This window comes from Chlorocebus sabaeus, chromosome 24, assembly GCF_047675955.1.
Source record: "Chlorocebus sabaeus isolate Y175 chromosome 24, mChlSab1.0.hap1, whole genome shotgun sequence".
NCBI classification, from domain to species: Eukaryota; Metazoa; Chordata; class Mammalia; order Primates; family Cercopithecidae; genus Chlorocebus; species Chlorocebus sabaeus.
The window spans coordinates 82818223-83106580 of NC_132927.1; the positions used below are offsets into that span (position 1 = coordinate 82818223).

General features: G+C 41.1%; 2 protein-coding genes, 1 pseudogene and 16 gene segments (V, D, J or C); all 19 read right to left on the reverse strand.

Moving 5' to 3' along the window:
• Positions 1 to 12341: 12341 nt before the first annotated feature.
• On the reverse strand, positions 12342 to 13063 carry LOC119619398 (immunoglobulin heavy variable 2-70D-like). The segment is given in 2 exon segments: positions 12342 to 12906; positions 12993 to 13063. Coding segments are annotated over 2 exon segments (456 nt in total).
• A 7520-nt stretch (positions 13064 to 20583) lies between these two features.
• Positions 20584 to 32619, reverse strand: LOC103229850 (immunoglobulin heavy variable 4-38-2-like). The segment is given in 3 exon segments: positions 20584 to 21104; positions 32099 to 32422; positions 32506 to 32619. Coding segments are annotated over 3 exon segments (495 nt in total).
• A 15327-nt stretch (positions 32620 to 47946) lies between these two features.
• Positions 47947 to 48588, reverse strand: LOC103229847 (immunoglobulin heavy variable 3-23-like). The segment is given in 2 exon segments: positions 47947 to 48347; positions 48451 to 48588. Coding segments are annotated over 2 exon segments (447 nt in total).
• A 6487-nt stretch (positions 48589 to 55075) lies between these two features.
• Positions 55076 to 61625, reverse strand: LOC103229845 (immunoglobulin heavy variable 4-38-2-like). The segment is given in 3 exon segments: positions 55076 to 55203; positions 61137 to 61460; positions 61544 to 61625. Coding segments are annotated over 3 exon segments (498 nt in total).
• A 3138-nt stretch (positions 61626 to 64763) lies between these two features.
• On the reverse strand, positions 64764 to 214864 carry LOC103229827 (homer protein homolog 2-like; annotated as a pseudogene).
• LOC119618194 (uncharacterized) lies at positions 86419 to 92759 on the reverse strand. The gene is made up of 3 exons (XM_073011230.1): positions 92652 to 92759; positions 92139 to 92548; positions 86419 to 86697 (listed from the first exon to the last, which is right to left on the reverse strand). Exons 1-3 carry the CDS (start codon positions 92695 to 92697, stop codon positions 86419 to 86421), a joined length of 735 nt encoding a protein of 244 aa, XP_072867331.1. The 5' UTR covers positions 92698 to 92759.
• Positions 100207 to 101550, reverse strand: LOC103229843 (immunoglobulin heavy variable 1-69-2-like). The segment is given in 2 exon segments: positions 100207 to 100671; positions 100757 to 101550. Coding segments are annotated over 2 exon segments (495 nt in total).
• LOC103229841 (immunoglobulin heavy variable 3-48-like) lies at positions 108736 to 109588 on the reverse strand. The segment is given in 2 exon segments: positions 108736 to 109381; positions 109485 to 109588. Coding segments are annotated over 2 exon segments (462 nt in total).
• LOC119618114 (immunoglobulin heavy variable 3-49-like) lies at positions 125234 to 125883 on the reverse strand. The segment is given in 2 exon segments: positions 125234 to 125634; positions 125749 to 125883. Coding segments are annotated over 2 exon segments (450 nt in total).
• LOC103229840 (immunoglobulin heavy variable 3-73-like) lies at positions 155769 to 156381 on the reverse strand. The segment is given in 2 exon segments: positions 155769 to 156169; positions 156273 to 156381. Coding segments are annotated over 2 exon segments (447 nt in total).
• LOC103229839 (uncharacterized) lies at positions 163176 to 164116 on the reverse strand. Its single transcript, XM_007988073.3, has 2 exons — positions 164010 to 164116; positions 163176 to 163906 (listed from the first exon to the last, which is right to left on the reverse strand). Exons 1-2 carry the CDS (start codon positions 164053 to 164055, stop codon positions 163176 to 163178), a joined length of 777 nt encoding a protein of 258 aa, XP_007986264.3. The 5' UTR covers positions 164056 to 164116.
• On the reverse strand, positions 171592 to 173999 carry LOC103229849 (immunoglobulin heavy variable 4-38-2-like). The segment is given in 3 exon segments: positions 171592 to 171635; positions 173481 to 173804; positions 173888 to 173999. Coding segments are annotated over 3 exon segments (414 nt in total).
• LOC119619394 (immunoglobulin heavy variable 3-23-like) lies at positions 187058 to 187897 on the reverse strand. The segment is given in 2 exon segments: positions 187058 to 187458; positions 187562 to 187897. Coding segments are annotated over 2 exon segments (447 nt in total).
• On the reverse strand, positions 197933 to 198767 carry LOC119619252 (immunoglobulin heavy variable 4-59-like). The segment is given in 2 exon segments: positions 197933 to 198574; positions 198658 to 198767. Coding segments are annotated over 2 exon segments (576 nt in total).
• LOC103229828 (immunoglobulin heavy variable 4-59-like) lies at positions 212339 to 213301 on the reverse strand. The segment is given in 2 exon segments: positions 212339 to 212918; positions 213002 to 213301. Coding segments are annotated over 2 exon segments (600 nt in total).
• Positions 214865 to 229808: 14944 nt separating the features above from the next.
• Positions 229809 to 230620, reverse strand: LOC103229852 (immunoglobulin heavy variable 1-69D-like). The segment is given in 2 exon segments: positions 229809 to 230167; positions 230254 to 230620. Coding segments are annotated over 2 exon segments (363 nt in total).
• Positions 230621 to 239033: 8413 nt separating this feature from the next.
• Positions 239034 to 239811, reverse strand: LOC119619393 (immunoglobulin heavy variable 2-70D-like). The segment is given in 2 exon segments: positions 239034 to 239458; positions 239545 to 239811. Coding segments are annotated over 2 exon segments (456 nt in total).
• A 15471-nt stretch (positions 239812 to 255282) lies between these two features.
• On the reverse strand, positions 255283 to 255923 carry LOC119619392 (immunoglobulin heavy variable 3-23-like). The segment is given in 2 exon segments: positions 255283 to 255713; positions 255817 to 255923. Coding segments are annotated over 2 exon segments (390 nt in total).
• A 5875-nt stretch (positions 255924 to 261798) lies between these two features.
• On the reverse strand, positions 261799 to 262698 carry LOC103229817 (immunoglobulin heavy variable 1-18-like). The segment is given in 2 exon segments: positions 261799 to 262366; positions 262455 to 262698. Coding segments are annotated over 2 exon segments (465 nt in total).
• Positions 262699 to 288358: the final 25660 nt, after the last annotated feature.

The following is a 288358-nucleotide window of genomic DNA, read 5'->3' on the forward strand; positions in this document are numbered from 1 at the left end:
CACTGCTTTCCACAATGGTTGAACTAATTTATATTCCCACCAAATGTGTATAAATGTTCCCTTTTTCTTGCAACCTTAGCAGCATCTGTTATTACATTTTTTAAGATTAGCTATTCTGACTGATGTGAGATGGTACCTCACTGTAGTTTTAATATGTATTTCTCCAATGACAGTGATATTCAGTGTGTTTTCCTATGCTATTTGGCCACATGTAGGTCTTTTTGTAAGTGTCTTTCCATGTCCTTTGACCACTTTTTCTTTCTTGTATGTTTCTTTAATTCCATGTATATTATACATGTTAGATCTTTGTCAGATGTATAGGTGGCAAATACTTTACTTCCCATTCTAGAGGTTGCTGTTTACTCTGTTGATAGTATATCTTGCTATGCAGAAGCTCTTTAGTTTACTTGGTCCCATTTGTCAATTGTTGATTTTGTTAAAATTGCTTCTATCATTTTCAGAATAAAGTCTTGGCCAGTTCTTAAGTACTAAATTGTATTGCCTAGGGTATTATCCAGAGTTTCTATAGTCTTAGGTTTTACATTTAGATCTTTAATTCACATATTGTTATTTTTTCAATTGATGCTGAAAAAGCATTTATGAAACTCAACATCCTCTCAGGAAAAAATAAATAAAAAATGGGTATAGAAAGAACACATCTCGACATAATAAAAAGTTGTGTTCCAGAGACTTTCAGGTAGTATTATAATGAACGAGAAATAACTAAAAGTCTTTTCTCTAAGATCTGGAACGTGACAATTTTCCCACTTTAAAGCCTAAACCCTTCTGCTGCCCCCATAGCCGGCTCTTACCTGCACGTGCCACCTACTGGCCTGGTGTTCAAACTGCATGACCTGATACAAAGCCGCTACCACCAGTGTACAGCAGGTGAAAATGAGATGAGCTTCTCAATACTTCTGTGATTCCAGCTCCGCAAAAGACCACGGGTCTGCTCACATGCTCAGTATGTTACTACTAAAGCTGGAATTTGGAAAAGGCACAACACTAAAACTATTAATAACAAGATAAATCACTCTGAGTAGATGCCCCTCTCCTGGCCATTTCCATCCCGGCTGGTGCTTTTGCTTGCCAGGCTAAGTGGCTCATGTTTGTCCCCCTCTCAGGAGCTCAGCAGAGAACTCAGGTCACTGCGCATTTCGTAGACCAACCCATTGCCTGAGGCAACGGAGAGCTTCTCCCTGTGCACAGATATCAAGCATGTACTCATCTGCTTCTGCCACAGCCAGCTCAAACCTGTAAGGCCACCTACTAACGTGAAGGGTAAACTTAACAACCCAATATAAAATCTGCTGAAACAAATGCATCCCAAATGAGAAACAGTTCCTGAGGCCTCCACTATCTAGGACCTGCAGGAGGCAGTGAGCCTGCTCACAGGCCCAGTACATTGTTTTACAACCATCATTTCAGAAAGCCACTAAATAATGACCATCTATAGACAAGAAACAATTACAGAGTCTTTGCCACTGAGTAAACCAAGAACCAAATAAAAAGACCCATCCAATATGCATGATATTCACATTCTAAAGGGAATGAAATTTTCATTAAAATCAAAATAAGTTCAAAAATACTAAGAGATAGTTTAGCCAATGGAAAGCAAGCAGATAAGCAATTCTGGAAGTATGAAAAAGCAGAATTATAAGACCCCAGATATCACCTTAGCTCTCTAGCAATAGAATCTAAACAACATGATATATTTGAAATCTCAGATAAGTAATTCAAAATGTTTATTTTAAAGAAGCTCAATTAAATCCAAAAGAGATTTGAGAACCAATACAAATAAATCAGAACCACTCAGGCCAGGCATTGTGGCTCATGCCTATAATCCTAGCACTTTGGGAGGCCGAGGAGGGGGGATCATGAGGTCAGAAGTTCTAGACCAGTCTGGCCGACATAGTGAAAAGCCATTTCTACTAAAAATACAAACCATTGACTTGGTGTGGTGGTGTTTGCCTGTAATCCCTGCTACTCAGGAGGCTGAGGCAGAATTGCATGAAGCCAGGAGGCAGAGGTTGCAGTGAGCCAAGATCACACCATTGCACTCCTGTCCAGGCAACATTGCAAGACTCTGTGTCGAAAAACAACAACAACAAAAAAAGCCAAAATCAGAACAATTCAAGATTTACTTAAGACTTTGATTTTAAAAAAATAATCTTCAGGGAATAAAAACTTCATTGAATTATAATTAGAAAATACAGTTTAAAACTTGAACAAAGGACTACACTAAACTGAAGAAAGAACATCAAACCTAACAGACAGATATTTCAAATTAACCCAGTCAGATAAAAGTGAACAAAATGATTAGGAAGTATAGGATTATGTAAAACAATTGAAACAGTGGATCGTGGATATTCCTGAGGGAGAAAATTAGTAAAAATTTTTAGAAGACCAAATTGATGAAATAATTGAGGAAAATATCCCTAGTCTTGCTAGAGATTTTCACATGCAGATAAAAGAAGTTCAGAAAACTCCATGACGACACTAGAAAACAGACATAACCAAGATCTACAGTCCTCAGACTATCTAAAGGAAATAGGAAGAAAAACATTCTAAAATTCACAAAAAAGTGTCCAATAATTTATCTGAAATTCTATTAAACTAACAATGTACTTCTCAATATAAACTTATAAGATAGAAAAGATTGAACTCTCAGTTTCAGACTACTTAAAGAAAAAATAAAGGAAAATAATTATATGTCAATAATTCATTTTGTATCCTGCTAAACTAAGTTTCATAAATGAAGGAGAAATAAAGTATATCTAAGGTAAGAAAATGCTAAGGATATTTATTTACTCTAGACCAGAACTACAAGAAATGCTCAAGGGAGTCCTAAATATGGAAGCCATAGGTCAATACTCACCATCATAAACAAAATTATAAAATTCACTCATAAAACTATTACACAATTAAGACTACAAAGCCACTAGTTAATAATTAACATGACAACAGGATCCAAACCACACATATCACTATTAAGTTTGGATATAAATAAGTTAAATTCTTCACCTAGAATATATACATTGGTAGAAAGAATAAAAAAGAGTTTTGAAATTTATGCTGCTGACATGAAACTCCCTTAATTGGTATAAACACATACATTCCAGATCAAGAGGGTGAAAAAAGATATTTCATGCAAATGGAAACCAAAAAGCAAGCAAGAGTAGCTATGCTTATATCATATAAAACAAACTTTCCGTAAACACCAGTAATTAAAGACAAAGAAAGTCATTACATAATTATAAAATGATTGATTAAAAATACCAATTCTAAATATATATGTGCTCTACACCAGAAAACCCATGTTCATGAAACAAATACTATTAGACCTAAGGAAGAACATAGATAACAATACAATTGTGATGGACTTCAATATCCATCTGACAATTCTAGACAAATCATTGAGAAAGAAAATCAACAAGGAAACACTAGGCTTAAATTGGACTCTAGACCAAATAAACCCAAAATATATTAACAGAACATTCAATTCTGATGACTGCAGAATATACATTATTCCCATTAGCAAGGAATATTTTCTAATATGGATTATATACTATGCCAGAAATAAGTCTCAACTTTTTAAAAACTGAATTATCTTGTCAGACCACAGTAATATAAAGCTGGAAATCAAACCCTAGAAGAATACTCAAAACTACACACACACACACATGAAAATTAAACATCCTGCTACTGAATGAAATTTGGGTCAACTATAAAATTAAAAAGGATATTGTAACATGCTTTGAAATGTATAAAAATAGAGACGCAGCATACCAAAACCTTTGCAGCAAAAACCTGTGCTAAGGGGGAAGATTATAGTGTTAAATGACCTCATCAAAAAGATCCAAAGATTACAAATTAACAACCTAACATTACATATCAAAGAATTAGAAAAACCACAATAAACTAAACACACAGTAGAAGAAAACAAATAACAAAGACCAGAGCAGAACTAAAGTTAAGAACCAAGAAATACAAAGAATCAACAAAATAAAACATTGGGTTTTTGAGATGATAAACAAAACTTCCAGACCACTAACTAGATTAGGCAAGTAAAGTAGACAGACAATTTAAATAAGCAGAATGAGAAACAAAAAAGAAAAGATTACAACTGATGCCATAGAAATATAAATGATCAACACAGACTACTATGAACATCTCCAGGCTAACAAACTAGAAAATTTAAGGTGAACAGATAAATGTCTGAAAACATGCAATCTCCCAAGATTGAAACAGGAAGAAATAAAAATCCTGAAAAGACCAGCAAAAATTAGTGACATTCAAGCAGTAATTTTAAGAAGTCTCAACAAAGAGGCCCTAAAACAGATGATTTTAAACGGTGAATTCTGCCTAATATACTAAAAGATCTGCTAGCAATTCTACAGAAACTTTTTCAAAAAATTGAGTAGAGGGTGTTTCTCGCTAATTCATTCCACAAAGCCACTAACAGCCTGATACCACATCCATGCCAGGACCCAAAAAGGAATATTACAGATCAATATCACTGATGACTATAGATGTAGAAATCCTCAACAAGACACAAGAAAATTGAATCCAATCACATATCAAAAAGATAAAATGCCACAATCTACTAAGTTTTGTTTCAGGGAAGCAAGGATGGCTCAACATTCATGTATCAATAACTGTGATCCACCACATAAACAAAATTCAAAACAGCATCTTCATCCCTGTGGGTTAGAGACACACAGACACACCACAGCGTCTTCATCCCTGTGGCAGTCGATGGGCACTTGAGCTGTATTCTCCATTTGACTACTGTGAGTGGTGACACCAGGTACATTTTTGTATAAGGTTTTCCGTGAAGACCATTTTCCAAAGTTGCTGTCCCATTTCAATACCAACCGGCAACCCATGTCCATTCCAAATTGAGTATGTCTTTGCCTACAAGTGATTATGTCTGTGTCTTCATTTTTGAATACTGGTTATCTTAGTGTGTGTAACATGGTAATCTGTAGGGAACTTAAATCATCAGTATAAACTAGATAACCCTATTAAAAATGGGGAAAGGACATGCACAGAAGCTTCTCAAACACCGACATACAAGTGAATAAGTAACATATAAAAATGCACGGCATCATCAATCGTCAGATAGGTGCAAATCAAAACCAAAGGAGATACTATCTGACACCTGTCAGAATTACTATCACTAAAAGATCAGAAATTAACAGACGCAGGCAAAGCTATAGAGAAAAGGGAACACTTACATACTTTTGGTGAAAATGTAACTTGCTCCAAGCACTGTGGCAATCAGACTGGAGATTTCATGAATAAATTAAAGCAGAGCTACCATTCCCCTCAGCAATCTCATTACTGGGTATATGCCCAAGAAAAACAAATTATTATAACAAAAGACACATCCACTCATGTGTGTCTCACTGCACAGTTCACAGTACCACAGACATGGGATCAACCTACATGCCCATCGGTTATAGACTGGATAAAAACATGGTACTTATACCCAGTGCAATACTATGCAGCTGTAAAAAAGAATGAAATCCTGTTTTTGCAGCAAATTGGGTTGAGCTGGAGACCAAAAGTCTAAGCAAACTGACATAGCAACAGATGATAAGAGTCAATGGGAGGGGAAATGGACATTTTGAGTGTTGCTCTGTGTAAAATTGAGAAAAGAAATCCCCTGGGTACATGAACTCTTGAAATAGACAAGCCTGAAGACACTCATGTCCTGACTTTCATATCATTAGGTTGTGCTTTTTCTCATTTATAGTCAGTTATCATTGCTTTCCTTCACTCTTGTCTAAAATAGTCACACATTATAATCTAGAGACATTAAAATAAAAATAACATATTTGAACATTAGAACAAGTGGTAACTTTTAGGTCAAAGTTAGCCTGGATTCAGTGTGATAGCCAGGAGACATGGCTGAATACTAGCAGCGTGCTCACAGGAATTCTATGTAAATTCAGAAAACATGTTTACATCTTTTAGATCAGATTCCCATTGAAATCCTTGATCTAATATCATCTCTGATGAATCATACGTCAGTAAAGAAACTGGAGGTTATGCACTCAATTGAGTAGTACAAACTTTCATTCAGAATTTGTTCCTCTATGTGATATAAAGTCGGCATGGATGGTGGAAGTTACTGCAGTCAACAGAGCTTGTCAATAAACCAAACACAAGGATTAAATTCAAGTTCTAGAGGAGTGCCTGTCTTCAGGATGCTCTTGACACAAAGAAATTTCTCACATCTTCTGGAACATGTAAAAATGCACAACAAAATAACAAATTTTAGATGCACTCCTACATTTTAGAGACCTGACTAATATAACTTAGAAAGCAAAACCTAAAGCAAAATGAAATGGCCTAATAACTAAAAGTAAACATATTATAGTGGATCATGACCCCAAACAGTCTCATACTTGTTTAATGTTATCTGAACATGGAAGGCTTTGGCATTACTCATAGAACACAGTATCTGTCCCATCCACAACCTTCTGAAAATGTGGAAGAAAATTGTCACCCTTAAACTAAAACTGTCACAACCTTAAGAAAATCTTGAATTTCACTGGCCAAAGTTTCTCTCCCTAGCAGTAAAGCATTATAGTCAGCTCCCTCAGGGAGACATCAGTTATTAGCCTACAATTTGACATCAGTTAGTCGCGTATGGTTTGGTAGCTAGAAGGCCCATACATTTAGAGATTTACCTCCAGTGCTCACCTCTGTCCTACTTCACGCATGTCTGACAAAGTATTGAAAGTGATGACTGTATTTTACCCACTCAATTCATCAGTAGATTAAAACTACCAATTTTCTGCATCTTTTCAAAAGCCCCCAATGACATTAAACCAGGAAATTGTACCTACTGAAAGAAACATCCAGGTAGAATATTGCTCTTGATCCACTTTGGAAGGAGTCTTACCGGGTACTTTTAACCACAACACAGCAGTGAAATAGAAGAATGTCAATACTTGAGTTCATATTTATAAACTTTAAACTAAAAATAAAACCGTAAGCCCTGCAACTGACTAAATGTTCCATCTGCTGGCCTAGGGGACCACTCAAAAAATCTAAAAACTGAGTTCCCAGCCACGACAAAACAAGAGATCAGATACCCCTCTTATTCTCACTCCCCTTTGTGGTTTAGACACAACAATGACTAACACTAATGTAAAAATGTAGGTCATACGACTGACAGACCAGACTTTCTGTGGCAATAAGATGTCAAATTATAAACAAGACCTAAGGCCTTGCCAGGCAAGGGTTTTGCCACTCACTCGTACACTTAAAAGGTAAACTATGTTCTAACTGCCAATAGGTGATTCTTTTTCTCTAGTGGCTCAGTAGGCACGGGCACTGACACAAGCACTGTGAGGACAATTGCAGCCCATCCCCTGATGAACTGACCCCTGTTCCACAAGCCGTAACCCCAGCTTTGCTTGAACACTTGACTCATATCAGGACCTTTCTCCTGATCAGAGACCACTGACCATGGCCTGGCTCTGGCCGTTTACAGAGGCTGCACACTGAGTACCTTTGTGTCTCTGCTTCTGCTTTTGGCACATAGGGCCTGACTGTAATGAATTTAAACACTAAGTCTTCACTAGTAAGTAAATAGGGGTCGTAAGTTACATGCATGTGTCCACTATACATATGTCAGGACCACCTCCATGAACATCCATAGCCCCTCCTGTAACCTGTCGATTGTGTCTGTTTAACCAAACCCTTCACAGCATAAAACTTCTGCCCAACCCCTTCTTCGTGGGAGTGCCTTTCTCTCACCTTTACCAAAAGCTATGCTTTCCAGCATACGGGACGGCTGTAACCCTTGATAAAAAATAAACTCTCACTTTCCTAAATTGTAGATTGTGTTTTGTTTTGTATTTAACATAACTGGAGATGAAATTCAGAAGTTCATCTAATTATCAGGCTACTTTAGTGAAGAACGACAAACCGAGCGTTTTCACACGTACTGTAAGGGCCTGTGATATTTTGAAGCAGGAAGCTGACCTGAGACCTTCAGAATAAACTGATGACTGTGGATAATGAAAAGGCCCCACACAGGGCATTGATACAGCACCTCTGTGGGTCTCATTCCTTCTTCTCTTTCTTTTTATTATGTCCTCACAGTAATAAAAAATCTTTTTTTTAGACCTGTTTGCTTTTCACACATAGTGGACGCTTATCTCTCTTTTTAACTCATTTTCTAAAGCTGCTGGAGAGAACAAAGTGTCAGGTCTTAGTTTTGGTGCCAGGTTGCTGATGAGTTAAGGTTTATCTTCTTCCTCCTTATCCCCTGCATGTGGTAAATCTAGTAAGAAATCACGGAAGCCCCTCATCTGATGTCAGTGTGAGGTTTAAGTCACACAAGCTCCCTCTCATGAGTAGAAACCCCCGCCCCGACCCCAGCACCAAATCGTTGTGAAGCCCTGAGCCAGCCTCCTTTCCTGCTCTACCGAGGAAATTCCAGTTTGTAGTTTCTTCAGAGACCTGTGCTGCTCTCATCAGCCACCTCAAAAATAGAGTTAATAAATATTTTCATAATCACCTGGGGTGTGAGTGTGGAAGCATCAGACTCGACATCCACACTAAACATTGGTGGGGTCTCTCTTCCTTTGTCCAGGGTCACCTACAATTGGAACTGTGGGCTTGGAGTCCTGACAGTGACCACACGGGGCCTTTCTTCTCTTGCACTGGATGCGAACTCCCTCTGCCCCAGTGCCCAGCGTGCACATTATCCAGCCTGCTGCTCGCTGGCCCTGTGAGTTCTGTTGAGCTGGGCTGCATTGCTGAGTTAAACACAGCATGTTTTACAGATTTAACTGATTAACTTCAGAAGCATTGAAAGGTTAGTGAGGTTGAGAAACACGCGTCACTGACTGTAGGTGACTCTGTCTTTGGTGCACATGAGAAAGTTGTTCTCTTGTTACCACAAATGTTTCTTCTTCAGAGACTTCACAGGAAGAACAGGATGAGGAATCCAGAGAAGTGCCCCAGAGGAAACTGTTTTATGGAGAGGAAGCCACAGTGCTGACAGGAAACCAGACCTTAACCCCCCTCTGCACCTGCCCTGAGGCTGGCCCTTGTGCTCAGTGGGTCCTGAGCGCCCCCAGGTGGTCATGTTTCCCCTTCAGGGAGGCTTGTTTCTGGGCACACACAGACTTTTCTTCTAACTGTTTTCACAAAAATGGAGACAGTGTAAACCGTGAATCCGTACATCTCAGAGAACACAGAACAGCAGGAGAAGACCCCCTTCATCCCAACACACACATTTAGGTAAATCTTATTAAAACTGCTGAAAACCAAACGGAAATAGAAATACACGCAAGTGGAGGTGAGTAGAGGGGTGATTCCTTCCAAAAGAACAGAAAAGATGATGACAGCGTTCTTCTGGTTCAAACCTTACAAGCAAGAGGAAAAGTGATGGTATCTGTAAAGTGTTGGAAGAAAAGCCAACCCATTATTTTATAACCCATGGGTGTTCTCTAAAAAGTGAAAAAATCAAGTTCTATTTCTTATTGACAGCATGAAAGGCTCAATGAATCCATGCCCTCAGGAGACCAGTGAAAATTATTTTGAAAAATCACAGGGTTTGGAAAGGCTCTGACAGCATACAGCAAGTGAAGAAACATTTATTCAGGAAAACCTAGAAAACTCAGTAAGTCTGGTCATCATATTTGATCTAAGATGCTCCTCCTCCCACATCCCAGCTCAGCATGATGGAAACTCCACTGCAGAAGATGCAGCCAAGAAGACAGGACACCTTCTACCAGCTCCCACCAGAGGAAACTCTTCCCCAGTGGCCAGGACATTGGCCCTCTGATCCTGCCCACAGCACATGATGCTGAGACTTATTGCTGGACAAGAGCTACTGAGAGCCGGAGACTCACTTCTTCCATGGAGCCCCATTCAAGGATGAAGGCTCTGCCGTGGGTCCAGTGCCACTGGGAACATTGGGTCCCTGGTTTCTAGCTCTGTGCTACAGCAGAGGTTCCATCCCACAAGAACCAAAGTACTGGGAACATGGGAAGCTTCTGCCCAACCCTCCACTTAGCGCTCATCTCCTACGCTGAGGAAGAAAAAAGCTCAACTTGGTCTCCACCTGCAGAAACTTGGTTATGCGCTCTGTCCCAGAAGAGAGGGAGTGCTGGAATTCAGTCATAACATATGATCCTTAATTTGGTCCCAAACGTCCTAACTTCAGTAACAACAGAATGTGGAAAAGTTCAAAGCCTGCCAGTGCTCTCAAAAACAGTGGAGGGTGTAGTGGAAGGCCCTTGGAACAAGATGGGTGGATGTATGGGAGATGCAGGCTAAACTGCAGGGCTGCTGGCTTGCAGGAGAGAACCGAGGAGGGGGAGAGCTGGAGGACATTCTCTTGTGGTTGGAACAAATGCTGGACACTGTTCCAAGGAGCCTGTGTTTGTTTGCTTCAGTCTGTGAAGCAATTCAAACCTCAGTGCATGGTTGAAAATAGATTTTTCCATCTGCAAGTGGCGGAGCTCAACATCTGGACCTGGTCAGGAAAGAGGCAGAGAAAGCCCAGCCCAAACCACTGACACCTGAGGATGACCGTGGTGCTGACAGCTGTGTCCGTTTGATCTTTGCGACTGGCTTCTCTCACTCAGCATCATGTCTGGAGTTCACCAGTAATGGTTTATGTTTCAGTCACTTGTTATTTTTTTATTGCTGATGGTGTTCAATTGATAGATGCTTCCGAGTTACTTCACCTATTCAAATTTTGAGACATTTATGTTATTTTTAGTTTCTGATACACACACCCACACGCAATATCATGAATATTTGAATAGAAGTTATGTGTGAATGTAAGATTGTGTTTCTCTAAAGCAAATATTCAGGAGTGGGATCTTAGGGTCAGGTGTTAAGGGCATATTTGATTTTGGAGAAAACTAAAACTTATTTTCCTGAGCATCTGTTTCATTTTGCATTCCTGTTAGCAATGATTTAGACTCTAGCAACCTGGCATGCTCACCGGCATTGGTGTTATCTGTATTTCTTCTTAATTTCAGTCATTTTAAAAAGTGAAGTGTGTACTGGTGGCTCATTGTGGACTTGATTTCAATTTCTCTAATGGGAAATCCTGTTGAGAGCCTGGTTATATGCTTCTGTGTCATCTGCACATCGTCTTTGATGAAATGACTGTACAAACCCTTGTCTAATTTATCCATCGGTTGTTTCCTTTTTATTCACAGTTGAGTTCTGAGGGTTCTTATTATAATTACATTGGTGGTTATATGACTGGCAAACAGTTTCTCATCTGTAACCTGGCATTCATTTTCTTATAGTCACTTCAGTAGAAAAAGTTTTTAAATGTAATGAGGTCAACTAATATCAATTTCATTTATTGATCACATTTTACATTTCAATTTTAAGATCATTGGTCAACTCTTAATTATTGTATATTGTGCCCATTATGTCATGTCTTATCATGCTCCCACCTTCTACGCTCCCATCGTTCTAAGTCTCCAATGTCTATAATTTCTCTCTACATGTCCTTGTGCACACACTGTTTACCTTGCACTTGTAAGTAATAACCTGTGACACATGACATTCTGTTTGTGAGGTAATTCACTAATTACATTGTACCTCAATTCTATGCATCTTGCTGCAAAACACACAGTTTCATTCCTTATTGTGGCTGGCTAGTATTGAATTGTGCATACATGCTATATTCTTTTATAAAATCATCTGTTGGTGGACACTCTGTTTGACACATATGCTATTGAGAATAGTTTTATGATAAGCATAGAAGTGTGGGTATCTTTTTGAATTAATGGTTTATTTTCCTTTGGGTAGTTACCCAGTAGTGGGATTGCTGGACCAAATGGCAGGTCTATTTCTAGTTTTCTGGGAAATCTCCATACCGTTCTCCATAGAGGTAGTACTCGTCCACACCCTCATCAACAGTGTCTGAGAGTTGCCTTCATTTCCCATCCTCACCAACATCTGATATTTTTGAGTTTTTAATAATAGTCGTTGCAACTGGTGGAAGATGATATCTTATTGTGGTTTTAATTTGCATTTCCCTGATGGTCAGTGATGTTGAGTATTCTTTATATATTTATTATCCATTTCTATGTGTTCTTTTGAAAACGTCTACTCATGTCCTTTGCTCATTTTAGTGGGGTTATTTGGTTCTTGTTGCTGTTGTTGTTGTAGAGTTGTTTGAGTTCCTTGCAAATTCTTCATATTTGTTCCCTGTCACAGGCAAAGTGTACAAAAGTTTTCTGCCATTCTGCAAACTGACTATTCACTCTGTTGTTTTGAAAAAGAATTCTTTATGTTAATTAAGTCTCATCTGTCTATATTTTTTTAGGTAACAGGAACTTTTCGTGCTGAATCTTTGCCAAACAGGAAACAGCTTCTGCTTGCATGAACCACTAACAGGGGACATGCCATTCATTAGTAAAGAAGAGGGAGGAAGACAAGGGTCTGAGTCAGGTGGGGATAAGAAGCCCAGACCCTGGCAGGAAATGGCATCTCAGCCACTCTTTCCTGTTCTGTAGAGGTGGGAAGGGAGCATCACTGAGAAGCAGCCTGGGTTCTTGTACAGGAGGCACCCTGGGCTGCATCTTTGTGGTCTCCGTGCACAGTAATATGTGGCTGTGTCCACAGGGTCCATGTTGGTCATTGTTAGAACCACCTGGTTCTTGGAGGTGTCCTTGGAGATGGTGAGCCTGCTCTTCAGAGATGGGCTGTAGTATTTATCATCATTCCAATCAATGTGTGCAAGCCACTCCAGGGCCTTCCCTGGGGGCTGACGGGTCCAGCTCACACCCACACCACTAGTGCTAAGTGAGAACCCAGAGAAGGTGCAGGTCAGCGTGAGGGTCTGTGTGGGTTTCACCAGCGTAGGACCAGACTCCTTCAAGGTGACCTGGGACAAGACCCCTGTGGGGAAAGCATAAAAAGATGAAACCCATAAAGGAAAGGACAGATGTTTCACCCCTGAAGTCGTCCCTGACCACAGCACTCACAGGACGGGACGGTCAGCAGCAGGAGCGTGGAGCAAAGCGTGTCCATGGTGGGGCACAGGATTCACTGAGCTGGGCCCTGTGCTCTGGTTTTCAACCCACAGGAGGGTGGAGCTGGTGGAGATTTGCATCCCTCATCTGAGCCCTACTCTATGGGGTGCACTCAGGTCTCAGAACTCAGTAGGGGAGTGCATCTGTGGTGAGGAGTAGTGAGGAGCAGTGAGCCCTCTGGTGTGGGCGTCCGCATGTGCTCTCCATGGGGGACACTGTCTCATTTCAGGACCATAGCTCTCAGTCAAGGCTGTGACACTCCTGCTTCTACAGACAGGATCTTCTTGGATGTTCATGCAGGAGACATGCCACCTTCTGGTTTCAGTCCTAGAGGATTAGAGTAGAAATCAAGAGAGCTGCCGTTCTTCCTCCCTTCAAGAGAAATGACGGTGGGCATCCGGGAGAGCAGGGGGCTCCCCACAAGCATTCTGATCAAAATCCTCTTTGATTAGGGGGAAGTGATGATTTTTTTAAAAAAAAAAAAGCTGAAGAGAATAAATAATAAACATTTGTAAAAATTATGTAAAGATGTGAGTGTGCAGCTGTCAATCATCATTCATGATCACCACTGAAGAGAAAGTGTTAAAGTGAGAAGAAAGAGACGGAATCCCTGTGACAACATTTGTGAATCCCTAGATCCAGGCCACTAGAGACAGGGGATGAGCTGCTCCTCATGAGCGTGGGAATGACCACATTTCCGTGTCTCCTCCCTGTGGACATAAGTTTGTTACTCAACAGTTGTCATCCCCCCTCCGCCTGTGGATTTCAGGGAGGGCAGGTCAAGGGATTCCTGGGACTAGATGCTCAGAGTTAATCTGCAAACTACACTTTCTTGTTCCCTGATGAGGGCCCTTTTCAGGTGTCTTCATATAATGAATGTTTGTTAACAAAATAACCCAGTAAATACATGAAAACAAACTTTTCCAGAGGAGTCATATATCTGCCTGTAGTCTCTGCATGTAGAACTATAAACCACTGCTCTTAATAAGAAGGCAAAGGCTTCAGTTAGAATTAAAAATAAAATGCAGACCTACACGTTGTTAGGGCTGGAGTCCATACTGCTTGTCTTCTGAGCTAATTTTGCCACACAGCAGTTCAGCATCAGACAGGCATGCTTATGTGAAGGAGTCATTGTGGGGACATTTGTGGTTTTCTGAGGGAAGAGTCCACAAAGCAATGCGTGTGCTTGTCTGAGGGAGGAGTACACACAGGGACAGATGTGGGCACATATCTAAAAGTAATTGCCCATTTAGGGACAGTGTGAGCTAGTCTGAACTGGAGTTTGGGGAAACTTTTCTCAGTTAAGGGAAGATGAGAAACCTCTGGGTGACCTGCTTGTCAGGAAGGAAACTGACTCACATGGGAGCCTGCTGAAAGAAAGTTATCTCGTGAAGGGAAACAACTTATATGCAAATGGGGAAAGTTACCTTATTGTTTATTGCCTGCATGTCATGCCATCGCTGCCCACACTGAGTAAAGTTGCCAGAGACTTCTATACAGTCTGCATTTCATTTTGGAGTTCATGACAAGCTACGTACTTTTTTAAGTTGTATATATTTAGGTTCACACTTGGTGTCATTAAATTCTAAGTGTTGACAAATTAATTGTGTCATGTGTCCAACATTGCATATGATTTAAAATAAGTATCACCACCCTTAATCGGTGCTCAATTCACTTACATGATACCCTCTTTCCAAATTCCTGGAAAATCTTCATATGCTTACTTTATCTATAAGTTGGTTTTATGAAATTTTAAATAAAATTATATAATGTATTTGAAATAACTACACTTTGAAAGGTGACACACACAATCTCTCACCTAAATAACGTTGGCAATTAGGGGATTCTGTAAGTCTAAACTGTAATGAAACTGCGTAGAAGCACCGTGCTTTAGTAGATAAATATGCTTCCAAACAAGTACAGCTTAAATCTGATACTGCAGTGCATGTGACCTGAAATTGTGCAACTAAATAACTCAATGACATGTGATGGAGTGGAATTCATCATATTGAGTGGATGGTTATGAGCAGGCAAGGAAGAAAAGTTAAAAGTCTATATGTGGTATGACAGTAAGGTAAGTATATTAGTGTGTTCTCATGTTTAATGCAATATAGGTACAGAAGATTAGATATATAAATAGTTTCCATGTGCCCGTAAATGTGGGTTAATATTCAAATGCTACTGTTAGCTTAGAGTCCCTAGAATCCCCGACACCACATTAACAGTACACACACCCAACATCATAATGTTGTACTTTAATACAATTCTCCAAACCAGAGGCCAGAAATCCTTGGAGAAATGGCTGATTCTATGTATGGAAAATATAATACAGGAAAATGAACTTAGAATTTCTTGTAATACTAGGAAACAGGGAAGTGTTAAGAAACAAACGGATGGTTTGTATCATAAAGATACAGAGTGCAAAGAAAATGAGCTCACATCCTCTAAATTAAAGTCTGGTTATTTTAGCAATAAAATGAATAATGTAGCATGGATCTACACCAGAGTATGAAGTAAACACCCCTGAACCATTTCTGAAATTAATAGATAATTAAATCAAGGAAAAATGGAAAGAAGGACATATCTCCCTCATAGAATAATCCAAATGACTTAAGTTGGTAGTCCTCTTATCAAGTGAGTGAAGTTTAAATACTCATTAGTTAATTGTGGCATGAGATTAGAGACATGGAAAATATTTTCAGTGTTAGTGGATTTTATTCTGAGTTTTTGGACATAATGCAAAAACATGAATCAAGAAATAATAAAACTTTACATGTTACTTTATCCAAATTTACACACACATGCACACACGCAGACACAGAGGTAAATATAAATGTTTCTGCAGTACATACTGATGAGGGAGTGAAAAGACAACCACAGACTTGGAGAACACACTTGTAAATCACGTATTTGCTAAATGGCATTTTTTAAACTTGATAAATAATTTTTATCTGCAATTTTGAATTTTAGATGCAAAGGAGGCCACAGACCTGAAGAAAAGCAATCCTTGACCACTATCTGCACCTGTCCCGGGGCTGCCCCTGTCTTATGTGGGTGCTGAGTGTCCCCTTCAGCCCAGCCTCCTCACGTATCTGCAGGAAATTTTGTGTCTTGTCTCACACTGACTTCCCGTCACTTGGTTTCTTATTATAGTGATACATGGCCATTTACTCTCATAGCAAGTTCTCAAAATTGTATCTGGATACAGTGAATCTACCCTTCAGAAAGTGTGCATAGTCTATCTGATTTCCATTATACTTAATATCTACTACTCAGTTAAGCCCCTTTCCTGGAACCTGGTGTATTCACCTCATTCAGTAGCTACTGAAGGTGAATCCAGAGGCTGAATAGGAGTCGCAAGAACTTCCCAGGCTATGACAGGTGGGACACATACACCATGAACTACTAAGTAGCCATAAACAGGAATGAGATCATGTCCTTTGCGACATAGATGGAGCTGGAGGCCATTATTCTCAGCAAACTAACACAGGAACAGAAAACCAAATACTACATGTTCTCACTTTTAAGTGGGAGCTAAATGATGAGAACACATGGACACAGAGGGAAACAACACACACTGGGGCCTCTTGGAGGCTGGAGGGTGGGAGGAGAAAGAGAATGAGGAAAAATAACTAAAAATTACTACTAAGCACTAGTATTAATACTGGGTGTATTAGTTTGTATTCACACAGCTCATAAAGACATACCTGAGACTGAGAAATTTATACAGAATAAAAGGTTTAATAAAATCACAGTTCCCCATGGCTGGGGAGGCCTCACAATCATGGCAGAGGTCTAGGATGAGCAAGTCACTTTTTCAAGGATGGCAACAGGCAAAGAGAGAGCATGTGATAGGAAATGTCCCCTTATAAGATCATCAGATTTCGTGAGATTTATTTACCATGATGAGCACAGTAAGGGAAAGACCTGCCCCCATGGTTAAATTACCTCCCACTGGGTCCCTCCCACAATGTGTGAGAATTCAAGATGAGATTTCGGTGGGGACACAGCTAAACCATATCATTATGTCCCTGGCCCCTCCAAAATCTCAAGTCCTCATATTTCAGAACCAATCATGCCTTCCCAACAGTTCCCCGAAAGTTTTAACTCATCTCAGTGTTAACTCAAAAGTCCACAGTCCAAAGTCTCATCTGAAACATGACAAGTCTCTTCCTCCTATGAGCCTGTAAAATTAAAAGCAAGTTAGTTACTTCCTAGATACTATGGGGCTATAGGTATTGGGTAAATACAGCCATTCCACATGGGAGAAATTGGCCAAAACAAATGAACTATAGACCCCATGCAAGTCCAAAATCCAGCAGGGCAGTCAAATCTTAAAGCTTCAAAATGATCCCTTTTGATTTCATGTCCCAAATTCAGCTCATGCTGATGCTGAAAGGTGGGTTCCCATGGTCTTGAACAGCTCTGGCTCTGTGGCTTTGCAGGGTACAGCCTGCCTCACAATTGCTTTTATAGGCTAGTGATGAGTATCTGCAGGTTTTCCAGGCACAGAATGCAAGCTGTTGATGGATATATCATTCTGGGGTCTGTAAGACGGTGGCACTCTTCTCACAGCTTGACTAGGTGGTTCCCTAGTAGGGACTCTGTGGCAGGGTTCAAATCCCACATTTCCCTTCCACACTACCCTAGCAGAGGTTCTCCCTGAGGGCCCCACCCATGCAGCAAACTTCTGCTTGGGCATCCAGGCATTTCCATACATCCTCTGAAATCTAAGTGGAGGTTCCCAAACTGCAATCCCTGAATTCCATGCACCCACAGGCTGAACACCATCTGGAAGCCGCCAATGCTTGGGGTTTGCACTCTCTGAAAAAACAGCTCAAGCTGTACCTTGGCTCCATTTAGCCATTGCTGGAGTTGCTGGGATGCAGGGCTTCAAGTCCCAGGGCTGCTAAGGCTGGGGTTGCCCTTGGCTTGGTTCCCATAACAATTTTTTCTGCTAGGCCTTTAGGACTCTAATGGGATGGGCTGCTGTGAAGACCTCTGACATGCTCTGGAGACATTTTCCCCACTGTCTCGAAGATTAACATTTGTTTCCTGGTAACTCATGCAAATTTATGCAGTCAGCTTGAATTTCTCCACAGAAAACAGGATTTTCTTTTTTATCTCATTGTCAGGTTGTAAATTTTTCAAGTTTTTATGGTCTGCTTTCCTTATAAAACCGAATGCCTTTAACAGCACCCAAGTCACCTCAGGAATGCTTTGCTGCTTAGAAATTTCTTCCACCAGATACCCTAAATCATCTCTTTCAAGTTTAAATTTCCACAAATCTCTAGGGCAGCAGCAAAATGCTGCCAGTCTTTTTGATAATACATAAGAAGGGTCATCTTTCCTCCAGTTCCCAGTAAGTTCCTCATCCCCAACAGAGACCACCCCAGCCTGGACTTAATTGTTCATATCCCTATCAGCATTTTGGGCAAAGTCATTCACCAAGTCTTTCCAAACTTTACCACATTATTCTGTCTTCTTCTGAGCGCTACAAACTATTTCAACCCCTGTCTGTGACCCAGTCTCCAAGCTGCTTCCACATTTTCAGGTATCTACAGCAGTGAGCCATCTACTGGTACCAATTACTGTATTAGTCTTTTCTCACTTTGCTAATGAAGACCTATCTGAGACAGGGTAATTTATACAGTCGAAAGGTTTATTGGACTCACAGTTCCACATGGCTACGGAGGCCTTACATTCATGGCATAAGGGAAGTAGGACCAAGTCACATCTTTTACGGATAGCAGCAGGCAAAGAGAGAGCTTGTGCAGAGAAACTCCTTGTTACAAAACCAGCACATCTCATGAGACTTATTAACTATCATGAGAACAGCATGGGAAAGGACTGCCCCCTTGATTCAATTACCTCCATCAGGTTCCTCCCACTACATGTGGGAATTCAAGATGAGATTTGGGTGGAGACACAACCAAACCATTTCACTGGGTGATGAAATAATCGGTACAACAAACCTCAATGACACAATTTATCTATGTAACAAACCTGTACATCCGACACATATACCCCTGAACTTAAAAGAAAAGATAATTAATAAATAAATAATATGTTTGTATATGCATATATATTATATACTTATATATATATTTATATATTATGTACATGAGTTGTTGAGGACGTGTGTGCTAATGGTGTGAGAATGTGAAACTCTGGGCACTTCAAGGCTTTTCCTACAGAATTGAGGAAATCCCCAGACAACTCACCCACCTGCTGTCCTGTGGTGTGGACTGGGGAGGAAGAAGAGCAGCTCTGTTCAATGCTGAATCCCCCTTCACTATATGTAGGAGACATTTATTAAATCTTGTGTCCTTCAGGCACTGGTAGAATCAACTAGAACACAAGGAAACAGAGGACACCAAGGAAACTCTAACCAAAAACACCTCCCATCTCTTTCCTGCAGAATGAAATCCTGAATCTGTGGGGTAAGGACAGTGGGTCAGAAGCTGAGGACACTGACGGAAAACCACTGTGACTGGGAAGAGACACTCTGACACTTGGCGAAGGGAAGGAACAGAAACACTTGGAAGGCCATGCTTCAGAGCCAGTCTCACCACCCATAGCTAAGAAGGAGACTAGGTCACAAGGTTGGAGAATGTGCCCCTGTGTCCAAGCCCCTTCACCACACAAACAATCACCAAGTAAATGTGTCAGCAGGATGCATCTGCCACAACTAAAAGAGACAGACTCTCTCTGGGAAGAATGACATGTGAAAACCCAAAGCAAAACAGGGAAACAAAAGCATGTATTGCCAGAGGAATCTGAAGTTTTTGTGAACAGTAGAAGCTGACTTCAACTCCAATAGCTGGGGCAACCATACACTTGAAACCCAACCCTGACTAGATTCGCAGAAACGTGGTTAATGAAGGCCCCACAGAATGTAATATGTGATTGTCTCCAGGAAGAAAATAAATACAAGAAAATGAGTAACAAGGGAAATGCAAACTGGAATTATACATGCATTACAACTTCATTAAAAGTGAAAGGCAGGTAAAATTATGTCATTAAAAAAAGATCTTGAGACAACTTGTCAGCACATTCAAGTTTCAGGGCACATTTTACAAAGTTTCTCTGGTAGTAGCCATGTGATATGCACTAAAAACATAGATCTATACAAAGAAATTAAGATAGTAAAAAAAATGGAACATCAAGATGAATTGTAGCTGTAATCTTTGTAATTGTTTTAACGTACGTGTATAAAGTGATGCGAAATTATGTATTATATTTTATAGCATATATAAGTGCAAACTGACAATAAAAAAGACTGGTGAGAAGGAGGAATTCAAAGTACACAGTTATACTATCTCTGAACTTCATATCAAGGTCATCACAGTATTTGCATTAGAATCTAATTTATACAATTCTTATTGTAAACTTTATGGTGATCAATACCATATTTATAAGAAGTGAATTATATAATCTGCTAATAGAGAAATAAACATCATTATAAAATGCTAATTTAAACAAAAAATAACAGAAAAAATAATATTAGTTTAAAAATAGAATTTATTATAGTTGCTTTAAATAAAACAAGACCCAACTGTGAGCTTTGTACAAGAAAGTTATTCTACATATTCACAAATAGAAAAGATAAAGATGGGAAAACACGGATTATGAAAATATGAACCAAAAGAAAGCTATAGTAGCTATGTAAATTTCAGAAAATGTGGATATCAAAAAACACTTTTAGGACTTAACAGGTATTACATAGGATAAAGTTACCAGTTTTTTAAAAGACACCAAAAAAGACTTAACAAACACATAATAGATGAAGAATGCACCACTCGTTGTGATTTACAGAACAAACGTGATAAAAGAGGCAAAGATGTCAGTCAGACCATGCACCTAAGAGTGCATGTAAGAACTTCCTCTTGAATTTCTGCCTGTTGCCACCCACACCAGCCCTGGTCCTGGAGCCTGCTGGACCAAGCTGATGCTGCCGTCAGTGAAGGTGAATCCAGAGGCTGTGCAGGAGAGACTCAGAGAACTGCTGGGCTGTACAATTTTTCCACCTCAGTCTCCACCAGGGAACTTCACACAGGCCTTCTGCAAACAGAGAGAACAGACTGAGAACAGCTGCATGTGGAGGAGCCACAGCTGGACCTGATTAACAAGGGGCCCTGATACTGAGGGTGATGAGGAGGGAAGCCCAGATCAGTGCAGACCCCATGGTGAGGACACTGAGGACGGGCACAGACATGGGGTGGCTCCTCACCACGGCCTGAAGGAACAGGGGATGAGCTGCCTTTCACAAGGAGGGGAGGGGACACATTTCCATGTCTTTCTTTTTGTGGTCATGGGTGCACTGCTCATCTTTGCTCATCCATCCTCTGTGTCTCCATTTCAGAGAGGGCAGGGTCAAAGGATTCCTAGGTCTGGATGCACAGGGTTAATCTGCCCATCACTCTTTGTCAGTCTCTAATGTGGACAGTGTCCAGGTATCTCCGTTGCAGCAAACGTTATCAACAAATAAGACCAGTAAGAACATAAGAAATACATTTCCAGAGAAAACAGGCATCTGTCTGTAATCAGTACATTTAGAGCTGCCAACCACTGTTCCTGACAATCAGGCAAAGCAAAGTTAAAATGAAAAAAAAAAAAAAAATGCATATCTCCACCTTGTCAGGAAGGAGTTTTATAATTATCACTATCTTGAGATCATTTTGCCACAAAATTATTCAAGATTTAATATACGTGCTTGTGTCAGGAAACAGTCGATGTGGAAATGTGTGTACTTATCTGACTGAAGAGTTCACATGGAGACATGTTTGTTTGTCTGAGACAAGAGTCCACATGAGGAAATGTCTGTTTCCTGAGGAAAGAGTAAATGTAAGGACATATGTGGTGGTCTGAGGAAAGAGTCCATGTGGGGACATGTGTGTTCGTCTGAGGGAAGAATCCACATGAGGAAAGGTGTGTTTGTCTGACAGAAGAGCCCACATGTTGACAGGTGTGTGGACCCATCTGAGGGTAAATGCCCATTCAGGGACAGTGCATGCCTGAACTGAGCTGAACTTTGGGGAAAACTTTTCTCAACCAAGGAAAGAAAAGAATGTTCTGGGTTGTTTGCTTGTCAGGAAGGAAAAACCTGGGTTATTTGCTTGTTAGAAAGAAAAAGCCTGGGTCACGTAGAAAATTGATTTTGTCTTATTTAAAGGTCTTCATTGAATGGAAACATCATATATGCAAGTCAGGAAAATTACTTCATTCTTTGCTGCATGTATCTCATAACATTCCCACAGTCCCACATACATTATTAGATAATTTTATAGAGTATGCACTTAATCCAGGGGTTAATGAACTGCTAAATATATTTTAATTGTATATATTTAGGTTTATATTTTCCATCACAAAATTACGAGCTTAGACAAATTAATTTTGTCATGTCTCAACCATTGCATATCACTAGAATATTCTTACTCTTCTTAAACAGAGCCTGTTTTACTTATTTTACACCCACCCTCTAAATTCCTGGAATATCCTGTTTACTCGACTCTAGTTTTGGCTTTTACAGAATTTCAAACAAATGAAACGGTATTGTGTAATTGAAATGACTTCACAGAAGGAAGTGGAAAATGAAGTTGCTGACATAAGTAACTTTGAAAATGAGGAGATTCTGTAAGTTTTAGGTGTAAACAAACCACACATAAGCACTCTATTCTAGTAGATAAACATGTTTCCTACAATGGTACAACATTAAATTTCTGATGCTGCTCTGCATGTGTCCTGAAATTGTGCAGCTAAGTAATAAAATGGCATATGGTGGGATGGGGTTCCTCACTTTGCAGTGGGTGGTTATGGACAGTCAAGGAAGGAAGACTAGAAAGGTCCATGTGGTAGCATAGGTGGTTGGAGAGTCCAGTGTCTTCTCATTTTTAATGTAATCACGTTACAGAAGATTAGATACATAAACAGTTTTGACGTGTCCACAAACATCATTCATATAAACATGCACATTTACTAGGGCAATTGGGTGAGAGGTCCTAGAAGTACTTACACCACATTAAAAAACAGAAATACCCAGTATCACAATATTTTATTTTAATATTATTATTTAAAATCAGAAACAAGTACTCTTTATAACAATGGCTAATTCTATGTATGAAAAAGGTAATATGGAAAATGAACTTAGAATTTATTATAATATCTAGGAAACAGGGAAGTGTTCAAAAACAAAAGGATGAACTGTGCTGTAAAGATGCAGGATGCAAACTAAATCAGTGCCCAGCACCTAATAAAGCTGTGGCAATTTGAACAATAAAATGAATAATGTAGCGTGGATCTTTTTCAGAGTATGAAATAGACATCCATAAACCAATACGGATATTAATAGATGATTCAATAAACAAACAATGGGAAGAAGAACACATCTCCTTACAGAAGTGTTCCAAATATCTCAGGAGGATAGTCCTCCAATCAATAGGTGACGGTTAAACACTCATGGGTTGATTGTGGCCTGAGATTAGAGACATGGAAAAAAAAATCACTAATAGTGCGTTTTATAGTGAAATTCACATATAATGCCAAATACGTGATCTATGAATGAAATTTTTTTATTTTTTTGGTCTAAATTTGTGCAAACACACACACACACAATTTTTTTACAATGCCCACCGATAAGGGCGAAAAAGGCAACCACAGACTGGGAGAAAATATTTCCAAGTCACATACTTGTTAAATCAATTCTTTTCATTTATTGTGTTTGTTTTTGTTTTTTGTTTGTTTGTTGGGAGACAGAGTCTCGCTCAGTCGCGCAGGCTGGAGTGAGTGGCGCGATCTTGGTTCACTGCAAGCTCCGTCTCGCGGGTTCACGAGATTCACCTGCCTCAGCCTCCGGAGTAGCTGGGATTACAGGCGCCCGCCTCTACACCTGGCTAATTTTTTATTTTATTTTATTTTATTTTATTTTATTTTATTTTTTTGTATTTTTAGTAGAGATGGGGTTTCACGGTGTTAGCCAGGATGGTTTCCATCTTCCAACCTCGTGATCCTCCCGTCTCGGCCTCCCAAAGTGCTGGGACTACAGCTGTGAACCACCGACCCCGGCCAATTATTTCAATTTGTTAAATGACTTTTATACTCAATATGCAAGAAAACTTACAACTAATCAAAAGAAAACAATGCAGTTAAAAATGAACCAAATATCAGGAGAGGCATCTCATCAAAAATTATATAAAAATTATTAAATATGAATTTTTTATTAAGAACATACACATTTAAATACGAATTAGATACCATTACTCGCCTATTAGCATGGTTAAAACTCTCAATTCTCATGATGAAAAATGGCAATATGAATGTGGAAAAACAAGAAATATCATGCATTGATGGTAGGAATTCAAATTGCCGCGTGCACAAAATGAGATTTTTTTGGTATTTTTAAAATAGAGGTAAAAATAGAGTTAAAATGTGAACTTATGTTTGTGTTCCAAAATATTTACAACACTGATTCAGAAATTGATGTTTACAAAGATCGATTCAGAGGAAGTTCTGTATCAGATTTCTTAATTTGATTCATTCTACAATCCCTGAAATTTGCTTACAGAATAAATGTTACATGAAAAATCTCTCAAATTACTAAAATCCCCTCCACTCAAGCCCTTGTCCAAGGTTCTGCCTCACTCAGCGCATAGCATAGCTGGTAAAGGTGTATCTGGAAGCCTTCCAGGAGACCTTCACTGAGGACCCAGGCTTCTCCACCTCAGCCCCAGACTGCACCAGCTGCACCTGGGAGTGGGCACCTGTGGGGAGGACACAGGAATGGATGAAAGCCCACTTGACTGAACCCAATCCCCTTCTCATCACTGGGACTTGGGAACCCCTTACCTGTAGCTGCAGCCACCAAGAAGAGGATCCTCCAGGTCCGGTCCATAATGAGGAGCTGTGCTCTCAGGGGCTTCTCTGGGACAGGGATGTGGTTTCTGGGTGATGCTCTCAGGGCCCAGACATGTCCATATTTACCTCCGTGGATCTCAGGTTATTTGTATATTCAGGAGGCAGAGCATTTCATAGCTCAAGACCCTGATTCAGGATAAGAAACAGTAGATGAATGACACATCAGCCTTACACGAGTGGGATGCTGATGGTCCAAGCCCTAATCCTGCTTGAAGAAATGGATGCCCTACTCCATTTACAAACTTTTTGTCGCCAGACACCCTTTCACTGAAAAGCAAGCACCCAGAGGACATGCTCCTCACTGTGAACCCACATTTGATTAGCATGGAGACCACATGGATGATTTCTGGAACCATCACCCTTCATGACACTGACCAGGTGCTGTGACCCCATCTTGGTCCCGTCAGGCACCAGGCACAACACATTGGTGACTCTGAGAAAGTGAGTGCTCATGTCCCACGTGAGTATCCAGCAGGTCCTTCTGAGATCTGCTGGGTGCTCCTGAGACAGTGTCTCCAGCACCTGCCTGGCATGTTGATCCACCAGGATTTTCACTAGAACCACCCTTGGTTTACAGATTTGCCCTGTGATTCATAATTAGAGTTGATTTTCTCATCTCACAGACAATAGGAATCAAAAGATGGAAGAGAACTTTGGAGTTCTTTGTGAATTCACTACTCCAAAAATAATTGACAAGGAATTTGTGTTTTGAATAAGTCTGGGTTTTATTTCCTACCCCATTTAATAGAATTTCATGAAGTTTTTATGTACTTTCAGTTCATATCCATAGATCCTCATCTTTACATATTGGTTTCTGACTCACTGGGTCTGTGCACCTGCCACACTCTCAGATCCATCATTGCTCTGTCAAATGCACAATGTGGGCAACATTACCTAACACTGAAATCTGACTTTTTTATTCATAGGAATACAGTGGCTCCCACAATTCTGTATCCATTCAATTAGTAAAACTATTCCTATCCTTTATATCATCACTATTAAGATATTTGTAGTCCTGGAAACCCACTTTAAAAAATAGTTTTCGTTGCCTTAAATTATATGAGTGGTTCTGATGTAACAGGATATTTAGAGGCACATCAGCAACTTGCTGAACACATAGTTTTTGTTGTTGTTGACAAAGGAAGATACCTGAGAGGAAACTTCCTCCCCATCCTTCTGTACACCTGCTCTGGGGTTGGAACCTGTGCTTGGTGGCTCCTGAGTGCCCCCTCAGCCCAGCCTTGCCTTGCAGTGAAGTTTCTGCAGTGGCTGTGACCTTGACCAGGCTTCTCCAGGGGAAAAGCTCAACTTTCATCTTTACTGCCTTTTGTGGTTTCAGTGTCCCTGGACTATTTTCTTACATCTTACCTGGATTATCTTACATCTCACCTGGACTATTTACCTGGATTTGCTTACATCTTACCTGGACTATTTGTTTACATCTTACCTAGGCTATTTGCTTACATCTTACCTGGATTATTTGCTTACATCTTACCTGGACTATTTGCTTACATCTTACTTGGACTATTTGCTTACATCTTACCTGTCTATGCACTATTTACTTACATCTTCATATAATCATGGAAGAATGGGGGAGGGATCTGGAATGGCAGATTTGTCTTTCTTCACATAGGACAAGGTGCTGGAAAAGTTGTTCCCTGTAGGATCTTTTGGAGAAGGCTCTTGGTACAGTTTTCAGTAATTATAACTTCCCCACTTCTGACCCATAGGAAACATATTTGGATTTTTTTTTTCTAATCTGGAGGTTTCTGGAGGGAAAGTCCAGAAGACTGAGGAGTGTTCGGCCCTCTGGAACTGTCACTTCACCGTAGTCCACATCTGTCTTTCAGACGTCTATAGTGCTTACCATGTAAGTGCCCTCAACAGCTTTTTTTAATATATATATATATGTATATGTATGTATGTATGTGTATGTATATATATGTATTTATGTACATATATATGTATGCATGTATATATGTATGTATATATGTACACATTTGTGTGTGTTTGTGTGTGTGTGTGTATGTGTGTGCATTCTTCTGCAGCTTCTGTTCCAGTAAAGCAAGTGTCAACTGCCATTCTGGACATACCTGTCTCTCCCGTTTTGGGAGTGGGCAATTTTTGATTGGAATTTCATTCCTTTGATGAATTCCCAAAGGTACCGAAGACCAGATTGTGCAGACGCCTCTTGACGTAAGAATGAGGTGATGACTTTTGTAATCTTTACATTTTGGAGCAAAGACCAAAAGTACAACCAAAGGTCCTCTTCATGTGTTAACTGGAGGCAGGATTCTAATCTGATTACATAGATGTGGCACCTGGTCTGACATAAATGAACAGGCAAGGAAACAGAAAAAGGACAAGGCACAACGCTTATGAAAAAGTCTCGGCAATTTTAATTTGCTTCTGAGGAAGCTGAAATTGTGAAACTAAAACAGTGTGACTGGACATGTCTCAGGTGATGTTGTGTTCTGGAAAGTATCTCCAGTCCTGGGCTGGATCCAGTAGGTGCACTCAGACCCCAAATCCTAAAGCAGGGACTTTTATTCCTTAAACAGATGATATTCCAATGAGAAAGCTGTTCTCAGGTGAGCTGCAGAGCAGGGAGGAGGAGATGAAGAGTCCTTGGCTTCCCAGAAATTGATGAAACTTGAAGACCAAGGCCACCTCCTTGGATCAGAGATCTACCTATAAGTACATCATATCAGCTCTGATTTCAGGAATCTTTGGCTGTGTGGGAGGTTAAGGAATGTAATTTATTCCTTTCTGCTAACGCAGTGTGCTTCAGAGAAAATGAACTGAAAATTTAATAAATATACTTTTTGCCATAGTAAGGGAGAGAATATAAATAATTCATGGCAATGCAAGTGGTCACTTCAGAGCTGGCAGAAGGAGCAAGTGCACAACTGAGAGAAGGAAGCGCCCTGCCCCAGGAAGCAGGTGCGCTAAGACCATCCTCTGAGAACTGCCCTCCGGATGCCACATGTCAGTGGAACCTGGGCTCGTGCCTGGGATCTTCTGCGTAGTGTGGAGAGCAGAGCACAGCTCCATTCCTCCTCACTGTGTGACCTAGGATGTGACCTCTCCCTCTGAGCTTCATTCTAACTAGGTGTTAAAATCAAATAACAGCAGTAACTTTACTTGTAAACTTTCCGGTAAGAGCCAGTGATGAGCAGAATTGTTATCACTGTTGTTGCCCAAACCCTTAAATATCATAAAAATACCTGTGTGACCCCTCGCCTCAGACCTCAGATGACCACCTCGCAGAGAGCACACCTGCTTTGTTTCTGTCACAAACGTGGTATTAGAACTGGAAACTATGTGTACCTTGTTATAGAATTTATATCTTAGTTATGCTACATTGGATGAAGTTAGAATTAGTAAGTGGCAGTTAGAATTTCAGGTGGTGGGATGTCTAAGCAAACTGTCGATGGTGTGTCTTCATTTCTCCTTGCTTATTATAGATAATGTGAGAGGAGAGAGAAAAATTAAAGAGAAAAGTATTGACCAATAGTCAGGTGTTTGATAAACAAAGGAGATTTTCACATCTTCTGGAAACCCCATTAAATTAAATAAATTGAGGAACTTTAAGACATTTTTCCACATTCTGGATTCATGTCTAAAACAGACTTAGATTTAAATGCAAAAAGAGAGAACACAGAAAATGGAAATTCAGCAGCAGATCATTTTGCCAAATAGGCAGATTTAAATTAGTTTGTGATTTTAGCTAAATATCCCAGTAATAAACCCCAGATCCAAATAAGAAGTGATAAAATTTCAATGTTTAATGACTGGTTGAGGGAAGCTTGAACTAACATTGTTTTGATGAATCATACATCAATAATAAAACTTTGTCCAGGGGCCCAACTTTTCCACGGGCTGCCTGAGTAAATAGTTTCTACTTCCCCTACCTGGCAGAATCAGTCATCCTCTAAATCCTGGGAGTCACTAAGAACAGACAGAGGTTTGAATACTTTGAAAGTTTGAGTGACCCAAAAGTACTCTCTGGGCTGACTGGTGAGGGTGATCTCTATGAGCCTTGTCTTGGAAGAGTGTATGATGGCTTTTGTTATAATGAACAGATAGCAACAAAGACAGTCAAGGAAAATGAAGAAGCAGGGGAACATAGTCCAAACAGAAGAACAACATAAAGGTCCAGAAACCAACGTCAATGAAAAGGAAGCATATGGTTTACCTGGCAGAAAACTTTAAGTAAATGTTAGAAACATGTTCGATGAGCTAGTGGCATCACGCAAGAACAATGCAAGAATTTTAATAGAGATAAAACATTTAGAAGATGTCTAAACAAAACTATTGATGCTGAAGAATACAATAAGTCAGCCAAAAATTTTAATAGAAGATTTTAGACCAGACTAGATCAAGTAATAGAAGAAACAGTAAACTCAAAGAAAGATCATTTGAAATAGTAGAGACAGAGAAGAAAAATTTCAATGAAAAAAATAAAATAGCGTTAAAGACTTATGAGTCAGGAAGCAGATTGAAAACTAAATTATGCGTTGAGGAGTTACGCAAAAATAGTCTTATTTTTGCATACAAAAGGGGTAGTGAAGGAAGAGGGTGTGTGTGTGTGTGTTTGTTGGGGGTGGGGGAGAGAGAGAGAGAGAGAGAGATGTGTGAAAAGATTTTTCAAAGAAGTAATAGCATAGAAACTTTCTAAATCTGGAAAAGCAAATATTCATCCACATCCAAGAAGCTCTATAAATTTTAAGTAAGGTAAACAAAATGAGAAAGATCTGAGATAGTTTGAAACCACATTGTTAAAAGAAAAAGTTTTTGAAAACAGAAAGAAAAAGAGCAGATTTAGCAGATTTCTCAGCATAAGGTTTTCAGTCCAGAATGGAGAGGAATTATATTCAATAATGTATGGTTCAGTGATAGAGATTATTTCTGGGAAACATGTTTCTAGTCAGTGTCATCATTGTGTAAGCATCATAGGGAGAACTTACACAAACCTACAGGGAATGTGCAACTACACACAGGCTATGTGGAATAGCACAGTGTTCCCAGACAACTAACGTGTACAGGGTGTTACTGCACCGAACACTGCAGGGAACTGAGACACCGTGGTAAGTATCTCTCTATCTAAACACATCTAAATATAGAACATCATTAGTGAGAATATGGTATTACAAAGTTATGTGGCCACAAACATATATGTGGTCTATTGTTGACTGAAACATTGTTAGGTGGCCCATGACTGTATTCAAATTGCTGGGGGAAAAAGACTGAAAAACAAAAAAAACTCTGCCAACCAAGAAACTTTACCATGTAATTCTTTTTGTAAAACAAAGGATAGGTAAGACCTTTCCCAGAGAAGCAAAAACTAAAGGAGTTCTTCGCAGTTGGGCCTGCCTTAAATACCAAAGAGTCTCAACTAGGTCTGCAGAATAATGACATAGCTGCATCAGCTCCATTCTGGCCTCTGCCATGTGACAGTTTTGTGTGAATTTTCTTTCTGCTCTCTCAGGACTTTTCCACTCAACTTCTAACTCCTTTCTCCTTTTAATTCTCAGTTCATTGAAAAGATTCATATTTAGCTAAGAACATTAAAAACTTTGGAAAAAAATTTCATCTTAAGCCCAACAAATTTAATTAACGGTCTTCATGGATGCCCATCTGTTTTTTTCTTGTTTTGTTTTCCTGTGGGATATGGCTCTTGTTTCTACCTCAGTCCAGTCCTTAATTCCATATGCATGAGGCATCCAACCATCACACATCCAGGAACATCTTGGAGGAAGGGACCTTACCATCTACCTCATCAGCCTTCAGGTGCACAGTGGCCATTCCTTCAGTTGTTGTATGTGCTTTAGGGCTTTTCATTTAAAAGTGTGTTTCACCATCCCCCAAATAAAGTTCCTGGACCTTAAAAAGTGATGCGGTGTTGGGGGCATTGACAGCCAAATTTCATTGAAAGTCTCTTCTGCCCTTGGTAATTGAGGAAGACTGGGAAGAAGGGAACAAAAACTCAGACCTCATGTAGCTCTTCATTTAGCAATAGATTCAGTGCAAATTTAGAAAGTTATAGACATAGAGTAATGTTGATGTGGTTTTCTGTGGCATACTAAGGAGACAGCAGAAGATAGTCAGTGGTCAGTCTCCATCCAGCTGGTACCCATTGTCCATTAGTTAGGTCGTAATAAAAGATAAAAGACAACTTTTGTGACAAAGCCCTAAGGGCTTCTTTAAAACACTTTGCCCAGAAACTGGCCAACAGGGACATGACAAGTTTTTATATCACAGCTACTATTTTTTGCCTACTTTATGTAGAAATCTGAGAGATGTGCCCAGTCTCAAGGGGCTGATTCTCCATCCAGGGGACAGCGCTAACAGTGTTATGTGGTATTAGTCTGTCAGGGTCTTCATAAGAAGACAACACAGAGTGGGTGGCTTAAACAACAAATATTGATTTGCTTAAAATTTTGAAGTCTGAATGTTGAAGATCAAGGTGCTGGCAGGTTTGGTTCTTGGTGCGGCTTCTTCCTGGCTTGCAGTTGGCCACCTTCTAATACACTACGTCTCCACATGGCCTCTTCTCTGCGTGCACGTGAAAAGTGAGAGGTCTCTGGTGTGCCTTCCTCTTCTTATAAATACAACACGTCTGTTGCGTTAGGGTCTTACACTTATGACCACATTTAACCTTAATTGTATCATTAAAATTCCAATAGAGATCCATTGAATTTAAGGCTTCAGCATATGAGTTTCAAAGAGGGAATAATTCAATTGATGACACAAATCAATATATGGTGAGAACCATTAGAATATATATATATTTTAAACAATAAGTTATAATGGACCATGCAGGAACTTGCTGGTAAGTTCCTAGTAACTGGTGAAACTTCAACTATAAGAGGAAAATTTGTCTTCCTCGTTTCTTTCCTGGCAGAAGAATGTGAGGAAGCAGAACCACAGATATCAAAGAAAGAGGAGCCCTGGGGACAGCCGAGGTGCTGGTGAGGAGGGAGAGCACTCAGCAGATGAGGAAGCCCCGCCCTCCCTGCACCTGCTCCTGACCCGGCCTCCTGCTCTGTGGGCCCCGCGCGCCCCCTGCTGGTCCTGAGCGGCACCTGCGCCCGCCCCCTCCGCCTCCCTGCAGGGAGGTTTGTGTCTGGGCTCACACTCACCTCCCCTCACTGTGTCTCTCGCACAGTAATACACAGCCGTGTCCGCGGCGGTCACAGAGCTCAGCTTCAGGGAGAACTGGTTCTTGGACGTGTCTTTTGAAATGGTGACTCGACTCTTGAGGGAGGGGTTGTAGTAGGTGCTCCCACTACTACCATGGATATACCCAATCCACTCCAGCCCCTTCCCTGGGGGCTGGCGGATCCAGCCCCAGTAGTAACCACTGCTGATGGAGTAACCAGAGACAGCGCAGGTGAGGGACAGGGTCTCCGAAGGCTTCAGCAGTCCTGGGCCCGACTCCTGCAGCTGCACCTGGGACAGGACACCTGTGAACAGAGAGACCCACAGTGAGCCCTGGGATCAGAGGCAGTCTCCCATATCGTCATGTCTGCATCCCCGAGACACTCACATCTGGGAGCTGCCACCAGGAGGAGGAAGAACCACAGGTGCTTCATGTTCTTGCACAGGAGGTCCATGACTCTCAGAGAGCATTTCCCATGTGAGCTGGACCCTGAATTTAAGAAGAAGTGTGGTGGTTTCCTGTGCGTGCTTAAGTGAGGATTTGCATGTGGGTGGTGCCTTTGTATGGAGAGGTGTAAAAAGAGGATGGAGGACCCTGTCTTTTGGGCTCACCCTGGGAGTAGGATGCTGACTTTGCCCTCTGAGAACTCATGTCTCTTCCTGGGGCTTCCCCTCTCCAAGCCCAGAGTCCTCTTCTTCCAGGTAGGAAAAGTGCTGAAGGAGCCGATCTGGGAGATGAATGTGATCATGGATCAGGGACAGATTTTGGAATAGGGTCAACTGTTCTACCCTTAAATATTTATATAAAACCAACCACACTTCCAGGTCATTTAAATGGTCATTTACTACTTCAGACACATTGAAACAACTGCTGAATGTAATAATGACAGTGACTTCAAAGAATCCTGGATCCATCCAATGTTTACTGTAGTTCAGAACATCCATTATGATTAGAGGGAAGCTCACTGTCCCTGGAAGTGGGTCATTTATAAAAGCACCTGAGAGCTGTCCTTCTGTGACCTTTTGGTATTTGGGATTCTGTCTGAGATCTTAGGAGAAGGTAGTGGGTCATGTGTCCATTCTTCTAAGTGTGTGACCTTGAAGATGTGGCCTGGTCTCTAAACAATTCTGATTAAAAATATATAGATTCTGGATTGCAGTGATAACTTCAGACAAAAACTCTATAACAGGTCAGCACTGGAGGACAGTCTCATGAAGATCATGAAGATTAGTGCGATTCCCTTTCCTGGAAACCAGAGAGGAACTCTGTGACCCCTCTCCTCTAGAGCACAAGAAACTCTGGTCCTTCCCTGACAGGTCACACTTGTGAAACAGCCACATATTTATCAAGCCCAGAGTCCTTACCCACATATTTATCATTTCAGGTCCATCTGTCTCTGAAAGACTTTATCCTCCATTGATTTGCATGAACACACTCTAGGATGTGCTGTATTGCAACTTCTGCATTTGACATTAGTTTGGTGAATTATGTAATAAACAATCTATCTCCTTGGATGTGGATAACAGGAGAGTCTTCAGAAGTTTGATGTGTTTTGAAATCAGGACAAACCTGGGCTGTCTTATTAGAACCTGAACAACTGGGCTTACCGATGGGACAACAGAGGGAAAGAGACAGACCCCACACCAGAGCCAGGTGAGCTCCTGACCTACCAGATGGTCCCTGGGCATTTAGTTTGAACAGGTCGAGAAGGACCTTCCTCACCCTCAGGAGAATTATGAACATTGAGGGAAATTGAGATAAGTTTTTATTTACAGAGAATAATTCATAAGCTTGTAGACCTCTATGTGGGTGTGTACAGGGTTGCTAGGATATGCTCATACACAGAACAGAAAGAATTATAATTCGCGGAAAGAAAAACAAAGAGCTTCTGAATTTGTAGATATTGTTTGCCACAAATGGGTCAGGTCACTAGATCATCTTATGTTGCTGGAGGTAAAACTTCTCAACATTGTCATGGAGACAAAAAGCAAAAGAGGAAAGATTCAAGTGAGATTCCTGTGAAAAATACCAGTAATGAACAGGCCAAAAGAAGTGAACCCTTATGGAAAGAGTGTTAAGAATTGGGGTTTGAGAACCTCTGCCTAGATTTCAGAAGACGCATGAAAACACCTGGATGTCCAGTCATAAGTTTGCTGCAGCGGTGGAGCACTCACGGAGAACCTCTGCTAGGGCAGTGAGGAAGGGAAATATAGGGCCAGAGCTCCCATACAGAGTCTCTACTGGGGCACTGTCTAGTGGAGCTGTGAGAAAAGGGCTGCCATCCTCCAGATCCCAGAATGGTAGATCCACTGACAGCTTGCACTATGTGCCTGGAAAAGCCACAGACACTCAACACCAGCCTGTGAAAGCAGCCAGGAGGGATGCCATACCCTGTAAATCCACAGGGGTGGAGCTGCCCAAGACCATCGGGACCCATCTGTTGAATCAACATGTCCCGGATGTGAGAAGTGGAGTTGTAGGTGATCATTGCGGAGCTTTATGATTTGACTGTCCTGCTGGATTTTGGACTTGCGTGGGGCCTCTTTGTTATGGCCAATGTCTGTCACTTGGAATGGGTATGTTCACCCAATGCCTGTAACTTGCTTTTGAATTTACAGGCTCATAAGTGGAAGGGACTTGCCTTGTCTCAGATGAAAGGTTGTACTGTGGACTTCTGAGTTAATGACGAAATGAGTTTGGACTTTGGGGAGCTGCTGGGAAGGCATGATTGGTTTCGAAATGTGAGGACATGAGGTTTGGGAGGGGACATGGGGTGGAACGATATGGTTTGGTTGTGTCCCCATTCAAGTCTCATATGGAAGTGAAACTCCCATGATTCCCAGTGTTGTGGGAGGGGCCCAGTGGGATGTGACTGAATTATCGGGGTGGGTCTCTCTTGCACTGTTCTCATAATAGTGAATGAGTCTCATGAGATCTGATAGTTTTAAAAAGGGGAGACCCCAGCACAAGCTCTCTTCTCTCGTCTGCTGCCATGTCAGATGTGCCTTTCACCTTTCACTGTGATTGTGAGGCCTTTCCAGCCACGTGAAACTGTAAGTCCAAAACAACTCTTTCTGTTGTAAATTGCCCATTCTCTGGTAAGTCTTTATCAGCAGTGTGAAAACAGACAAATGCAGTCAGACATGCTCTACTCAAGGTCTCTGCACATGGAGAAAAACCAGTGAAAGTGGAAAAGGCATTTTCTTGGTTTGTTGAAAAATACCTATAGAAAACACAATCCTGTAGCAGGACATCACGCAGAACTAAGAAATAATGGAACTGGAATAAACGTGAAAATTGCAATCATTTGCAGATGCACATTTGTTCATTTATCTTCAAATGAAATAAAATAAAAGCAGGTGTTCTGTTTCAAAATCCACAAAGAGTGTGTTGACCTTGAGAACACACCCCTCTCCCAGTCTCTAAAGGCAGGAACATCACACGGGTCAGGTGTCAAGCTGCTGCTTTGTGACATCTATGGGACGGCTTGTGCTGAAGCCCAGGCGCTGTGGTCTACTCTAATGAAAGGAAGGACTCTTCAGTGGTTTTGAGGCAGAGCCATTACTGGAGTCATCGGGGTCCCCTGTGGGGTGTGCTCCTCAGGACACTGACCAGTGTGATCAAGGCAGGGTCATCTCTGCCCCCAAAGTGACGCTCAGGCTTCTGCAGGGTGTGGATGTGTCCTCCTGTTACAAAAAGAAAAAAAAATGATACAAGGTTGGGGGGACGTTTCCCAGTCAGAGACAACACCAAATGTTAGTACAGAATTGTAAATCTAGAGAAATTCCCTGGGGTAACTTGGTAGCAAAGCAGCTCCAGACCGTGACGGGAAACCAGCCCTTGCACCACCTGCACTTGCCCCTGGAGACAGCCCCGTGCAGAGTGTCCCAGGCGTTCCCTGGTTGTCCCAGGTACCCTGCAGGGAGGTTTGTGTCTGGGCTCACACTGACTTCTCCTCACTGTGTCTCTTGTACAGTAATACACAGCCGTGTCCTCGGCTCTCAGGCTGTTCATTTGCAGAAACAGTGAGCTCTTGGCGTTGTCTCTGGAGATGGTGAATCGGCCCTTCACAGAGTCTGCGTAGTATGTGGTACCACCACTTGTACTAATAACTGAGACCCACTCCAGACCCTTTCCTGGAGCCTGGCGGACCCAGTGCATAGCATAGCTACTGAAGGTGAATCCAGAGGCTACACAAGAGAGTCTCAGAGACCCCCCAGGCTTTACCAAGCCTCCCCCAGACTCTACCAGCTGTACTTCACACTGGACACCTGCAAAAACAGAGACATCCTGGTCAGAAACTACCACACATAGCCCCTGTTTCTCTCACTTATGTCCAATCACACTCAATATCTCTCATTCTCCATAAATCACCTTTTAAAATAGCAACAAGGAAAACCAAAGTCAGCACAAACTCCATGGTGCGTCTTCCGTGTTCAGTGTTCATGACCAAGTGGAGACAGCTGGGAATCCCGGGGCTGTGGCTCCTCTCCCAGAGCTGCAGGGTCAGGATTTGACTGGTTTTCAACAGCAGAGGGAAGGCCCTATTTGCATATCTCCTACTACATAGAGAGCTCTGGGGTGGGAGCCCTGAGGAGACGGCAGACCCCAGATAAAATGACAGGCCCCTCAGGAGTTGGGTGACAATGATGGTATTTGGAAAGCACGCTGTCTTATTAGGAAATTTTGTTGTGATCAATATTTTGCACTATTTTATTTTTTATATATTTGTGTAAATCGTGTTCTGTAGGAGTCAATGGTTTCTCCATTTACATACGTGGAAGTAAACCCACACATGGAGGAGGGGCTAAGTGTGTGTCTAGGAGCCCATGTCTGGGATGACTGAGCCCCGGTATCTGAGCCCGTTATTCCTCGTCACTGTTACTCCCTGAACCAAATCTTGGTAAGAATTGGACATACCTCGCATGCTTTGTGGAATCCATTTCCTGTACTGAGAATACGTGTGATTTTGTTGCACTCTACCATTCACCTAAAAATAAAGAGGGAACTAGGATTCAGGAGTTAAATTCTCAGACATTTCTGACATTTAATATATATTTTCTGTCTTTATACCACCCTATCTTTGTCTAATTTTTCATTTTTCTGTTTACAATAAATTTTGTGAGTGTTACTTGGCAGATAATAGCTTCACATATTTAAAGTGTGCAATTGATAAACATGATGTGTCATCATTACCAAAGTGGACAAGTGAGTTTCCCTCAACATTTTCTCTTGTTCTTCTGTATGTCTCCTCCTTTCCCCTTCCTTTCGTCTACCCTTTTCCCAGGTAACTACTGATCTTCTGGATATTACCTTAGATTCTTTTTCATTTAAAAGAAATTACATAAATGGAGTAACATGGTGTCTATTCTTATTTGTCTGGCTTATTTTGCTCATCATAAACATTTAGATATTTTTCTTTGTTGTTCTGTGTGCCAGAAATATATTTATTGTAAGTGTTGAGTAGTATTCCAGTGAACACATTTACCATAATTTGTTTTTTTGGGGGGGCAGTTGAAAAATGTTTGGATTCTTTTATTATTCTAGGTTTTACTTAAAAAGTATGCTCCTCAGCTTAAAAATGTACATAAATAAAAAAATATATATGTATTTATTTTTGAAACAATAACATCAGCAGTAACAGATAAATAGAAAATATGGAAGTTTGCAAGGTTTTTTAATGCTTCAGATAATTGAAGGTTTAAAACAAAAGAAAAATGAAATCTAGGGAGAGGCAAGTTCTTGTGTAGAGTAATAAAGCCAAGATATGAAATTCCCTGAGGCAGAGTCTGTCTTATTCAACGTAGGCCATTACAAGATGGAGCACAAATATACACTGGATTGCTTGAAGTCGAGTATGTGAAGCGTGTTGTAGTGAGAAATTCTAAGGGACAACATACTGAGGAGTTGTCTGATTCCCTTAAATCCTTTACAGTCACAAAAATCTGTCTTTCCCAAAGTGACTGTCTGGGAGAGAATGAGAGCCCACACTTCTGAAACGCATCCAGACCCAGCTCTCTGATTCCCACTACAAAACTAAGGTATTACCCTGCAGGAGCAGGCCATGAAAATCAGTGTCCTAGGGCACTGAAGCAACCCCTCACAAGTTGATATGGGAACAGAGGTCCCCATCAAAGATCTACTGAGAAGCAGCTCCCTCACTTTCTTATGGAATCAGAGCCTTAATCTGCAGGTCATGGCAGCAGATCGGGAAGATGGAGACACCAACAGGGAGGATTAGAGCAGTGGGAGGGAACAACCGGGGAAAACAGGAGAACTCTACCCCAGGGGAAGAGGCAAGAACACACAGACCAGCACCCCATTTGGAGGAGGGTCGGGAAAACTCGGAAGGTCACACTCAGACTCAGGATCACAATGATTTTCTAGAAATATGGCCCCAAGAGAGGTCAGAGACTCTTCCTTTAGTCTAATGCCTTCCACTAATTTCACAATTGGCAGTTAAATATAACACTTTAATTCACCCTAGGAACGTGAAAGAGATTCTTTGTAAAATGGAATGAGGTGAATATTCAAAGCCAAGCAGGCATGAAAAACAAGGTCTCACTAGAGGATATGAAGTCTCTGGTGGACATAGAAGAACACACTTCAACTGCTACAGCCATTGCAAAAGGAAATGTCAAATATAGCTCTGAAGAGATGCACAGACATCTTCACAACCAAGGCCCAGCAAAGATAGGGTGTGGTAAAATACAGGCAGAAATGCACAAAATAAAATAATAAGTCAATATCAAGGGTCCAAATATGGCTGGCTATCAACAAAAATATTAACATACATCAATGAAAAACACCAAAGTCATAATGGAAAAATCATCAGAATTGATATTTGTAAATGACACAATACTAGAACTATCTTATTAAGTAGGATATTTAAAGTAATTAAATTTAATTTGTTAAAAGTTTCTGAAAGAAAATGTGGACACAATGCAAGATTAGATAGGTAACTGACAGACAGAAATACTAAGAAAGAATCAAACGGAAATTCATAAAATTATCAAAAGTGATTCAGTATAAAACTGAATATACCTTGGGTATGCTCAGCTTAGAATTTGCTCAGCTTATAAATGAAATCAGGAATTTAAACTCCATTACTGGAAATTACACAAAATGAATTTCAAAGGGAAAATGAGTGAAGAAATATAAGAACTAATATCAAAAAGTATAGTGTAGATATATTTCAAATTTCAGAAATAGAAGTTAGAAACACAGAGAAAAATATCTTAAGAAATAATGATACCTTAAGATATACTTATATCTTAAGATACATTTTTAAGAAAAATATCTTAAGAATGTGAAACACCTAACCACAGACCCAAAAATCAGAGAACCCCATGCCGGGTAAGCACACACAGACACACACCTGCACCATACATACGAACATACTCTGTGAGCCAAGATTTCACGACTATAGTGAGCTGTTATCACACAACTGCACTTCAAACGTGCAATAGAGAGAGACTCCGTCTCTAAAAACAAAAAAGAATCAATAATATTTTTGGCCTGGCGCAGTGGCTCACACCTGTAATCCCAGCACTTTAGGAGGCCAAGGCAGGGGGGGCACCTGAGGTCCAGAGTCTGAGACCAGCCTGACCAACTGTGAGAAACCCTGTCTCTACTGAAAATACAAAATTAGCTGGGTGTGGTTGTGCATGCCTGTAATATCAGCTATTGGGAGGCTGAGGCAGGAGTATCACTTGAACCCGGGAGTTGGAAGTTGCGGTGAGCCAAGATAGTGCCATTTCACTCCAGCCTAGGCAACAAGAGCGAAAGTCCATCTCAAAAAAAAAAAAAAATTTTTTTTCACAGGATTGCAAGGCTAATAAAATAGGAGACGTTAAACTGAGCATCCTCAAAGATCCTCTGGTGTTTCTGATGTTTTAAAACAGATAGCTGACCTAAGACCTACAGACTAAACTGATAACCCTTAATAGTAAAACGTTTCCACCCAAGTCATTGGACCGGGACCCCTGTCTAATTCCCCACACCTTCCTCCTGCTTCTCATTACTATTTGCTTTGACTTATAAACACTCATCTCATTTTCTGTAGACCTTGGTATTGTCCATCATATTGAGCCCTTATCTCTTTTCTTATTCGTTATTTTTATAGTTGCTACATAGAATAACTTGTCACACTGCATATCGGTGTGTGACTGCTAATAGCTTAAGGCTCATTCCTCCATTACCTCCTTTTTTACACACAAGGTGAATATCAGTCAGAATCACAGGAGCTGCCTTATTTGATGTGAGTGGGAGTTTCCTACTCTACCAACCCCTTTCTGTGAGTGGAAACACTCCGTCTCCCCGCACCGCCAAACCATGGTAAAAACCCTGAGCCCGTCTCCTTCCCTGCTCTATCAAGCCATTGTGGACTTTCCTGAGAGAACTGCCTGCTCTCAGCAGACACCTCTAGTGTGGAGATAATTGTCCCTTCCATATCCACTTGGTCTGAGGGTGTGTCACCATCAGGTATCACATCCACACTAAATCTCAGTTGACATATCTTGGCCTTTGCATGACGTCAGCTACAACTGGGGCTGGGAGCTTGGTGTCCCAGCTCCTATTAACAGGACACACCTGATCCCTGAGCCAACTCCGGGATGAGCTGGACATGAGATATGGTTTGGCTCTGTGTTCCCACCCAAATCTGATCTTGAATTGGAATCTCCACAAGTCCAGGGAGGGACCTGGTGAGAGGTGACTGGATCATGGGGTGGCTCCTCCATGCTGTTTTCATGGTAGCGATTGAGGTCTCAGGAGATCTGAAAATGTAAAGTGTGCGGTAGCTCTCCCCACTTCTCCTGCTGCCATGTGAGCCGTCTCTGTTTCCCCTTCACAGTCTGCCTCGATTGCAAGCTTCCTGAGGCCTCTCCAGCCATGCAGAACTATGAGTCAATAACCTATTTTCTTTATAAATTACCCAAATTCAGGTAGTTCTTTGTAGCAGTGGGAAAACAAACTAATATAACATGCCTGGAGTGGTTTAATAAACCCCCTTCACTTCATAAAATGATGTCATTATTTTGCTGTATTGTAGTGTTTCCATAAAAATGTAGAGAAGTGCAGGCTCATTCCTACGAATATTCAAGAGTCTCTGACGTTTTATGTATTTTATCTCTGTCTGACTCCGTTTCTACCAAATTACACAAGTTACAGTTAGTACTATCTTTAATGACGTTAAGCTAAAAAAAAAAATCTTCACATGAAGTGATCAATTGTACAAATATTGTCACAGACATCATTATTATTAGCATAGATAACTAGTCAATTATGCTCAAAATTTTCTCTTGTTCTGTAATTCCTCCTGTCTAGACTTTCCCTTCTTCTACAATATTCACAGTGAACTACTGATTCTTTATGTAACTTTAGTTTTTATTCTATAGAATTGATAAAAGTGTATCATATGTATGTACTTTTATTTGTTTGGCTCATTTTACTTACCATATGTGAATTTAACCATGCTGTTGAGCATATCCAACATTAGTATATTATCGTCACAGTCGGTAGTCTGCCGATGAATGACTTTTCCACAATTTGTTTACTAGTTAAGCTGATGATTGACATTTGGATTGTTGGCCCTCTCAGTATTATCACAAAGCTGCTACTCAGCTTGGAGAAGTACACAGCTGAGAAACCCATGGTTCTTATACTTACAACAGCATGAACAACAACAAAGCTGGGAAAGCTGTACATTAATCAATTTTATTCAACACATCAGGTAATGAAAGTCATAGATTTCTTTGTGTGTGGAGTGGGGGGTATGTCCATTTGTGTGAGAGAGAACAAGGGAGAAAGGGAGACAGAGAAAGGGAGGAAACCTACAAAACTGACCACAATTTATGAGGTCCTCAAGTAATTACGGGGAGTTAGTCCTTACGGACAAGGCTGATATAAGTTGAAGAGGAAAACTTGACATACCCACATATGGTTATATATTTATAAAAATATGATTTTTTAATCGTACAAACACTCACATGCATTAGAACAGATGTAGTGGAGGGTGTGTCTAGTGGGGAAATATGATGGTGACACAAAACCCCTCATCCAGCCCCTTTTCATCCCAGCTGCACCTGCCCTGAGGCTGAGCCTAGAACCTGCTCTTTCTGAGTTCCCACAATAGTCCTGTGCCGCCTGCTGTACCCAGTCCCCTCTGGTGTCCTGATTTTCCTCATGGTTCCTGAGAGCCCCCAGCTGACCCGAGTGCCTCTACAATGGTCTTGCATTTGCCCTGGAATCCAGAGCAACTCCTTCCATCACCAGCACCCCCTGCTGTCCTGTGCACCCTTACAGGAAGGTTTGGCTGTGAGCTCACACTGTGGTCCCCTCCCTCTGTCTTTTCTTTAAAAATACGTGGTTGTGTGCTTGTTGCTCACATAGCTCAGCTGTAAAAACAAGCACTTTTTGGACCCAAATTTGGAGATGGTGACTGGATTCATAAGGAGTGGGTGGGAATTTTTTCTCCCTTCATGATGTGTGCACCTGATTCACTCCAGTCCCTCCCATGTGGACTCATGGATGCAGCTCCAGCAGGACGCACTGGTTATGATGGAAAATCTAGAGACAGCACAGGTGAGGGAGAGGGTCTGCCAGGCCTCCACCAGGCCAACAGTGCACTAAGAAACGTCGTTGCTTGTGAGCACAGAATCTGGACAAAATGTTAACATTTCCAAAGACACATTTTAATGAGAATAAAGAGCTCACTGGCGTTCAATTTTTGATTCTGCTAGAGCAGTGCAGTAGATTCTGAGGTTAGATTCCCACAAATATATAGTCACCTTTTCCCCGAAATCTTGCAACCAAGTAAAAGAGAGAAACTTATGTTAGGAGAATGGGTATTGAAATATCTCTGTCTATGATAAGGATAATTTTCTGAATAGGATTGGGATGTGATCACCTAAAGGGTGTCCTAATTCTGAACCCACAATTATACCTGAGCAGCAGTCACTGGCAGTGGGGGTTGCCCACATGGAGAAATAGCTGACTCAGGGAAGCTGCACCTGGGGTCTCTGCAGTCCCTAAGTTGTACAGGAACAGCTCCTTTCTCAGGCTAAGAGGGAGGACAAACTGCCCTTTCTCTGGGGGACGGCGGGTTAGCATGTGGAAAGAACTAAAATAAACCGCAAGGTAGGAAAAAAGGTAGTTTCAGTTTTAATTGAACAATTTCTCATTAGAAAGGCAATAATATGTTGGAATCTGGCACAAAATTAAGAAACAATGAATTTAGGGTAGTGTTGAATATTACAATTTTTGCACACTATGTTCTTAATTTACTATGTTATCTGAGAAAAAGAAGTAAAATCACAGGGTTTTTTTTTTTGTTTTTTTTTTTTTTTGAGAGGGAGTCTCGCTCTGTGGCCCAGGCTGGAGTGAGTGGCGCAATCTCGGCTCACTGCAAGCTCTGCCTCCCGGGTTCACCCCGTTCTCCTGCCTCAGCCTCCCAAGTAGCTGGGACTACAGGCGCCGCCACCTCGCCTGGCTAATTTTTTGTATTTTTTAGTAGAGACGAGGTTTCACTGTGTTAGCCAGGATGGTCTCGATCTCCTGACCTCGTGATCCGCCCGCCTCAGCCTCCTAAATTGCTGGGATTACAGGCGTGAGCCACCGCACCCAGTCAAAATCACAGTTTTTATATACAAATCCATAAACAGTGTACTGGCCCTGAGAATGCACCTTTTATCCGTCCAGCATCAGGGAGACCAATAGACCAGGCCGCCAGCTGCTGCCCTGCACTCTGACACCCGTCACCTGGTGGGTGCCAAAGACACCCATGCAGGGAGCCCCTCCCGGACAGCATGGCTGCTGCTGGGACACCTGAGAGATCCCTGATGGACACCTGTGCTCAGGGAGGCACTAAGGGTCTTGCTGGACTTAGCTTGCAGTACAGGGTGGTTAGGGAAGCTCCATCAAATTCCCAGTCTTCTCCAGCCCTAGTTGTGAGACTGGCATTGTGGGGTGGCAGTGTCTACAGCTTCACCCCGCTCCTGCACATTCTTAGGCCTCCAATACTTACATCTGTTCTGGGCATATATGAGCATGTTTCCTCTTTCTAATTAAAGTTTTCTAATCCAGGGCCCTTATGGTGGGCCCAAAACATAAATGTACAGAGGCTCCGAAGGGAACTGTTAGATGCAGAGGAAGCCACAGACCCTGAAGGAAAGCAGCCCTTGACCTCCATGTGCACCTGCCCCGGGGCTGCACCTGTTTTGTGAGTACTGAGTGGCCCCTTCAGCCCAGACTCCTTTCTTCTTTCTGCAGGGAATTTTGTGTCTGAACTCACACTGATGTTCCCTCACTTCAGACCTTATGTACAGCCATACATGGCCATGTCCTCAGCTATCTGACTGTTCATTTGCAGATACAGCGAGTTCTTAGCGTTGTCTTTGGAGATGGTGAATCTGCCCTTCAGAGAGTCTGCATGGTGTATCTGAATTCCAACACATTTTATACTTATTACTTACTCCAGCACCTTCCCTGGAGACTGGTGAACTCAGCTAATTCAGAAGCTACTGCAGGCGAATCTGGAGGCTACACAGGAGAGTCTCAGGAACTTCCCAGGTTGTCTCAGGTCCTCTGTGGACTCAATCAGCTGCACCTCACACTGAACACCTGAAAATACATACACATCCTGGTCAGAAACTGCCAAACATATCCACTGTTTCTCTCACTCATATCCACTCACTCTCACTCACTCTACTTCTCTATGAGTCACCTTTTAAAACAGCAACAAGAAAAAAATCAGCTTAGCTCAAACCCCATAGTAAGTCCTCTGTGTTCAGTCCTGATTACCAAATGGAAACCCCTGGGAATCCCAGGGCTGTGGCTCTTCTCCCAGAGCTGCAGGTTCAGGTCTGGGCTTGTTCTCACCAGAAGAGGGTTGGCCCTGTTTTCATGCCTTCTCCTCCATAGCAAGCTCTCCTGTGGGATGACTGAAGAGAAGGCAGTGCCCAGATCAGACGTGAGACTCCTGGAGGAGTCTGGTGGCAATGGCAGCATTTGGGAAAATATGATGACTCATAATGTGACTGTGCCAAGAAACTCACTTAGCAATCATTATTTTATTTTATATTTTTACGCATGTGTATGAATACACATATAGCTGCATTAAGCAAACTTTAAGAGATATAAAAAGAGAAATAGAAAACAATATAAAAGTAAGAGAAGACCTTAATACCTCACTTACAATAACATATAGCAAATTCAGAAAGAAAAATTTTAATGAGCCTCTGAACTTGGACAACACCATTGAGCAAATTTACCTAAAAGACATTGACAGAAATTTCCAACCAAGGCCCATGTAATACACATTCTTCTCAAGTACACATTGAACGTTTTCCATGATAGGTTATATGTTACATAATAAATTGAGTCTTAACATTTAAAGAGTCCGAGGAGGGTAGATCACGAGATCAGGAGGTCCAGACCAGCCTCCAGCCTGGCCAATATGGTAAAACCCCGTCTGTACTAAAAAAAATACAAAAATTAGCTGGGCATGGTGGCACACACGTGTGTTCCCAGCTGCTTGGGAGACTGAGGCAGGAGGATCGCTTGAAGCTCAGAGGCAGAGGTATCAGTGAGCCGAGATTGTGCCACTGCACTTCAGCCTGGGCAACGGAGCGAGACTCCCTCTCTAAATAAATAAATACATAAATAGATACTAAATAAATGAAAAGTAATGCCAATGCTTCCCTAACTCTTTCAAAAATTGGTGAGGAGTCTACCTTCCAAACTTTTTCTCTGAGGCTACCATTGTAGCATTACCAGTAATAAACAAAGGCACCACAATAAAAGAAAAATACAGACTAATATCAATAGTAGACATATATTAACCCCCCAATGATAGTAAAATAAATTCTAAAGTTTTTTTAGAAGACCATACACCATGATCAACTGAAATTTATTCCTGAGACACACAGATGATTCAACATCCTCAAATGAATCAATTTGACACACCACATTAAAAAACTAGAGAAAATATCTCAGTAACATTTCATCAAAGAAGAAAACATTTGAAAAAATTCAGGGTTTCATGATAAAAACTCTGAACAAAATACAAAAACAAGAAAAAAAAACTTGTACATGTTAAAGCAACTTCTACAACTCAATAGCAAAAACAAAAATAGCCTAATGAGTAAATAATCAGTTTTACACCTTTAACAGTATCAGACACTAGAACTCATGTTAAATGTTTTTCTCCATGAATAACGGTCTATCTTGTGGTGTACTTGGCTGGACAATACTTTGTAGTTATTTGATCAAACACTAATCCAGGTGGGGGTGTGAATTTTTAATAGACATTATTGAAAGTGTAATAAGCTGACCCTATGTTAGGTAGATTATCATCGATAACCAACGTGGCCCTGATTCCATCAGAGCAGAGCTGGAGAAGGTAAAACTGCATGGTGATTAAGCAGCTTCAGCTCTTTCTGAGACTTCCAGCCTGCACTTACTGATGGCCGGCCCTGAGGATATTGGATGTTTCCAGTCATCTCCCAAAATCGTCATCCCCTACATCTCACCGGAAAGTGGTGTGTCCATCTGCAGCTTGTCAAACCTAAATTTCAGACAGAAAGAGACTCTCTAAAATCAAATCAAATTTAAATGAAAATGAGCATCGCAAGGGGATCATCCATGGGCATATTTAAGTTGGTAAAAGAAGACACGTGTCTTAAAAGATAACTGAGGAGGCTTACCTGAGCTGTTTTCAGACAATTGTTGTGGGATAGAATAATCAATTACAAGGGTGGAATCAGTTTAAGTTTGGACAGGGAGTTGCAGGGCAGATATCCTCACAATATTAATTCTCTTATTGTGGTGGTAGCCTTTGTTCAAGGTTGTGGCTGTGCAGAGTATTTTTACGATATTTCTTGTTATCAGGGATGTGCGCATGAGAACCCTCTATTCATGACGTTCTCCAGCTTCACCTGTAAAGATTATAACACGAGTATCTCCATTTTGATTCTGACAACTTTCATATCCTCTTCCTCACACCACTAGTGAAGAAAGTACTGTGTGAAGATTTTTCAGAACAGGATTAGAAACACATCCACATCCCACGTTAACCAAACAAGCTTGTCCCCTTCAGTCCCCACTGGCAACCTGTATTTACAGATGAGTCTCCTTGCAACACAGTGGAGGGTCCTGAGTGACAAGGAGTGAAGAAAGTCCCACCAGCCTCTCCCGCGTGACTGCGGCAACCACAGCCTGAGACCCACCTAAGCGCCAGGAAAGGGCTTGAGGCCTGGAATTCTGACCACAGGGTAAACATCTTCCTTTTCCAGAAAGCAGGAAAAGCAAATGGAAAACTGAGAATAACAACTAAAAAGAAAATAATTGAATTAGGAACAAAAGAAGCGCCAGATCAGTGCAGATGCTGATTTGCACACTTCAGTGTCAGGAGAAAGGTCAGACGTGAAACCTGTGAGGTTCTACATGACACTGACCCTGCCCAAGCCTCTCTATTGTCTGTGACCAGGATCCGTAAAGACTGTTCTAGTCAGGGAACCTCACTGAGGTCCCTGTCCTGGGTCTGATTGGAGAAGACTCACCAGGGAGCCCTGAACTTACTCAGGATTCTGATCCTGGTGACCATGGTTGAGGACTTTTCATCCCTGTAAGCATCAACCCACATGTGTGCCGGTGAGAATAGCTCCTCATATTAAACTAATCTCTCTCAAATACTTAGAGAAGACATTGTTAGGCACAGAATTCTAAACTTAGAGAGGTTCCCTGGGGAAACTGTAAGAAGTAGAGGAAGTCCCACATCCTGACAGGAAATCAGCCTCCCTGTGCACCTGCCTCTGGGGTTGACTCTGATCAGTGGGTCCTGAGCGCCCCCTGCCGCTGATTTCCCCCCGCGTCCCTGCAGGGAGGTTTGTGTCTGGGCTCACACTGACTTCCCCTCACTGTGTCTTTCGCACAGTAATACACGGCCGTGTCCTCAGCTCTCAGGCTGTCCATTTGCAGGGAGAGCGTGTTCTTTGAGTTGTCTCTGGAGATGGTGAATCGGCCCTTCACGGAGTCTGCGTAGTATGTGCTACCACCACCACTACTAATAGCTGAGACCCACTCCAGCCCCTTCCCTGGAGCCTGGCGGACCCAGCTCATGCCATAGCTACTGAAGGTGAATCCAGAGGCTGCACAGGAGAGTCTCAGGGACCCCCCAGGCTTTGCCAAGCCTCCTCCAGACTCCACCAGCTGCACCTCACACTGGACACCTGCAAACAGAGAGACACCCTGGTCAGAAACTGCCACACATATCCACTGTTTCTCTCACTCATATCCACTCACACTCAATCTCTCTATTTCTCCATGAATCACCTCTTAAAATAGCAACAAGGAAAACCCAGCTCAGCCCAAACTCCATGGTGAGTCGTCTGTGTTCAGTGCTGATCACCGAATGGAACACTGTGGACTTCCAGGGCTGGGCTCCTCTCCCAGAGCTGCAGGGTCAGGGCTGGGCTGGTTTTCATCAGCAGAGGGAGGGCCCTATTTGCATGTCCCCCACTATATAGCAAGCTCTGGGGTGCGACATCTGAGGAGAGGCCGGGCTCACTGCAGATGAAGTGACCTGGGGGAGATTGCTAGTAATTCCATCATTCAGGAAAATATAATTTTATATTACGTGATTGTGCCTTAACTAACATTTAGCTCTCACAGTCTGATTTTATTTTTACATATTTACACTATATATTTAATGCAGGTTTTAATGTTATATTTTACAGAAGATAATTTACATAGAGAACACAGCAGTTGTGCGGTGTGTCTAAGATTACACAACTAAAAATATTTAGTCCTATTTTCTGGGCCTGTGCTCTATTCACCAGAGGAGGCGGCTCCCCTAAGACAACTACCGGACAGCGTGGACCATGCCTGGTGAAATCTGCAGGATTCTCCATCTGTTACGACAACTTTCTGTAATTTACCTAAATATTTAGAGAGAACCATCGTTCGTGTGTGTATTTTCCAAAGTCAGTCATGTTCTTGTGTCAATATCAATCTGTTTATGGCTCCATTTCAGCAAAATGTTCATTTATTTATTTGTTATTGCTTTATTCAAGTGTAAGAAATAAATAATTAATTCAAATTTATAGTGAATTATTTGAAAAATGTAGACCTATGTTTGCAACCATTCAATCAGCACTTCAATCAAGTTTTGAATAATTGAATTAATCCCTAAATCTTCTCTTATTCCTCTGAAATTTAACTCACATCCCCATTACTCCCAGCACCATGTTTTCAGAAAAATTTAAATCTTCTCCATGTTAATTTATAATAGTGGCACCTTCTAAAATTTCTACAAATGTATCATATAAAATTTACTCTTAATTCCTTAGTGTTTTTTACCTAGCACAATTCTTTGATAATTTAGCTGTGGTTTTATATGAGTGAGGCATGACTTGATTTCACACTGCATCATATTCCAGTACCTAAATATATGTCAAACTATTTTATTGTTCACCAGTGACAAAATGTGATTTGTTCTCTCAGTTGATGGATTTTATAGAGAAAAGCAGCTACTCAGCATGGCATGATCTTATTCCTACCTCTTTAACAACCGAGCTGAACAACTACAAATAAAGAAAAAGCGTCCAACATATCTGAGTTGATATCAAAGAGAAAAACAAACAAACCAACCTGAAATCTGAGGAGACAAGAGCCTGGAGAGAGAACCAGGACGCATATATTAGTGTTCCTAGGGCAGTAACCACGGGGTGGTATTTAAGATAGGAACAGGCTGACTTGAAAATATTCAGAGAGTTGTTGAGGATGCATGTGCTCATAGTGTCAGACTGTGAAGCTCCTAGTGCTTGCAGGTTTTTCCTACACAAACATTATTAATTATTCTTGCAGTACTTTATGCAAATAATCAGGCCATGTATAAGACTAAAGTTGATTTTGCAAACAAGTCAGTCCTGACAAAAATCAGAATTGGAGAGAGAAAAAATTATGTCTCAAAATGTATCATACACTCATTTTAAAATTCTAATCTCTTCAGTTGTTTTAAGTATGTGCTTCCATTTTAGACTAACTCTGCTTATTCCTGTGAACCAACCAATGATCTCTGGCTGCAGCTCAGAAGAAGCAAAGGCATGGGGAATATAAACATCTGCATCAGCATTTTAGTTCTGAGCAATTATCCTGCAAATCACGCCAGGTGATGGGATTAAACAGGGTTCCCCGATCCTGGAGGTTTCTTTGGGAAAATAAGACCAAGGGAGCTGACAAAAGCCAAGCCCCATGCCCAGATCTCAGCAGGTGCAATTACAGCCACCAGTTATCTGGGCGTGTCGCAGCCTTGGAAGTTGTATTCAAACTGTCTCATCACCTTGGCTGGTTTTGATACATGCCTTCTAATAACCCGGCTTGTCTCTTCTCATCTTCAGGCCATCCAACTCCAAATGGTCATCCAAGTGAAGCCTGAGATAATGGCTCCCTTTTACTGGGGTCCCATAGGCAGGCCTCCAAGGGAGATCTTCCCAAAGCAGCATCCCGCATCAGCTGGAAGCAGTTAAGCTTGGCCTTTGTCTGTATTCTAACGGCAGTTAGATGCACTTCTTCAAAGAGGAAAATGATAGAGGTAGATGGCAGATAACTCTCCTAGGCAGACAGGGGAGAGGCCCCAAAGAATGTCCAACCCACCAAGGTCATTGTGCACAGGGGGCTTGCCTAAACGTGCCTGCAGGGAAAATAGTTAATGTTGTATCTCATCACTCTCTGATAAAATGGCCACACATCTCACTGCATGAAGATAAATAACTACTTTGAAATTAGAACAAGTCCCAAGTAAGGTCAAAGTTAGCATGTGGCTCATAATGTGATAGACAGGAGACACGGCTGAATACGAAGAATGTATTCACATCTATTTTATGTCAAGATCAGGAAAATCTTTTGTATATTATTTAGGTAAGAGTCCCATTGATATCATTGATTTAAGATTATATATTGATGCATAATACCACAATAATAAAAGTAGAGGTTATTAACCAGTAATTTGTATTACCAGTACAAACTTCCATTTAGGATATATTATTCTGGGTGTTATGAAACCAACTCAGAAGGCAGAAACCTTTGCACTTATCACAACTTTTTAATAAATTAAAAATTAAAATTAAGTACGTATATTTCTAGATGGTGCAAAACTTTGGAATATTTTTGCAAAGACAGAGGGTTCTTATATCTTCTGGAAATCCTATCAAAATGGACAACAATGGAAGAAACTTTCAGATGAATTTCTATCTACTAGAGATCTGATTAATAGAATTTTAAAGCAAATGCTAACACACAAACAAAAAACTAACAAGGAAGCTAAAAAAAATTGTGATTTAATATACCAAACATTCTAGCTTAACCTAGCTTATAACATAACTTATAACATAATCTAACCATGGAGGGCACTATCATTGTTCACATAAGACAGAATCAATCCCACTCACAATCTTGTGGGAATGTTTAAAAAATGGCATCTGTATATTAAAATTATCAAATCTGTAATAAAATGTAAAACTCCCTTGGCCAAGGGCTCTCCCACTCTCCCACTAGCACTATGGAATCATGGTCCACTCCTCAGGGTGCATCAGTTATTACCCTATGACTTGGCAGCTAAAAGGCCCATATGTTTATAGACTTTACCCCCAGAGATCATCCTTGTCGTACTGCATGCATGTGTGATGTAAACTCCAACCACGAAGAGTTTGAGGCAACCTTTTTACTACATCTTTTCCACAGACTCTTGTGATCTTCAACAAGAAAACTGGAAGGAACATCAGAGGAAAATACTGCTCTTGAATCACATTGGAAGGAATCTTGTCAGATCCTTTTAACTAACTCACTGCAGAAAACATTCAGGCAGTTAATTACTGGGTTCATTTGCAACTAAAGAATCAGTTCAGGCCAGATTCAGTGGATCATCCGTATAATCACACCACTTTCAGGAGCAAAGTGAGGGAAATCCCATGAGACCAGGCAATCAAAACCAGCCTGGGCAACATAAAGAGTTCCTTTTCTTTGAAAAAATAAAATAAAAAATAAGGAGGGGAGGGTGACCTGTCCCTCCAGTTCTAGATATTCAGGAGGTTAAGATGGGAGGAATATGTGAGTCAGGAGTTCAAAATTACAGCGAGCTATGATCACACCACTGCACTTTAAACTGTATGACAGAGTGAGAGCCTGTCTCTAAAACAAACAAAAAAAGAAGCAATTAAGAATTCCACACAACTGTAAAGCTACTCAAATAGGAAATGTTAAACTAAGCACCTTCATAGGTTCTCTGGCGTTTCTGATGTTTTTAAGCAGACAGCTGACCTAAGACCTGCAAAATAAGCTGATAGTCCTTGATTGTGAGAAGCTTCTTCCCAAGACATTAGACCAAGACTCTGACTAATTCCCCATCCCCTCCTTCTTTTTCTCATTATTCTTTGCTTATATTTCTAAAGTCATCTCATTTCTGTAGAGCCAGGTGCTGTCCACCCATACTGAACGCTTATCTTCTTTCTTATTGTTTTTATTCCTGCTACATAGAATAAGTTGTCACACTATTTTTTGGTGCATGACTGCTGATGAATTAAGTCTTACTCTTCCTTCATCTCCTTTTTTGCCACACAAGGTGAATTTAGTTTGGAATCACAGGATCATCTTCATTCAATGCCAATGGGAGTTTCAAACCCTATAAACCCCTTTCCGTGACTGGGAACCCTCACTCTGCTCCCAGGACCAAACCATTATAAAAACACTGAGCCAGTCTCCTTTCCTCTTCTTTCAAGATGTTTTAGATTTTCCTGGGAAACCTGCCCTGCACTCACCAGACACCCATAGAGTGCAAATGATAAACTTTTCCATATTCACTTGCTCTGAGTGTGTGACTTCATCAGACACGACATTCAAACTAAATCTTAGCTGTGATCGCTTCGCTTTTCCTGGTGTCAACTACAACTGATGGTGTGAGCTTGTTGTCACTGTTTCTATCAACAGGACACACTGGATTCCTGAAACAGCTCTAGGACAGAGCTGGGCATGTGATATAGATTGATTTCATATCCCCATTTAAGTATCATCTCAAATTGTAATCCCCACATGTCAGGAGAGGGACCAGGTGAGAGGTGATTGGATCATGGGTCCAGTTTCCCCATGTTGTTCTCATGATAGTGAGTGAGTTCTAACAACCGCTGATGGTTTAAAAGTGTGTATCACTTCCTCCTCCCTCTCTCCTGCTGCCCTGGGAGATGTGCCTTGCTTCCCCTTCACCTGCCACCATGATTGTAAGTTTCCTGTGGCCTGCCCAGCCATGAAGAAATGTTAAGCCAATTAAACCTATTTTCCTTGTAAACTACTCAATCTAATGTAGTTCTTTATACCACTGTGAAAATGAACTAATACCACATAACTGGTGGAGTTTGATAAATTTTCTTAGTGACATAAAATTATGCCATTATTTTTCTGTATTCTAATATTTCTCTAAAAATACAGAGATGCCCAGGGTTCATTCATGTGTATATTCAAGAGTCTCTGACTTTTCATATATTTTATTTATCTCTGTCTAATTCTTTTGATACCAAATTATACCTGCTATAATTAGTACTATCTTTAATGGAGTTAAATTTAAAAATAATAATCTCCACATGAAGTGTTCAGTTTTACAAATAGAGTCATAGGCATTATCACTAGCAACATAGATAACAAGTCAATTCCCTCAAAATTTTCTCTTGTACTGTAATTCCTCCTTCCTAGACCTTCCCTTCTCCTACAATATTCACAGTGAACTACTGATTTTTATGTGACTTTAGATTACTTTTTGTTCTACAGAATTTATGAAAGTTGTATCTTATGTGTGCACTTTTGTTACTTTGGCTCATTTTACTCATCACAAGTACTTGTGAATTTAACCATGCTGTTGAGTGTACTCAACATTAGTTGATGGCAGTAGTGGGCAGTATGTCAATGTATGAATTTTCCTCAACTTGTTTACCAATTAAGCTGATGATTGACATTTGGGTTGCTTTTCATTCTGGGTATTACCAACAAAGATGAGCTTAGAGAAGTACACAGCTGGGAAACACACGGTTCTTATTGTTACAACAACATAAACAACGAAGCTGGAAAAGCTGCTCATTAATTAGGTTTATTGAATATATCAGGTAATAAAAATTATAGATTTATGTATGTTGTGGGGTGGGTGTATGTAAATTTGTGTGTGAGAGAAAGAGAAGAAGGGAAAACATTTAGCAGAAAAAGAGAGGACTTCTACATAATTGACCACAATTTATGAGGTCCTCAAGTAATTGTGGGGAATTAGTCCTTATGGACAAGGCTGATGTACCTAGCTATGGACACTTAGCAAGAGGACAACTTCAGACACCTAACTAAGGTTATGTATTTATATAAATATCATGCTCTAATAATACAAACACGCATATGCATTAGAATAGACGTAGTGGAGTGTGTCTAGGGGTGAAATATGATGGTGTCACAAAACCCCTCATCCATCCCCTTTTCACCCCAGCTGCACCTGCCCTGAGGCTGAGCCTTGAACCTGCTCTGAGTCTCCACAATTGTCCGGAGCCCCCTGCTGTAATGAGCACCCTTTGGTGTCCTGGTTTTCCTCCATGGTCCCTGAGGGCCCCCGGCTATCTGAGAGCATCTACAATGGTCTTGACCGCCCCTTAGTATCCTGACGAACCCTGGAGTCCTGACGAACCGCAGCTGTCTTGTACACCCCCACAGGGAGGATTGGGTGTGAGCTCACACTGTGGCTTCCTCACTGTGTCTTTTGTTAAAAATACATGGCTACGTGTTTGTGGCTCACTTAGCTCAGCTGTAGGAAGAACTGGGTTTTGGAGATGGATCTGGAGATGGTGACTAGACTCTTGAGGAGCAGGTTGGATTGTGCACTCCCTCATGACCTATGCACCAGATTCACTCCAATCTCTTCCTTGGGGGGCTGATGGATTCAGCTCCAGCAGGAAGCACTGGTTGTGATGGGGAATCCAGAGATGGCACAAGTGAGGGAGAGGGTCTGTAAGGGCTTCACCAGGCCAAGAGTGCACTGAGAAACACAGTTGTTGGCATGCACAGGTTCTGGAGAACACATTGAAATTCCCAAATACATACATTTTTATGAGAATAAAGAACTCATTTGTGTTCAATTTGTGGGTCTCCTAGAGTAATGCAGTGGACTGTGAGGTTAGATTCAGACAAATTTATTGTCACATTTTTTCTCCATACCTGGAACCAAATAATAAAGATAAACTTATGTCAGGAAAATGGCCATTGAACTATCTCTGTTAATTGTGATTTTCAGAATAGGATTGAGATGTGATAACCTAAAGGGTGTCCTAATTCTTAACCCACAATTAGACCTGAGCAGTAGTCACTGGGGGTGGAGGTCACCCACATGGAGAAATACTTGACTCACTGAAGCTGGACCTGGGGGTCTCTGCAGGCTCTCAGTTGTACAGGAACACGTCCTCCCACAGATTCAGAGCGAGGAAAGTTTCTGCTATTTGTCTGGGGGAAGTGAGGGTTAGTGTATGGAAAGAACCCAACTTACCTTACTCGAGATCTCTGTACTTGGGCAGAAAACAAATAATATGAGAAAAAAACTAATTTCAGTTTAAATAGAACAATTTCTCATGACAAAGGCAATAATATGTCTGGATCTTACACATAATTAAGAAACAATAAATTTGGGGTAAAGTTGACAATTACAATTTCTTTGCAGATTCTCTTCTTAATTATCTATGTCATCTGAGAAAATGAAGCAAAATCACGGTTTTTATACAAAAATTCACAAACGGTGCTGGGCCTGAGAATGTACCTCCCATCCCTCCAGCATCGGGGAGCCCGATAGACCAGGCAGCCAGCTGCTGCACTGCACTCTAACACCCGTCACCTGGCGTGTGCCGAAGACACCCATCCTGGGGGCTCCTCCCAGACAATAGCTGTGCACAGTGGAGATACTGAGGTGTGGCTGCTGCTGGGACACATGGGAGAGAGATTCCTGATGGACAACTGTGCTGTGGGAGGCACCAGTGGCCTCACTGGACTTATCTTAGACTACAGGGTACTTAGGGCAGCCTCATCAAACTCCACCCTCCTCCAGCACTAGTGGTGAGATTGACCTTCTGGGGTAACAATGTCTGCAGCCTCCCTGGCCTCCTGTGCATTTTTATGCCTCCAGTACTTACATCTGCCTTTGCAACAAATGAGAATGTCCAGAGACCGCAGGGGTGGCCACAGAAACATAAATGTAGAGAGGCTGCCAGGGAAACTGTTGGATGTACAGGAAGCCACAGACCCTGAAGGAAAGCAGCCCATGACGACCATCTGCACCTGCCCTAGAGCGGACCCTGTTTCCTGTGGGTTCTGAGAGCCCCCGAGCCCCCTTTAACCCAGCCTCCTCCCTTATCGTTGCAGCAAATTCTTTGTCTGTGTTCACGCTACTGTCTTCTTACCTAGGGCCTCACATACAGTAATGCACAGTCGTGCCTCTGCTCTCAGACTGTTCATTTGCAAATAGAGTGAGTTCTTGGCATTTTCTTTAGAGACAGTGAATCTGCTCTTCACAGATTGTGCATAACATATCTGACTTCCATCACACGATATATCTACTACTCACTCCAGCCCCTTCCCTGGAGCCTGGGAAACGGAGCTCATTCAGTAGCTACTGAAGGTTAATCCAGAGGTTGCACAGGAGAGTCTCAGGGACCCCCTATGTTGTCTTGGGTCCTCTCCAGACTCCACCAGCTGTTCCTCACACTGGACACCTGCAAACACACAGACATCCTGGTCAGAAACTGCCTGACATATCCACTGTTTCCCTCAAATTTATTCACTCGCACTTCATCTCTCTAGTTCACCTTTTAAAACAGCAACAGTGAAAACCCAGCTCAGCCCAAACTCCATGGTGAGTCCTCTGTCTTTAGTCCTGATCACCACATGGAAACCCCTGGGAATCCCAGGGCTGGGGCTTCTCTCCCAGACCTGCAGGGTCCGGACTGGGCTTTCATCAGCAGAGGGAGAAACCTATTTGCATGTCTCCTACTGTATAGAAAGCTCTGGGATGGGAATCCTGAGGAGTGGCAGGGCTCAGAGCAGATAAAGTGCCCTGGGGGAGATTGGTAGTAATCTTATCACTCAGGAAAACGTCATTTTATATTATATGATTGTGCCTTGATAATCATTTAGCAGTCATCATCTTCATTTTTACATATTTGAAGAATACATTTAATGCAAGAGACAATGTTACATTTTAAGAAAGATAAATTACACACAGAACAGTGTGTTTGTACAATGTGTCCAAGGCCACACAGCTGGACAGAGTTAGCCCCATTATCTCTGCCTGTGCCTCTGACCACTAGAGGAGACTCCTCTCCTGACAGAACTCGAGGGCAGTGTGGGACATGCCTAGTGAGGTTTGCAGGATTCTACCCCTGCCAGGACATCTCTGTTTTCTTTTATTGTATTCTGCTGTTGGCCTGAAATATATAGAGAGCACCGGTGTTAAAGCACATGTACTTTCAAGAGTCTGGGATGTTTCGAGTGCTCATACTCATCTATTTTTTGCTCCTCCTCAATCAACTTATTCATTTGTTTCTTTGTTACTGCTTTTTAAGTACAATTAATAATCAATTCAAATATACACTGCACAATTTGGAAAATGGTAACGTAAGTGTGCAAACTTTAATCAGGTTGTGTACAATTAAGCCAACCCCTAAATCTTTCTGTCAATTCTCTGTAATTTCCTCTCACCACTCAATTACTTTCAGCACCCATTTCTCACAAATTTCAAATCTGCTCTGTTGCTTTGGAATAGTTGGACCTTTTGCAGTTTATGCAATTAGAAGTTTATGAAGTGCACTCTTAATTCTTCAGCTACTTTCACTCAGCAGAGTTATTTGAGAATGTAGACAGGCTTTTATGAGAATGAGGATGCCTTGATTCTAATTCTGCATTGTACTTTGGTCCATAACCATATGTCAAATTGTTTATCGTTCTTCACTTGTAGTGGATATGGATATTTGATTTGTTCTCTTAGTTTCTGACTTTTATATAGAAAGTGGCTACTCAGTGTGCAAATGTGAAAAATGAGAAAACTATTATCTCATTATGACCTCATTAACAACAAACCTGAAAAACTGTGAATAAATGAAGAAGAAAACCTTTTAACATATCTAAGTTGCTTTCACAGAGCAAACAAGAAGAATGAAATCTGAGGAGACAGACACTAGCCAAGAGGACTGGGGCCCACATGTTAGTGGACCCAGGGCAGATGCCACTGAGAGAGGCATTGAGAGAGGAACAGGCTGACCTGGAAATATCTAGTGAGGTTTTTTTTTTGGATGCATGTGCTAAAGGTGGTAGAGTGTGAATCTACTAGTCCTTGCAGTATTTTCCCAGGAATTTGAAAAATCCACAGTCAACACCCTTATCCGCTGTCCAGTGGTGCTGACAGGAAGAGAAGAATAGCGAGGACTACTGAACGCCTGGATCCACCTCCACTATCTCCAGGGGAAATCCAATAAAACCTGTGTCCTATGGGGTGTGGTTGAGTCAACAGAAACTAAAGAAAACAGAAAATTCCCAGAAAACTCTATCCAGAAGAAATTCTTAATCTGCAGGGTAAGTACAAAGGATCAGAAGCTGAGGACACTGGTGAGAAACCACTGTGGTTGGGAAAAGATGCTCTACCCCTGGCGGAAGAGGTAAAGACAGGAAAATTTGGAAGGTCACCTCCAAACTATGATTTCTACTCATGCATAAGAAGGAGGCTGATTCAGAAGGGTGGAGAACGTCCCCATTTGTTCAAGCCCCTTCTCCACATGGTCAACAAGTCTGCAGAATAATGAAGTGGCTGCATCAGCTCCATTCTGGCCTCTGTCATGTGGCAGTTTTTGTGGATTTGCTTTCTGCTCTCTCATGGTTTGTTTCCTCTCTCAAGTCCTAGCTCCATTCTCCTGTTAATTCTCAATTTATTGAAGAGATTCACATTTAGGTTAGAACATGACAATTTTTGGAAGAAATTTTCATCTTAAATACACCAAATCTAATGAGCTCTCTCCAGGGATGCCCATCTGCTTTTTTTCCTTCCTTTCCTATGGGATATGGCCCTTTTTTCTCCCTGAGTCCAGCTCTTACATTCATATGCATGAGAAGTCCAACCATCACATACCCAGGGACATCTTGGAGGAACGGACCCTACCATTGGCTCCTCACCCTTCATTTGCACAGTGGCCACTCTGTCAGCTATTGTATATGTTTTAGGGCTTTCCACTTAAAAGTGTCTTTCACTATCCCCCCAAATGAAGTTCCTGGTCCTTAATTACCTTGAAGAGCCAGTCTTCTTTTCTGTCCCTTGGTAGGTAATATTGTTTTATTTCATTAAAATTCATTGGGAACATCAGTGAAAATGGAAGTGACCAGCCATCCCATCCCATTGTCTGACTTCTGCCTGACGGACCCACCCATGAGCTTTACTCCACTGCTCCGCAGCTGACGGGGCCATCTGGGCCTTCATTAATAAGAGGTGTGTCATTGATTAGAGAATGACTGAGATCAGCAGGTGCCTGAGCTCCTCAGCACACAGTTGTGGTCCTGCAGTAGAGTGTGTGTGACTGAAATCACATGTGTGTATAGCTTGTGACCTCAGCCCATAAGCTGATGCCAGTTTCTGGTCATTCCTGGGTAGCCCCATGAGGGGTGTCCAGAGAAGGATGGATGCAGGATGTGGATTTTAGAAAGCGATATGGTGTTGGGGGCATTGATGGCCCAATTTTATTTTAAGTCTATTCTGTCCTTGGTACTGCCAAGACTGAGAAGAAAGAAACAAAACTCAGACCCCATGTAGCTCCCCATTTAGGAAGATATTCAGTGCAAATTTAGAAACTTGAAGAAATAGACTATACTGCAGGGATCATTTCTATAGTCCATTTGAGGTAGTAGAAAATAAAACCAGTGACGTTGGTGATGTTGGTGTGGTTTTCTGTGACATACTAAGGAGACAACAGAAGATGGTCAGTGGCCAATCTCCATCCAGCTGGTACCTCTTGTGTATTTGTTCTGTCCAAATAAAAGATAAAAGACAACATTTATGACACACACACACCAGGGCTGGTTTCAGAGACCTTGCTCAAAAATGGCCAACAGGGCCATGACACATTTTTATATGAGAGCTACTATTTTTGCCTACTTCTTGTGGAAATCTGAGAGATGTGCCCAGCCTCAGGGGACTGCTTCTCCCTCCAGGAGACAGAGCTAACAGAGTTACGTGGTATTAGTCAGTTTGGGTCTTCGTAAAAGACAACAGGAGTGGGTGGCTTAAACAACAAATACTGATTTTCTTACAATTCTGCAGTCTGAATGTCGAAGATCAAGGAGCTGGCAAAATTGGTTCTTAGTGTGGCTTCTTCCTGGCTTGTGGAGGGCCACCTTCTAGTGCACTAGGTCTCCACATGGCCTCTTCTCTGGGTGCATGTGAAAAGTGAGAGGTTACATCATTAAAATCCCAGTATAGATCCATTGGATTTAAGGTTTCAGTAAATGAATTTCAAATAGGGCACCATTTGATTGATGACACAAATCAAGAGATAGTGAGAATCCATATATATATATATATATATATATATATATATATATATATATATATATATATTTTACCATTATGAGTCATGTAGGATTTATGAGTCATGCAGGAACTTGTAGGAAATTTCCTAGTAATTGGTGAAACCGAAGCAGTAAGCAGAAAAATGTGCCTTCCTCCTTTCTTTTCTGGCAGAAGAATGTGAGGAAGCAGAACCACAGATATCAAAGAAAGAGGAGCCCTGGGGACAGCTGAGGTGCTGGTGAGGAGGGAGAGCACTCAGCAGATGAGGAAGCCCCGCCCTCCCTGCACCTGCTCCTGACCCGGCCTCCTGCTCTGTGGGCCCCGCGCGCCCCCTGCTGGTCCTGAGCGGCACCTGCGCCCGCCCCCTCCGCCTCCCTGCAGGGAGGTTTGTGTCTGGGCTCACACTCACCTCCCCTCACTGTGTGTCTCGCACAGTAATACACGGCCGTGTCCGCGGCGGTCACAGAGCTCAGCTTCAGGGAGAGCTGGTTCTTGGACGTGTCTGTTGCAATGGTGACTCGACTCTTGAGGGAGGGGTTGTAGTTGGTGCTACTACCACTACCATAGATATACCCAATCCACTCCAGTCCCTTCCCTGGGGGCTGCCGGATCCAGCTCCAGTAGTAACCACTGCTGATGGAGTAACCAGAGACAGCGCAGGTGAGGGACAGGGTCTCCGAAGGCTTCACCAGTCCTGGGCCCGACTCCTGCAGCTGCACCTGGGACAGGACCCCTGTGAACAGAGAGACCCACAGTGAGTCCTGGGATCAGAGACAGCCTCCCATATCGTCATATCTGCATCCCCGAGACACTCACATCTGGGAGCTGCCACCAGGAGGAGGAAGAACCACAGGTGCTTCATGTTCTTACACTGGAGGTCGCTGACTCTCAGAGAGCATTTCCCATGTGAGCTGGACCCTGAATTTAAGGAAATGTGTAGTCGTTTCCTGTAGGTGCCTAAGTTAGGATTTGCATGTGGGTGGTGCCTTTGTATGGAGAGGTGAAAAGGGAAGAGGGAGGCCCCAGTCTTTTGGGTTCACCCTTGGAGGAGGATGTTGGCTGTGCCCTCTAAGAACTCAGTTCTCTTCCTGGGACCTCCCCTCACCAAACCCAGATTCCTCTTCTTCCAGGTAGGAAATGTGCTGAAGGAGCTGGTCTGGGAGATGAGTGTGATCACGGATCAGGGACAGATTTTGGAATAGGGTCAACTATTCTACCCTTAAAGATTCATATAAAACCAACCACACACCCAGGTCATCTAAATTGTCATTTACCTCTTCAGACACATTGAAACAACAGCCGAGCGTAATAATCACAGTGAATTGAGACAAACCTGGATCCATGCAATGTGTACTGTAGTTCAGAACATCCATCATGGTTAGAGGGATGCTACCTGTCCCAGGAAGTGCGTTATTTTTAAATAGCACCTGAGAACTGCCCTTCTGAGAACTTTTGAAATTTGAGATTCTGTGTGAGATCTCAGGAGAAGGTAGTGGGAAATATCTCCATCCTTCTCAATGTGTGACCCTGAGAATGTGCCCTGACCTCTAAACGCTCCTGTGTGAAAAGATGTACACTGGGGATAGCAGTGACAACTTCAGATAAAAACGCTATAGTACATCAGCACTGAAGGCTAGTCTCATCACCAAGATTAGTGAAATTACCTTTCCTAGGAACCAGAGAGCAGCTCTGTAAGCCCTTCCCTCTGACAGAACAAGGAACTCTGGTTCTCCCCTGACAGGTCACACCTGTGAAACATGGCGGGACAATAACACTCAAGTCCAGAATTCGTACCCACATATTTACCAATTCAGATCTATCTGTCTCTGAAAGACTTTCTCTTCCGCTGAATTGCACGAACATACCCTAAGGTGTGCATTATTGCAACTTGGGCATTTCACATTAGTTTGGTGAATTATATAATAAATAAACTACTCCATGGATTTGTGGTAACAGGAGAGTCATCAGAAGCGGGGTGTGTTGTATAATCCGGCTAAACCTGGGCTCTCTTCTTAGGAGCTGAACAAGTGGGCTGACCTTCTGTGAGAAGACAGAGGGAAAGAGACAGACAGACTCAATATCCAGAGCGAAGTGAGCTCCTTACCTACCTACCAGGTGTTCTCTGGGCCATTTGTTTGAACAGAAATACCTTCCTCACCCTCAGGAGAATTATGAACATTGAGGGAAATTGAGATTTTTTTTATTTACAGGGAATAAATTCATAGGCTTGTAGACATCTACATGGGTGTGTACAGGGATGCTAGGATATGCTCACACACAGAAGAGCAACAATTATATTTTGTGCAAAGAAAACCAAAGAACTTCTGAATTTGTAGGTATTTTTTGCCACATATGTGTCAGGTGGCTGGATCATGTTATAATGCTAGAGGAAAAACTTCCCAACATTGTCATGGAGACAAAATGCAAAAGAGTAAAGATTCAAGTGAGATTCCCTTGAAAATCACCAGTAATAAACAGGCCAAAAGAAACCAACCATCATGGAAAGAGTGGTCATTAAATGAAACAGTAAATTCCATGTTGAGCTGAGAAGTAAGTTCTGTCTGACAGCTCATTTTCACCTCTGCAAATACGTCAGAGCATAGACTAGGAGCAGAGAGTGAACTTAGGGCAAACAGGGGCCAGATGTTTGAGGATGATGGAGAGTGAGCCGGAGTCATTGTGAGCCATTCAGAAAAGCAGACTGTTCCAGGGTGTACGGAGTCCTCCTGAGTTAAGAGGTGCTGAATATACACCAGGTTCACTGTCCTCATTGTGTTTTATCCTCCAGACTCTCTTGGATGTCCAGATTTGGACACGTGGAGTGTTGATGGAACTCAACATAACTAGGAACTTTTCAATGAAGATGTAGGTAACAATGTGGGTATAATTAAATTCGGTTTATGAAAATAATATCGGAAATGTCAGTCAGTATCTATTAATTTATCTTTCCTTTGTATTTTACAGACAAGACTTGCTCTGTTGCCCAGGCTGGAGTGCAGAGTCACCTATTAATTTTATAGCATGAAAGCGATCAGTCCAATTTATGTAGTCATGTTATCTCCATTAAGGATTTAGGTCCATGTGGTCTGCGACATAGCTCTAGTCACAGAGGGAAGAGAGTGGTTCATTGGGTTGATGCTGCTTTTTCAGAGGGGAATTTAAACAATCGACTCTTCATCTCACCATGTCTATTTTTATAACTATGCATGACCCTTGGGAATGCACTCATGATTTCTTATATAATGGGAGTTGACTGTGCTGTGAAGGTAACAGGAAGATGTGTAAATTTAAAGCCTGGTTACAAAGCCTGTTGAATTTAAAATGCCTGGAGCCCATCACATTCTGGCATCTTGATTAATTAGTTGTGAATGTATTTTCAGTTGGTTAGTTCAAGTTCCCATAATTCACTTTCTGCTAAAATATCACATACAATAATCTTGAGATATTAAAATAAAAAATAACTAATTTGAAAATGAACCCAACTTCCAGGAGAGATGAAACTTCCTTTGTGGTGAAGGGTGTGAAGGGTGGAAATATGGTTGAACATTGAGGTTGTCTTCACAATTGTTTAATTTTAATTAGGGGAACTTCTATACATCCCTTATATTTATTAGAAACTCCCATTGAGAACCTTCAATTAACGTAATTATTTGATGGATCACACAACAACGATGTTGACGGTTATTAAGTAGGAATTGCTATTACAACGCTAACCTTGCTTTACAGCACATTTTTCTACCTGATGTGAAATTAGTCCAGGCGCACTGATGAGAGCTTGTCAGTTAATCAAAGGCCAGGAAATGGGTACACGTGTTTCTGGAGCAGGGCATGGCTTTGGGATGCTTTGCAAACAAAGTGGCTTCTCACGTCTTCTGGAAAACCCATCAAAATGGGCAAGTTAACAATCACTTAGGAGCACCCCTCTATCCCATATTCTTGGCTGATATAAAAGTGGAACTCAATACAAAATGAGATAATATGGAAGTTAAGAAAACTGCTGCACCACTGCCTCAGTTCAGCACAGCTGCCTCCTTCCTTAGGGTTTCTGAAACTCTCGGGACGTGAGTTTCCACACTGTGTAATTCGCACAGTAATACTTGGCCGTGTCCTCAGCCTTTAGGCTGCTGATCTGAAGATACGCCGTGCTGACAGAGGTGTCCATGGAGAAGACAAACCGTCCTGTGAAGCCCTGGGCATACGTTGGGTTCCCAGTGTAGGTGATGATCCATCCCATCCACTCAAGGCCCTGTCCAGGGGTCTATCATACCCAATTCATAACCAGAAACCTTATAGGAAACCTTCACTGTGGCCCCAGGTGGCTTCACCTCAGGCCCAGACTGCACCAGCTGCAACGGGAGTTGGTACCTGTGGAGAGGAGACATGAGTGGGTGAAGTCTCACTTGACTGGCCTGGTTTCCTCCTCAACCCTGGGACTGGGGAGTCCCTTACCTGTTGCTGCTGCCACCAAGAAGAGGATCCTCCAGGTCCAGTCCATGGTGAGGAGCTGTGCACTAGGGAATTCTCCCGAGGAGGAGTGTGGTTGTTGGGTTATGCTCTCAGGGCACAGAGATACTATATTCATCTCAGTTATTTGCATATTCATGAAGGATGCTATTTAATAGCCCAATTCCTGACCCAGTGTGAGAAAGAGCAAATACATGCCACATGGACGACACAACTGTAGAAGGTGAGGGTTCAAGCCATAATCCTGTTAGAGGCCATGCGTCCCCTACACATCCCTGAACTCTGTGTCGACAGAGCTTCCCCCACGGGGGAACAAGCTCCCCCAGGACACGCACCTCACTTTGAACACACATTTGAATATCTCAGGGCAACTTGAACCATTTGTAGACCTTACTGTGTGAACGAGTTATTTGGGAATGTGTGTTGCTCCAAAACTTGCACTTATTTATAAAAAAGGATCTCTTCCTGACCTCCAGCTGCTTGCTGCTAAGATATCCAGCAGAGTTTGAAATCCCCATTGTAAAAGTGGTTCTCATTACAACATCCGGTTTGATAAATGCTCACAATTGAATAGATATTTATACAAACTTCAGCAGTCTGTGCGAAATACTTATTTTAGATATTTTTAAAGGAAGTCCCAGGCCCTGGGAGGAACCTCTCCCCAGTCCCCTGTGCACCTGCTCTAGGGCGGGAGCCTGCTCTGGGTGTATCCGGAGCGCCCCCTGCAGCCCAGCCCCCACCATGCAGGGAGGTTTCTATCTGAGCTGACAGAGTATATTCCTACCAGTGTATCCAACTCAGTATAAAGTGGTTGTGCCCTGGCTCAGAATTCTCCTTTAGGGACACCACATGCTTCTTTCACCATCTTTTGAAATAGTGAATTGCCCTTAGGAAACCCAGTGAACTCTACAAAGAGACTCCAGGAAAAGATCTCATGCATCACCAGGGAGCCCTTTCCTGGAGCTCAAGAGGCACTGAATCATTGGACACATGGTGAACCCAAAAACTCTTCAGAGGTTTGGGGGAGACTCATTTCCTTTAGGGTCCTACAGTTGATTATTGCACCTGAGAATACTTGCAGGTTGCAGGTGCATGTGGATAGAAGCCCACTCCAACCCTATTCAAGACACACACACACACACATATATATACACACACACACATATATATACACACACACACACACACTGTGGCTAATTTTTACATTTTACATTAATGGATCCCATGTTTGCCCTTTTTCTCTGGTATCCATCTCACGGAAAACACTTCTTACACTCTCACTAAGGCTGAGCATGTGTCTAGTTTCTGCAAACAGAAGAAAACAGAATACAAGTGGACAGCTGGGAGGTGCATGCACATTGGATTCACCTGGTCTCACTTGGGAACCCTGCAGATGCGCCATGAGAAGTAAATTTGAGGCCAATGAGGGTGAAATCATTTTATTGGTGCTGAAGTTGCTGTTGTCAGAAGCTTCAAATTGCTCTATTTTCCTTAACCTTTTTTCTCCTATATTCCTCCTCAGACAGAGTTCATGCATTGCCACACTCTCATATTTAATCCATAAAGACTAAACTGGTGAGACGTAATGTGTGGAACATGGAAGCATTACATGTTCTTACAGATGAATCTTAATACTCTGGTGATCTTCTTTCTTCGGGCTGTGCCCGATACAGGAAGTCTCCAGGTGTGAAGCTGATTTTTGCTGTTTTCTGGCTGGAACATCACAGGAAAATTTTCTTAAATATACCCCTATTGGCTAATTTTACCCATTTTCATGATAAACGTAGGTTGCTGGTATGGGCTTGTAATGGGAATAGATCCGCCTTTCGCCACGTACATAAGGATCTAAAAACGTCCTTCCCCTATTTGTATGTCGGAACAAGGTCCGGGTGTATTTATCAGAGATTTTGGTCTCTGATTATGATGGTCTCCATGATTATGGTAATAGAGCCAGGCAGGCATCTAGGTGGATTCTCACCCTGAGAACCTGGAGGTTCCTGGAGGAAAGGGCGATAAGAGTATGGGGGGTGGGGTTCCCTGGATCTCTCACCCTCATGCTAGTCCAGACATGCCCTTTATGTTTATTTAGTTCAGATTTTCATATAACAAACCACACAGTCAGGCTCATTTAAATTATCCATACTCAGTCCATATCGGAGCAGCAGCTGAGTATGATAATTACATTGAACTCAGACAAATCTGGGCCCAATCCAATTTTTACTGTATCTCAGAGCATCTTTACTGACTCACTTAACTTGGAGATTATTTCTTCCCTGAAAGAACTGTAACGGTTGCTGTGGAGCCTCTGTGGGATTGAAATTTTTTTTCCATCAGCCTGTCATGCAGGGTTTTCTGAATATGTAGACCTTTATACTTAGATGGTAATTATTCCTAGTGATGTGGAAATGGCTGGGCAGTCCTCAATTCTGTTTCTTTCTTTTGTTCCCCTGAGTGTCTACAAGAATCCCACGAACCTCAGGACTCTCCTTCATGGATGACTCTGAAGATTGTTAATCCACTCAGTGTTACAGACAGAGGGAGCTAAGGGAGGATCCTCAGTTCACTGATATGCTGAGCCAGCAACATAGGACGCACTCAAGAATGAACCATTTTTGTCAATGCCAATCAATATTAAATTCAAGATTTCAAGATTCATGATTTTCAGCACATTGGAGTTAAAATTTTCATGATTCTTGACAATGAGGTCTCAAACTTGATGGTTTGCAGATGAAACGAGCTCATCATGGTTAGTCAGAAGCTTCTTTTCCTAGGAAGCTAGTCTTTTAAAATAAAGCACCTGAGAGGTGGTTTCCTGAGATCTTGTGAACATGTATCTATCGAAGAAAAAAATCAGGAAAACCGGTCTCAAATAATTGACAGAAAGCTTATAAGAAATCTTTATCAACACAGCCATGAAAATCCGGTTAGTCATTTTTTTGGTTCATTTGTTACAACTCAAGAAGCAATTAAGAAATCCACACAATGCGCAGTGGCTCAAGCCTGTAATCCCAGCACTTTGGGAGGCCGAGACGGGCGGATCACGAGGTCAGGAGATCGAGACCATCCTGGCTAACATGGTGAAACCCGTCTCTACTAAAAAATACAAAAAACTAGCCGGGCGAGGTGGCGGGCGCCTGTAGTCCCAGCTACTCGGGAGGCTGAGGCGGGAGAATGGCGTGAACCCGGGAGGCGGAGCTTGCAGTGAGCTGAGATCCGGCCACTGCACTCCAGCCCGGGCGACAGAGCGAGACTCCGTCTCAAAAAAAAAAAAAAAGAAAGATATCCACACAGTTAGAAGCCTACTCCAACAGAGATAACCTTTCCATACTTGAAAAACGGACCAGTATTCATAAAGAGACACTTCCCCATGAGATCCACAACTTACACGGATTTCTGTAAACTGAAGAATTTTCTCTAAGAGGATTATTCTCTAGACATCTATGTATGCAGAAATACATTGTGTATATTTGTGTGTGATTAATCTGTACAAGCCCTTGGCACATTAAACAAACTTCATGTAAACGTGATAACTTTATCACTTCCTGTGCTCTCACATTTTACTGGTTTCAAAAGTTCATCACCCTTGTGATGGAGCACTAGGTGCCTTTGAGAATATGCTGTGGTTTCAAGCGAATTCATTCTAGATCCTCACTTGATTTCATCATTTCATATTGAGTGTAGATATGTATATGACAACCTCAGTGCTCAATCATATCTCCAATCTTCACCCCCTTCACCACAAAGGAATTTTCATCTCTCCTGGAAGTTGGATTCATTTTCAAATTAGTAATTCCCATAATTCCGACACTTTTGCGGGCTGAAGCAGGCAGATCATTTGAGGTCAGGAGTTCGAGACCAGCCTGGCCAACACAGTAAAACCTCGCCTCTACTAAAAATACAAAAATTGGCCAGGTGTGGTGTTGCATGTCTGTAATCCCAATGTAATCCCAGCTACCTGGGAGGCTGAGACAGGAGAATCGCTAGAACCGGGGAGGTGGACGTTGCAGTGAGCCTGGACTCTGTCTCAAAAATAAATAAATAAATAAATAATAAAAGAAAGAAAGAAAAAAAGGAATCAGAATTTCTTTGAGAAATGGCTAATGCTAGTGCTTCAGAAACGAATATAGGATAATAGTCTACAATTTCTTACAGGAACAGAAAATAAGAAAAGGTTCCAAAACAAAGAATTGCTCCTTTGCATTTTCCTTGTTTGTTGATAAATCTAGCTAGCAGTCTCACAATTCTGTTCATGTTTTAGTTCTGTTTTTATTTTTATAGAATCAAAGTGGACATGTGCATTTTTGTAACATGAATATATTTCATAGAGATGAGGTTTGTGCTTCTGGTGCAACTATCACCCAATAGTGAACGTTGGAGCCAGTAGGTAACTTTTTAACCCTCAGTTTCCTCTCACCTTGCCCTCTTTTGCAGTCCCCAGTGTCTACTGTTTTTATCTACATACATGTGCACCCATCGTTTACCTTCCAATTATAAGAGATAATTTTTTGGAGTTATTTTATTTAGGATAAAGTCCTTCAATTCTATCCACGTTGCTGTGAAAGACACAATTTCATTTTTTATGGCTGCATAGCATTCCATGATTTACATCTATCACGTTTTATCTATCTAATCTTCCACTGATTGACACTTAGAGAGATTACGTGACTTTTCTATTGAAAATAGTGTTGCAATAAAAATAGGAATGTAGGTAACTTTTTTCTGATATAAAAGTTTCCTTTTGGGAGGAATATACCCACTGGGAGGGATTACAGAGTTGAATGGTAATTCTAATTTTAGTTATTTGAGAAACTTCTGTATTGGTTTTCATAGAGGTTGTACAAATTTATATTCTCATCAATCATATAAAAAGCATTATTTTTCCTATGATTCTCTGCACACACCTGCTGTTTATTATTTATAATAACAGCCATTCTGACTGGTGGAAGATGCTATATAATTTTGTTTGTGATTTACATTTATCAGATGATTGGTGATGCTGAGTATGTTTTCTTATTTGTGTTGACCACTTCTGTGTCTTCTTTTGAGAAACATCTGTTTTTTGCTCACTCTTTAATGAAGTTGTTATTTCTAGTTGACTTATTTGAGTTACTTGTAGATTCTATATACTAGCCCTTTGATGAATAAATTGCAAACTTTTTTTTTTTTTTTTTTTTTTTACCATTCACAGGTTGTCTGTTCACCATATTGGTTATTTCTTTTGATGTGCAGATGATCTTTGGTTCAACTAATCCTGTTTCTCTAATTTTGTTTTCATTGCATTTGCTTTTGAAGTGTTAGTCATATTTTATTTGTTTAGGCCAATGTCCAGAGGAATTTATTTTAGATTTTCTTCAAGTATTTTTATATTTTGAGTTTATAAATGTAAACATTGACTCCATATTCAGTTAACTGGTGTCTATGATGATATAGAAGTCTCATGTTATTCTTCTGCATAAGGTAATCTAATTCTCCCAGCACCACTTATTGAATAGAGGTTTGTTTCTCCAGTGTATATGTTGTCAGTTTTGTCAAAGAACTGTTGGTTGCAGGTATCTGGCTATATGTTTGGGCTCTTGATTTTCTTCTACCTCTACCATGCTGCCTTTCTTATTAGATTTGTGTTGTGTAGTTTAAAGTCAGGGAATGTGGTACTTCCAGCTTTGTTCTTTTTGGTTAGGATTGCTTTTGCTATTCAGACTCTTTTTTTGGTTCAATATGAATTTTAGGATTTTTAAAAATAAGTAGTCAATTATATTAGTTACTTGAAAGAAATTGCATGGACTCTGTATATTGCTTTGGGCAGCGCATTAGTCTATTTTACCTCGCTATAAATTAATACCTGAGGCCAAGTGCTTTACAAAGATAAGAACCTTATTTGGCTTACAGATCTGCAGGCTGTGTGAGAAGCACGGCACCAGCATCTGCTTTTTGTGAGGGCCTCAGGAAGCTTACAGTCATGCTGGAAGCCAAGGGGAAGAGGGCTATGTCATGTGGTGAGGAGGGGGGAAATGGGAGTGTAGGAGGGTTGCCAGACTCTTTTGAACAATCAGATCTCACAGTAGCTAATACAGCAAGAATTCACTAATTACTGTGGGGTGGATGCCAAGCCAGTCCTGAAAAATCTCCCCGTGACCCAAAACCTCCCAGTTGGCCCTACCACCAACATTGTGGGTCACATTTCACCATGATACTGGGAGGGGAAAACCTCTAAATGATATCGTCGCACTCTAGGACCCAAAGTTCTCCTATTCTTCTTACATTGCAAAATATAATCACCTTTTTTCAATAGTTCCCAAAATCTTAACTTGATTAACTTCCAACTCAAATGTCCAAAGTCTCATCTGAGTCTTAAGGCAATTTCCCTCTAGCTGTGAGCTTGCAAATTAAAAAATAAAAAGTTGTTTACTTCCAAGGTGCAATGATGATGCAGGCATTGGGTAAATAATTCCAATTCCAAAGGGATAAATTGGACAAAGGAACAACCAACAGGCCCCACACACATACAAAACCCAGCACTGCAGATATTAAATCCTAAAGCTACAAAATAATCTCTTGACTTTATGTACTTCAACCACAGCACACTGGAACAAGGGGTGGGCCCCCAAAACCTCAGGCATCCCATCCCTACAACTTTGCTGGGTACAGACCACGGGGCTGCCTTCAGGAGAGAGAATCAAGTGCTGGGAGCTTTTCTAGGCTGAGGGTGCAAGCTGCCCATGGCTCTACCATTCTGGGGTCTTGAGGGTTGTGGCCACATTCCCACAACTTTACTATGAAGTGCCCTAGTGGGGACTCTGAATGGGGGCTCCAACTCCATCTTTCCCCATCTTTGACACTGCTCTAGTAGAGGCTTTCTGTGGTGGCTCCACTCCTGTCAGCAGGTTTCTTCCTGGGTATGCAGAGCTCTCTACACATCTGAAATCTAGGTAGAAGCTGCACAGCCTCCTTCACTCTTGCATTCTGCATGTCTGTCAGAATCCAGTTGTCCCAGCACCATTTACTGAATACAGAGTTTTTTCCCCATTGCTTCTTTTTGTCAGCATTGTCAAAGATGAAATGGTTGCAGGTGTGCAACTTTATTTCTGTTTTGTATGTTGATCAATTTTTTTTTCTGCGTGTCTGCTCTCGTACCAGTACCAAGCTGCTTTTGTTAGCAAGACGTTATGGTATAATTTAAGGTCAGTATTATGATGCCTCTGGCATTGTTCTTTTTGTTTAGGATTGCTTCAGCTATTCAAGGTCTTTTGTGGTTCCATAAACATTTTAGAATAGATTTAGTTCTAATTCTGTGAAGAATGATGATAGTTTTATGTAAATAGCATTGAATCTGTGAATTCCTTTGAGCAGTATGACAATTTTTACAATATTGATTCTTCCAGTCCATGAGCATGAGATGTTTTCCCATTTATTTGTGTCATTTATGACTTATTTCCACTGTGTTCTGTAGTTCGCTTTGTAGGGATCTTTCACCTTGTTTGTTATCTGTATTCCCAGGCATTTCCTTTTCTTTATGGATATTGTAAGTTGGATAGGATTGTGTTCTTGATTATGCTCTCAGCTTGGATGTGGTTGGCATATAGAAAGGCTGGCAATTTTTGTCCATCGATTTTATATCCTGACACTTTACTAAAGTTGTTTATTTTAGAATTATTTTGGCAGAGTTTTTAGGATTTTCTAGGTATAGAAATCATGATCAGTGAAGATGGATGGATTGACTTCCTTTCCTATTTGGATGCTGTATTAGTCCATTCTCACACTATAAAGAAACACCTAAGACTGGGTAATTTATAAAGACAAGTGTATGAATTGGCTCATTTAGTATGAGGTTGACTGTGGGTTTGTCATAGATGGCTATTATTATGCTGATGTATGATGCTTTGATGTCTAGTCTGTTGAGGGTTTTTATCATAAGTGGATGTTGGATCCTATCAAAATCTTTCTCAGCAACCACTGACATAATAATATGGTTTTTGCTTTTATTCTGATTACATTGTGAATCACAGTTACTGTAGATATTGAATGAGCTTTGCATCCCAGGGGCAATGCCCACTTGACCATCATGTATCACATTTTAAAGTGCTTCTGGATTCCATTTGATAGTATTTTGTTGAGGATGTTTAGGTCTATGTTCATCAAGAATATTCATCTATTTTCTTTAGTCATTATGTCTCTTCCTGATTTTCTGTGCCAAGAGCACACAGTAGAGAAAGGATGGTCTTTTCAATAATGGTGTGAAAACTGGGCATCCATATGCATAAGAAATAAAATTAGGCCTTCTCTAACTCCATATAAAAATCAACTAACAATGGACATAATACCTGAAGCCATAAACTTATAAATGACATGGAGGAAAAAAAATTTTTTCCTGCCATTAATTCGGAACTGATTTCTTTGAATTTAATAACAAAGCACAGGAAAAACTATGTGCAATTATGTATCTGACAAGAAGTTCTACCCAAATGTATAAATAACCCATACAACTCAATAGGAAATAACAAATGACCTGATAAAAAAGGGCAAAAACCTGGATAATTTTTTTCAGAAGATACATGCATGGCAAATAGAAAATGAAAAGGTTCTCAACATTCCTAACTATCAGAGGAATTCAAATAAAAAGCACAATGTGATACCACCTCACACCAGTTAATATGGCTATTATCAGAAATGTAATAGATGACAAATGTTGGCAAGAATGTGGGGAAAAAGGAATATGCTGTGGTAGGATTGATTACTTGGTAAGTTGAAAATAAAGCTGTCATATAATCTGGTGATCCCACTTCTTGTTATATATTCAAAGGGAATAAAATTATTTTGCCAAAGACATGTTCGTTGCAAGATTATTAGTAATAGTGTAGATTTGTAAAATAATTTAATGACTGTAAATGGATGAATGTATAAAAAATGTGTATATATAAAACTGAATTTTATTTGGCTTTGAAAAGAAGGAAATTCTAACATTTGCAACAACACGGATGGGCCTGGAGGACATGATGTTAAGTGGAACAAGCCAGATGCAGAAAGACAAACACTGCATGATCTCATTTACATGTGGGATCTAAAATATTCAAGCTCTTGAAAGCAGAGAGCAAAATAGTGGGTCCCAGACCTGGGAGGAGAGGGAAATCGGGTGATATTGGTCAAAGGGTACATAGTTTCAGTTGTGCAGGGTGAATGAGTTCTGGAGATCTAACGTACAGCAATGTTCCTGTATTTAATACTGTACTGTAAAATAATTTTTGCTAAAAGGGTCGATCTTAGGTATTCTCATCAGACACATACACTCACACCCATAGTACATTTAAAAAAAAATAAAGCGGTACCTCTGTGACATGATGGATATACAAATTACCTTGAGTATGATGAGCATTTTACAATTATATTGGATGTGGTTTGGATCTGTGTCCTGTCCCAAATCTCATGTTGTATTATAATCCTCGGTTGTGAAGGTGGGACCTGGTGTGTGATGACTGGGTCATAGTGTGGGTCTTTCATGAATGGTTTAGAATCAACACCTGGTACTGTTCTCATAACAGTGCATGAGTTCTCATGAGAGCTGGTTGTCTAACAGTGTGTAGACACCCCTTACCACTTCCTGTGGCTTCTGCTCTGGCCATGTGATGTGCCTACTCCCCTTTGTCTTCTGCCATGATTATAACTTTCCTGAGTCTCCTGGAAAGGAGAAGCCACTGCATCTCCTATACAGCCTGTAGAACTGTGAGCCAATTAAACATTTTTGTTTTTTCAAACTACTCAGTCTTGGGCATTTCTTCATAGCAATATAAAAATGGGCTAATATAATATCAAAACATCAAGTGGTGTACCTCAAACATATACATTATTAAAATATTTCAATTACACCTCAATACAACTGAAAAAAAATAAACTTACTCTGAGAATAAAGAAACATATACTTCACATTTTCTCAATAAAAATGAAAAGAACATAGTAAAACTTACACTAAGATGTATGTAACAGCTCTGCTTATAAGATTCATAAACTGGAAACAAATTTAAAGTGTATTGACAGGAAAATCAATCAAAATATTGTCATTTATTTACTTAATGGGCTGACTCAGATGTAAAATCTCTCTGCTCTCTCTCTCTCTCTCTCTCCATATGTACATGAACATTTTGAGTTTTCGTATCAGAGTCAGTCCATTAATTGAATAAGTGTCAATATGTTGATGTAATTTTATACATTAAATATCACGAATTAACCTCAAAGATAGCAAAGAAGTTCCTCACCAATAAAATGTCTATAAAGTTTGATTCCATTAATATAAAGTTCAAAGCAGGGAAAAATAGATCTATAGAGTCAGAAATCGAAACATTTCCCCATGCAGGATTTGACCGCAGGCACAGAGGAAGACGTATGTTGTGGGGATGGACTTGCTCTTCAGGCTTCCTTAGGTGCTGGGAACAACAGTATTCACATTTGCCAGAAACTAGCTTGTGACACATTTCAGATCTATGCATTTTTTTCTTATGTATAAAATTTATCTCATAAAAACAACAGAAAAGGTAGAATAGTTTGAAATTCAGCAAACAAGATTAATATTAAAATCTCTCCAAAATATGAACATTGTTATGTGAATTAACAAAATGCATTTGAGTATACCTACTAAAATTAAATCCCAGAAATCAAAAAGATAACGGTAACACCTGAAACTTAATAATTTATAAGCATACATTTCATAGGGAAGGAAAAAATAGTCAAGACATGAGGAACATGTTTTTTTTCCAATCAAATGACACTAAATTATATATACAATATTGTAACCTGTGTCATTAGTGTAAATTACTAATATTTTGTGTTCTATTACAACAGAACAACTTTTAAAAAAGATATTTGAGATCACATGAACTAAATTGAATGTATTTTCAATATTGGCCCAATTATTACACCTCTAATAATACCCTGGTTTTGAGTGGGGCCTTGAAAAAAATAATTATTTTAAGGTAGGTGATCTGCCTGCCTCAATCTCCCATTGCGCTAGGATTACAGGCATGAGCTGCGCAAATATTTGTTAAGCGCCTACTTTGTGCCAGGCATGTGCTAGACACCCTCACTGTGTGCTGTTCCCACACCACAATCATCTGTTCAGAAATTAAAACCGAAAAAGGAACATTGTCGCAACCACACAAACTGGGGGGCAGGGGGCAGGATCGGGGATGGAGGCGATTCCCAGGTCAGAAAATGCAGCCACCAGAAACCTGTTTTCCATTTCTCGGTAAGTCTCCACTAAACAGTTGTTTAAAAGCCTCTCGATGTTGACGGAGAGGAATGTTGTTCTCTCTGCTCCATCCGGGGTTGGTGCCTGGTGGAGGTTCAAATACTCTGAATGCTATTTGATAAAAGGACTCGGGTGGCTTGGTGAAAAGAGTATCAGTATTTGGATTAGAAAAATTTTTTGTTCAGTTCATATGGTTGCAACAGCCCTTATGAAAGATATAAACATCCCTGGCCTGACTGCGTAAATGTTGAAGGTAGACCTGGTTCTGGATTCCCGAGTCAGAATCTTCCAGTTGTCCACACCCTCACAAGACCAGAGAAGTGAGAGGAGATTTCCATTCTGGAAAGGCGTGAGTGGACGGCACAACTGGTTTGGAGACACAACAAACTGCACCTGCATTTACAGAAGCAACGCACACAGGGAACGTCCTAGCGCCATCTGGTCTCACACACACGCTTGGGACTCACAGGCGGGGACCCGGGCCTGGGCCATCCCTGGTTGTCAGTGCCCAGCTTAGGAGGCCTGGGCGGAAGTCATGCGAGTCGTGGATCTTCCGGTCCAGCACCTCCAGGAAGCTCTTCACCTCCACCTCCAGGTGGCGCTGTCGGAATTTATTCTCCTCAGCGCCTGTCTTTAGGGAACGCGCTTTGTCTTCCTGGTTTTGATCGACTCTCTGCGGCCTCCATCTTCTCAGAGACACCGTCGCGCTCTGACCTGAGCTGAGGTGTGAGTTCACTTTGTTTTCGGAGATCTTCCAGCTCTGCCTCCTTTTCTCGGAGCTCGGCCTCCAGCTCCTCGCTCCTCCTCCTCAGCTGCGTGTTCTTCTCCTTCTCTCTGTGGATGTCACGGCCTCTTCCTCTGCTCCGCGCTGGCCGCCGACTCCTGCAGCGCCTTATATTTACAAGGTAAGAAGTAATGTTATGATTTGTGAATACAATATGGAATAACTAAGGTTATTAAGAAATGGTTAAGATAATTATCATTCGTCACCTGAAATTCTTATTTATTGTGACAACCACATTTGAAATGACCATTCGTTAACAGTAGTTAAATGAACAAATACAAATCAATTGATGTAAACAATTAAAAATAAACAAAATCAATAATGAAACACTCTAATATTTTACATGTAGCTCATTAAGTTTGATTCTTTAGGACATATTTTTAGAATTATTTTATTGTAATGTTTATTATTAATTCCTACACATTATGCGTAGGTCTGTGCATTTATGTATTTTTCTTTGTTTTTTTTAAACTTATTTTTAGTTTTTAAGATGGAATCTTGCTCTGTCGCTCAGGCTGGAGTGCAGTGGTGCCATCTTAGGTCACTGCAATCTATGCATTCCGGGTTCAAGTGATTCTCCTGCTTCAGCCTACCAAGTAGCTGGGATTAAAGGCACGTGCCAACACGCCCGGCTAATTTTTGTATTTTTAGTAGAGACAGAGGTTCACTGTGTTGCTCAGGTTGGTCTCGAACTCCTGGCCTCATGTGATCTGGCAACCTAGGCCTTCCAAGGTGCTGAAATTACATGCCTGAGCCACTGTGTCCGGCCTGTACATCTTTCTATGGTTATAAATTTGTGTCCCTATAACTTTGTAGCTGCTGATGTCAACAAATGTTAATAGAACTCTGGAAGAATCGGTGCAAAAAATTAGAAATGGTTATTTCATGAAGGTGTATACTTAAATATATATTTTTTGTTTTAAAAATTACTAAAATTTAAATACTAACCATAATAAATTCATAATAAATACAGCCTAGAATTCTCCAGAGTCCGGCAAACACAAACCTGACTTCTCCAGCTAATGAGAAAGGAAACCTCTCCCTGCACCGGCTCCTGGGACCTGTCCCGTCCTCAGTGGGTCCCGAACGCCCCCTGGGGGATCCGCGCGCCCCTGTAGGGAGGTTTGTTTCTGGGCTCACACTGAGTTCCCCTCACTGTGTTTCTGGCACAGTAATACACGGCCGTGTCCTCGGTTTTCAGGCTGCTCATTTGCAGACTGGCGATGCTTTTGGAATCATCTCTGGAGATGGTGAATCTGCCTTTCACAGACGCGGCGTATTCTGTTCTCCCACCATTAGCTTTGTTTCTCATGAAACCTACCCACTCCAGCCCCTTTCCTGGAGCCTAGCGGACCCAGCTCATGTAGTGGTCACTGAAGGTGAATCCAGAGACTGCACAGGAGAGTCTTAGGGACCCCCCAGGCTGGACCAAGCCTCTCCCAGACTCCACCAGCTGCACCTCACACTGGACACCTGCAAACACAGAGACACCAAGGTCAGAAACTGCCACACAAATCCACTGTTTCTCTCCCTCATGTCCACTCACACTCACTATCTCTAGTTCTCCATGAATTACCTTTCAAAACAGCTACAAGGAAAACCCAGCTCAGCCAAAATTCCATGGCCGGTGGTCTGTGTTGAGTGCTGATCACCAAGTGGAAACCTCTGGGAATCCCAGGCTGGGGCTCCTCTCCCAGAGCTGCAGAGTCAGGGCTGGGCTGGTTTTCATCAGGAGAGGGAGGACCCTATTTGCATGTCTCCTACTATATAGCAAGCACTGGGGTGGGACGCCTGAGAAGATGGTCCCCAGATGAGATGACTGTCCCTTGCAGAAATTTGGTGACAATGATGGTATTTGGAAAATATGCTGTCTCATTATAAAATTATGCTGTGATAAACACTTTGAAATGATCACCCTATTTTATTTTTACATACTTGTGTAAATTGTGTTTTATCAGAACCAGTGGTTTCTCCAGGTAGAGATGCTCAGTATGTGTCTAAAATCTGATATCTGGGACGGGTAAACCCTGGTATCTGGGCCTGTGCTCCTCATCACTGGCCCCAATTACTCCCTGAACCAGCTCCAGGACAGAGGTGGACATGCCTAGTGTGGTTTGTGGAATCCATTTCCTGTATTGAGAACATGTGTGTTTTTGCTGCATTCTAGCATTCACCTAAAAATATGGTGAGAACTAAGGTTCAGGCAGATAAATTCTTAAGTATTTATGAAATTTAATATACATTTTTTCTATCATTCTGTCACTCCTTCTTTGTCTAAGTTTCCATTTGTTCTTTGTAATGAATTTTATAAGTTTTAGTTCAGAGATAATAAACTTTCACATATTTAAAGTGTATAGTTGATAAACATGATGTAACCATCATCATTATCAAGGTGGACAAGAAAATTCTCAACATTTCCTTTTGTTCTTCTATATTCTTCCTCCTTTTCCCTTTCTTTCTTCTACTCATTTCCCTGACAACTACTGATCTTTACATTGCTGCAGATTCAGTTTAATTCATCAGAACTTAAAAAATGAAATATCAGGGTATATATTCTTGTTTGGCTTATTTTAGTTAGTGTAAATAATTAGGTGTTTTACCTTGTAGTTATGTATATCAGACATTTACTTATTATAAATGCTGGGTAGTATTCTAGCAAACAATTTTACCCTAACTTTTTTTTATTAAGCAGCTGAACAATATTTGAATTTTTTTTGTCATTCTTAAAAAATCTACTACTAAGCTTGGAAATGTATATAGAAAATGAATATATTTGTCTTATGTTTAGAACTGCACCAACAACAACAGATAAACATGGAAGATGGAGCTTTGCAAATTTTCTTTAATACTTTGGATAATTACAGTTTCAAAACCAACAATAAATCTCAAGTTTAGGGATAAGTAAGTTCTCATAGTGATGAACAAAGCCAGGGTTTGAAATTACATATAGAAGAGTCTGGAATATGAAATATAGGCTACTCCAATAAAAAAAATACAAATACATATTGGATTGCTTGAAATTGAGTGTGGTAAGTATTTTGTAGTGTGAAATTTTAAGGAACCACATATTAAAAGCTAACCTTTCATCTTGAAACCCTTTCCCTGGAGAAGGGGACAGTCATAAAAATCCTTTCTCGAAGTGTCTGTCTGGGAGAAAAGAAGAGCCCACACTTCTAAAATATATTCAGATCCAATTCCTTTATTTCCACTACAGAACTAAGAATTTGCTCTGCCAAGGAAAACCACTGAAACCAGAATCCTAGGGACACTGTTTCAACCCCTCAGGAGTTGAGATGGGAACAGAGGTCCCCACCCAAAGTCCATTGAGAAGCAGCTCCTCTCTCTATATTATGGAATGATAGCCTTAGTCTGCAGGGTAGGGCAGCAGAACTGGAAGGTGGTGGCGTCAATGGAGAACACGAGCTGTGGGAGGGAGCACCTGGGGAAAGCAGGAGGACACTACCCCAGGGGAAGGGGCAAGAACACACAGACCAGCATCTCATCTGGTGGAGGTTGAGAAACACTTGCAAGGTCACGCCCAGACTCAGGGTCATGATGCCTTCCTAGGAATAAGGACCCAGGAATATGGACCCTTTAGTCTAATGCCCTTCAGCAACTGAGAAATTGTCAGTAAATAAAACACTTTAATGCACTTGTTTCTTAATGAATAACACTTGATAAAAGTGGTGGTTATGAAATAATAATTTATATCACTAATACAAATTTTCATTTAGGATATATTCTCCTACCTGATGTAAATCAGCTCAGAAGGCAGAAGTTATTGCACTTAGTAGAGCTTATAGATTAACTAAAGACCAGGATTAAATACAGATGTTCTACAGTAGCGCAGAATTCTAAAATGTGCTGCAGGCAGAGGAAGTTTTTAAATCTTCTGGAAACCCCATCAAAATAGACAACAAGAAAAGACACTTTTAAATGAACTCCTACATGTTAGAGACCTGACATATGAATTTGAAACCAAATGAAAATAAAGAGGAAAATGAAACATTAGTATGAAAACTGGAATAATGTTCGGGTGCATCATTACATCAAACACTCAATCTCAAGCTGGTGTGTAATATTATCTAAACATGGGAGGTATCGCCATTGTTCACATCATACAGAATCAATCCCTCTCACAATATTCTGGATATGTTGGTAAATTGGTATCTTTAAATAAAAAATTAAAAACTTCAATAAAATATGGAAACTCTCTTGGCCAAGAGTTATCCCACTAGCACTATGACATCAGGGTGCCTCCCTCAGGACATACCAGTTACTGCCCTATGACTCGGGAGCTGGAAGGTTCATACATTTAGAAATTTTACCCTCATTGCTCACCTTTGTCCTATTACATGAGTGTGTTACACAACATTGAAAGTAATTTTTGTTTTATATTCACTGCAATCACCGAAAGTTTAATGTTGCCTTTCATGTCATCTTTTAACAGTATTTTGTGATCTTCAACCATGAAATTATGTCCATTGGAAGAAACCTCAGGAAAAAAATCTACTGTTGAATCATATTGGAATAAATATTATCAGGCACTATTAACCAAAATACTGCAGAAAAAAATTCAGAGAGTATTCTTGGGTTGATATTTTGCAACTAAATAATCAGTTCAGACCAGATGTGGTGGCTTATGCCTTTAATTCCACTACTTTGAGAAGCAAAACAGAAGAAGGGGAATCATATGAGACTAGGAGTTTGAGACCAGCCTGGGCAACATAGAGAGATCCCATTTCTATGAAAGAACTTTTTAAAAAAATCAGCTGGGTTTGGTGATGCACCCCTCTAGTCCTACATAGTCAAGAGGCTGAAACAGAAGGATTGTTTGGGCCGGAAGTTCAAGGTAACAGCGAACTGCACTCCAACCTGTGTGAAAGAGTAAGACCCTATCTCTAATTGTAATAGTAATAGGCAAGAATTGTACACTATTGTAAGGCTACTCAAATAGAAGATATTAAACTGAGAATCCTCAGAAATCCTCTGGTGCTTCTGATGTTTTGGAACAGGCATCTCACCTAAGACATTATAGGCAGATGATCTTAGAGAGTGAAAATTCTCCACAAAAGTCATTGGAACACAACGCTTGTCTAATCCCCTGCCCCGTGCCTTTCACCTCTTTCTCCTCATTTTCCTCCTCCTTTTCATTATTATTTGCTTATTCTTAAAATCAGTCTTCTCATTTTGTGTAGATCTGGTTGTTGTCCACCTGTATTGGGCTGATCTTTTTTATTCATGATTTTTATAGTTTCTACATAGAATAAGTCATCAGACTATTTTTCTTATGTCTGACTGCTGATGACTTAACACTCATTCCTCCCTCATCTCTTTTCTTTCCCATATGAGGTGAATCTAGTCAGGAATCACAGGAATTCCCTATTTGAAGCCATTTGGAGGTTCACACCCCACAAACCCCTTTCTGTGAGTGAGACCCCTCACTCTGCCTCCACCACCAAACCACTATAGGAACCCTGAGCCAGTCTCCTCTCTTGCTCGACCAAGCCATTTTGGAAATTCCTGAGAGACCAGCACTACTCTCGACAGACACTCCAAGAGGTAATTAACCTTTCCATATTCACATGGGGGAGTGTGCGGCACCGACAGATATGACATCCATACTGCATTTTAGTTGTGATCTCTTGGCCTATTTATGGTGTCAACTAGAACTGATGCTATGAGCTTGGTGCCACTGCTCCTCACCACAGGATACACCTGTTCCCTGACCCAACTCCAGAAGAGAGCTGGCATGCCTGGTATGGTTTGTTTACCCCCGTTATGTAATGAAATCATGACATTATTTTGTTGTATTCTAGTGTTTCCCTAGGAATATAGGTAGACTTAGGGTTTGTTCATGTGTATATTCTGGAGTCTTTGATTTCTCAAAGAGACTTAGACTCCCATACAATAATAATGGGAGACTTCAACACTCCACTGTCAACATTAGACAGATCAACGAGACAGAAAGTTAACAAGGATATCCAGGAATTGAACTCATCTCTGCAGCAAGCAGACCTAATAGACATCTATAGAACTCTCCACCCCAAATCAACAGAATATACATTCTTCTCAGCACCACATCGTACTTACTCCAAAATTGACCACGTAATTGGAAGTAAAGCACTCCTCAGCAAATGTACAAGAACAGAAATTATAACAAACTGTCTCTCAGACCACAGTGCAATCAAATTAGAACTCAGGACTAAGAAACTCAATCAAAACCGCTCAACTACATGGAAACTGAACAACCTGCTCCTGAATGACTACTGGGTACATAACGAAATGAAGGCAGAAATAAAGATGTTCTTTGAAACCAATGAGAACAAAGATACAACATACCAGAATCTCTGGGACACATTTAAAGCAGTGTGTAGAGGGAAATTTATAGCACTAAATGCCCACAAGAGAAAGCAGGAAAGATCTAAAATTGACACTCTAACATCGCAATTAAAAGAACTAGAGAAGCAAGAGCAAACACATTCGAAAGCTAGCAGAAGGCAAGAAATAACTAAGATCAGAACAGAACTGAAGGAGATAGAGACACAAAAAACCCTCCAAAAAATCAATGAATCCAGGAGTTGGTTTTTTGAAAAGATCAACAAAATTGACCACTAGCAAGACTAATAAAGAAGAAAAGAGAGAAGAATCAAATCGACGCAATTAAAAATGATAAAGGGGATATCACCACCGACCCCACAGAAATACAAACTACCATCAGAGAATACTATAAACACCTCTACGCAAATAAACTGGAAAATCTAGAAGAAATGGATAATTTCCTGGACACTTACACTCTTCCAAGACTAAACCAGGAAGAAGTTGAATCCCTGAATAGACCAATAGTAGGCTCTGAAATTGAGGCAATAATTAATAGCCTACCAACCAAAAAAAGTCCAGGACCAGATGGATTCACAGCTGAATTCTACCAGAGGTACAAGGAGGAGCTGGTACCATTCCTTCTGAAACTATTCCAAGCAATAGAAAAAGAGGGAATCCTCCCTAACTCATTTTATGAGGCCAACATCATCCTGATGCCAAAGCCTAGCAGAGACACAACAAAAAAAGAGAATTTTAGACCAATATCCCTGATGAACATCGATGCAAAAATCCTCAATAAAATACTGGCAAACCGGATTCAGCAGCACATCAAAAAGCTTATCCACCATGATCAAGTGGGCTTCATCCCTGGGATGCAAGGCTGGTTCAACATTCGCAAATCAATAAACATAATCCAGCATATAAACAGAACCAAAGACAAGAACCACATCATTATCTCCATAGATGCAGAAAAGGCTTTTGACAAAATTCAACAGCCCTTCATGCTAAAAACGCTCAATAAATTCGGTATTGATGGAACGTACCTCAAAATCATAAGAGCTATTTATGACAAACCCACAGCCAATATCATACTGAATGGGCAAAAACTGGAAAAATTCCCTTTGAAAACTGGCACAAGACAGGGATGCCCTCTCTCACCACTCCTATTCAACATAGTGTTGGAAGTTCTGGCTAGGGCAATCAGGCAAGAGAAAGAAATCAAGGGGATTCAGTTAGGAAAAGAAGAAGTCAAATTGTCCCTGTTTGCAGACGACATGATTGTATATTTAGAAAACCCCATTGTCTCAGCCCAAAATCTCCTTAAGCTGATCAGCAACTTCAGCAAAGTCTCAGGATACAAAATTAATGTGCAAAAATCACAAGCATTCTTATACACCAGTGACAGTCAAACAGAGAGCCAAATCAGGAATGAACTTCCATTCACAATTGCTTCAAAGAGAATAAAATACCTAGGAATCCAACTTACAAGGGATGTAAAGGACCTCTTCAAGGAGAACTACAAACCACTGCTCAGTGAAATAAAAGAGGACACAAACAAATGGAAGAACATACCATGCTCATGGATAGGAAGAATCAATATCGTGAAAATGGCCATACTGCCCAAGGTAATTTATAGATTCAATGCCATCCCCATCAAGCTACCAATGAGCTTCTTCACAGAATTGGATTTCTCTTATATATTTAATGAAATCTTTAATTCTGTGTTGAGAAATTTAAAATTTATTCAGTTTGATGAGTGAAGTTCTTATGCCATTGTTCTGTGATTTTCTTTTTTAATATCTTCTATATTTCATTCATCTCTAACTCATTTTCTACCATATTCTAGGTGTTTAAATTTGTAAGAGTTTAAAGAGGTGAAAATAGCAAATAGTGGCCCTCCAATAATGTGTATAACTTGAAAAATAGTGACATAACCATTACCTTTCTCAACATAGAAAAAAACTCAACTGTACTCAACATTTCCTTTTGTTTTCCTATATTTCCTGCTTCCAGACCTCCCCTTCTCACACTACGTCCAGAGTCAACTACTGGTTTTCTTTATGTAACATTAGATTGGTTTTCATATAATAGAGTTTATAAAAGTGGAATAGTATGTATGGACTTGTATGTGTTTGTCGTATTTTACTCATCATATATACTTGTGAATTTACCCTTACTTTTGAGTGTAGTCAGCAGTATCTTATTGTAACAATAGGTGTTTTTTCCGGTGAATGAATTTACCACAATGTGTTTATTAATTAAGCTGCTGATTGATATTTGGATTGCTTTCACTATCTGGCTATTATTTTTTTTAAAAAAGTGGTATTATCTTAGAAAAATGCATAGCTGAGAAACACAACGTTCTTATTCTTACAACAATACGAACAGCTGGTAAGCTGGGAAAACTGCACTTTAATCTATGGTTTTCAGCACATCAGGTAATCGAAGTTGTAGAATTCTGTGTGTGTGTGAGATTGTGACTGAGAGAGTAGAAGAGAAGAAGGGAAAAAGAAGAGAAAGAGATTGTACATAACTGACCGTAATTTATGAGGTGCTCAAATAAGTACAGGGACTCAGAGTCTTAACGGAAAAGGTCCACGTAAGATGGAGAGGATGACTTGATGCACCTGCATATGGTTATATATTTGTATAAATGACACTTTCTAATAATACAAAGAATCACGTACATGAGAATAAACTAGGTGTCTAGTGGTGAAATATAATGATGATGCCAAATCCCATCTCCAGCACCTTTTCCCTACAATTGCACCTTCCTTGGTGTGTGTCCTGAGTGCCCCCTAGTGTCATGAGCGTCTCCTGTTGCTCCTGAGCGCCCCTGCCAGGAGGTTTGTGTCTGGGCTCACAATGATTTCCCCTCACTGTGTTTTTTTAATAAGAATTCATGACTGTGTGCTTGTTGTTCAGGTCGCTCAGCTGTAGGAAAAACTGGTTTTTTGCATGTGGATCTGGAGATGGTGCCTGGACTCCTCTTGAGGAGTGGGTTAGGTTGTGCACTCTATCATGAGCTGTGCACCGGATCCAGTCCGGTTTCTTCCCTGGCGGCTGATGGATCCACATCCAGCAGGAAGCACTGGTTGTGATGGAGAATACAGAGATGGCACAGATGAGGGAGAGGGTCTGTGAGGGCTTCACAAGTCCAAGAGTACGCTGAGAAACACAGTTGTTGGCATGCACAGGTTCTGAACAGCACGTTGAAATTCACAAAATATGCACATTTTGATACATAAATAAAAACAGGACTGTATTGGCAATAATATATAGAAACAGCTCAGAAATAAACTGATATATCTATGGCAAAATGATTTTCAGCATGAAAACCCACAATACACAATGGATAAATCATAGTCTCTCTCTAAGAGGATGTTAGAAAAACTGGATCTACACATGCAAAGAATTAAGAATTTTAGTTTAGAATAAACACAAAAATCAACTCTAAATGGGATAGATTGTTAAATGTATGGCTTGCAATTGTAAAATTTCCCCTACCCAGAAAATAATAAGAATGATTTCCTGTATTTCATATTAAAGTCACAGACAACAAAAGCAGAATTGAACAAGTGGAACTACATCACAACAAAAAGATTTTGCAAAGCATGGAAAAAATTCCAACCGACAGAATGGGAATATAATTGCAAGTCATGCATCTGAAAAAGTGTTAATATCTACAGTATACATGCAACTTCTACAACTCATTAGCAAAATCATAATCGTCTGATCTTAAAATGGTCAGTTTTATACCTTAAAAAATTACGAACTTAGATCTCATGTCAAAGATTCTTCCCTCTGGGTAATGGAAAATTTATGGTACACTCGATTAGGGTAGACTTTGTAGTTATTCAATCCAAAATTAATATATATGGTGTTATCCTGGTGCAGTTGCTGACACCTGTAATCCCAACACTATGAAAGGCTGAGTTGGTACCAGTACCATGCTGTTTTGGTTACTGTAGCCTTGTAGTATAGTTTGAAGTCAGGTAGCGTGATGCCTCCAGCTTTGTTCTTTTGACTTAGGATTGTCTTGGCAATGCGGGCTCTTTTTTGGTTCCATATGAACTTTAAAGCAGTTCTTTCCAATTCTGTGAAGAAACTCATTGGTAGCTTGATGGGGATGGCATTGAATCTATAAATTACCTTGGGCAGTATGGCCATTTTCACGATATTGATTCTTCCTATCCATGAGCATGGTATGTTCTTCCATTTGTTTGTGTCCTCTTTTATTTCACTGAGCAGTGGTTTGTAGTTCTCCTTGAAGAGGTCCTTTACATCCCTAGTAAGTTGGATTCCTAGGTATTTCATTCTCTTTGAAGCAGTTGTGAATGGAAGTTCGTTCATGATTTGGCTTTCTGTTTGTCTGTTACTGGTGTATAAGAATGCTTGTGATTTTTGCACATTAATTTTGTATCCTGAGACTTTGCTGAAGTTCCTTATCAGCTTAAGGAGATTTTGGGCTGAGAAGATGGGGTTTTCTAAATATACAATCATATCATCTGCAAACAGGGACAATTTGACTTCTTCTTTTCCTAACTGAATATCCTTTATTTCTTTCTCTTGCCTGATTGCCCTAGCCAGAACTTCCAACACTATGTTGAATAAGAGTGGTAGAGATGGCATCCCTGTCTTGTGCCAGTTTTCAAAGGGAATTTTTCCAGTTTTTGCCCATTCAGTATGATATTGACTGTGGGTTTGTCACAAATAGCTCTTATTATTTTGAGGTATGTTCCATCAATACCGAATTTATTGAGCATTTTTAGCATGAAGGGCTGTTGAATTTTGTCAAAGGCCTTTTCTGCATCTATTGAGATAATGATGTGGTTTTTGTCTTTGGTTCTGTTTATATGCTGGATTACGTTTATTGATTTGCGTATGTTAAACCAGCCTTGCATCCCAGGGATGAAGCCCACTTGATCATGGTGGATAAGCTTTTTGATGTGCTGCTGGATCCGGTTTGCCAGTATTTTATTGAGGATTTTTGCATCGATGTTCATCAGGGATATTGGTCTAAAATTCTCTTTTTTTGTTGTGTCTCTGCCAGGCTTTGGTATCAGGATGATGTTGGCCTCATAAAATGAGTTAGGGAGGATTCCCTCTTTTTCTATTGCTTGGAATAGTTTCAGAAGGAATGGTACCAGCTCCTCCTTGTACCTCTGGTAGAATTCAGCTGTGAATCCATCTGGTCCTGGACTTTTTTTGGTTGGTAGGCTATTAATTATTGCCTCAATTTCAGAGCCTGCTATTGGTCTATTCAGGAATTCAACTTCTTCCTGGTTTAGTCTTGGGAGAGTGTAAGTGTCCAGCATGGTACTGGTACCAAAACAGAGATAAAGACCAATGGAACAGAACAGAGCCCTCAGAAATAATACCACACATCTACAGCCATCTGATCTTTGACAAACCTCGGAAAAACAAGAAATGGGGAAAGGATTCCCTATTTAATAAATGGTGCTGGGAAAATTGGCCAGCCATAAGTAGAAAGCTGAAACTGGATCCTTTCCTTACTCCTTATACGAAAATTAATTCAAGATGGATTAGAGACTTAAATGTTAGACCTAATGCCATAAAAGCCCTAGAAGAAAACCTAGGTAATACCATTCAGGACATAGGCATGGGCAAGGTCTTCATATCTAAAACACCAAAAGCAACGGCAACAAAAGCCAAAATTGACAAATGGGATCTAATTAAACTAAAGAGCTTCTGCACAGCAAAAGAAACTGCCATCAGAATGAACAGGCAACCTACAGAATGGGAGAAAATTTTTGCAATCTACTCATCTGACAAAGGGGTAATATCCAGAACCTACAAAGAACTCAAACAAATTTACAAGAAAAAAACAAACAACCCCATCAAAAAGTGGGCAAAGGATATGAACAGACATTTCTCAAAAGAAGACATTCATACAGCCAACAGACATATGAAAAAATGCTCATCATCACTGGCCATCAGAGAAATGCAAATCAAAACCACAATGAGATACCATTTCACACCAGTTAGAATGGCAATCATTAAAAAGTCAGGAAACAACAGGTGCTGGAGAGGACATGGAGAAATAGGAACACTTTTACACTGTTGGTGGGATTGTAAACTAGTTCAACCATTATGGAAAACAGTATGGCGATTCCTCAAGGATCTAGAACTGGAAGTACCATATGACCCAGCCATCCCATTACTGGGTATATACCCAAAGGATTATAAATCATGCTGCTATAAAGACACATGCACACGTATGTTTATTGTGGCACTATTCACAATAGCAAAGACTTGGAATCAACCCAGATGTCCATCAGTGACAGACTGGATTAAGAAAATGTGGCACATATACACCATGGAATACTATGCAGCCATGAAAAAAGGATGAGTTTGTGTCCTTTGTAGGGACATGGATGCAGCTGGAAACCATCATTCTCAGCAAACTATCGCAAGAACAGAAAACCAAACACCGCATGTTCTTACTCATAGGTGGGAACTGAACAATGAGATCATTTGAACTCGGGAAGGGGAACATCATACACCGGGACCTATCTTGGGGAGGGGGGAGGGGGGAGGGATTGCATTGGGAGTTATACCTGATGTAAATGACGAGTTGATGGTTGCTGACGAGTTGATGGGCGCAGCACGCCAACATGGCACAAGTATACATATGTAACAAACCTGCACGTTAGGCACATGTACCCTAGAACTTAAAGTATAATAATAAATTTAAAAAAATAAAAAAATAAAAGAAAAAAGGCTGGGTTGGGTGGATCATCTGAGGTCAGGAGTTTGAGACAAGCCTGACCAATATGATGAAACCCCGTCTTCACTAAAAATACAAAAATTGGCCAGATGTGGTGGCATGTGCCTGTAGTCCCAGCTACTCTGGAGGCTGAGGCAAGAGAATTGCTTGAACCCGGGAGGTGGACGTTGCAATGAGCTGAGATCGTGCAATTGAACTCCAGCCTGGGTGACAGAGTGAGACTCCATCTCAAATATATATATATATATGTGTATATATATATGTGGTTCTGAATTTACTTAGTAGATGTTATTAAAACTGTCATCAGTTGACTCTAGGTTAGGTAGATTGTCAATGATAAAATGAGTGGACCAGATTCCATCGGAGCAGAACTGGATAAAATTAAATTCCATGGTAATTCGGCAGCTTCACCTCTCTCTGGGACTTCCAGCCTGCACTTATTTATAGATGATCTTATGGACATTGGATATTCCTAGACATCTCCACAGTCTGTTATCCTCTACGTCTCACAGAAATGTGGCATGTCCACCTGTAGCTTGTCAACCCTGAATAACAGACATAAAGAGATTTTAAAATGTGATAACATTTATTCTAGGATGTGCATTGCAATGGAAATATGTATGGGTGCATTCAGGTTTTTAAAGGAAGATAAAGAATTAAGGAAAAATGAGGAGAGTTACATCAGCTGTTTTGAGACAATTATCCTGGGCTAGAAGGATCAATAACAGGGGTAACATCAGTGTGAGGTTGAACAAGCAGTTGCTGGGCAGATATACTTGGAGAAGTAATTCTTTTAAGGTTGTGATGGCTTTTGTGCAAGGTTGTGGCTGTGCAGAGTCTATGATAGTTCTTGTTATCAGGAACATGTGTGTTAGAACCCTCCTTCATGGCCTTCCCCAGCTTCGTTCATTAGGGTTTTAACACAAGTGGCTCCATCTTGATGCTAATAAATTTCCCAAGCTCTTTCTAACACTACTTCTGAAGCAGATGACTCTGACGGCTTGAACAGGGTTAATTCCACATCCACATCCCATTTTGATAAAATAAGTTTATCCCCTTCACTATTATCGGCCAACTGCATTTGCAGATGAGTCTACACACAACACAGTGGAGGGTCCTGAGTAGATGGGGAGGGAAGGAAGTCCCATCAGCCTCTCCCACGTGGCTGCAGGAGCCACAGGCTGAGCCCCACCTGAGCTCCAAGAAAATGCCTTGAGCCCTGGAAGGTAGACCACGGAGGCCATCTGTTTCTTTTCCAGGAAGCAGGAAAAGCAAATAAAAAAGGGAGAACGAACACTCCAAAGAAAGAACATGGATTGGGAGCGAAGGAGCACCAGGTCAGTGCTGACGCTGACTGGCTTTAGTGTCAGGAGAAGGGTCAGACGAGAAACCTGTGAGCTTCTACATGACACTGACCCTGGCCCAGCCTCTCTATTGGCTGTGATCGGAGTCCCTGAAGACTGTTCTAGTCCTGGAATCTCCCTGAGGTTTCTGTCGTGGGTCTGATTGGAGATGACTCACCAGGCACCCGTGAGCTTCCTCAGGACTCTGATCTTGGTGGCCATAATTGAGGCCTTTTCATCTCAGTAAACGTCAATCTGCATTTGGTGCATGTGAGAATAGGTCCTCATATTAAAATACTTTTAAATAAAAAAAAAAAAATTAGGATCATCTTGTCAGTACCACATTAAAACAAGATTACAATGTTTAAAAAAATCTATATATATATGTAGAGATGACATTAGGAAGCACAGAATTCTAAACTTAGAGAGGTTCACTGGAGAAACCGTGAGGAGAAGACAAGGTCCCACATCCTGACAGGAAATCAGCCTCTATAGCACCTGCCTCTGGGGCTGACCCTGATCAGTGGGTCCTGAGCGCCCCCTGCAGCTGATTTCCCCTGAACGTTTCTGCAGGGAGGTTTGTGTCTGGGCTCACACTCACCTCCCCTCACTGTGTGTCTCGCACAGTAATACACAGCCGTGTCCTCGGCTCTCAGGCTGTTCATTTGCAGATACAGTGTGTTCTTGGCGTTGTCTCTGGAGATGGTGAATCGGCCCTTGACAGAGTCTGGGTACAATGTGGTACTACCGCTACCACTGCTAATACTTGAGACCCACTCCAGCCCCTTCCCTGGAGCCTGGCGGACCCAGTCCATGTAGTGGTCACTGAAGGTGAATCCAGAGGCTGCACAGGAGAGTCTCAGGGACCCCCCAGGCTGTACCAAGCCTCCCCCAGACTCCACCAGCTGCACCTCACACTGGACACCTGCAAACAAGAAGAAACCCCAGTCAGAAACTTCCAAATTTATCCACTGTTTATCTCACTCTTATCCACTCACACGCAATTTCAATAGTTCTCAATGAATTACCTTTTAAAATAGCAACAAGAAAAACCCAGCTCAGCCCAAACTCCATGGTGCGTCCTCTGTGTTCCGTCCTGATCACCAAATGAAAACACCTGAAAATGCCAGGTCTGGGCCTCCTCTCCCAGAGCTGCAGGGTCAGGGCTGGGCTGGTTTTCATCAGCAGACAGAGGGCTCCATTTGCATGTCTCCTACTATTTAGCAAGCTCTGGGGTGAGAGGCCTGAGGAGAGAGTGGGGCTCAGAGCATGTGAGAGTGTCCTGGGGGAGATTTGTGATATTGGTAGCATTGGAAACTGTGGTTTCTTATTGAAAGTTTGTTCTGTGATAAAATATTAAAACCTATAAAACTTATAATTTTGTAATTTCTATTTTAAAACAGTGGTATTGAGATACAATCGATCTACATAAACTGTGTATATTAAGTTAGCACCAATCATCTTTTATTTTTACATATGCAGAGGAAACATGGTATGTGGTATCAATGTCATTTCCATGTTACAGATGAAAAATTCCTAGCAAAAGCACAGATGGATTGTGCAATGTCCCCAGTGCTCACATTTGGTCAGAGTGAGCCTGAGTATCTGGGCCTGTGCTTCTCACCACTGGACCTGACTGCTCCCTGAACCAAGCCCAGCACACAGGGGTCACAGCTGTTGAGGTTTGCAGAACCTCTTCTCTGTAATGAGAACACAGTGTGATGTGTATGCACTGTTGTGACTACCTAATAATTGTAAAGAAAAGCACATTTCCTACAGTTTTATTTTGTTGGGTGTCACGCATTTTCTCATGTTAGTGTCTATCCATCAATCTTTATTGAACAAATTATCTATCCACTTATTTGCAATACTCGTATTGAGGCATTATTGCTGTGTAATAAATATTGCTTAATAAAGTGTACATTTTAATAAACTCTGAAGTCGAGCATGGTCTTACATACCAGTAGTCCCAGCTATGTACGGCAGCGGGAGGAGGGTTGGTGGAGACCCAGGGTCTGAGGCTGCAGAGAGCTATGATCTCACCGCTGAGATCCAGCTTGGATGACAAAGCAAGATCATGTCTCCAAAGGAAAAAAATGCAATTTCACATGTGCTCACCTGTGCTTCCCAAATAACAAGAAAACGATGAACCACACCTAAAAGTTCCCCTGGGTTCCTCCAATTCCTGCCTCCCAGTCATTTTTCTCTCACCATACTGAGTCAATCTCTCATGTTTGTTACTTCTGATCTATTTTTCAAGATTTGGTTAAAGAGAAACCTTACAGTTTCCATTTCATTTGTGTGGCTTCTTGCTCAGCATAATTACTTGTGAGTCAGTAATTTGGTTGTGTGTGAAGAATGTGTTCATTGTAATGAGGAACAGAATTCCAGTTAATGAGCGTGCCCCTGCTATTGATAAAGCTCCTTAACATTTTTGTTATTTCCAGTTCCTGAGTGTTACAAATAAAGCTTCTACTCAGCCTGGAGATGCAGGCATCCCAGAGGAAAAAAAAATGTATTATTTTTACAACTAACCTTACTGAGCTGCAAGTTAGCACATTTTCTTTAAAACATCAGATTATTGATGTTATAGGATAAACAAGGGACCTCACATCTTGTGAAAGTCAGTGACCTGCAGGAACAAACAGGAAGAGAATATGACCTCATCTGGGGCAGAGGCCAGCAAATGTCATGTAAGTGAATGCAGGGTTAACTTAGACATATTCTTCAGATTGTTTAGAGTTGAGTATAATAAAGAAGTTATTGTTTAAATTATCAGAGGACATACAACTGAGGGATTCCTATTGCTATTGAAACCTTTTCTGCCAGGACTGAGGACACATCACAAAAATCTCCAGCCTCTCCCTCCCAAGATGTTTCTGTGTGCGAAAGTGGAACAGCAGCTGTGGCTGAAATGCATCCAGACCCACCTCCCCTGCCACCAGGACCTTACCAAAGAATTAACATACAGGGGCAAAGCCACTAACACCTCCGTGTTACAGGCACTGGTGGAACTCATAGAAACTGGGACGGAAGGAAGAAAAGTTCCGAAGCTCTGTCCATTCTCTCAGGAATAACAGTCTCATCTCCCATCTCCTCTCTCTTCCCTCTGGAAATACAGCCTCATCATGCTGGGAAGGGCAGAAAAGAGGAAGCTGAAGACATCAGTGGGAAGACATAGTGGCTGCTGGAAGAAGATCTTGGAACAAACAAGGAGACCCTCTACCCAGGAATGGGAGGAAGATGCGTGGATCAGCATCACACCCACAGGAGGGGCAGGGATACTTGGAAGGACACACCCTGAGTCAGGACTCTGATGTCTGCCTGGAGTATGGCTCCCTCAGAAGGACAGAAAGTGTCCGTTCAGTGCAACCCCTCCCACCACATTGACAATTGTCAGGTCCTTGTGGCTCTGGGATGACCTGGGGGATCTGAAACACAGAGTCTTTCCAGATGACACAAGATTAGGGCCCAAAGCCAAGCAGGAAACAAAATTAAGTTTTCACTTAAGGAATCTGGGTGTCTGCAGAGGAAACCCACTGCAATTCCAGCAGCCACTGCAGTAAGGACTTTCAAATGTAGCCCTGAGTAGTTTCACACAATTTTCTACAATAAAGGCATAGAAAAGATAGGGCATAATCATCTACAAAGAAAAAAAATCGTAAAACAAATTGTAGTCATTTACAAAAATGCAAAAATCATAAAACAAATAATTAGCTGACATAAGGAATCCGATAGCAGTATCTGTGGAACATAAATTTTGAAATAACTTGCATAAATACTTTGAAACGTTTACACTTGATCCCATAGAAGGTCTCTGTGTAACTTCATAAGAAATTGCCAACATGTGCTTATTTTAGTAACTAATGTTTGTTAACATCATGCTTGTGGATGCAACAAAGACCACAGAGTAGGTTCTGTTAGAACTCTTAATAAAAAGCCAAATTTGCAAAATATTTAGAGAGATTTATTCTGAGCCAAATGTGAGGGCCATTCCCTGTGACACAGTCCCACAAGATCTTGAGAACATGTGCGCAACGTGGCTTGATTGCAGCTTCAATTTACTAACATCAATTGATACATGTGAGATATATGTTGACTTGGTCCATAAAGACAAAACCGCTAGAAGTGAGGCAGTGTGGGGAGGGGATTACAGCTTACAGGTGGATTCAAAGATTTTCTCATTGACAATTGATTGAAAGACTTAAGTTTTTATCTAAAGACCTGAAATCAGTATAACAAAGTGTCTGGGTTAAGATAATGGGTTTTGGAGAACAAGATTCTTATTACTGAAGAAGTCTCTTATGTAGCCACCCTTAGAGACAATAGATGGCAAATATTTTCTATTAAGACCTTTAAAAGATGCTGGACTCTTAGCTAATCCCTTCAGGATAACAAAAGACCTGGAAAGGGAAGGAGATTCTCTGCAGAATGTAAATTTCTCTCACAAAAGATAACTGTGCAGGGCGATTTTAAAATATGTCAAAGAAATACATTTTAGGGTAAAAGCCTTTGATTCATTTCAAGGCCTGCTCTCTGTCATGTGCTGCTATTCTTGAGTCAGGTTGGAATTTGGTATCTTCTACAAAGAATCTGTTTTCTGAGCCTTGAGTTCTCTGTTTTCATGAAAATGCTGGCTGGTCGTGCTTGAATTCCAAAGGGAGGAGTGCATGATGAGGCATTTCCGATTCTCTATTTCTAACATGACCTGAGCTAGTTTTTCAAGAGTCTCTGGAACTCCTTAGTGAAGAGAAAGGGTCCATCCAATCAATTGGGGCACTTAGAATTCTGCTTTTACTTCATAGGGTGTATATGAGACTTCTCCTAGTCAGGGGTATGGGAAAAAAATTTACTGAGGCAATCACATTGAAGTTGAGACATGAAAGGTGTCTCAGATTCCTCCCTGTAAACCTTTTCTCCTGACAGTAGAAGAAGAAAACTTACTGGAAACAAATGTTAGCATTTCTTTTATGTTCAAAATCGTCACCCATTAGGAAAAGAGTTAAACTTGGGAGACTTCTCTTTAGACACAAGTAGTCTAGCTGATTTCTAAAGTCATTTACAAGCACAAAGATTCTGATTAGTTTAGAGATTATGCAGAACCTCCCATCTAATGGGAATCTGCACTTAGCTGGATCCCCATGCCTTGGTGTGTTTTTTTTAATGTTTAATTTATATAGATACGTAATAGTTCAAAACCTTTTTATGGTACATGTTATATTTTGATAAAAGAATATTATGTGCAGTGATCAAATCTGGATAACTGGGATATCCTTCATATCAATCATTGATTATTTCTTTGTGTTAAGCACATTCTAAATCTTCTCTTCCAGCTATTTTGAAATATACAATAAATTATTAACTGTAGTTGTCTATGTGCCATTTCAGCATTCCCACCATCAAGTGGTGAAAGTTCCTGTTTTATAACTTACTCATCACCATTTGGTATTGTCTATATTGTGTATTTTACATATTCTATTAGGTTAGTAGGATTTTTTCAATGTTAAACATACATGTACCTAATGAAAATCCAGTGGATCACTTTTTATATTTATTTTTAGATGCAGTTTCTATTCAGGTCTTTGCCCATTTTAAATTTAAATTGTGTGGTTTTGTTGTTGTTCAATTGTAAGGTAATTTGTATATTTATGATAAAAGTCCTTTTCCAAATATTTGATTTGCAAGCACATTCTCCAGATCTATGTCTTATCTTTTCACTCTCAGGTAAGGGTTTATTTTCAAAGGCCTAGGTTAGTTTATCCATCTATGAAAAGAGGATAATTGGCCGGGTGCAGTGGCTCAAGCCTGTAATCCCAGCATACACGGGAAGATCACCTGAGGTCAGGAGTTAGAGACCAGCCTGGCCAACATGATGAATGCCTGTCTCTACTAAAAATACAAAAATTAGCCGGGTATGGTGGTGGGTGCCTATAATCTCAGCTACTTCGAGGGCTGAGGCAGGAGAGTTGCCAACCCAGGAGGCAGAGGTTGCAGTGAGCCGATATCACACCATTGCACTGCAGACTGGGAGAAAACAGTGAGACTCCATCTTGGAAAAAAAAAAAAAAAAGAGGGAAAAGAGGATAATTGTAATTCTAAATTCTTGGAATTATTAGAATAATAATGTAGCTTGAAATTATTCCAGTATCTTGACTATGTATCAGTTTTGGTATAACACCGGTGAGAAAAATTTGTAGAGTGTTCTGTGTAGACCAGAAATCAGAAGGTGATAAAGAGACAATTAGATTTGAATAATCCAGAGAGATGAAGTGTATTTGGTATTCATCTCCTTTTGTTCTCTAGGAAGAGAAAATGGATAGATGACATCTCCATGTGAAATTGGACAAAACGGTTTTAAGATGCTTGTGAAAGAAAGTTGCAAATGCAATCTCTCAGGTGATGATCTGACACAGGGCTGTGGAGGGGATGGTGGCCGCCGGTGGTTGCTGTCAGTCACATGGCTGATTGGTTTGGCCACTGTTTTGTCCATGAAAGATATTAGACTGTGATGTACTACATGCAGGCGAGTTTCTTAATCTCAGAGGAGGAGAGAAACACGAGAAAACAGAAGACGGGAAAATTGAAGATCTCCCTACAGCAAGCACCTTCCATGGAGGAGTGCTTGTCACTGAGAGACCTGGGATATGCAGGGAGTGGAGAGGAGTTTGGGGGATATTATTCACGAAAGAACTGATCCAGCCTCGTCGACCTCCCCATGGAAGGAGGGGTTAAATATTTGTTCACAGATAATGGTGTGTTATGTCAGGATTCCCACAGGTTTCAGATACAGTTTCTAATAACAAGTGTCATACTTTGTTTAGAACTGATTTTTTTGTATTTTCCCCCTCTAGGCAGCACCACAGAAGAATGTTCTCAGAATCCTTCCTGATCCTCTATGAGTTCCTGGTGTAGCTCCTGGAGAATAAGCTTGCGTGGGGAGGGAACCCTCATGTGCAGCCCTGAGGCTGTCCCGTCACCTCACCCACCACTGTCCTTCAGTCACTTCCTGAACAATTATGAGTTAACCTTCCTGAAACATGGGGTATTTGGCAGTGTCTTTCCCAGGTAAGAAAATACTTCCGTTCTGTTTATCCCTGCAGGCCCCTGTCCCTTTCTGGAGCACGGGTTGCAGTTGAGTGTGTGGTGGTGGATAATTAATGGGGGGAGGTTTGTGAGCATCTTGTCACCTTCCCGAGTGCGCCCCTCATGGGGTTGACACTGACAAGCGCGCGATGGGCTTGCTCAGCTGGAGGATGACAGGAATTCTTGTAACCTGTGACCCCTGTGAGGCTCTCCCACTGCAAGGCCAATGAGACTCAGGCCTCTGGCTAAAGTGCAGCCAGCAAAGGATACAGTGCCCAACCCTGAGAGCTCCTTCCAGGTGCCCAACCACTTTGTAAAGGAATCTTTTGTTCCTGCCTGGATCCCATGCGTGTGTTTGCATTTTCTGCACAAAGTGCTTTATCCAGAAAGACTCCCCAAGAGCTTATAGTGTTTTGAATCCAATCGAAGGGCATTATTTACGAAGTCCCTCATGACGAGTCTCCACTGCTCGTTAAATGACATTAATTATAGGATTCACCAGAAGCTGCTGGCCTTTTAGTTGCACAGACCTGCCTCTACTCCAGCAGTCCCAATCTTTTTGGCACCAGGGAATGATTTTGTGGATGACAATTTTTCCATGGATAATGAAGGCAGGTGGTTACGGAATGAACCTGCTCCACCTGCAATCATCAGACATTGGGTTCCCATAGACAGCGTGCAGCCTAGATCCCTCACATGCACAGTTCACACTAGAATTCGGCTCCTAGGGTAATCTAATGCGCAGCTGATCTGACAGGAGGCGGAGCTCAGGCAGTGATGCTCACCCACCGCTCACATCCTGCTGTGCGACCTGCCTTCTCTCAGGCTGCTGACCAGTACTGGTTCACTGCCTAGGGGCTGGGGACACCTGCTGTAAATGCCTGGAGGCCTTATCCTCTTGGTAGGGGCATAGAAAACCAGGAGTCAGATAAGCTCTAAATCAATCTACATTTTATGGATTCTTGAGGAAGCAGTGAAAGGAGGAACGTCCCCACTCACTTTCCCTCTACCTGGCGTCATTTCATGTAATGCACTGGAAGAACCCAGGGTGCTTCAAGATAGCTTAGGCTTGTTACACCAGGGACCACCAGAAAAGGAGACAATTAATGTGTCCATGTGGGTTCATCTGTTGCAAGTTATTTATTACTTCAGTGCAGGGTGTTGATCACAGAGAAGGCTGTGCGTGTCTTGGGCGGGAGTATGTGGGAACTCTGTTTATTCTACTCATATTTGCTGTAATCCTAAAAATGTTTTAAAATAAATTTAATGTAAATGGGACTGGCAAAGACATTTTGGTAGAAATGTCAGCCACTTTTTAGAAATTATGTTTAGCCTTACCATGTGATCAAGCAGTCCTGTTCCAAATGATTTATCCATTCGATTTTAAAATTTATGTCCTCACAAAGGAATGTTTGCATCAGCCGGATTGATGGCTGCCTTTCCCACTCTGTGAATGTTACTTATAGGGTGAAAGTTGAAAAGATTATTTCCTATATGATTGGAATATATATATCTTTCTATTTCTACTTTTACTCAGTGACTTAACCTATCTTCTAAATAATTTAGACCTCATAAATCCTGTCATCTTCACAGCCCCAGCACAGCTGCCTCCTCCCTCAGGGTTTCTGACACTCTCAGGATGTGGTTTTCACACCGTGTCTGTTGCACAGTAATACACGGCCGTGTCCTCAGATCTCAGGCTGCTCAGCTCCATGTAGGCTGTGTCTGTAGATGTGTCCGCAGTCATGGTGAGTCTGTCCTGGAACTTCTGTGCATATTTTGATTCACCATTTTCAGGATCAATGCGTCCCATCCACTCAAGCCCTTTTCCAGGAGCCTGTCGCACCCAGTGCAGGTAGTAGTCGGTGAAGGTGTATCCAGAAGCCTTGCAGGAGACTTTCACGGTGGCCCCAGGCTTCTTCACCTCAGTCCCAGACTGCACCAGCTGTACCTCGGAGTGGGCGCCTGTGGAGAGGACAGAGGAGTGAATGAGACACCACTTCCCTGGACCCAGTCTCCTCAGCAGCCCTGGAACTGAGGATTCTCTTACCTGTAGCTGCTGCCACCAAGAGGAGGAGCCTCCAGGTCCAGTCCATGATGAGGTGCTGTGCTCTGGGGGCTTCTGTAGGGGAGGGATGTGGTTGTGTGATGCTCTCTTGCAAGGACAGATCTGTATTTACCTCGGTAGACACCAGTGCATTTGCATATTCATGAGGCAGGTATTTCATAGCTCAAGCCACCCCACCCTGCGGAAGAAGATAGGTGACACGTGGACCACTCCACAGTGGGATGCTGAGCTCCATGACCTGAACTTGTTTAATGATATTTGTCATCTGACATGCTTAGAAGTCCATGAAGACAGAACTCCTCTTACAGAAAACCAGAATCTCACAGGACATTGTCCTCAATGTGATTCCTTTTTCACATGACACACTGACAACCTGAACTTTCCTGGGCCTTGCCCTCTGCACATCTTAACTTCTGGGATGAGTGTGTCTCCCGAATGTAACACCCAATGAATTAATAAAACCACCCCTCAATTCCTAACGATAGATACATTTGAAAGGCCTAGACATTTCTTCTTTTAAATATGGTTTGCATTAGGTAACGGCTGTGTATGCAAGAGAATACTAAAGACACATCAGTACTTGCTAAATTCTTATTTAAATTTTATGTCATTATTGCTTTGAAATAAGGAATATTCAATCCCTGAGAGAAAACTCCTCCCCAGCCTCCTGTGCACCTGCCCCAGAGCTGGATCCTGTGCTGGGTGCATCCTGAGCACCCTCTACAGCTCAGCTAATGCCCTGCAGGGAAGTTCCTTTCTGGGCTCACAGAGCATTTTTCTTCCAGTGTCTCAAGCTCAATGTGACGTGACTGTGCCCTGGCTCAGAATGCTCCTTCAGGGACAGCAGCTACTTCTCACACCACTTCCTACACACCAAAGCCTACAGAGAGACCTCGGCACAGCAAGCAAGGAATGACTAAAGCCACCAGGGAACCCCTTCCCTGGAGCTCCAGATGCACTGATACGGTCCAGACACATGTCGAGTCCAGGAACTGATGGGGACTTTGGGGCAGACTTTTTTTTTTTTTTTTTTTTTTTGGATTCTGTGGTCGAAGTTCACATCAGATTATAATTTTACGCACAAACCCTGTGTCTCAAGGTCCACCCCGCAACACACACACACTCACAGTGGCATATTTGCACAGTAACAAGCCTCAGATTTGCCCTCCTTCCTAGTGTCTTGTCAATAAAAAGTGCTTCCAACACTGGCCCTAGTCCTGGTTATGTTTGTGGTTGTTGTTTTTGTTGTTTTGTTTTTCCAAACAGAACTAAAGTAAGCTCAGTGACGCTGGAGATTCAGAAGGTGCCTTCACATTGTCTTGGCTAGTTCTCACCTGAGAACCCTGCAGATGCCCCGTGAGAGGTATATCTAAGGTCACTGAGGGAGGGGTACTGACCTTGTTCCCGAAGGTGTTGGTCTCAGAGGCTTTAAATCACTTTACTGTCTTTGACTTTTTCTCTCCCTCTGCCTTTGGTTTCCCTTAGTTCTAGTCCTTAGACAGAGTCTGTGTGTTGCCACACTTTTCTCTTTAATCCAGATTAATCCTGTTGGCGAGGAGGTGATGTGGTGAGCAGGGGAGCAGTATATATTCTTGAAATTGAATTCCAATGTTTTCTTGCTGTTCTTTCTCTATGCTGCTCCCCTTACAAGGAGTCTCCAGTGATACAGCTGATTTTCCTCTATCCTCCGCTCCCCCTCCTGGCTGAAGCATCCACAGATTATTCTCTTGAATCTGACCCCAGTTGTTTTATTAATTATACCCCTTTTCATGGCACAGGAAGGCTAAGGTGAAGCTGTCTTGGATGGAAAATAATCCCTTCCCCTCATATAGAATAAAGATCTTGAAAAGTATTTTTTATCTGTCGGGTCTGTCTGGAGAAAATTCTGGGGTATTTATCAGAGTATAGCTCTCCTGATGACAGAGCCATGAGGGAATCTGTTTGGATTCTCATCTTGAAAATCCAGAAGTTTCTGGAGGGAAATTCCGTCAAAGTGTGGGGTGTGCAGCCCCCCAGGAGATCTTACCCTTTCCCTATCCACAGCTTCCTCCAGGCGTTTATGGAATTACTATCTTAACTGTTCCCACCAGCTTGTGCTGTCAACTGAAGAATCAACCAATTTATCAATTTAGAAAGGAGACTTTATTTCTGAGAAAGGGTTGAAGCTGTAGGATGGTCCCCTTAACAGGCTGGGAAGCAAAGCCTCCCACAGAGACTGTGAGCAGATACTTCAAGGGAGGGAAAGATGAGAAGTGAATTCATGCGAATGGATTGGCCAAGTGTACACACTGAGCAGGCTATAGAAGGAGCTGCGGATATTCATATCGTGGGCAGGTGCTCATATCTAATAAGGAAACACACATGTTACATGCATTTCAGGTGCGCTTTGGGGTGAGCACTTAAGAATTAAGTGAATTACAGTCGGGCCCGGTACATCAAAAGGGCTTTGTACAGGGTCAGAAAGACACACAGTACACAGCCTTTGTAATCTGGCCAGGACAATCCATGGTCAGTGATCTCTTATCAGGAGAAAGTTACTGAAATCAGTCTCTTCTCCAATCGAAGCTGTATTTATGGCTTGTGGAACAAGCGCACAGTTATGCAGTGTCTGGAGTTCCATGAGCTGCAAATGTTTTAATATTGATTATCTCAGTACCAGTACTGGTTTAGCTGTTAAAGAGCTCTGTGGAAGTTACAACATAATCTGTGTTTTAAGTGTAGGGGTGAGTGACTTAATCCTTGCCTGGTGTAGCATTAGGTCTCATTTATTATTGGTATCTTATTGCCACAGAAAGTTTGTTCCATCAGTCTGATGATCTCTATTTCAACGTCTTTGTAGTTTTGGGGTCCTGGTTTCCCTGCAATTTCACTTATTCAGCAGATCCAAGAAATCATTGATAATCAATTTTCCATGCTTATATTCTTGTAAGAATGTGGGTGATGACTGACGTGCTCTTTACATATTAAAGCAGAAACCAGAAGTAGCTTCAGAGATCACCAGTGACCTGACACAAGCAGCAGGAGTCTCGTCTCATGAAGTATAAGTGGCACCACACAGATGCTGCTGAGCATGCAGGGACACAGAAGACACAGTGCAGGACACATATGAGATGCTTTTATGATTCTGGGGCTCCATCCAGGAAGTGGGAATCCAGATGGTCCTAGAGGGATGGACTCTTATCTCTCAGGTGACACTGTGTTTTGGAGGCTTATTTCCACTTCTGCACTGGATTCAGTAGCTGCACCTGGACCTGCACACCTGAAACAGAAACTCTCATTAATTAAGCACAAGACTCAACAATAATAAAACTGTCCCCAGGGAAGGTGCAGAGCAGGGTCCTCTGCTTTTGGGAACTTACAGCTGTGCACGGAGGGTCAGGAGTGTGAACCATTTCCTTCCACTCTCCCTGCCTGCTTCACAGACAACTGCAGGCAGGAGCTTTACATTGCTTTGTATCTAAAATATGTGATCGTTCTAGGGAAATGTAATACACAGATGAAGGAATGAGGAACCTACGCGAAATTAAAATCTAATACGTGAAATAAATATAAAGCACTATAAGACGTTATAATATAAAAGACAACAAACAAATACTAAAAACCTGTGTGTATATATGTGTGAGACAGTATTCTTGTAAATTAAATCATAATTTGCTTATAACGTCTTTCAAGTAGGTACAGAATCTTTGTCTTTGATTCCCACAAAGATGAAGAAGGATCTGGCACCAGGACTCCAGGGTCATGCTAGTGATTTCCCCTCCTGTCTCCTGAGGACACATTGCTTCCAACTCTGAGGATCAGGATGCTGACATTGACATGAGAAGAGAAAGTTGGATTTTCTGTGGGACAGACTGGTGTGAACATAATTTTCAAGCAAATAAGTTTATTCTACCATGAGAGACACTGGCATCATGCTGACTGTGTGTGTTGCTTTTGACATGAACATTATTGTTATTAGCAATATTGTTGGGTTCCCTGGAAAGTGATCAATTATCACAGAATGAACTTGAGTAGTTTTCATTTTAGTTTTTTCACACTTGCAGCTAAATCCACTGAGTGTTTGAGCCTGGACATTTCAGGTCATTGGTTACAAATGATGGAGTGGAAGTTTTCCTAGGAATTAGACGTGGTTCTGCTAAAGGATGACCAAGGATTTGGCCAGAAACTCCCCTCCTCATCTATCCCAGCACCTGCTCCTCAATGCACCCCTTCCTGCCTGAGTCCTGAGCATCTGTGGTCCTGGACAATGCATGTCTGGGGCATCTGCTTCCTACATGTGCATCCACAGGGCAGTCTGCTATCCCTAATTGTCGAGAGGGATCTAGGCCTGGATCCACCCAGGTGGCCCCACCCTGAGAACTGGGCTTCCTCCCAGCAAGGAGACAGGGTCAACTGAGTGCATCCACTTCACAGAAATCCTAGGAGGCAAATTCCGTCAAATCTTAATATGGTTTTGACATGCAATCCAGTAGTCATGCTTCTAGGTATTTCTCTATCTGACTTTAAATGTATGACCAGAAAGTACACATGAATAATCACAATAAGCTCATTCATATTTGTCAAAACTAGCAACACTCAAGAAGTTCTATAGGTGAGTAGATAAAGAATCAGTGGTAAATTGATAGAATAGTATTCAACAATTATAAACAAGAGCTATCAAACCATGAATATACATAAATGAATTTAAAATGCTTTTTTTTTTTTTTTTTTTTTTTGAGACGGAGTCTCGCTCTATCACTGAAGCTGGAGTGCAGTGGCCGGATCTCAGCTCACTGCAAGCTCCGCCTCCTGGGTTTGCGCCATTCTCCTGCCTCAGCCTCCCAAGTAGCTGGGACTACAGGCGCCCACCACCACGCCCGGCTAGTTTTTTGTATTTTTTTTTTTTTGGAAAAACGGGGTTTCACCATGTTAGCCAGGATGGTCTCGATTTCCTGACCTCGTGATGCGCATGTCTCGGCCTCCCAAAGTGCTGGGATTACAGGCGTGAGCCACCGCGCCCGGCCTAAAATGCATATTGTAAAGTGAAAGAAACAAGTATGAAAAAGCTACATAATATGCTATTTCATTTATTTTATATTCTGGAGAAATCCAAACATATAGATTAAATACATCTGTATTTGCAAAAAATTTATGGAGATGACGAGAATGGGTAAAAATAGATTTCAAAGGGTGATGAAATTATTATGTATAATATTGTAATGGTAGATACATGATATCATGAGTTTATTGAAATCTACAGTATAAAGATTTAATCCTAATTCACAAAAAAATATAAATAGGAAATTAGGAATTCCTGGATGGAATGCAGACTACATAGAAAATATCTAATGTCATTACAAATGTATGAAATCAAAAGTGCCAACTAGCTTCAGAAATTGTATAGTCAATAAGATAAAAGAATAAAGAAACTGCATGTCAGCACTGTACTCCAGTTGATGATGTTCTACAAAAGCAAACAGCTCACCCATTCTGGTTCCGCTATACAGAAATCCTGTAATTGGACACAAGGAACGGATGGTGTGTAGTGGGAGGAGGTTCCCCAAGGTTGGAGTGGGGGGGTTAGGGACAGGCATAGAAGGAAGGTGATAAACATTCATGAGGTATTAACTTAGGGTGGATATGTCAGTATGTTTGCAAATTTAGCATAATATGGGTACATAAACTGGATAAAAATAGTTTACAGTGTGTATGTATATGGGTGAATACACAAACATATACTTCCTAGATTCATTACCCGAGAGGTACCACAGGAAATGACAGCACAGTAATAAAAAATACACCCAGAATCAAGATTTGAGTTTGTAATACTATTCTATGAAAGGAGCCAGCATTTCTTGGAAAAATGGCTAATTCTAGGACTTGGAAAGAGAATATAGGAGAAAAGCCTACAAATTATTACGGTACCAGAAAATGAGAAAGGGTTCCAAAACAAAGAGTCACTCTTTTTGCATTTTTATTTTTCATTGGCAAATCTAGCTGGCAGTCTATCAATTATGTTTATATTTTGTTTGTTTTTATTTTTATAGAATCATGATGTGCATATGCAGTTTTGTAACATGGATGTATTTCATAATGGTGAGGCTTGGGCTTCTGATGTATCTATCACCCAAATAGTGAACACTGGAACCAACAGTTAATTTTTCAACACTCACTCCTCTCTCACACTCTTCTCTTTTGCAGTCCCCAGTTTCTATTAATTGCCTCTATGTCCATGTGTACCCACTGCTTACATTAAAATAATAAGAGAGAACAGGTGAAAGACACAATTTCATTTTTATAGCTGCAGAGTATTTCCTAGTTTATATATATTATATTTTATCTATATAACTGTCCATCGATAGGGAATTAAATTACATGACTTTTCTATTGGAAATAGTTCTGCAATAAACATAGGAGTGCAGAAAATTTTTTCTGCTTTTGAGAAATGTCTTCACTAACCCCTTAATGAAGTTATTTGCTTTTTCTAGTTGACTTAATTGAGTTGCTTGTTGATTCTATATATTAGCCCTTTAGAAGATGAATGGATTGCAAATATTTTCTACCATTCTGTAGGTTGTCTGTTCCACATGTTGATTATTTCTTTTTCTGTGCAGGAGATCTTGAATTTGTCCCATTTATCTATTGTTGTTTTCATTGCATTTGCTTCTGAAGCCTTAGTTTTATTTTATTTGCCTAGGCCAAAGTCCAGAAGACTTTTCCCTACATTTTCTTCAAGGATTTTTAGAGTTTTCATTTATACATTTAAATATTGAACCCATATTCAGTTAATTTTAGTCTATGGTTACATAGAAGTCTTGTTTTATTCCTATACACGTGACTCTCCAAGTTTCCCAGCACCACTTATTGAATAGAGGGTTGTGTCTGCAGTGTATATTTTTGTCAGTTTTGTCAAAGAACAGTTGTTGTAGATATTTGCATTTGTTTCTGGTTTCTTATTCTGTTTCATTGATCTGTTTTGTTGTTGTTGTTTGTTTGTTTTGTATTGGTATCATGCTGTCTTTCTTACTATATTTGTGTAGTATAATTTGAAGTCAGGGAATGTGGCATTTTCATCTTTGTTTTTATTTGCTTGAGATTGCCTTTACTATCCAGCCCCTTTTTTGGTTCTATATGAATTTTAAGAATTTTTTTTCTAAATATGTAATCAATTACATTGCTTACTTGTTAAAAATTGCGTTGAATCTGTATAATGCTTTTGGCAGAGTATTAGTCCATTTTGTATTGCTATAAATTAATACCTGAGGCCAAGTGATTTACAAAAAAAGAGGATTGTTTGGCTTACAGCTCTGCCGGCTGTGTGAGAAGCATGGCAGCAACATCTGCTTCTTGTGAGGGCCTCAGGAGGCTTACAATCATGGTGGGAGACAAAAGGGAAGCAGGCTGTGTCATGTGGTAAGAGGGGGAGGATGAGAGGGAAGGAGGGCTGCCAGACTCTTCAACAACCAGACCTCACAGTAGCTAATACAGAGTGAGTGAGAAAGTCCACTCAGCCTACCCAGGTCCTGCAGACCTGAGCCCTGACATTTAGACTACAGAAAACACATTCTCTGTTTCTAGGGAAGAGAAGAAGAAAGGGAATTTCAAAAATCAAGTCTACAGGGAAGGAAGATGGATTAGCAGAAAGAGGGTCAACTGAATCAATCTGAGTCAGATGTGCCCAGTTTTACAAGATGAGGGGGAATAGCTGTGAAAACCATCAGGTTTTAAGGACCCTGGTCCTGGGTGAGACTCTCCCTTGGCTCCCGACAGAACTCAAAGCCTGTTCTAATCAGAGATTCCCATGGAGGTCTCTGCCCTGAGTCTAACTAGAAAAAACTCCAGATTTCCCTGAGATTCCTCAGGACTCTCATCCTGTTGACCACGAAAGGCTTATTTTTGCCCCCAAAGTAAGTAACACTGTGGCTTTTGTGGAGGTGAGGATGTGTCCTAAAAAAAAAAAAAAAAAAAAAAACCAGAAACAAAAAGGAAAAAAAAAGTTTTCATTCAGAGACGTGAAATGTTAGTACAGATTGTAAATCTGGAGACGTTCCCTGTGGAAATTTGACAATGAGGAGCCGCAGACCATGACAGGAAGCCAGGCCTTGGCACCGGCTCCTGCCCCGGAGACAGCCCCGAGCTCAGTGTCCGGGCGCCCCCTGGTGGTCACGGGGACCCCTGCAGGGAGGTTTGTGTCCCGGGCGCCCCCTGGTGGTCACGGGGACCCCTGCAGGGAGGTTTGTGTCGCGGGCGCCCCCTGGTGGTCACGGGGACCCCTGCAGGGAGGTTTGTGTCTGGGCTCACACTGACCTCGCCTCACTGTGTCTCTAGTACAGTAATACACGGCCGTGTCCTCGGCTCTCAGGCTGTTCATTTGCAGAGACAGCGAGTTCTTGGCGTTGTCTCTGGAGATGGTGAATCGGCCCTTCACGGAGTCAGCGTAGTATGTGGTTTTACCAGTGTAACTAATGTATGAGACCCACTCCAGTCCCTTCCCTGGAGCCTGGCGGACCCAGCTCATGTCATAATCACCAAAGGTGAATCCAGAGGCTGCACAGGAGAGTCTCAGGGAACCCCCAGGCTGGACCAAGCCTCCCCCAGACTCCACCAGCTGCACCTCACACTGGACACCTGCAAACAAAGAGACATCCTGGTCAGAAACTGCCACGCAAATCCACTGTTTCTCTCACTCATATGCACATTCATTTAATCTCTCTAATTTTCCATGAATCACCTTCTAAAATAGCAACAAGGAAAACCCAGCTCAGCCCCAACTCCATGGTTAGTCCTCTGCGTTCAGTGCTAATCACCCCGTGGAAATGCCTTGGAATCCAGGGCTAAGGCTCCTCTCTCAGAGCTACAGGACCAGGGTTGGGTTGGTTTTCATCAGTAGAAGGAGGGCCCTATTTGCATGTCTCCTACTATATAATGAGCCCTCGGGTGGGACTCTTGAGGAGTAGGCTGTACCCAGATCAGAAGACAGTGCCCTGAGAAGTTTGCGGACAATGATGGTATTTGGAAAATACGCTGCCTTATTATGAAATTGTGCTGTGATAAACACTTTGCCTTGGTCACCCTATTTCATGTTTAAATATTCGTGTAAATTATGTTCTGTAGGAGTCAATATTTTCTCCATTTACAAATGTGGAAGTGAACCCACACATGGAGGGGGCTCTGTATGCATCTAGGAGCTCATGTATGGGATGAGTGAACCCCAGTATCTGACCCTGTGCTCCTCATCACTGGCTCTGACTGCTCCCTAAACCAACTTCAGTACAAAGCTGGATGTGCCCGGTGTGGTTTGAGAACCCACTTTCTGTAATAAGAGCATGTGCGATGTTGCTGCACTCCGGCACTCACCTGAAAATATGGGGAGAATTAGGATCCAGGCACATTAATTTTCAGGTACTTCTGATATTTAACATATTTTTCTGTCTTTCTATTACTCCTTCCTTAAGTTTCAATGTGTTGGCTTGTAATACATTTGATGAGCCTTAATCTAAAGATAATAAACTTCACATATTTAAAATGTCCAATTAATAAACATGATAAAAGTAATCATTATCAAGAAAGTTGACAAATGAATTCTTCTCAACATTTCCTCTTGTTCTGTTATATTCCTCCTCCTCTCCCCTTCCCTTCTTCTAGCATTTTCCCTGGTAACTACTGATCTTCATTACACTACTTTAGATAAATTTTTATTTATCAGAATTTATAAAAAGGGAGTAACATAGTATGTTTTCTTATTTGTTTGGCTTATTTTACTCAACATAAATACTTAGATGTTTTACGTGGTTGTTCTGTGTCTCAGGCATTAACTTATTATAAATGATGGGTAGTATTCCAGCGAACACATTTATCATACTTTGTTTCTCTAGTAAGCAGCGTAACAATATTTGCATTCTTTTATTACTCTGGGTTTTACTAAAAAATCTTCTACACAACTTGGAAATGGACATAGATGACTAATATAGTTACTTATTTTTTTTACAACAATGACATCAACAATAACAGATAAACAGAGAAGCTGGAATTTTGTAATTTTTTTTCTTTTTTTCTTTGAGATGGAGTCTCAGTCTGTCACCCAGGCTGGAGTGCGATGGCACGAACTGCAAACTCTGTCTCCTGGGTTCAAGGGATTCACTTGATTCAGCCTCCCGAGTATCTGGGATTACAGGTGTCTGCCACCACGTCAGGCTAATTTTTAAAATATATTTTTACTAGAGAGTTTCACCGTGTTGGCCAGGCTGGTCTCGAACTCCTGACCTCAGGTGATCTACCTGCCTCAACCTCCCAAAGTACTGGGATTACAGGCATAAGCCACCGCAAGGGGCCAATTAAAAAAAAAAAAAAAACTTTAGATACTTGAAGTTTTAAGGTAAACATCAAATGTGGAATCAAGAGGGAGGAAAGTTTTTGTAGAGGGTAAGAAAGGTAGGGTATGAGCTGAACTGAAGCAGAGTATGGCATTCAAAATGTCGTCTATCACAAGATATAAACACACATGTATAATGGATTGCTTGAAGTCAAGGGTGGAAAATGTGTTGTAGTGTGAATTTCTAAGGGACCACGGACTGAAGAGTTTTCCTATCCTCTTGACTTCCTTTTTGCAGACAGTCACAAAATCTTTCTGTCCCAACATGTGTGTCTGTGACACAATAGGAACCCATGAAATGTCAGAAAATCTCCCTTTATTCTATTGCTTTCCACCAATTTCACAATTGTCAGTTAAATAACATTTTAATCCACCCTAGGGAGCTGGACATGATTCTTTGGAGGAAGAAACAAGGTGAAGAGGCAAAGCCAAGCAGGAAAGAAAAACAACATTATCACTGGAGGATCTGAAGTCTCTGGTGGACACAGAAGAAAATACTTTGACTCTGACGTCCACTGCAAAATTTCAAATGTAACTCTGATAAGTTTCACAGACTCTTCCACAATAAAGGTCCGGCAAAGATAAAGTGTGGTCAAATACAGGTAGAAAATGCATAAAATCAAATAGCCAGTATCAACTGTCCAACCCAACATGTGTGGCTGTCAACAATGATTACATATATTAATGAGAAATACCAAAGTTGTAATAAACGAATGATCAGCATGAGATTTGTAAATGATGCAGATATTATAACTATTTAATTAAATAAGATAGGTAAAGGAACTATAATTAATATGTAAGAATCTCTTAAAGAAACTGTGGACATAATGTAGGACTAGACAGGGAACTGAGAGATGAAAACGCTAAGAAGGAATCAAATGGAAATGCAAACGAAATCAGAAGCAATGCAGTATAAACATTCAGCAAGCTTTGGGCACCCTCCTCAGCAGAGCTGGCTCAGCTTTTAAATGAAACCATGCACTTAAAATGTCACTAGATATTTCACAAAGTAAATTTCAGAGGAAAACAGAGTGAGGAAAGAAGCTAAACATTAATATCAAGAAGTATACTTTATGTACACTTTAAATCTGAAAAGGAGAAATTATCAATACAGAGAAAGTATTTGAAAAAATGATGGCTAAGAATGGTCCAAATTTTGTGAACGACACTGAACTACAGATCTGAGAATCACGGAGAACCCGAAGCAGAGTAAACAGAAACAGACACAGACACACATGCCACACACTCACCGTGGACACAGTGGTGCACAAGGAAAACCTCACACATCACACTCCACGCTCACGTTTGTCAACTTCATTATTTTTTTTACTTAGTTGTTTTAAAATTATTTGCATTTACAGTATTAAGTAGAAGTCTGAAATTAAAATATTTTAGTCTAATGGTAAGTCTGCCTACGCTTACCATGATCAAATAAACATTTTGGTGCAAATGAATGTAACTACGCTGTTAGGAAATTCACTATTTCAAATAAAAATGGTATTTTTTCCTGGCTCTGTGTTGAAGCATTTGTAATGCATGCCAATAAAATCCTTTTTAATTAAAGGGATTTTTTTTAAGTTGGCACATAATAGCTGTTTATATTTATGGGGTACAGTGTGATATTTCAATACATGTGTGCCATGTGGTATGAACAAGTCAGAACAATGAGCAAATTCGTGAATTCAGACACTAACATTTCTTTGTGTTGGTAGCATACAAAATCCTCTCTTCTGACTGCTTGTAAACATAAAATGTACGATATAGTGTTAGCTGTAGTCACCCTACTGCGCTGTAGGACACTAGAGTGTACCCCTCCTGTCTACCTGTAATTGTGCATTTGTTAACAAACCACTTCTTATCTCTCACTCTCCTCCCATTCCCGGCATCTCATAACCGCTACTCTCCTATTTACTTCTAGAATATCAACTTTTTAAAATTTCCACATAACACTGAGAAGGGCAGTATTTATTTTTCTGTGTCTGTCTTGTTTCACTCAACATAATGGTGTCCAGTTCCATCCATGTTTCTTAAAGTGGCAGAATTTCATTTTTAAGACTGAATAATATTCCATTGTGTAAATATATCACATTTTATTTATCTGTTCATTGTTGATGGGTGCATATGTTGATTTCATATCTAAGCTATTTTGATTAGTGCTGCAGTAAACATGGGTGTACATGTGTCTCTTCAATATTAGTTTTTTCTTTTAATTATTTAAATAGATATATACTCAGCAGTTGGAATGCTGAATTATGTGGTGGTTCTGTTTTTTCCCATGATGGCTGTACTAATTTGTATTTCCACCAGTGGCCTATAACAGTTTCCCTTTCTATGCATCCTGGTCAGCTTCTGTTACTTACTTACTTGCTTACTTATTTATTTAGTTAGTTAGTTTTGCATTTCTAACTTTCTAGCAAAGATGAGGATGAAAAGACACCTCATTGTGACTTTGCGTTTTCCTGAATATTAGTGATTTCTAGCAACAGATATATGTATATATACTAACATATCTATCTACCCTTTGCATGTCTTCTTTTGAGAGATGTTTATTCATGTTATTCACCCATTACTAATCACATTATTATTTGCAGTTGAGTTGAGTTTATTTTATATGCTTGATAGTAATCCCTTGTCATATGAATAGTTTTCAAATATTGTCTATCATCTGTAGGTTCTCTCTACACTCAATTGTTTCCTTTACTGTTCAGGTAAAACTTTCTTGATAGAACCTGGACAGGTGGCTGAGGTGCTGTGGGACACTGGAGGGGAACAGATGTACCCAATGTCCAGAACCAGGTGAGCTTTACTCACCATGTGGTTCTGAGTTTATGGTTTGAACAGATGCAAAATAGTTTGTCCAGGTCTTCTGGGGGGTAAAGAATTTGAAGGGAGGATGATATAACTTATTACTCAAGTAAATGAAAATGTCATAATTGTCCATATGTTCTTAAAGTGGAGTAGTTCAGCAGTGTGTGTTCATCCCCAGAAAAGAGAAAATTATGTCTGCTGTGAAAAGAATGTATAGATTTTGATATATATGGTTATTACTAATGACAATTGAGCCTGGGTACTAGGTCATGTCATAATGCTAGTGGGAAGACTTGGTAGAAGAGAAAGTGTCAACGCAACAAAAAAATGAAACATCAAAGATTTAAATGAAATGGTTTTGAATATTACTAGTAATGAACAGGCCAAGAAAATGCAGTTACCATGACCAGAAGAATAATTCGTGACAGCCTATGGGATTCATGTTGAGAAGATACAAAATGTCCACTTAATGGCTCATCACCCTCATATAATGGTTCAGAGAACAAGCTAAGAACAGAGTGTAACCTTAGAGCCAGTGGAGGCCAACATTTGAGAAGAGGGAGCGTCTGTGTTGGAATTGTGAGAAGTAGAAAACCTGAACTCTGCAGAGAAGCAGCAGTCATCAAAGGCAGTGCTGAGTTCACTTAAATACAGTAAAGACGGGTTTCTCTGCCCTCATTCAGTTTCTGCTCTCAATATGCTCTTGGAAACTCAGTTGTGAACATTGGGAATCTTCCTAAAACAATCACAGCAAGCAATTTTTCAAGGAAGAAAGAGGCAACAGTGTGAATATAATTACATTTAGGTTATAAAAATTAGTTATTGAAACCTCAATGTCAGTCTCTAGTAACTTATATCTTAAAAAGCTCAGCCTCATCAATGGAATCATCTTATCCTATCAGGGATGAGTGTCCATGTGGGCACGTGGTGCAGTCATGGAGACCGGGGAGACGATCTGTCCAGGCTTTCATGGTCCTTCAGAGGAGAATTGCAGAATCATCTCCTCCCCTATTCCCACCAATATTCACATCTGTGTGTGACCCTCACATCTGTGTGATCTGTGTGTGACACCTGCTGGGTGTATCGGTGTACAGTAGGGCAAAGAAACTACCTGCATACATGAACTGCTGCATTTTCCAGGCCTGGAGCCTCTCACGTCTAGGATTTGCATTTTATTAGGGATTTTCTGTGTTGTTTAGTCAGTTCAAATGCTCTTTTTATTTTTCTACTGAAATAGCCTCACATAATAATCCAGAGGCATAAAGATTAAAAATAAATTATTTGAAAATTAACCCTAGTTCCAGGTGAGGTCTTAGTTAGTTTGTGGTGATAGGGAGACAGGGAGAATCCTGGCTGGAAACTATGACTGTGCTTATAAATGCTTCATGCTAATAGGGAAGACCCTGTACACTCAAGACATTTAGACACTTCCACTGAGAACCTGGAGCTAATATTATTTGTTATGAGTTGTGCCTCAAAAGTAAAACTCTAGGTTAATGACTGTAAATTGCTGTAAGCTTTCGTTTAGCATATAGTCCTCTATATGATGTAAAATCAGCCCAGGTGGCAGAAGTGATTGTATTTATTAGAATTTCCAATTTGTCAGCATAGGAACTACACAGGTTTCAGGGCGGTGCATAACTTCGGGATGCTTTGTAAACAAAAGAGCGTCTCACATATTCTGGAACACTCACCAAAATGGGCAAGTTAGGGAACCCTTAGAAGCACTCTTATATCCCAGATTCCTGGCAAATGTAAAGATGGAAGTCGATGCAAAAAGAGGTGACACTGAAGCTAAGAAAACTGCCACACCAGGTCATATCCTCAGAAGAGAAAACTGCTGAGAGAGTCACAGATGTTATCACAAATATCAATGCTTAGCCCCTGATTTTAAACAAAAATGAATGAAAACATCTAGTTATTGACTTTGCTTAATTTGTGCCAGATTATTATGAATGAATGTTTGTGGTATTTTGACCTACATTTTATAGACAAATTGGTTATCAGATTAAACACAAACTTTGGGGAAACTTAGAAAAGACAGCAAAGGTTAATTCTTGATGAGGTGTGACCAGCTAGCCAGAAAATCCTGGGAGAACTCTAACATTGGGGCCTAGACAGAAACCAAGCCGCAAGGCCCTGTGAACAGACTTAGGTCGGCTTTCCTCAGTTTCCACCCCTGAGGAGGTGTAAATGTATTTTATTTGTCATCTATCTGTGTTCTCCGTGTCTTCCAATAATTCCTTGATAAAAGCCTACGGCCCTTTCCGTTGATTAAAAACTTCTATATCGTGTGATTTTAGCCTGTGACCTTCCAGGCTTTGCATGAACTGAGTGAAGCACACCCATGAAAGGAACTATTATAAAATGACTCTCTGAGGCATGGCTGATACTAAAGTTCAACATTGTAATAACCTCCCACAATCTTCCACATAAGTTTAAAATAATGGCATTCTTACATTAAAATTATCACAATTTTAAGAAACCCTTGAACTCCCTTGGAGGCGTGTAATCCTACTAGGACTGTGGCGTTACGGTTGTCCTCTGCCTCAGGGACGTATCTGTTATGGCCCAAAGACTTGGTAGATGGGAAAAAATGCATTTAGAGATTTCACCTCCAATACTAGCTTTTGCCATATTGTATTTGGATGAGGCAGAACACTCAAAGAGATTCATGTATTATGCTCACTCCTGTCACCAACAGGTTAAAGCTGCCATTCCGGTGTGTCTTTTTAACAGCCTTTTTACTATCGTTAGCCAGAAAAAAAAAATGTATATATTGGAAAAAATAGAAAATAACTTCCCTTGAAACAGTGGAAGGAAGCTTATTGAATATTTTTATCAACACAGCAGTAAAACTCTGTGGAGTCAGTTCTTGGGCTTATGTTTTACAACTAAATAAGGAATTAAAAATTCCACACAACTGGAATGCTACTCCCACAGAGGGAATTTTGACCTACTTAATTTATATACAAGCTTCACTAAGAGGCACTCTCCTTTGGGATCCCAAACTTCAACAGATCTCTGTAACCTGCTGAAGTCTCAATGCACTTTGTCTCTAGATAGCCACAAATGCAAAAGCAAATTTTCTGTATTTGTGCATGAGTGATCTGGACACACCCTTGGCATTTTAACTGAATTTCACAGAAACATGATTACTTACTGGGAAATCGTATTTAATGACATTCAAAAATTCATCACCCTTGTGATGTGCTGACAATGGGTGCCTTGGAGAAATATGCTGATGCTTCACTTGAGCAAGTTCTAGACTCCTCCCTTGACTTCATGGTTTCTCACTCAGTACAGATATGTCTATGAACAAAACCCAACACTGATATCCAGCAGTTTCTCCTCTTGTGAAAATTATTTATTCTCTTTGTTGGCCTGACATTTGCACTTCCATGTTCTTTGCAGCACTACTCACAATAGTCCAGATATGAAAGCAACCTCAGTGTCTGCAGGTGGACACATGGATAGAGAAAATGTAATCTGTGTATGCAATAGAATATTATTCCATCATAAAACACAACATCCTATGATTTGAAACAATGTGAATGGAACTGCAAGTCATTATATTAAGTTAAATAAGCCAAGCAAAGAAAGATAAATATTGAATCTTCTTACTTTGATGTCAAAACTTCAAAACTAAGATAACTGTACCTCCTGAAGTTACAGAGCAGATTGTTGGTTACCAGAAGCCTGAATAGATACAAGATAGAAGGGGATAAAGAGAGGTCGATTACTGACTACAGATATACAGTTATATAGAAGAAATAAAACCTAATTGTTTGATAGATCAGTAAGGTGACTATAGTTAACAGTAATCTAATGTACACGTTAAAATAGCTAGAAAAGGGTCATTCAAACTTGCCTGACATTAAAAGATACAAGTTTAATGTGATAGATATACCAATCCTGATCTGAACTTACACATTTATAAATATATCAATATATTACAAGTTCTCATAAAATATGTTTATCTATTATGTACTAAGAAAATAATCTCCATGGCATGATTTAAAAAAAAAAAAACGCTCCAATTGATACGAAAATAAAAAGTCTTCAAATAGCCAAAGTAATTTTGGGCAGAAATAAGAAAGTTGAATATATTATATTCTAGAGTTTCAAAATCAAATCTATATAAATCATAAACTATGGTGCTGACATTTAAACTGACATATAAACCAACGGAACATTATAGACAACCTGGAAGTCAACCTATTTCTTTCCAATAATCTGGTCTTTGCCGTGTTGCAAAGACCACACACTAGAGAAAGGACCATCTCTTCAACAAGTGGTGTGAAAACTGGGCATTCACATGCAGAAGAAAAAAATGGACCTCACTTCACACAATACATAGAAATCAGCTAAAAATGGATTTAAGACTTAAACATAGACCTGAAAATGTGCTACAGAGTGATTTGTGCATGGTTTGCAAGAAAATGTAAATTAGTATGGCCATTATAAAAAACAACATGAAGATTACTCAATGAATTGAACATCGAGTATATCCACTTGTGAGTATACACCTAGAGAAAATAAAGTGAGTGTGTCAAATATATGTTCATTGTGAGACTATTCATAATAGTCTTGATGGGGAAAATAAGTCAATGTCCGTCTGTAAATGAACAGAGTGGCTTATACACACATAAAATTGAGTATTAGTCACCCTTTAAAAACAAGGAATTTATTACATTAGCAACAACGTAGAGAACATTATGCTAGGTAGAACAAGCCAGACGCAGAAAGACAAATGTTGCATGACCTCATCTATACGTAGAATCCAAAATATTCCAGCTTTCGGAAGCAAAGTAAAATAGTAGTTCCCAGGGGCTGGGAGGAGGAACAAATTGGGTGATTTTGGTCACGGGTAAAAACTTTCAGTTATGCAGGTTGAAATGGTTTGGCTCCGTGTTCCCACTCAAATCTCATGTCAAATTGTAATCTGTACGTGTTGAAGGAAGGACCTAATATAATGTAACTGGGTCATGGGTTGGTCTTCCTCTTTGCTGTTCTTGTGATAAAATTTTCAAGAGATCTGATGCTTTAAAAGTGTGACACCTGCCCGCTCACATGCTCTCTCTTTCCTACCACCATGTGAAGAAGGTTCTTCCTTCCCCTTCGGCTTCTGCCATCACTGTGTTTCCTGACGCCTCCCACTAATGCTTCCTGGTTAGCCTGCAGAACTGTGAATCTACTAAGTCTCTTTTCTTCATGAATTACCCAGTCTCAGGTAGTTCTTTATAGCAGTGTGAAAGTGGACTGATACAGAAAATTTGCCCCAGGAGTGGGGTACTGCTATTAAGATGCCTGAAAATGTGAAAGTGACTTTGTAACTGGGTAATGGGTAGAGGTTGGAAAAGCTTGGAGGACTCACGAGAAGACAGGAAGATGTGGAAAAGTTTGAAACTTTCAAGAGGCTTGTTGGATGGTTTTGCCCAAAATGCTGATAGTGGTATGGACAATAAAATCCAGACTGAGGTGGTCTCAGATGAAGATGAAGGACTTCTTGTGAACTGGAGTAAAGGTCACACTTCCTACACGTTAGCAAAAAGACTTAGTGGCATTTTGCCCCTACCCTAGGTATATGTGAAATGTTGAACTGGAGAGAGTTGATTTAATGTATCTGGCAGAATAAATTTCTAAGCAGCAAAGCATTCAAGATTTGACTTGGCTGTTTCTGAAAACATAAGTCATATGCATTCACAAAAGATGATCTGAAATTAGAACTTATGTCTAAAATGGAAGCAGAGCATAAAAAGTTGAAAAAAAATTGCAGACCATGTGGTAGACAAGAAAAACTCAGTTTCTGGGGAGAAATTCAGGCTGGATGCAGAAATTTGCAAAGTAATGACAAAACCAGTGGGAAAAATGTCTCCAGGAGATTCCAGAGATCTTTGTGGCAGCCCCTCCCATCACAGGTCTAGAAGCCCAGGAGAGAAAAATGGTTTCATTGTCCAGGCCCAGGAACCCACTGCTCTGTGCAGCCTGGGGACAGGGCGCCTTGCATCCCTGTCTCTCCTGTGCCACCATAGCTAAAAGGGGCCAAGTTAAAGCTCAGGCCATTGCTTCAGAGGGTGCAAGCCCTAAGCTTTGGTTGCTTCCATGTGCTGTTGAGCCTACTGGTGCACATAAGGCAATAGCTGAGGTTTGGGGACCTCCTCCTAGGTTTCCGATCATGTATGAAAAGTGTCTGGATATTTAGGCAGAAGTCTTATACAGGGGCTGAGCCTTAATGGAGTACCTCTAATAGGCCAGTGTAGAAGGAAAATATGGTATCAGATCCCCTACACAGAGTCCCCACTGGGGCACTGCCTAATGGATGTGTGAGAAGAGGACCACTAAAAGCTTACACGGTGTGCCTGGAAAAGCCATGGGAACTCAATGCCAGACTATGAATGCAGCAGCCATGGGGACTGTACCCTCAGGGCCACAGGGTGGAGCTTCCCAGGCCTTGGGAGCCCACCTCTTGCATCAGTGTGTCGTGAAAGTGAGACGTGGACTAAAAGGAAATTATCTTGGTGCTTTACGATTTAATGACTGCCCTGCTGGGGTTTGGACTTGCATGGGGACATGTAGCCCCGTTATTGTGGCCAACTTCTCCCATTTGGAATGGAAACATTTATCCAGTGCGCCATTTTATCTTGGAAGTAACTAACTTGTTTGTGATTTTACAGGTTTATGGGTGGAAGAAACTTACCTTGTCTAAGAGGAGACTTCAGACTGTAGATTTTTGTGTTAATGCTGAAATGAGTTAAGACTGGGAGAGTGTTGAGAAGGTATAATTATATTTTGCAATGTGAGAAGGACATGAGATGTGTGAGGGGCCCGGGGTAGAATGATATGGTTTGGCTCTGTGCTTCCACTCAGATCTCATGTCAAATTTTAATCCTCAAGTATTGTAGGAGGGGCCTGAGGGGGAGTGACTGGATCATGAGGGCAACCTTCCCCTTTGCTGTCCTTGTAATACAGTTCTCACAAGATCTCATGGTTTAAAAGTGTGGCACATCATCCCTTTCTCTTTCTCTCTCTCTCCCCTTCCAGCATGTGAAGAGGATCCTGGCTTCCCCTTCAGTTTCCACGATGACTCTACGTTTCCTGATGCCTCCCAGTAATGCTTCCTGTTAAGCCAGTGGAACTCTGAGTCAACTAAACTGCTTTTCTTCATAAGTTTCCCAGTCTCAGGTAATTGTTTACAGGAGTGTGAGAACAGCCTGATACATAGGCCGAAGGAGTTCTCCAAATGAAACATACAGCAATGCTACTATGAAAATGAATATTGTGTTATAAACATATCTTTCGCCAGAGAGTAGATTTTAGGTGTTCTTATCACACACACAGAAAAAAGGCATGAAATGATAACTCTCTGAGATGATAGGTATGCCAATTACCTTGATCACGATGTGCATTTCCCCAAGGATATCAATACATCAAGTGATGTACCTTAAATACATACAATTTTGTCAGTTACAGCTCCATAAAGCTGAGAAGTTATAATGCATATTTATATTTCTACATATTTTGTCAATAAAAATGTGAGAATATAATCAGAAGAACTCGTACAAATATATTTATAACAGATTTGTTCATATTTATATTGGAAACAAATTTAAATTCCATCGACAGGAAAATAGATACACATATTGTCACTTATTCACTTAATGAACTGATTTGTTTACTTAATAAACTGTCATTTATTAATGTGAAGGACAGATTCAGATATGAAATATCTATATGTGTATGAGTACCTATATGTGTATGAAAAAACCTTGATAGATGAAATTACATGAATGAACCTCATGAATAACAAAAGTAGCCCCTTCCAAAAAATGATCTGTAATATTAGATTCCATTTATATGAAGTTCAAAACAAGAAAAATGGACCTATGGTGGCAGAAATCAGAACATTTTTCTATTTGCATTTCTCTGATGATTAGTGATGCTAATCATTTTAAAAATATGTTTGCTGGCCACTTCTCAAAAAATTCTTTTGAGAAGTGTCTGTTTGTGTCATTTGCCCATGTATTAGTCCATTTTCAAACACCTGATAAAGATATATCTGAAACTGGAAAGAAAAAGAGTTTTAATTTGACTTAGAGTTTCACATGGCTGGGGCAGCCTCAGAATCATGGCGGGAGGTGAACAGCACTCCTTGCCTGGCAGTGGCAAGAGAAAATGAGGAAGAAGCAGACACGGGAACCACTGATAAACCCATCAGCTCTCATGAGACTTATTCACTATCGTGAGAATAGCACGGAAAAGACGGGCTCGCATGATTCACTTACCACCCCCTGGGTCCCTTCTAAAACGTGGGAATTCTGGGAGATAAAATTCAAGTTGAGATTTGGGCGGGGACACAGACAAGCCTTATCAGCCCATTTTTAATGGGGTTTTTTGTTTGTGCTTCTTGATTTGTTTTAATTTCCTATAGAGTCTGGATATTAGGACATGGTTGGATGCAACCTTTGTGAATATCTTCTCACATTCTGTAGGTTGTCTGGTTACTCTGCTGGTAATTTTGTTTGATTACTTGTTTGTTTTGATGAGCAGAAACTCCTTAGTTAATTAGGTCCCGTTTGTCTATTTTTGTTTTTGTTGCAATTGCTTTTGGATACTTAGCCAAAAATTCTTTGTCAAAGCTGGTATCGAGAAGAGTATTTCTTGGGTAATATTTCAAGGATTTTTATGGTTTGAGGTCTTATGTTTAAACCGTTCATCAATTTTGAGTTAATTTTACATATGTTGAAAGTCGAAGTCCAGCTTCAATCTCCATCATATAGCTAGCCAGTTGTCCCAGCACCATTTATTGAACAGGGAGTCCTTTCCTCGTTCCTGTTTTCATCAGCTTTATCAAAGATGAGATGAGTGTAGCCGTGCAGCCACACACCACTCAGAATGGCTGTCACTACAAAGTCAAAAACAACAGATGCTGGTGGGGCTGTGGAGAAAAGAGAACACGTATACTGTTGATGGGAATGTGGATTAGTCTTTCCACTTTGGAATGCAGACTGGAGATTTCTCAAACACTTAAAACAGAGACATCGTTTTACCCAGCAATCCCACTACTGGGTGTACACTAAAAGGTAAGCAAATAATTCTTTATTTGTGCACACATTTGTCAGAACCCTCAAACTGTACATTGAAGATCTATGCATTTTTAAGTTAACTTTAACAAAAATAGGAAAGAGACAATTGTAGGAAAATATTTTATAATGAAATTGAAATATCCATAAAATGTATATGAAAATTCAAATACAAAATGTAAATGTGGTTATTACAATAATCGTTAAAATGCATTCAGTTATATAAAATTATTGGAAATATTAAAGATAAAGGTGATATATTAAAATGATAAATGTATAAAGACAAAATTCACAGATAATTAAAACATGCCTAAAATATGTGAAACATTTTGTATTATTAGTTATACCGAGTTAATAAAAAATTGATGTAATATTTCAACCTGTTTTATCAGAATAAATTGCTGATATGTAGTGTAAAATCATAACAGGGGACAGCCGATAGGAAAATAACAGTATTTGGCAAGCACATGTTTTAAGTGTTAATATATTCTCAATGTTGGCCCAGCTGTTACATCTGAAATGTGTAATTATATCATAGATTAGTTTGAGTCCTTAGAAAAAATAATTTTAAGAGATGACTTAGAGGGTTAATTTTTTAATGTGGAGATATTAGTATCTCATCTATAAAGAAATTGAAAATACATAATTCATTTTGTATTTGTTTGATTCCATTTACATGAAGTTCAAATCAAGAAAAATGGACCTATAGTGACAGAAATCAGAACATTTTTCTATTTGCATTTCTCTGATGATTACTGATGCTAAACATTTTAAAACTATATTTGCTGTCCACTTGTATGTATTCTTTTGAGAAGTATCTGTTTGTATAATTTGTTCATGTATTAGTCTGTTTTCAAACTCCTGATAAAGACATATCTGAAACTGGGAAGAAAAAGAGTTTTAATTTAAAGTCCTGATAAGAAACTCTGTCCCATGGAATAGCACTTATCCTATTTGGTTGTGATGCATTTACTATCAACATTATCACCTTCTTCTTGTTTTAGAAAATTAAAGTAAGGTGTGATTAATTGAAGTGTGATGTAACTTCTTTCTTACAGCACTGGGTGAAGATAACAAAAAGCTCTGTGATCCCAAGGAAATGGCCTAATCCAAGGAGAAGGAGGCTCCAGGTCATGTGGACTCACATGGGGCATCCGCTTCTGCCCATCCAGCAGCCACTCTCAGAAGCCTTCAGAACGCAAGGGTGCAGGTGGGCTGTGGAGAAAATCCAATGAGATCTGGAAGTGAAGAAAAAGATAACGATCTGGGATAAATTTAAAAAGTTAAAATAAAAAATTTATTGTAAATTCACAAATTATGATTGTTTACATTTACAAGGTAAGAAGCAATGTTATGATTTGTAAATACAATATGGAATAACTAAGATAATTAAGAAATAATTAAGATAATTATCATTAATCACCTCAAATACTTATCATTTATTGTGACAACAATATTTGAAATTTACTCTTAGCTCTTTTGAAATGACCAATTTGCCACTTTTAAATAAACAAACAGGAATCAATTCATGTAAACAATTAAAAACAACTGAAATAAATTATGAATTACTCTAATAATTTACAGTTTTTTCATCCTTAAGTTTGATTCTTTAGGACATATTTTCAGAATTATTTTATTGTAATATTTAATATGAATGCCTACACACACATGTATAGGTCTACGTTTTCTTTTCTTTTCTTCTTTTCTTTTCTTTTCTTCCTTTCCTTTTCTTTTTCTGGGATGGAGTTTCACTCTGTCGCCCAGGTTGGAGTGCAGTGGCGCAATCACAGCTCACTGCGAACTCCTCCTCCCGGGTTCAAGCAATTCTCCTGTCTCAGTTTCCCGAGTAGTTGAGACTACAAGCGTGAGCCTACACATCTTTCTATGCGTATAAATTTATATCCCTATAGTTATGTGGTTGCTGATGCCAGCAAATGTTAATAAAACTCTGGAAGTTTTATAATTAGAGTAATTATTAACTCTAATTATTTGCACCGATTCTTCTAGAACTGTTTATTTCTTGAAAGTATATATTTAAAATATATAACTTTAATAAATGCTAAAATTTAAATAGTAACGATTATATATTCACTATAAATACAAGTAACAAAATATCACAGCCAAAAATGCTGGTGTTTTGCAAACACAAACCTGACTTTTCCAGCTGAGGACAAAGGAAACCTTCCCCTGCACCTGCTCCTGGGACCTGTCCCGTCCTCAGTGGGTCCCGAGCGCCCCCTGGTGGCCGCGCTCGTCCCTGCAGGGGGGTTTGTGTCTGGGCTCACACTGACCTCGCCTCACTGTGTCTCTAGTACAGTAATACACGGCCGTGTCTTCGGTTTTCAGGCTGTTCATTTGCAGAGAGGTGATGCTTTTGGAATCATCTCTTGAGATGGTGAATCTGCCTTTCACAGACGCGGCGTATTCTGCTGTCCCACCGTTAGCTTTGTTTCTAATGAAACCTACCCACTCCGGCCCCTTCCCTGGAGCCTGGCGGACCCAGTGCATGTAGTGGTTACTGAAGGTGAAACCAGAGGCTGCACAGGAGAGTCTCAGGGACCCGCCAGGCTGGACCAAGCCTCCCCCAGACTCCACCAGCTGCACCTCACACTGGACACCTGCAAACACAGAGACACCACCCTGGTCAGAAACTGCCACCCATATCCACTGTTTCTCTCACTCATGTCCACTCACACTCAACATCTCTAGTTATTGAGATAACTTTGCATTACCTTTTAAAATAGCAACAAGAATGAAAACCCAGCTCAGCCCAAACTCCATGGTTGGTCTTCTGTGTTCAGTGCTGGTCACCAAGTGGAAACTGCTGCGAATCCCAGGCTGGGGCTCCTCTCCCAGAGCTGCAGAGTCGGGGCTGGGCTGGTTTTCATCAGCAGAGGGAGGATCCTATTTGCATGTCTCCTACTATATAGTAAGCTCTGGGGTGGGATGTCTGAGGAGAAGACGGGTCCAGATAAGGTGACTGTGCCTTGCAGGAGTTTAGTGACAATGATGGTATTTGGAAAAGATGTTGTCTTATTATAAAAATTTTGCTGTGATAAACACTTTGGACTGATCACCCTAACTTCTTTTTATGTACTTGTGTAAATTATATTTTGTCAGAGTCCATGGTTTCTCCATGTACAGATGTGGAAGTAAACCACACATGGAAAAGGAGCTAAATATGTGCCTAAGAGCTCCTGTCTGGGATGAGTAAGCCCAGGTATCTGAGGCTGTGCTCCTCATCACTGGCCACGATTACCCCCTGAACCAACTCCAGGACAGAGCTGCGGGTGCCTAGTGCAGTTTGTAGAACCCACTTTCTGTAGTGAGAGCATGTGTGATTTTGCTGCATTCTGGCATTCACCCACAAATATGGTGAGAACTAGGGTTCAGGCAGATAAATTCTTAAATATTTCTGAAATTTAATATACATTTTTTTCTGTCTTTCTGTCACTCCTTCCTTGTCTGAATTTCCATTTGTTTGCTTGTAAAATTTTTATTAGTTTTAGTTTACAGATAACAAACTTTCACATATTTAAGGTGTACAATTGATGAACATGATGCAACTGTTACCGTTGTCAAGGTGGACAAGAAAATTCTCAACATTTCTTTTTGTTCTTCTATATTCTTCCTCCTTTTCCCTTTTTTTCTTCTACCATTTCCCTGGAAAATTGCTGCAGATTCATTTTGTTTATCCGAATTTATAAAAATGAAATAACAGTATGTATTCTAATTTGTTTGACTTATTTTACATAACACAAATAATTAGACCTTTTGCCTTATATTTGGGTATATCAGATATTTATTTGTTATAAATGCTGGGTAGTATTCTAGCAAACAAATTTACCATAATTTGTTTTCTATGAAGCATTTAATTTTTTTATTGTTTTTTTTGAACAACTTTAAAAAATATATTTTTTTTGAACAACAATTTTTTTTTTTAAATTTATTTATTATTATTAAACTTCAAGTTGTAGGGTACATGTGCACAACGTGCAGGTTTGCTACATATGTATACTTGTGCCATGTTGGTGTGCTGCACCCATCAACTCGTCATTTACATCAGGTATAACTCCCAATGCAATCCCTCCCCCCTCCCCCCTCCCCATGATAGGCCCCGGTGTGTGATGTTCCCCTTCCCGAGTCCAAGTGATCTCATTGTTCAGTTCCCACCTACGAGTGAGAACATGCGGTGTTTGGTTTTCTGTTCTTGTGATAGTTTGCTAAGAATGATGGTTTCCAGCTGCATCCATGTCCCTACAAAGGACACAAACTCATCCTTTTTTATGGCTGCATAGTATTCCATGGTGTATATGTGCCACATTTTCTTAATCCAATCTGTCACTGATGGACATTTGGGTTGATTCCAAGTCTTTGCTATTGTGAATAGTGCTGCAATAAACATACGTGTGCATGTGTCCTTATAGCAGCATGATTTATAATCCTTTGGGTATATACCCAGTAATGGGATGGCTGGGTCATATGGTACATCTAGTTCTAGATCCTTGAGGAATCGCCATACTGTTTTCCATAATGGTTGAACTAGTTTACAATCCCACCAACAGTGTAAAAGTGTTCCTATTTCTCCACATCCTCTCCAGCACCTGTTGTTTCCTGACTTTTTAATGATCGCCATTCTAACTGGTGTGAGATGGTATCTCATTGTGGTTTTGATTTGCATTTCTCTGATGGCCAGTGATGATGAGCATTTTTTCATGTGTCTGTTGGCTGTATGAATGTCTTCTTTTGAGAAATGTCTGTTCATATCCTTTGCCCACTTTTGGATGGGGTTGTTTGTTTTTTTCTTGTAAATTTGTTTGAGTTCTTTGTAGGTTCTGGATATTAGCCCTTTGTCAGATGAGTAGATTGCAAAAATTTTCTCCCATTCTGTAGGTTGCCTGCTCACTCTGATGGTAGTTTCTTTTGCTGTGCAGAAGCTCTTTAGTTTGATGAGATCCCATTTGTCAATTTTGGCTTTTGTTGCCGTTGCTTTTGGTGTTTTAGACATGAAGTCTTTGCCCATGCCTATGTCCTGAATGGTACTACCTAGGTTTTCCTCTAGGATTTTTATGGTATTAGGTCTAACATTTAAGTCTCTAATCCATCTTGAATTAATTTTCGTATAAGGAGTAAGGAAAGGATCCAGTTTCAGCTTTCTACTTATGGCTAGCCAGTTTTCCCAGCGCCATTTATTAAATAGGGAATCCTTTCCCCATTTCTTGTTTCTCTCAGGTTGGTCAAAGATCAGATGGCTGTAGATGTGTGGTATTATTTCTGAGGACTCTGTTCTGTTCCATTGGTCTATATCTCTGTTTTGGTACCAGTACCATGCTGTTTTGGTTACTGTAGCCTTGTAGTATAGTTTGAAGTCAGGTAGCGTGATGCCTCCAGCTTTGTTCTTTTGACTTAGGATTGTCTTGGAGATGCGGGCTCTTTTTTGGTTCCATATGAACTTTAAAGCAGTTTTTTCCAATTCTGTGAAGAAGCTCATTGGTAGCTTGATGGGGATGGCATTGAATCTATAAATTACCTTGGGCAGTATGGCCATTTTCACGATATTGATTCTTCCTATCCATGAGCATGGTATGTTCTTCCATTTGTTTGTGTCCTCTTTGATTTCACTGAGCAGTGGTTTGTAGTTCTCCTTGAAGAGGTCCTTTACATCCCTTGTAAGTTGGATTCCTAGGTATTTTATTCTCTTTGAAGCAATTGTGAATGGAAGTTCATTCCTGATTTGGCTCTCTGTTTGACTGTCACTGGTGTATAAGAATGCTTGTGATTTTTGCACATTAATTTTGTATCCTGAGACTTTGCTGAAGTTGCTGATCAGCTTAAGGAGATTTTGGGCTGAGACAATGGGGTTTTCTAAATATACAATCATGTCGTCTGCAAACAGGGACAATTTGACTTCTTCTTTTCCTAACTGAATCCCCTTGATTTCTTTCTCTTGCCTGATTGCCCTAGCCAGAACTTCCAACACTATGTTGAATAGGAGTGGTGAGAGAGGGCATCCCTGTCTTGTGCCAGTTTTCAAAGGGAATTTTTCCAGTTTTTGCCCATTCAGTATGATATTGGCTGTGGGTTTGTCATAAATAGCTCTTATGATTTTGAGGTACGTTCCATCAATACCGAATTTATTGAGCGTTTTTAGCATGAAGGGCTGTTGAATTTTGTCAAAAGCCTTTTCTGCATCTATTGAGATAATGATGTGGTTCTTGTCTTTGGTTCTGTTTATATGCTGGATTATGTTTATTGATTTGCGAATGTTGAACCAGCCTTGCATCCCAGGGATGAAGCCCACTTGATCATGGTGGATAAGCTTTTTGATGTGCTGCTGAATCCGGTTTGCCAGTATTTTATTGAGGATTTTTGCATCGATGTTCATCAGGGATATTGGTCTAAAATTCTCTTTTTTTGTTGTGTCTCTGCCAGGCTTTGGTATCAGGATGATGTTGGCCTCATAAAATGAGTTAGGGAGGATTCCCTCTTTTTCTATTGATTGGAATAGTTTCAGAAGGAATGGTACCAGCTCCTCCTTGTACCTCTGGTAGAATTCAGCTGTGAATCCATCTGGTCCTGGACTTTTTTTGGTTGGTAGGCTATTAATTATTGCCTCAATTTCAGAGCCTACTATTGGTCTATTCAGGGATTCAACTTCTTCCTGGTTTAGTCTTGGAAGAGTGTAAGTGTCCAGGAAATTATCCATTTCTTCTAGATTTTCCAGTTTATTTGCGTAGAGGTGTTTATAGTATTCTCTGATGGTAGTTTGTATTTCTGTGGGGTCGGTGGTGATATCCCCTTTATCATTTTTAATTGCGTCGATTTGATTCTTCTCTCTTTTCTTCTTTATTAGTCTTGCTAGTGGTTTGTCAATTTTGTTGATCTTTTCAAAAAACCAACTCCTGGATTCATTGATTTTTTGGAGGGTTTTTTGTGTCTCTATCTCCTTCAGTTCTGCTCTGATCTTAGTTATTTCTTGCCTTCTGCTAGCTTTCGAATGTGTTTGCTCTTGCTTCTCTAGTTCTTTTAATTGCGATGTTAGAGTGTCAATTTTAGATCTTTCCTGCTTTCTCTTGTGGGCATTTAGTGCTATAAATTTCCCTCTACACACTGCTTTAAATGTGTCCCAGAGATTCTGGTATGTTGTATCTTTGTTCTCATTGGTTTCAAAGAACATCTTTATTTCTGCCTTCATTTCGTTATGTACCCAGTAGTCATTCAGGAGCAGGTTGTTCAGTTTCCATGTAGTTGAGCGGTTTTGATTGAGTTTCTTAGTCCTGAGTTCTAATTTGATTGCACTGTGGTCTGAGAGACAGTTTTTTATAATTTCTGTTCTTGTACATTTGCTGAGGAGTGCTTTACTTCCAATTATGTGGTCAATTTTGGAGTAAGTACGATGTGGTGCTGAGAAGAATGTATATTCTGTTGATTTGGGGTGGAGAGTTCTATAGATGTCTATTAGGTCTGCTTGCTGCAGAGATGAGTTCAATTCCTGGATATCCTAGTCTCTAAGGACTTGCTTTATGAATCTGGGTGCTCCTGTATTGGGTGCATATATATTTAGGATAGTTAGCTCTTCCTGTTGAATTGATCCCTTTACCATTATGTAATGGCCTTCTTTGTCTCTTTTGATCTTTGATGGTTTAAAGTCTGTTTTATCAGAGACTAGTATTGCAACCCCCGCTTTTTTGTGTTCTCCATTTGCTTGGTAAATCTTCCTCCATCCCTTTATTTTGAGCCTATGTATGTCTCTGCGTGTGAGATGGGTCTCCTGAATACAGCAGACTGATGGGTCTTGACTCTTTATCCAGTTTGCCAGTCTGTGTCTTTTAATTGGAGCATTTAGTCCATTTACATTTAAGGTTAAGATTGTTATGTGTGAACTTGATCCTGCCATTATGATATTAACTGGTTATTTTGCTCGTTAGTTGATGCAGTTTCTTCCTAGCCTTGATGGTCTTTACATTTTGGCATGTTTTTGCAATGGCTGGTACCGGTTGTTCCTTTCCATGTTTAGTGCTTCCTTCAGGGTCTCTTGTAAGGCAGGCCTAGTGGTGACAAAATCTCTAAGCATTTGCTTATCTGTAAAGGATTTTATTTCTCCTTCACTTATGAAACTTAGTTTGGCTGGATATAAAATTCTGGGTTTAAAATTCTTTTCTTTAAGAATGTTGAATATTGGCCCCCACTCTCTTCTGGCTTGAAGAGTTTCTGCCGAGAGATCTGCTGTTAGTCTGATGGGCTTCCCTTTGTGAATAACCCGACCTTTCTCTCTGGCTGCCCTTAAGATTTTTTCCTTCATTTCAACTTTGGTGAATCTGGCAATTATGTGTCTTGGAGTTGCTCTTCTCGAGGAGTATCTTTGTGGCGTTCTCTGTATTTCCTGGATTTGAATGTTGGCCTGCCCTACTAGGTTGGGGAAGTTCTCCTGGATGATATCCTGAAGAGTGTTTTCCAACTTGGTTCCATTTTCCCCCTCACTTTCAGGCACCCCAATCAGTCGTAGATTTGGTCTTTTTACATAATCCCATACTTCTTGCAGGCTTTGTTCATTTCATTTTCTTCTTTTTTCTTTTGGTTTCTCTTCTCGCTTCATTTCATTCATTTGATCCTCCATCGCTGACATTCTTTCTTCCAGTTGATCGAGACGGTTACTGAAGCTTGTGCATTTGTCACGTATTTCTCGTGCCATGGTTTTCGTCTCTTTCATTTCGTTTGTGAGCTTCTCTGCATTAATTACTCTAGCCATCAATTCTTCCACTTTTTTTTCAAGATTTTTAGTTTCTTTGCGCTGGGTACGTAATTCCTCCTTTAGCTCTGAGAAATTTGATGGACTGAAGCCTTCTTCTCTCATCTCGTCGAAGTCATTCTCCGTCCAGCTTTGATCCATTGCTGGCGATGAGCTGCGCTCCTTTGCCGGGGGAGATGCGCTCTTATTTTTTGAATTTCCAGCTTTTCTGCCCTGCTTTTTCCCCATCTTTGTGGTTTTATCTGCCTCTGGTCTTTGATGATGGTGATGTACTGATGGGGTTTTGGTGTAGGTGTCCTTCCTGTTTGATAGCTTTCCTTCTAACAGTCAGGATCCTCAGCTGTAGGTTGTAGCTGTAGGAGATTGCTTGAGGTCCACTCCAGACCCTGTTTGCCTGGGTATCAGCAGCAGAGGCTGCAGAAGATAGAATATTTCTGAACAGCGAGTGTACCTGTCTGATTCTTGCTTTGGAATCTTCCTCTCAGGGGTGTACTCCACCCTGTGAGGTGTGGGGTGTCAGACTGCCCCTAGTGGGGGATGTCTCCCAGTTAGGCTACTCAGGGGTCAGGGACCCACTTGAGCAGGGAGTCTGTCCCTTCTCAGATCTCAACCTCCGTGTTGGGAGATCCACTGCTCTCTTCAAAGCTGTCAGACAGAGTCGTTTGCGTCTGCAGAGCTGCTGCGTTTGTTATTATTTACTGTGCCCTGTCCCCAGAGGTGGAGTCTACAGAGACAGGCAGGTTTCCTTGAGCTGCTGTGAGCTCCACCCAGTTCGAGCTTCCCAGCAGCTTTGTTTACCTACTTAAGCCTCAGCAATGGCGGGCGCCCCTCCCCCAGCCTCGCTGCTGCCTTGCCGGTAGATCACAGACTGCTGTGCTAGCAATGAGGGAGGCTCCGTGGGTGTGGGACACTCCCGGCCAGGTGTGGGATATGATCTCCTGGTGTGCCTGTCTGCTTAAAGCGCAGTATTGGGGTGGGAGTTACCCGATTTTCCAGGTGTTGTGTGTCTCAGTTCCCCTGGCTAGGAAAAGGGATTCCCTTCCCCCTTGAGCTTTCCAGGTGAGGCAATGCCTCGCCCTGCTTCAGCTCTCGCTGGTCGGGCTGCAGCAGCTGACCAGCACCGATCATCTGGCACTCCCCAGTGAGATGAACCCAGTACCTTAGTTGAAAATGCAGAAATCGCCGGTCTTCTGTGTCGCTCGCGCTGGGAGTTGGAGACTGGAGCTGTTCCTATTCGGCCATCTTGCTCCGCCCCCCAACAACAATGTTTTTAATTGAACAACATTTAATTTTTATTGTTCTGGGTCTTACTAAAAAATCTGCTATTTTGCTTGGAAATATAAATAGAAAAGAAATATATTTTTCTTATTTTTTTGCAATTGAATCAACAATAACAGATAACCATAGAAGTTGGAATTATGCAAATAGTCTTTAATACTTATGATAATTAAAATTTCACAAGAAAAAACAAATCTGAAGTCTATGGTAAAGCAAGTTCTTGTAGAGCTTGTAAGCCAGCAAGGTAGAGTCTGGAATATAAAATATAGACTACTCCAGGAAAAAAAAATACAAATATATATTGGATTGCTTGAAACTGAGTGTGGTAAGCATGTTGTAGTATGAAATGTTAAGGGACCACATACTGAAGAGCTATCCTATCCTCTTGAATCCCTTTCCCCAAGAAAGAGGACAGTTACAAAAATCTTCCTTTCCTGAAGTGTCTGTCTGGGAGAGAACAAGAGCCCACACTTCTAAAATGTATTCAGACCCAACCCCCTTATTGCCACTACCAAACTAATTATTTACTCTGCAGAAGCAAGCCACTGAAACCAGAATCATGAGGGCACTGGTTCAACCCCTCAGGAGTTGGGATGGGAACAGAGGTCCCACCAACGATCTATTGAGAAGCAGCTCTCCTGTCATTCTTATGGAATCAGAGCCTTAGTCTGCAGGGCAGGACAGCAGATGTGGACGGTGATGATACCGATGGAGAACACTGGAGCTGTGGGAGGGAGCACCGGGGGAAAACAGGAGGACTCTATCCCAGGGGAAGGGGCAAGGACACACGGACCAGCATCTCATCTGGAAGAGGGTCAGGAACACTCACAAGGTCACACCCAGACTCAGGGTCACAATGCCTTCCTAGGAATATGGACCAAAGAATATGGACCTAGGGATATGGACTCTTTAGTCTAATGCCCTTCCCCAATTGAGAAATTGTCAGTTAAATAAAACATTTGAATGTACTTGTTTCTTAATGAATAGCATTTAAATAATATAAGTGTTGGTTATGAAATAATAATTTATATTACTAGTACAATTTTCATTTGGGATATATTCCTCTACCTGATGCAAAATCAACCGAGAAGGCAGAAGTTATTGCACTTATTAGAAATTGTAAATTAGCCAAAAACCAGAATTAAATACAGTAGCACAAAATTCTAAAATGTGCTGCAGGCAGAGGAAGTTTTTGAATCTTCTGGAAGCCCCATCAAAGCAGACCACAAGAAAAGACACTTTTTAAGGAATTCCTACATGCTAGAGTCCTGACATACAAATTTGAAACCAAATGAAAACAAAGAGAAATAAAAAAATGTAGTGTGGAACCTGGAACAATGTTGTGGTGCATCATTTCACCAAACATCAGTCTTAACCTGGTGTGTAACATTATCTAAACATGGAAGGCACTGGCGTTTTTCACATCACACAGAATCAATCCCACTCACAATATTCTGGTTATGTTGATAAAATGGCATCTTTAAATTAAAAGATCATAAAACTTTAATAAAATACGGAAACTCTGTTGGCCAAAAGTTATTCCACTAGCATATGGCATTATGGTCCCTCCCTCAGAACACATCAGTTACTGCCCTATGACTGGGGAGCCGGAAGGTTCATACATTTAGAAATGTTACCCTCATTGCTCACCTTTGTCCTGTTGCATGCGTGTGTTACGCAATATTGAAAGTAATTTTTATATTATACTGACTCCAATCATCAAAAGTTTAAGATTACCTTTTTATGTCGTCTTTTAACTGTATTTTGTGATTTTCAACCATTAAGTTACATCTACTGGAAGAAACATCAGGAAAACTTTCTGCTGTTGAAACATGTTGGAATAAATCTTGTCAGGCACGGTTAACCGAAATACTGCAGAAAACATTCAGGGAGTCAATTCTTAGGTTGATAATTTGCAACTAAAGAATCAGTTCAGACCAGATGTGGTGGCTCATGCCTATAATTCCACTGCTTTGAAAAGTAAAACCAGGGGAATCACATGAGACTAAGAGTTCGAGACCATCCTGGGCAACATAGAGAGACGCCATTTCTATGAAAGAACTTTTTTCAAAAAATCAGCTGGGTTTGGTGGTGCACCGCTCTAGTCCTAGATACTCAGGAGGCTGAGACAGAAGGATTGTGTGAGCCAGAAGTTCAAGGTTACAGTGAGCTGTGATTGTGCCACTGCACTCCAACCTGTGTGACAGAGTGAGAGCCTACCTCTAATGATAATAATAATAAGTAAGAATTTTACACAATTGTAAGGCTACTCAAATAGTAGATATTAAACTGAATATTCTCAGGAATCCTCTGACCCTTGTGATGTTTTGGAGCAAATAATTCATCTAAGACATTCAGAATAGGTGGATGATTTTAGGTAGTGAAAAGTCTCCACAAAAGATATTGGAACAGGACTCTTGCATAATCCACTGCCCCGTGCCTTTCACCTCATTCTCCTCATTTTCCTCCTCCTTTTTTATGATGTTTTGCTTATTCTTATAACCAGTCTTCTCATTTTTTTGCAGACCTGGTTGTTGTCCACCCATATTGGACCCTGATCTTTTTTATTAATCATGATTTTTATATGTGCTACATAGAACAAGTTATCAGACTATTGTTCTGATGTCTAACTGCTGATAATGTAATGCTCATTGATCCATCATCTCTTTTCTTTCCCACACAAGGTGAATCTGGCTATGAATCACAGGAACTCCCTCATTTGATGCCATTTGGAGATTCAAACCCCACAAACTCCTTTCTGTGAGAGAGAACCCTCACTCTGCCTCCACCACCAAACCACTAGAGCAGCCCCGAGTCAGTCTCGTTTCTTGCTCGATCAAGCCATTTTGGACATTCCTGAGACACCAGCTCTACTCTCAGCAGAGATCCCAATTCTTAATTAACCTTTCCATATTCATCTTGGGGACTGTGCTACACCCACAGATGTGATATCCACATTACATTTTAGTTGTGATCTCTTGGCCTTTGTATGGTGTCAACTGGAACAATCGTTGTGAGCTTGGTGTCATGGCTCTTAATCACAGGATACACCTGCTCCCTGAACCAACTCCAGGACACAGCTGGACATGCCTGGTGTGGTTTGATTAATTCCCATTGTGTAATGAAACCATGACATTATTTATTGTATTCTAGTGTTTCCCTCAGCATATAGGTAGACTTAGGGTTTATTCACACCTATATTTGATTTCTCATATATATTTAATGAAATATTTAATTCTGCGTTGATAAATTTAAAATTTCTTAAATTTGAAGAGTGAAGTTTTTTTGTTTTTTTGTTTTGTTTTGTTTTGGTTTGGTTTTTTTGGGCAGAGTCTCGCTCTGTCACCCAGGGTGGAGTGCAGTTGCATGATCTCGGCTCATTGCAAGCTCTGCCTCCCAGGTTCACGCCATTCTCCTGCCTCACCTTCCTGAGTAGCTGGGACTACAGGTGCCAGCCATCAGGCCTGGCTCTTTTTAAATTTTTTTAGTAGGGACAGGGTTTCACCACATTACCCAGGATGGTCTAGATCTCCTTACCTCGTAATCTGCCCATCTCAGCCTCCCAAAGTGCTGGGATTACCAGGCGTGAACCACCGCGCCTGGTCTGATGAGTGAGGTTCTTATGCCACTGTTCTGTGATTTTCTTTTTTCATTTCTCCTGTATTTTATTCATCTCTGTCTAACTAATTTTCTACATATTCTATGTGTTTAAATTTGTAATAGTTTAATGACATGAAATTAGCAAATAGTAGCCCTCCCATGATGTGCACAATTTGACAAATAGTGACACAACCATTACCTTTCTCAACATAGAAAAAACTCAGCTACGCTCAATGTTTCCTTTTGTTTTCCTATAATTCCTGCTTCCCAGCCTCCACTTCTCACACCACGTCCAGGGTCAACTACTGGTATTCTTTATGTAAGATTAGACTACTTTTCATTTCATAGAATTTATAAAAGTGTAATAGTATGTATGTACTTGTATTTATTTGTCTTATTTTATTCACCATACATACTTGTGAATTTACCCTTGCTGTTGAGTGTAGTCAGCAGTACCTGATTGTAACGGTGACTGTTTTTCCAGAGAATGAATTTACTACAATGTGTTTACTAATTAAGTGTTTACTAATTAAGCTGCTTATTGATATTTGGATTGCTTTCAGTATGTAGTTATTATTTTAAAAAGTGTTATTATCTCAGGAAAGTACACAGTTGAGAAACATAAGGTTCTTCTTACAACAATATGAATAGCAGGTAAGCTGGAAAAACGGCACTTTAATCAATTGATTTCAACACATCAGGTAACTGAAGTTGTAGAATTCTGTGTGTGTGTGAGTTTGTGAGTGAGAGAGAAGGAGAGGAGAAGGGAGAATGAAGAGCTAGAGATCCTACATAACTGACCGTAATTTATGAGGTGCTCAAATAAATACAGGGACTCAGGGTCTTAATGGAAAAGGTCCATGTAAGGTGGAGAGGACGACTCGATGCACCTACATATGGTTATCTATTTCTATAAATGCCATTTTCTAATGCTACAAAGAATCACGTACATGAGAATAAACACAGTGGCGGGTGACCAGTGGTGAAATATGATGGTGATGCCAAACCCCATCTCCTGCACCTTTTCACCCAATTGCACCTGCCTTGATGTGTGTCCTGAGCGCCCCCTGGTGTCTCGAGAGTCTCCTGCTCTTCCTGAGCTCCCCTGCAGGGAGGTTTGTGTCTGGGCTCACAATGACGTCCCCTCGCTGTGTCTTCAAGGCTGGTTCAACATACGCAAATCAATAAACGTAATCCAGCACATAAGCAGAACCAAAGACAAAAACCACATGATTATTTCAATAGATGCAGAAAAGGCCTTTGACAAAATTCAACAGCCCTTCATGCTAAAAATTCTCAATAAATTCGGTATTGATGGAACGTATCTCAAAATAATAAGAGCTATTTATGACAAACCCACAGTCAATATCATACTGAATGGGCAAAAACTGGAAGCATTCCCTTTGAAAAATGGCACAAGACAGGGATGCCCTCTCTCACGACTCCTGTTCAACATAGTGTTGGAAGTTCTGGCTAGGAAAATCAGGCAGGAGAAATAAATAAAGGATATTCAACTAGGAAAAGAGAAAGTCAAATTGTCCCTGTTTGCAGATGACATGATTGTATATTTAGAAAACCCCATCATCTCAGCCCAAAATCTCCTTAAGCTGATAAGCAACTTCAGCAAAGTCTCAGGATACAAAATCAATGTGCAAAAATCACACACGTTCTTATATACACCAGTAACAGACAAACAGAGAGCCAAATCATGAATGAACTCCCATTCACAATTGCTTCAAAGAGAATAAAATACCTCGGAATCCAACTTATAAGGGATGTGAAGGACCACTTCAACAAGAACTGTAAACCACTGCTCAATGAAATAAAAGAGGACACAAACAAATGGAAGACCATCCATTAAGACTCTTCTAGTCAGGGAATCTCCCTGAGGTTTCTGTCCTGGGTCTGATTGGAGAAGAACTGCTGAGCTTCCTCAGGACTCTGATCTTGGTGGCCATAGTTGAGGCCTTTTCATCTCTGTAAACATCAGTCTGCATTTGGTGCATGTGAGAACAGGTCCTCATATTAAAATGATATTTTAAAAAATATGTAGAGATGACATTAGGAAGCACAGAATTCTAAACTTAGAGAGGTTCACTGGAGAAACCGTGAGGAGAAGACGAGGTCCCACATCCTGACAGGAAATCAGCCTCTATAGCACCTGCCTCTGGGGTTGACTCTGATCAGTGGGTCCTGAGCGCCCCCTGCAGCTGATTTCCCCTGAACGTTTCTGCAGGGAGGTTTGTGTCTGGGCTCACACTGACTTCCCCTCACTGTGTCTCTCGCACAGTAATACACAGCCGTGTCCTCGGCTCTCAGGCTGTTCATTTGCAGATACAGTGTGTTCTTGGCGTTGTCTCTGGAGATGGTGAATCGGCCCTTGACAGAGTCTGCGTAGTATGTGCTACTACCACTACCACTGCTAATACGTGAGACCCACTCCAGACCCTTCCCTAGAACCTGGCGGACCCAGTGCATGTAGTGGTCACTGAAGGTGAATCCAGAGGCTACACAGGAGAGTCTCAGGGACCCCCCAGGCTGGACCAAGCCTCCCCCAGACTCCACCAGCTGCACCTCACACTGGACACCTGCAAACAAGAAGAAACCCCGGTCAGAAACTTCTACATGAATCTACTGTTTATCTCACTCTTATCCACTGACACTCAATTTCAATAGTTCTCAATGAATCACCTTTTAAAATAGCAACAAGAAAAACCCAGCTCAGCCCAAACTCCATGGTGAGTCCTCTGTGTTCCGTCCTGATCACCAAATGAAAACACCTGAAAATGCCAGGGCTGGGCCTCCTCTCCCAGAGCTGCAGGGTCAGGGCTGGGCTGGTTTTCATCAGCAGAGGGAGGGCTCTATTTGCATGTCTCCTACTATTTAACAAGCTCCGGGGTGAGAGGCCTGAGGAGAGAGTGGGGCTCAGAGCATGTGAGTGTGTCCTGGGGGAGATTTGTGATATTGGTAGCATTTGGAAACTGTGGTTTCTTCTTGAAAGTTTGTTCTGTGATAAAATACTAAAACCCATAAAACTTATAATTTTGTAATTTCTATTTTAAAACAGTGGTATTAAGATACAATTGATCTACATAAACTGTATATTTAATGTTAGTGCCAATCATCTTTTATTTTTACATATGCAGAGGAAACATGGTATGTGGTATCAATGCCATATCCATGTCACAGATGAAAAATTACCAGCAAAAGCACAGATGGGTGGTACAATGTCCCCAGAGCTCACATTTGGTCAGAGTGAGCCTGAGTGTGTGGGCCTGTGCTTCTCACCACTGGACCTGACTGCTCCCTGAACCAAGCCCAGCACACAGGGGTCGCAGCTAGTGAGGTTTTCAGAACCTCTTCTCTGTAATGAGAACACGGTGTGATGTGTATGCACTGTTGTGATTACCTAATAATTGTAAAGAAATGCATATTTCCTACAGTTTTATTTTCTTAGGTGTCACGCATTTTCTCATGTTAGCATCTATCTTTCCATCAATCTTTATTGAAAAAAATTATCTATCCACTTATTTGCAATATTCTTATTGAGGCATTTATGCTATGCAATAAATGTTGCTTAATTGAAGTGTGCATTTTAATAAGCACTGAAGCTGAGCATGGTCTGACATATCAGTAGTCCCAGCTACGTACGGTAGCGGGAGGAGGATTGGTGGAGACCCAGGGTCTGAGGCTGCAGAGAGCTATGATCTCACCACTGAGCTCCAGCCTGGATGACAAAGCAAGATCTTGTCTCCAAAGGAAAAAATGTAATTTCACATGTGCTCACCTGTGCTTCCCAAATAACAATGAAGGTAACGATGAATTACACTTAAAAGTTTCCCTGGGTTCCTCCAATTCCTGCCTCCCAGTCATTTTTCTCTCACCGTACTGAGTCAATCTCTCATGTTTGTTACTTCAGATCTATTCTTCAAGGTTTGGTTAAAGTGAAATTTTACAGTTTCCATTCCATTTGTGTGGCTTCTTGTTCAGCATAATTACTTGTGAGTCAGTAATTTGGTTGTGTGTGAAGAATGTGTTCATTGTAATGAGGAACAGTATTCCAGTTAATGAGTGCATCCCTGCTATTTACAAAGCTCCTTAATATTTTTGTTATTTCCAGTTTCTGAGTGTTACAAATAAAGTTTCTACTCAGCCTGGAGATGCAGGCATCCCAGAAGAAAATGTATTATTTTTACACCAACTAACCTTACTGAGCTGCAAATTAGCACATTTTCTTTAAAACATCAGATTATTGATGTTAAAGGACAAACAAGGGACCTCACATCTTGTGAAAATCGGTGACCTGCAGGAACAAACAGGAAGAGAATATGACCTTATCTGAGGCAGAGGCCAGCAAATGTCATGTAAATGAATGCAGGGTTAACTTAGACATATTCTTCAGATTGTTTAGAGTTGAGTATAATAAAGAAATTATTGTTTAAATTATCAGAGGACATACAACTGAGGGATTCCTACTACTATTGAAACCTTTTCTGCCAGGATTGAGGACACATCACAAAAATCTCCCCCCCACCCCCAAGATGTTTCTGTGTGGGAAAGTGGAACAGCAGCTGTGGCTGAAATGCATCCAGACCCACATCCCCTGCCACCAGGACCTTACCAAAGAATTAACATACAGGGGCAAAGCCACTAACACCTCCGTGTTATAGGCACTGGTGGAACTCATGGAAACTGGGATAGAAGGAAGAAAAGCCCCAAAGCTCTGTCCATTTTCTCAGGAATAACAGCCTCATCTCCCGCCTTTTCTCTCTTCCCTCTGGAAATACAGCTGCATCCTGCTGGGAAGGGCAGAAAAGAGGAAGCTGAAGACATCAGTGGGAAGAAATAGTGGCTGCTGGAAGAAGACATGGGAAAAAAAGAGAAGACCCTCTTCCCAGGAATGGGAGGAAGATGCCTGGATCAGCATCACACCTGCAGGAGGGGCAGGGATACTTGGAAGGACACACTGAGTCGGGACTGTGATGTCTGCCTGGAGTATGGTTCCCTCAGAAGGACAGAGAGTGTCCGTTCAGTGCAACCCCTCCCACCACATTGACAATTGTCAGGTCCTTGTGAGTCTGGGATGACCTAGGGAACCTGAAACACAGAGTCTTTCAGGATGGCACAAGATTAAGGCCCGAAGTCAAGCAGGAAACAAAATTAAGGCTTCACTGAAGGAATCTGGGTGTCTGCAGAGGAAACCCACTGCAATTCCAGCAGCCACTGCAGTAAGGACTTTCAAATGTAGCCCTGAGTAGTTTCACACAATTTTCTACAATAAAGACATAGAAAAGATAGGGCATGATCATCTACAAAAAATAAAAAATAAAAAAAAAACAAATTGTGATCGTCTACAAAAATGCAAAAATCATAAAGCAAATAATTAGCTGACATAAGGAATCTGATAGCAGTATCTGTGGAATGTAAATTTTGAAATAGCTGCAGAAATACTTTGAAACATTTACACTTGATCCCATAGAAGGTCTCTGTGGAACTTCGTAAGAAATTGCCAACATGTGTTTATTTTATTAACTAATGTTTGTTAATATCATGCTTGTGGATGTAACAAAGACCACAGAGTAGGTTCTATTAGAACTATTAATAAAAAGCCAAGTTCAAAATATTTAGAGAGATTTATTCTGAGCCAAATATGAGGCCCATGCCCTGTGACACAGCCCCAGAAGATCTTGAGAACATGTGCCCAAAGTGGCTTGATTTCAGGTTAAATTTAATAACATTAATCGATACATGTGAAATATATGTTGACTCGGTCCATAAAGACAAAACCGCTAGAAGTGAGGCAGTGTGGGGAGGAGATTACAGCTTACAGGTGAATTAAATGATTTTCTGATTGGCAATTGATTGAAAGACTTAAATTTTCATCTAAAGACCTGAAAGCAGAACAAAAAAAATTGTCTGGGTTAAGATAACGGGTTTTTGAGAACAAAATTCTTTTTAGGTAGATGAAGTCTCTTATGTGACCAACCTTAGAGGCCATAGACAGGAAATATTTTCTATTAAGAGATTTAAAAGATACTAGACTCTCAGCTAACCTCCTCAGTATAACACAAACACCTTGAAAGGGAAGCAGATTATCTACAGAATGTAAATTTCTCTTGCAAAATGATAACTGTGCAGGGCGATTTTAAAATATGTCAAAGAAATATATTTTAGGGTAAAAGACTTTAATTCCTTTCAAGGCCTGCTCTCTGTCATGTGATGCTATTCTTGAGTCATGTTAGAATTTGGTATTTTACTGCTGCACGGGATCTGTTTTCTGAGCCTTAAGATCTGTTTTAATGAAAGTGTTGGTTACTTGTGCTTAAATTCCGAAGGGAGGAATGTATAATGAGGCATTTCTGATCCTCTATTTCTAACATGGCCTAAACTAGGTTTTCTAGTGTTCGTGGAACTCCTTGTTGAAGAGGAAGGTTCCATTGAGTCAGCTGGGTGCTTAGAATTCTACTTTTAGTTCATAGGAGATATATGAGACTTCTCCTACTCAGGGGTATCAGAAAATATTTACTGAGATAATCACATTGAAGTTGAGACTTAAAAGATTGTCCCAGATTCCTCCCTGCAAACCTTTTCTCCCGAGACTAGAAGAAAACTTACCAGCAACAACTGTTAACATTTCTTCTATGTTCAAAATCGCCACCCACTAGGAAAATAATTAAACTTGGGAGACTTTAGAAACAAGTAGTCTAGTTGGTTTCTAAAGTCCTTTACAAACCCACAGATTCTGATTAGTTTAAAGATTATGCAGAACATCACATCTAATGGGAATCAGCAATTAGCTGGATTCCCCTGCACTGTTTTTAAAAATTGTTTAATTTATATAGATACAGAATGGTTCAAAACTTTTAAGGGTGCATGATATTTTTATAAAAATATATTATTTGCAGTGATCAAATCCAGATACCTGGGATATCCTTCACCTCAATCACTGATTATTTCTTTGTGTTAAGAACATTCTAAATCTTATCTTCTAGTTATTCTGTAATATACAATGAATTATTAACTGTAGTTGTGTATTTGCCACTTCAGCATCCCCTTCCCACCAGCAAGGAGGGAACGTTCCTGTTTTTCAACTTCCTCATCACAATTTGGTACTGTCTATATTGTGTATTTTACCCATCGTAACAGGACATTAGTATTATTTGAATATTAAACATACAAATACCTGAAAATCATGCGGATCACTTTTTATATTTATTTTTAGATAAGGCTTCTTTCTATTCAGGTCTTTGCCTATTTAAAATTAAATTGTGTGGTTTTGTTGTTGTTCAATTGTAAGGTAATTTTTATTATTCGTGATAAAAGTCCTTTTCCAAATATTTGATTTTTGAGGAAGTTCTCCAAATCTATGGCTTATCTTTTCACGCTCATGTAAGGATTTATTTTCAAAGGCCTAAGCTTGATTAAGCCATGGCCAGAGGATTATGAAACAAGTTTTTTCCACAACTTACAATGATATCGCTAAAGGCCTCTTCACAGCAGTTTCTTTCACCTGATGCATAATTTCTCCCTATGAAAATCATGATATGTACTAAAGGAAATATATCATAGTGTGACAAGGCAGAACAAGCTTTAAAATGAGACTCAGCTATGCCATTTAAGTTGGAATTACCAAACAAAGAATTTCAGACCACCATGAGTAATATGCTAAGGGCTGTAATGAATTAAGCAGACAGCATGCAGGAACAGCTGTGTCATGCAAGTAGAGTGATGCAAATTCTAATAAAGAAAAAAAGTAGATATCAATAATTTTGTAACAGAATCAAGTAATGCTTTCAATGGACTTATATGTAGATGGGGCATAGCTGCGGACAAAAACCTGAACTTAAAATTATCTCAATAGAAATTTCCCAAACTGAAAAGCAAAAAGAAAAATTATGTTGTTAGAACAGTAAACACACAAATACAAATATACACACACGGAGACACACAGACACACACACACACACACACACACACATATATATATATATATATATACACACACACACACACACACACTTATATATAAAACCAGAACAGCTTACCCAAGAACTGTGGGACAGCTGCAGAGGTATAACATGCACATAATGGGAAATAGAAAAAAATAGAGAAAGGCTAAGAAGAAATATTTAAACAATGATGACTGACAAGTTTTCTAAATTAATGTTAATCAGTGAACTACAGGCTCAGGAATATGATCATTTCATCTGCAGGGATAGTTTGACACCCTCTCTTCCTGATTTGATGTTTTTATTTCTTTCTCTTGTCTGCATGCTCTGGCTGGGACTTCCATGACAATGATGAGCAGGAGTGGTTAGAGTGGGTGTCCTTTTCTTGTTCCAGTTTTCAGGGGAAAATACTTCCAGCTTTTGCCCAGTCAGTATAATGTTGGCTGTGAGTTTTTCAAAGATGGCCCTTATTATTTTGAGGTGTGTTCTTTCATGCCTAGTTGATAGTTTTTAATATGAAAGAATGTTAAAGTTTATTAAAATCCTTTTCTGTGCCTATGTTTAACATGGTTTTTGTTTTTCGTTCTGTTTATATGATGAATCACATTTACTGATTTGCGTATATTGAACCAACCTTGCATCCCAGGAACAAAGTGTTGGTAGATTAGGCTTTTTGATGTGCTGCTGTGTTCAGTTTGTGAGAAAATTTCGTTGTTCTCCATATATTGGTGGGGTACAAAGCTATGTTATGGCTTATAAATGCAACATGGAATAATCGAATTGAGCTAATTGACATATATATCACCTCAAGTCCTCAAATACTTATCATTTTTTGGTGACAAGAACATTTGAAATTTGTTCTTGGCTGTTTTAAAATGACCAGTACACAATATTTAAGCTTACAAATAGACATCGATTTATGTAAACCATAGAGAATGATTGAAATCAATTATGGATTACTCTAATTTATATTTAGTTCATCGTTAAGTTTAATTTTTTTAATTTAATTCAATTAATTTAATTTAATTATTTTATAATGTTAAATATAATGTTAGATATAAATGACTACATATGTATGCATAGTTTCATGTATTTACAGATATGTTTATAGGTGTAAATTCATGTCGCATAGCTATGTAGTTGCTGATATCAACCGATGTTAACAAAACTTTAGAAAAATAAGTGCAAATTATTAGGAATAATTGTTTCTTGAAGTTAAGTATTTTTTAAAAATATCCCTACATATAAATGTAAAAATTACTAAAACACAAATATCAATTAAAAAATGACAAATAATCATAATAAAATATTACAACCTTATGAGGCTCCAGAGTCCTGAAAACACAAACCCGCCTCCGGCAGCTGAGAAAGGAAACCTTCCCCTGCACCTGCTCCTGGGACCTGTCCCGTCCTCAGTGGGTCCCGAGCGCCCCCTGGAGGCCCCGCGCGCCCCTGCAGGGGGGTTTGTGTCTGGGCTCACACTGACCTCCCCTCACTGTGTCCCTAGCACAGTAATACACGGCCGTGTCCTCGGTTTTCAGGCTGCTCATTTGCAGATACAGTGTGTTCTTTGAATCATCTCTTGAGATGCTGAATCTGCCTTTCACAGACGCGGCGTATTCTGTCGTGTAACTGTTAGCTTTGTTTCTAATATGGCCAACCCACTCCGGCCCCTTCCCTGGAGCCTGGCGGACCCAGTCCATGTAGTGGTCACTGAAGGTGAATCCAGAGGCTGCACAGGAGAGTCTCAGGGACCCCCCAGGCTGGACCAAACCTCCCCCAGACTCCACCAGCTGCACCTCACACTGGACACCTGCAAACACAGAGACATCCTAATCAGAAACTGCCACCTATAGCCACTGTTTCTCATTCATATTCACTCACACTCAACATCTCTAGTTCTCCGTAAATCACCTTTTAAAATAGCAACAAGGAAAACCCAGCTCAGCACAAACTCCATGGTGAGTCTTCTGTGTTTAGTGCTGATCACCAAATGAAAACACCTGAGAATTCGGGGCTGGACTCTGCCCTCAGAGCTGCAGGGTCAGGGCTGAGCTGGATTTTATGAGCAGAGGAAGGATCCTATTTGCATGTCTCCTACTATATAGCAAGCTCTGGGGTGGGACGCCTGAGGAGAGGGCAGTGTCCAGAGTGGATGAGAGTGTCCCAGAAAACATGGGCACTAATCCTATCTCTCAGGAAATTATAACTTCAGATTATGTGCTTCCTTATTTCAGGTGGGGAAACGTCTTCGGGGACTAGCCTCTGCTGGTGCAGTTGGCCCATTTTCACCTTGGTGGTAGCCAGCAGATGTGTAGAGAGGACAGGGACCCCCATGGACTTACCCCAATCTTCATCCTTCTACCCCTAGAGCTCTTCATGGGAACTGGATCTTAGGGTCCCATGACAATTTAGTCATCATAGCCCTAATTCGTGTGTGGTCAGAAATCCTTCAAATGTGCTGCTCAACATGCCCAGTCCTCAATTCACCATTCTGCTTCCACAGGCAGGACAGAAAGGTCTCTGATTAGTCTGAGCTGGTCTGGCATGTTTTTCTAGGAGTAGCTCTTCTTGTGACTGACACACTGTAGCCTACACGGTGAGCTCTGTCTCAGTGGCTGCTCAGAGTGGAGTCAGGAGGAACCAACCACCTGAAAACGCAACATCTTGGGCATCTGACTTTCACTTTGCAAGATGCGCCCACTGAAGTGGTTCTTCCAGGACTTTTGGTGTTTTGGCAGGATCCCCATACTCACGCACTGGGCCCCATCCATCATGGATAGCAGATGTTGGGCCCTACATAGAAATTAACAGCCTGCACAGGGTTTCTGCAGGGGTCTCCTCTTTTTAGATTTCCATTTTCTGGGTGATCATGTGATATTTTTGATGTTTTTCCAGGTTCACTGGGTGTCATGCCAGACCAGTACTGACTCCTATAGAACGGGCATCATGTACAACAGACCAAAGAAATAAACCCAGATCAGTGAACACGACATAGAGTTTATTGAGGACTTTCCTACAGTGTGGCTCAGGAACAGCAGGCTGGACAAGAAAACTACAACCATTTGACACAAAGCATGCAGCTTATGTAGTCATTTTTACTTAACACCCTCCACCTAGCAACTTCCATTTAACCCAAAACAAAGAGCCTCTATCACCCATAAATCCTGTGTTCCATGGGATATGCCAGGAGTTTGGATGTTATTCATAGACCAAAAAAATGAGTCTCTGAGTACTCCACTCCTGGATTCCTTAGCTTGGAACTTGAAACGTACATTTCTTTTTTCTTTTCTGATTATTCTGGCTAGGACTTTCAGTAATATGTCGAATAGGAGTGGTGAAAGTGTGCATTCTTGTTCACGTTCTTCAGGAATATTTTTGCAACTTTTTCTTATTCTGTATGATGTTGTTTTGCTGTATGTGGCTTTTTTTTCCAGTTAAAGTCATTCATTTATTCACTACCAAGTCCAGCATATTGAATAAATCAGTTTCATAGGTTTTTACAAAATTTAAGAAGATCCCTGTTCTATTGATTTCTTTAAGAGTTTTTGTTGGTTTTTGTATGTGGCTTTTATTATTTTGAGGTAGGTTTCTTTGATGCTAAGCCTGTTGAGGAATTTTTCACGAAGGGATGTTGAATTTTATTGAATGACTTTTTTGCATCCATTGATACAATCTTATGTTTTTTGTTTTTAATTATGTTATATGTTGAATCATATTTATTGATGTGTCTATTTGAGACAAGCTTTGCATTCCTGGAATAAAACCCAATTGGTCATGATGTATTATCTTTTTATTGTGCTGTTGTTTTCAGTTAGCTAGTATTTTGTTTACCATTTTGAATCTACGTTCATTAGGGACATTTCCCTGTAGCTTTTTGTTTTTGTAGTTGTATCCTTGCCTGATTTTGGTATCAGGTGATATGAGTTTTTTAGCCCAAGCCGGGAAAGAATCTCTTCTTGTTAATCTTTTGGAATATTTCCAGTAAGAATGGTACATCTGGTAAAATTAGACCTTGAATTTATCTGGTTCTGGGCTTTTGGGGTTGGGAGATTTTCAATTTCTGATTCAATCTTATTACTCGTATTGGTCTATTTAGGATTTCTTTTCCTTCCTGGTTCAATTCGGGGGGGCGGGGAGTTGAATATTTCCAGAAACTTATTGATTTCCTCTAGATTTTCTACTTTGTGACCATAGAGATATTTAGTATGTTTTGATAATCTTTTGTATTTCTATGGAGTCAGTTGTAATACCAGCTTTATCATTTCTGCTTGTGCTTACTAGAATCTTCTTTTTTTTTTTTTTTTTGGTTGACCTAGTTAGTGCTCTATCAATTGTGTTCATCTTCTAAAATAATCACATTTTGTTTTGTTGATTCCGTATATTTTGCTTTTTCATTTCAATATTTTTAAATTCTGCTACGATCTTTACTTATTTTCTTCTTCTAGCTCTGGGGTTGGTTTGTTCTAATTTATCTAGTTCCTTGAAGTAAATCAATAGATTGCTAGTTTGTAATCTTTCTGTTTTTTAGTAGACATTTACAAATATAAGCTTCTCTCTTAGTGCTGCTCTTGCTGTATCTCAGAGGGTTTGGTATGCTGTGTCTTCATTTTTCTTTGTATTTTTAAAACAATATCTTAATTTTATTGGTGAGCCAATAATTGGTCAAAATTGTGATGTTAATTGCCTCATATTTTTATAGTTTCAACAGTTTCTTTTGCAATTGATTTTTAGATTTATTTCATTACTGTGCAATAAAGAACTAACATCTAGAATCTAACAAGAACACAAACAACTCAGCAACAACAACAAATAAATACATTACATCATTAAAATGTGGGCAAAAGACATCAACAGACATTTTGTGAAGAAGATATTCAAATGGCCAAAAAGCACATGGAAATAAAAAGCTGAACAACACTAATCATCAGATAAAAGAAAACAACTTTACATCGGTCAAAGTGCCTATTACTATGAAGTCAAAAAATTACAGATATGGATGAGAATTCAGAGAAAACATATTTACATACTATTGTTGATAATGTAAATTAGTGCAACCTATGCACTAATGTGCCCCCACATAATTATTTAAAAATGTACCCCACATAATTATTTAAAAATTTAAAAACTTAAAAAGGAAAAAAATTGTAAAGTCTTCTCAACTAAAAATAGATCTATTATTCAATCAGCAATCTCACTCTATGATATGTACCCCAGAAAATAAATCATGTCAAAAAATGCCTGAACTCATATGTTCATTGCACCACTATTTACAATAACAAAGATATAAAGTTAACCTAAGTGGCTAGTAATGGATAATTGGATAAGGAGAATGTGGAATATATACACGATGAAAAATAATGTCATCATAAAAAAGCATGAAATTATATCTCTGGCAGCAATATGGATGGAACTGGAGGTCACTGTCTTAAGTCTAGCAACTCATAAATGGAAAGCCAAATATGTCTTTTTCTCACTTATCAGTAGCAGCTAAATAACGGGTACACATAGACACAGAGGGTAGAACAATAGACATGGGAGGCTCATGAGACTTGAGAATGAGATCGACAATGACTTATTGGTTCCAAGGTACTATATCTGGTGAACTTACTTTAAAAACTCAGACTTCATCACTGTGCAATATATTTATGTAACAAAAATGCACCCCACATAATTATTAAAAACTGAAAAAGGCAAAAAACACACAAAAAAATGGGATATGTCAAAAAGATGAAGGAGGCAACTTGAAGAAGCTGCCAATTTCCAAAGAGCTAGAAAAATTTGAATAATGTAATAAATAACATGGAATTAGATTTTGACTAAAGTATTAAATATTTATAAAAACATACGGTTATTAATAAATGAATAAATAAAATATATGAGAGAAGAAGGATGTTTATCTAAAAGAGTATAATTACACAAAATTTTGTTGATATTCCTTCATTCAAAGAGTGGGAGTTTAACCTGCATCTGTGAATTATGGCATAGGCTTTGGCACATGAGAAAAATTCTTACTCCCTTTAAACTTCAGAAATTTTAGGTATAATACCAAAACATGATAGAAAAAGTAGAGAATTTCACAGGGTCAACATTTTGTTAAATGATGTGAAAAACACTCTGATGTACTAGTGTAGAGACGAGTCTCAGAGCCAGTAATTCTTTGCCAAGGCCAGTGCAGAGAAGAGTATTCCTAGGTTGTCTTTCTAGCTTTTTTGTAGTTTGAAGTCCTAGTTAAAGCTATAATCCATTTTGAGTTAATTTTCCTTTTCATGTGGTGATAGTTAGGAGTCAAGTTCCCATCTTCTGCACATGGCTAGCAAGTTATCCCAGCACCATTTATTGACTAGGTTGTCCTTTCCCCATTGCTGTTTATTTTTTTCAGGGTTGTCAAAAAACAGAGGGTTGTTGTTGTGCAGCCTTATTTCTGAGTTTTCTATTCTATTTCGTGGGTCTATGTGCTTATTCTTGTACCAGTACCAAACAGTTTTTGTTAGTGTGGCTTTATAGTAGTTTAAAGTCGAATAATGTGATGTCTCTGGCACTGTTCTTTTGGTTGAGGATTACTTTGGCTGTTTTGGTTCTTTTTTGGTTACATAAAAATTTTAGAATACTTTTCTTATATTTCTGGAAGAATAAAACCAGTATTTTGATAGTAATAACATTGAATCTGTAAAAATTGAAGGATAATATTGCCATGTTTGCATATTATTCTTCCAGTCCATGAGCATGGAATGTTTTTTCAATTTCTTTGTTTCCTCTCTGATTTCTTTCTGCAGTGTTTTGTAGTTCTTCTTGTAGAGATCTTTCACCTCCTTGGTTAGCTGTATTCCTAGGTATTTCTTTTTGTGTAGATGTTGTAAGTGGGATTGTGTCATTTATTTCTGTCTCTGCCTGGATGTCGTTGGTGTACAAAAAAGCTACTGATTTTTGTATATTTATTCTGTATCCTGAAACATTACTAAAGTTGTTTATCAATTCTAGGATTCTTTTGGCAGAGTCTATTGAATTTTCTATGCATAGGATCCTATCAACAGCAAAAAGAGACATTTTGAATTCTTATTTACTTGTGTGAATGCCTTTTATTTCTTTCTCTTGTCTGATTTCTGTGGCTGAAACAGCCAATAAAATGTTGAATAAGAGTGGTGAGGGTGGGTATACTTGTTTTGTTCCAGTTATGAAGGGGAATTATTTGAGCTTTTGTTAATTCAGTATGATGTTAGTTGTAGGTTTGTCATACATGGCTCTTATCATTTTAAGGTAAGTTTCTTTGATGTCTAGTCTGTTGATGGTTTTTATCATGAAAAAGGTTGAATCTTATCGAAAGTTTCTCTGGATCTATTGAGGTAATCATATTGTTTTTGCTTTTGATTCTGCTTATGTGGTGAATCACCTTTATTGATTTGTGTATGTTGAACTAGCCTTACATGAAAGGAGTAAAATCTACTTGATCATAACGTAATAACTTTTTAATGTGCTGCTGTATTCAATTTGCTGGTATTTTCTTGAAGATTTTTAGATCTATCTTCAGGAATATTGGTCTAAGATTTTCCTCTTTGATGTCTCTGCCAGATTTTGTGTTCCAAGAACACACAATGAGGAAAAGATGGCCTTTTAAACAAATGGTATAAAAACTGGGCATCCACATGCAGAAAAAAATGAGACCTTATCTCATATCATATACAAAAATCACCTAAAAATGTACTCAAGCCTTGAATATAATATGATATCTGAAATTGTAAAGTCATAGAAGAAAATAGAGAAAAAAAGAAGCTTCCTGGAATTGATCTGGAAAATGAATTATTTGGATTTGATGCCAAAATCACAGACAAATAAATTATTTGAAACTATGTATTTGACAAAGGGATCCATCTAAATGTGTAAAAAACCCCTACAAGAGCAAAAAATAACCTGATTTTAAGAAGGCAAAATTGTGCACAGACATTGTATTCAGAGGAGGACATATGCATGGCCAGCAGGACACGGAGAGGTGCTCCACATTACTAACCATCAGGGGAATCCACATCAAAACCACAATGAAATATCACCTCACATTAGTTACCATGACTATTACCACAATGAAATATCACCTCACATTAGTTACCATGACTATTATCACAAAGAAAAAAGATAACAAAATGCTGACAGTTGGCTGGTGAAAAGGGAATTATTCAGTGGAGTTGTAGTAGAGGTTATTTTATGAATTAAAAGTACAACTATTATGTGATCTGGTGATCCCACTTCTGACTGTGTATTCAAAGGTAATAAAATCGGTAAGTAAAAAATATGTTTATTATAGGATTATTCATAATGGCCTAGAACTTTTTAAAGTTAATGACCATAGGTAAATGAGTGTATAAAGGAAATGTATATACATAAAATGGACTATTATATGATCTCTAAAAATAAGGAAATTGTAACATTTCCTACAACATGGATGGGCCTGGAGAACAATATGCTAAGTGGAATAAGCCAGACAGAGAAAGACAAATGCTGCATGATCCAATTTATATGTGGATTCTAAAATATTCAAATTCTTAGAAGCAGAGAGTAGAAAAGTGGTTCCCAGGGCTGGGAGGAGGGGAAGTAGAGTGATGCTTGTCAAGGGCATAAATTTTCAGTTGTGCAGGTTGAATGGGTTCAGGAGTTCTAATGTAAAGCGATGGGACTATAGCTATCAACACTGTATTGCAAACTTGATCTCTGGTAAAGGGACAGATTTCAGATGTTCTCACTGGAAACACACATAATAAATTAAAGGAAGAAAAATGGTAACTGTGAGGTAATAGACATTCCAATTCCTTTGTCATAGTGAAAATTTCTCAGTTTGTACCAAAATATCAAGTGGTGCACCTCAAATATACACAATTTCATTTTCAAATATAGTTCCATGAAGCTGAACAAATTAAGCTTACATTCATGATGAAGAAATGCATATTTCCACATATTTTTTCAATAAAAATGAGAAAAGATAAATAAAAAAATATTTACAGCAGCTTCGTTTATGATGTTAATAAACCAGAAACAAATAAAAAGTGCATCCGACAGGAAAATGGATCAGCTTACTGTCATTTATTGCTAAATGGAGTGACTCAAGTATAAAATTTCTCTCTCTCTCTCTCTCTCTCTCTCTCTCTCTCTCTGTCTCTCTCCCCCTCTCTCTTTCTCCATGTATATCAAAGCTTTGAGATTATATATCAGAGGTAGTCTGTTAAGTGAACAAATGAAAATATACAGATGTAATTTTACTTATGAAATAGCATAAATAAATATCAAAAATAACAAAAGTAGCCCCTTACCAGATAAGGGGTCTATAATGTTTGAATCCATTTATATGAACATCAAAACATTAACAATTAATCTACAGTGGCAGAAATCAAAACATTGTGCTAAATGTGGGATGTGGGAGCTGACTGGAAGCACAGAGAAGGCCACTTGTGCTGGGCGGATGGGCCTCCTCTTCATCCGACCTTGGCAGTTGGGGACAAGTGTGTTTACATTTGCCAGAAATCCTGTAATGGTACATTGCAAATCTATGCATTATTACTTATATTGAAATTACATCTCATGAAAATAAAAAATTAAAAAACATTGTATAAGAAATAGTTTAAAATTCAGTAAATAATGCAAATAATAAAATCATACTGAAAATGTGAACAATATAATATGAATTAATAAAATATACTCAACAATACCTGCTAGAATTAAATCCCCAAAATCAGAAAGATAAGGGCGACATCTGACAAGTTAATAAACACGTGTTTCATAGAGAAAACAAATGGGTCAAAACTATGTGGAATATGTATTTTGTTATTATCAAAAGTCGTTAAATAATTGAGATAACATTTTAACCTGTCTTAATAGTATTAATTACAAATATCATGTGTACAATAATGACTGAGAACAACCTTTAGGGAAATAAGGATATTTGAGAGCACACATACTAAGTTAAATATAGTCTCATTGTTTCTCCAGATATTACTGCTGAAATTTCAAATTTTATCCTGGGTTTCTAATAGAATCTGTACGGGCCCTTGGAAAAATTAATTTTCAGAAACGACTTAGAAAACCAATCTCTAATATGGAGATATTAGTATCTCATTTCATAAAGAAATTTAAACTGTGTGATACATGTAAAGTCCTCAAAAGCAACGTTAGTACGTGGGAGCGGACTTATTCATAGTAGCTTGTGATGTGTATTGCTAAAATTACTACCTTGATTTTTTGGGGGGAAAATTAAAGCAAAACGTGATGAGTTAAAGTGTGATGTTGCTTATTTGGTACAACAAGGGGGTGAGGATAAGGAATAGCCCTGTGATCCCGAGGAGATGGCCTAATCCAAGGAGAGGGAGGCTCCGGGGCGTGCGGACTCACACGGGGTGCCTTCATGGAGCCGGTCTCAGAAGCCTGCAGGAGGCAGACGTGTGGAGGGGTTTCTCAGGACAATCCAATCAGACCTGGATAGAGGAAAAAAGATCATGACCTAGGATGGATTAAATAATTGTCTTGAAAATTGATAAATTACGGTTGTATATATTTATGAGGTACAAAGTAATGTTGTGATATATTAATACAATATGGAATAATTAAATATAACTAATTAGCATATTAATCAACTCAAAATATTTTCATTTTTGCCTCAAGGCCATTTGAAATTTATCTTAGCTATTTTGAAATGACCGATATACTATGTTTAAGTAAAGAAATAGATATGAATTAACATAAACAATATAAAATTTTTGAAATCAATTATGCATTACTCCAATAATTTTTATTAGGTTCGTCAATAAGTTTGATCGTTTAGGACATATTTTAAAAATTATTTTATTATAATGTTAAATATAAATCACTGTACATTTATGCACGGGTTTGTGGTATTTAGACCTACGTCTACAGGTGTAAATTTAAGCTCTCATAGCTTTGTAGTTGCTGACAGCAATAGATGTTAATGAAACTCTGGAAGAATACCTGCAAATGAAAGTAAATAGTTTTTAAAAATAGCGCTACATAAAAGGTTTAAAGTTAAAACTTAAATATCAATGATAATAAATACATACTAATAACAGTATAAAAATATAACAACCTGTAAGACTCCAGGGTTCTGAAAACACAAACATGACATTCCAGTTGAGGACAAAGGAAACCTCCCCCTGCACCTGCTCCTGGGACCTGCGCGTCCTCAGTGGGTCCCGAGCGCCCCCTGGAGGCCCCGCGCGCCCCTGCAGGGGGGTTTGTGTCTGGGCTCACACTGACCTCCCCTCACTGTGTCCCTAGTACAGTAATACACGGCCGTGTCCTCGGTTTTCAGGCTGCTCATTTGCAGATACGCCGTGTTCTTTGAATCATCTCTGGAGATGGTGAACCTGCCTTTCACCGACGCATCGTATCCTGTCTCGTAATTGTTAGATTTGCTTCTAATACGTCCAACCCACTCCAGTCCTTTCCCAGAAGCCTGGCGGACCCAGTGCATAGCATAGTCACTGAAGGTGAATCCAGAGGCTGCACAGGAGAGTCTCAGGGACACGCCAGGCTGGACCAAGCCTCCCCCAGACTGCACCAGTTGCACCTCACACTGGACACCTGCAAACACAGAGACACCCTGGTCAGAAACTGCCACACAAATCCACTGTTTCTCTCACTCATGTCCCCTCATACTCCACATCTCTATTTCTCCATGAATTACCTTTTAAAATTGCAACAAGGAAAACCCAGCTCAGTACAAACTCCATGGTGAGTCTCCTGTGTTCAGTGCCGATCACCAAGTGGAGAGAGCTGGAAATCCCAAGGCTGGGTCTCCTCTCCCAGAGCTGCAGGATCAGGGCTGGGCTGCTTTTCATCACCCAAAGGGGGGTCTTATTTGCATGTCTCCTACTATATAGCAAGCTCAGGGGTGTGACGCCTCAGGAGAAGGCTGTGCACACAGTAGATGAGGGTGTCCTCGGGGAGATTGGTAGTGATCCTATCATTCAGGAAAATATAATTTCATAATATGTGCTTGTGCCTTGATATTCATTTAGCAGTCATCATCTAATTTCATTTTTACGTATTTGCACACTGTACTTCCCCTTATATATTTCTGAAGTCCCTTGGCTTGTCTGTTTGAGTGATGTCTCTTTCCTCGACACTCTGAAGGGTATGATGTCTTCGTTCACAGGTGCAGTCCTGGATGTACACGCAGTTTCCACGGAAGCGCTGTCATTTGGCAGTGTTACCTTTGACAGCCGAATTACCTGATTGTTCTACTTGACTGTTTGTTTCTCTTAACATAACACCTGGATGTTACACTGTGCTCATTTCTGACATGGTGACAATGTTTTGTAGCATAAATCGTTCAACAATCTGGTGCAATTAAATTTGGGCTTCTTTCTAGGGACCATTTTTGAGGATTGTTCTGACCCCAAAATGTTACTGATTTTATTCAAGAAATGGAGTCTAACTATATTTTCAGGCTGGACTTGAAACCCTGGGCTCAAATGATCCTCTCACCTCAAACTCCCAAGTAAATTGAACTGCAGGCAGTGCCACAGTGCCCAGCTGGTAATTCTTAAATTATAGGTTTTCTTATTCTCTCTGTTAAAATGAGTGGACTATTGATTTCTATATTGCTCTCCTGGAGCTGTCAGATTTCCATTAATTACTTACCATGAAAACCGCTAACATTTTAGATGAACTTTAGCGTTGAAATTATTCTCATTCAACTGCAAATCAAGTCGCGCCGTTTAGAGAGAACTTCGTTTCACTGTTTTTATGCCCTGCCTCTGTCACTAGAAACACATGCCAGTCTCCACATTGGTGCAGAAGAAAGGGTTCGGGTATCTCAGAGGGACACTCCTGCTTTAAGTACAGAAGACTGGGCATGGGAGTGGTGGACTCCCATGATGTCATTGTGCTTCTCTCAGGAAGCTCCCCAGAACCTCCGCCCTACAAGGGAGCTGGGGTGAGAATAATCAGGGTCTACCTCTTCTTGGCCTGTAACACATGACATGGAAACCATGTCTCATGAGTGAGGCTGGGAGGAGAAAGGCATCCACCAAATCACAGACTGGAATTTAGTCTCCACCATAAAGACCTGACACCATGACCTCAGCTGAGATCTGGGGGAGAGGGAAGCACCACCTTCCTGTCAGTCCAGCCCAGGGTCAAGCTTCTGTCATCCTGAGATGTAAAGAAGAGGGTAATGCTCTTCTCTCAAGTATTCTGGGTCCTCACTGCACTTGCTGAGACTATTTGAGCTGCTGTGAGAGAATACCATGGACTGGGTGGCCCAGAAGTAACATAAATGTATTTGTCCCGATTTTCAAGGCTGGGAAGTTCAAGATCAAGATGCCTTAGAGATTCGTATCTGGTGAAGTCCCAATTCTTTATTTATAGACGGCCACCTTCCTACCATGACCACACCTGGTGGAAGGAAAGAGGGAGCTCTCTGGGGTATTTTATCAGGGCGCTAATTCCACTCATGAGATGGAGCCTCAACACCTTTCAAAGGAGACCAAAGCCCCCGTCTCCTGCCACCATCACATTGGAGTTGAGATTCCAACATATTCCTTATGGGGGTCATAACCATTCAGTCAATAGTAGCACATTATGTCAATCAATGGATTTCATTTACTGTGTGTTCTTAGGATAATTTTCATGATATTACAGGTTGGGTTTCTATAATTCTTACCAGATTAGGTTGTCTCTTTGGAAAGCTTGAAGTTTCTCATGGCATCACTCTAGTAATGAGATAACTGTATTCATATTCGTGATTGAAGCTTCCTCATTCTGTCTGTAAGCATTTGGAATGTTCTTCTCTTAAATCACTTGCCATGATAGAATAAACTCGTCCCCCTCATCAGTGTTATCATTTATTCAGAAATGCACTTTTTACATTTTAATATTGCAAATCCACCTTTTCTTTATCTTTCTTTAATATGGTGTCTTTCTTTATATTTTAAAATTTATAAGTGAATATGATTAAAATTTAGGGTAATTTTAGATTTTAAGGAAAGCCCCCTGTAGTAGGGTGTGATCTCGTGTACAACTTGCCCTGGTTCCCTCACACTGATCCGCACTCTGCCAATGCTGGGTCTCTCTCCTGCCGTCTGTGGGGTCCGCTCTCTGAACAGTGTTCTGCTACCCACTGTCTATTCTGTGGTCTCCACACTTCCTGGCCTGTCTGGGATCTCAGCTCCTTTTCCTCAACTTCAGATCTACCTGGTTCCACTTCAGCACCGTGGCCCAGAAACTCTCTTCAGAAAGTATCAGAGTGTGCCTTCACCATAGGGCTTGTTTTGTATATTTTCCCCCTCCCAGCAATCACTGTCTGTGTTAATTGATATCACACATCTTAAAATCATGTTTAAGAAATTTCACTGTGTTTTATAGTAATTTCTGTTGAAAAGATACATCTGGTCTCTGTTGTTAAACCTTTTTTTAAAATGATCATCTTGAACATAAATATTAGAGTCAATTTTATAATGTTCACCAAGATTTATCTTGGGAAAAAAATACGTATATATATATTCAATTCTAAATTCCAGGAAACATCTCTGTAGATATACATTATGAAGTTTATGTATTTACATATTTGATAGACTTAATATTATACCTAATTTTAAAAATATTCAGAATATCTCTATCTGTCACACAAGAAAGCACAAGTTCTACAATGCCCTAATAGAAAAACTTATTTGTCTTTCTCTGGGTTCTTCCTATGGAAATAGAGGGAGACATCTTAGGACACTGATCCAGGAGTGCCTTCAGAGACCCTGCCCAGAACCTGACCCAGGAGGGATGTGAGGGATTTCCATCTCTGTGACAGGCATTCTGTCTCCTTCCCAGGAAAATCTGCGATCTTCCTCCATCCCTCGGGTGGGCTGCTTCACCATTCAGGACACTGAGGGACAGACAGAGGGTGTGGCAGGCCATAGACCTCAAAGGTCACAGTGCGGATGAGGATCGAGATGCTAACCTGCCCCAGTGATAACAGAGATCCCCGTGGGGCAGAGTCCCAGTAAATGATCCTAACCATGTGGGGATCTGTGTGCCTGCCTGAGAGAAGAGTCCACACGGGGACAGTGTGTGCCTGTCTGAGAGTGAACGCTCATTCACGAAGGTGTCTACCTAGACTGAGGCTGTGTTTGGGGAAAATATTTCTCACTCAGGAGATAATGAGAAACTTGAGTGATTTGTTTTTGGAAAAGAAAAACAGAACATGTAGAAACCTCATTTAGGAAGAGTCACTGGACAATGTTTGTCAAAACACAGTTCATTTAGAAGGAATTTCCTGTTCATTCCCTTTGCAGGGACATTGATGAAGCTGGAAACCATCATTCTCAGCAAATTAACACAAGAACAGAAAACCAAGCACCGCATGTTCTCACTCATAAGTGGGAGTTAAAGAATGAGAACACATGGACACAGGGAAGAGAACATCACACACTGGGGCCTGTTTGGGGGTGGGGGACGGGGGGAGGGATAGCATTAGGAGAAATACCTAATGTCGATAACAGGTTGATGGGTGCAGCAAACCACCAAGGCATATATATACCTGTGTAACAAACCTGCACATTCTGTGCATGTATCCCAGAACTTAAACTATGATAAAAAAGGACATTCCTATCTAAGAAGTAAAGCACTGTCTCCTTATAGCCTAAATACTGCCATAACTTTTCCTAGACCACTTACAACATGAATATTGATAAGCTTTACAGATTAATTGGATGCCAAGATAATGGTGCCATTATTTTTCTGATACTTCACTAATACTTTATTATTTGACCAGTCCTCACTTAGAGACCTTTTCCATAAAATGTAATTTTTAATCGAATAAGCATTTCTACCATGAGACAAACTGTCTTCCTGGTGACTAAATATCCATCTTGATTTTGACATAATGTCCATGATATTGACGATTAAGTTGGCATTCTCAGAAAAAATTGACCCAGGTTCAAGGGTCTAACTGCAGAGTCATATTTATGTCCGTTTTGCTTCAAGATAGGGGGACCTGAGTTATAAACAACATAGTGGGTGGTCTCCTGAGGGCTGCATGATGTGAAGGAAAATAAGACAACCCTAGATGGTGGTCAGAGGCTCCCTGGCTGGTTCCTCTCTGCACCTGCTCTTCACTGTGCCTCTGCCTTGGGTGAGTTCTGAGGATCTCCTGCTGGTCCTGTGCTGCCCGTGAAGCCCAGATAAAGGAAGTCTTTGGGATCTGCTTCTGAGATGCCAAGGTGTATGTCTGGTTCCCGGAAAATACACAGCAGTGGCTGGGAGCTGCATCTTGGATCTCGCCCATGTGACCTCGCCTGTGTAGGAGCCTCCTCAAAGCCCAGAGACGGAATCGGCTGGGGGGCCCTCCCTTCTCAGACATTACTGGAGGCAATTTTCTGCAAATCTAATTGTAGTTTGACTATATAATTCAGCAATAAAATTTTTTACTAATGTACTTAACTGACTATGTCCACTCAGTGAACAATACATGACTGTTCATTTGTATTTCCCAAATACTGAGCACATTAAAAAAAGAAAAACCTGATTAGTTCAGCAAATTATCGGATTTGAATCAGGAAACTAAGTGGTAACATTTTCTATAACAAACTTATGAACAAAAAAGTTAAGAAAATCAGGTCACAAAAATAGAACTTGTGTTATTTCCTGGAATCTGACGGTGGTAATTTATATAATGGAGCTGCAGTGAGAAAGGCTACCAGGTGACCTCATTCTGAACCCGTCTTTAGAGCTGACAAGCAATCACCAGGAGTGCGGCAGCCCATAATTCCCCCACATAGGAAGACACCCAGCTCAATAAAACTTCACTTGGGGTCTCTGCAGGCTCTGAGGTGTGCAGGAGTGTGCAGGAGCAGCTCCTACCACAAAGTTTGCAGTCAGTCAAGTCTCCACTCTTTCCCTTGGGACATGAGACGTAGTGTAGACAAGGTCCAGACATGCTCTACGCAAGGTCTCTGCACATGGGTAAAAAATGCAGGTGTGAAATTCATGTTCTCAATCCGTGAAACAACACCCATGAAAAATGCAACTCTGTTCCAGGACATCACGCAGAATGAAGACATAATGCAATTGCGGTAAATTTGAAAATTACAATTGTTTGTGGACTGCACATTTTTTCATATGCCTTCCAATCAATCATGTGGAAACGTGTATTCTGTATAAAAATCCGCAGCATGTTGGCTCTGAGAATGCGCCTTCCTCCCTCCACCTACAGGGAGAACAATGCGCTTGGATCACACACCCGGCTGCTGCTCTCTGACGTCCGTGATGTGGCTCATGCTGAATCCCGTATCCTGCACTCCATTCTTAGCAATAGAGCGAGCTCTGCACTCATCTGAGGCGGAGCCATTGCTAGGAGTCATGCGGGTTTCCTGAGGGGCAACTTTGACTTGCGCAAAACTCAGTGATAATCTGGACTTTCTTTGCACAGCACATAAATGTAAGAAGGTTCCAACCAATCCTCCCTCCCTCTCTCCTTCACTCAGGGACAGGCTTCCATCACATGCCATCGGCTTTCCCAGGCTCGTTTACCCTCCATGCATTTTCCCTCAAAAGGGTGGATGCCCTCTTTTGACCAACGTATGCAAACTTAATCGGCTACTGGAGATTTCTGCTCAGAAGATGAATAATAATACACATATTTTAGCAAAATTATTTATAACATAAGTCTGATTCTATTGTCAAATATAAACTATTAATTAATATTAAATTAATATTGCATTAATATTAGTATTAAAATAATCAATATAAAATATTAATCATGGCAATAATCTATTTTGTGTGTCACCTTGACTGGGACAGAGTCTCAGTTATTCAGTCAAACACTAATATAGGTGTTGTTCCGATGATATAATACAGGTGTTATTAAAGCCTGTCATCACTTTTCTCTAGGTCAGGAAGATTGTCCTAGATGAACTTGTTCAGTCTGATTTAATCCTAGCAGAAGAGGAGACGATGGAACTCTATGGTGGACAGCAGATGTAGGACTTCCAAGGAATTCCAGCTTGTCTTTCCTGATGAGCGGCTCCATTGGCTCTGGCTGTGCCTAGCCAGACCTCACAATTGCTGTCACGCCGAGCTCGCAGCACAATAAAGTCATCCTCAGCTCTCCCAAAAATCACAGGTGGGGTGGGGGCTCTGTGATAGGGTGAGAAGCACAAGATCATCTCGACATCAGTGTCCCATTTGAGGAAACAACTAGGAGTGTCCACTTTCATTCCCCAAATGCGTCCATGCATAGAGGACAGCAGGGGCGTCCAGGCAACCGGGAATGAGAAAGATCCCTCAGCCTGCCAGGTCCTCAGGAGCCACAACCTGAGCCACACCTGAGTTCCACGTAATGTATCTGAGGCCTGCGGTTTAGACCACAGGACGCACACCCTCCATTTTAAGAAAAAAGGAGAAAAGGGAAGTGTAAGAATGAAAAGGAAAATTGATTAGCAGAGAAAGGACCAAATGGATGAATTCTGAGTCAAATGTTCAGTTTTAAAGGATGATGGGATTACTATGAAAACTGTCAGGATTCTAAGGACCCTGGCCCTGGATGGATGAACCTCCCTCTTGGTCCCAATCTGAATCCAAAACCCTGTTCCAATCAGAGATTCCCATGGAGACATCCGCTCTGAGTCTGATTGGAAAACACTTCCCAGGTTCCCCTGGGCTTCCTCGGACTCTGATTCTGGTGACCAGGGAGGGTCATTTCTGCTCCCAAAGTGACACTCAGGCTTCCGTGGTGGTGAGAACGTGTCCTCTTGTCACAAAAGCAAAGAAACATCGGGGGGAAAAGTGTCACATTCAGAGACATTAAGTGTGAGTACAGAATTGTAAATCTGAAAGGGTCTCTGAGGAAACTTGATGATGAGGCAGCCCCAGATGCTGAGAGAAAGTCAGCCTTTAGCACCACCAGCCCCTGCCACAGAGAACAGCCCAGTTCACAGGGCCCAGGACACCCCCTCGTGGTCTCAGATGCCCTGCAGGGAGGTTTGTGTCTGGGCTCACACTGACTTCCCCTCACTGTGTCTCTCGCACAGTAATACACAGCTGTGTCTTCCGCTCTCAAACTGTTCATTTGCAGATACAGTGAGTTCTTGGCGTTCTCTCTGGAGATGGTGAATCGGCCCTTCACGGAGTCGGCGTACCGTGTGCTACCCCCATCACTATTAATAAGTGAGACCCACTCCAGCCCCTTCCCTGGAGCCTGGCGGACCCAGTGCATCCAGTAGCTACTGAAAGTGAATCCAGAGGCTGCACAGGAGAGTCTCAGGGAGCCCCCAGGCTGTACCAAGCCTCCCCCAGACTCCACCAGCTGCACCTCACACTGGACACCTGCAAACACAGAGACACCCTGGTCAGAAACTGCCACACAAATCCATTGCTTATCTCACTCATGTCCATTCACACTCCATATCTCTAGTTTTCCGTCAATCACCTTCTAAAATAGCAAGAAGGAAAACCCAGCTCAAGCCCAACTCCATGGTGAGTTCTCTGTGCAGTCCTGATCAGCAAGCAGAAGCACCTGGGAATCCCGGGGCTGGGGCTCCTCTCCCACATCTGCAGGGTCAGGGTTTGGCTGCTTTTCATCAGCAGGGGGAGGGCCCTATTTGCATAACTCCTACTATATAGCAAGCTCTGGGATCAGACACCTGAAGAGAGAGCAGGACCCAGAGCAGATGAAAGTGTCCTGAGGAGAAGATGGATGACAACAATGGGATTTGAGAAAATGTGCTTAATATGAAACTGCTGTGATAAAAACTTTGCATTGATCACCTTATTTCAGATTCACCTATGTGTGTAAATTATGTTCTGTAGGAGTCAATGTTCTCTATTTACAGATGTAAAGTAAACCCACACATGGATGGGCTCCGTATGTACCTAAGAGATCATGTCTGGGATGAGTGAGTTCTGGTATCTGGGCCTGCGCTTCTCACCACTGGCCCTGACTCCTCCCTTAGCCAACTGCAGGACAGAGCTGGACATGCCTAGTGTGGTTTGCAGAAGCACTGCCTAATCAAAATATCTGTGATTTTGCTGCACTCTCCTGTTTACCTTAAACTATGGAGAGAACTAGGGTTCAGGTAGATAAATTTTCAGGTATCTCTGATGTTTAAAATACTGGTATCTATCTTTCTGTCACTCCTACATTGTCTAATTTTCAACTTGTCCCCACATAATAAATTTTATAATATTTGACTGACAGATTATGAACTTTACATATTTAAAGTGTAAAACTGATCATCATTACATAACTATTACCATGATAAAGAAGGTGGACAAGTGAAATTCCCTCAACTTCTTTTCTGTCCTTCTACTTCCTGTTTCTATTTCCTTATCCTTTCTCCTTCCCTTCTGCCAACATATCCCCAGGCAGCTACTAATCTTCTTTATATTACTTTACATCAGTTTTCATTTTCCAGAATTTTAAAAAGTAGAATCATATACACTCTTATTTGTTTGGCTTATTTTACTCAATTTAAATACTTGATAATTTAATCTTCTTATTGTGTATATTGGTTGTTCTTTTATTATGAATGATGGGTAGTATTCCAGTAAACAAAGTTACCATAATTTGTTTTTCTATTAGGCAGCTGATCAATATTTGGATTCTTTTATTACTTTTGGTGTTACTAAAAATTTTGTTATTCAGATTTGAAATGTACATAGACGAGAATTTCTTTTTTTTACAACAACAATAAAATCAACAATAACTGTTAAACAGAGAAAATGGACTTTTGCAAATTGTCTTTAATATTTTGGATCACTGAAATTTTAAGACAATCAACAAACCTGAAATCTAGAGAGAGACAAGTTCTTGTAGGGAGAATCAAAGCGAGGGTGTGAGCTGAACTGAGGCAGAGTTCACCAAATGAAATACAGGCTAGTACAAGATAAAATACACTAATATACATTGAAGTGCTTTGAGTGGAGTGTGGTAAGCATGTTTTTAGTGTGAAATTCTCAGGGAACACATACTGAAGAGTTTTTCTATTCTTTTGAATGCCTTTCCCTTATAATGAGAATAGTCACAAAATATCTTCCTTTCCCAAAGTGTTTGTCTGGGGTGTATCTGAGCCCACACTTCTGAAATGCTTCCAGAGCCAAGTCTCTTAGGCCCACTACAGAACTAAGAAATTACTCAACGGGGCAAACCACCGAAACCAGTATCCTAAAGGCCCTGGTTTAACCCCTGGGGAAATGAGGTGGGAAGACAGATCCCCACCAAAGTTCTACCGGGAAGCAGCTCCCCTCTCTTAGGGAATCAGAGCCTTAGTCTGCAGGGCAGGGCAGGGCAGCAGATCTGGAAGGTGGAGACACCCATGGAGAACACCGGAGCTGTGGGAGGGAACACCTGGAGAAACGGGGGGCTCTACCCCAGGGGAAGGGGAGCTGCCCAGCAAGGCAGAAAGGAACCCCCATGTCAAACTTCGGGGTTCCAGGGAGGGAAAAGGAAACGGCACCACGTTGCAAACCCGGGCAGCAGCCACTGCCCACCCCGCCAAGGGTGCGGGGGTTCCTGGGCCTCGGCAGGCTCTGGACGGCTTCCCAGGCAGCATCCCCAGGGGTCTGCCTCATGGCAGGGCGACCACGGAGGCTGCCACTCCAGACCACTGGCCGGGGTAGTGATCAGCTCTGCCAGGCCTCCCTGAGCACCGGGGCAATGGGGAGAGTCTGTGGAGATGTCACCCCTGCCCTGGACACCGGCCAGGGCCCAGCGAGGATCAGGAGCCCCTGCCCAGGCTGCAAGGAGGGGCAGAGGGAGCTGACGCTCCACGGAGCCGGTGGGAGCCAGGCATATCCATATTTATCTCAGTGGATCTCAGGTTATTTGCACATTCATGGGACAGAGCAATTCATGGAAGGGTCTGGAGTGGGTCTCTGCTATTAGCTGGAGTGGTGGTAGCACATACTATGCAGACTTCGTGAAGGGCCGATTCATAACTCAAGACCTGATCCAGGACAAGAAAGGGAAGATAAATGACACATCAGCCATACAGGAGTGAGATGCTGGTGGTCCAAGTCATAGTCCTGCTGGAGGAAGTGCATGTGCTGCTCCATTTGCAAACTCGTTGTGAACAGAGGTCCTTTTAATGAAAAACAAGCCTCCACAGGACATGCTTTTCACTGTGAACACACGTTTGATTAGCTGCTTTTCACTGTGAACACACATTTGATTAGCATGGAGACCAGCTCTATCATTTCTGGGACCATCACTGTCCATGACCCTGAGCAGGGACTTTGGACTCCTGCTGGCCTCAGGTACCAGCACAGTTCACTGGTGACTCTGAGAAACTGATTGCTGGATGTCCCACGTGAGTGTCCAGCAGGTCCCTCTGAGATCTGCTCAGTGCTCCTAAGACAGTGTCTCCAGTACTTGGTGTCCTGAGATCCCAGGCTCTTCAATAGAAACACTCTTGGTTTACAGATTTGCCCTGTCATGTGTGATTAGAGCTGATTTTCTCATATCACAGACAAGGGGAATGAGATGAAACAACAGTTTGGAATTCTTTAGGAATTTATGTTCCCAAAATAAGTACCAAGTAATTTGTATTTTGAGTAAGTTTGGGTTTTCTTTCCTATTGCATTTATGAGAATTTCGTGAAGTGTTTACATACCTTCAGTTCATATCCATAGATCCTCATCTTTACATATTGATTTCTCACTCACTTGGTCTGTGCACCTGCTGCACTGTCAGATCCACCTCTGTACGGTCACTCACACAATGTAGGCAACATTACTTAACACTGAAATTTAGTTCCTTATTCATAGCAATATGGTGTCTCCAACAATTCTGTACTCATTGAATTAGTAAAATCATTCCCATCTTTCATGTTCTCACTATTAAGATATTTATAATCCTAGAAACCCACTTTAAAAAATAGTTCTCATTCCATGTCTTCGGTATTGAATGAGAACTATTTTTTAAAGTGGATTTCTAGTTATAAATATCTTTGTGAGGTTGAGGGAGGGAGAGCCTTAGGAAAAATAGCTAATGCGTGCCGGGCTTAATACCGAAGTTGTTGGTTGATGGGCGCAGCAAACTGCCATGGCAAACAAATACCTATGTAACAAACCTGCATATCCTGCAGACTGACCCTGGAACTTAAAATAAAAAATAAAATAGAAAAGTTCTCAGCGCCTTAAGTTGTCTGACTGGTTACGATATAATGGGTTACATAAAGGCAAGTCAGCAACTTGCCTTTGTGTAAAAACTGTTGAACTGTTTTGTTTGTGTTTGTTTGTTTGTTTTTCTGATAAACGAAGACACAAACTCTGAGTGGAAACGTCCTCCCAAGCCTCCTGTGCACCCGATCTGGGGCTGGAACCGGTGCCGTGTGGCTCCTGAGCGCCCCCTCCAGCTTGGCTCTTGCCTTGCAAGAAGGTTCCTGTTCCTGTCAGGACTCACAAAGCATTTCCCCCCAGCATCTCCAGTCCAGCATGAGGTGTCCTGGTTTGGAATATTCCTTCAGTAACACCATACATTTTTTATACCATCTCTTGGAACAATCGATTAGCCTTACTAAACCTACTGAACTCTGCAGGGAGACCCAAAGCAAGGATTCTGTGACACAGGAGGGAGCCTCTTCTCTGAAGCTCCAGATGCACCGAATCAGTGAACCCACAATGAATCCGAAAACTTGCAGGAAGTTTTGGAGTGCTTTGTTTCTCCCTTGGGTTCTTGTAGTTGAATGTTGCATCTGAGAGTTTCTGCAGGTGCAGCTACTTTCAGACTAAAGTCAATCTCTATTTACAATTCTAATAACACAACTTTTCCCTTCTTATTAGTGTCTAGCCTAATACAAAGTGCCTCCTACAATGACACTAGGCCCACTAGATTTTTCTCCTAGAAATCTAAAGCAAACAGGATACAAGTGGAGACTTGGGAAGTGCATGCAGGAGATTTTTCTTCTTCCCTCACATAGGATAAGATTTTGGAAATGTTCTTCCCCTTAGGAACCTTTGGAGAAGGCTCCTGGTATATTCCTGAATAAATAATCCTCTCCAATTCTGACCCATAGAAAATGTATTTGAATTATATCTTTTAAAATCTAGAGATTTATCGAGGGGAAGTCCAGCAGAATCTACATGTTGGAGCATAAACCAAAAGTACAATCAAAGGTCACCTTGATGTGTTACTGGAGGCAGAATTCTGACCTTATTACATCTACATGGCATGACTGACATAAATGAACTGGCAAGAAAACAGAGAAAGGACATGGCAGAACGCTTATGAAAAAGTCTCAGCAATTTCAATTTTCTTCTGACGAAGCTGAAATTGTGAAAGTGAAACAGTGTGACTGGACATGTCTCAGATGATGTTATGTTCTGGAAAGTACCTCCAATCCTGGGTTAGATCCAGTAGGTGCACCCGTCACGCAAACCTAAAACAGGGACTCATTCCTTAAACACGAGACATTCCAATGAGAAAGCTGTTCTCGGGTGAGTTGCAGAGCAGGGAGGAGGAGATGGAAGTGTCCTTGGCTTTCCAGAATTGCTGAAACTTGAAGACCAAGGCCGTGTCTGAGAGGCAGAGATCCACCTATGAGTACATCACATCAGCTCTGTCTTCAGGAATCTTTGGCTGTGTAGGACGATAAGGAATATGATTTATTTATTTCCGGTTACCCAATGTGCTTCAGAGAAAATGAAATTGAAAATTCAATAAATATGTTTGTGCCATATTAGGGGAGAGAACATGTATAAGTCATGGCAATACAAGTGCTCACTTCAGAGCCTGCAGAAGGAGCAAGTGCACAATTGAGAGAACGAAGCGCCCTGCCCCAGGAAGCAGGTGCCCTAACGTCATCCCCTGAGAACTGTCCTCCAGCAGCCATGCATCAGTTGAACCTGTGCTTCTGCCTGGGATCTTGTACATAGGGTGGAGAGCAGAGCACAGCTCAATTCCTCCTCAACCGTGACCTACGATGCGGCCCCTCCCTTGAAGCTTTATTCTAATAAGTTGTTAATATGAAATAACAGCACTAACTTTATCTGTAACCTTTCAGGTAGGAGCCAGTGCTGTTCAGAATTGTTATCACTATTATTTTCATCACCCTTAGAAACCAGAAAAATACCTGTGTGACCCTTCATCTCAGACCTCAGACGACCACTTTGCAGAGGGCACACCTGCTTTGTTTCCATCACAAACATGGCATTAGAACAGGAAAGTATGTGTACCTTGTTATGTAATTTATCTAAATTATATTACATTGGATGAAATTAGAATTAGTAAGCAACACTTACAAATTTAGCTGAGGGCATATGTAAGCAAACTGTCGATGGTGTGTCTTCATTTCTCCTTGCTTATTATAGATAATGTGAGAGGAGAGAGGCAAATTAAAGAGGAAACTATTGACCAAGGTGGACTCAGGTACTTTAAAAATAAAGGAGGTTTTCACATTTTTCTGGAAACCCCATTAAATTAAGCAAATTAAGGAACTTTAAGACATTTTTTTTTTTGCATTCTAGAGACAGAAAATGAAAATTCTGCAGCAGATCATTTTGCCAAACAGGCAGCTTTAAACTAGTTTGTAATTTGACATAAATATTCAAACAAAAAAACCCCAGGTGCAAATAAGAAATTATAAAATTTCAATGTTTAATAACTGCTTGAGAGAAGCTTGAACTAACATTATTTTGATGAATCACACCTCAAAAATAAAACTGTGTCCAATGGTCCAACTTTTCAAGGGGCTGCTTGAATAAATAGTTTCTACCTCCCCTAACCGTGAGTCCTGGCAGAATCTATCATCCTCTAAAACCTGGGGACCATTAAGAACAGAGACAGAAGTTTGAACCCTATGAAGTTTTGAGAGACTCAAAATTACTGTCTGGGCTGGTTGGTGTGGGTTATCTCTATGAGCCTAGTGTTTGAAGAAGTGTATGATGGTTTTTGTTATAAAGAACAACAAAGACAGTCAAGGAAAATGAAGAAGCAGGGGAACATGGTCCAAAGAGAAAAACAATCTAAAGGTCCCTAAACAGACATCAATGAAAAGGAAGCATATGGATTACCTGGCAGAAAATTTAAAGTAAATGTTAGAAACATGTTCAATGAGCTAGTGGTAGCATGCAAGAACAATGTGAGAATTTTAATAAAGACAAAACATTTAAAAGATGACTAAACAAAAATATTGATCCTGAAGAATACAATAAGTCAGCCCAAAATTTTAACAGAGGATTTTAGAACAAACTAGGTCAAGTTATAGAAGAAACAGTAAACTCAAAGAAAGATCATTTGAAATAGTAGAGACAGAGAAGAAAAGTTTAAATGAAAGAAATAAAAATGAGTTAAAGACTATGGGCCAGGAAGGATGCTGAACACTAAATCATGCATTTGAGGAGTTATACAGAGATAAGATAAAAGGGGTAGTGAAGGAAGAGGGGGGGGCGGGTAGAGAGAGAGACAGAGAGAGAGAGAGAGAGAGAGAGAAGATAAATTATTCAAAATAGTAGCAAAAAGTCTTTCCAAATTTGGAGAAGGGAAGCAAATATTCATCCACAACAAAGAAGCTCTATAAATTTTAAATAAGATAAACCCAATGACAAAAAAATGTGACTCAGTTTAAAACCACATTGCTGAAAATAAAAGAGGTTTTAGAAAACAGAAAGAAAAAGAACAGATTTCTCAGCAGAAGGTTTTCAGTTCAGAAGGGACATGGATTACATTCAATGATGTGTGGTTTAATGGCAGAGATTCTTTTTGAGAAATTTGTCCCTGGGTAATTTCATCATTGTGGAAGCATCAAGGGTGAATTTGCACAAACCTACAAGAAATACCCTGCTACACATAGGCTATGTGGAATAGCACAGTGTTCTCAGACAACTAACCTGTACAGCGTGTTACTGCACTGAACACTGCAAGAAACTGAAACACCATGGTAAGTATCTCTCTATCTAAACACATCTAAACATGGAAAAGGTTTAGTGAAAATATGTTATTACAACATATGTGGCCACAAAAATGTATGTTGTCTATTGTTGACTGCAGCATTGTACGTGACACACGACTTTACTCAAATTGGCGGCAGGGCGGCGGCTGCGGGGGGGGGGGGCGGTGCTAAAAATAAACAAAACTCTGCCAAGAAGAATCTTTATCATGGAAATCCTTTTCAGAAATGAAGATTGGATTAGAACTTTCCCAGACAATCAAAAACTAAAGGAGTTCTTCACCGCTGGGCCTGCCTTAAACACCAAAGGGTCTCAACTAGGTCTGCAGAGTAATTATGTAGCTGCATCAGCTCCATTCTGGCCTCTGTTATGTGACAGTTTTGTGTGGATTTGCTTTCTACACTCTCATGACTTTTTTCTCTCTCAACTTCTAAATTCATTTTCCTTTTAATTCGCAATTTATTGAAAATATTCATATTTAGCTTAGAACATAAAAAAATTTTGGAAAAAATTCATCTTAAACCCACCAACTCTAATTAACTCTCTTTAGGGATGCCCATTTTTTTCTTGTTTTCCTATAGGATGTGGCCCTTGTTTCTACCTCAGTCCAATCCTTCTTTTCCTATGGATGAGGCATCCAACCATCACACACCCAGGACCATCTTGGAGGAAGGTACCCTACCATCAATCTCTTCAGCATTCATGTGCACAGGGGCCATTCCTTCAGCTGTTGTATGTGCTTTAGGGTTTTCCATTTAAAACTGTTTTTCACTAGTCCCCCAAATAAAGTCCTTGGACCTTAAAAAGTGATGTGGTGTTGAGGGCATTGACAGCCAAATTTTGCTGAAAGTATCTTCTGCCCTTGGTAATTGGGGAAGACTGGGAAGAAGGTAACAAAACACAGACCCCATGTAGCTCCTCATTTAGCAATAGATTCAGTGCAAATTTAGAAAGTTGAAGACATAGAGTGATGTTGGTGTGGTTTTCTGTGATATAATAACGAGACAGCAGAAGATGGTCAGTGGTCAGTTTCCATCCAGCTGGTACTCGTTGTCCATTAGTTACATCCTAATAAAGGATAAAAGACAACTTTTGTGACAAAGCCCCAGGGCTTGTTTAAAAGACCTTGTCCCAACAGGGACATGACAGTTTTTATATGAGAGCTACTGTTTTTGCCTAATTCATGTGAAAATCTGAGAGATATGCCCAGCCTCAGGGGGCTGCTTCTCCCTCCAGGAGACAGAGCTAATAGAATTGTGTGGTATTAGTCTGTCTGTGTCTTCATAAGACAACAGGAGTGGGTGGCTTAAACAACAAATATTGATTTTCTTAAAATTCTGCAGTCTGAATATCGAAGATCAAGGTGCTGGCAGGGTTGGTTCCTGGTGCAGCTTCTTCCTAACTTGCAGAGGCCCACCTTCTAGGGCACTATGTCTCCACGTGGCCTTTTCTCTGTGTGCCCGTGAGAAGTGAGAGGTCTCTGGTATCTCTTCCTTTTCTTATAAAGACAACAGGTCTATTGCATTGGGGTCTCACTTATGACCACATTTAACCTTAATTATATAATCAAAATTCCAATATAGATCCATTGGTTTTAGGGTTTCAGCACATGAATTTCAGAAAGGGCACAACTAAATTGATGACACAAATCAAGAGATGGGGAGAAGCATTAGTGTATATATATATATATCAAAAGGTGTAATGGGCCATGCAGGAAGTTGTAGGAAAGTTCCTAGTAATTGGTGAAACTTCAGTTGTAAGAGGAAAATTTGCCTTCCTCGTTTCTTTCCTGGCACAAGGATGTGTAGAAGTGGGAGGAGCCCTACAGAAAGCTGAGGTGCTGGTGAGGAGGGAGAGCACTGAGCAGATGAAGAAGCCCCGCCCTCCCTGCACCTGCTACTGACCCGGCCTCCTGCTCTGTGGGCCCCGCGCGCCCCCTGCTGGTCCTGAGCGGCACCTGCGCCCGCCCCCTCCGCCTCCCTGCAGGGAGGTTTGTGTCTGGGCTCACACTCACCTCCCCTCACTGTGTCTCTCGCACAGTAATACACGGCTGTGTCCGCGGCGGTCACAGAGCTCAGCTTCAGGGAGAACTGGTTCTTGGACGTGTCTTTTGAAATGGTGACTCGACTCTTGAGGGAGGGGTTGTAGTTGGTGCTCGTACTACTACCATAGATATACCCAATCCACTCCAGTCCCTTCCCTGGGGACTGGCGGATCCAGCTCCAGACATAACCACTGCTGATGGAGTAACCAGAGACAGCGCAGGTGAGGGACAGGGTCTCCGAAGGCTTCACCAGTCCTGGGCCCGACTCCTGCAGCTGCACCTGGGACAGGACCCCTGTGAACAGAGAGACCCACAGTGAGCCCTGGGATCAGAGACAGCCTCCCATATCGTCATATCTGCATCCCCGAGACACTCACATCTGGGAGCTGCCACCAGGAGGAGGAAGAACCACAGGTGCTTCATGTTCTTGCACAGGATGTCCGTGACTCTCAGAGAGCATTTCCCATGTGAGCTGGACCCTGAATTTAAGGAAATGTGTGGTGGTTTCCTGTGGGTGCCTAAGTGAGGATTTGCATGTGGGTGGTGCCTTTGTTTGGAGAGGTGAAAAGGGATGAGGGAGGCCCCAGTCTTTGGTGCTCACCCTGAGAGGAGGATGCTGGCTGTGCCCTCTGAGAACTCAGTTCTCTTCCTGGGGCCTCCCCTCACCAAACCCAGAGTCCTCTTCTTCCAAGTAGCAAACGTGCTGAAGGAGCTGGTCTGGGAGATGAGTGTGATCATGGATCATGGACACATTTTGGAATAGGGTCAATGTTGTTCTACCTTTAAAAATTGATATAAAACCAACCACACACCCAGGTCATCTAAATTCTCATTTACCACTTCAGACTTATTGGAACAGCATCTGAATGTAATAATGACAGTGAATCCTGGATCCTTCCAATGTTTTATTGTAGTTTCAAACATCCATCATGGTTAGAGGGAAGCTCCTGTCCCAGGAAGTGGGTTATTTTAAAAAAGCACCTGACAGCTCTCCTTCTGTGACCTTTTGAAATGTGGGATTCTGTCTAAGACCTTTTGAGAAGATAGTGGGGCATATCTCCATCCTTCTCAATGTGTGACCTTGATGATGTGTTTTATAATCACATAATCTTATATGTGCTTATATGCACAGCCATAATAACCCTATGACTTAATATCTGAAGGTCCATGCATTACTTATTTTACCTCCCATATTAGAATCTGCTGTGTCAATGCAAACCTAACAACATATTTTAAGAGATTGATATTTCATCTGTTAGTTTGTTTTCACGCTGCTAATAAGACAAACCTGAGACTGTGTAATTTATAGAGGAAAAGTTTATTGGACTTACAGGTTCACATGACTTGGGAGGCCTCAAAATCATGGCGCAAGGCAAGGAGGAGCAAGTCATATCTTACATGGTGATAGCAGCAGGCAAAGAGAGGGCTTGTGCAGGGAAACTCCCATTTTCAAAACCATCAGATCTCCTGAGACTCAACCAGTATCACAAGAACAGCACAAGAAAGAACCGCCTCCATGATTCAATCACCTCCCGCTGGGTTCCTACCGTGATAACTGGGAATTGTGGGATATACAATTCAAGATGAGATTTGAGCAGGGACACAGCCAAACCACATGATTCCACCCCTAGCACTTCTCATATACTATGTCTTTACATTTCAAAGCCGTTCATGACTTTCCAACAGCCCCCCAAAGCCTTAACTCATTTGAGCCTTGACTCAAAAGTCCACAGTCCAAGGTCTCATGTGAGACGACACAAGTCCCTTCCATCTATGGGTCTGTAAAATCAAAACCAAGTCAGTTAATCCCTAGATACAATGGGGGCACAGGCATTGTGTAAATACAGCCATTCCAAATGGGAGAAATTGGCCAAAACTACAGGTCCCAGGCAACTCTGAAATCCAACTGGGCAGTCAAATCTTAATGTTCTACAATAATCTTCTTTGACTCCAGGTCTCAAATCCAGGTTAGCTGATGCACAGGTGGGTTCCCATGGTCTTGGGCAGTTCTGTCCCTGTGGCTTTGCAGGGCACAGTCTCCCTCCTGGCTGCTTTCACTGGCTGGCATTGAGTGTCTGCGGCTTTTCCAGGCACACGGTGCAAGCTGTCAGTGGATCCACCATTCTGAGTCTTGAGTTCTGGAAGACAGTGACTTTCTTCCTACAGCTCCACTAGGTGGTGCCCCAGTAGGGACTCTGCGTGGGATTTCTGATCCCACCTTTCCCTGTCGCACTGGGACTAAAGGCACATGCCACAATGCCTGCTTGATTTTTGTATTTTTTATAGAGATGGGTGTTTGCCATGTTGGCCAGGCTGGTCTTGAACCCTTGACCTCAGAAGATCTGCCTGCCTAAGCCTCCCAAAGTGCTGGAATTACATGCCTGAGCCACTGTGCCTGGCCAAGATTAATATTACTATGAAACTTAATGATGGATTTGAAAACTCCATGGTCATACAAACACACATACATACACAACAGCCCAGCAAAGACACATACATGTGCCCATGCCAAAGTGAATGTATACCTAAACACCAAAACAACACACCCATTTGTTTCATATTATTCTTATTATTTAACCAAATTTAAATTTTGTTTGCAGTTTGAGGCCGTAGTACAAAATAATGCTTTTCTATGTGTATGTCTGCCGATTCCAATATTAAAAAGACAAATATATTTAAATACATATTTTGGTAACACTGAATGTCAATGCCGTTCTTGTCAAGTATGTGCAAAACTTAAATGTGCAATGATATGTATTTTAAATGTCAGTCTATTATTAATAAATTGAATGACTAATAAGACAAACATCACTTTTAAAATTGTATTACATTATGTGTTGAATTTAGATGGTAGTTTTCAAACTAGGCAGAATAAAACTTTTTTATTTGAAAACTTTTGAACAAAAACAGTTTTGAAATGAATATTCAATACAAACTCTAGTCTTTATTTGCCAATATGCCTTTTATAACAGAGAACATCCAGCAATACGAAACTGAACCCAGCCCATGCTTTCCAGGAGTCACTCACAACGGCAGCTTCCTAGAGCGCGGTCTGAGAGGGCGCAAGCACATGGGGATTTGGACTTCATCATCAAAACACTAGTGAGCCGCAGGCCTGAGCACACATAGGGCAGCACTAACTGTGGACCCCACTCTGTGGCACTTAGTGAAGGGAGGAGATGGGATGGGGGTGATGTCTGCAGGACCCTAGAAAATGGTGAGGAGGACAGAGAGTCTGCAGGTAGATGAGCATACTGTAAGGAGAACCGTTATCCTCCTAAACGTGGTTGGCTTCAGTGATTATGAAGAGAAAGGAACTGTTCACCAGACTTGGAGGTCAGAAAGTAAGGGGACATTCTTCTCCCTGTATGGAGACTGAGGAAGATAAAAGACTTTCAACGAAAAAGGGAAGTTGGAGAAATAGTCTGAAAAACAGGACACCAGAAGCCAACCAAAGCGGAGAACAAGAACCTTTAAAGTGCTATTTAATTTCTACAAACAGCAGATGAAAGAAAAATAAACCAAACACCAAGCATATGCTGAGTTAAAGTTAGAAAACAAATACAATTGCTTGACAATCACAGCACAAAAACACAAAACTCTATTCATGGAAACCGTTTGTATTGAGAATACACATTTTTTTAAGACAGGGTCTCCCTTGGCCAACCAGGCTGGAGTGCAGTGTGACAATCACAGCTCACTGCAGCCTCAACTCCCCAGGCTTAAGGGATCCTCCCACCTTAGCCTTACAAGCACCTGGGAGCACAGGCAGCATCACAGCCAGCTATTTTTTTTTCTTTTTTGTATGGAAAGGATCTCACTATGTTGCCAGGCTCTTCTAAAACTCCTGAGCTCAAATGATCTGCCTGCCTCAGCTTCCCAAAGTGCTGGGATTACAGGTGCGATTTTAAATTTTTAATCTTTTAATAATAGTATTATTTTTAATAAATAAAATATATAAATAACCTATTTTAAAAATTGTCCTGAGAGATCATTGTTAGTGTTACTCAGAAAATACACAGCATTAAAAGTTGAATTAGGCCAGGTGCGGTGGCTCACACCTGTAATCCCAGTACTTTGGGAGGATGAGGCAGGTGGATCATCTGAGGTCTGAAGCTCGAGACCAGCCTGGCCAACATGGCAAAACCCTGTCACTACTAAAAGTACAAAAATTAGCCGGGTGTGGTGGCAAGTGTCTGTAATCCCAGCTACTCTGGAGGCTGAGGCAGGAGAATTGCTTGTACCCTGGAGGTGGATGTTGCATTGAGCCGAGATCGTGCCACTGCACTCCAGCCTGGATGAGGAGACAGAGACTAGGTCTAAAAAAAAAAAAAAAAAGATAAAGAAAAAGGTAGAATTAAATCCCTGTTCTGGCTGGGTTGCAGTGGCTCACGTCTGTAGCCCCAGCACTTTGGGAGGCCGAGGTGGTCGGATCACGAGGTCAAGAGATTGAGACTATCCTGGCCAACATGGTGAAACCTTGTCTTTACTAAAAATACAAAAATTAGCTGGGCTTGGTGGCGCGTGCCTGTATTCCCAGCTACTCAGGAGGCTGAGTGAGGAGAATCACTTGAACCTGGGAGGAGGAGGTTGCAGTGAGCCGAGATGGCGCCACTGCACTCCAGCCTGGTGACAGAAGAAGACTCTGTCTAGGAAAAAAAATCCCTCATGTAAATTAATGTATTGTAGGTAAGAAATCATGGATTTACAGGGAATTAATGGTGAGAAATCCTGGGGAAGACTTTTGCTTGCCCAGGCCAGGAATCACCAGACTAAAAGGAAACCACAGTCTCACAGGCTCCTGACGTGGAGTGGCCTCCTAAGAGAATCCTGATGTCCTGAGCGCCCCTTGGTGGTTCCGAGTGTCCACTCATATCCTGGTGGTTCTCAGCACCCCACTGGTGTCCCGGTTGCCCCCTGGTGGTTCTGAGGGCCCCCTGGTGCCATTGTCTTTCAGTTTCCCTGTGTTCTCCTCCACAGATAGAGCCTGCGCATTGTCACACTTTCATCTTTAACCAAGATTAACTATACTGCTGAGAAAGCAAAGTGTGCATCCTGGAAGTACGTATGTCCTTTCAGTTGAATCTTAATAATTCAGTTGTCTTTTTTTTCCTCTGGGCTGTGACCTATACACAGAGTCTCCAGAAATGGAATGAGGCTTTCCCTTTTCTGGCTAGTCTGGTAATTATAGGATTATTACCCTATTGGCTAATTTGACCCATTTTCGTGGTAAAGGAAGGCTGCTGGGAGGGGTCTGTAATGGAGATGGACCAACTTCCTCCACATAGATAAGGTTCCACAGATGTTTTTCTCCTGGATGGTCTATATAGAGAAATTTCTGTGTGTATTTCTCAGAGACTAGGTCTTTTGATAGCTTAGCCATGAGAGGATCTACGTCGATATTCATGCAAAGAACCTGGAGGTTCTAGGTCAGATATGCCATTTGTGTTTATTTAGTTCAGATTTACATTACACAGCCAGGCTCATTTAAATTGTCACATGCTTGGTCAAACATGTTGGGACAGCAGCTGAATGTAGTCATCAAATTGATCTAGGAGAAACCTGGGTCCAATACACTGTTTATTGGAGCTGTGAGTAACATCACTGACTCACTAAAGTGGACATTTCTTCCCTGAAAAAGCTTCGCTACCAAGTATAGTAAGGAGCTGATATGGAGCCACTGTGGGGTTGAATTTCTTCCTGTCAGCTGGTCATGCAGGGTGTTTGTTGGGGACCAGCCTCAACACCACCCGTAGGGTACTTGAAGTCCGGGGGTGATGAAGGAATGAGAAGAGACAAGTTAAGACTGTAAAAAGGTTGGGGGTTGGGGGCCAGTGTAATTTGGAGGCTGCAAAGACACTGAACTTTGGTCTCTACACTATTTATCGGGTATAATAACTTACATCTAAGGAGCAGATGTTTAGGGGTGAAACAGTGAAAAGGAGGCAGTGCTCAACCAGCATACATTTAACTACTGATTTTTTTTAAGTTATTGGAGAGCAGCTGCTGGGAGTGGGCTTAACTGGGAGCCAGCAAGTCTGACCACATTTTAATGTTTTAAAGGAGTGTCTTTTGTTTGAGCACAGTGTTTATAGATAAGAGAGCAGGTCACACTCTGGTCATGGGAATGTGATGGCAATAAGGAGGTTTTCCTCTTCAGAGGCCTCTTGTGGCTTTCCACAACTTATCGTCTCATACTTTTATGGCCAGTTTATACAGGCACCCCATAAGCCTTTTTCCCAACAGTGTTTTGAATGATGTAGACTTTTATCCACAGATGGTAATGATTCCCAGTGATGTTGAAATGGCTGGCAGACCCCAATCCTGTTTCTCCCCTCAACTCACCTGAATGTCTCCGAGAACCCCATGAACCTCGGAACTCTCTTTCATGGATGACTCTGAGCATTGTCAATCTGCTCAGTGCTACAAACAGAGGATATAACTTACGGAGCATTCTCAGCCCAGTAACATGCTGGGCACATAACATAGGACACATATTCAAGATGGTCAATTCATGTCAGTGCCAATTAATATTTAATTGAAGGGACATGATCTCCAGTGCATTGGAGTTTAAAAACTTCATGATTCTTGGCAATACAGCAATAAACTGAATGATCTGCAGAAGTGAGCTCATTGTTAGAAGAAAACTGCCTACTCCCACAAAGGCAGTCTCTTCAACTAAAGCACCCAAAATGTGGTGTCCTCAGATCTTGTGAAAATTAATTTCCTGTAGTAAAGAAACAGGAAAGCTATTCTCAAAGTATTGGAAGAATCTTATCAGAAACATTACCAACACAGCAGTGAAATTTCAGTATGTCAATTCTTGGGTTTATGTTTGACAACTCAAGGAGCAATCAATACATTTATACAGAGGGAATTTTTACCTATTCACTTAGTAGCCTAGAATTCACTCAAAGAAAATATTCTATTGGATCTCAAATTTAACAGATCTCTGTAACCTGAAGAAGTTTTCTTAACAGATTCTTTTTCTCTATACTTGCATAAATGTAAGAAAAAACCACACAGTATACATTTGTGCATGAGTGATCTATAGAAGTCCTTGGCATATTAATGAAATTTCATGGAAACATGATAACTTTATAACTTACTGTGAACTCACACTTCACTGGTTTCAAACATTTCTCACCCATGTGATGGAGCAGTGGGTGCCTCTGAGAATATGCTGATTTTTGGACTGAACATGTTCTCCACTCTTCACTCGACTTCATGGTTCCTCTCTCATACAGATGTGTCTGTGATGGAAAACCGCACGCTGATATTCAGCAGATTTTCCTCTTATGAGATTCATATTCTCCCTTTCTTTCTCTCCATGTCTCTCTCTATTTTTCTCCATTTTTCTCCTGTCATTACTCTTTATTAATGAACCTCCTGAATACTGTCAACAGCCCCTATCTCACATTCTGCCAATCTTCTGCCTCAAAGAAAATTGGGGGCACACTCATCCTTGCCCAGGATGGGAAAACTTATACTTAGCCAAGATGGGAAAACTTCCACAAGATTTATTAGCACCTCATATGAAAAACTATGAGAAAACATTATTTGTTTTTGGATTATACCTCAAAACAAGAATGCTTTTTCATAATAGCTATGGCATTTTATATTCCCACCATTATGCAAAGGAGTATGGAGGCTCCAAACAAATTAAAACAGAAATACCAAATGACCAGTGATCCAGCTTATGGAACTATACCCAAAGGGGACGAAATTACCACCTGGTGAAGATACCGCACTCCTATGCTTATTGCAGCACTATTCTCAGCAGCCATGATATGGAAACTAAGTGTCTGCCAATGGACAAATGGATAAAGACAATGTGGTATATGTACACAATATAGCATTATTTTGCCTTGTAAAATAAAGAGATGCTGCCATTTTCCACAAGCCAAATGTATTCCCACAACCACTACCAGTGTTTTCTATCCAATGCAGCTCATCTCTGGGATCTGGCAGATCCAGATCCAGTAGGAAGGACTGGTTGTGAAGGAGTGGCCAGAGACAGTGTAGGTGAGGCACAGGGTCAGTGTGGACTCTTCAGGTCCAGGGCTGACTCCTGCAGCTGCTCCTGGGACAGGGCATGTGAGTACATGGAGAATCAGTCCCTGTGAGTCACGTATACCTACACTCACCCCGTAGACCCACGTCTGACTTCTGAGACAGTCACCCTGGGGAGCCGTCACCAGGTACACAAGTAGACAAAATAATGTCATCTTCTTCATGAACACAACTCTGCATTCCCCCAGATGCCTCAGCCCTGCCTGAGGGGAGAGCTATTAGCTTCCACAGCCCAAAAGCATTTTATACCCTGGAGCTTGAAAAATAATTTGGATGTGGCACCACTTTGCACTTACAGGAGAGAGGGCAGAGGTCAGACTCTCCCTTGATTTGAATACGTTTTATTGTTGTCCCTATTTTCTTGCTGACATGAGTTACCTGATAGACAAAAACTACAGCCATGACAGGTCATAAAATTTGCTTTATTCTGATTTTCCCACCTGTGACATTTGAATTTCCATATCAAGTGAGCGACATGAGGTCAAAATTAGTTTGTGGTGCAGAGTGATGGGCATGGACATAGCAGATCACCGAGGCTGCATTCACAACCTAGGTAGCTGCTATGTTTTATTTTAATTAGGAAACACTTCTGTACATTCCTTATGTTTATTAAACTCCTGTTGAGAAACTTCAACTAATGTTATAGCTTGATGGATCCTACCCAATAATAAAACTAAAGGTTTTCAAACAGGAATTCCTACTACAATGTTAGTTTTACTTTAGGATAAATTTTTTCACCTCATTTGAAATTGGCCCAGATGCACTGATTAGAGCGTGTCAGTTAAGACACAATCAGGAAATGAGTTCACATGTTTCTGGAGCAGGACGTGGTTTTGAGACGCTTTGCAAACAAAGTGGTTCCTCACATCTTCTGGAAAATCCATAAAAATGGGCAAGTCAAGGACCGCTTAGAAGCACTCTTCCATCCCATATTCTTGACTAATGTAAAGGTGGAAGTCAGTGCAGAAAAAGAGATAACATGAAAGCTAAAGAGAGTGTTGTACCAGTTCATTGCGCCAAACCTGTCATCTTCACATAGTGTACCATCTTATCTGAACCGTCAGGAGGTAAATTTCCTGAGAGATTCAAAAATGTCTTTATCAAATATCAACATTTCCCCACCAAATTTAAGTTAAAAAAATGGAAAACTCTTGATCTGTGTCAGATAATTTCAAACGAATACTAATTCAATTTCTCTGTTAAACTCTCCTACATGGTAGAGCTGAATTGAATACAGACTTAAATCAACACATGCAGGAAATTTTAAGTCACCTGAGGTTATGTCCTGCTCATGTATAAATTAGTTAAAAACAAAATCCTGGAAAATCTGTGAAGGTGGGACTTGCCGAGGAACCCAAGCTCGGGGGCCTTTAGACACTTTAGGTGGATTTTCTTCAGCTTCCATTCTCCATGGAATTAGAGAAAGTTTCATTTACTGTCTGCTGTTTTTCTCAATGACTTGAAGTAATTCCTTGATAAAAGTCTACAGCCTGTTCAATCCATAAACAGATTTTGTGTTTCCAACCTGTGATATGCCGATGCTTTCATCATTTAACTGAAATACACCCACTACAGGAAAAAAAAAAACTTATAAAGCAATTCTGTTAGGCGTTTCCTTTTCTCAAATGCTGAACTGCTATTATCATCTACAATATTCTGTAACTGCTGGAAAAATGGCATTGCTTCATAGAATTAATCACATATTTTAAAACTACTTTTTATATTTATTTTTTAATTTCATAAATGTGGAATGTTTATTTTTTCCATTTATTTGTTTTATCTCTATTTTTTTCACCAGTGTTTTGTAGTTTTTCTAGTAGAGATCTTTCATCTCATTGGCTTAGCTACATTCCTAGGTATTTAGTTGTCTTGGTGGCTATTGGGAGAGCATGTTCTTGATTCCACTCTCAGCCAGAAGGTTTTTAGTGTGTAGAAATGTTACTGTGATTTTTGTACATTGATTTTATATCCTGAAACATTCATAAACTAATTTATAAATACTAGGGACTTTTGACAGAATCTTCAACATTTCCTAGATATACAATTATGTCATCAGTGAAAACAGATAGTTTGCATTCTTCTATTTCTTTTATATGGATGGCTTTTACTTCTTTACCTTACCTGATCTGGTTAATACTTCCAGTACTATACTGAATAGAAGTGGTGAGAGTGGGCATCCTTATCTTGTTTCTGTTCTTAAGGAAAATGCTTCCAGTGTTTGCCCATTCAGTATGATGTTGGCTGTGGGTTTGTCATAGATGGCTCATTAGATTGAAGTGTGCTTCTTCAATGCTTATACTTTTGAGGTTTTTTTTTTTTAACATAAAGGGATGTAAGATTTTATTGAAAGCTTTTTCTCCATCTTCTGGGATACTACAACGGTTTTTGCTTTTGATTCTGTTTATGTAGTGAATCACATATATTGATTTGCATAGGTTAAAGCAGCCATGCATCTCTGGAATAAAGCATACTTAATTGTGGTGTGTCAATTTTTTGATATACTACTGGATTTGATTTCGTACGTTGAGAATTTTTAAGCCTATTATCATGAGAAGTATTTGTCTCGAGTTTTCCTCTCTTGTGTCTCTGCCATATTTTGGTATAAGACTGATGCTGGCTTCATAGAATTAGTTGAGAAGGAGTCTCCATGCCTTGAGTTTCTTTGAGTAGTTTCAGTAGAATTGGCATCTTTTCCAGGTTTCTTTTTCTTGGTAGGTTATTTATTATTGATTCAATTTTAGAAGTTGGTATTGCTCTATTTAGGGTTTCAGTCTCTTCCTGATTCAATCTTGGGAGATTTTGTGTTTCCCAAAATTTATGCATTTCCTCCAGATTCTCTAATATGTGTGCATGAAGTTTATAGTATTTGGAGAATTTTTGTATGCCTCTGGGGTCAGTTGTAATATCCCCTTTGTCATTTCTGATTGTACTTATTTGGATCTTCTTTATCTTTGTTAATCCAGCTAGGGGGTCTATCAATCAATATTATTTATTTAACAAAGAAGAAACTCTTAGGTTTATTGATATTTGGTATGCCTTTTTGTATCTGAATTTCATTAAGTTATTCTCTAATTTTATTTTTTTCTGCCAGGTTTGAGATTTTTTAGTTCATTTAGGTGTGAAGTTAAGATTACTAATTTGAGACCTTTCTAATTACTTGATGAAATCATTTAAGGATATCAGCTTTTATGGTGCCCAAATAAATCATCAGATTCAATGCTATTCCTATCAAACTACCAGCATTATTTTTACAGCATTAGAAGAAATACTTCTTTAAAAATTTATGGAATAAAAAAAGAACTTTAAAAACAAAAGCAATCTTAAGTGACAAAAATACTGTCAAAGGTATCCCACTATAAGACATCACATTATACTATAAAACCACAGAAACCAAAATAGCTTGGTACCTGTACAAAAACAGATGCATAGACCACTGAAAGAGAATACAAAACTCTGAAATAAAGTTGCACAACTACAATCATCTGATCTTACACCAGGACACTAAAAACATGCAATGAGGTAATGTATCCCTATTCAATAAATCGTTCTGGGATAACTGGCTAGCCATATGCAGAAGATGGAAGCTACATGTCTACCTTTCACCATTAACAAAAATTAACAAAAAAATGGAGTAAAGATTTAAGTACAAGACCTCAAACTATAAAAATCTTGGAAGACAACCTAAGAAATACTCTTCCCAAATTGTTTTTGGCAAGAAATGTTTGGCAAAGTCCCCAAAAGCAATTGCAACAAATGGAAATTCTGTATGTGGCACCTAATAAAATGTGAGTTTTTACACAGCAAAAGAAACTATCAAGAGAGTAAGCAGAGAGCCTACAGAATGGGTGAAGATATTCACAAACTATGTGTCTGATGGAAGTCCAATATCCAGGCGCTGTAAGAAATGTAAATCAACAATCAAAAACAAAATAACCACATTTACACAATAGGCAAATGACATGAGCATAAACTTCTCAAAAGTATATAAACTGGCCAGGACATATGAAAAAAATGGTTAGCATCACTAATCAACAGATAAATGCAAATCAAAACTGCAAAGAGATGCTATCTCATACCAGTCAAGATCAGTACTACTAAAAAGTCAAAAATTAACAGATTCTGGGTAGGTTGCGGAGAACAGGAAACACATATACGGTGTTGGTGGAATGTGAATTATTCCAAGCACTGTGGAAAGCAGTCTGGAGAGTTGCAAAATATTTAAAGCAGAGCTGCCATTTGGCCCAGTCATCTCATAAGTGGGTATATGCACAAAAGAAAACAAATCATTCTATCAAAAAATACACCCACTTTCATGTTTATTGCTATGGTATTCTTAATACCTAAGACAAAAAACCAACCTGCGTGTCCATTAATGGTGGATTGGATAAAGAAAATACAATATATTGACACCATGGAATGCTATGCAGTCATAGAAAAATAATGTCTTTTGTGAAACTTGGGTGCAGCTGGAAGTCAAAATTCTAAGCAAACTGATGAAAAAAGAGATAATGAGAGTCAATGGGACATGAATCTGGCATTGTGGGTGTGTCTGTGTGTAAAATTGAGAAAAGAACTCACCTGGATACATAAACTCTTAAAATAGCCAAGTCTGGAGCCACTCATATCCGAGTTTCCGTTTCATTAGGTTTTATTGTCCTGATTTTTAGTAAGCTAAATTTTCTTTTCTTTACTCTTAGCTAACATAACTACACATCCTGATTTAGAGGCATGACAATAAAAATGTCATATTTGAAGCTTGCAAGTCCCTTACAATTTTCTGGCCCTCTCAGGGGGAGGTCGACCAAGGATACTGCCCCCTAATGGTATTTACTTTAGACCGCAGTCCCTGAGCTTTACTCCTTCATAGAATTACTCTCTTAACCATGTTAATTATCCACAAGTGTGTTGACTCAGAGCTTCTGTTGTGAATTCTATACTAAATAAACGCCTGGAGCGCGAGCTGCTCAGGGCCGCTGCTGCCATTCTTTACAGGACTCTCCTTGGAGTCAGTCAGCGGCCTCGGACCCTCAGCTGAACTGGCAAAGCAGAATACCCGTGTCAGTGTACGTTTTATTCACCCGCCGCCGAACCAGGGGTCTGCAGGAACAGCCGCCCGCAGCTAGCGCCCTCTTGTGAGGAGCCATACTCAGTTCTAGTCAGGAATCTTCCTCAGGTTCCTGTCCTGAGTCTGACCGGAGAAGACCCACCAGGAAGCCTGAGCTTCCTCAGGACTCTGATCGTGGCGACCATGGCTGGGAACTTCTTATCTCCTCGGTAAGGATCGTCTGCATTTTGTACATAGGAGAATAGGTTTTCATATTAAAACAATCATTTAAAAAATATGTAGAGATGACATTAGTAATCAGAGAATTCTGAACTCAGAGAGGTTCACTAGAGGAACTGTAAAAAGACGACGTGCCACATCCTGACAGGAAATCGGCCTCCGTGTGCACCGGCTTCCGGGTTGACTCTGATCAGTGGGTCCCGAGCGCCCCCTGCCGCTGATTTCCCCCCGCGTCCCTGCAGGGAGGTTTGTGTCTGGGCTCACACTGACTTCCCCTCACTGTGTCTCTCGCACAGTAATACACGGCCGTGTCCTCAGCTCTCAGGCTGTCCATTTGAAGATACAGTGTGTTCTTGGCGTTCTCTCTGGAGATGGTGAATCTGCCCTTCACGGAGTCAGCGTACCATGTGCTACCACCACCACTATTAATAGCTGAGACCCACTCCAGCCCCTTCCCTGGAGCCTGGCGGACCCAGCTCATGTAGTGGTTACTGAAGGTGAATCCGGAGGCTGCGCAGGAGAGTCTCAGGGACCCCCCAGGCTTTGCCAAGCCGCCCCCAGACTCCACCAGCTGCACCTCACCCTGGACACCTGCAAACAAAAAGACACCAAGGTCAGAAACTGCCACACATATCCACTGTTCCTCTCACTCATGTCTCCTCACACACAGTATTTCTACTTCACTCTCAATTACCTTTCAAAAGAGCAACCAGGAAAACACAGCTCAGCACAAACTCCATGGTGTGTTCTGTGTTTAGTGCTGATGGCCGAATAGAAACACCTGGGAATTCTGGGGCTGGGCTCCTCTACCAGAGCTGCAGGCTCAGGGCTGGGCTGCTTTTCATCAGAAGAGGGAGGGACCTATTTGCATGTCTATTGCTATATAGCAAGCTCTGGGGTGGGACGCCTGAGGAGAGGGCAGTGCTCAGAGCAGATGAGAGTGTCCCGGAAAACACTGGAGTGAATTCTATCTCTCAGGAAATATAACTTCAGATTATGTGATTGTGCCTTGATAATTATTTAGTATTCATCGTCTTATTTAATTTTTACATACTTGTAGAATATACTTAATGCAAGTGTGAATGTCACATTTTTAGAGAAGATAATTACATGCAGAACAGAGCAGCTGTGCAATGTGTCCAATATCACACATCTGGACAGAGTTAGCCCTATTATCTGTGCCTGTGACGCTGAACACTGGAGGAGTCGGCTCCCCTGAGACAGCTCCAGGGTGGTGTGGGACATGCCTAGAGGGGTTTTCAGGATGTCCCACCTGTCATAACAACTTCATGTAATTTTGCCGTTTCTAGTGTTTACCTGAAATATACACTCAGTGTTCACATGTGTGTATTGTCAGGAGTCCGTGATTATTCAAGTGTCAATATTTATCTCTTTCTTGTTTTTTCTCAGCCAATATATTCATTTTTGTTACTGCTTTAATAAAATCAATTAATAATGAAAACAAATTGACAGTGCAGCATTTGGGAAATGTGGATGTATGTGTGCAGTCATTGAATCAGCACTTCAATCATGCTGTTAGCAATTAAATTAAACTCTATTTTTTTCTCTCACTTCTCTGTAATTTCATTTCACCACCTTGTTACTCTTACCACCCTTTTCTCAGAAAGTTCAGATCTTCTTCATGTTAATTTACAATAGTTGCATCTTCTACAATTCATACAAATAAAATCACATGAGATTTACTGTGAATTCTTCAGCTTCCTTCACTCACCACAATTATTTTATAATATCCTCATGTTCTTATGTGAATGAGGCATGCCTTGATTTCAACAGTTCATCGTATTTTGTTACATTAATATTTCTCAAATTGTTTGACAACGCACCAAATAATGGATACTTGATATGTTGTCTCAGTTTCTGAATTTTATTTAGAAATTAGATACTAAGCATTATAATGTAAAAATTGAGAAATTAATCTTATTCTGACCTCATTAACAAAAACCATGAATAACTACAAAAAATAAACCTTTCAACATATCTGAGTTGATGTCATAGAGAAAAAAAAATCCCTGTATTCTGAGAAAATAGGGGCCTGCAGTGAGAACTAGGGTTCACTTATTAGAGTAACTGGGGCAGGTGCCACTCATGGCATGGTACTGAAGAAGGAAAAAGCTAACCTGGAAATGTTTCATGAGTTTTGAGGACGTGTGTGCTAATGGTGTGTGAGTGTGAAACTCCCGGCACTTGCAGGTTTTTCCCACAGAATTGGGGAAATCCCCAGACAACTCACCCCCCTGCTGTCCTGTGCTGTGGACCGGGGAGGAAGAACAGCAGCTCTGTTCAATGCTGAATCCCCCTTCACTATATGTGGGGGACAGTTATTAAATCTTGTGTCCTTCAGGCACTGGTAGAATCAACTAGAACACAAGTAGACAGAGGACACCAAGGAAACTCTACCCAGAAACACCTCCCATCTCTTTCCTGAGGAATGAAATCCTGAATCTGTGGGGTAAGGACAGTGGGTCAGAAGCTGAGGACACTGATGAAAATCCACTGTGGCTGGGAAGAGACACTCTGACACTGGGGAAGGGAAAGAACAGAAACACTTGGAAGGCCATGCTTCAGAGCCAGTCACACCACCCATAGCTAAGAAGAAGGCTTAGTCAGAAGGTTGGAGAATGTGCCCCTGTATCCAAGCCCCTTCACCACACAAACAATCACCAAGTAAAAGTGTCAGCAGGATGCACCTGCCACGGCTGAAAGAGGTTCTCTGGGGGGAATGAAATGTGAAAACCCAAAGCCAAACAGGGACACAGAAGCAGGTATCACTGGAGGAACTTGAAGCTCTTGTGAACAGGAGAAGCTGACTTCAACTGTGATAGCCGTTGCAACCATACACTTGAAATCCAACCCTGAGTAGGCTCATAGACACATGGTTAATAAAAGCCCAACAGAATGTAATATGTGATCATCTCCTAGAAGAAAAAAATAAATGCAAGAAAATAAATAACAAGCGAAATGTAAACTGAAATTATACATACATTTCATTTTTATAAAAATGTGAAAGCAAACAAAATTATGTCATTAAAAAAAAATCCTGAGACAATTTGTCAGCAGATTCATGTTTCAGGGCACATGTTAGCAAAGTTTCTCTGCGAGTAGCCACGTGATATGCACTCAAAACATAGATCTATACAAAGAAATTAAGATTGTAAAAAAAGGGAAAATCAAGATGAAGTGCAGTTATTATCTCTGTAATTGCTATAACATATAACTATATAAAGCGATAAAAATATATATTATATTTTATATGTAAGTGCAAACAAAGTAAACAAGAAGGAGTGGTGAGAAGGAGAAACTCAAAGCACGCAGTTACTTTATCTCTGTACTTCAGATCAACGCCATCACAGTATCTGCATTAGAATCTAATTCCATACAATTCTTATTGTAAACCTTATGGCAGCCAATATAAAATTAATAAAACATGAATTAGGTAATATTTTAATAGAGAAATAAATATTGTTATGAAATGCTAATTTAAACACAAAATAACAGAAAAATAATATTAACTTTAAAATAGAATTTATTGTAGTTGATTTAAAAAAGCACGGCCCAACTATTAGCAATGTACAAGGAAGTTACTATACATATCCACAAATAGAAAAGATAAAGATGGTAAATGATGGATGATGAAAATATGAACCAAAAGAAAGTTATAGTAGCTGTGTAAGTTTCAGACAAAGTAGACATCAAAAAGGACTTTCAGGACTTAACAGGGATATTACATAAGATAAAGTGACCAGTTTTGTAAAAAGATGCCAAACAAGACGTAACAAATATGTAATAGACGAAGAATGCCCCATTCATTGGGATTTACAGAACAAACGTGAGTAAGGAAGTAAAGACGTCAGTGAGACCATGCCATGCACGTAAGGGCACCCTGGGGATGGAGACGCTCCTTTGTCGTCATGGAGGGCACCACTGGGAACTTCCTCTTGAATTTCTCCCTGTTGCTGCTCACAACAGCCCCAGTCCTGGAGGTTGATGAACCACAATTATGCTGCAATCAGTGAAGGTGAATCCAGAGGCTTTGCAGGAGGGGCTTAGTGAACCACTGGGCTGTACAATTTTCCCCCCTCAGACTCCACCAATGAACTTCAAACAGGAATTCTGCAAACACAGATGGAACAGACTGAGAACAGCCCCATGTAGAGCAGCCGCAGCTGGACCTGATTCACAAGGGCCCCTGATACTGAGGGTGATGAGGAGGGAAGCCCAGATCAGTGCAGACCCCACGGTGCAGACACTGAGGACGGGCACAGACATGGGGTGGCTCCTCACCAGGGCCTGAAGGAACAGGGGATAAGCTGTCTCTCATAAGGAGGGGAGGGGACACATTTCCGTGTCTTTCTTTTTGTGGTCATGGGTGCACCACTCAGCATTGCTCATCCATCCTCTGCTTCTACATTTCACGGAGGGCAAAGACAAAGGATTCCTGGGTCTGGATGCACAGGGTTAATCTGCCTATTACTCTTTCTTCTTCTCTAATGTGGACACTGTTCAGGTATCTTCATAGTAGCAAACAATTTCGACAAATATGTCCAGTAAGAACACAATATATGCATTTCCAAAGAAAATGGACATCTGTCTGTAATCAGTGCATTTAGAGCTGCAAACCACTGTTCCTGACAATGAGGCAAAGTTAAGTTACAACGAAAAAAATGCAGATCTACACCTTCTCAGGGCTGGGGTTTATAATTGCCATCATCTTTTCCACAAGACAGTTCAACATTGGATATATGTGCTTGTGTCAGGAAACAGTCAATGTGGAAATGTGTGTACTTATCTGAGTGAAGGGTTCTCATGGAGACATGTTTGCTTGTCTGAGACAAGAGTCCACATGAGGAAATGTCTGTTTTCTGAGCAAAGAGTAAATGTAAGGACATATGTGGTGGTCTGAGGAAAGAGTCCACGTGGGGACATGTGTGTTTGAGGGAAGAATCCACATGAGGAAAGGTGTGTTTATATGACAGAAGAGCCCACGTGTTGACAGGTGTATGTACAAATCTGAGAGTAAATGCCCATTCAGGGACAGTGCATGCCTGAACTGAGCTGAAGTTTGGGAAAATCTTTCTCAACCAATGAAAGAAAATAATCCTGTGGGTTATTTTCTTGCCGGGAAGAAAAAACCTGGGTCAAGTAGATAATTGATTTTTTAAATAAAATGTCTTTAGTGAATGGAAACATGGTATATGCAAATGTGGAAAATTACTTCAATCTCTGTTGCATGCATCTTATGATATCCCTACACTCACCAAAAAAGTTATTAAATAATTTTATACAAGGTGTATTTGATCCTGGGGTTAATGAACTTTTTAAATTGTATTTATTTAGATTTATATTTTCCATCACAAAATTGTGTGCTTAGACAAATTGTGTCGTGTCTCAACCATTGCATATCAGTAAAGATAGTTTCAGTGTTGTTAAACAGTGCCTTTCAAACTTATTTTATACCCACTCTCTAAATTCCTGGAATATCCTCTATACGTTTCCTTGACTACAGTTTTGCCTCTTACAGAATTTCAAATAAATCAAATTATACAGTGTCATTGAAATAACTTCCCTGAAGAACGTGGGAAATGAAGTTGCTGACCTAAAGAACGTTGAAAATGAGGAAATTCTATGAGTTTAAGTGTAAAGAAATTGCACATAAACACTCTATTCTAGTAGATAAACATGTTTCCCACAAGGATACAGCTTTACATTTCTGATACTGCTGTGCATGTGTCCTGAAATTGTACAGCTAAGTAATCAAATGGCATATGGTGGGATGGGGATCCTCACTTTGCAGTGGGTGTTTATGGACAGTCAATAAAGGAGGGCTAGAAAGGTCCATGTGGTAGCATAGTTGGGTGGAGACACCAGTGTGTTCTCATTTTTAATGCAATAAAGTTACAGAAGATTAGATGCATAAAAGTTTCGATGTGTCCACAAATATGGGTTCATATAAACATGCCTATTTACTGGGTCAGTTGGCTGAGAGATCCTAGAAGTACTTACACCACACTAACAACACACATACCCAGTATCACAATTTTTTATTTTAATACTATTCTTTAATATCAGAAACAAGCAGTCTTTAGAAAAATGACTGATTCTATGTCTGAAAAAGGTAATATAGAAAACGTGCTTAGAATGTATTGTAATGCCAGGACACAGGGAAGTTACTCCTTTTTGTGGTTTCATTTTCCCTGGACTATTTGCTTACATCTTACCCTATTGGCTAACATTACTCATTCGTATAATCATGGAGGAATGGGGGAGGGATCTGGAATGGGCAGATTTGTCTTCCCCTCACAGAGCATAAGGATCTGAAAAAGTTCTTCCCTGTAGGTTCTTTTGGAGAAGGCTCCTGGTGTGTGTTTCAGTAATTAAACTTCCCCAGTTCTGACCCATAGGAGATGTATTTGGATTGTATTTTTTAGATTCTGGAGATTTCTGGAGGAAAATTCCAGAAGGCTGAGGATTGTGTGGCCCTCTGGAACTGTCATTTCACCCTAGTCCACATCTGTCTTGCAGGCCTCTATAGTGCTTACCATGCAAGTGCCTTCAACAGCCTGTGGCTTCTGCGGCTTCGGTTCCAGTTAAGCACGTGTCAACTGCCATTCTGGACATGCCCAACTGTCCAGTTTTTGGAGTGGTCATTAAAAAAATGGAACTTCATTCATCTGATGGATTCTAAAAGGTATTGAAGATCAGATTGTGCAGATGCCTCTTGACGTAAGAATGAGGTGATGACTGTTGTAATCTTTATATTTTGGAGCAAAGCCCGAAAGTACAACCAAAGGTCCTCTTCATGTGTTACTCGAGGCAGGATTCTAACCTGATTACATAGATGGGGCACCTGGTCTCACATAAATGAACAGGCAGGAAAACAGAAAAAGGACATGGCACAATGCTTATGAAAAAGTCTCAGCAATTTTAATTTTCTTGTGAGGAAGCTGAAATTGTGCAAGTAAAACAGCGTGACTGGTCATGTCTCAGGTGAAGTTGTGTTCTGGAAAGTGTCTCCAATCCTGGGCTGGATCTAGTAGGTGCACTCAGGTACCCAAACCTGAAATAGTGACTCTTATTCCTTAAACACAAGACATTCCAATGAGAAAGCTGTTCTCAGGTGAGCTGCAGAGCAGGGAGCAGGAGATGGAGGTGTCCTTGGCTTCCCAGAATTGCTGAAGCTTGAAGACCAAGGCCACCGCTGAAGGGCAGAGATCCACCTATGAGTACATCACATCAACTCTGCCTTCAGGAATCTTTGACTTTATGGGAGTATAAGAAACGTGATTTATTCCTTTCTGCTAATGCAGTGTGCATCAGAGAAAATACACTGAAAATTTTATAAATATTTTTCCATATTGGGGAAAGAACATGTATAAATCATGGCAATACAAGTGCTCACTTTAGAGCCTGCAGAAGGAGCAAGTGCACATTGAGAGAAGGAAGCGTCCTGCCCCAGGAAACAGGTGCCCTAACATCATCCCCTGAGAACTGCCCTGTAGATGCCACAGGTCAGTGGAACCTCGGCTCGCGTCTGGGATCTTGTGCGTAGTGTGGAGGGCAGAGCACAGCTCCATTCCTCCTCACTGTGTAACCTAGGATGTGGCCTCTTCCTCTGAGCTTCATTCTAATAAGGTATTAATATAAAATAGCAGCAGTAACTTTATCTGTAACCTTTCAGTTAGGACCCAGTGTTGTTCAGCATTGTTATCACTGTTGTTGTCCAAACCCTTAAATATTATAAAAATACCTGTGTGACCCCTCATCTCAGACCTCAGGTGACCACATTGCAGAGAGCACACCTGCTTTGTTTCTGTCATGAACATCGTATTCAAACGGGAAAGTATGTGCACCTTGCTATAGAATTTATCTTAATTATGTTAGAATGGATGAAATAAGAATTAGTAGTTGACACTTAGAAATTCAGCTGAGGGGAGATCTAAGCAAACTCTTGATGGCATGTCTTCGTTTCTCCTTGCTTATTACAGATCATGTGAGAAGAGAGGCAAATTAAAGAGGAAATGATTGACCAATGGGGAATCAGGTATTTTATAAATAAAGGAGTTTTTCACATCTTCTGGAAACCACATCAAATTAAATAAATTAAGAACTATTAGACATTTTTCTGCATTCTAGATACATGACTAATACAGACTTAGATTTAATGCAAAAAGAGACAACACGGAAAATGGAAATTCTGAAGCAGAGCATTTTGCCAAATAGGCAGCTTGAAATTAGTTTGTGATTTTAGCTAAATATTCAAAGAATAAACCCCAGATCCAAGTAAGAAATTATAAAATTTCAAGGTTTAATGACTGATTGAGAGAAGCTTGAACTAACATTATTTTGATGAATCATACCTCAATAATAAAACTTTGTCCAGTGGTCCAACTTTTCAAGGGGCTGCCTGAGTAACTAATTTCCACCTCCCCTACCTGTGAGTCCTGGCACAGTCTATCATCCTCTAAAACCTGGGACCTCTAAGAACAGTCAGAAGTGTAAATACTATGAAGGTTTCAGAGACCCCAAAATCACTGTCTCTGGGCTGATTGGTGAGGGTGATCTCTATGAGCCTAGTCTTGGAAGAGTGTATGATGGCATTTGTTGTAATGAACAGATAGCAACAAAGACAGTCAAGAAAAATGAGGAAGCAGGGGAACATAGTCCATACAGAAGAACAACATAAAGGTCCAGAAACCAACATCAATGAAAAGGAGGCATACGGATTACCTGGCAGAAAATTTAAAGTAAATGTTAGAAACACATTCAATGAGCTAGTGGCAGCATGCAAGAACAGTGTGAGGATTTTAATAGACACAAAACATTTAGAAGATGACTAAACAAAACTATTGATGCTGAAGAACACAGTAAGTCAGTCAAAAAATTTAATAGATTATTTTAGACCAGACTAGATCAAGTAATAGAAGAAACAGTAAACTCAAAGAAAGATCGTTTGAAATAGTTGAGACAGAGAAGAAAAATGTAAAGGAAAGAAATAAAAAAGAGTTAAAGACTTATGAGTCAGGAAGCACACTGAAAACTAAATTATACATTGAGGAGTTATGCAAAGATAGGACAAAAAGGGTAGTGAAGGAACAGGGTGTGTGTGTGTGTGTGTGTGTGTGTGTGTGTGTGTTTGTTAGAGAGAGAGAGAGAGAGACAGAGAGAGAGAGAGAGAGAGAGAGGTGGAAAGAATATTCAAAGAAGTAATAGCATAGAAACTTTCTAAATCTGGAAAAGCCAATATTCATCTACATCCAAGAAGCTCTATAAGTTTTAAATTAGGTAAACCAAATGAGAAAAATCAGAGATGTTTAAAACCACATTGTTAAAAGGAAATGTTTTTGAAAACAGAAGGAAAAAGAGCAGATTTAGCAGATTTCTCAGCAGCAGGTTTTCAGTTCAGAATGGAGAGGAATTATATTCGATAGTGTATGGTTTAGTGATAGAGATTACTTCTGAGAAATGTGTTTCTAGTCAATGTCATCATTGTGCAAGCATCATAGGGTGAACTTACACAAACCTACAGGGAATACCTTACCACGCACAGGCTTTGTGGAATAGCACAGTGTTTCCAGACAACTAACCTGCGCAGTGTTTCCAGACAACTAACCAATCTCAACTAGGTCTGCAGAATAATGCATAGTTGCATCAGCTCCATTCTGGCCTCTGCCATATGAAGTTTTGTGTGAATTTTCTTTCTGCTCTCTCAGGACATTTTTTCTCTCTCAACTTCTAACTCCGTTCTCCTTTTAATTCTCAGTTCATTGAAAAGATTCATATTTAGCTAAGAACACTGAAAAGTTTGGAAAAAAATTTCATCTTATGCCCAAGAAATTTAATTAACTGTCTTCACGGATGCCCATCTGTTCTTTTCTTGTTTTCCTATGGGATATGGCCCTTGTTTCTACTTCAGTCCAGTCCTTATTTCCATATGCATGAGGCATCCAACCATCACACACCCAGGAACATCTTGGAGGAAGGGACCCTACCATCTGCCTCATCCGCCTTCAGGTGTACAGTGGCTATTCCTTAAGCTGTTGTATGTGCTTTAGGGCTTTCCATTTAAAAGTGTATTTCACTATCCCCCAAATAAAGTTCCTGGACCTTAAAAAGTGATGTGGTGTTGGGGGCATTGACAGCCAAATTTCATTGTAAGTCTCTTCTGCCCTTGGTAATTGAGGATGACAGGGAAGAAGGGAACAAAACTCAGACCTCATGTAGCTCCTCATTTAGCAATAGATTCAGTGCAAATTTGGAAAGTTGAAGACATAGAGTAATGTTGGTGTCGTTTTCTGTGGCATGCTAAGGAGACAGCAGAAGATGGTCAGTGGTCCGTCTCCCTCCAGCTGTTACCCATTGTCCATTAGTTAGGTCATCAGAAAAGATGAAAGACAACTTTTGTGACAAAGCCCCAGGGGCTTCATTAAAACACTTTGCCCAGAAATTGGACAACAGGGACATGACAAGTTTTTATACCACAGCTACTGTTTTTTGCCTACTTTATGTAGAAATCTGAGAGATGTGCCCAGCCTCAGTGGGCTGATTCTCCATCCAGGGGACAGCGCTAACAGAGCTATGAGTTATATGGTATTAGTCTGTCTGGGTCTTCATAAGAAGACAACTCGGAGTGGATGGCTTAAACAACAAATATTGATTTTCTTACAATTCTGAAGTCTGAATGTTGAAGATCAAGCTGCTGGCAGGGTTGGTTCTTGGTGCGGCTTCTTCCTGGCATGCACTGGGGTACTTTCTAATACACTGCGTCTCCACATGGCCTCTTCTCTGCGTGCACGTGAAAAGTGAGAGGTCTCTCATGTACCTTCCTCTTCTTATAAATACAACACGTCTGTTGCATTAGGGTCTTACACTTATGACCACATTTAACCTTAATCATTTCATTAAAATTCAAATAGAAATCCTTTGAATTTAAGGCTTCAACATATGAATTTCAAAGAGGGCACAATTCAATTGATGACACAAATCAACAGATGGTGAGAAGCATTAGAATAGATATTTTTTTAATCACTAAGGAATAATGGGCCATGCAGGAACTTGTAGGAAAGTTCCTAATAATCGGTGAAACTTTAATTGTAAGAGGAAAATGTGCCTTCCTCCTTTCTTTTCTGGCAGAAGAATGTGAGGAAGCAGAACCACAGATATCAAAGAAAGAGGAGCCCTGGGGACAGCCGAGGTGCTGGTGAGGAGGGAGAGCACTGAGCAGATGAGGAAGCCCCGCCCTCCCTGCACCTGCTCCTGACCCGGCCTCCTGCTCTGTGGGCCCCGCGCGCCCCCTGCTGGTCCTGAGCGGCACCTGCGCCCGCCCCCTCCGCCTCCCTGCAGGGAGGTTTGTGTCTGGGCTCACACTCACCTCCCCTCACTGTGTCTCTCGCACAGTAATACACGGCCGTGTCCGCGGCGGTCACAGAGCTCAGCTTCAGGGAGAACTGGTTCTTGGACGTGTCTGTTGAAATGGTGACTCGACTCTTGAGGGAGGGGTTGTAGTAGGTGCTCCCACCACTACCATGGATATACCCAATCCACTCCAGCCCCTTCCCTGGGGCCTGGCGGATCCAGCCCCACCAGTAACTGCTGATAGAGCCACCAGAGACAGCGCAGGTGAGGGACAGGGTCTCCGAAGGCTTCACCACTCCTGGGCCCGACTCCTGCAGCTGCACCTGGGACAGGACCCCTGTGAACAGAGAGACCCACAGTGAGCCCTGGGATCAGAGACAGCCTCCCATATCGTCGTATCTGCATCCCCGAGACACTCACATCTGGGAGCTGCCACCAGGAGGAGGAAGAACCACAGGTGCTTCATGTTCTTGCACAGGAGGTCTGTGACTCTCAGAGAGCATTTCCCATGTGAGCTGGACCCTGAATTTAAGGAAATGTGTGGTGGTTTCCTGTGGGTGCCTAAGTGCGGATTTGCATGTGGGTGGTGCCTTTGTATGGAGAGGTGAAAAGGGATGAGGGAGGCCCCAGTCTTTGGGGCTCACCCTGAGAGGAGGATGCTGGCTGTGCCCTCTGAGAACTCAGTTCTCTTCCTGGGGCCTCCCCTCACCAAGCCCAGCATCCTCTTCTTCCAGGTAGGGAGATGTGCTCAAGGAGCTGGTCTGGGAGATGAGTGTGATCATGGATCAAGGACGGATTTTGGAATATGTTCAATGCTGTTCTACCCGTGAAGATTTACATGAAACCAACCAAACATCCAGGTTATCTAAATTGTCAAATCTCCATTCAAAACTTTAGGGCAGCAGCTAAATATATCCATCACAGTGAATTTATATAAACCTACATCCATGCAATGTTTATTGTAATTCAGAATATCCATCATGGTTAGAGGGAATATATCTGTCCCAGAGAGTGCGTCATTTAAAAAAAAAAAAATCTGAGGCCTTCCATTTTGTGACCGTTTGAAGTTTGGGATTCTGTCTGCAGTCTCAGGAGAAGGCAGTGGGACGTATCTCCAACCGTCTCAATGTGAGATGCTGAGAATGTGGCCTGACCTTTATACACTTCTGTGTGAATAGATGTGATTGGGGATCACAGTGACAATTTCAGTCAAAAACTATAATAGGTCAGCACAGGAGCGTAATCTCATCATCAAGATTAGTGCAATTGCCTTTCCTGGGAACAAGAGAGGACCTCTGTGAGCCCTCCCCTCTGAGAGCACAAGGAACTCTGGTTCTTCCCTGACAGGTCACACTTCTGAAACATGGCTGGACAATGACACTCAAGCCCAGAGTCCTCACCCACATATTTATCATATCAGGTGCACCTGTGTCTGAAAGACTTTCTCCTTCATTGAATTGCATGAACATACCTTAGAGTTTGTAGTATTACATCTTGGGCATTTGATGTTAGTTTGTTGAATTATATAATAAATAATCTATCTCCATGGATGTGGGTAACAGGAGAGTCATCAGAAGTTGGGTGTGTTTCAACATCAGGACAAACCTGGGCTCTCTTGTTAAGACTGAACAAGTGAGCTGACCTGTGGGACAACAGAGGGAAAGACACAGAGCCAACATCCAGAGCCACGTGAACCCCTTACCTACCAGGTAGTCTCTGGACATTTTGTTTAAACAGATCCAGAAAGACCTTCCTCACCTTCAGGAGAATTATGAACACTGAGGGAAATTGAGATAAATTTTTATTTACAGAGAATAATTCATAGGCTTGTAGACATCTATGGGGGTGTGTACAGGATTGCTAGGATACGCTCATACACAGAACAGAAGAAATAATTCTATTTCATGGAAAGAAAACCAAAGAGCTTCTGAATTGGTAGGTATTCTTTGCCACAAATGTGTCAGGTCACTAGATCATGTTATGATGCTGGAGGTAACACTTCCCAACCTTGTCCTGGAGACAAAATACAAAAGAGCAAAGATTCAAGTGAGATTCCTTTGAAAAATATCAGTAATGAACAGGCCAAAAGAAAGGAACCATTATGGAAAGAGTGTTAATGAAATGAAACAATAAATTCCATGTGGAGGTGGCAGGGAAGTTCCAACTGACAGCTCATTTTCACCTCTGTGGGTACCGAGTGCCCCCTGCAGCCCAGTTCCCACCGTGAAGGGAGGTTTCTGTCTGAGCTCTGAGTGAGCTGGAGTCCTCGTGAGCCATTCAGAAAAGCAGACTGTTCCAGGGTGTACGGAGTCCTCCTGAATGAAGAGGTGCTGAATACACACACGTTTCACTGCCCTCATTGTGTTTTATTCTCCAGACTCTCTTGATGTCCAGATTTGAACACGTGGAGTATTGATGGAACTCGTCATGACTGGGAACTTTTCAGTGAAGATGTAGGTAGCATATTTGTGTAATTAAATTTGGATTGTGAAAATATTGTTATCCAAAATGTCAAAGTCAGTACCTATTAATTTTCTCTTTTTTATATTTTACAGATGAAGGGTTCTTTGGTTTCCCAGGCTGGAGTGCAGTGTCATCTATTAATTGTATAGCATAAAAATGATCAGCCCAATTTATGTAGTCATGTTATCTCCATCAGGGATTTAGGTCCATGTGGCCTGAGACATAGCTCTAATCACAGAGGGAAGAGCAGTGATTTGTTGAGTTGATGCTACTTTTTCAGAGGGGAATTTAAACAATCAACTCCTCACCTTACCCAGTCTATTTTCATAACTGTGCATGACCCTTGGAAATGCAGTCACCATTTCTTACATAATGGGAGTTCACTGTGCCATGAAGGTAACAAGAAGACATGTAAATTTCAAGTCTGGGTAATAAACTGTTGAATTACAAAGCCTGGAGCCAATCACATTCTGGCATCTTGTTTAATTAGTTGTGAATTTGTTTTCAGTTGTTTAGTTCAAGATCCCATAACTCACTTTCTGATAAAATAGTCACATATGATAATCTTGAGATATTAAAATGAAAAAAATAACTAATTTCAAAATGAACCCAACTTCCAGGAGAGATGAAAATTCCTTTGTGGTGGAGGGTGTGAAGGGTGAAGACATGGTTGAATACTGAGGTTGTGTTCACAATTGCATTATTTTAATTAGGGAACTTCTGTACCTCCCTTATATTTATTAGAAATTCCCTTTGAGAACCTTGATCTAACGTAATTCGTTGATGGATCACACAAAAACAATGAAGCTGAAGGTTATTGAGCAGGAATTGCATTACAACTTTAGCTTTCCTTTAGAACACATTCCTCTACCTGATGTGAAATTAGCCCAGGTGCTCTGATGAGAGCTTGTCAATTAATCAAAGACCAGGAAATGGGCACACACGTGTCTGGAACAGGGCATGGCTTTGGGATGCTTTGCAAACAAACTGGCTTCTGACATCTTCTGGAAAGCCCATCAAAATGGCAAGTTAAGAATCTCTTAGGAGCACCCATCTACCCCACGCTCTTAGCTAATATAAAAGTGGAAGTTGACGCAAAATGAGATAAGATGGAAATTAAAGAAACTGCTGCACCACTGCCTCAGCTCAGCACAGCTGCCTCCTCCCTCAGGGCTCCTGACTCTCTCAGGATGTGGATTTCCACACTGTATCTCTCATATAGTAATGCACGGCCGTGTCCTCACCCTTTAGGCTGCTGATCTGCAGATATGTGGTACTGACAGAGGTGTCCATGGAGAAGACAAACCGTCCTATGAAGCCCTGGGCATATGTTGGGTTCCCAGAGTAGGTGATGATCCATCCCATTCACTCAAGCCCCTGTCCAGGGGCCTGTCATACCCAGTTCATACCATAGGTGGTGAAGCCGTAACCAGAAACCTCAAAGAAGACCTTCACCGAGGCCCCAGGCTTCTTCACCTCAGGCCCAGACTGCACCAGCTGCACCGGGAGCGGGCACCTGTGGAGAGGAGACAGGAGTGGGTGAAGTCTCACATGAGTGGCCTGGTTTCCTCCTCAGCCCGGGGACTGGGGAGCCCCTGACCTGTTGCTGCTGCCACCAAGAAGAGGATCCTCCAGGTCCAGTCCATGGGGAGGAGCTGTGCACTAGGGGATGCTCCCAAGGAGGGTGTGGTTGTTGGGTGATGCTCTCAGGGCACAGATATCTATATTCCCCTCGGTGATTTGCATATTCATGAAGGATGGTATTGAATAGCCCAATTCCTGACCCAGTATTAGAAAGAGTAAATAGATGACACATGGACGACACAATTGTAGAAGCTGAGGGTTCAAGCCATAATCCTGTTAGAGGCCATGCGTTCCCTACACATCCCTGAACTCTGTGTTGACAGAGCTTCCCCCACTGGGGAACAAGCTCCCCCAGGACACGCACCTCACTTTGAACCCACATTTGAATGAATCAGGGGCAACTTGAACAATGTGTAGACTTTAATATATGAATGCGTTATTTGGGAATGAGTGTGTTTGTCCAATAATTGCACTTATCTGTAAGAAAGGATCTCTTCCCTGACCTTCAGCTGCTTACCATCAAGATCTTTCAGAGTTTGAAATCACCATTGTAAAAGTGGTTCTCATTACAACATCCAGTTTGGTAAATGTTCACAATTGAATGGATATTTATATAAATATCAGCAGTCCTTGTGAACATTGAAGCCATTAGGTAACTTTTAACCCTTACTTTCCTCTCACCTTGCCCTCTTTTGCAGTCACCAATGTCTATTACTTTTATCTATGTACATGTGTATGCATTGTTTATATTTCAAGAGAGAAAATGTATTTTATATTTTTTCTGAGTTATTTTATTTAGGATAATGTCCTTCAACTCTATTCATGTTGCTATGAAAGGCACAATTTCACTTTTTGTGGCTGCATACTATTCCATGATTTACATATATCATATTTTATCTAATCATCCATTGATTGACACTTAGACAGATTACTTGACTTTTCTATTGAAAATGGTGTTGCAATAAACACAGGAGAGCAGGCAACATTTTCTGATATAAAAGTTTGCTTTTGGGAGGAATATGCCCACTGGGAGGGATTACTGGGACAAATGGTAATACTAATTTTAGTTCTTTGAGAAATCTCTGTATTGTTTTTCATAGAGGTTGTACTAATTTACATTCTCACCAAGCATGTATAAAACATTATTTTTCATATGCTTCTCTGCCAGCACCTGCTGTTTTTTCTTTGTAATAACAGCCATTCTGACTGGTGGAAGATGCCATATTATGTTGTTTCTAATTTACATTTATCAGATGATTGGTGATGCAGAGTATGCTTTCTTATTTGTGTCGGCCACTTCTGTGTCTTCTTTTGATAAATGTCTGTTTTGTCTATTCTTTAATGAAGTTATTTGTAATTTTTAGTTGACTTATTTGAGTTACTTATAGATTTTATATATTAGCCCTTTGCAAGATGAATAGATTCCGAATATTTTTTACCATTTGCGGGTTGTCTGGTCACCATGTTTTCTGTGCAGACCTTTAGTGCAATTAAATCCTGTTTGTCTGCTTCTGTTTTTATTGCATTTGCTTTTGAAGTCAAGTCATATTTTATATGCTTAGACCAATGTCCAGAGGACTGTTTTTAGATTTTATTCAAGTATTTTTATAGTTTTAGTTTATACATTTAAACACTGAATCCATATTCAGTTAATTTGTGTCCATGGTGATATGGAAGTCTCGGTTTATTCTTCCACATAAGGCCATCTAATTTTCTCGGCACCACTTATTGAATAGAGGGTTGTTTCTCCAGTGTATGTTTTTGTCAGTTTTTTCAAAGAGCAGTTGGTTTTAGAAATTTTGTTTTCTTTCTGGACTCTCTATGTTTTTCTACCAGTATCATGCTATCTTCTTATTACATTCATGTAGTATAATTTGAGGTCAGTGAATGCGGTGCTTCTAGCTTTGGTCATTTTGCTTAGGATTGTTTTGCTATTCAGACTCTTCTTTTGATTCTGTATGAATTTTAGTATTGTTTTCTAAATATGTAATCAAATATACTGGTCATTTGATAAAAGTAGTGTTGAATCTGTATAATGCTTTGGACGGTGTGTTTGTCCCTTTTGCATTCCTATAAATTAATACCTGAGGCCAAGTGATTTACAAAGAAAAGAGGCTTATTTGGCTTACAGTTCTGAAGGCTGTGTGAGAAGCATGGCACCAGGATCTGCTTTACAATCACGGTGGAAGGCAAAGGGGGAGCAGGCTATGTCACATGGTGAGAGCTGGGATGTAAGTGGGGAGGAAGGTTGCCAGGCTCTTTTTAACAATCAGATTTCACAGTAGCTAAGACAGCGAGAATTCACTAAGTGCCATGGGGTGGTTCCCAAGGCATTCCTGAAGGATCTTTCCCCATGACCCAAAACCTCCCAGTCGGTCCCACCTTCAACATTGAGTATCATATTTCACCATGACATTTGGAAGGGAGAACATCTAAACTATATCGTTGCAGTCTCGGGCCCAAAATTCTCATGTCCTTGCATTGCAAAATATAATCATCTTTTTTTCAATAATTCCCAAAAGTCTTAACTTGGTCAGCCTCCAACTCAAATGTCTAAAGTCTCACCTGAGCCTTAAGGCGACTTCCTTCCATCTGTGAGCTTGCAAATTAAGAAAATGTGAAAGTTGTGTATTCCAAGGTGCAGTGACGGTGCAGGTGTTGGGTCAATTATTCCAATCCAAAAGAGATAAATTGGCCAAAGGAATGGCCAACAGGCCCCCTACACACGTGAAACCCAGTAGGGTAGATATTAAATCTTAAAGCTACAAAATCGTCTCTCTTAAATTCATGTAATTCAACCAGGGCATGCTGGGACAAGTGTTGGCTCCCCAAAACCTCAGTCAGCCCATCGTTGTCGCTTTTCTGGGTGCAGTCCTTGGAGCTCCCTTCACGAGTGAGTCAAGTGCTGTCAGCTTTTCTGGGTTAAGAGTGCAGGGTGCACAAATAAATAAGTTCTGAATCAATGACAGGAAGTTTTTTTTCCATGTTGTCTATGAGTTTATGGTTTCAGGTATTATGTTCATCTTTAGTTGATTTTTATATGGTGTTAGAGAAGGCCTAATTTTATTTCTTTTTATATGGATGCCCAGTTTTTACACCATTATTGAAAAAACTGTCCTTTCTCTACTGTGTGTCCTTGGCACACACATCAGGAAGAGACATAATGGAGAAAATACATAAGATAAATACTCCTGATTAACATAAATCTAAAAGTCCTCAACAAAATACTAGCAAATAGAATCCAGAAACACTTTTAAATGTAATACATCATGATCAAGTAGGCTTTACCCCTGGAAGGTAAGGTTCATTCCACATCCACAATTCAGTAACTGTGATTCACCATGTGAGCAGAATAAAAGCAAAAAACAGGATTATCTCAACAGATCCTGAGAAAGTGTTTCATAGGATCCAACATCCACTCATGATAAAAACCCTCAACAGACTAGGCATCAAAAATACCTCAAAATAATAAAAGCCATCTATGACAAACTCAGTCAACATCATGCTAAGTGAGCAAAAGCTCAAACACCTTGAGAACTGGAACAAGAGACGGATGCTGTCTCTCACTACTCCTATTCAATATAACACTAGAAATCCTAGTCAGAGCAATCAGGCAAGAGCAAAAATGAAAGACAGCTGATGTGGTCTGGATTTGTGTCCCCACCCAAATCTCATGTCAAACTGTAATTCCCAGTGTTGGAAGTGGGGCCTGGTGAAAGATGATTCGATCATGAGGATGTGTTTTCCTCTCTCAAGCTGTTCTGGTGACAGAGCTCTCAGGAGATCTGGTTCCAAAGTGTGTGGCACCTCCACCTTGTCTCTTCCTCTGCCATCCAAATGATGCACAAATAAATTACACTTAAAAGTTTCCTTGTGTTCCTCTGCAATTCCTCCTTCCCAATTATTTTCTTCCCCCATCATATTCTGAGTCACTCATTCACATTTAATACTTTAGTTTTGAGTTTCATTAATTGATTACACAGGAATTATATAGTATGTGTTTTATTTGTGTGTCTTCTTGCTTGTCATAACTACTTGTGATGCAAACATGTTGAGCATCGACAATGTATTGATTCTAAGGATGGATATTATTACAATAAATTAGCATGCCATTACTGTTTATCTATGTATCTTCTTGATATTTGCATCATTTCTAGTTTCTGAGTATTACACACAGAGGTGCTACTCCACTTGGAGATATAGGCAGCCCATAAAAATATGTTATTATTCTTACAACAACAACTAAACTTACTGATCTGCAAATTAGCACATTTTCTTAAACACATCAGAGTTTTCACGTTATAAGACAAACAATATATCTGAACTCCGAAGAGCGATAAGGACTTGCAGGGAAATAAAGAGGAGCAGAAGATAATCTTTTCTGGGGCAGAGGCTGCCAAATGTCATTTAAGCTAGCACAAGATTAAAGTAGACATATTCATTGGATGGTTTCAATTCTGTGTGATAGTGAAGTTATTGTTTAAATTCTCAGAGTGTATACAGTTGAGGAATTCCTCCTGCTATTGAAGCCTTTTTCTTCAGTACTGGGGACACATCACAAAATGCTCCAACCTCTACCCCTTGGGACGGTGCAGTCTGGGAAAGCAAAACAGCAACTACAGCTGAAATGCATCCAGACACACCTCCCCATCACCACTACTGTGCAAGAGAAATTATCTGCAGAGGTAAAGCCACCAAAACTGCTCTTCTACAGACACTGGAGAAACCAGTAAGAACTGGGAGGGGACAGAGGAATGCACCAAATCCCTGTCCAGGCCACCTCCCATCTTCCCTCAGGAGTGACAACCTTATTCAAAAGGAAAAGGCAGTAAAGAAGAAAGCTAAGAAATCAGTGGGAAGATATAGTGGCTGCTGAATGAACATATGAATAAAAATGAGGAGGCCAGGTGCAGTGCCTCATGCCTGTAATCCAGTCACTTTGGGAGGCCAAGGTGGGTGGATCACCTGAGGTAGGGAGTTCAAGACCAGCCTGACCAACATGGAGAAACCCCGTCTCTACTAAAAATACAAAATTAACCTGGCATGGTGGCACACACCTGTAATCCCAGCTACTTGGGAGGCTGAGGCAGGAGAATCGCTTGAACCCAAGAGGGGGAAATTGCAGTGAGCTGAGATGGTGCCATGCACTTCAGGCTGGGCAAGAAGAGGGAAACTCCAGCTCAAAAAAAAAAAAAAAAAAAAAAAAAAAAAAAAAAAAAAAAAAAAAGAATTGACTGAATTTGGATGAAAGGCCCTGGAAACCTAGCTACTTGCTACTCAGGAGGTTGAGGTGGGAGGATTGTAGGAGCCAGGAATTTAAAATCACAGTCAGCTACGATCACACCACTGCAGTCCAACCTGTGCAACAGAGTTAGACTCCATCTCAAAAGAAAAAAAGAATTAAGAATTTTACACAGTTGTAAAACTACTCAAATAGAAGAAGTTAAACTGTGCATCCTCACATATCCTCTGGCACTTCTGATACTTTGAAGAAGACAGGTGACCTAAGACCTTCAGAATAAGCTGATGATCTCAAATCATGAAAAGCTTCCACACAAGACATTGTACCAGAATCCTTCTCCATATCCTCCCCCTACACATTATTCTTTATTTATATTCAGTCTTCTCATTTTCTGCAGACCTGGCTGTTGTCCACCCATGTTGGAGTCTTGTCTCTTTTCTTACTCACCATTTGTATACTTGCTATTTAGAGTAAGTCATCAGACTCTATGTTTAGGCCTGACTGCTGATAACTTAAGGCTCTTTCCTTCATCACCTCTTTTTTTTTCAAGCATACAAGGTAAATCTACCTAGAAATCGCAGGAGCTCCCTCATTTGATGCCAATTTGACCTTGAAACCCCACAAAACCCTTACGGGAGGTAGGATGCTCTCCCCAGCCCCCCACAAAACCATGATAAACACCCCGAGCCAGTCTCCTTCTCTGCTCTACCAAGACACTTTGGACCTTCATGAGAGGCCTGCCCTGCTCTCAGCAGACACCTCAAGGATGCAGGTAACTAAGCTTTCCATATTCACTTGGTGTGAGTGTGTTGCATAATCAGACTCACATTCACAGAACATTTTAGTCGAGATCTCTTGGCATTTGCATGGTGTCATCTACAATGGATGCTGGGAGCTTGGTGTCATGGCTCCTTCCAAAGGACATGTCTGCTCCCTGAGTTAACTCCAGGATGCAGTTGGACGTGCCTCCTGGGGTTTGAGAAGCTCCTTTCATGTACTGAAATCCTGTCATTATGTTTTTGTATTCTAGTGTTTCCCTAAAAGTATAGCGAGATCCAGGGTTCATTCATGCGTATATTCAAGAGTCTCTGACTTTTTATGTATTTTATTCATCTCTAGCACCTTTTCTACCAAATTACACATTTTAAAATTTGCAATATTTTAAAGAGGTGAAATTAGCAAATAAGAATCTTTACATAAAGTGTACAATTTTACAAATATTGACATAATCCTCACTTTTACTAACAGAGAAAAAATAAATTATCCTAGAAATTTCCTTTTGCTCTCCTGTAGTTTCTCCTTTCTACACCTTCTCTTCTTGTACCATGTCCACAGTTAACTACAGATGTTTTTATGCAACTTTAAGTTCATTTTTACTTTATAGAAATTATAGAAGTGGAATTATATGTATGCACTTGTATTTGTTTGACTTATTTTACTCATTCAGGTACTTGTTACTTTAAGCATGGTGTTGAGTGTATCCAGCAGTACTTGATTGTAACAGTGGGTATTATTCCAGTAAATGAATTTTCCACAATTTGCTTACCAGTTAAGCTGCTGACTAACACTTGGATCACTTTTGGTCTCTGGGTATAATAAACAAAGATGCTACTTAGCTTAAAGAAGTACCCAGCTGAGAAACACATGGTTCTTAATAACATGAGTAGCAGGCAAAGTGGAAAAGCTGCACATTAATCAGTGTGCTTCAATACATCAGATAATTAAAGTTGGGGAGCTCTGTGCGTTTATCAGTTTGTGTGTTTTTGTTTGACAGAGAGAAAAGGGAGGAGAAGAGACTAAGACAAAGAAAGAGACCATACCTGTTTTGACCATGATGTATGAGGTACTCAAGTAAACACAGGGACTTAGTGCTTGATGGACAAGGTCCATGTAAGATGGAGAAGACAACTTGATGCACCTCCATATGGGTATATATTAGTGTTTACATAAATGCCATTTTCTAATCATATGAACACTCAGACACATTAGAAAAGATGTAGTGGAGGGTGACTGGTGGTGAAAAATGATGGTGAAAACAACCCACATCTACAGCCCCTTTTCTGCCCTATTGCATCTGCCCCAATGCTGAGCGTTGATCCTGCTCATCCTGACCCCTGACAATCATCCTAAGCCCCCGTACTGCCCGAGTGCCCCATGCTGGTCATATGCACCCCTGCAGGGAGGTTTGTGTCTAGGCTCACAATAAAGTCCCCTCATTGTGTCTTTTCTTAAAAATGAATAGTTGTGTATTCAGTAGACAAAAGCTCAGCTGTAGGAACTGTTTCTTGGATGTGGATATGGACTCTTGAGAAGTGGGTTGTAATGTGTGCTCCCTTCACAACCCATGAACCTGATCCACTCCTGTCCATTTTCTAGGAGCAGATACAATTCTAGCAGGAAGCACTGGTAGTGATGGGGACTCCAGAGACAGTGCAGGTGAGGGAGAGGGTCTGTGAGGATGTCGCAAGCCAGAAGTGTCATGAGAAACATAGTTGTTGATGTTAACAGGTTCTGGACAACATGGTGAAATTCCCAAATACACACATATTTTTTGAGAATAAAGAGCTCATATTGTCCAAATTGTGAGTCTCCTAGAACAGTTCAGTAGATTTTGAGGTTAGATTAAAAAAAATTATCACATGTTTCTTTTCTCAAACTTGCAACCAAATAAAAAAGAGAAACTGCTGTTAGAAAAATGAACATTGAATTATCACCTCTATGTGTGATAATGATGATTTTTAGAATAGGATTGACCTCTGATAACCTAAATACTGTCCTAATTCTGAGCCCACAATTAGACCTTAGCAGCAATCACAGGGAGTGAAACACCTGACTCAGTGAAGCTGCACCTGGGGGTCTCTGCAGGCCCTGAGTGGTACAGGAACAGCTCCTCCCTCAGACTCAGAGTGAGGACAATTTCTGTTCTTTATTTGGGGAGGCAAGGGCGATTGTGGGGAAAATACCAAAATTACTCTAATCAAGATCTCTGCACATGGGGAGAAACCAAAGAATAGGAGAAATGACTGGTTTCAGTTTAGATCGAACAATTTCTCATGAGAAGGCAATACCATGTCTGGATCCTGCACAGAATTAAGGAACAATGAATTTGGGGTAAAGTTGAAAATTACAATTGTTTGCAGATTTTGTTAATTAAATATGTCATCTGAGAAAACGAAGTAAAATCGTGGTTTTTATATAAAAATCCACAGTGTGCTGGCCCTGAGAATGCACCTCCAATCCCTCCAACATCAGGGAGCCCAATAGCCCAGGTCACCAGCTGCTGCCCTGCACTCTAACACCTGTCACCTGGTGTGTGCCGAAGACACCCATCCTGGGAGCCCCTCCCAGACAGTGATGGTGCACAGTGGAGACACTACGGCATGGCTGCTGCTGGGACACAGTGGAGATCCCTGATGGACAACTGTGCTCAGCGAGGCACCAATGGCCTTGCTAGACTTAACTTGGACCACAGGGTCATTAGGGAAGCTCCATCAAACTCCCACCCTTCTCCAGCACTACTTGTGAATCTGGCATTGTGGGGTGGCAGTGTCTACAGACTCACCTGGCCACCTATGCATTTTCTGCCTCCAATATTTACCTCTGTTTTTAGGACATATGAGAATGTTTCCTCTTTTAAATTAGTTTTCTAATCCAGGGAACTCCTGGTGGGCACAAAACATAAATGTACAGAGGCTCAGAGGGGAAATGTTAGAAGCAGAGGAAACCACAGACACTGAAGGAAAGCAGCCCTTGCTCTCCCTCCGTCTGCACCTGCCCTGGGGCTGCACCTGTTTTGTGAGTGCTGCATGTCCCCTTCAGCCCAGACTCCTTTCTTCTTTTTGCAGGAAGTTTTGTGTCTGGACTCACACTGATGTTTCCTCACTTGGGACCTTATGTACAGCCATACATGGCCATGTCCTCAGCTCTCAGACTATTCATTTGCAGATACAGCGAGTTCTTAGAATTGTCGTTGGAGATTGAGAATCTGCCCTTCACAGAGTCTGCATCGTATATCTGACTTCCATCGTATTTTACATCTATTGCTCACTCCAGTCCCTTCCCTGGAGACTGGTGAACCCAGCTCATTCAGTAGCTACTGAAGGCAAATCCAGAGGCTACACAGGAGAGTCTCAGGAACTTTCCAGGTTGTCTCAGGTCCTCTATGGACTCAACAGCTGCACCTCACACTGAACTCCTGGAAATACACACACATCCTGGTCAGAAACTGCCAAACATATCCACTGTTTCTCTCACTCATATCCACTCACTCTCACTATAGTTCTCTATGAGTTACCTTTTAAAATACCAACAACAAAAATTTCTCTATCTCAAACCACATAGTGAGTCCTCTGTGTTCAGTCCTGATTACCAAATGGAAACCCGTGGGAAGGCCAGGGCTGTGGCTCTTCATCTAGAACTGCAGGGCCAGCAGTGGGCTTGTTTTCACCAGGAGAGGGAGGGCCCTGTTTTCATGCCTCCTCCTCTATAGCAAGCTGCAGTGTGGGACGCTTGAGAAGAAGGCAGTGCCCAGAGCAGATTTCAGGCTCCTGGATGAGTTTAGTGGCAACGGTAGCATTTGAAAAAATATTACTTATTATTTGACTGTGACATAAAACTCACTTAACAATTATGATTTCAGCATATGAATTTCAAAGAGGGCACAATTCAATTTATGATACAAATCAAGAGATGGTGAGAAGCATTAGAATATATTTTTTTAAATCACTAAGGAATAATGGGCCATGCAGGAACTTGTAGGAAGGTTCCTAGTAATCGGTGAAACCTCAATTGTAAGAGGAAAATGTGCCTTCTTCCTTTCTTTTCTGGCAGAAGAATGTGAGGAAGCAGAACCACAGATATCAAAGAAAGAGGAGCCCTGGGGACAGCCGAGGTGCTGGTGAGGAGGGAGAGCACTCAGCAGATGAGGAAGCCCCGCCCTCCCTGCACCTGCTCCTGACCCGGCCTCCTGCTCTGTGGGCCCCGCGCGCCCCCTGCTGGTCCTGAGCGGCACCTGCGCCCGCCCCCTCCGCCTCCCTGCAGGGAGGTTTGTGTCTGGGCTCACACTCACCTCCCCTCACTGTGTATCTCGCACAGTAATACACGGCCGTGTCCGCGGCGGTCACAGAGCTCAGCTTCAGGGAGAACTGGTTCTTGGACGTGTCTACTGACATAGTGACTCGACTCTTGAGGGAGGGGTTGTAGCTGGTGCTCCCACCACTACTACCATAGATATACCCAATCCACTCCAGCCCCTTCCCTGGGGACTGGCGGATCCAGCTCCAGTAGCTACTGCTGATAGAGCCACCAGAGACAGCGCAGGTGAGGGACAGGGTCTCCGAAGGCTTCACCACTGCTGGGCCCGACTCCTGCAGCTGCACCTGGGACAGGACCCCTGTGAACAGAGAGACCCACAGTGAGCCCTGGGATCAGAGACAGCCTCCCATATCGTCATATCTGCATCCCCGAGACACTCACATCTGGGAGCTGCCACCAGGAGGAGGAAGAACCACAGGTGCTTCATGTTCTTGCACAGGAGGTCCATGACTCTCAGAGAACATTTCCCATGTGAGCTGGACCCTGAATTTAAGGAAATGTGTGGTGGTTTCCTGTGGGTGCCTAAGTGAGGATTTGCATGTGGGTGGTGCCTTTGTATGGAGAGGTGAAAAGGGATGAGGGAGGCCCCAGTCTTTGGGGCTCACCCTGAGAGGAGGATGCTGGCTGTGCCCTCTGAGAACTCAGTTCTCTTCCTGGGGCCTCCCCTCACCAAGCCCAGAGTCCTCTTCTTCCAGGTAGGAAATGTGCTGAAGGAGCTTGTCTGGGAGATGAGTGTGATCATGGATCACGGACAGATTTTGGAATAGGTTCAATGCTGTTCTACCCGTGAAGATTTATATGAAACCAACCAAACATCCAGGTTATCTAAATTGTCAAATCTCCATTCAAAAACATTAGGGCAGCAGCTAAATATACTCATCACAGTGAATTTATACAAACCTACATCCATGCAATGTTTATGGTAATTCACAATATCCATCATGGTTAGAGGGAATATATCTGTCCCAGAGAGTGCATCATAAAAAAAAAAAAAAAAATCTGAGACCTTCCCTTTTGTGACCGTTTGAAGTTTGGGATTCTGTCTGCAATGTAAGGAGAAGGTAGTGGAATGTATCTCCAACCAACAACTGGTTTGGAAACACGACAAACTATCCCTCCATTTATAGACGCAACACACACACGGAACGTCCTAGTGCCATCTGGTCTCCCAACAGGCTTGGGACTCACCGGCGGGGCCTGGGCCTCGGCCAGCACTAGTTGTGGGTGCGCAGCTTAGGAGGACTGGGCGGAAGCCATGCAGGTCGTGGATCTTCCGGTCCAGCGTCTCCAGGAAGCTCTTCACCTCCACCTCCAGGTGGCGCTGTCGGGATTTGCTCTCCTCAGCCTCTGTCTTTAGGGAACGCGCTTTGTCTTCCTGGTTTTGATCGACTCTCTGCGGCCTCCATCTTCTCAGAGACACCGTCTCACTCTGACGTGAGGTGAGGTGTGAGTTCACTTTGTTTCCGGAGATCTTCCAGCTCTGCCTCCTTTTCTCGGAGCTCGGCCTCCAGCTCCTCGCTCCTCCTCCTCAGCTGCGTGTTCTTCTCCTTCTCTCTGTGGATCTCACGGCCTCTTCCTCTGCTCCGCGCTGGCCGCCGACTCCTGCAGCGCCGTGGGCAGCCGGGCGTCGCCCTCCCGCCGGGTCTGCAGCTCCATCTCCCGCCTCTTCCCGTGGGCAGCGCCCGTGCCTCAAGGCCGCCTTCAGCTTGTGGTTCCCAGACTGCAGGTGCCTGTCGGCTGCAGCGGCGTGAGAGGCCTTTCCATCGTCCGTCCCGTTGACACTGGATGCCGGAGTAGAAGATGGGGCTCCACGCCCGGGTTCTCGGGGATGATCACTCGAGGGCTCCGTGTTCTCCTGGGTCTTGTCTTTGGCTATCTTGGCGGCTTCTTCCACCTCCCGGAATTTCTCTGCAAACTTTGTCAGATGCTACTCAGAGGAAAACCCCAAACCAAACCTCAGTGTTGGCTCTGCTGTCGGCCCACTGCCCAGACGTCTGTGACATGTTGGTGAAGGTCAGATTCCGTGTGACTGTGCTGTTTATGGTTACCTTGGCTCCGTCCACACTGACGATCCCATAGCTGTTCCTTGTGACATCATAGAAGCAGGAAACCGTGACCGCCTGTGGCTCACAGGCATCCAGTTCTTCTTGGTGTTGGGGTCAATCTGGAAGACCTGCACTTGGGTGGTGAAGATGGGCTGTTCTCCCATGTCTGACGTTGTTCCAACAGCTGCTCTGACCCAGCTTTTTGCACTCCCTCCCCGCCCATTTAGCATCCCCTCCCCGGGTGCACACAGCAGCCCCTGCGCTCTTGGTTCAGCCCCAGCACTGCTCCATTCTGCAAGGCGCAGGCGGGGGCTCTGGAAAAAATCACTGTGTGGAGAGAAAAATTCAAAGAATAATCTGTCGGGGTGGCAGGCAGAGCAAGATGGCCGAATAGGAACAGCTCCAGTCTCCAGCTCCCAGGGCCAGCGACACAGAAGTCGGGTGATTTCTGCATTTTCAACCGAGGTACCCTGTTCATCTCACTAGGTAGTGCTGGACAATCAGTGCTGGTCAGCTGCTGCAGCCCGACCAGCAAGAGCTGAAGCAGGGCAAGGCATCTCCTCACCTGGGAAGCGCGAGCGGGAAGGGAATCCCTTTTCCTAGCCAGGGGAACCGAGACACATAACACCTGGAAAATCGGGTAACTTCCACCCCAATACTGCACTTTACCAAGGGTCTTAGCAAACGAAACACCAGGAGATTATATCCCACAACTGGCTGGGAGGGTCCCACACCCACGGAGCCTCCCTCATTGCTAGCACAGCAGTCTGTGATCTAACGGCAAGAAAGAAGGATTAGAGACTTAAATGTTAGACCTAATACCATGAAAACCCTAGAAGAAAACCTAGGTAATACCATTCAGGACATAGGCATGGGCAAGGACTTCATGTCTAAAACACCAAAAGCAACGACAACAAAACCCAAAATTGACAAATGGGATCTAATTAAACTAAAGAGCTTCTGCACAGCAAAGGAAACTACCATCAGAGTGAACAGGTAACCTGCAGAATAGGAGAAAATTTTTGCAATCTACTCATCTGACAAAGGGCTAATATCCAGAACCTACAAAGAACTCAAACAAATTTGCAAGAAAAAAACAACCCCATCAAAAAGTGGGCAAAGGATATGAACAGACAGTTCTCAAAAGAAGACATTCATACAGCCAGCAGACATATGAAAAAATGCTCATCATCACTGGCCATCAGAGAAATGCAAATCAAAACCACAATGAGATGCCATCTCACACCAGTTAGAATGGCAATCATTAAAAAGTCAGGAAACAACAGGTGCTGGAGAGGATGTGGAGAAATAGGAACACTTTTACACTGTTGGTGGGATTGTAAACTAGTTCAACCATTATGGAAAACAGTATGGCGATTCCTCAAGGATCTAGAACTAGAAGTACCATATGACCCAGCCATCCCATTACTGGGTATATACCTAAAGGATTATAAATCATGCTGCTATAAAGACACATGCACACGTATGTTCATTGCAGAACTATTCACAATAGCAAAGACTTGGAATCAACCCAAATGTCCATCAGTGACAGACTGGATTAAGAAAATGTGGCACATATACACCATGGAATACTATGCAGCCAAAAAAAGGATGAGTTTGTGTCCTTTGTAGGGACATGGATGCAGCTGGAAACTATCATTCTCAGCAAACTATCACAAGAACAGAAAACCAAACACCACATGTTCTCACTCATAGGTGGGAACTGAACAATGAGATCACTTGGACTCGAGAAGGGGAACATCACACACCAGGGCCTATTATGGGGAGGAGGGGGGGAGGGATTGCACTGGGAGTTATACCTGATATAAAGGACAAGTTGATGGGTGCTGACGAGTTGATGGGTGCAGCACACCAACATGGCACAAGTATACATATGTAACAAACCTGCACGTTGTGCACGTGTACTCTAGAACTTATAGTATAGTTAAAAAAACAAAAAAAAAGAATAATTTGTAATAAGGAGACATCAGCATTCCATCTCAGAAAAAAACTGAAAATATTAATGCGTACAAAGTCCTGAGAAGAAATGTTGAAGCACAGGAGGAAGGATCTCATGTATAGTTGGTTGTAATATGTTTACTGTTAAATTATTACCTTTATTTTTTAAATAATTTTGAAAAAGCAAAACATAATGAAATTAAGTGTTTTTGTGCTTATCTGGTACAACAGCATGTTGAGAAAATTGAAGAGCCCTGTAATCCTGAGGAGGTGGCCTAATCCAAGGAGAGAGAGGCTCCGGGTCCTATGGACACACACCATTTGCCTGCTTCTGCCCACCTAGGAGCTGCCCATTCAGGGACAGTGCATGCCTGAACTGAGCTGAAGTTTGGGTAAAGTCTTTCTCAACCAATGAAAGAAAATAATCCTGGGCTATTTGCTTGCCAGGAAGAAAAAACCTAGTGGCGGTGGCAGTCCCCAGTCCCAGGCCTGAGGAAGAAACCAGGCCAGTCAAGTGAGACTTCTTGCGCTCCTGTGTCCTCTGCACAGGTACTCACTCCCAGGTGCAGCTGGTGCAGTCTGGGCCTCAGATGAAGCAGCCTGGGGCTCAGTGAAGTTCTCCTGCAAGGCTTCTGGCTATACCTTCACTAGCTATGTTATGAACTGGGTGCGACAGGCCCCTGGACAAGGGCTTGAATAGATGGGATGGATCAACACCAACACTGGGAACCCATTGTATGCCCAGGGCTTCACAGGATGGTTTGTCTTCTCCGTGGACACCTCTGTCAGCACAGCATATCTGCAGATCAGCAGCCTAAAGGATGAGGACATGGCTGTGTATTGTTGTTTGAGAGAAACAGTGTGGCAACCCACATCCCAGGGGAGTCAGAAACCCTGAGAGAGGAGGCAGCTGTGCTGAACTGAGGCAGTGACAGGGAGAACAGGGCTGCAACCTTTGTTGACTTAGGGTTATAAACATACATACATATGGACCCAACACTGGAGCACCCAGCTATACCAAGCGAATATTATTAGAGCTAAACAGAGACCTAGACCCTAATACAATAATAGCTGAGACTTTAACACTGCACTCTCAGCATTAGACAGATTTTCCAGACAGAAAATTAACAATGAAATCTTAGACTAAATCTACATGACAGACCAAATGGACGTAATGGATATTGATGGAACATTTCACTCAATGCCTACAGAGTACCCAACCTTTTCCTAAGCACGTGGATCATTCCCAAGGATAGACCATCCACTAGACCACAAAACTCATCATTTTTTTAAATTGAAAATGTGTAAGTATAAGATAATACATTTCCAAATACTGGCTGATACATAAATAGCAAAAATAATACAGGATTTTCTTATTTAAGTCTCTGATAGTTTTGAACAAACATTTAATTTACTTCATTTTATATTTTATTTTAAGTTCAGGGGTATATGTGCAGGATGTGCAGTTTTTACATAAGTAAACGTGTGCCTTGGGGGTTTGTTGTACAGATTATTTCATCACCCCGGTATTAAGCCTAGTGTCCATTAGTTATTTTTCCTGGTCATCTCTCTCCTCCCACTCTCTGCCCTCTGTTAGGCCCAGTGTGCCTTGTTCCCCTCTCTGTTCCATGTGTTCCCATCATTTAGCTCCCACTTATAAGTGAGAAAATGCATTATTTGGTTTTCTGCACCAGCATTAGTTTGCTAAGTGTAATGGCCTCCAGCTCCATCCTTGCCCCTGCAAAGGACATGATCTCATTTGGTTTTATGGCTACGTATATTCCATAGTGTATACGTACCACATTTTATTGCTTTTTTGAATTTTTTAAAAATTTTTTGAGACACAGTCTCATTCTGTCACCAGGCTGGAGTGCAGTGGTGTGATCTTGGCACCAAGAAGAGGATCCTCCAGGGATCCTGGTCAAGTAGATAATTGATTTTTTAAATAAAATGTCTTTAATGAATGGAAACATGGTATATGCAATGTGGAAAATTACTTTATCTTTGTTGCATGCATCTCATGACATCCTACACTTACCAAATAAGTTATTATTTTATACAATCTGCATTTGATCCTGGGGTTAATGAACTTTTTAAATTGTATTTATTTAGATTTATGTTTTCCATCACAAAATTATGTGCTCAGACAAATTGTGTCATGTCTCAACCATTGCATATCAATAAAAATAGTTTTAGTTTTGTTAAACAGTGTCTTTTAAACTTATTTTATATCCACTCTCTAAATGCCTAGAATATCTTCTATACGTTTCCTTGACTATAGTTTTGGCTCTTACAGAATTTCAAATAAATCAAATTATACAGTGTCATTGAAATAACTTCATTGAAGAATGTGGGAAATGAAGTCGCTGACCTAAAGAACTTTGAAAATGAGGAAATTCTGTGAGTTTAAAGTGTAAAGAAATTGCACATAAACACTCTATTCTAGTAGATAAACATGTTTCCCACAAGGATACAGCTTTACATTTCTGATACTACTGTGCATGTGTCCTGAAATTGTGCAGCTAAGTAATCAAACGGCATATAGTGGGATGAGGATCCTCACTTTGCAGCGGGTGGTTATGGACAGTCAATAAAGGAGGGCTAGCAAGGTCCGTGTGGTAACACATTTGGGTGGAGAGGCCAGTGTTTTTTCATTTTGAATGCAATAAAGTTACAGAAGATTAGATGCATAAAAGTTTCAATGTGTCCACAAATATGGGTTCATAGAAACATGCCCATTTACTAGGTCAGTTTGTTGAAAGGTCCTAAGAGTACCTATGCCACATTAACAACACACATACCCAGTATTACAATATTTTGTTTTAATACTATTCTTTAACATCAGAAACAAGCAGTCTTTAGAAAAATGGCTGATTCTATGTCCGAAAAAAGGTAATATATAAAACGTCCTTAGAATGTATTGTAATGCCAGGACACAGGGAAGTATTCAAAAACAAAAGGATGAGGTGTGCTGTAAGGATGCAGGATCCAAAATAAATTGGCTCCCAGCACCTAATAAAATTGTGATGATTTGAACAATAAAATGAACACTGTAGCATGGATCTTCTTCAGAGAACGAAATAGACATCCATACACCAATACGGATATTAATAGATGACTAAATAGAGAAATAATGGGAAGAATAACACATATCTCTGCAGAAGCATTCCAAATATCTCAGGTGGAGAGTCCTCCAATCAAGTAGGTGAAGCTTAAACACTCATGAGTTGATTGTGTCCTGAGATTAGAGACATGGGAAAAAATAATCACTATTAGTATATTTTATAATGAGATTTCAGATATAATGCCAAAGACATTATCTATGGATGAATACTTTTTTATGTTTTTTAATCTAAATGTGTGCAAACACACACACACATACACATTTTTCTGCAATGACCACTGATAAGGGAGTAAAAGACAGCCACAGACTTGGAGAAAATAATTCCAAGTCACATATTTGTTAAATGAATTCTTTTAATTCGTTAAACGACTTTTATAGCCAATATGCAAGTAAACTTACAACTCATCAAAAGAAATGCAATTAAAAATTAACCAACTCTCAGGAGAGGCATCTCACCAAATATATATATATTAGGAACATGTGCACTTAAATAAAAATTAGATATCATTACTCACCTATTAGCGTGGTTAAAACACACAATCCTCATAATTATAAATGGCAATATGAATGTGGGAAACCAAGAACTATCATGCATTGATGATGGGAATTAAAAATCATACAAGCACAAAATGAGATTTTTTGGCATTTTTTAAATAGAGATAAAAGTAGACTTAAAATGTGAACTTGTGTTTGTGTTCTAGAATATTTACAACACTGATTCAGAAATTGATGTTTACAAAGATTTGTTCAGAGGAAGTTCTTTATCAGATTTGTTAATTTGATTCATTCTCAAATCCCTGAAATTCGCTTTCAAAATAAATGTTGTATGAACAATCTCCCAAATAATTAAAATTTTTCAAATACGCATTTATATTTTTCCTTCTCTTTAATGACTTAATGCCATTTTCTAAGAAAGTCTTCAGTCTAATAATCTTTGTCATCTCCTGCATGCCAGCACAGCTGCCTTCTCCCTCAGGGTTTCTGACACTCTCAGGATATGGGTTCTCACACTGTGTCTCTCGCACAGTAATACACAGCCATGTCCTTATATCTCAGGCTCCCTAGCTCCATGTAGGCTGTGTTCGTTGACACGTCCCTGGTCATGGTGACTCTGCCCTGGAACTTCTGCACATAGTTTGTGTTACCATTTCCAAGGTAGACCCATCCCATCCACTCAAGTCCTTGTCCAGGGGCCTGTCGCACCCACTGCATAAAGTAGTTGGTGAAGGTGTATCCGGAAGCCTTACAGGAGACCTTCACTGAGGCCCCAGACTTCTCCACCTCAGCCCCAGACTGCACCAGCTGGACCTGGGAATGGGCACCTGTGGGGAGGACACAGGAGTTGATAAAAGCCCCCTTGCCTGGACTCAATCCCCTCCTCATCACTGGGACTAGGGAACCCCTTACCCTAGTCCCACTGCTCCCACCAAGAAGCGGATCCTCCAAATCCAGTCCATGGTGAGGAGCTGTGCTGCCTGGGGCTTCTCTAGCTGAGGGATGTGGTTTCTGGGTGATGCTCTCAGGGCTGAGACATATCCATATTTACCTCAGTGGATCTCAGGTTATTTGCATATTCATGAGACAGAGCATTTCATAGCTCAAGACCGTGATTCAGGATAAGAAAGGAAAGGTAAATGACACATCAGCCTTACAAGAGTGGGATGCTGATGGTCCAAGCCCTAATCCTCCTTGAGGAAATGCAGACTGTGCTCCGTTTATAAACTTTTGGTGTTCAGACGTCCTTTCACTGAAGAGCAAACACCCAGAGGACATGCTCCTCACTGTGAACCCATATTTGATTAGTGTAGAGACCACCTGGATGATTTCTGGAACCATCACTCTCCATGACACTGAGAAGGTGCCTTGACCTCATCCTAGTCCCATCAGGCATTAGCACAGCTCACTGGTGACTCTGAGAAAGTGACTGCTGATGTCCCACGTGAGTGTCCATCAGGTCCCTCTGAGATCATCTGGGCGCCCCTGAAACAGTGTCTCCAGCACCTGCCTGGTGTTCTGATCCCCCAGGATCTTCAATAGAAACACTCTCGGTTTACAGATTTGCCCTGTGATGCATAAGTAGAGCTGATTTTCTCATCTCACAGAGAATAAGAATCAGAAGATGGAAGATAAGTTGGGAGTTCTTTATGAATTCACTACTCCCAAAATAATTGTCAAGAAATTTGTGTTTGGAATAAGTTTAGGTTTTATTTCCTACCACATTTAATAGAATGTCATGAAATGTGTATATACTTTCAATTCATATCCATAGATTCTCATCTTTACACATTGGTTTCTGACTCACTAGGTCTGTGCACCTGCACACTCTCAGATCCATCACTGCCCTGTCAAATGCACAATGTAGGCAACATTACTTAATGTTGAAATCTGAATTTTTTATTCATAGGAATAGAGTGACTCCCACAATTCTGTATCCATTCAATTAGTAAAAACCATCCCTACCGTTTATATCATCACTATTAAGATATTTATAGTCCTAGAAACTCACTTTAAAAAACAGTTATCGTTGCCTTAAATTATATGGATTGTTCCGATGTAACAATATTTAAAGGCATGTTAGCAACTTGTGGAACACCTAGTTTTCTGTTGACAAAGGAAGACACAGGCCCTGAAAGGAAACCTCCTCCCCATCCTCCTGTGCACCTACTCCGGGGTTGGAACCTGTGCTTGGTGGCTCCTGAGTGCCCCCTACAGCCCAGCCCTTGCCTTGGAGGGAAGTTTCTGTCGGGGTTCACACAACATTTCCCCTGAGAATCTCTAGTCCGGCATGAAGTGGCTGTGTCGTGGTTTAGAATACTCCTTCAGTGACACCATATGCTGCTGATTCCATCTCTTGAAAGAATTGATTAGCCTTACTAACCCTATTGAACTCTGCAGGGAGACCCAGAGCGAGGATTCTATGACACAGGAGGGAGCCCCTTCTCTGAAGTTTCAGATGCACTGAATCAGTGAATCCACAAAGAATCCAAAAACTTACAGGAGATTTGGGAGTGACATGTTCCTTGCAGCTGAATGTTGCATCTGAGATTACCAGCAGATGCAGATACTTTCAGATTAAAGCCCACTCCACACCCACTATTCCAATAACAGAGATTTTCCCTTCTTCCTAGTGCCTCGCCTGTAGAAAGTGCCTCCTATTCTGACACTAGGCCCAGGTATCTGGCATTTTTCTCCTAGAGATCTAAAGCAAACAGGATACAAGTGGAAACTTGGGAAGTGCATGCAGTTTGTTGTTTTCATTTTCTCGGTAAGAACCCTGCAAAGGCTTCCTGATAAAAGACACTGGGGTGAACGAGGGAGTTTCCAAGACCTTGCATTTAAAAATGTTGAAGTCAGAGGCTTCATATTGCTCTGCTGTTCTTGTCTAACTCTCCGTCATTGTGTTTCAGTTTCCCTGGTTCTCCTCAGAGTCTGTGCTTTGCCACACTTTACTCTTTAATCCAGAGCCATCATCCTGCTTGGAATGGATTGTGCAGTGCAAGCCAGCGCTGCCTGTTCTGACCATGGAAACCTAGAGACACAATCGGCTTCCGCCTCTGGGCTGTTACCTTGACCAGGCGTCTCCAGGGGAAAGGTTGAATTTTTACCTTTACTCCCTTTTGTGTTTTCAGTGTCCCTGGACTATTTGCTTACATCTTACCCCATTGAGTAACTTTACTCATTCATATAATCATGGAAGAATTGGGGAGGGATCTGGAATGAGAGATTTGTCTTCCTTCACAGAGGATAAGGTTCTGGAAAAGATTTTCCCTGTAGGATCTTTTGGAGAAGGCTCCTGGTATATTTTCCAGTAATTAAACTTCCCCAATTCAGACCCATAGGAAACACATTTGGATTGTATTTTTTAGAATATTGAGGTTTCTGGAGGGAAAATCCAGAAGACTGAGGAGCGTGGGGCCCTGTGGAACTGTCACTTCACCCTAGTCCACATCTGTCTTGCAGACGTCTATAGGACTTACCATGTAAGTGCCCTGAACAGCTTCTGGCTTCTCCACCTTCTGTTCCAGTTAAGCAAGTGTCAGATGCCACTCTTGACATGCCTGTCTCTCCAGTTTTTGTAGTGGGTAATTTTTCTTTCAACTTCAATTATTTAATAGATTCTAAAATGTATTGACATTCAGATTATGCAGATTTATTTTGACATAAAATATGACGGTGATGAATTTTATAATCAACATGTTGGAGCATAAATCAAAAGTACCATCAAAGGTCACCTTTGATATGTTTCTGGAGGCAGAATTCTGATCTTATTACATATACAAAACACATCTGACATAAACATGTAAAAAAACAAACAAACAAGGAATGACGTGACACAACACTTACCAAGAAGTCTCAGGAATTTTAATTTTCTTTTCAGAAAGCTGCAATTGTGAAAGTGAAACAGTGTGACTGGTCATGTGTCAGGTGATGTTGTGTTCCGGAAAGTATCTCCAATCCTGGGCTGGATCCAGTAGGTGCACCCGGGCTCCCAAACCTGAAACAGGGACTCTTATTCCTTAAACATAAAACATTCTAATGAGAAAGCTGCTGTCAGGTGAGCTGCAGAGCAGGAGGGAAGAGATGGAGGTGTTCTTGGCTTCCCAGAATTGCTGAAACTTGCAGAGATCCACCTATGAGTACATCACATCAGCTCTGTCTTCAGGACGCTTTGGCTGTGAGGGAGGAAAAGGAATGTCACTTATTTCTTTCTGCTCACCCAATGTGCTTCGGAGATGATGAAACTGAAAATTAAAGAAATATGATTTTTTCCATATTAGGGAAAATAACATGTATAATTCATGCAATACAAGCGCTCACTTCACAGATTGCAGAAGGAACGAGTGCATAATTGAGAGAAGGAAGTGCCCTGATCCAGGAAGCAGGTGCCCTAAGATCACCCCCTGAGAACTGCCCTCCAGATGCCGTGCATCTGTGGAACCTGGGCTTGTGCCTGGGAGGTTATAAGCAGTTTGGAGAGCAGAGCACAGCTCCATTCCTCCTCACTGTGTGACCTGGGATGTGGCCTCTTCCTCTGAGCTTCATTCTAACAAGGTGTTAATATAAAATTGCAGCAGTAACTTTACCTGTAACCTTCTAGGTAGGGGCCAGCGCATTTTGGAGTTGTTATCACTATTGCTGTCCCCACCCTTTGAAGCCAGAAAAATACCTGTGTGACCCCTCATCTCTGGCCTCAGATGACCACCTTGCAGAGAGCACACCTGCTTTGTTTCCATCACAAATATGGTATTGGATACTGGAAAATATGTGTACCTTGTTATACAATTTATCTTAATTAGGTTACGTTGGATAAAATTAGAATTAGTAAGTGACACTTAAAATTTAGTTGAGGAGATTTCTAAGCAAAGTGTGGATGGTGTGTTTTGAATTATCCTTGTTTACTATAATACAATGTGAGAGGAGATAGTAAATTAAAGAGGAAACTATTCAACAAGGTGGAATCAGGTATTTTATAAATAAGGAAGGTTCTCAAATCTGCTGGAAACACCATAAACATTTTTAAAAATGAAGGAACTTTAGGACATATTTATACATTCTAGATACATGATTAATATAAACTTAGATTTAAGCACAAAAGGAGATCCACAGAAGATGAAAATTCTGCAACAGATCATTTGCCAAATAGGCAGCTTTATACTGGTTTGCAATTTTACCTAAATATTGAAAAGATAAACTCCAGAGAGACCCAGATATGAAATTATAACATGTCAATGTTAGATGACTGGTTGAGAGGAGTTTGAACTGACATTATTTTGATGAATCACACATCAATAGTAAAACTGTGTCTAATGGTGCACCTGTTCAAGAGGCTGCCTGAGTAAATAGTTTCTACCTCCCCTGCTTAGGAGTCCTGGAACAACCTAACACTCTCTAAATCTGGGGCCCACTAAGAACAGAGACAGAAGGTTGAATATTATGAAGTTGTGATGAAGTTTGGAGAGATCCACAATTGCTGAGTGAAGTGATTGGTGAGGCTGGTCTCTATGAGCCTAGTCTTTGAAGAGTGTGGCTCTGTTTTGATGAGCAAAGAGCTGCTTGTTATGATGAACATAAAGCAACAAACACAGTCAAAGAAAATGAAGGAACAGGGAACATGGTCCAAAGAGAGGGACAAGATAACTTTCCAGAAACTGCAACGATGATTTAAAAAGCATATGGATTACCTGGCAGAATATTTAAATAAATATGAGAAACATGTTTAGTAAGCTAGTGGCAGCATGCAAGAACAATGTGAGAATTTTAACAGACAGAAAAAATTAAAAGAGGCCTAAACAAAAATATTGTTGTTGGAGAATACGATAAGTCAGCCAAAAATTTTAACAGCGCTCACTGTAGGAGAGGCTCAGGCTTTTCTTTCCCCTAGAGCAGTTAACCCTGAAATTCCCCTAGACATGAATCACTGTTTCCTCCCGTCAACCTTCTAGAATCTCCTCAGAGCTGCCCCGGACTCCAGAGTTCAGGTTCTCACATGTTGTGGGACTTTGGGTGAAAACACACCTGAAACACTGAGTGACTGTCGTCCTTGATCACTTCATCATCGTCTGCATTTTAGTTGATGTGATTTTTTTTTAACCTCATTTTGAAGAAAAGAAAATAAATCCATAGACTCTAACTAGGCCAGATATACTTCTCTCTCTTTCCCGTGCTACCTGTGAATGTAGCCCCAAATATGATAGGAATCACTAAACACTGCAGCTCTTACAACACTTTCTTGGTCAGCTGGTCCAACAGTGTGAGCACCACAGTAGCACAATTATTTGATGAGACTAATTCTGTATACCCACTGCAGACACATTTCTTCTTATGTACCAGGACCTCCAGTCCATCGCAGCCTATGATTACATTCTTCAAATTTCCATCATACATGTGGTAAGAGAAATTGATATTTCTGTGCATTGGTCTCCAGACCCAAGAGTTGTTGCTCCTCGCCACTCTCTGTTTGGGGGTATTTACGCATCCTGGAGAATAGAACTATCCCCAAAATGGGCCATCTTTAGAGATTAAATTTCCTACATAAAACAGTGGCACAAAATACTTAGTGTTTATCTCACATCAGACTGTGGAGACTTAAGTCAATGCTTCCATTGTTCTACTGGGGTCTTTGTTTCTGGGCAAGTGTGAAGGAGCAAGAACTGCTGGATCTCAGACTCGTGTTCCCGTGATCACATCTCCTATCCCTTAACTATAGCTACATTCCCTCGTGTCAGAACACATTATGCAGTGTCTCATTCTAGGAATAAGATATCCAGTAACTTGGACAGTGGCACTAGAAGCTTCTCTATGATTAAAAAGCAAGTGGATATAAAAGTTAATTCTTCTAAGTATAAATCACTACCTATCAGGTTTGGGCTTTAATTTTTTCAAATTGTCTCCATATGACTGGTGGGTATCCTTAGAGTGTGAATTTATTTTGTTAGACAAATGTGGTATCTATCGCTGTCAGTTCAGGCACTTGGTAAGACGTGCTGGTCAGTCTGGTTGGAGGTATCTGGGCTCAGTCTTCATTGCCCATGTCAGGGAAAGCTCTGGTATAAAGAGAGTGGACACTGTCACTTATGTAGCAGGGTGGATTAAACTGCAGAAGATCATCATACTATGAGGTCTCCATACCCTATCACACAGCAGAGTGGATTTCCCTTGCTTTCAGCTGCCTGCTTACTTATATTAAATATTACTGCATGTACTTTTACTTTACATTGTTTTCTATTCTAAACTATTGCCTGCTTGTTTAATTAAAGTCAGCAACAGTAAAATTTAAAACTAACAGTAAATTACCTGTACAAGTAACATAAAGTGGGCGTGGTGAATAAGCCAAGTAGAGATACCAGAAAACAAAACTCATAAAGACACAGCTTGTGGGAGTTGAGAGTTGTCAGTGAGCACAGAAGGCATGAGGAGCTTGTGTTCACTTTTACATGAAGAAAGTCAATTATATTTGACACCTAGAAGGTTGGTCACACCCATGAGAGAAATATGTAGAGTGATCCACACAACTCAGAAATTAGAAAGTGATAGAGTCACAAACTTGCGAAACCAGCAGACATTCAGTGTATTCAGCATTCAGCTCTGTTTCTTCAGGGAAAGGGATGGGTTATATCTGCATGGAGAATGGGACAAGTAGTTTTCAGCTGATTCTCCTGGGAAGTTGCTAATGAAATCACTCAGGCGATGCTCTGACACAGGATTGTGAGGAGGACGTTCACCCCTGGTGGTCAGTCAGCAACATGGGATGCTCAACCCTGGTGGGTGCCTTTGTTACTGTTTTGTCCACAAGAGATTTTAGGCTGTAATGAGCTGCATGCAGGTGAGTTTTTAAATCTCAGGTGAAAAAAATAACATGACCGCACAGAAGATGAGAAAATTGAAGACTTCACTTCATCAACCACATTCCACTGATGAGAACTGTTTACACAGAGAGCCAGGGATGAGCTGGGAAGAGGAAGGGGCTGGGGAAGATCATCCTTAGAAGGACACATCCATCCTGCTTGAACTGCCTGTGGAAGGAGGGTTTCAATGTTTGCCCTCAGCTAATCGGGGGCATTTCAAGACCTTCACAAGCTTTCAGAAGAACAGTTTTCATGAACAAATGCCCATAGGTTACTCAGAGTTGTATTTTCTCATATTTATTCTTCCCCTCTATGCAGCACCGCAGCAGGGTGTTCTCAGAATTCTCCCTGATCCTTCTTGAGTTCCCGGTGCAGTTCCTGGAGGAAAAGCCTGCATGGGGGAGGAAGCCCTTCTCATGTGCAGCCCTGAGGCTGTCCCGTCACCTCACCCACCACTGCCTTTCAGTCACTTGGTAAACATTTCTGGTAAACATTTCTGAGCTAATCTTCCTGAAACGTGTGGTTTTGGGCAGTATATTCACCAGGTAATAAACTCCTTAAGCTCTGTTTATTTCAGCATGCACATATCCCTTTCTGGAGCCCAGGTTTGTTCTGAGTGTGTGGTAGTGGATAATTACTGAAAGGATATTTGTGTGAATCTTGTCATCTCCCAGAGTGCCCTCCACGGGGTTGGCACCCACAAGCAAGCAGATGGACTTGCTCAGCTGGAGGATGACAAACATTTTCATAACCTATGACCTCAGTGGTGCTCTTTACCCGCAAGACCAATCATGATCATGCCTCTGGCAAATATGTACTCATCAAGGGTGAGCAGTGCCCACCTCTGTGAGGGCTTCTTTGGGTGCACAGTCCCTTTGAAAAGGGAAGCTTTTGTTCCTACCTGGGTGCTGTAAATGTGTTTGCATTTGCTGCACAAGCCACATTATTCAAACCCACCACCCAAGAGCTTGCAGTGTACCTAATCCAACTGTAGGGCATTATACATGGAGTCTCTCATTGCCAGGGTCTCCAATTCTCATTAAAGGATGCTAGATTTTCTGATTTTTGAAGAAAGACTTCAAATAGTAGTAGCCTCGCCCACTTTCCCTCTAACTAATATCAGTTCTAGAAAGCACTGAAAAAACCTGTGGTGCTCTGAAATACTTTACGTTTGTTATATTAGAGCATCACCAGAGAAAGAAAGAATCAAGTGTCCTTGGAGATTGATCCATTGTAACAGATTTTTGCCTGTGGGGCAGGATGGTCGTTGTGGAGGAGGCTGTGCCTGTGTAGGGCAAGGATTAGTGGGAATTCTCACACCTTCTGTTCAATTTCTTTGTAATCCTAAAACTGCTCTAAAATAAACTTTATGAGAAGGAGTGACAGAAACATTTGAAATAAATTTTTGCCACATTTTAAGAATCATTCTTAGCCTCACCACGTGATCAAATAACCTTGTTGCAAATCATATATTCATCCCATTTGAAAATTCATTCACAGTAGCACCTTCATGGAATGTTTGTATCAACTTTATTGAGTGTGGCCTTTTCCACTCTGTGAATTTGGCTCATATGATTATTCTTGAATGGAATATTTATCTTAAAATTAGAGGATGTACTTGCTTCTATTGTTCTTTTTTTCTCGAATGTATAACCTATTTTGTAAACAGCCTTAAACCTAATAACCCCTGTCATCTCCTCAGCCCCGCACAGCTGCCTTCTCCCTCAGGGTTTCTGACACTCTCAGGATGTGGGTTTTCACACTGTGCCTCTCGCACAGTAATACACGGCCGTGTCCTCAGATCTCAGGCTGCTCAGCTCCATGTAGGCTGTGTTTGTGGACGTGTCGGCGGTAATTGTGACTCTGCCCTGGAACTTCTGTGCGTAGTTTGTTATACCAACAAGAGGGATGATCACTCCCATCCACTCAAGCCCTTGTCCAGGGGCCTGTCGCACCCAGCTGATAGCATAGCTGCCCAAGGTGAATCCAGAAGCCTTGCAGGAGAGCTTCACTGAGGCCCCAGGCTTCTTCACCTCAGCCCCGGACTGCACCAGCTGGACCTGGGAGTGGGCACCTGTGGAGAGGACACAGGAGTGAACAAAACCCTCTTTAACTAAACCAGGATCCCTTCCTCAGCTTTGGTACTAGGAAGCCCCTTACTGGTAGCTGCTGCCACCACAAAGAGGAGTCTCCACGTCCAGTCCATGGTGATGAGCTGTGTTCCCAGGGACTTCTTTAGAGGAGGATGTGGTTGTTATGTGATGCTCTCAGGGTGCCAATATATCTATATTTGTCTCAGGAGACCTCAGGTTATTTGCGTATTCATGAGGCAGGGTATTTCACAGCTCAAAGCCTGAACCAGGATGAGAAAGAAAACACAGATGCCACATCAGCTGGATAAGAGTGAGGAGTGCTGTCCACAGAAAGCTTAGAAATGGGGCAGGGGATGCATTTCCTCGAGCAGGATTTAGGTCTTGGTCTCTCAGCATCCTGCCCCAACCCAGGATGTGCTCCTCACTGTGAACCCACATTTTGTTGACATAGAGATTACCTGGGTTGTTTCTGGGACCATCGTTGTCTCTGACATTGAGAAGTCACCTTGACTCTATTCTGGTCCCATTAGGAACAGTCAGAGCTCTCTGGTAACACGGAAAAGGTGACCACTAGTTATCCCACATGAGTGTCCAGCAGGGCCCATGGAGACTTCTGAGATCTGCTGGGTGTTCCCACGACAGACTCCCCAGCACTTTCCTGAGGGTCCTGACCTCCCAGGTCCTTCAATGGAAAGACTCTTGGTGGACAGATTTGCCCTCTGATGTGTGATTGGCTGTGAGATTTCCCTCCCATTGACAGTAGGAATCAGGGGTTGAAATAGAAATAGGAATTTTAGTTTCTTGATGAACTCATAGTGCCCCAAAATAATTACCAAGTAATTTGTATTTTAAGTAAGTTTGTGTTTTATTTCAAACTCCATTAAATAGAATGATTTGACATGGTTTTAGATCATGTCCATAGATCATCATCTTTACATGTTGATTTCTGATCTGCTCGGTCTGTGCACCTACCACACCCTTCAATCCACCACTTCCAAGTCACAAACACAATGTAGGAAACATTACTTATCTCTGAAGTCTGAATAACTTTTTCATAGGGATGTAGTGTCTCCCCCAGTTATGTGCCCATTGAATTAAAAAAACCATCCATATCCTTCATATTCTCACTATTCAGATATTTATTATCCTATAATCCCACTGATAAATATAGTCCTCTTTGCTTTTTGAGTGATATAAGTGGTCTATATGAAATAGAATATTTAAATGATTATCAGCAACTCGTTGAACACTTAATTTAGAATGACTTGTTGAATAAGGAAGACTCAGGCCCTGGAAGAATATTTCCTTTTATTTATCTCCAACAAATAAGTGAGAACATATAATATCTGGTTTTCCATTCCTGAATTAGTTTGCTAAGAGTAATGACTGCCAGTTCCATCATATTCCTACAAAGGACATAATTTCATTCTTTTCTTAGCTGCATAGTATTCCATGTTTGTATGTAGCACACTTTTCTCTATCCATTCTGCCAGTGATGGGGATTTAGGTAATTCCATGTCTATGCTATTGTGAATAGTGCTGCAATGAACCTACATGTTTATATTCCTTTAGGTATCTGTCCAGTTGTAGGATTGTTGGGTCAAATGAAACTTCTGTTTTAGATTATTTGAGGCATCACCACACTGCTTTCCACAATGGTTGAACTAATGTATATTCCCACCAGAAGTGTATAAATTTCCCCTTTTTCCTGCAGTCTTAGAAGTCTGTTATTTTTTTTAAGATTAACCATTCTAACTGATGTGAGATTGTACCTCATTGTGGTTTTTTTTGATATGTATTTCTCTAATGATAGTGATATTCAGCATTTTTTCCTATGCTTGTTGGCCACATGTAGGTCTTTTTTGAAGTGTCTTTTCATGTCCCTTGGTCACTTTTTATTTCTTGAATATTTGTTAAAGTTCCATGTATATAGTGATGTTGGACCTTTGTCAGATGTATAGGTTGTAAATATTTTATTTCCCATTCTATAGGTTGCCTGTTTACTATCTTGATGGGATTTTTGCTATATAGAAGCTCTTTAATTGACTTAGGTCCCATTTGTCAATTTTCGATTTTGTTGCAAATGCTTCTAGCATTTTCATTATAAAGCATTTGTCAGTTCTTGTGTCCTAAATTGTATTTCCTATGTTATTATCCAGAGTTTTTATAGTTTTAGGTTTTACGTTGAGATCTTTAATCCACTTATAATATTTTTTCAATTGATGCTGAAAACGCATTTGATGAAACTCAACATCCTTTCATAAAAAAAAAAAAACATAAAAAATGGGTATAGAAAGAACACATCTCGACATAATAAAAAGTTATGTTCCAGAGACTTTCAGGTAGTATTATAATGAATGAGAAATAACTAAAAGTCTTTTCTCTAAGATCTGGAACGTGACAAATTTCCCACTTTAACCACTGGTAAAGCGTAAACCCTTCTGCAGCCCCCATAGCCGGCTCTTACCTGCACGCGCCACCTACTGGCCTGGTGTTCAAACTGCATGACCTAATACAAAGCCGCTACCACCAGTGTACAGCAGGTGAAAATGAGATGAGCTTCTCAATACTTCTGTGATTCCAGCTCCGCAAAAGACCACGGGCCTGCTCACATGCTCAGTGTGTTACTACTAAAGCTGGAATTTGGAAAATGCACAACACTAAAACTATTAATAAGAAAATAAATCACTCTGAGTAGTTGCCCCTCACCTGGCCATTTCCATCAAGGCTGGTGCTTTTGCTTGCCAGGCTCGGTGGCTCATGTATGTCCAGCTTGGTGCCCCTCTCAGCGGCTGAGCAGGGAACTCAGGTCACTGTGCATATGATAAACCAGCCCATTGCCTGGGGCAACAGAGAGTTTCTCCCTGTGCACAGATATCAAGCATGTACTCATCTGCTTCTCCCGCAGTCCGCTCAAATCTGTAAGGCCACCTACTAACATGAAAGGTGAACTTAACAACCCAACACAAATCTCAGAAACAAACGCATTCCAAATGAGAAACAGTTCCTGAGACCTCCACTATCTAGGACCTGCAGGAGGCAGTGAGTCTACTCACAGGTCCAGTACATTGGTACTAAAACCACCATTTCAGAAAGCCACTAAATAATGCCTATCTATAGGCAAGGAACTCTTACAGAGTCATTGCCACTGAGTGAACAAGAACCAAAATCCAAAGATCCACACAATGTACATTATATTCACATTCTAAAGGGAATGAAATATTCATCAAAATCAGAATGAATTCAAAAATAATAAGAAGAGACAGGTTAGCCAAAGAAAAGGAAACAGAGAAGCAATTCTGGAAGTATGAAAAAACAGAGTTACAAACACCCAAATGTTAAATTAACTCTCCAGCAATAGAATCTAAACAACATGACATATTAGAAATGTCTGATAAATAATTCAAAATGTTGATTTTAAAGAAGCTCAATTAAACCTTTTTATCTAGTGGCTCAGTAAGCACTGGCACTGAGACAAGCACTGTGAAGACAATCGCAGCCCATCCCCTGATGGACTGACCCCTGTTCCACAAGCCGTAATCACAGCTTTGATTGAACATTTGATATCAGGAACTTTCACCTGATGAGGGACCACTGACCATGGCCTGGCTCTGGCCGTTTACAGAGGCTGCACACTGAGTGCCTTTGTGTCTCTGCTTCTGCTATTTGCACGTAGGGCCTGTCTGTAATGAATTTAAATGCTCAGTCACCACTGGTAAGTGAACAGGGCTCATATGCTGCACGCGTGTTTGTTCAGTGTGCATGTGCCAGCACCACCTCCGTGAGCATCAGTAGCCCCTCCTGTAACCTGTGGATTATGTCTGTTTGGCCAACACGTTCAGCATAAAGCTTCTGCCCAACCCCTTCTTGGGAGTGTCAGTCTCTCATCTTTACCAAAACTATGCTTTCCAGCCTGTGGGATGGCTGTAACCCTTGATAAAAATACAGTCTCAGTTTCCTAATCTGTAGATGGTGGCATTTTTAAATGTTTAACACAACTGAAGATTAAATTCAGAACTTCATCTAATTACTAGACTACTTTTGTAAAGTATGACAAACTGTGGATGTCCTATAAGGATTTTTATCTACCCGATAAGGACCAGTGACATTTTGAAGCAAGAAGCTGACCTGAGACCTTCAGAATAAACTGATGACTGTAGATAATGAAAAGGCTCCCCCAGGACATTGATTCAGCACCCCTGCCTGTCTCATTCCTTCTTCTCTTTCTTTTTATTATATGCTTATCATGATTTAAAAAAATATATTTTCTTTAGGTCTGTTTGCTTTTCACACATACTAGACCCTTATCTCTCTTTTTCACTCATTTTCTTAAGCTGTTAGAGAGAATAAAGTGTCAACTCCCTTATCTGATGCCAGTGTGAAGTTTAAATCACACAAACTCCTTCTGAGTAGAAACGCCCCCACCCCACCCCCGACACCACCACCAAATCATTTTAAAGCCCTGATCCAGCCTCCTTTCCTGTTCCATTGAGGAAATTCCAGCTTGGAATGTCTTGAGAGGCCTGTGCTGCTCTCAGCAGACAATAACAGTGTTGGTAAATCTTTCCATGATCACCTGGGGTGTGAGTGTGGCACTGTCAGACTTGACATCCACACTAATCATTGGTGGGGTCTCTCTTCCTTGGCATGGGGGCACCTACAATTGGAACTGTGGGCTTGGAGCCCTGACAGTGACCACCACGCGGCCTTTCTTCTCTTGCACTGGATGTGAACTCCCTCTGCCCCAATGCCCGGCATGCACATTATCCTGCCTGCTGCCCACTGGCCCTTGAAGTTTTGTTAAGCTGGGCTGCAGTGTTGAGTTAAACACCGCACGTCTTCTAGATTTAGCTGACTAAATCCAGAAGCTTTGATAACTTACTGACATTGAGAAACAGGAGTTAAGTGACTGGGTGACTCTGCCTTTGGTGCATGTGAGAAAATTTTTCTCTTGTTATGATAAATATTTCTTCTTTACAGACTTCACAGGAAGAACAGGATAAGGAATCCAGAGAACTGCCCCTGAGGAAACTGTTTCATGGAGAGGAAGCCACAGGGCTGACAGGAAACCAGACCTTAACCCCCATCTGCACCTGCCCTGAGTCTGGCTCTTGTGCTCAGTGGGTTCTGAGCACCCCCAGGTGGTCGTGTTCCCCCTTCAGGGAGGCTTGTTTCTGGATTCACACTTACATTTTTTTTTCTAATTGTGTACCCAAAATGGAGACAGAGTAAACCGTGAATCCGTGCATCTCAGAGAACACAGGACAGCAGAATAATACGCTCTGTTCCCGCCCCCCCTCCACCCACATAGGTAAATCTTATTAAAACTGCTGAAAACCAAACGGAAATAGAAATACACGCAGGCAAGTGGAGGTGAGTAGAGGGTGGATTCCTTCCCAAAGAACAGAAAAGATGACGACAGCTTTCTTCTATTTAAACCTTACAAGCAACAGGAAAATTGATGGTATCTGCAAAGTGTTGGACGAAAAGTCAACTCATTATTTCATAACCCACGGATGTTCTCTACAAAGTGAAAAAAAATTAAGTTTCTCTTTGACAGCATGAGGGGCTCAATGAATCCATGTCCCCATGAGACCAGTGAAAATTATTTTGAAAGTTTTGAAAAATTACAGGGTTTGGAAAGGCTCTAACAGCATAAAGTATGTGAAGAAATATTTATTCAAGAAAATCTATAAAACTCAGTAAGTCCAGACATCGTATTTGATCTAAGATGCTCTTCCTTCCTTCCACATCCCAGCTCAGCATGACGTAAACTCCACTGCAGACAGATGCATCCAGGAAGACAGGACACCTTCTACTAGCTCCCACCAGAGCAAACTCTTCCCCAGGGGCCAGGACATTGGCCCTCTGACCCTGCCCACAGCACGTGACGCTGAGGCTCAGATCTGGACAAGAGCTACTGAGAGCCAGAGACTCACTTCTTCCACGGAGCCCCATTCATGGATGGAGGCTCTGCCCTGGGTCCAGTGCCGCTGGGAACATTGGGTCCCTGGTTTCTAGCTCTGTCTTATGGCAGAGGTTCTGCTCCACCATAACCAAAGTGTTGGGAAGGTGGGAAGCTTCTGCCCAACCCTCCACTTAGAGCCCATTTCCTATGCTGAGGAAGGGAAAAGCTCAACTATATCTCCACCTGAAGAAGCTTGGTTGTGCGTGCTGTCCCAGGGGAAAGGGAGTCCTGGAATTCAGTTATAACGTATGATCCTTAATTTGGTCCTAAACATCCTAACTTCAATAACAGCAGAATGTGGGAAAGTTCAAAGCCTGCCAGTGCTCTCAAAAACAGTGGAGGGTGTGGTGGAAGGCCCTTGGAAGGAGATGGGTGGATGCACGGGAGATGCAGACTAAACTACAGGGCTGCTGGCTTGCAGGAGAGAAGTGAGGAGTGGGAGAGCTGGGGGAAGTTCTCTTGTGGTTGGAAAATATGCCGGACACTGTTCAAATTGGCCTGTGTTTGTTTGGTTCAGACTGTGAAGCAATTCAAACCTCAGAGCATGATTGAAAATAGTAGGATTTTCCATCTGCAAGTGGCAGAGCTCAACATCTGGGCATGGTCAGGAAACAGACAGAGAAAGCCCAGCCCAAACCACTGACACCTGAGGATGACGGTGGTGCTGACGGCTGTGTCCGTTTGATCTTTGAGACCGATTTCTCTCACTTAGCATCATGTCTGGAGTTCACCAATAATGGTTTATGTTTCGGTCACTTGTTAATTTTTTATTGCTGATGGTGTTCAATTGATAGATGCTTCCTAGTTTCTTCACCTATTCAAATTTTGAGACATTTATGTTATTTTTAGTTTCTGACACACACACAATGTCTTGAATATTTTAATAGAAGTTGTGTGTGAATATAAGATTGTGTTTCTCTGAAGCAAATATTCAGGAGTGGGATCTTAGGGTCAGGTGTTAAGGACACGTTTGATTTTAGAGAAAACTAAAACTTATTTTCCTGAGCATCTGTTTGATTTTGCATTCCCGTTAGCAATGATTGAGACTCTAGAAACCTGGCATGCTCACCGGCATTGGTGTTATCTGTATTTCTTCTTAATTTCAGTCATTTAAAAAAGTGTTTGGTGGTGTCTCATTGTGGACTTGATTTCAATTTCTCTAATGGAAAATCCTGTTGAGAGCCTGGTTATATGCTTCTGTGTCATCTGCACATCGTCTTTGATGAAATGACTGTACAAACCCTTGTCTAATTTATCCATCGGTTGTTTTCTTTTTATTCACAGTTGAGTTCTGAGGGTTCTTATTATAATCACATTGGTGGTTATATGACTTGCAAACAGTTTCTCATCTGTAACCTGGCATTCATTTTCTTATAGTCACTTGAGTAGAAAACGTTTTTAAATTTAATGAAGTCAACTAATATCAATTTCATTTATTGATCATATGTTACATTTCAATTTTAAAATCATTGGTCAACTCTTAATTATTGTATATTGTGCCCATTATGTCATGTCTCATCATGCTCCCACCTTGTGCCCTCCCATCGTTCTAAGTCTCCAATGTCCATAATTTCTCTCTACATGTCCTTGTGTACACACTGTTTACTTCCCTTTTATAAGTAATAACGTGTGACATATGACATTCTGTTTGTTAGGTAGTTCACTAATTATATTGTCCCCTAGTTCTATGCATCTTGCTGCAAAAGACACAGTTTCATTCCTTATTGTGGCTGACAATTATTGAATTGTGCATACATGCTATGTTCTTTTATAAAATCATCCGTTGGCAGTCACTCTGTTTGACACATGTGCTATTGAGAATAGTTTTATGATAAGCATAGAAGTGTGGGTATCTTTTTGAAATGGTTTATTTTCTTTTGGGTAGTTACCCAGCAGTGGGATTGCTGGACCAAATGGCAGGTCTATTTCTAGTTTTCTGGGAAATCTCCATAGCATTCTCCATAGAGGTTGTACTCATCCACATCCTCATCAACAGTGTCTGAGAGTTGCCTTTATTTTCCATCCTCACCAACATCTGATATTTTTGAGTTTTTAATAATAGTCGTTGCAACTGGTGGAAGATGATATCTTATTGTGGTTTTAATTTGCATTTCCCTGATGGTCAGTGATGTTGAGCATTGCTTATATATTTATTATCCACTTCTATGTGTTCTTTTGAAAATGTCGCCGGGTGCGGTGGCTCATGCCTGTAATCCCAGCACTTTGGGAGGCCGAGGCGGATCACGAGGTCAGGGGATCAAGACCATCCTGGCTAACACAGTGAAACCCTGTCTCTACTAAAAATACAAAAAATTAGCTAGGCGTGGTGGCGGCGCCTGTAGTCCCAGCTACTTGGGAGGCTGAGGTAGGAGAATAGCATGAATCAGGGAGGCGGAGCTTGCAGTGAGCTGAGATCGTGCCACTGCACTCCAGCCTGGGGAACATAAGCACCAGACTGCGTCCTCAAAAAAAAAAAAAAAAAAGAAAAGAAAATGTCTACTGATGCCCTTTGCTGATTTTAGTGAGGTTATTTGGTTCTTGTTACTGTTGTTGTTGTAGAGTTGTTTGAGTTCCTTGCGAATTCTTCGTGTTAGTTCCCTGTCACAGGCAAAGTGTGCAAAAGTTTTCTGCCATTCTGCAAATTGCCTATTCACTCTGTTGTTTTGAAAAAAAATCTTCAGGTTAATTAAGTCTCATCTGTCTATTTTTTTTTTTTTTTTTTAGATAACAGGAACCTTTCCTGCTGAATCATTGTCAAACAGGAAACAGCTTCTGCTTGCATGAACCACTAGCAGGGGACATGCCATTTATTAGTCTTTAAAGAAGAGGGGGGAAGACAAGGGTCTGAGTCAGGTGGGGATAATAAAACCCAGACCCTGGCAGGAAATGGCATCTCAGCCACTCTTTCCTGTTCTGTAGAGGTGGGGAGGGAGCATCGCTGAGAAGCAGCCTGGGTTCTTGTACAGGAGGCACCCTGGGCTGTGTCTCTGTGGTCTCCGTGCACAGTAATATGTGGCTGTGTCCACAGGGTCCATGTTGGTCATTGTTAGAACCACCTGGTTCTTGGAGGTGTCCTTGGAGATGGTGAGTCTGCTCTTCAGAGATGTGCTGTAGTATTTATCATCATCCCAATCAATGTGTGCAAGCCACTCCAGGGCCTTCCCTGGGGGCTGACGGATCCAGCCCACACCCATACCACTAGTGGTAAGTGAGAACCCAGAGAAGGTGCAGGTCAGCGTGACGGTCTGTGTGGGTTTCACCAGCGCAGGACCAGACTCCTTCAAGGTGACCTGGGACAAGACCCCTGTGGAGAAAGCATAAGAAGATGAAGCCCACAAATAAAAGAGCAGATGTTTCACCCCTGAAGTAGCGCTTGACCAAAGCACTCACAGGACGGGACGGTCAGCAGCAGGAGCGTGGAGCAAAGCGTGTCCATGGTGGGGCACAGGATTCACTGAGCCAGTCCCGGTGCTCGGCTTTTCAATCGTGAGGAGGGTGGAGCTGGTGGAGATTTGCATGCCCTCATCTGAGTACTACTCTATGGGGTGCACCCAGGTCTCAGGACTCAGTAGGGGAGTGCATCTGTGGTGAGGCGCAGTGAGCCCTCTGGTGTGGGCGTCCGCATGTGCTCTCCATGGGGGACACCGTCTCATTTCAGGACCATGGTTCTCAGTCAAGGCTGTGACACTTCTGCTTCCACAGACAGGATCTTCTTGGATACTCATGCAGGGGACATGCAACCTTCTGGTTTCAGTCCTAGAGGATTAGAGTAGAAATCAAGAGAGCTAGTGTTCTTCTTCCCTTCAAGAGAAATGACGGTGGGCATCCGGGAGAGCAGGTGGCTCCCCACAAGAATTCCGATCAAAATCCTCTTTGATTAGGGGGAAAGTGATGAATTTTTTTAAAAAAGTTGGAGAGAATAAATTTTTAAAAATTTACAAATAATTATGTAAAGAAGTGTGTGCTTATCAGTGTGTCTGCACACAGCTGCATTCCTACAGGCAAGTTCCAAGAATAATCGATGTTGTCCCTGTTCCCTGTCAGCTCTGTGGAGAGAGTAGGCTGCAGGCGTGACTTCCCTTTTCTCAGCCCGTGAATGAGCAGACGCTTTGGACGAGGGAACTGGAAGCTCTTGAGGGAGCAGCTGGCTGACTGGTGCCGCCTTGGTCTGCACCTGCACTGGATGTGGTCTCTGCGCTCACAAGGCCATGGAGACTCATCAATGCAGGTTCAAGGAGTTAACTGCAGAGTTATATTCACTTGTGGTTTTCTTCGTAACAACAAAGTTATAGTTATAGATGATATAGTGGGTGGTCTCCTTAGGGTTGGATGCTGTCAAGTCAAAGAAGACAACCCTAGATTATAGTCAAAGGTTCTCCGGCTGGTTCCTTGCCGCACCTGCTCCTAAATGGTGATCTGTCTTGACTGAGTTCTGAGCTTCTCCTGCGGGTCCTCTGCTGTCCATGCAGCCCAGATAAAGGAGGGCTGGGGGATCTGCTTCTGAGATGCCCAGTCGTATATCTCGTTCCAGGTCAGGAGCTCAGACAGTCCTGGGGGCTGAACCTTGGATGTCTCCTGTGAGACCTCACCTGTGCACTGAGCTTCCTCAAAGCGAGGTGACAGGGTCAGCTTCATGGACCTTATTGAAGGCGATTTTCCACAAACATTATTGTATTTTGACTATATAACTAAGGAATCATGTTTATCGGGGTGTAAGTGACTGACATACACACACACACGCACACGCACACGCACACGCACACACGAACATACACATAAACAGTATGGAAATTCATTTACATTTCCCAAAAACTGGACACATTTTGTATTATTCCTGAAGAGTTTATACAAACCTGAGGTTTGAATCAGAAACTAAAAGATAACATTTTGTATAGCCAAAGTTACAAATCAATCAGATGAGAAAATGGGGTCAGAAAAATCAAGATTGAGTTATTCCCTGCAGTCTAATGGTGATAAGTGACATAATGGAGCTGTGATGAAATGGGCTTCCAAGTGCTCTAATTGTTAACCTCTCGATTACAGCTGGCCAGCAATCTCTGAGAGTGGGGAAGCTAGAGTTCCCCCACATGGGATAGCTCTCTGACTCCATAAAACTTCACTGGGCTTCTCTGCAGGCTCAGAGGTGTGCAGACTCCTACCCCAGATTCTACAGTCAGGTAAATCTCTCTCTTTCCATAGGGACACAAGAGATAGTGTGGAAGAGGGCCAAATGTACTCTACTCAAGGTCTCTGCACATGGAGAAAAACCAGTGAATGTGGAAAATGCATGATCTTGATCCTTTGAACAATCCCTGTGAAAAACTCAACTCTGTGACAAGATGTCATGCAGAATCGAGAAATAATGCAACTGAAGTAAACGTGAAAATTACAATTGTGTGCAGGTGCATACTTTTTCATATATTTTTCCAATAAAATACAGTAAAAGCAGGTGTTCTCTATAAAAATTCACAAACGGTGTGTTGACCCTGAGAATGGTGACTCACCCTCCCTCCCGCCACATACAGGCAGCAAAATGCCGGTGGATCAGCTTCCCAGCAGCTGCTTTCTGACACCTGTGGCATGGCGTATGCTGAGGCCCATGTCATGTGGTCTACTCTAATGAAAGGACTGACTCCACAGTGATTCCTAAGGAGAGCCCTCTGTTGGAGTCATAGGGATCCCCTGAGAGGTAGCCCTGACTTACACGAGACTCAGTTACCTTTTGCAGCTTCCTTGCATAGCACAAAAATATAGGAACCTTCCACCCAATCCTCCCTCACTGTCTCCTTCACTCAGGGACGGGCTTCCATCATATGCCATCAGCTTCCCAGTCTCATTCCACCCCCTGTGCATTTTCGATCAAGGAGGTGAATGTACTTCTTATAAAAATGCAGGGAAACTTCATTCCATCTTGGAGCTTTCTGCTTAGAACAGGAATAATTGCACAAATGTTAGGAGAAAGGGGTCCCAATTCGGGGAAAATCCACAGAGTAAAACAAGTTTATTACACAAGTAAAATAATGAGACTGGCTACTCCAGAGGCAGAGCAGCAGTGTGGGCTGCCATTGTCAATGTTACGGTTACTTCTTCATTATATGTTAAACAATGGATGGATTATTCATGAGTCCCCCAGGCAATTCCTGAAGCTGAGTGTCCCTCCCCACCCCCCGCTGGCCCACCCCGTCCTTCTTAAACCACACAAGGAAACTTCCTGATGTTGTCTGGACATTTGTAAACTGTCTTGGTGCTGGAGGGAGTGTCTTTTAGCATGTTAATGTATTATAATTAGAGCATAATGAACACTGAGGACAAACTGAGGTCACTTCAGCCACTGTCTTGGTTTTGGAGGGCTTTGGACAGCTTCTTTACTGTAAGATTTATCAGCAAGGTCTTTATGACCTGTATCTTGTGCAGACCTCCTATCTCATCCTGTGACTAACTTACTGCCCTAACTTACTAGGAATCCAGCCCGGCAGGTCTCAGTCTTATTTTCCCTAGCCCCTATTCAAGATGCAGTTGTTCCACTTCCAAAGCCTCTGACACACAAAAAAAGTAGCAAAAGTATTTATGAGCACGATTATATTGCCAAATAAAAAATAAAATATCATAATGACAACTATCAATTTTACCTGTCATCTTGACTAGACCACAGTCTCATCTACTGAATCACACATGAGCTTAGGTGTTGCTCCCATGGCATAACACAGGTGTTAGGAGAGCCTGCCATTATGTTTTCCTCAGTCATGAAGAGTGTTCTAGATAAACTAGGTGGGGCTGATTCAATCACAGCATAACAGAAGACGATGGGGCTCCGTGTTGGACGGCAGATGCAGGTCTTCCCAGGAATTCCAGCCTGGCTTTCCTGAGGGCCAGCAGTATTGACCTGAGGCTGCCTAGCCAGACCCTACAATTACTGTTACCCGGAGCTTACACCCTCAGCTCTCCTCAAAGTCACGGGTGAGAGTCCAAACTCTGTGACAGTGTGAGAAGTACAAGTTCAGCTCTACATCAGGATCCCATTGGAGAAAACTAGTATTATTCCCTTCATGACTAATGTCCACTTCCTTTCCCAAATGCCTCCATGCACAGAAGACAATAGAAGTGTCCAGGCAATAGTGAGTGAGAAAGTCCCCTCAGCCTATCCAGGTTCTGCAGACCCGAGGCCTGGGATTTTGACTACAGAAAACACATAGTCTGTTTTTAAGGCAGCGAAGAAGAAAGGGAACTGTGAGAATCAAGTCTACAGAGAAGGAAAATGGATTACCAGAAAGAGGGTCAACTGAATCAGTCTGAGTCAGATGTGCCCAGTTGTACAAGACGAGGGGGAATAGCTGTGAAAACCATCAGGTTTTAAGGACCCCGACCCTGGGCGAGCCTCTCTCTTGGCTCCCATCAGAACTCAAAGCCTGTTCTAATCAGAGATTCCCATGGAGGTCTCTGCCCTGAGTCTAACTGGAAAAAACTCTCCAGATTTCCCTGGGATTCCTCAGGACTCTCGTCCTGTTGACCACGAAAGGATTGTTTCTGCTCCCAAAGTGACACCCTGGCTTCTGTGGAGATGAGGATGTGTACTCCTGTTACAGAAACAAAGAAACAAAAAGGACAAAAAAAGTTTTGCATTCAGAGACTTGAACTGTTAGTACAGATTGTAAATCTGGAGACGTTCCCTGGGGAAATTTGACAATGAGGCAGCCGCAGACCATGACAGGAAGCCAGGCCTTAGCAGCACCGGCTCCTGCCCTGGAGACAGCCCCGAGCTCAGTGTCCGGGCGCCCCCTGGTGGTCACGGGGACCCCTGCAGGGAGGTTTGTGTCCCGGGCGCCCCCTGGTGGTCACGGGGACCCCTGCAGGGAGGTTTGTGTCCGGGCGCCCCCTGGTGGTCACGGGGACCCCTGCAGGGAGGTTTGTGTCCGGGCGCCCCCTGGTGGTCACGGGGACCCCTGCAGGGAGGTTTGTGTCTGGGCTCACACTGACCCCGCCTCACTGTGTCCCTAGTACAGTAATACACGGCCGTGTCCTCGGTTTTCAGGCTGTTCATTTGCAGATACGCCGTGTTCTTTGAATCATCTCTGGAGATGGTGAATCTGCCTTTCACAGACGCGGCGTATTCTGTTGTCCCACCGTAAGCTTTGCTTCTAATGAAACCTACCCACTCCGGCCCCTTCCCTGGAGCCTGGCGGACTCAGTACATGTAGTAGTCACTGAAGGTGAATCCAGAGGCTGCACAGGAGAGTCTCAGGGACCCGCCAGGCTGGACCAAGCCTCCCCCAGACTCCACCAGCTGCACCTCACACTGGACACCTGCAAACACAGAGACACCACCCTGGTCAGAAACCGCCACTCATATCCACAGTTAGCCTCACTCATGTCTCCTCACACTCAATTTTTCTACTTCTCCATGAATCACCTTTCAAAATAGCAACAAGGAAAACCCAGCTCAGCCCAAACTCCATTGCTGGTGGTCTGTGTTCAGTGCTGGTCACCAAGTGGAAACTCCTGGGAATCCCAGGCGGGGTCTCCTCTTCCAGAGCTACAGAGTCAGGGCTGGGCTGATTTTCATCAGCAGAGGAGGGACGGTATTTGCATGTCTGCCTTATATAGGAAGCTATGGGGTGGGACGCCTGAGGAGAAGGCAGTACCCGGATAATATGACTGTGCCTTGCAGGAATTTGGTGACAATGGTGGTACTTGGAAAATATGCTGTCTTATTATAAAATTATGCTGTGATAAACTCTTTGAACTGATAACCCTGTTTTATTTTTGCACATTTGTGTAAATTATGTTTTGTCGGAGTCAACGGTTTCTCCATGAAGTAAACCACACATGGAAAAAGGGCGAAGTATGTGTCTAAGAGCTCCTGTCTGGGATGAGTAAGCCCAGGTATCTGAGGCTGTGCTCCTCATCAATGGCCCCAATTACTCCCTGAACAAACTCCAGGACACAGCTGCGGGTGCCTCGTGTGGTTGTGGAACCCACTTTCTGTAGTGAGAATATGTGTGATTTTGCTGTATTCTAGCATTCATCTACAATACGGTGAGAACTAGGGTTAAGGCAGCTAAGTTCTTAAGTATTTCTGAAATTTAATATACATTTTTCTGTCTTTCTATCACTCCTTCATTGTCTAAATTTCCATTTGTTTGCTTGTAATAAATTTTGTAAGTTTTAGTGTACAGATAATAAACTTTCACATATTTAAATTGCACAATTGATAAATACGATGTAACCATCATTGTTATCAAGGTGGACAAGAGAATTCTCAGTATTTCCTTTTGTTCTTCTACACTGGCAAATCCTGATCTATACATTGCTGTCAAGTCATTTAGTTTATTAGAATTTATAGAAATGACATAACTCAGTATATATTCTTATTTGCTTGGCTTATTTTACTTAACATATATTATTCGATATTTTACCTTGTAGTTGGATATAGCAGACATTTATTTATTACAAATTTTGGATAACATTCTAGCAAACAAATGTACCACAATCTGTTTTTCTATTAAGCAGCTGAACAATATTTGAATGTTTTATTATTCTGGGTCTTACTAAAAATCTGCTACTAAGCTTGGAAATGCACATAGAAAGGGAATATATTCTTATTTTTTTACAACTGCATCAACAATAACATAAACATAGAAGATGGAACTTTGCAAATTTTCTTTAATGCTTTCAATAATTAATGTTTCAAAACACACAAGTCTGAAGTTCAGAGAGAAGCAAGTTCTTATAGAGAGTAACAAGAAATTTGTCAGCCTAGGTAGTTTGTCAGCCTAGCTTGTCTTTCTTCACTGTCTGCTAAAATAGGCTAGAGACATTAAGATCAATATGCAACAAATTTGAAAATTAGAACAAGTCCCAAGTGAAGTCAAAGTTACTGTGTGGTTAATAATGTGGTAGACAGGAGTCATGGCTGGATACTAAAAGAGTGTTCACATCTATTTTATCTAGATTAGTAAAATATTTTTCATATCCGTTAAGTAATAGTCCCACTGAGAGCCTTGATTTAACATTATTTCTTGATGAATAACACCTTAATAATAGAAGTGGTGGTTATTAACTAATAATTTATATTATTAGTACAAACTTTCATTTAGGATAAATTCCTCTATCTGATGTAAAATCAGCCCAGAAGGCAGAAGTTATTGCACTTATTAGAGATTGTCAATTAACTAAAGACCAGGATTAAATACAGATGTTCAACAGTAGTACAGAACTTTAAACTGTGCTGCAGGCAGAGGAGGTTGTTAAATCTTCTGGAAGCCCCATCAAAATGGACCACAAGAAAAGACATTTTTAAATAAATTCTTACATTCTAGAGACCTCACATATACATTTGAAATGGAATGCAAGCAAAGAGAAAAAAAACTAGTATGGAAACTAGAATAATGTTATGACGCATCATTTCTACAAATTTTCAGTCTTAACCTGGTGCGTAGTATTATCTCAACATAGACGGCATTGCCATTGTTCATATCATACAGGATCAATCCCACTCACAATATTCTTAATATGTTGAAAAAATGGCATCATTAAATTGAAAAAACATAAAAACTTTAATAAAATATGGAAACTCTCTTGGCCAAGAGTTATCCCACAAACATATGGCATCAGGATCCCTCCCTCAGGACACAACAGTTACTACCCTATAACTCGGGAGCTGGAAGATTCAAACATTTAGAAATTTTACCCTCATTGCTCCCCTTCATCTTATTGCATGCATGTGTTACACAATATTGAAAGTAATTTTTGTATTATACTCACTCCAATCATCAAAAGTTTAAGGTTGCCTTTTTATGTCTTCTAACAGTATTTTGTGATCTTCAACCATGAAATTACATATGTTGGAAAAAAATCAGGAAAAATTCTGCTGTTGAAACAAATCAGAATAAATTTTATCAGGTAGTATTAACCAAAATGCTGCAGAAAAAATTAAGGCAGTCAATTCTTGGGTTGATATTTTGCAACTAAAGAATCAGTTCAGATGGAATGTGGTGGCTCATGTCTATAATTCTACCACTTTGAGCAGCAAAACCAGGGGAATCACATGAGACTAGGAGTCGAGACCAGCCAGACAATATTGAAGACCCCATTTCTATGAAATAATTTTTTTAAACAAATCAGCTGGGTGTTATGGTGCACCCCTCTAGTCTTTGCTACTCAGGAGGCTTGTAAAGAAGGATGGTGTGAGCCAGAAGTTCAAGGTTACAGTGAGCTATGTTTGAGCTACTGCACTCCAACCTGTGTGACACAGTGAGAGCCTATCTCTAATTATAACAATAATAACTAAGAATTTTACACAATTGTAAGGCATCTCAAATAGAAGGTATTAAACTGAATATCCTCAGGAATCCTCTGGCACTTGTGATGTTTTGGAGCAGACAGCTCAGCTAAGACACTCAGAATAAGCGGATGATTTTAGATAGTGAAAAGCCTCCACACAAGACACTGAAACAGGACTCTTGCATAATCCCCTGCCCCGTGCCTTTCACCTCTTTCTCCTCATTTTCCTCCTTCTTTTCATTATGATTTGCTTATTCTTAGAAGCAGTCTTCTTGTTTTGCATAGACTTGGTTTTTGTCCACCCATATTGGACATTGATCTACTTTTATTCGTGTTTTTATAGTAGCTACATAGAATAAGTCATCAGACTATTGTTTTGATGTCTGACTGCTGATAACTAAAGGCTCATTCCTCCATCATCTCCTTTCTTTCTGACATGAGATGAATCTAGTTAGCAATCACAGGAACTCCTCATTTGATGCCATTTGGAGGTTCAAATCCCAGAAACTCATTTCTGTGAGACAGACCCCTCACTCTGCCTCCACCACAAAGCCACTGTAGGAACCCTGAGCCAGTCTCCTTTCTTGCTCTATTGTGCCATTTTGGACATTCCCGAGAGACCAGCACTACTCTCCGCAGACACCTCCAGAAGTAATTAACCTTTCCATATTCTTGTGGGGGAGTGTGCGGCACCCACAGATGTGACATCCACACTACATTTCAGTTGAGATCTCTTGGACTTCTTATGGTGTCAAATAGAACAAATGCTGTAAGCTTGGTGTCACGGCTCCTAACCACAGGACACACCTGTTCCCCCAACCAACTCCAGGACAGAGCTGGACATGCCTGGTGTGGTTTGATTAACACCCATTATGTAATGAAATCATGACAATATTTTGTTGTATTCTAGTGTTTCCCTAAAGATATAGGTCGGCTTAGGGTTTATTCATGTGTATATCCAGGAGTCTTTGATTTCTCATATATATTTAATTAAATCTTTAATTATGTGTTGAGAAATTTAAAATTTCTTCAATTTGATGAGTGAAGTCCTTATGCCAATGTTCTGTGATTTTCTTTTTTATTTCTCATATATTTTATTCATCTCTAACTTATTTTCTACCAAATTATATGTGTTTAAATTTGGAATATTTTAATGAGGTGAAATTAGCAAATAATAGATCTCCCATAAGGTGTACAATTTGACAAATATTGACATAACCATTACCTTTCTCAACACAGGAAAAACTCAACTACCCTCAAAATTTCCTCTTGTTTTCCTGTAATTTCTTGTTCCTACACCTTCCCTTCTCACCCCATTCCCAGAGTCTACTACTGGTTTGCTTCATGTAACTTTAGATTAGTATTAATTTTATAGAATTTATAAAAGAGGAATCGTATGTATGTACTTGTATTCATTTGTCTTATTTGACTCATCATACGTACTTGTGAATTCACCCTTGCTGTTGAGCGTATCCAGCTGTACCTGATTGTAACAGTGGGTGTTTTTCCAGTGAATGAATTTACCACAGTTTGTTTATGATTAAGCTGCTGATTGATATTTGGATTGCTTTCAGTACCTGGGTATATATTTTTTTTAAAGTTGCTGCTATCTTAGAGAAATACACAGCTGAGAAACACAACATTCCTATTCTTACAGCAATACGAACATCAGCTAAACTGGAAAAGCTGCACTATAATAAATTGTCTTCAATACATCGGGTAATTGAAGTTGTAGAATTTTGTGTGTGTGAGAGCTTGTGAGTGAGAGAAAACGAGGGAAGAAGTAAGAAAGAAGAGAAAGAGATCCTACATAATTGACCATAATTTGTGAGGTGCTCAAATAAATACAGGGACTCAGCGTCTTCACAGAAAAGGTCCACATAAGATGGAGAGGACGTCTCGATGCACCTACATATGGTTATATGTTCATATAAATTCCACTTTCTAATAACACAAAGAATCACATACATGAGAATAAATGGGGTGTCCAGTGGTGAAATATGATGGTGATGCCAAACCCCATCTCCAGCACCTTTTCCCCTGATTGTATCTGCCTTGATGTGTCTTGAGCGCCCCCTGGTGTCCTAGCGCCTCCTGCTGTTCCCGAGCTGCCCTGCAGGGAGGTTTGTCTGGGCTCACAATGACGTCCCCTCGCTGTGTCTTTTGTGTAAAAATCCATGGTTGTGTACACGTTGCTCAGGGAGCTCAGCTGTAGGAAAAACTGTTTTTTGGATGTGGATCTGGAGATGGTGACTGGACTCCTGAAGAGTGGGTTGGATTGTGCACTCCCTCATGACCTGGGCACCTGATTCACTCCAGTCCCTTCCCTGGGGCGCTGATGACGCAGCTCCAGCAGGAAGCACTGGTTGTGATGGAGAATCCAGAGATAGCACAGGTGAGGGAGAGGGTCTGTGAGGGCTTCATCAGGCCAAGAGTGCATGAGAAACACAGTTGTTGGCATGCACAGGTTCTGAACAACACGTTGAAATTCACAAATATACATATTTTGATGAGAATGAAGAGTTCATTTTTTTAAAAAATGTCTTGGTCCACTAGAGAAAATAGTAGAGTCTGAGGATAGAATTAGACAAATATATGGTCACATTTTTTTCTTCAAACTTTCAACCAAATAAGAAAGAGAAACTGCTGTCAGGATAATGGGCATTGTGTTATTAGCTCTATCTAACATAACAGTGATTTTCAGAATAAGGTTGACATGTGACAGCCTAAAGGATGTCCTAATACTGAACCCAACATTAGACCTGAGCAGCAATCACTGGCAGTGGAGGTCTACTTACGTGAGGAAACATCTGACTCCACAAACTTCACATGGGAATCTCTGCAGGCCCTTAGTTGTACAAGACCCTCTCCTCCCTCAGACTCAGAGTAAGGACAATGTGCTCTTTATCTGGGAGAAGTGAGGATTAGCGGGTGGAAAGAACCAAACTCACTCTAATCAATATCTCTGTACTTGGACAGAAACCAAAGTTTAAAAGAAACCATGAACTTGGGGTAAAGTAGGAAATCACAATTGTTTTCAGGCTGCCTGCTTGCTTCTCCGTGTCATCTAAGAGAACCAAGTATGACCAAGTTTTCTTATGTACATATCCATAAACGGTTTTTCCACTCTGAGAACAGACCTCCCATACCTCCAACATCAGGGAGCACCTGGACCAGGCACCCAGCACAGCTCTCTGACATCATCACCCAGTTTTTGACAAAGAGACACCTGGAGCTCCTCCCAAACAATGACTGAGCACACAGCAGATTCCTGATGGGAAACTATGCAACAGGAAGAATCAATGGCCTAGATGGACTTACCTTGGACCACAGCGTTGTTAGGAAGCTCCACCAGACTCCCACCCTTCTCCAGCACTCGTTGTGAGATTGACATAGTGGACTGACGGTGTCTACAGCCTCACCCAGCCTCCCACACATTTTTCTGCCTCTTGCCTCTCCCTCAGACTCCACCAGCTGCACCTCACACTAGACACCTACACACATAGGGACACTTTGGTCAGAGACTGCCACACATAATCAATGTTTTTTTCACTCATATCCACTCACACTCAGTATCTCTAGTTCTCCATTATTTGCCTTTTAAAATTGCAACAGGAAAAACCCAGCTCAGCTCTAACTCTGTGGTGAGCCATGTGTGTTCAGAGCTGATCATCAAATCAAAATTATGGGTAATTCTGGACTGGGGCTCTTCTCCCAGGGCTGTAGGGTCAGGGCTGGGATGGTTTTCATCAGGACAGGGAGGGCCCTATTTTCATGTCTCCTCCTTTGTAGCAAATGCTGAGGTGGGAATCCTGAAGAGAGTCCAGACAGATATGAGACTCCTGGAGGGGTTTAGCAGTGATGGCAGCATTTGGGAAAATATAATTTCTTATTATGTGATTTTCCCATTAAAATTACTAAGCACATATTATTTTGTTTCTATTTTACGTATTTGTAAAAATAGAAATATAACTGTATTAACAAACTTTAAGAAATATGAAGGGATAAATAGAAAACAATAAAAGAGAGGAGACTTCAATACCTCATCCTCAATCATGTATATAATGTCCACAAAAGAATTCTTAGGAAGCCACTGGACTTAGACACCACTGTTGGACAAACTGACCTAATAGACATTCCAACCAAGTGCAGTGTAATACGCAGCTTCCCATGCATGCAACAGATATTCTTCATGATAGGTTATATGTTAAAAAAAAAAATGACTCTCAGCATTTAAAAAAGTCATGCCAACCGTTCTCTAACTTTTTCAAAAATTCATGAGGTGCCAACCTTCTAAACTCTTTCTAAAAGGCTACAATTACCATATTACCAGTAATAGACAAAGACAAAAGAAGAAAATTCAACCTCAGACAAATATTCTTAATATATACAAACAAACTACTCCCAAATAATAGTCAAGTAAGCTCTACAAGATTTTGAAAGGATCATACATCATGACAAACTCAAATTTATTTTTGAGATGCTCGGGTAATTCAATATCCTCAAATCAATAAATTTGGTGTGCTAACATAAGAGAATAAAGAAAAAAATGCCATTAACTTCTCACCAGACACAGAAATAACATTAAAAAATACACGATTGTATAATAAAAACTCTAAAACGTACGATCAGAAGAATATAACCTGTACATATTAAAAGTCATTATGAAAAGTCATACATATTATCATACTTAATAGTGAAAGGTTAAAATATTTTGCTATAGTATCTGTAACACGATAAGAATAAACTTGACTGTAATCCCAGCACTTTGGGATGCCGAGATGGGCGGATCACGAGGTCAGGAGATCGAGACCATCCTGGCTAACATGGTGAAACCCCGTCTCTACTAAAAAAATACAAAAAAACTAGCCGGGCGAGGTGGCGGGCGCCTGTAGTCCCAGCTACTCGCGAGGCTGAGGCAGGAGAATGGCGTGAACCCGGGAGGCGGAGCTTGCAGTGAGCCGAGATCACACCACTGTACTCCAGCCTGGGTGGCAGAGCTAGACTCCGTCTCAAAAAAAAAAAAAAAAAAAAAGAATAAACTTGAAGGCATTTTACTTCCAGATTTCAAAAGTAATTACAAAAGTAGAGCAATAAATAAATATACAGAGAGAACTCAGAAATAACCTGATGTATCGATGGCAAACTGATTTTCAGCATGAGAACCAACAATATACAATCAATAAATCAAAGTCTCTCCCTGAGAGGGTGTTGGAAAAACTGGACTAACACATACAAAGAATTAACAATTTTATGTTAGAATAAACACAAAAATTAACTCCAAATGGGCAAAATAGTTAAATGTATGGCCTGAAATTGTAAAACTTTCCCCACCCAAAAATAATATTCTTAACGATTTCCTATATTTCACATTATCGGCACAGACAACAAAAGCAGAACTGAACAAGTGAAAATCCATCACAACAAAAACATTCTGCACAGCATGGAAAAAATTCCAACCTACAGAATGGGAGACTATAATGGTAGCCGCACGTCTGAGAAAGTGGTAATATCCCAAATATACATGCATCTTCTACAACTCATTAGCAAAATCATAATTGTCTAAATATAAAGTTGTCAGTATTTCACCTTGAAAAAATTAGGAACATAGATCTCATGTTAAATGTTCTTTTCTATGGGTAATTGTAGGTTTTACGGTATACATTGTTAGGGTAGATTTTGTAGTTATTTCATCCAACACTAATATAGGTGGTACTGGTAAATTTACTTAATAGATGTTATTAAAACCACCATCGGCCCATCGTGGTGTTTCACAACTGTAATCCTAGCACTCTGGGAGGCCCAGGCAGGTGGATCACCTGAGGTCAGTGGTTGGAGACCAACCTGATCATGGTGGAGAAACCTCACCTCTACTAAAAATACAAATTAGCTGGGAGTGGTAGCACATGCCTGCAATGCCAGCTACTCGGGAGGCTAAGGTAGGAGAACTGCTTGAAACCAGAAGGCAGAAGTGGCAGTGAGCTGAGATCGTGCCACTGCACTCCAGCCTGGGCGACAGTGTGAGACTCTGTCTCAAAATAAATAAATAAATACATAAAATAAAATAAAAATAAAAACTGTAATCAGCTAAGTTTAGGTTATGTAGACTGTCATTGATAAAAATAGGTGGGTCTGATTCCATCAGAGCAGAACTGGAGAAAGTGAAATTCCGTGGTGATTCAGCAACTTCATCTCTTTCTGGAACTTCCAACCTGCACTTACTGATGGACGATCTTATGGACACTGGATATTCCTAGACATCTCCAAAAATTTTCAACCTTTATTCTCACAGAAAAGTGGCGTGTTCATCTGTAGTGTGTCAACCCTAAATAACGGACAGAGAGAGACCCTAAAATAGAATAATACTTATTCTAGGACGTGCATTACAATGGAAATATGTATGGGTGCATTCCGGTTGGTAATGGAAGATGAAGAATGAAGAAAAAGTGTGGAGGGTTACACAAGCCGTTTTGAGATAATTATCCTGGGCCAGAAGAATCAGTAACAAGGGTGACATCGGTGTGAGGTTGAACAAGCAGTTGCTGGGCAGATATACTTGGAGAAGTAACTCTTAAGGTTGTGGTTGCCTTTGTGCAAGGTTGTGGCTGTGCAGAGTCTCTTTACGATAGTTCTGTTATCAGGAACAGAACCCTCCTTCGTGACCTTACCCAGCTTCATTTATTAGGGGTTTTTGTCTTTGCTTTTTGTTTTGTTTTGTTTTTTTAGGGGGGACGGAGTCTCGCTCTGTGGCCCAGGCTGGAGTGCAGTGGCGCAATCTCGGCTCACTGGTAGCTCCGCCTCCCGGGTTCACGCCATTCTCCTGCCTCAGCCTCCCGAGTAGCTGGGACCACAGGCGCCCGCCACCTCGCCCGGCTAATTTTTTGTATTTTTAGTAGAGACGGGGTTTCACCGTGTTAGTCAGGATGGTCTCGATCTCCCGACCTCGTGATCCGCCCATCTCGGCCTCCCAAAGTGCTGGGATTACAGGCCTGAGCCACCGCACCCGGCCAGATTTACTAGAGTTTTAACACAAGTGGCTCCATCTTGATTCTGATAAATTTCACAAGCTCTTTCTAACACTTCTGAAGCAGATGACTCTGACAGTGTGCACTGTTAATTCAACATCCACATCCCATTTGGATCAAATAAGTTTACCCCCTTCACTATTAATGGCCAATTGCATTCCTGGATGAGTCTACACACAACACAGTGGAGGGTCCTGAGCAGATTGGGAGGGAAGGAAGTCCCATCAGCCTTTCCCACGTGGCTGCAGGACCCACAGCCTGAGCCCACCTGAGCTCCAAGAAAATGCCTTGAGCCCTGGAATGTAGACCATGGAGACCATCTTTTTCTTTTTCAGGAAGCAGAAAACTAAAATTTTAAAGGAAGAACAAGCACTACAAAGAAAGAACGAAGTCTGTGAGCAAAAGGAGCACCAGGTCAGTGCTGATACTGACTGGCTTTAGTGTCAGGAGAAGGGTCAGACGTGAACCCTGTGAGCTTCTACATGACACTGACCCTGGCCCAGCCTCTCTATTGACTGCGATCAGAATCCCAAAGACTGTTCTAGTCCAGGAATCTCCCTGAGGTTTCTGTCCTGGGTCTGATTGGAGAAATCTCACCAGGCACCCCTGAGCTTCCTCAGGACTCTGATCCTGGTGAGGACTTTTCATCTCTGTAAACAACAATCTGCATTTTGTGCATATGAAAATAGGTTATCATAATAAATAGTCGTTTAAAAAATATGTAGAGATGACATTAGTAATCAGAGAATTTTGAACTCAGAGAGGTTCACTAGAGGAACTGTAAAAAGATGGCGTCCCACATCCTGACAGGAAATCAGCCTCTGTCTGCACCGGCTTCCGGGTTGACTCTGATCAGTGGGTCCCGAGCGCCCCCTGCCGCTGATTTTCCCCCCGCGTCCCCGCAGGGAGGTTAGTGTCTGGGCTCACACTGACTTCCCCTCACTGTGTCTCTCGCACAGTAATAGACAGCCGTGTCCTCAGCTCTCAGGCTGTCCATTTGAAGATACAGTGTGTTCTTGGCGTTCTCTCTGGAGATGGTGAATCTGCCCTTCACGGAGTCAGCGTACCATGTGCTACCACCACCACTATTAATAGCTGAGACCCACTGCAGCCCCTTCCCGGGAGCCTGGCGGACCCAGTGCATGTGGTAGTCACTGAAGGTGAATCCGGAGGCTGCGCAGGAGAGTCTCAGGGACCCCCCAGGCTTTGCCAAGCCGCCCCCAGACTCCACCAGCTGCACCTCACCCTGGACACCTGCAAACAAAAAGACACCAAGGTCAGAAACTGCCACACATATCCACTGTTCCTCTCACTCATGTCTCCTCACACACAGTATTTCTACTTCACTCTCAATTACCTTTCAAAAGAGCAACAAGGAAAACCCAGCTCAGCACAAACTCCATGGTGTGTTCTGTGTTTAGTGCTGATGGCTGAATAGAAACACCTGGGAATTCTGGGGCTGGGCTCCTCTCCCAGAGCTGCAGGGTCAGGGCTGGGCTGCTTTTCATCAGAAGAGGGAGGGACCTATTTGCATGTCTCTTGCTATATAGCAAGCTCTGGGGTGGGACGCCTGAGGAGAGGGCAGTGCTCAGAGCAGATGAGAGTGTCCCGGAAAACACTGGAGTCAATTCTATCTCTCAGGAAATATAACTTCAGATTATGTGATTGTGCCTTGATAATCATTTAGTATTCATCGTCTTATTTAATTTTTACATACTTGTAGAATATACTTAACGCAAGTGTGAATGTCACATTTTTAGAGAAGATAATTACATGCAGAACAGAGCAGCTGTGCAATGTGTCCAATATCACACATCTGGACAGAGTTAGCCCTATTATCTGTGCCTGTGACTCTAAACGCTGGAGGAGTCGGCTCCTCTGAGACAGCTCCAGGGTGGTGTGAGACATGCCTGGAGGGGTTTTCAGGATGTCCCACCTGTCCTAACAACTTTATGTAATTTTGCCATTTGTAGTGTTTACCTGAAATATACAATCAGTGTTCACATGTGTGTATTGTCAGGAGTCCATGATTAGTCAAGTGTCAATATTTATCTTTTTCTTGTTTTTTTCTCAGCCAATATATTCTTTTTTGTTACTGCTTTATTAAAATCAATTAATAATGAAAACAAATTGACAGTACAGCATTTGGGAAATGTGGGTGTATGTGTGCAGTCATTGAGTCAGCACTTCAATCACGCTGTTAGCAATTCAATTAACCTCTATTTTCTTTCTCTCATTTCTGTGTAATTTCATTTCACCACCTTGTTACTCTTACCACCCTTTTCTCAGAAAATTCAGATCTTCTTCATGTTAATTTACAATAGTTGCATCTTCTACAATTCATACAAATAAAATCACTTGAGAATCCCAGGACTTTGGGAGGCCGAGACGGGCGGATCACAAGGTCAGGAGATCGAGACAATCATGGCTAACACAGTGAAACCCCGTCTCTACTAAAAATACAAAAAATTAGCTGGGTGCAGTGGTGGGTGCCTGTAGTCCCAGCTACATGGGAGGCTGAGGCAGCAGAATGGCGTGAACCCGGGAGTTGGAACTTGCAGTGAGCCGAGATTGCGCCACTGCACTCCAGCCTGGGCGACAGAGCATGACTCTGTCTCAAAAAAAAAAAAAAAAAAAGATCACTTGAGATTTACTGTGAATTCTTCAGCTTCCTTCACTCACCACAATTATTTTATAATATCCTCATGTTCTTATGTGAATGAGGCATGCCTTGATTTCAATGGTTCATTGTATTTTGCTACATTAATATTTCTCAAATTGTTTAACAATGCACCAAATAATGGATACTTGATATGTTGACTCAGTTTCTGAATTTTATTTAGAAATTAGATACTAAGAATTATAATGTAAAAATTGAGAAATTAATCTTATTCTGACCTCGTTAACAAAAACCATGAATAACTACAAAAAATAAACCCTTCAGGATGCACCTGCCACAGCTGAAAGAGGCTGTCTGAGGGGAATGAAATGTGAAAACCCAGAGCCAAACAGGGACACAAAAGCAGGTATCGCTGGAGGAACTTGAAGCTTTTGTGAACAGGAGAAGTTGACTTCAACTGTGATAGCCATTGCAACCATACACTTGAAATTCAGCCCTGAGTAGACTCACAGAAACGTGGTTAATAAAGGCCCAAGAGAATGTAATATGTGATCATCTCCTAGAAGAAAAAATTAAATGCAAGAAAATAAATTACAAGTGAAATGCAAACTGAAATTATACATGCGTTTCATTTTTATATAAATGTGAAAGCAAATAAAACTATGTTATTAAAAAAAATCCTGAGACAATTTGTCAGCAGATTTGTGTTTCAGGGCACATGTTAGCAAAGTTTCTCTGCAAGTAGCCATGTGCTATGCACTCAAAACATAGATCTATACAAAGAAATTAAGATTGTAAAAAAAGGGAAAATCAAGAGGAAGTACAATTATTATCTTTGTAATTGCTATAACATATAACGATATAAAGCGATAAAAATATATGTTATATTTTATATGTAAGTGCCAACTGAGGATAAACAAGAAAGTGTGGTGAGAAGGAGGAATTCAAAGCACACAGTTACACTATCTCTGTATTTCACATCAAGGCCATCACAGTGTCTGCATTAGAATCCAATTATTTACAATTCTTACTGTAAACCTTATGGTAACCAATACCATATTTATAAAAAATGAATTAAATAATCTGTTAATAGAGAAATAAACATCATTATAAAATGCTAATTTAAACAAAAAATAACAGAAAAATTAATATTACCTTTAAAATAGAATTTATTATAGCTGATTTAAAAAAAAACAAGACCCAACTGTTAGCTTTGTACAAGAAAGTTATCCTACATATTCACAAATAGAAAAGATAGAGATAGGAAAACATGGATTATGAAAACACGAACCAAAAGAAAGCTATAGTAGCCATGTAAATTGCAGACAAAGTCGACATCAAAAAAACACTTTTAGGACTTAACAGGGATATTACATAGAACAAAGTGACCAGTTTTTTTAAAAGACACAAAAAAGACTTAACAAACGTATAATAGATGAAGAATGCACCATTTGTTGTGATTTACAGAACAAATGTGATAAACGGAGTAAAGATGTCAGTGAAACCATGCACCTAAGGGTGTCCTAGGGACTATGAACTTTCTTTGTATTCATGGAGGGCACCACTGAGAACTTCCTCTTGAATTTCTCCCTGTTGCCGCCCACACCAATCCTGATCCTGGAGCCTGCTGGACCAAGCTGATGCTGCAGTCAGTGAAGGTGAATCCAGAGGCTGTGCAGGAGAGGCTCAGAGAACTGCTGGGCTTTACAATTTTTCCCCTGAGACTCCACCAGTGAACTTCACACAGGTCTTCTGCAAACACAGAGAGAACAGGCAGAACAGGCCCGTGTGGAGCAGCCACAGCTGGACCTGATTCATAAGGGACACTAATATTGAGGGTGATGAGAAGGGAAGCCCAGATCAGTGCAGACCCCATGGTGTGGACACTAAGGAAGGACACAGACATGGGGTGGCTCCTCACCAGGGCCTGAAGGAACAGCGGATGAGTTGCCTTTCATCAGGAGGGGAGGGGACACATTTCCATGTCTTTCTTTTTGTGGCCGTGGGTGCACCGCTCAGCATTGCTCATCCATCCTCTGTGTCTGCATTTCAGGGAGGGAAGGGTCAAAGGATTCCTGGGTTTGGATGCACAGGGTTAATCTACCCCTTCCTCTTTTTTATTCTATAAATTGGATACTGCTCAGGTATCTTCATAGCAGCAAACATTATTGACAAATAAGTCCAGTAAGAACACAAGAGAAACATTCCCAGAGGAAATGGACATCTGTCTGTAATCAGTGCATTTAGAGCTGCCAACCACTGTTCCTGACAATGAGGCAAAGTTTAGTTACAATGATGAAAATGCAGATCTATACTTTGTCCAGGCTGGGGTTAGTAATTATCATTATCTTGAGATTGTTTTGTCGCAAAAGAGTCAATGTGGAAATATGTGTATTTATCTAAGTAAAGAGTTCACATGGAGACATGTTTGCTTGTCTGAGACAAGAGTCCACATGAGGAAATATCTGTTTCCTGAGGAAAGAGTAAATGTAAGGACATACGTGGTGGTCTGAGGGAAGAGTCCATGTGGGGACATGTGTGTTTGTCTGAGGAAAGAATCCTCATGAGTAAAGGTGTGTTTGTCTGACAGAAGAGTCCACATGTTGACAGGTGTATGTACCCATCTCCTTTCAGAGACAGTGTATGCCTGAACTGAGCTGAAGTTTGGGGAAATTCTTTCTCAAACAAGAAAAGAAAATAATGCTCTGGGTTGTTTGCTTGTCAGGAAGAAAAAACCTGGGTCACATAGAAAATTGATTTTTTTTAATGAAAGGTCTTTAGTGAATGGAAGCATCATATATGCAAACGAGGAAAGTTACTCTATTCTTTGTTGCATCTCATAACATCTCATAACACTCCCAAATACATTATTAGGTAATTTTATACAGTGTGTATTTAATCCCAAAGTTAATGAACTGCTAAATGTATTTTAATTGTATATATTTAGGTTTATATTTTCCATAACAAAAATGTGAGCTTGGACAAATTATTTGTGTCATGTCTCAACCATTGCATATCACCAGAATAGTCTTAACTCTTCTTAAACAGTGCCTGTTTTACTTATTTTATGCCCACTCTCTAAATTCCTGGAATATCCTGTCTGTTTACTTGACTATAGTTTTGGCTTTTACATAATTTAAAGAAATGAAACTATACTGTGTAATTGAAATGACTTGACCTAAGAAAGTGGAAAATGAAGTTGCTGACATAAGTAACTTTGAAAAATGAGTAGGTTCTATAAGCTTAAATTGTAAAGAAATCACACATAAGCACTCTATGTAGTAGATAAACCTGTTTCCTACAAGGGTACAGCTTTGCATTTCTGATGCCGCTGTGCATGTGTCCTGAAATTGTGCAGCTAATTAATAAAAAGGCAGATGGTGGGATGGGATTTCTCACTTTGCAGTGGGTGGTTATGGACAGTCAGAAAAGGAAGGTTAGGAAGGTCCGTGTGGCAGCACAGTTAGGTGGAGAGACTATTGTGTTCTCATTTCTAATGTAATAAAGTTACAGAAGATTAGATACATAAATAATTTTGATGTATCCATAAACACAGGTTCATATAAACATGCACATTTACTAGGCCAATTGGTTGAGAGGTCCTAGAAGTACTTACACCTCATTAACATAGCCGGTATCACAATATTTTATTTTAATACTATTCTTTAAAATTAGAAACAAGCAATCTTTGGAAAAATGGCTGATTCTATGTGCAAAAAAGGTAACATAGAAAACAAGCTTAGAATCTATTGTAACACCAGGAAACAGGGAAGTGTTCAAAAACAAAAGGATGAGCTGTGCTGTAAGGATGCAGGATCCAAAATAATTCAGCTCCCAGCACCTAACAAAGCTGTGGTGATTTGAACAATAAAATGAATAATGCAGCATGGATCTTCTTCAGATTATGAAATAGACATCCGTAAACCAATAAGGATATTAATAGATGATTAAGTAAAGAAATAATGGGAAGAACACATCTCCTTACAGAAGTGTTCCAAATATCTCCGGTGGATAGTCCTCCAATCAAGTAGGTGAAGTTTAAACACTCATGATTGAGATAAGAGACATGGTAAAAAATAATCAGTATTAGTGTATTTTATAATGAGACTCCAGATATAATGCCAAATACATGATCTATGAATGAATAATTTTTTATGTTTTTTATCTAAATTTGTGCGCGCGCACACACACACACACACACATATTTTTCTGCAATACCCACTGATAAGGGAGTAAAAAGCAACCACAGACTTGGAGAAAATACTTCCAAGTCACATATTTGTTAAATGAATTATTTTAATTTGTTAAATGACTTTTATAATCAACATGCAAGTAAACTTACAACTAATCAAAAGAAAACAATGCAGTCAAAAATGAACCACCTATCAGGAGAGCCATCTCACCAAAAATTATATAAAAATTGTTAAATACAATTTTTTATTAGGGACATGTGCATTTAAATAAAAATTAGGTATCACTACTCACCTATTGACATGGTTAAAACTCACAATTCTCATGATGATAAATGGCAATATGAATGTGAAAAACCAAGAAATTTCATGCACTGTTGGTGGGAATTCAAAATGTTACATGCACAACATGAGATTTTTTGGCATTTCTTAACTAGAGATAAAAGAGTTAAAATGTGAACTTGCTTTTGTGTTTCAAAATATTTCCAACATTGATTCAGAAATTGATGTTTGCAAAGATTGATTCAGAGGAAGTTCTGTATCAGATTTGTTAATTTTATTCATTCTTCAATCCCTGAAATTTACTTACAGAATAAATTTTGTATGATAAGTATCTCAAATAACTGAAATTTCTCAAATACACATTGATATTGGTCATTTTCTTTAATGTCTTAATGTCATTTTCTAAGAAAGTCTTCAATCTAATAATCTTTGTCATCTCCTCCATGCCAGCACAGCTGCCTCCTTCCTGGGGTTTCTGACACTCTCCGGATGTGGTTTTCACACTGTGTCTCTTGTACAGTAATACACGGCTGTGTCCTCAGATCTCAGGCTGCTCAGCTCCATGTAGCCTGTGCTCGTGGACGTGTCCGTAGTTATGGTGACTCTGCCCTGGAAGTTCTGTGCGTAGCCTTTGTTACCATTGTAAGGGGAGATCAGTCCTATCCACTCAAGGCCTTGTCCAGGGGCCTGTCTCACCCAGTGCATGTAGTAGCTAGTGAAGGTATATCCAGAAGCCTTGCAGGAGAGCTTCACTGAGGCCCCAGGCTGCTTAATCTCAGCCCCAGACTGCACCAGCTGCACCTGGGAGTGGGCACCTGTGGAGAGGAGACAGGAGTGGATGAATGTCCCCTTGACTGGATTCAATTCGCTTCTCAAGAATGAGACATGGGAGGAGCCCCTTACCTGTGGCTGCTGTCACCAAGAGGAGGATCTTCCAGGTCAAGTCCATGGTGAGAAGCTGTGCTCTCAGGGGCTTCTCTTGAGGTTGGATGCAGTTGTTGAGTGATGTTCTCAGAGCACAGAACATATTTACCGCCATGGATATCAGCATATTTGCATATTCATAAGACAGAGCATTTCATAGCTCAAAGCCTGATCCATGATAAGAAAGGGAAGATAAGTGACACATCAGCTACACAAGAGTGAGATGCTGATGGTCCAAGCCCTAATCCTACTGGAGGAAATGCACACCCTGCTCCATTTACAAACATTTGTGGGCAGAGGTCCTTTCACTAAAGAATAAGCCCAGATAGAACAGGCTCCTCACTGCAAACATGCATTTGATTAGCATAGAGACCACCTGGATCATTTTTGGGACCATCATTCTCCATGACACTGAGAAGGTGCCTTGGTCTTTTCCTGGACCGTCAGGTACCAGCACAGCTCACTGGTGACTCTCAGAAAGTTACTGCTGATGTCCCACTTGAGTGTCCAGCAGGCCCTGAGATCTGCTGTGTGCTCTGGAAACAGTGTCTCCAGCACCTGCCTGGTGTCTGATCCCCCAGGCTCTTCAAGAGAAACACTCTTGGTTTACAGATTGGCCCTGTGATGCATAATTAGAGCTGATTTTCTCATTTCATGGACCATGGGAATCAGAAGATATAACAGGAGTTTGAAGTTCTTTATGAACTCTCTAATTTGTGTTCTCCATAATTTTGGCTTACGTTTTTTGAACTCCGTTTATTAGATTTTCATGAAGTATTTAAATATTTCCAGTTCATATCCATAGATCCTCATCTTTACATATTGATTTCTGACTCACTAGGTCTGTGCACCTGCCACACTCTCAGATCCACCACTGCCCTGTCACTCACACAACACAGGCAACATTACTTAAAACTGAAGTCTGAAATTCCTATGAATTTCTTATTCATTGGAATATAGTTTCTTCAACTAGTCTGTACCCTTTGAATTAGTAATAACATGCCCTTCCTTTATATTCTCACTATTATGATATTGTAGTCCTAGAAACCCACTTTAAAAATAGTTTTCATTTCCTTAAGTTATATGAATGTTTTGGATGTAGCAGGACATTTAAAGGCACGTCAGTGACCTATTGAAGAGTTATTTTAGATTGTTTTTTTCTGACAAAGGAAGACCCAGGCCCTGAGCCTTCTCTCCAACCTCCTGTGCACCTGCTCTGGGGCTGGAACCTGTGCTTGGTGGCTCCCAAGTACCCCCTCCAGCCAAGCCCTTGCCTTGCAGTGAGGTTGCCGTGGTGGCTCACAGACATTTTCCCCCACAGTCTCCAGCCCACCATGAAGTGTCTGTGTCCTGTTGTGTCACTCCTTCAGTGACACAATATACTGTTGACACCAGGTCTTTTAAGAATTGGTTAGCCTTAATAAACCTATTGAACTCTACAGGGAGACCCGAAGCAAAGATTCTATGACACAGAAGGGAGTCCCTTCTATAAAGTTTCACATTTCCTGAGTCAGTGAACACACAGTGAATACAAAAACTTGTAGGATTTGGGGAGTGCCTTGTTTCTTCGTTGGGCTCTTGCAGTTGAATGTTGCATCTGAGAATATCCGCGGGTGCAGATACATTCAGAATAAAGCCAACTTTGTATCTACTGTACCAATAACACATATTTTCCTTTCCTCCTAATTTCTAGCCTATAAAATGAGCCTCCTACACAGACACAAGGCCTAGGTTTATGACTTTTTTCTCTTAGAGATCTGAGGCAAACAGAACACAGGTGGAGACTTGGGAAGTGCATGCAATCATGTTTACAATGTTAATAGTTCTTTTTAGAAGATACTTATTCAACTTCAGTCTCTCTCCCTTCCTTACTGTTTTCTAGGGTCCTGCAGACATCACCCCATTCCACTTTGTTTTATGCATATTTTTTCTCAGCTAGGAACCCTGAAAATGCCCCATGATAAAAGAATCTGAGGTCAACAGATTTGCCAAGACCTTTTGTTCCAAAAATGTACGTCAGAGGCTTCAAATTTCCCCACTGTCCTTGTCTTATTCTCTGCTACTGACTTTCAGTCTCCCTATGTTCTCCTCCTCAGACAGAGTCTGCGCATTGTCACACTTTCATCTTTAACCCAGACCCATATATTATGGGTTGTTGCCACTGGATGGCATTTCTGATAGAAAAAGACTAACCTGGAAATTTTAATGTTATTTGAGGATTTATGTGCTAATGGTGTTAGAGTGTGAAGTTCCTAGTGCTTGTTGGCTGTTTCCACAGAATTGGGGAAAATTCACAATTTCCCCACTGCTGTCCTTTTGTGTTTACTTGAGGAGAAGAACAGGAGGCACTGCTGAATTATGGAATCCTCCTACACTATTTCCAGGAGTCAAATCTACCTAAACGTGTGTTCTATGGGTACTGTTGGGGTCAAGAGAAACAGATTAAAACAAAGTGGGATAGAGGTGATGTCTGCAGGACCCTAGAAAATAGTGAGAAAGGAAGAGAGACTGAAGTTGAATAAGTATCTTCTAAAAAGAACTATTAACATTGTAAACATGATTGGTTGCACTGACCATCAGAAGCGAACTGATACCCCAGATATAGAAGAGATAAAGGAAAGGCACTTACTGCTTCCTTACACAAAGACTGAAGAAAATAAAAGGCTTTGACAGAAGAAGAGAAGGAGGATGAATAGTCTGAGGAGCAGATCACCAGGAACAACCAAAAGAGATAAAACCGGTCTTAAAGTGGTGTTTCAGCTCCACAAGCAGCTGAGGAAAGTAAAAGAAAGTCAACACCTTGCATATACTGAGTTATTGATAGACAAGCATTTATAGTTGTGTGGCTGACACAACTAAGAAAACAAAAACCTTTGCATGAAAATACAGTTTGGATTGAGGATACACAATTCTTATTATTAAAATTATACTGATCAGTCATCGCTAGTATTACTCTGATAATATGGAGGATTATAAATTGAATTGAATCTCTGTTCTAAGGTTAAGTTTTTGTAGGTGACCAAAACCAAAAAATAAAACAAGACAAAATGTGAGTTACAAGGAAGAAGTGCTAAGAGATCCTGGGATAGACCTTTTCTTTACAAGGTCAAAAAATAGCAAGTTCAAACAGGAAACCCCACCCTCCCCGGGGACCGAATGTGGAGCTGCCTCCTAAGGGAGCCCTTGTGTCTGAGCGCCCCCTGCTGTACTGAGTGTTTCCTGGGGGTTCTGAGCACTCCCTATTGTCCTGAGCACCCCCTGGTGGTTCTGAACGCCCCCTGGTGTCCCCAGCTCCCCCTGCTGATCTGAGCAGGCCCCTTGCTGTCCTGAGCTCCCTACACCAGCCCCTGGGTGTTTCTGAGCTCCCTGGTGAGTCTGAGCGCCCCCTGGTGTGCTGAGTGCCCCCTGGAGTCCTGAGTGCCCCAGGGTTTCCTCAGCGCCCCCTGGTGGTTCTGAGTGCCCCCTGGTGTGCTGAGTGCCCCCTGGTGTCCTAAGTGCCCCAGGGTTTCCTCAGCGCCCCCTGGTGGTTCTGAGCACTCCCTATTGTCCTGAGCGCCCCCTGGTGGTTCTGAGTGCCCCCTGGTGTGCTAAGTGCCCCCTGGAGTCCTGAGTGCTCCAGGGTTTCCTCAGCGCCCCCTGGTGGTTCTGAGCACTCCCTATTGTCCTGAGCGCCCCCTGGTGGTTCTGAGCGCCCCCTGGTGTCCTAAGTGCCCCAGCGTTTCCTCAGCGCCCCCTGGTGGTTCTGAGCACTCCCTATTGTCCCAAGCGCCCCCTGGTGGTTCTGAGTACTCCCTATTGTCCTGAGCGCCCCCTGGTGGTTCTGAGCACTCCCTATTGTCCCGAGCGCCCCCCGGTGGTTCTGAGCACTCCCTATTGTTCTGAGCGCCCCCTGGTGGTTCTGAGCACTCCCTGTTGTCCTGAGCGCCCCCTGGTGGTTCTGAGTACTCCCTATTGTCCCAAGCGCCCCCTGGTGGTTCTGAGTACTCCCTATTGTCCCGAGCGCACCTGGTGGTTCTGAGCACTCCCTATTGTTCTGAGCGCCCCCTGGTGGTTCTGAGCACTCCCTGTTGTCCTGAGCGCCCCCTGGTGGTTCTGAGCGCCCCCTGGTGTGCTGAGTGCCCCCTGGTGTCCTGAGTGCCCCAGGGTTTCCTCAGCGCCCCCTGGTGGTTCTGATCATTCCCTATTGTCATGAGCGCCCCCTGGTGGTTCTGATCATTCCCTATTGTCCTGAGCGCCCCCTGGTGGTTCTGAGCGCCCCCTGGTGTGCTGAGTGCCCCCTGGTATCCTGAGTGCCCCAGGGTTTCCTCAGCGCCCCCTGGTGGTTCTGATCATTTCCTATTGTCCTGAGCGCCCCCTGGTGGTTCTGAGCACCCTCTGGTGTCCTGAGTGCCATCTGGTGTCCTGAGCACCCCTTGGTGGTTCTGAGCGCCCCCTGGTGTCCTGAGTGCCCCAGGGTTTCCTCAGCGCCCCCTGGTGGTTCTGAGCACTCCCTATTGTCCTGAGCACCCCCTGGTGGTTCTGAGCGCCCCCTGGTGTTCTGAGTTCCCCCTGATTTCCTGAGCGCCTCCTGGTGATCTGAGCACTCCTTGTATTCTGAGACCCCCTGGTGTCTTGAGCACACCCTGATGTCCTCAGTGGTCCCTGGTGATCTGAGCACCACCTTCTATTCTGAGCACCCCTGGTGTTCTGAGCACCCTCTGCTGTCCTGAGCACTCTCAGATTTCCTGAGCACCCCCTTGAATTCTGAGAACCCCCTGCTTTCCTGTGTGCCTCCTGGTGGTTCTGAGCACCCCCTGGTGGTTCTTAGCCCTCCATGTTGTCCTGGGCACCTTGTCATGTCCTGAGTGCCCCCTGGTGTCCTGAGCTCCCATGGTGTCCTCAGTGCCCCTTGGTAATTCTAAGTGCCTCCTAAGGGTTTGGAGCGTCCTCTGGTGTCCTGATTGCCCCATGGTGCCCTGAGCACCCCCTGGTGGTTCTGAGCGCCCCCTGGTGTCCCAAGTTCCCTCTGGTGTCCTGAGCACCCCTTGGTGGTTCTGAGCGCCCTCTGGTGTCCTGAGTGCCACCTGTGATCTGAGCAGACCCCTGCTGTCCTGAGCCCCACCCCCTGGTGGTTCTGAGGCCCCTGGTGATTCTGAGCGCCCCCTGGTGTGCTAAGTGCACCCTGGTGTCCTGAGTGCCCCAGGGTTTCCTCAACGTCCCCTGGTGGTTCTGAGCACTCCCTATTGTCCTGAGCGCCCCCTGGTGGTTCTGAGCACTCCCTATTGTCCTGAGCGCCCCCTGGTGGTTCTGAGCACTCCCTATTGTCCTGAGCGCCCCCTGGTGGTTCTGAGCGCCCCCTGGTGTTCTGAGTTCCCCCTGATTTCCTGGGCGCCTCCTGGTGATCTGAGCACTCCTTGTATTCTGAGACCTCCTGGTGTCTTGAGCACACCCTGATGTCCTCAGTGGTCCCTGGTGTCTTGAGCTCCCCCTTGGTGATCTGTGCACCACCTTCTATTCTGACCGCCCCTGGTGTTCTGAGCACCCTCAGGTTTCCTGAGCACCCCCTGAATTCTGAGAACCCCCTGGTTTCTTGTGTGCCTCCTGGTGGTTCTGAGCACCCCCTGGTGGTTCTTAGCCCTCTATGTTGTCCTGGGCACCTTGTCATGTCCTGAGTGCCCCCTGGTGTCCTGAGCTCCCATGGTGTCCTCAGTGCCCCTTGGTAATTCTAAGTGCCTCCTGGGGGTTCTGAAAGCCCCCTGGTGTCTTGAGTGCCCCATGGTGCCCTGAGCGCCCCCTGATGGTTCTGAGCAGCATTTACAATGCAATTTCCTCCCACCTCCCTACATGGAGGTTTGTGTCTGGGATCACACCGTTTGATCCTGCCTTGCTCACAGTAACATGTGTCCTTGTCCTTGGCTCTCATGTTGGTCATCTTAAGGGAGAATCTTCTGGAAAGAGTGTCCTTAAGGACTGTTAATCTTCTTTTTACTCAAGCAGGGTACCAGGGAGAACTTCCACTCGAATTACTTTGTTACCACCACACCATGAAGGCTGTCATGAAGCCTGCTGGACAAAGCTTATGCTGTTTTCTATGAAAGTGAATCCAGAGGCTTTGGAGAAAAATCTGAGAACCCCAGGGCTGTAGCATTTCTCCTCCTGCCTTCTTCAGACAACTTCATACGGACTTCTGCAAACACAGAGGGAAGAGAATGAGAATAGCTTCATGTGGAGCAGCCACCACTGAGCCTAAACCACAGGGAACCTGGATATTGAGAGTGATGAGAAGGGAAGTCCAGATCAGCCCTGAGTCCATGGTATGGACGTTGAGGAAGGGCACGAATTTGGGATGGCTTTTCACCAGGACCTGCAGGGACATGGGGTGAGCTGCTTTTCATTAGCAGTGGAGGGGCCTCATTTCCATGTCTTTCTCATTGTGGACATGTGTGTGCTGCTCAGCGGGGATCTTCCCATCTCTGCCTCTGGATTCCAGGGAGGGCAGGGCCAAAGGATTCCTGGGACTGGATATTCAGACTTAATTTGCCCATCATGTTTCTTTTTCTCTAAGTTGGACTCTGTTTGGGTACCTTTACAGTATCAATGTTTATTAACATGTAAATACATTAAACAAAGGAAAATAAATCTTTCCCAGAGGAAACAGACAACAACCTGTAGTCTGTGCATTTAGAGCTACAAACCACTGTCCTTGACAATACTGCAAAGTCTTCAGTTAGAATTTTTAAAAATGCACATCTACAATTGTCAGAGCTGGAGTCTATAATTACCTCTATCCTGAGCTCATTTTGCCACACAACTCTTCAGTGTCAGACATATCAGACATACATGCTTATCTGAGAGAAAAGTCAAGGCGGGGACGTGTGTGCTTATCTGAGGGAAGATTTCACGTGAGGACAGATGTGCTTGTCTGAGGGAAGAGTCAACATGGTGATGTGTGTGTTTGTCTGAGGGAAGGGTTCACGTGGGGACAGGTGTGTGTATTGTCTGATGGGAATGCCCACTGAGAGGCAGTGTGTTTCTGTACCGAACTGGAGTTAGAGGGAAATCTTTCTCAGTCAAGGGTAGATAAGAACCCTCTGGATTATTTGCTTGTCAGGAAGCAATCTTGGTTCCACATGAATCTGATCAAAGGAAAGTCTCTTGTGAGTGGATATATCCTATATGCAGAAGGGGAAAGTTACTTCATTCCATGTTGCCTGAGTCTTAGGCCCACATTGTGTAAAGTCATTAGATGTTGTCTTTTTATTTTTTGAAACAGAGTCTCGCTCTGTAGCCCAGGCTGGAGTGCAGTGGCATGATCTCAGCTCACTGCAAACTCTGCCTTTTGAGTTCAAGTGATTCCTGAGCTTCAGCCTCCTCAGAGGATTTCCCTCAGGGATCCTCTCATGCCTCTGCTAATTTTTTGTACTTTTAGTAGAGACGGGGATTCACCATGTTGCCCAGGTGCTCTCGAACTCCTAGACTCAAGTGTTTCACCCACCTCAGCCTCTTAAAGTGCTTGGATTACAGGCACGAGCCACCACGCCTGGCCGAGATATTTTTATAGAATTTGCATTTTATCTTGGGGTTCATGAGGTGTGGAATAATTTTGTAAGTTGCGTATATTTAGTTTAACATTTTGTATCATAAAATTATGAAGTTTGACAAATTGTGTCATGTGTCCACTAATGCATATAATAAAGAAATTTTCTCTGGTGGTAAACAGTGCCTGATTCTCCTAATTTGTACTCTCTCTATATATTTGAAGAAAATCCTCATATATTTCCATGATCTACACTTTTGTCTTTTACAGACTGCCAAATAACAATTATACAGCATATTTGAAATAACGTCACTGAAGCCGGTGGCACATAAAGTCTCTCACCTAAATAACTTTGGAAATGAGGGTATTCTGTAAGAGTAAAATATAAAGAAACTGAACTTAAGCACTGTATCCTAGTAGATAAACATTCTTCTTAAAGTGGTACTGTTTAACAATTCTGATAGCACTGTGCATGCATAATGAAATGTATAAAGAATGCAATGTATGGCATACGGTTTTAAGGGTTCCTACCTTTGCAGTTGGTGGTTATGGACAGTCAAGGAAGGAAGGCTAGAAAAATCCACATGGTGTCAGAGTAGAGTGCAGCACCAGTGTTTTCTAAGGTTTGATGTAATAAAGGAACAGAATATTAGGTACTTAAATCATTTAGATATGTCTGTAAAATGGGTTAATATAACTATGCACATTTGCTAGGCCTGTTGGCTTAGAGATCCTAGAAACACTGATAAAACATTTACAACACACACAGCCAATACCACAATTATGTATTTTAACATAATTATTTAATACTAGGAACCCAGTAATCCTTGCAGAAAGAACTGACTATGTATCAAAAGATAATAGATAAAATGAGCTTAGAATTTTTTTGTAATACCAGGAAATAGAGAATTGCTCAAAAACAACAGGATAGGGTGTGCTCTAAGGAAACCGAATCCAAAATAAAAGAGCTCACAGCACTTAAAAAAGCAGTGGTGATTTGAGAAATACAAGGAATAATGTAGCATTGTGTCTTTTCCAGAGTATAAAGTAAACACCCATGAACTAATACTAATATCAATATTTTATTAAATAAAGAAAATTGGAAAAAATACACCTCCCATGCATAAGAATTTCAAGTATCTTAAGTTAATTATCCTCCTGCCAAGTAGGTGAAATTTAAACACTGATGCTGTGATTGTGGCCTGAGATTAGAGACAAGGAAAAAATTCTGTTAGTGAGTTTCATAATGAGTTTTTAGATATAATGCCAAAAACATGATCTATGAAAAATGAAAATTATTTGCTACAAGTTTACACACACACACACACGTATGTATTTATATGAATATCTTTCTGCCAGAAACATTGATAAAGGAGCAGAAAGACAATACAGACTTGGAGAATACACTTGCAGATCACATATTTATTAAATGACTTTTTGTTACCTTGGTAAATGACCTTTATTATGAGTGTGTAAGGAAACTTACAACTGATCAAAAGAAAACAATGTAACAAAATGAGCCAAATATCAGAACAGACACTTCATCCAAATTATTTTAAAATAATTAAATATAAAATTTCACAGGGGCATGTGCATTTAAACAACAATGAGATACCACTACTCATCTATTAGAATGGTTAAAATCCACAGTCCTCATAATGCCAAATGGCAATGAGGATGTGGAAGAACATGATCTCTAATGTATTTCTGACATAAATTTAAAATCATCATGGCACACAATGAAAAAATGTTAAAATATTTTGATACTTCATATAATGAAGATAAAAGTAGACTTAAAATGTGATCTAGCAGCCGCACTTAAAATATTTACAACACCAATTCAAAAACTGTTGTTCACACTAATAACTTCAGAGGAACTCTTGTATCAGTTTTATTAATTTGATTTATTCTCCACTCCCTGAATTTTGCCTACAAAATAAATGTCGTACGAAAAATTTCCCAAATAATTAGGAGTGCATACAAATTTTATTGTTCTTTTTCTTCAATGACTTGACCTCTCTTTCTAAGAAAGTCTTCAATCTAATAACCCCTGTCTTCTCTTCAGCCCAGCACAGCTGCTTCCTCCCTGGGGTTTCTGACCCTCTCAGGATGTGGGTTTTCACACTGTGTCTCTTGCACAGTAATACACGGCTGTGTCCTCAGATCTCAGGCTGCTCAGCTCCATGAAGGCTGTGCTTGTGGTCGTGTCCCTCGTCATGGTGACTCTGCCCTGGAAAGTCTGTGCACAGCTTGTGCCACCAGTATTAGTGTTGATCCCTCCCATCCACTCAGGCCCTTGTCCAGGGGCCTGTCGCACCCAGTCCACGTCGTGGTTGGTGAAGGTGTATCCAGAAGCCTTGCAGGAGACCTTTACTGAGTCCCCAGGCTTCCTCATCTCAGCCCCAGGCTGCACCAGCTGGACCTGGGACTGGGCACCTGTGGAGAGGACACAGGAGTGAACAAAATTCTCTTTGACTGAACCAGGTCCACTCCTCAGCTATAGGACTAGAAAACCCCTTATCTGTAGCTGCTGCCACCAAGAATAAGATCCTCCAGGTCCAGTCCATGGTGGTGAGCTGTGCTCCCAGGGGCATCCTTAGATGATGGATGCGGTTGTTGGGTGATGCTCTCAGGGCACCAACATACTTATGTTTATATCAGAGGAGCTCAGATGTTTTGCATAGTCATGAGGCAGGGTATTTTAAAGCTCAAAGTCTCATCTAGGATGAGAAAGAGGACATAGATGCCACATCGGCCATACATCTCAGTGGGATGCTGAGAGACCAAGTCCTAATCCTGCTTTAGGAAATTCATCCCCTGACCCATTTCTAAGCTTTCAGTGGGCAGCACTCTTCCCACTGAAGAATAAGCCCAACCCCAGGATTTGCTCCTCACAGTGAACTCACATTTTATTGGCATAGGGATTACATGGATTGTTTCTGGGACCATTATTATCTCTGACATTGAGAAGGGACCGTGACTCCATCCTGGTCCCATTAGAAACAGTCAGAGCTCACTGGTAACTCTGAATAAGTGGCCACTAGTTATCCCACATGAGGGTCCAGCAGGCCCCATGGACAGTTCTGAGATCTGCCAGGTGCTCCCAAGACAGAGTCCCCAGCACCTGACTGAGACTCCTCAGCTCCCAGGCCTTTCAATGGGAAGACTCTTGGTTTGCACATCTGCCCTGTGATGATTGGTTCTGAGTTTTCCCTCCCACTGACAGTAGTAATCAGGGGTTGAAATAAGAAAAGGAATTTGAATTTCTTGATAAATTCATACATCCCAAAATAATTACCAAGTAATTTGTGTTTTGAATAAGTTTGGCTTTTATTTCATACTCCATTAAATAGAATTAAAGTATTTACATAACTTTCAGTTTATATCCATAGATTGTCATATTTCCATATGGACTGATTTCTGATCCACTTGATCTGTGCACCTGCCACACTCTCAAATCCACTAGTGCCAAGTCACACACACAATGTAGGAAACATTACTTAGCTCTGAATTCTGAATATCTTATTGATGGGAATATAGTGTCTCCCACAGTTATGTACCAATTGAATTAGTAAAGCCATCCGTATCCTTCATATGCTCACTGTTAAGATATTTATTATCCTAGAATTCCACTTTTAAATATAGTTCTCATTGCTTTATTGAGTGACATAAGTGTTCCAGATGAAATAGGCTTTTTAAAGGCATATCAGCAACTTGTTGAACACTTATTTTAGAATGATTTTTTGAATAAGGAAGGCTCAGGCCCTGAGAGAATAATTCTCATTATTTATCTCCCACAAACAAGTGAGATTATATAGTATCTGGTTTTCTGTTCCTGATTTAGTTTGCTGAGAGTAATGAGCTCCAGTTCCATCATGTTCCTACAAAGCACATAATTTCATTCTTTTCTTAGTTGCATAGTGTTCCATGGTTATATGTACCACATTTGTCTCTACCCATTCTGCCAGTGGACATTTAGGTAAATTCATGTCTATGCTATTGTGAACAGTGCTGCAATGAACTTTCATGTTTATATTCCTTTTGGTATATGTCCAGTTGGGAGATTGTTGGGTCAAATGAAAGTTCTGTTTTAGGTTATTTGAGGGATCACCACACGGCTTTCCACAATGGTCGAACTAATTAATATTTCCACCAGAAGTGTATAAATGTTCCCTTTTTTCCTGCAACTTTAGCAGCATCTGTTATTTTTTTTTAAGATTAGCCATTTTGACTGGTGTGAGATGGTACCTCATTGTGGTTTTGGTATGTATTTCTCTAATGATAGTGATATTCAGCACGTTTTTCTGTGCTTGTTGGCCACATGAAGGTCTTTTTTTTCTTAAGTGTCTTTTCACGTCCTTTGCCATTTTTTTCTTGTATGTTTGTTTAAGTTCCATCTAGATTCTAAATGTTAGACTTCTGTCAGATGTAGAGGTTGCAAATATTTTTTCCCAATCTATAGGTTGCCTGCTTGCTTACTTTGTTGATAGTATATCTTGCTATGCAGAAGCTCTTTAGTTTACTTAGGTCCCATTTGTCACTTTTTGATTTCTTGCAACTGCTTCTAGCATTTTCATCATAAAGTCTTTACCTGTTCTAATGTCCTGAATTGTATTTCCTAGGTTATTATCCAGAGATTTTATAGTCTTAGGTTTTACATTTAGATCTTTAATCCAAATATATTTTTTTTCAATTGATGCTGAAAAAGCATTTGATGAAACTCAACATTCTTTCATGAAAAAAAAAAAAGAAGAAATCTTTACAAACTGGGTATAGAAGGAACACATTTCGACATAAGAAAACTTATATTCGGCTGGGCGCGGTGGATCACGCCTGTAATCCCAGCACTTTGGGAGGCCGAGACGGGCGGATCACGAGATCGGGAGTTCAAGACCAGCCTGGCCAACATAGTGAAACACGTCTCTGTTAAAAGTACAAAAATTAGCCAGGCGTGGTGGCGCGTGCCTATAATCCCAGCTACTTGGGAGGCTGAAGCAGGATAATCACTTGAACCCGGGAGGTGGAGCTTGCAGTGAGTCGAGATGGCACCACTTTACTCCAGCCTGCCGACAGAGCGAGATTCCAAAAAAAAAAAAAAAAAAAGTTGTATTCGAGAGACTTTCCTCTGATATCATACTGAATAAGAAAAAAACTAAAAGTATGTTCTCTAATATCGGGGACATAACAAATATATCCCACTTTAACCATGATTAAAGCATAAACCGTTCTGCTGCCACCTTAGTCGGCTCTTATCTGCAAGCACCACCTCCTGGCCTCGTGTTTGAACTGCATGACCTAATAAAAAAGTCACTCAGACAGGTGTACAGCACTTGAAAATGAGATTAGATTCTCAATATTACTGTAATTCCAGCTCCGGAAAAGACCAGAGGGCAACTAACACGCCCACTATGCTACTACTACAACTAGAATTCGAACAAGCCACGACGCTAAAGCTGTCAATAACAGAAGAAATCATACAGGGTATATGCTCCTCACCTGGTTATTCCCATCAAGGCTGGTGCTTTTGCTTGTCAGTCTCAGAGGTTCATCTCTGCCCAGCTTTGTCCCCCTCTCAAGGGCCGAACAGAGAACTCAGGTCACTGCGCATTTCATTCTCCCTGTGCACAGATATCAAGTATGCACTCAGCTGCTTCCGCCACAGTCAGCTCTAACCTGTAAGGCCATCTACTAATGTGAAGGGTGAACTTAACAAGCCAATACAATATCTGCTGAAACAAATGCATTCCAAATGAGAAATGGTTCCTGAGGCCTCCAATATCTAGGACCTGCAAGAGCCAGTGAGCCTGCTCGCAGGCCCAGAACATTGTTACTACAACCATCACTTCTGAAAGCCATTAAATAATGGTCATTTATAGACAACGAACTCTTACAGAGTCTTTGCCACTGAGTAAACCAAGAACCAAATCAAAATACCCACACAATATGCATTATATTCACATACTCTACAGAATGGAATTGTCATCAAAATCAAAACAAATTCAGAAATAATAAGAAGAGATAGTTTAGCCAATGAAAAACAAACAGATAAGCAATTCTAGAAGTATGAAAAAACACAGTTACAACACCTCAAATATCACCTTAGCTCTCCAGCAATAGAATCTAAACAACATGATATGTTTATAATGTCAGATAAATAATTCAAAATGTTGATTTTAAAGAAACTCAATTAAATCCAAAAGAAAATTGAGAACCAACACGAATAAATCAGAACAACTCAAGATTGACCTAAGAGATTTATTTTTAAAAAATAATGTTCAGGGAATAAAAACTTGATTGAATTAATTACAAAACACAGTTTAAAAATTTAACAATAAAATACACTAAAAAGAAGAAAGAACATCAAACCTAAGAGACAGATATTTCAAATTAACCCAGTCCAATAAAAATAAGAAAAAAAAACAAACGAACTCATTGGGAAGTACTGAACCAATGAACCATGGATATTCCTGGGGGAGAAAACTAGTAAAAAGGCTTAGAAGAACAATTTGATGAAATAATTGAAGAAAATCTCTCTAGTCTTGCTACAGATTTGCACATGCAGATAAAAGAGGCACAGAAAACTCCATGACAAGACACTGGAAGACAGACATTACCAAGATCTACAGTCCTCAGACTATCTAAAGCAAATAGAAAGAAAAAAAATTCTAAAATTCACAATAGAAAAGTGTTTAACAATCTATAAGAAATTCTATTGTACTAACAGTGTACTTCTCAGCATAAACTTATAAGATAGAAGAGATTGGACTCCCAATTTTAGACTTCTTAAAGAAAAAAAGAAAAAAGTATATGTCAATAATTAATTTTGTATCCTGCTAAACTAAGTTTCATAAATGAAGGATAAATAATTTCTTAGGTAAGCAAATGCTAAGGACATTTATGTACACTAGACTGGACCTACAAGAAATACTCGAGGCAGACATAAACCTAGAAGCAATAGGATAATACTCACCGTCATAAAACACACGAAATTATAAAACTCACTGTTAACACTACTGCACAATAATGACCACAAAGCCACTAGTTAACAATTGACATGACAACAGCAGCAAAACCTCACATATCAGTATTGTTTGAATATAAATGAGTTAACTTCTTCACTTAAAAAATATAGATTGGTGGCAAAACCTCACATATCAGTATTGTTTGAATATAAATGAGTTCAATTCTTCATTTTAAAAAATATAGATTGGTGGAATGAATTAAAAAGAGGTTTCTAATTTATGCCACTGACAGGAAACTCAATTGGTAAAAACATATAGATTCAAGTTCAAGGGGTGGAAAAAGATATTTCATGCAAATGGAAACCAAAAGCAAGCAAGAGTATCTATGCTTATGTCATATAAAACAAACTTTAAATAAACACCAGTAAGTAAAGACAAAGAAACTCATTATATAATGATAAAATGATTGAGTAAAAATAACAATTCTAAATCTATATGCACTCTACACCAGAAAACCCATGTTCATAAAACAAATGATATTAGACCTAAGGAAAAACGTGGATGACAGTACAATTGTGATTGACTTCAATGCCCATCTGACAATACTAGGCAAATCACTGAGACAGAAAATCAACAAAGAAGCACAAGACTTAAATTGGACTCTAGACCAAATGAACCTAATAGATATAAACAGAACATTCTACCTAAGGACTGCAGAATACACATTACTCCCATTAGCACAGAATATTTTCTAAGACAAATTATATACTATGACAGAAATAAGAGTCTCAATAACTTCTTGAAAATGAAATATATTCTCAGACCACAGTAATGTAAAGCTAGAAATTAAACCCTAGAAGAATACTCAAAACTACACACACATGAAAATTCCACAACTTACTACTGAGTAAACTTTGGGTCAATGATAAAATTAAGAAGGATATTGTAACATGTTTGAAATGATTAAAAAGAGAGAAACAGCATACCAAAACCTCCAGTTTACAGCAAAAGCTGGGCTAAGGGGGAAGACTATAGTGTTAAATGCCTACATCAAAAAGACAGAAAGATCACAAATTAAAAACCTGACATTACATATCAAAGAACTGGAAAAACAACAACAAACCAAACACACAGCTGAAGAAAACACATAACAAAGACCAGAACAGAACGAAATAAAGTGAAGAACCAGGAAATACAAAGAACCAACAAAATAAATTATTGGGTTTTTGAGATGACAAACAAAACTTACAGACCACTAGCTAGATCAGGCAGGTAAAGTAGAGTGGCAATCTAAGTAAGCAGAATGAGAAATGAAACTAAAACATGATAACTGATGCCACAGAAATATAAATGATCAACATAGACTACTATGAACATCTCCAGGCTCACAAACTAGACAATTTAGAGTAAACAGATAGATGTCTGGAAACATGAAATCACCCAAGATTGAAACAGGAAGAAATAAAAATCCTAAGGAGATGATCAAAAAATAGTGACATTGAAGCAGTAATTAAAAAGAAAATCTCAACAAAAGTGCCCTAAAATGGATGGATTTAAAAGCTGAATTCTGCCCAGTATATAAAAAGAACAGCTAGCATTCTATTAAACCTGTTTCAAAACATTGAGGAGAGGGTGTTTCTCCCTAACTCATTCCACAAAGCCACCAACAACCTGATACCACATCCATGCAAGGACACAAAAAAAGAATACTATGGATCAATATGACTGCTGACTATAGATGGAAAAATCCTCACAAAGACACAAGAAAATTGACTGCAACCACGTATCAAAAAGATAATATGCCACAATCTACTAAGTTTTATTTCAGGGATGCAATGATTATTTAACATGCACAAGGGCCGGGCGCGGTGGCTCAAGCCTGTAATCCCAGCACTTTGGGAGGCATAGACGGGCGGATCACGAGGTCAGGAGATCGAGACCGTCCTGGCTAACACCGTGAAACCCCGTCTCTACTAAAAATACAAAAAACTAGCCGGGCGAGGTGGCGGGCGCCTGTAATCCCAGCTACTCGGGAGGCTGAGGCAGGAGAATGGCGGGAACCCGGGGGGCGGAGCTTGCAGTGAGCCGAGATCCGGCCACTGCACTCCAGCCTGGGCGACCGAGCGAGACTCCGTCTCAAAAAAACAAACAAACAAACAAAAAATGCACAAAACAATAACTGTGATTCATCACATAAATAGAATTCAAGACCAAAAATATATATAATCATGTCAACGGGTGCAGAAAAAAGTTTGATAACATTTAACATTTCTTTATGATAAAAACCCTCCAAAAATTAGAATAGAAGGAAAACATACCTCAAATTAATAAAAATCATATACGACAAACTCACACACAGCATTATACTAAATAGGAATATGTTGAAAGTATGCCTCCTAAGACTCAGAACACGTCAAGGATGCCCACTTTCATTACTCTTAATCAATATAGAACTTGAAATCCTAGCGAGAGAAATTAGGCAAGAGACAGAAATAAAGGCACCCAAATTGGAAAAGAGGAAATAAAATTTTCTGTGTTTGCTGATAATATGATTTTGTACTTAGAAAACTAATATCCTTTCAAAATTCTCCTAGAATTGATAAGTTCATTCAGTAAAGTTTTAGAATGAAGGAAAAAAAACATAAAAATGCCAGTAGTATTTTTATACACAAGTAACAATCAAGCAAAGAACCATATTAAAAACACTACTATTTACTATAGCCATAAAAAAGAAAATATTTGGGCATTAATTTGACCAAGGTGGTGAAAGATGTCTCCACAAGAAAAACTACAAAACACTTATAATGGGAATTTTTGATGACACAAAATATTGAAAAACATCCCATTATCATAAATGGAAATAATTAATGGCCATAGATTGAAAGGTTAAAATGATCATATTGCCCAGAGCAAGTTACAGCATCAAAGTAATTCCTATCAAAATACTAACATCATTTTCAACAGAATTAGAAAAAAGTAAAATTCATATGAAAACTTAAAAGAGCCTCAACAGCCATAAAAATCCATATCAAAAAGATCAAAGGTGGTACAAATACATTGCCTGACTTCTAATTGTACTACAGTCCTGTAACAAATACAACATGGCACTGTTGTTAAAATAGACATATAGATGAGTGGAACAGGATAGACATTCCAGAAATAAAGCCACATGCTTGCAGCCAACTGACTCTGGCAAACTAGATAAAAAGCATGCACTGGGAAAAAAAAACTTCACCTTGTTCAATAAATTGTGCAGGAAAAACTGAACAGCTATTTGCAGAAGAATTCAACTGGACCCATCTCTCTCACTGTATACAAAAAATAAACCCAATATGGATAAAAGTCTTAACTGGGAGACCTGAGAGTCTGAAAGCCGTAGATGAAATTCTAAGAAATGAAAAGGCTGCCCCAGACATTGATTCAGCACCCCTGCCTGTCTGATTCCTCATTCTGTTTCTTTTTATTATGCACTTATAGTAATAAATATTTTTATGTTATTTAGATCTGTTTGCTTTTCACACACAATGGACCCTTGTCTCTCTTTTTCTCTCGTTTTCTTAAGCTGCTAGAGAGAATAAAGTGTCAGGTCTTACTTTTGGTGCCTCGCTGCTGATGAATTAAGGTTTATTCTTTCTCCTCCTTTTCCCCCACACACGGGAAATCTAGTAAGAAATCATGGAAGCTCCCTTATCTGATGCCAGCATGAGATTTAAATCACACAAGCTCCTTCTCCTGAGTACAAACACCCTCCGACCCCACCACCAAATTATTAGAAAGCCCTGAGACAGCCTCCTTTCCTGCCCTACTGAGGAAATTCCGGTTCGGAACGGCCTGAGCTGCCCTCAGCAGACAGCTCAATAATACAGTAGGTAAATCTTTCCGGATTCGCTTGGGGTGTGAGTGTGGAGCCGTCATTCTCGACATCCACACTGAACATTGGTGGGGTCTCTCTTCCTTTGCGTGGGATCATCTGTAATTGGAACTGTGGGCTTGGAGTCCTGACAGTGACCACCACGGGGCCTTTCTTCTCTTGCACTGGATGTGAACTCCCTCTGCTCCAGTGACGACTTGCATGTTATCCTGCCTGCTGCCCACTGGCCCTTGGAGTTCTGTTGAGCTGGGCTGCAGTGTTGAGTTAAACACAGCATCCTTTATAGATTTAGCTGATTTAATTCAGAAGCATTGATAACTTATTGATATTGAGAAACAGGAGTAAGGGATTGTGGGCGACTCTGTCTTTGGTGCATGTGAGGAAGTTTTTCTCTTGTTAGGACAAATGTTTCCTCTTCAGAGACTTCACAGGAAGAACAGGATGAGGAATCCAGAGAAGTGCCCCAGAGGAAACTGCTTTATGGAGAGGAAGCCACAGGGCTGACAGGAAACCAGACCTTAACCCCCATCTGCACCTGCCCTGAGGCTGGCTCTGGTGCTCAACGTGTCCTGAGCGCCCCCAGGTGGTCCTGTTCCCCCTTCAGGGAGGCTTGTTTCTGGGCTCACACTGACTTTTTTCTAGCTGTGTTCCCAAAAATGGAGACAGAGTAAACCTTGAATCCATGCATCTCAGAGAACACAGAAGAGCAGAATGACACCCCCCCGACCAACGCCTACACACACACAGACACACACAGACACACACACACACACATTTAGGTAAATCTCATTAAAACTGCTGAAAAGCAAAGACAAATAGAAATACACACAGACACGTGGAGGTGAGTAGAGCGCGCGTTCCTTCCAAAAGAACAGAAAAGATGATGACAGCTTTCTTCTGGTTAAAACCTTACAGGCAACAGGAAAATTCACGGTATCTGTAAAGTGTTGGAAGAAAAGTCAACTCATTATTTTATAACCCATGGGTGTGTTCCCTAAAAAGTGAAGACAAAACAGTTCTATTTCTCTTTGACAGCATGAGGGGCTCAATGAATCCATGCCCTCGTGACACCAGTGAAAATTATTTTGAAAAATTACAGGGTTTGGAAAGGCTCTATCAGCATAGAGTAAGTGAAGAAACATTTATTCAAGAAAATCTAGAAAACTCAGTAAGGCCAGTCATCATATTTGATCTAGGATGCTCTTCCTTCCTTCCACATCCCAGCTCAGCATGATGCAAACTCCACTGCAGACAAATGCATCCAGGAAGACAGGACACCTTCTACTAGCTCCCTGGTGAGGAGGCCTGAACCTGGGGGAGGGACCTAAGTGGGATTTTAAGCCCTCTGGCCTTCTGGCTGTGCTGCTGATGGTGACTGGACTCCATGTCAATTTTGAGGAGGGGTTGGTTAACAGTTATAATATTACAGGTAGGTAGGAGGACTAGTTCTAGTGTTCTATGGCACTGTAGGCTCACTATAGTTAACAATACTTTATTGAATATTTGCAATAGACTGAAGAGAGGACTTTGAATTGTTTCAATACAGAAAAATGATAAATGTCTAAAGTTATGAATATGCTAATAACTGTGATTTGATCACTACACATTGTGTACATTTCTCGAAATATCAGCCTGTACACCATAAATATGTAAAATTATTATGTGTCAATTAAAAATAAGTGTAACAAATAAATCCAGGTACTAAGACTTTCAGAAAGAGTTTTAGTGTGTTCAATAATAAGGTTGCTAATTACTGTGATATTTGGGGAGTTTTGTTTCTTCAAGTATTTGAAACATTTAAGAAAATCTGGCATAATGTATTTGTAATTTTATAATGTAAAGAAGATTAAATAATCTGCAATCAATGTCCAGGAGATTAAATAATCTTCACTCAATGAGTCATTAATTGGGGAAATTGAATTTAAGTCAATAAAGTTTGATTTACAACCGTGTACATATTGTGTGAGCATGCAGAGAAATATCAAACATTTCACATTAATGGAATGTCAATCATTTGATGTATTTGGACATTAATATGTGAATCATTTAACAAAGCACAAAAGTAATAATTCTCCATCCTTAGAAACATTCAAACATTAAAGATGTGTTTATGCATTAAAAATAAAAAAGGCTCTTCTTCTACATACATTGTTTACAAAACTCATCCCCTTCTCCAAAGACATCTTGGCATCCTGCCTTTGAGTCTTCTTCGAGATTTACGTCATTCAGTCCACATTTAAGATACTCGTAGTCCATCTGTGTACCTCTGTCAGTATATTCCATTATTTTCTGAGAAAATATAAACTAGACACTTAAATATGAAATTTGATTAATAAAATATCCTCTCACTGTCATGTCTTTCGGATGTTAGTTTATGTACATGCATGTTTATGTACCTGCTGTACACTTATGTGTTATATATATGTATGTGTGCTTGCATGTATTTATGTTGGCGTGGGTTTATGTGTATATGTATATGTGCACTCAATTATTTTTTAAACATAATGGTCCTCTTAGTGACCAGGCTCAACCCAGGAAATAGCAAATCAGATGGGGATTTAGAGTAAAGAGCAGAATGAGTGGGTCAGTGGATGGAAATTACTCAGAGAGCCATCAAGGATAGGAGGCTTCTGCTAAACCCACTTAATGAGATTCTTGCTGAAGGCAGGCCATTGTGATCAGATACGAAGTGTAGAGGATAAGGAATTTGATAAGATATGGAGGGTGATCAGATGTCAATGTGGGTCATTCTCTCCAAACTGAATTAGTATGATTCTTGCTAACTCTAGCACCCACTCTAAGGACAGAAACAGAAGCCCAAAGTCATAGGCCTCATTGAGAAGAGAGCTCAGATGAATCTGACTAGAGTTTGGTCAAGGAGAGTCTTGAGACCAGCCATCAAACACAGTGCAATGCCATTCGTAGCCACTGCAGTGTGTAGACATTATTTTGCTTGTTTGAGGTGTGATTATGTTCACAAGTGTTTAGCATGGAAGGGACGCTAGAAGACATGAGACATAAATTATCCTTTTTTTTGAGAGAGAGTTTTGCTCTGTCGCTCAGGAGTGCAATGGCATGATCTCAACTCACTGCAACCTCTGTCTCTTGGGTTCAAGTGATTCTTCTGCCTCAGCCTCCCGAGTAGCTAGGATTACAGGCGCCCACCACCATACCTGGCTAATTTTTTTGGCTCACACCTGTAATCCCAGCACTTTGGGAGGCCAACGCAGGTGTATCTCCTGAGGTCAGGAGACATAAATTATCCAAATGACTCTGTGTTGGGAGCAACCAGTCTGAGAATCCTGCCATTCTAACTGCCCTACTATGAGGCAAATCATTTGGAAACTCTTTGAACTTGTTTTTGTTCTCTGTTTACGTCCTGCAAGATTGCCAGTTTCTTAGCAAAGCAGTGTCAGTTTAATTTGGACTGAAAGTGCCGAATTACCTAATTACCCATTAGCCTAATTACCCATTTCACATACTAAATTGTGGATCCAGTTGAATTTAGAGAGATTTCAAAAATCACAAACACGTGACATGACATCAAAAGAAATAACCATTTCCAGTGAAAGAATCTAGTCAAATGGTCACAGCCTTACCACAAACTGATCTCAGCCACAGCCTCCGCCTCTTTCCACCAACACCCATACTCATGAAACACACGGGAGGAAACTGAAACAAAATTCTGGTGCTCATGTGTTTCCTTAGCTGTTTTCTCTCTTTCTTTTCTTTTACCATTTTGCTGAAGGGGTGAATGTTATTTCATTCTGAAAGCTGAGAGTAACATGTTTGTAATTCTTTTCCATTAAGAAGTATTAATATGAAAGACATATTTTGGGTATATTGTTGAAGAAGACATCTGAGTGGACCTCTCACCTTCTCCTTAAATCTCCTAACCTGGTCTTTGTGTACCTGTATGTGTGAGTATGGCACTGTGTGTAAATTCATGAGATGCTTTAAATCTCATTTATGGTATATGGTAGATGGGGAAAAAACTAATTTCTGCCAAATACTTTGTTAAAGAGGCTTATTTTGAGTCAATATGAGTGACCAGGGCATAGGGTTACACAATCTCAGGAGGTCCTGAGGAAGTGCACCTGAGACGGTTGGGTTTCAGTTGAGTTTATACATTTCAGGAAGATAGAAATTGCAGGTAAAATCATAAATCAATATGTGGAAGGTGTACATTTTTTCATCCTGGAAAGCTGGGCCACCTCAAAATGGAGGCTTACAAGTCATAAGTGGGTTTCAGAGATTCTTTAGTTGACCTTTGGTTGAGAGAATTAAGCTATTGTGTAAAGACTTGATGTCAGTAGGAAGAAATGTCTGAGTTAAGATAAGGGGGTTGTGGAGGCCATGGTTCCTGTTATGTAGATGAAGTCTCCTAGGTAGTAGTCCTCAGACAGAATAGATGACAAATTCTCTTTTCAGGCACTAAAAGATGTCAGGCTCCCGGTTAACCCCTCCTACTTCCTGGATTGGCCCAGAAAATGAAGCCTTGCCTGCATTATTGGGGGTTCTCTCGAGATGCAAATTTCCTGCACAAAAGACAGCTTTTTAGGGTCATTTTAATCTGTGGGTCCTATGGCAGCCATCTCAAAATATGTCAAAGAAATATATATTGGGGTAAAAATATTTTGACTTACATCAGGGTCTGCCATCTGTCATGCGATGCTACACCAGAGTCAGGTTGGAAAGTAAGCCACATTATATCAGGTGAATAAAAACCCCTCTAATGAGATGTTGTGGCTTGTAGGTCATGGCTTCTTAGACCTCTCAAATAGGAATTTGGGCAAGATGAAACAAAGGTAAGAGTTTAGTCCTCAGTCTCCACCCTTGGCCAAAGATCGTTCCATGGAATGCACATGCAGGCCAACACCAAGCAGGAGGTCCTGCGGTACTAGAAAATTTCATTCCTAGGGTTGTTTGTTGGTCTTCTGTCATTGGTAATGGTAGTTTTAATATCAGTGATGTCAGATGGTGAGGAATGGACGTGACCTGACCTGATTTAATAGCTGATTGTTTAAGAGGCGAGAGAGTCAGGCCTAGGATTCAGTCTGAACAAAGTATTCTGGATCAGATCTACTCTGAGGCCACCATGATGTGGGTCTTTGATTGTGTCTTTTTTCTTTTTCTGTACCTGGCATAGCATTTACAAGAGACGTTGAATGATAAAATAGCAAGACTCACCATAAAAACAGTGAACATTAGGTGTCTAAGAAGTTTAAAGGTAGAATCAGGGGAGTAAACAACCTCCTAGCCAAAAAGTCCCCTGCCTGCATCATCATATTCTTTAATCAGACCTACAGGCTGTTTATCTTTCTTATCAATGGGCATTTGAGCCTACAGTAAATCTTACCTGAGGGTTGTAGGACCAACACCAAATCAGAATCCAGTAAATTTAAGTTTTATTCTGGCCAATTGGTCTCCATAGGTAAAGCATCCCAAGGAGAGTGTGAATCTAATTTGAGCAAATCTGGTCCTCCATGTCTAAATTGTCACAGGACTTGCTTACAGTTGACAAATCTATTTTTCCCACCGCTTTTGTATTGCACCATACACTGATATTTAGGACAGAAAAAGGTTTTACTATAGGAGAAGTCATACAATTCTATTGTGTCATTTTGTTGTTCCCCCCAATAAAATGCTTCTTTCCCATATACCAAATGTTGTGTCCCATAGTGGTGAATATTAGGGAACAAATTAGAGAGAAATCAGGGTTCCAAGTGGTTTGTGAGCATAACCATTCTCCTTTTCTATTTTTTCAATCTGAGAGAGGAAAGGGGTGCCATGTATCTATTACTAGCTAAAGTAACCCCTGGCTTCCCCCGGGGAGTATCCTCATATTATTTCCCAAACTCCCAATGCCTACTAGTTGAACAGCAGAATTCATTTGAACCTCATTCAACTTTGGTACCTGGGCTTTAAGAATACAGAGTCTGAGGTCCCATTTGCCATTGAAAATTTTCCATAAATTTGGGGGAAATGCTACACCTTCCACAGGTGTTTGGACTGTGCCTCGGCACTGAGGATGGCAGGCCATTGATTCACAGCCACCTCGGATTCTATTTGTAATATTAATAACATGGACATGAGCCCTTGTTAGGTGAGAGCACATGCCTGTTCCCACCGTTGAGTTTGGGAGTATGTTTTCATGGCTTGTCTGGCTTATATCATTAGATGAGAGCTGCATCATTTTTTAGGGCAGCTTCTCATCCCTCTCACTTTTCCTGGAGTAGCATTCCTTCTATGTGAACTATTTTGGGCAGGGGATTTTTCTCTAAGGAATGCCTTTCTTCAATATCTGTGAACTCGGCTTTCCCCAACACATGTAGCCCAGTTTTAATTCCTCCAATGAGTTTGTGTTTTAGCCTTTTGGGTGGCCTCTTCTGTTCCATCCACCAGAAGTGCAGTTGCCATCATAGGCTAATGGCATCAGTATAATTTGAATAAATGGAGTCAGCCTAGAACTGTTGAGTATCCCAAGCGATTGTCAGGTGAGCAGATGTTACGTCTATGTATACCCTTGTGTGGGTATTCCATAATGCTTCCCAGAGGCATCCTGACCTTAGGTTGGAATTTGTGCTCTCAGGGTCCTCTGTCCACCAGCTGACTCCCATAAGCAGTGGTTCCCTGAGGGCAGTGTCAGTGTTGTTGGTGCAGGATAAAGGCATCCACCCCAAGCACAGAATTGCGGTCATTTGGGTAGAGTTTGCTGCAGCAGTTTACATAGGAGACACCTAGATTTCTTCCATCTGTTGTCAGACAGTGTCCTCTGACTAACCCTCCTCAGTAATTGTCCCGAGGCATCGTTAGGCCAATATTCTTGCAGGGTGTCATAATTTGTGAAAGCCTTATCATAGAGAAACCCTGAAAAGGGGCACATTGGGGAACGTTTAGGGTGGAACTGTCCCATTTAGTAACCTTCAATTATCCTGATCTATGCCCACTAAATTGTGTGGGCTCTATCTGCAGGCAAGTCAGTGAGGTTTTGGGGAAACCATGCAAAGTTTTCAGGTTTGAAGAGGAAGGGAGTGTGGGGCAGGCAGTTAGAGAAGACTGAGTGATATGGTTGGTTTATTTCACCCAAATCTCATCTTGAATTGTAGCTCTCACAATTCCCACATGTCGTGGGAGGGACCCAGTGGGAGATAATTGAATCATACGGGCAGTTTTTCCCATACTGTTCTTGTGGTAGTGAGTAAGTCTCATGAGATCTGATGATTTTATAAAGGCTTTTCCCTTTCGCTTGGCTCTCATTTTCTCTCTTTTCTGCTGCCGTTTAAGAAGTGCCTTTTGTCTTCCACCATGATTGTGAGGCATCTCCAGCCACCTGGAACTGTGAGTCCATTAAACCTCCTTTCCTTTGTAAATCACCCAGTCTTAGCTACGTCTTTATTAGCAGCATGAAAACGGACTAATACAGTAAATTGGTACTGGTAGAGTGGGGCATTGCTGTAAAGATACCTGAAAATGTGGAAGTGACTTAGGAACTGGGTAACAGGCAGAAGTTGGAACAGTTTGGAGGGCTCAG

Bases quoted from the DNA above. Each gene is read 5' to 3' on its own strand.
- LOC103229839 (XM_007988073.3), bottom strand. From the start codon at position 164,055: ATGGAGTTGGGCTTGAGCTGGGTTTTCCTTCTTGCTATTTTAGAAG. The intron at 163,907-164,009 runs GTGATTGACGGA...CTGTGTTTGCAG, and splicing joins CCTTCTTGCTATTTTAGAAG to GTGTCCAGTGTGAGGTGCAG.
- LOC119618194 (XM_073011230.1), bottom strand. From the start codon at position 92,697: ATGGAGTTTGGGCTGAGCTGGGTTTTTCTTGTTGCTATTTTAAAAG. The intron at 92,549-92,651 runs GTAATTCATTGA...TCTTGTTTGCAG, and splicing joins TCTTGTTGCTATTTTAAAAG to GTGTCCAGTGTGAGGTGCAG. The intron at 86,698-92,138 runs GTCAGCCCCAGA...TGTGTTTCTCAG, and splicing joins CTCAGGACCCACTGATCAGG to CGTACTCTTGGACTTGTGAA.